Source organism: Zootoca vivipara, chromosome 3, assembly GCF_963506605.1.
Source record: "Zootoca vivipara chromosome 3, rZooViv1.1, whole genome shotgun sequence".
Lineage (NCBI taxonomy): Eukaryota > Metazoa > Chordata > Lepidosauria > Squamata > Lacertidae > Zootoca > Zootoca vivipara.
In genome coordinates this window covers 101,573,839-101,830,748 of record NC_083278.1, presented here as the reverse complement: position 1 = coordinate 101,830,748, position 256,910 = coordinate 101,573,839, and the positions used below count along the sequence as shown (strand labels likewise).

The 256,910-nt window shown below is 45.3% G+C and overlaps 5 protein-coding genes across 9 annotated transcripts; 2 read left to right on the top strand and 3 right to left on the bottom strand.

The window, feature by feature from the left end:
• Nucleotides 1–56,814: 56,814 nt before the first annotated feature.
• SOCS5 (suppressor of cytokine signaling 5) lies at nt 56,815–83,162 on the bottom strand. 2 transcript variants are annotated; one of them, XM_035111173.2, is made up of 2 exons: nt 82,738–83,162; nt 56,815–63,505 (listed from the first exon to the last, which is right to left on the bottom strand). In XM_035111173.2, exon 2 carries the CDS (start codon nt 63,491–63,493, stop codon nt 61,895–61,897), a length of 1,599 nt encoding a protein of 532 aa, XP_034967064.1. In that variant the 5' UTR covers nt 63,494–63,505; nt 82,738–83,162; the 3' UTR covers nt 56,815–61,894. The 2 variants fall into 2 exon arrangements, with proteins under 2 accessions (XP_034967064.1, XP_034967063.1); XM_035111172.2 differs by having other exon boundaries at nt 82,774–83,161.
• Nucleotides 83,163–92,433: 9,271 nt separating this feature from the next.
• Nucleotides 92,434–133,875, top strand: LOC118082678 (GTP cyclohydrolase 1). Its single transcript, XM_035110491.2, has 7 exons — nt 92,434–92,544; nt 115,971–116,556; nt 126,288–126,397; nt 126,700–126,755; nt 128,946–128,977; nt 131,207–131,291; nt 133,013–133,875. Exons 1-7 carry the CDS (start codon nt 92,434–92,436, stop codon nt 133,137–133,139), a joined length of 1,107 nt encoding a protein of 368 aa, XP_034966382.1. The 3' UTR covers nt 133,140–133,875.
• A 2,644-nt stretch (nt 133,876–136,519) lies between these two features.
• Nucleotides 136,520–141,199, bottom strand: CRIPT (CXXC repeat containing interactor of PDZ3 domain). The gene is made up of 5 exons (XM_035111174.2): nt 141,060–141,199; nt 140,099–140,164; nt 139,032–139,086; nt 138,604–138,707; nt 136,520–138,506 (listed from the first exon to the last, which is right to left on the bottom strand). Exons 1-5 carry the CDS (start codon nt 141,073–141,075, stop codon nt 138,442–138,444), a joined length of 306 nt encoding a protein of 101 aa, XP_034967065.1. The 5' UTR covers nt 141,076–141,199; the 3' UTR covers nt 136,520–138,441.
• Nucleotides 141,200–141,286: 87 nt separating this feature from the next.
• On the top strand, nt 141,287–173,083 carry PIGF (phosphatidylinositol glycan anchor biosynthesis class F). Of its 3 annotated transcripts, none has more exons than XM_035111176.2 (6): nt 141,287–141,424; nt 142,830–143,087; nt 145,141–145,232; nt 146,492–146,608; nt 159,316–159,424; nt 172,712–173,083. In XM_035111176.2, exons 2-6 carry the CDS (start codon nt 142,860–142,862, stop codon nt 172,823–172,825), a joined length of 660 nt encoding a protein of 219 aa, XP_034967067.1. In that variant the 5' UTR covers nt 141,287–141,424; nt 142,830–142,859; the 3' UTR covers nt 172,826–173,083. The 3 variants fall into 3 exon arrangements, with proteins under 3 accessions (XP_034967067.1, XP_060129032.1, XP_034967066.1); XM_035111175.2 differs by lacking the exon at nt 141,287–141,424 and adding an exon at nt 141,434–141,689; XM_060273049.1 differs by lacking the exons at nt 141,287–141,424; nt 146,492–146,608 and adding an exon at nt 141,431–141,689.
• Nucleotides 169,485–206,903, bottom strand: RHOQ (ras homolog family member Q). Of its 2 annotated transcripts, none has more exons than XM_035111178.2 (5): nt 205,792–206,903; nt 204,857–204,915; nt 181,513–181,677; nt 176,863–176,958; nt 169,485–173,414 (listed from the first exon to the last, which is right to left on the bottom strand). In XM_035111178.2, the coding sequence occupies exons 1-5, from the start codon at nt 205,937–205,939 to the stop codon at nt 173,382–173,384; spliced, it is 501 nt and encodes a 166-aa protein (XP_034967069.1). In that variant the 5' UTR covers nt 205,940–206,903; the 3' UTR covers nt 169,485–173,381. The 2 variants fall into 2 exon arrangements, with proteins under 2 accessions (XP_034967069.1, XP_034967068.1); XM_035111177.2 differs by having other exon boundaries at nt 169,485–173,418; nt 205,792–206,900.
• Between the last annotated feature and the right edge of the window lie 50,007 nt (nt 206,904–256,910).

The following is a 256,910-nucleotide window of genomic DNA, read 5'->3' as shown; positions in this document are numbered from 1 at the left end:
CTATTAGCAACATTTCCAAGGTGACATTTTACAAACTTATGAACGAGGCTTGCTTTAACGAAGCCACTCAGATGTGAGTGTGTGGAATCTTTCACTTCTCGATATAATGCCTTGCACTTTGAGGGTGTTCAGGACTCCGAACATTAATTACCACAGTGATTTTATTTTTAAACAACTTCCAAAAAATGTTTTCATATATAACAAGAACATGTAAAAAAAAAATACAATGCATTGAAGTGAGGTTTGGTTTGGTTGGTATACAACACGTACCTTTTATGTTGTTATTTCATAATACATAGGGAGAAAGAACATGGAAGAGTGATGCGTTGTTTCATCTCAAACTATCAAGTCTCTCCAGAGAAGTTCTGACCTGAAGCGAGTGTTGAGGTCCCAGTTTTACTAGCTGACCACAGAATGACCCCGCCTTACTGTCATATGACATCATCTCCCATGTTTGTTTGTCTCTTTGTACTTAACTTTGTCAATCTTTCCATTAAGGCCTATTGCCATATTCACATTTTCCATTCTTGAAATGTTCCTCCTCAAAGGGGAAAAAAAGGATCCGTTTCAGCAGAAACAAGTGAAGGAACCTTTAAACTTACACACCAATGGTCTCTCACAGGGACGTGCGGTCAGTGGACTAGGGGGATTAGGCTAGTACAGTAGTCCTTAAAATGTTACTGGTAAATATTAGAGTATTAAAGCCATGGGCCTCCTTCCCAAAGTCCATGAAGCTGCTGCCCGGCTTAGGGAGGGAGGCACAATGCTCCGGCGGGGTCCAAGAGCACTCCTGCCACCTTCCCAAAGCCCGCCCAGTATTGGGGAGCAGGGCTCCAGCATCCTTTTAGAGGCCTGGCATCTCCTTCCCAAAGCCCAATCACCTTTGGAAGATTGTCAAGAAGGGCTCGGCCAGGGGTTGACACTTGACTTGGTCATATTTATTAGCTTGGCTGCTTTCTCCTACTGGAAGCCAGTGTCTGTTGAGAACTGAAGCCAATTTCAGAGGTGTTTTTTTTTAACTGCCATTAATAAGAAAACCTATTGCACAGACAAGCAAGTAAAAATACACAGGCCAGATGACTGCGCAATTCCTCAAGGTGAGTCGTTGCCAGAAATAGACAGGCCTTTTTAATGATAAGTAATAATCAATAAGCAAGCCTTTTAAGTTGAGATCTTTCACAGCCTGCATCTGTATTGGAATTGTTTTAAAGTGTGTTTTTTTAAAAAATTGTTTAATGATTGGTTTGCTGCCCTGGGCTCCTTCGGGAGGAAGGGAGGGATGTAAAACAAATAAATAAGTCGGCCGAAATTTCCATCGGGGTGGTGGTGGAATAAAATAAGTTCAGTTTCAGAGATGTTTGCAGAAAACTGATTAAACGTCCTTTCTCATGTCATTTGTGTGTGTGCGTGTGTGTGTGTGTGCGTGCGTGTGTGTGTGTGTCTGCTGCCAAAGGAGAAGTGGGTATAGGTGCAGCTGCAGACCCTCCCTCTGCCCCTGAAAATCCTTGGCAGTACAGAGTTATTATTTTTGCTTCGTCTCTTCTTCATTTTGGCAGGACGGCCAGCAGTTGTGCTAAATCTCTCTGCATCTGGAAACTTGAACGGCTGCTCCTCCCTGTCTGTCTTGTAATGAGAGAAAAGACATGATGTTCTCGGCTGCAGGAATGCTAAAAAAGAGCCTTGTGCGAAGGGCGGGAGGAGTTCTCACCCCTCGCAACCCAACAACAATAAGAGGAGTTGGGTCCCTTAAGCCAAAGCGGGCATTGCCCCACAAACCTCAGCCTTCCCTCAGCTGCCCTGCCTTCTTACTAACCATGAATCCAGGGGTGGTACTGCCTGCTGGCTTCATGCTCCTTAGTCTCAGTGTTGCCCTTGTAGAACTCAGCAGGCAGGAGGAACCCTAGAATTGTAGAGTTGGAAGGGACCCTGTGGGTCATCTAGTCCAACCCCCTGCAATGCAGAAATCTCAGCTAAAGCACCCATGGAATAGGGGGAACAAAACTAGACTTAGCTATCTCAGCCTGCCATTGGCTCTGGTTCCGCCTAGTCTTCTGCCCTACCAATCCCAATGTGCCGAAAAGGCAAAAGCAGAGATTTACTTCCTGTGCATTGTAAGGGTTAATTCTGTTAAAGTCAGCTACTGTAGCCAAGTGGGTGATGGGTGTAGGTGTTGCTTAGCAACCAGGCAGAGTTGCACAATGTTTGCTGAGGTAGCATGTGCTCTGAATGACTGTGTACTGTGCAGAGTTCCGAGGGAGTTTTCCTCTGTGCATTTGTTTGGATGTTTTCCTGCTGTGTACAAGGCCTGATGTAAAAGAAGGACAAAACCTCTCTATTTATGACTCCTCAAATTTATACGCTGCTTTTATCCAGTTTTCCTCAGTAAAGTGCTTTCTGGATTTATTTTCTCTGTCCGCATTATTTACGTGACTTTGCTAACACAACGGATGCCAGGCACCACTGACAACAATGCCAGACTACAGAGCTGGTGGCTACTGGTGTAGAGATAGAGCAATGGCATTATCTGCATAGCTGCCAAGTTATCCCTTTTTTAAAGGGATTTTCCCTTATGCTGAATAGGCTTCCTCGTGAGAAAAGGGAAAACTTGGCAGCTATGATTATCTGTCTTGAGCACCAGGGTTGCCGACTGGCCCTCATTGGTCTGGAAAGTGAGTACGGTAATAACGAGGCCTTCAAGTTTAAAAATAGTTTACAACAGATTAGCATAGAGGAAGTCCATAGAATGAGGAAGGAAAATACTCACATAGAGGCTGGATAGAAACTTCTTCCATTTTCTTTAACAGAGATTCAGGCTAGCAGTCTAACTTTTCTTTGTGAGATTGCTTGTGTTTCTAATTAAAAGCCAAATGTTGCATTTCAGCTGGCTGAGGATCTGGCTGAAAGGAGGTCTTGGTCCCAGGGACTCAATGCAGCTTTCCAGGCCTCTCCATCTGTCCCCTTGGGATTTTCCCTAGGCCACTATCTCTCTCCCCAAGCCACAGCCCTCACTGATCCTGTTCCAAAACTTCCTCAAGTTGGCTTTGCCTAGCTGGAACGTGTCCTTGAACTCTGATCCTCTTTCCTGCTTACCTGGCTAGGCAGACAAGGGCTATGTATAATCGAAAGCCCTGATCTTCCATGAAGTCAAATGGGTGAACTTGGGCCAGTGACTCGCCATCTTTTAGCCTAAGATACCATGCGATTCTTGCACAGAATTTGATCGATAATAATGAACAAAATATGACTGGTTACAACCGTGAGCCCTGGAGTAGTCAAAGTCTTTCCAAAACACAATGCTTCTAGCACTGCTTACCACTCCCATCAATTATAACCTTAGGCCTCTGCATGCAAAATTCCCTTTGTAGGTAGATGCTAGCATAGCCCAAAGCTAAAAGGTAATGGTAAAGTTAAGTCCAGTCAAAGGCGACTATGGGGTTGCGGTGCTCATCTTGCTTTCAGGCCGAGGGAGCATGACTAAACCGCTTCTGGCACAACGGAACACCGTGACGGAAACCAGAGTGCACGGAAACGCCGTTTACCTTCCTGCCGCAGTGGTACCTATTTATCTACTTGCACTGGTGTGCTTTCGAACTGCTAGGTTGGCAGGAGCTGGGACAGAGCAACGGGAGCTCACCCCGTTACGGGGATTCAAACCGCCGACCTTCCAGTCAGCAAGCCCCAGAGGCTCAGTGGTTTAGACCACAGCGCCACCCGCGTTATCACCAAGCACAAATTGGGTGCTCTTTTCGCAAAAAGGCGCAGCAAGGAGCTGCAAGAGTTCATCATTCGCCCACCTTTTCCCTGGGATTTCATGCATAAGGAACACATCATTTTCTAGGCTTTATTCTGGCACAGCCTGTTGCACACCATGAGCCTGGCTTCCAAGCGTTTCCTCCATCCGTCATGTCAGTGGCCTGCCTGGAAATAGCTGTTCAATCCAACACATACCCATCTGCTTGTAAAATGTGAACTCCTGCATTTAAAGGGCTTACAGTGCGAGCTCACTTGATTTAGCGGCTCTGAGTCACTCTTGGTGATCATTTCTTCTTTACTGAATTAACAGGGCTGAGAACTATTTGGCCCTCCACCTGCTAGAAAACTTCCCAAGTGGAGACCACCAAGGCTAGGATCTGGTGGAACTACCTTTCTGCTATTTATAATACTTGAACTAACGCTGACCTGCCAGTCTATCGGAAGCGTTGGGATCAAAATTGTGAAATATAATCTTCTGACATTTACCTTCTTCTTCAAAAAAAGAGTTGCACCCTCATCCCATCCATCAGAACTGTACAATCTTGAGATTGCCTACGTTTACTTTAAAATTAGATTGTGTAGCACTTTATAGGCTAGTAAAGTCTCTTTATATGTTTTTCCCCCTTCCAGTAACGCTTCCCAAAAAGGGAGCTACAAAAAAGACAATCAAATTCTACGCATTGTGCAGAGGTGAACTCAAGCACTGGGGCTGGTTTTGTTCAAGTCTTCCAGAAGACCCATTTATCAAGCATTCATCCTGTTCTGTTTGCAGGGAGTTTAGATGATGTTGTCAAGTCAATGTTTATTACGGCAAACAGCCAGCATATTAAACCAGAAATTCTGCATAATTCTCTACATGAACAATAAAAGCAACTGATATGGGGTTTTAACAGTCAATATACAATACTTAAAATACAGGTCCAGCGGAATAAAACACCATAAAAGAATAAGAAATTTAACTAAGAACTGTAGCCGCAATAGCATCATCGGAGGGCAGGACAAATTGTTATAATATGTTATTCAATAAAAGAGATTTACGTTTTTTAATAGCTAAGGTGCAGAATTTGGCCACAGCGTAGGATACTGAGCTCAAAGAGTCTTCCAGAATGAATTTGCATAACGTTTCGGGGGGAAATTCCAGATAATATCAAGGGTGTAAATTTTGATAATAGGGGTAAAATGAGTCGCGATCATTCTTCATTATAGAATTCACAGAATAGAAGAATGTGAATAATAGATTCCACCTTGTTAGACATGCATGGGCAGAGGCGCTCTTCGATTGGTATACGCAAGAATTTGCCATGTAAGACAGCTGAAGGCATCGCATCAAATCGGGCTCTGGAAAAGGCCCATCTATAAGATTCATAGATAATATGAATCTAGATGATGTTGTGTCAAAGCAAGCGTTGTCCAGAACTTCCCAGTGTCTTTTCCCTGACACTTTCCTTGTTGATTTTCGTTGTCTGTGTGAAGTCTGGGTCCTGCTTCAAGGAAGGTGACGGTTAAGTCTCCTGGGAAATAAATAGATTAAAAGAATCGTAGAACTGTAGAGTTGGAAGGGACCATGAGGGTCATCTAGTCCAACCCCCTGCAATTTAGGAATCTTTTGCCCAACGTGCAGCTCACAACCCTGAGATTAAGGTCATATGTTGGTCTTCTCTGCAACTTTAAGGGTCAGGGTGCTTACTTATGCTTTCCCAGAATCATAGAATCTTGGAGCTGGAAGGGACCCAAGGGTCATCTAGTCCAACCCCCCTACAATGCTGGAATCTTGGCTTAAGCATCCATGTCAGGGCATAGGACTCAGCAACTTCCCTGTCACATTGCGCCTTGCACCTGGAAAACAGCACACTTCCCAGGACACCCTCTTACCACCACCACACGTTTCTTCCTCCTCTGAGGAGTGACAGGAATCTTTTTGTACACTATCACTGCACCTTCCACAGCCAACCTCGGTTTGTTCTTGTGGGGCAGGATGTGGTTTAAAATGTATGGTCTGTTGCTCCGAAACGCAGGCCCGGGGCATAGAAAGCAAACCCCAACCTCATCCTCCAAATAGTATTGGTTGTGGAATGGCAGCTGGGAAGGGGCCAGACCATAATCGTCACCACTTCAGCCAAATGAAGTCTGATGCTTGGAACCAGCAATCCACTGAGCTGTTGTACCCACATCCCTTTGGGCCTCGTCTGAGGAGAGTCAAGAATCTCTATGACACAGAAAGGAGATATTTTCTTGGCGGATTCTTTCCCAGTCTCTGGTTTTGATTTGCTTTGAACTCCTTTTAGCACTTATGAAATTGCTTGGGCTACAGAAAATGTCACAATTGTGTTCTTGGGTGTGTTTTTTTAATGAAGAGACCTTGCTTGGGAGATGATAGACAGACAGACAGACAGACAGATATGGAAAAATCAAGGAAGGAAAGACAAGCTATTCTGCCTATTGCCAGTTAGTTTCCAAGCCCAGTCCAAAATGCTGGTATTGACCTATAAAACATTATGCAGCTTAGAATTGCAATACCCCACGGAACATGAACCAACCCGGACACTGTGTTCTTCATCTGAGGCCCATCTCTGTGTGCCCCTTCGAAGGGATGTGTGGAGGGTGGCAACACAAAAACAGGCCTTCTGAGTGGTGGCTCCCCATTTATGGAATACTGTTCCCCAGGAGGCACCAGGCAGAAACATTATTGTTCCCAGGTTTTTGTATTGTAATTTTCTGCTCATCTTCCAGTGAGGTGGGGTTAAGTTGTATCTACTCTTTCATATATATTATTGGTGTATTTTCGATTGTTTTATTCTTGCTTTTAAAGTTTTGGCACTCGCTGCTTTGAGTTTACCTTTCTGGGCAGGGGGGGGGGAGAGATCCTTCTTTGGATCTCGCTGCAGGATTCCAGCCAGCCTCTTCAATTAGAAAGAGGTCAGGAGAGCGGATCTAGCATCAAAGGTGCCATTTCTGAGAGAACGGACCAAATAAGAGCAGTCACTGCAGATTGGAATGTTGGACCTGACAAACTGCTCCGCCAGGGGATATTCGGTGTAGTCAACTGGCCCTTTCTTACACTAATCCTGTTAACAAATAACAGGATTTGTGTGCGAAGCTGCCTGGGGGCCCGCATGTGTGCTTTCGTAGCTAAGAGTGGGGTGAGGCTTTGCTGCAGAAATGAAGCTGAAGAAGGACATGTTAAGCAGGCAACTCTGCGTGCACCAATGCAAGAATCATAGAATCATAGAGTTGGAAGAGACCACAAGGGCCATCCAGTTCAACCCCCTGCCAAGCAGGAAACACCATCAAAGCATTCCTGACAGATGGCTGTCAAGCCTCTGCTTAAAGACCTCCAAAGAAGGAGACTCCACCACACTCCTTGGTAGCAAGTTCCACTGCCGAACAGCTCTTACTGTCAGGAAGTTCTTCCTAATGTTTAGGTGGAATCTTCTTTCTTGTAGTTTGAATCCATTGCTCCGTGTCCGCTTCTCTGGAGCAGCAGGAAACAACCTTTCTCCCTCCTCTATATGACATCCTTTTATATATTTGAACATGGCTATCATATCACCCCTTAACCTTCTCTTCTCCAGGCTAAACATACCCCGCTCCCTAAGCCGTTCCTCATAAGGCATCGTTTCCAGGCCTTTGACCATTTGGGTTGCCCTCCTCTGGAAACGTTCCGGCTTGTCAGTATCCTTCTTGAACTGTGGTGCCCAGAACTGGACACAGTACCCCAGGTGAGGTCTGCCCAGAGCAGAATACAGTGGTACTATTACTTCCCTTGATCTAGACACTATACTCCTATTGATGCAGCCCAGAATTGCATTGGCTTTTTAAGCTGCTGCATCACACTGTTGACTCATGTCAAGTTTGTGGTCTACCAAGACTCCTAGATCCTTTTCACATGTACTGCTCTCAAGCCAGGTGTCTCCCATCCTGTATTTGTGCCATGTGATATGCACCCTAAATGCCTTGACCCCCCTCAAAACATCTCTACAACACAGGTCAGGTACTCTGAGGCTCCCTCTAACATACCCTCCAAGTGTCCCTGTTTTCCAGGTGCAGTCCTGGGGTTATGAAAGCCATCCTGAAATGTCCCTATTTCCTCCTCCAGCTCTGCCACCGCTGAGCTCGAGTTGTGTGGTGCAGGTGGGTGGCAGGAGGAACCGGCGCTTTCCCTGAGTGGCAGCTGTGAAGGAACATCCTGTTTCCTCTCCATGGCTGCCACAGCGTTGCGGGACTCCTGCCTTGGTGTTATGTACTGAGCTGAATCCTAGAACAATAGGATTCAGAATCAGCAGTCTGATTGGTCCACAGGAGCTACCCAATCCAACTCCAGGTGGAAGTAAATCCGCAACCTGATTGGCCTGCAGGAGCAGCCAATCAGGCGACTGGCAGGAGTGAATCTGCAACCTGATTGGCCTGTAGGAGCAGCCAATCAGGCTGCAGGCAGAAGTCAATCCACAACCTGATTGGCCCACAGGTGTAGCCCTGAAGTAGCCAATCACGCAAGGCCCATTGTGTAAATAATGTATATAAGCAGATGGTTTTGGGAAAAGAGCCATTCTTCTCCTCTTCTCCTTGATGACTATGAGCTGAATAAAGAGCATGAAATTCACTCCCGACTCCGAGTATATTTCACTTGGGCAGCTCATAGTGGCTTCTGGAGAGCAGGCGAAGAAGGAGAGAGGTGTAGTGGTCCCTCTTTTCATATGAGGAATGTTGGAGGGTGCGACGAACCCCATTGCCGACATTGCCAATAGATTATGAGATGAAAGAGTTCAGGGGTAAAGCAATCCCCACTCAATTCCTTACGCCTTAAAATAAACCCCTCAATTCTCAATTCTGGGCTTCTCAGTAAAGAGAGTCTAATTCCAGCTTTCGTGGCCTGATCTCACAAACACTCAGGGCTATTTGAATGAACAACCGGTTGCCTACAGAACAGGGACTCCCTCAACTCAGATCCCCACTGTATCAGTCTGCCATATCACCCTGGCAAACTTGTGGCACTCTAGGTTTTCACCATCCTGCCCTTCCTGTGTGACTCTAGGTAAGTTTTGCCCTATTCTGAGTCTCCACCTCTGTGAATTTTAATACGCTGCTGGAATAACCAAGCATAAAAAGAAGATGAATTTTATTTTCTTGAGAACATAGGTTTTTCTTTTCTTAACGATGCATAAATTTACAAGCTTAGTTACGGTTATACATTAACTCTGTCAGACTTTAACTTCAAGTTATCCTAACCCTAACCTAAACCACCACTATCCTGGCCCCACACCCTTCTTCTTCCCCCTTCGTCACCACACTTCCCCTCTTCCAACTGCCAACATGGTTATTCCCTCCTTTTTAAACCGGGCAACTTCCCGCCTCCTAAAGATGCGCTGTCAGTTAAGCTGAAGGTGGATTAACTCTTTCCAATCCAGGGTGTAATAAATCTTCCATCCTGGGGCTAATCCGTTACAGAGGAGGGCATGGTCCGTTTTTAAATGAAGTTTCAATACTTGTTCTGCAGGGACTTTCCAGCTTGCAGTTGGAAGTCTCTGTGTTTCTTTCTTTTTGATTTTAAAATTTATTTTTAGTGAAAAAAGATTGTGGTTGGTTTTTTTTTTAACAACTTCATTCTGTTAAATCACCTTGAGATTTCTTCCAAATGGGAAGCAAGGGGCATAAATATTTCAAAAAGTAAATACCTGAGCAGAACTTGGTATAATGGGATCTAATGTTAGGGATCTAGTGTGCCTAGGACTGCAGCCTTTATGTGCTGCTCTTGTGCTTCCAAGCTCCTCTCCTTTCTCAGCTCAGCTGGAAGGTATAAATACTTCATGCAAGCTTCTGTGCTTGATTTTACTGCTGAGTCTAATAAACAAAGATAAGCTGAATTCACGGGGTCTTGTCGCGCAATCTGCAATGGCTGCTCTTCGTCAACAAAAATTTACTTCTGTGCTTGTTACAGGTAGGTAGCCGTATTGGTCTGGCGTAGTCGAAACAAAATTTTAAAAAAATTCCTTCCAGTATCACCTTAGAGACCAACTAAGCTTGTCATTGGTATGAGCTTTCGTGTGCATGCACACTTCTTCAGATAACCAGGCAGAGGGCCTTCTTGGTAGTGGCACCCGCCCTGTGGAACACGCTCCCATCAGAGGTCAGAGAGATAAACAACTACCTGACATTTAGAAAATACCTAAAGGCAGCCCTGTTTAGGGAAGTTTTTAATCTGTGATATTTGATGTATTTTAATGTTTGCTGGAAGCCGCCCAGAGTGGCAGGGGAAGCCCAGCCAGATGGACGGAGTATAAATAATATATTATTATTATTATTATTATTATTATTATTATTATTATTATTATTATTATTATCTGTGCTGTCGGACTTAACGGCGACAGAGACAGAACGGAAATAAGGAGAAAGTGGAGCAGGGGCAGCAAATGTAATACTCTCCAAATCATAGCTGTCAACTTTTCCCTTCTTTAAGGGAAATTCCCTTATTCCGAATAGGATTCCTCACGAGAAAAGGGAAAAGTTGACAGCTATGCTCCAAATGTCATTGGACTCCGACTCCCATCATTGCCAACAGTCGGGGTAATGATGCAGCTGCTCCTGAGCTATGACTCTTCTTTGCCTTGTGCTTTTTTAAAAAAGAGAGAGAATGAGAGAAAATGGTTTTCAGAGTTTGAGGAAGCCTGTGATTTCAAAATGGCAACATAATTGTTCTGTTCCAATCTTTTGTGAATCTGAAATAATTTCAAAGTTACTTGACAATGTGCCAACAAAGCATAGCATTTTAAGATCTCCCCCGATTTTCACTGAGGAGGATTGGAGCACATTATTATTATTATTATTATTATTATTATTATTATTATTATTAGCCTTCGGGCCTCTTTCACAAGACCATTTTATCATGGAAACATTGAATGGAAAAGTTACCTTTGGGGTGGCTCTTCCAGCTCAAAGATGGTTATGCAAATAGATCCCACTGTCAGCGAAAAGAGGGTTTGGCTGTTAATCTTCAAATCTCCTTCAGTGACTCCCCTCGAAATGGGAAGCATTTTGTAGGCTTAACCATAAGTTTATATGAATTACAAACTTTGGAAAACAGTTCCTTGACACAGGAAAAGATAATATGCCACGTTGAATTTTTCAGCTTTCAAATTCCATAAATGGGGGGGGGGGGTGTGCTAAAAAGTTGTATCAGGGCTTGGGAATTCAAAAGATAGTTTGGTTAAATTAATATACTTTTGTTTTGCTTGGCAAATAACATGTGTGTAAAATGGCGTAGACATCATTAAAAATGATTGCCAAAGACTTGCAGTTATATTATATATTAATATTTTCAGAAGGTAAAATCAAAATTCATTGGTTTTCAAAAACCAAAAAACAGTTTATATGCTTCTTCATCAAAAGCTGACTTACCAAGATGAATGTCCGATTGCAAAATGATAGCAGATTCGAATTCCTCACACCCCAAAACACATTTTAACACCCCCTCACTGAAGAAATTTGCAAAAAATTAAGTTTCACCCCCTAAAATGGCATGGCCTAAATTGCTCTGTGGCACCCATGAATTTTGCGTTTGTGAATATTAAGCAACACACCAGTCACAAATCACTGCTACAACATGACTAAGAGACACATTAGTAAGAGACACATTTTTAAGAGACACATTCTGTATCTCTCTCTCTCTCGTCTTGGTCTGACCAACCACCCTGCCTTTTCCACATGACGATTGCTGCCATCTGGCTTCCCCCTGGAGCGAGACTGAGGCACCGGGGTCAAGGCTACAAAAGCAGTTCTAAGTGTTGTGTCTCATTCAAGGTCATGGAGCAATTGAGAAGGAGGCATTCCTGACAAGGAACAGGAACTGGGACATGGGCTTCAGACCCTCCACCCAAGGGATATCCCTGTGGTCACAAACCACAAGGTTTTCCTGATGTGCGATAGTTGACTCATAGCAACTATAGGAACTGGGCTGTAACTTAGCGGGGGAGCATCTGCTCCCAGTAGGGCTGGGAATGTCCTGTGTCTGAAATCCTGCCAGTTTGTGTAGGCAAGTACTGAGCTTCTTGTGACCAGGTAGCACAAAAGGCATGACGGCATCGATTGCTGCAGCTTGGAATTGTGGGAGTTAGACCACAGGGAACCAGAAAGCATGTGGTCTGTATCCCTTCCCAGGCAGGGTGGATAAAAATAAATGATTTTTTTAAAAAAAATAAAAAAATAGGATTTTTATTTTATTTTAATCAGATTTTTTTAAATTTTAAATTGGATTTTTTAAAAATGAAATGCGTTGGAGGAAAAATCTTTCTAAATTTATTTTTCTCTTTAAGTTACATTCTAGTCCAAAGGCTATTCATCAGGAAATAAGGATTTGTTTTAAGTTTTTCATGTGTGCTAAAACGAAGTTTTTCTGTTTTGTTTTTTAAAAACCGTTTAACCACACCAGTTAACAAACATGGACACATATGCTATAATGTTATTGTTTTAGTTAAAAAATTTTTAAAAATTGTTATTAAGGAAATGATTGTTTTTCTTCTTTCTAATAAAGTACTGTACAGTACAGCAAAAAAAGTTGTCCAAATTTAAATAGTTAACTTATTAAACCTCACAATAATTTCATAGCATAGCTGCCAAGTTTTCCCTTTTCTCGCGAGGAAGCCTATTCAGCATAAGGGAAAATCCCTTTAAAAAAGGGATAACTTGGCAGCTATGTTTCATAGTTATCGGTCTATGTTTTTTTTTTAATAGTATAACCAAATCAGTAATTTTTGACATAACTGTAAAAACTACTCTGAAAATTTATTATTCCAAAAATGAAACCTTCATCTGGTTGTAAATATTAAGATTATACCAGCAAGAAACAACATTTTAAATCAAGCCTTACTGGTGATTTAAATCAAGTCTTACTGACTAGTGATTTAAATTGTGATTTCAATCAATTTGATTTAAATCAAATCCACCCTGTTCCCAGGCCTCATCCAATCGCTTTCCAAACGGTGCAGGATGTTCTTACTAGTGTGAGATCACGGAAGTGTGCTTTTCAGAACCCATGACGCTGCTGGGGTTTAAGCTCTCAAGGAAGCCATTGTTTTCCACTTCCCTTTTCAGCACTTTGCTTAACACCCATCTGGGTAAATTTCTGACCTACCTGCTTATGCAATACGCTTTCCTGCTTGAATGGCTTGGCCGTTGAAAATATAAGGGCACCTTTATCTCTCGCCTTAGCTCAGAGAGAGAGAGAGAGAGAGGCCACATTCACAACACAGAGTTAAAGAAGTAGCATATCACTTTAAACCATGGGTAGGCAAACTAAGGCCCAGGGGCCGGATCCGGCCCAATCGCCTTCTAAATCCGGCCCATGGACGGTCCGGGAATCAGCACGTTTTTACATGAGTAGAATGTGTCCTTTTATTTCAAATGCATCTCTGGTTTATTTGTGGGGCATAGGAATTTGTTCATTTCTTTTCTTCAAAATATAGTCCAGCCCCCCCCCCCCAAGATCTGAGGGACAGTGGACCGGCCTACTGCTGAAAAAGTTTGCTGACCCCTGCTTAAACTGTCATGGCTTCCCCCAAAGGATCCTGGGAGCTATGGTTTGTTAAAGGGTACTGAGAGTTTTAACAGCTCCTAGGACTCTTTGGGGAAAGCCATGACTGTTTAAAGGCCCCTGTTCCCTGCCCAGAGGTACAATTTAACTGTCAATCCCTCTTCACAGGGAACTCTGGGTACTGTACAAGGGTCTCCTGACAAAAGCTCAGAACCCTTAACAAACTACAGCTCCCAGAATTCTTTGGAGGAAGCCATGACTGTTCAAAGCGGCATGGTACTGCTTTAAATGGAGGGTGTGAATGTGGCCAAAGAGAGAGAGAACAAGAGGACCCTAAAAAGACGCCACACCTGCCCTAAAAATTCAGTCTCGAAGGGTGGATAGAGAGGGAGATTTTCCCATACTTCTCCTCATAATGGGGTGAGGGACCCTATTCTTTTAGACTGTAATTTGTCTTTCAGATTTGTGTTTTTACTTAATGTCCGTAACACAGAACGGAAAGCTCAACATTTTTGGGGTCACCCGAAAGAAAAGCTCGGCAATTTCAGGGTGTCCTGGTTTTTACTTTTTGAAATATGGCAACCCTACAATGTGTCACTGTGTGTGTTGTTGTTGCTGCTGCTGCTCTACTGTCTATCTCTCAGGCTTCCCACAGGCATCTGTGAGAACAGGATGAGGGACTAGGTGCTCCACTGGCCTGATCCAGCAGGCTTGTCTCATGTTCTTAGGAGTGAGAGCAAGGAGAGGGAGGGAGAGACCATGTTCTGCGATGCTTAAAAAAAAGTGTCTTCGAAGATTAATCAGAAGGGCTTTGCTGCCAAAGCAGGTTTTCCATTTGCATTAGAGTGATTGAAAACAAAGGCCGTTTCTGTGTCACGCATGTGACAACCCCTAGAAAGTATGAGCGTGCCAGAATGTGTAGGAGTGCGTTCCTTTGTGAGTGATAAAGAGTCGCCCATCTGTGGGGTGTTTTTTTTTATGCCGGACACTGGCTAATTTAAATTTTGGCAACACGGACCCCAAATAGCAACCCAAAAAGAGAGATTTTCCACATCCAACTGTGAGGAGTGAATGGGACTGCAGAGTGCTAGAATAGCAAACAACAGAAGGAGGGAGACCGTGGCCATGGCAGAAGTTTATGTTGTATATTCCACCGTTTCCAGAAATGGTGGGATAGTTTAGGTCAGCCTTCACCAACCAGCTGCCGGGAGCTGTAGTCCAAAAGATTTGGAGGGCACCGGGTTGGCGAAGGCTGGTTGAGCCCTTTCACACAGAAGACTGCGAGATATATAAATCTGTGCTTCGGGTCACAGGAAGTGGTGACACAGCATTCCGATACAAAACAAAACAAAACAGAAAAAGCTTTCTGTTCACTTAGCCTCTCTGTGTGGTTCCCACTGCAGTAGCCAAGATTTCTGAAGGAAAAAGAAGTTCAGCAGACAGAAAGAAAATGAAAACTATGCAGCGTGCTGCCGCCAAGCAAAAGCCGGAGCAATCTCTTCCTGTCAGTCAATCTGAGGTGGCCACTTGCTTGAACTGGCAGTACTCTGCCCTCAACAGCAGCTGGGCTTTCGGAAACAAAGCGGGTGGAAGATTCTTTGCCGTCTTAGCCCCATGTCAGGAAAAGCTTCTCGTGCTCATTTTATGAGGGCCTTAAAGGCTAAAGGCCCAAGAGTAGGACAACCCTGGTGTAGTGGTTGTTGTTGTTTAGTCGTTTAGTCGTGTCCGACTCTTCGTGACCCCATGGACCAGAGCATGCCAGGCACTCCTGTCTTCCACTGCCTCCCGCAGTTTGGTCAAACTCATGTTCGTAGCTTCGAGAACACTGTCCAACCATCTCGTACTCTGCCGTCCCCTTCTCCTTGTGCCCTCCATCTTTCCCAACATCAGGGTCTTTTCCAGGGAGTCTTCTCTTCTCATGAGGTGGCCAAAGTATTGGAGCCTCAGCTTCACAATCTGTCCTTCCAGTGAGCACTCAGGGCTGATTTCCTTCAGAATGGAGGTGTAGTGGTTAGGGTGTTGGAATAGGACCTGGAAGACCAGGGTTCAAATCCCCACTTGACGATGAAGCTCATTGGGTTGACTGTCTGTCAGCCGAACCTACCTCACAGGGTTGTTGTGGAGATTAAATGAGGAGGGGGAGAGCCATGCATGCCACCTTCAGCTCCTTTGAGAAAAGGAAGGGAGGAAGTCAGAAAGTTACGAGAAATTCACGGAGGATAAGGTTGTCAATCGCTACAACCCCAAATCCATTCCTAGGAACATAAGAAGAACCTGCTGGATCAGGCCATCTAGTCCGGCATCCTGTTCTCACAGTAGCCAACCATTTGCCTGTAGGAAATCTGCAAGCTGGACCTGAGGACGAGAACACTCTCCCTTTCTGTGGTTTCCAGTGACTGGTATTCAGAAGCATTGCCGCCTGCAGTCATGGAGGCAGAGCATAACCGTCATGGCTAGTAGCCATTGACAGCCTTCTCCTCCATGGATTTCAATCCTCTTTGAAACCTTCTCAGTTGGTGGCCATCTCTGCCTCCCGTGAGTTTCCTATTTAACAAGTGCCGCGTACTTTCTTTTAGCCCTCCTGAGTCTTCCAACATTCCACTTCTTTGGCTGTCCACGAGTTCTAGTGTTATGAAAGAGGGAGAAAAAAGTTTTCTCCATCCACTTTCCTCATGCTGTGTATCATTTTATAAACCTCTTATCAGGCCAGCTCTTGCTCGCCTTTTAGCTCAACTAGAATGCCCCAAATGCTGTAACCTTTCTTCCTAGGTAAAGGTAAAGGGACCCCTGACCATTAGGTCCAGTCGTGACCGACTCTGGGGTTGCGGCGCTCATCTCACGTTATTGGTCGAGGGAGCCGGCGTACAGGTTCCAGGTCATGTGGCCAGCATGACCAAGCCGCTTCTGGCAAACCAGAGCAGCGCAAAGAAACACCATTTACCTTTCCGCTGTAAGGTAAAGGTAAAGGGACCCCTGACCATTAGGTCCAGTCGTGACCGACTCAGGGGTTGCGCGCTCATCTCGTATTATTGGCCGAGGGAGCCGGCGTATAGCTTCCAGGTCATGTGGCCAGCATGACAAAGCCGCTTCTGGCAAACCAGAGCAGCACATGGAAAGCCGTTTACCTTCCCGCTGTAGCAGTTCCTATTTATCTACTTGCATTTTGACATGCTTTCGAACTGCTAGGTTGGCAGGAGCTGGGACCAAGCAACGGGAGCTCACCCCGTCACAGGGATTCAAACCACCGACCTTCTGATTGGCAAGCCCTAGGCTCTGTGGTTTAACCCACAGTGCCACCCCACATCCCTTTCTTCCTAGGGGAGAGGCCTTTTTCTCAACCTTTGCCAGCTCTACAATATCCTTTTTGAGGTGCGTCTCAGAGAGAAAGTCGGACCTCTGTGTCTTCCCATCCTTGGACGATACTGGCAGAGGCCTATTCTCTTTAGACTTCTCAATGACTTCCCCAAGTGGTGGGGAGGCCTGCCCCCTTTAGTCCCCTTTGGGAAGCATCTCCAGCTTAGTAGTTTCCATGGCAACCAGCCAGCTGGTTAGTCATGCAATGAGATCCTTAACAGACTTGGCTAGAGCCATTAACTTTTAACAGAGAGGCTGGTTTGACCACTTTAGCTTCCTCTCCTTCTACGGAATCCACCGTGGAGGCTTGGAGGAGACCCAAAGGTGACATCCAGTCCCACCGATCTCCATCCCATAGTTGCAACAACACAAACCATAATTGTGCTCCTGTTTATGGTTTTGTGTGTCTGTCTTCATCTTCTGAATAACAAGGCACTGCAAATTGACGGTAACTAATGCAGTTTGAGGTCCCATCCATGCATGTTTTGATTACTTATGCAATCCTGAGGCACTCTGGAGCTTATGTTTTTGCAGAGGAGGGAAGGGAAGCAATATAGAAGGCAGTGAATGTGCCTCTTCACACTTGTGCCTGGTTGTGTTGCTCTGCAGTATCCCATAGCCTGCGCTTCTGGAAAAAAAACGTCTTGGAGGGCCAGGACAGAGAGACCTGGAGGGCCAGATTTAGAGTCTTGCCCAGCCCTACTTGGAAATGGCTGGGTTTGAGAGTTTTTGTGGTTCTTCCACAATCAAGCCATAAGGAAATTTTATGAATGAATGAATGAATCAAATCAGGCATGTCCAAAGTCCGTTTTGGGGGCCTAATCCAGCCCGCCGGTCAGTTTAATCTGGCCCCTGTGGCAGTTTATTTCCTGGGGTAAAATCCTTAAAAAAACCCTCAACAACTTCAATCCTAAAAGGTCAACAACTTTGGTTGGCCCCCACAGCCCTTCACTTCATCAAATCTGGCCCTCTTTGAAAAAAGTTTTGGAAACCACTGAAATAAATGAAATCTAGGATCCTCTGCATGCGATGCAGGTGCTGGTTCTTAGAACACATTTGGAAGGTTAGGAACAGGATTTTTTATCTCCATAGATGCACAAATGGAAAACCTCAAATCCACATCGCTCTCACTTACAGTTCTCCTGCATATTTTGGGTGAGGATTTAATCTAGGGCATTGCAGCCATTTTGCACCAGCATCACTTTTCCCTTCCGTTTTTGTTTGTTTGTTTGTTTTTAAGGATGTCCTGCATTTTAGTGCCGAAGTCAAAAGGGCGTATTTAGCTATAAGGATCAGAAGAAAGCGCACATATTTCTCCCCAGACAAAACTAATCCTTTTGTTTGTATTGGTGACACTGGGTGAAACTTCTCAGCGTTCGGCTGAATCGCGGGGGCTGCCAAACGGAAAGGCCAGAATGTCACTCTGACAAATTATGATAAGCGCCAGGTTTGTTAATGCCTATGGAAAATTACCAAGGGTGCAGCAAATTCTTGAGTTTGGATAACTTTCTGGTGGGGAGGGAGGCAAAGGAAGGGGAAGGGCGGTGGAAAACAGAGCAGTAAAATAATACTGATTGCACCGTGTACGGCTGCTGGCTCCGCATTTGGAAATGGACTTGGTTCCGGATTTACTCAGGACTGTTTTGTTTGCACTGCTTTTTCTGTGACATCCTCACTCCGGCGCTGAAACAGAAAACTGCTGTGTGGTGTAGCTGCATCTACACACACACACACACACACACAGTGGCTGAGTGCACACACACACTACACCAGGAATAGGCAGCCTTGGCTCTCCAGATGTTTTGGAACTACAACTCCCATGATCCCTAGCTAACAGGGCCAGTGGTCAGGGATCATGGGAGTTGTAGTTCCAAAACATCTGGAGAGCCAAGGTTGCCTATGCCTGCACTACACACTTAAATCATGTGACTTTCCACCCAAAGTATCCTGGGAACTGTAGTTTGTTAAGGGTCCTAGGCACTATAGCTCTGTGTTCCTAATACGTACAGTTTCCTTTGGAAATATCAGAAGAGTTAAAGTGCCTTTGCAATAACTTATATTTTACAAATATACAAGCAGAGCATAATGGAAGCAAGTAAACACCTTCCAGAAGCAGTTAAAACCACAGGTCCTGCGTCAGGATCCTGAAGAAAGCAACTGATTCAACCCCTACAACTCTTCAGGTTGCTGCCCGACTACCTAAGCTCACTCACAGCCCTCTAACAATTTAAACTATAATGTGAATACATTGCTTCTCATTTTCTCTCTGTCCCTTCCTCACCTCTGATGGATATTACATTCCAAAGGCGGAAGAGAGCCAACCACATGACAGTAAAGGCACACACGGAAATGACAGAGCCTGAATTTGACAGCATTTATTCATTTATACTGTATATCTTGCCCCTCCTCCCAAAGAAGCCCAGGGCAGCAACAGCAAGGGCTGAAACAACAACAAAACTATTTAAAACATCTTAAAACAATTGCAGTGCAGATGCAGATTGGGAAAGATCTCAACTTTTTTAAAAAAATTGTTGGGAAAGGAAGGTCTTCAGTAGGTGCCAAAAGGATAACAGAGACGGCGCCTGTTTAATATACAATTCTGCTTCTACTGATGAAGTGCCTCTTGTCTCCTTTGTTCCATCACTTATTGCCTGATGGCTGCCCAACTTCCTGTGATGCGTTGCTGTTTGTTACATTTCTTTCTACCTTTCGTCCAAGAAACTCAAGACAGTGCATATGGTTCTTACGCTTTTCAATTGATCCTCGCAACAGTCCTGCAAAGTAGACTTAGGTGGGAGACAGTTGCTGGCCTAAGGTTCACCCAGGGAACTTCGTGGATGAGTAGGGATATGAACCCTGGTCTCCCAGGTCCTAGTCTGCCCCTCCGGCCACCACACCACACTGGGTCCCTTTTCACTGGTGTAGAGAGCCTGAGATGGCAAGGAGTGTCAACCAGCTGACAGCTATATTCAAAGTCTTTAGCAAAGGTTGCTGGGAGTCTTTGCTGACAAACGGCTACCTCTCCAGGCCAAGAGCCATGATGAAAAAAGTGTGCTCTTTCCATGGTCTCAGACGTTGCTGTATCATCCTTGTTGAACTTGGAGCGGTGCCACGAAATGAGACAACTTTTCCAGTGGCTAATTGACTTCATGAGGACTCCTGGAATAACACGAACCGGCTGCAGTTGGCGAGAGTGACTTTACACTCACTCGGGTCGCATGTTTTCCTTATGAATACAGGCATTGTTTTTTTCTTCGGATTCCCCCCTGCCTCCTGCATATATGACAGCTAGCTCTGTAAAGGAGCTGCAGATTTGTGCCAGGCAAGGCATAGCATGGGCTTAATGCCTCTCTGTGCAATTTCTGATCATTTGATCTCAAAGAAATGGAGAATGAAAAGGAGGAAACCAGAACAGCTCCAGATGTGATGGCTTAGTTGGGCTGGGTTGTGACCCAATAACTGGCCATGTAAAATCCAGCCAAATTGAATCATATTCAAGCCTGCCTTGATTCAAGCCTGCATTTTTAACCCTCCCATTGGAACCAATAATACTTAAATGTACCTGCCTTTTGCTGGATTATGCCCACTGAACTACATATTGTATCAAGGATGGGGAACCTGTGGCTTTCCAGATATTAGACTCCAGCCTCCGTTACTCTTGACTGTTGATCGTCGTGACAGGGGGCAGTATTGTCGGTGTTGTGCCCAGACTGATGTCACACAAACGCCACCCTTTCTTGAAAACTGGATCTCTCCCCCCTTTGCCCAATTGGATGGGATGTAGTACAAAATGGGTTTGCGAAGAAAGGTCCCCTGCTCCCGTTGGGACTTTCTGTGTGAGTCCAATCCAAGCAAGATGGTTTCCTCCAGCTAGACAAGATGGCTTTCCCCAAGAAGCCTTCCTCCAAGCAATGGCGAGTTTCAGGCAGAAAGTACTACGTAGTTTCTTTGCGAAGGGAGCAAAGCACTTCCTCGTACACCTTTCAGGGACAGAGGAAAAAAGCCTGAGTTTGAGCCAGAAGGGGAGAGAGAAGCTGAGGGGAAATTCACATCAATAGGAAGACTGTTATTCACCAGCTAATAAAGTCCCAAACTGAGATCTTAAGTACATTGCAACTACAGCATCTCACCTCTGAGGTAGGGGAGGGGCTAATGATGCAGTGTGGTGCAGTGGTTAGACTGTTGAATGGTTTCTTTAAATATTAAGGTTCATTATTGTTTCACAAGATGTGTATCTCTTTAAAGGACAGAGTAAATATCATGACCTACTTTTACAGCTGTGAAGCAGTATAGCAGGTGCTATTAAGTTGTGTTAATTAAGCTGTGTCAGCATTTGAGTATAGTATATAAAGAGCAGCATATACCTCTCAGTGTACCCTGGTGAATGGGTCATACTTATAGATGTAATGTAATTGAATGTAAGAGGAGTTTTTGTTTTTGTAATTAAAGCCAAGCAAAAGATATTTCTGCATTTCTTCATTGTTTCCTGAACGTGTGGTCTCCCCAGCACGCTTTCTGCAGCGCAATTAGTCTGCTAAATACGCAACATAGACATGCAAGGCAGGGTTCAAATCTCCACTCAGCCATGAAGCTCACTGGGTGACCTTGGTCCAGTTAACCATCTCTCAGCCTAACCTATCTACTTGTGGAGGACGAAAACTAATTGAGCTCCTTGGAATAAAGGGGGGGGTGTCAATTAAAAGAGAACCAAGTTTACAAAAATAAAAATGCACATGCCAATTTATGCATAGATATAAATTTATAGAGAATCACTTTAATTTGAATATAAATATGACACATCTTGCTATGGGGTGAGGGGGAGAGTCTGTGACCCAGTGCTCTGTGCCTGCTTAGTCTGCTGTACGGTGCTCACCATTGATGGTCAACCTCAACTTCCTCCTCTGCTTTCTTGTGGCTCTCTGTCTTTAAACCAGACTGTCAACTTTCAGGGAACACTTCCCACATCAGCTTGGCTGTCAAGCAATCCTTTGCTGTTGCAGAGCATTCCAGGGCTTGTCCTAGACCAGGGATGACAAGCTTATGGCCTTACAAATGCTGTTGGGCTCCAACTCCCATCAGCCCCAACCAGCATAGACGGTAGTCAGGGATGCTGGACTTTGAAGAACAGGGTGTTAGGGAACCTGCGTCCCTTCAGATATTGATGAATATCTGAAGGGACACAGGTTCCCTACCCCTGTTCTGGGCCATACACTTAGTTTGTTCTGGCCCCCACTTGGCACCTGTGTGAATCCAACCTGTTATTGTTTAGTCAATTAGTCATGTCCGACTCTTCGTGACCCCATGGACCAGAGCACGCCAGGCACTCCTGGTCTTACACTACCTCCCGGGGTTTCGTCAAATTCATGGTTGGTCGCTTCTATAACACTGTTAAACCATCTCGTCCCCTGTCGTCCCCTTCTCTTTGTGCCCTCCATCTTATCCAACATCAGAGTTTTCCCCAGAGAATCTTCTCTTCTCATGAGGTGGGCAAAGTATTTGAGCCTCAGCTTCAGGATCTGTCCTCTCAGTGAGCACTCAGGGTTGATTTCCTTCAGAATGGATACCTTTGATTTTTTTTGCAGTCCACGGGAGATGGGTGGGGTATAAATAATATATTATTATTATTATTATTATTATTATTATTATTATTATTAAACTCTCCCCTGAACCCCTTTGTGCAGGGGAAAGTCAGTAGTGTGTGTCTGTGTATAAGCTATCTGTCTGTTGTTGTTGTTTTGAGCATCAACTGATGTTCTGTTCTGTACCAGACTGGAGTCCATGGGGGTTTACCAGCTAAGGGTGGCAGCTGTCTAGGATTGACTGGAGACATGGACAGATCACTATGACACCTGGTTTCAAGGTCAAGTTGAGGGGGAAGGCCAGACTTTTAAGTGGTGCTCCAGCAATAGTCTGGAGTCAGCCGTGAGCTTGTGTAGTACAGAGAAGCAAGTAACTTATCTCTTGCCTTCTCAAAGGGAAACCACCGGTGCTTAACTTTTCAGGAGCATGTTTCAGTGGAGTTGGAAAGCTTCCTGCTGCCTCTGGGCATGTTAGTTCAGGTGATAAGTCCTATGGGTCAGAGTAACAGGGAAGAGTTACTTCCTCAAGCAGAGTATGGAGGCAACACTGGCTGCAGGACATTCCCTTCTGTGAGAGACACTTGCCAGAGCATTTGCTTCAGGGATGGTCTCCAGGGATGGATCCTGAATGTAGCTTTCCTCATTCTCTGCATCATCAGACCCTCTCCTCTGAAAGCAGAGTGTCCTGGACCATGAGAGCTTACTGGGAGCCAGTGTGGTGTAGTGGTTAAGAGCGGTAGACTCGTAATCTAGTGAACCGGGTTCGCATCCCTGCTCCTCCACATGCAGCTGCTGGGTGACCTTGGGCTAGTCACACTTCTCTGAAGTCTCTCAGCCTCACTCACCTCACAGAGTGTTTGTTGTGGGGGAGGAAGGGAAAAGGAGATTGTTAACCACTTTGAGACTCCTTAGGGTAGTGATAAAGCAGGATATCAAATACAAACTACTACCGGTACTTCTTCTTCTTCTTCCTGGAGAACCCTTCAAGTGCATCTCAGAGTCTTTTGGAACAGTCAGAAAACTATAGCAAAAGAATGGAAAATTAAGAACCTTAGAATGTGTAGCAGTTGCCCACAGGAATATGACAAGAAATGCCCACAGAATGATCCCAAACAATGCTGGTTTCAAGGTTTTGACCTCCTTGACCAACATCACTTGTCCCTCTTAATCTGGATACAGTTGGGGGTGTGAACTGAAAGTTATCTCACATCACTTTGCTCAGTGTAAAGTGAGCTCCATTGATGGAATGGGTCCTTGGAGCCTGGGCAAATGCCCAAATTTACTTTCCTCTTGAGGTAGCTCTGATTCAAGCTAGACAGCAACATAAAACATACAGTTGTACCCTTACCCTTCAGGGCCTTCTCTGTGGTGGTACCCAGGTTATAGAATGTTCTCCTCTCTGTGGTTCATCTTGGACAATTATTGAAAAGCATATGATGATAGCGCAAGGCACACTATCTTTGGATGAGTGGCTGTTTTCCATCCTCCTGGCTCTGTGTTACTAGTCTGTAAGTTTTATTTTGGCTGGTTCTGCGGTTTTTAATTGTCTGATACTTTATCTTGCTTTTAATAGCGATGTTTTTCTAACCTGCCCTGGGACTATTCAGTGCATGCTACCCGTATAAATAAAGGAATAATATCCACAAAACTTGTAAAAAGTGTTGGTCAGGGTGGTTTTCTTCGCATCCTTTGTTTGCACATCAGAGGCTTGAAATGCAGCCCGGATTTCTTGAGCTTGTAAACAGTGAGATTCTTAACAGGCAGAGCACCGTCCGAAGACAAGCCAACCTTTGCTCTTACGCCCACCAGTTCAGCACATCCTCATTCCGTTCGCCTTTCCCGTTTGCAAAAATTCTTAAAATGCATCTTCAAGCTCCATCTCTGTCTCCTTTTTACCGAGAACCACACTAGATATGGAAACAGCTCATCCACCTGCTCAGCTCTAAGCAGAGGTTGGATGGCCACCTGTTATGGATGCTTTAGCTGAGATTCCTGAATTGCAGGGGTTGGACAAGAGGACCCTTGGGATCCCTTCCAACTCTACAATTCTATGAGGCATGGAGGCCTGTCTTTTTCAGATCAGATGGAGTGCACAAGGGTGAGTGTGATAAAATGCTTCCCCTGCCTGTTGCTCACCTCCTTACAGGCCGTCTTTAGTGCCTTCCCCATATACTTTTCTCCTCTGCTAGACTCCACTGCCAGACGTTGACTCAACTGAGAGAAAAGCAGTTTGGGGAAGAGGCTACAGGACCCTTCCTCAACCTGGTGCCCTCAGAACAACTCCCATCAGCCCCAACTAGCATGGTCAATGGTCAGGGATGATGGGAGCATAGGGCAGGAATAACCATTAAGCAAAATAAGCACATGCTTAGGGCATACCCAGGTGGCGCTGTGGGTTAAACCACAGAGCCTAGGGCTTGCTGATCAGAAGGTCGGCGGTTCGAATCCCTGTGATGGGGTGAGCTCCCGTTGCTTGGTCCCAGCTCCTGCCAACCTAGCAGTTCGAAAGCACGTCAAAGTGCAAGTAGATAAATAGGAACCGCTACAGCGGGAAGGTAAATTTCCATGTGCTGCTCTGGTTTGCCAGAAGCGGCTTTGACATACTGGCCACATGACCTGGAAGCTGTACGCCGGCTCCCTCGGCCAATAATGCGAGATGAGCGCCGCAACCCCAGAGTCGGTCACGACTGGACCTAATGGTCAGGGGTCCCTTTACCTAGGGCATCAAGGCAAGGAAGGCACCACAGAAAATTTCCATTGCCAGATTTTTAACTCGGAAGCCAAATGTTTCAGTTTTCGAAGCCGAAACCCGGAAGTACCATATTTTACGCCCCATAGGACGCACCTGACCATAGGGCACACCTAGTTTTTAGAGTAGGAAAACAAGGGAAAAAATACTTTGCTTTCTTGAATTGTCCTAGGCATAGCAGCCAACTCCTAAAGGCCTAGGTGCCTTTGCCCCCCCCTTAAATATTTGACAAAGCTTCTTTTGCAAAGGGGGAAAGCTCCATTTTTTTGAGGATCAGCTCAAAGTTGTGCAGCTTTTTTTGAAAATGGGAAAATCCCCTTTTTGGGGCGGGTCAGCTCACAGTTGTGCATCTTTTTTGCAAAGGGGGAAAGCTCCATTTTTGAGGATCAGCTCAAAGTTGTTGAGCTTACCTTGCAAAGGGGAAAATCCTGTTTTTATGGGGTTCAACTCACAATTCTGCAGCTTCTCTAGGAAAGGAAAGGGACCCATTTCTAGTTTCCAGACAGATAATCTAATCAGCCAGGCACATGTTGCTGGGGAAACAAGCAGCCTCTCCCTGCAGACAACAATTGTGGCCTGGGAAAGGGGCCTGGGCAGGCCGGGAAGGGAGCTAGCTCCCTTATCTCCCTCCAGTCTCTTGCAATCAGCTGCTGAGCGGGTTCCTTTCAACACTCTCTTTCCCTCTTGTTAGCCTTTAGCTCTTTCTTAAAAAAAAAAAAAAAGCACGATCTGCCTTTCACCCCTGAGCAATTCGGCTCCAGGGACCACACGTTCGCTCCATAAGATGCACAGACATTTCCTCTTACTTTTTAGGAGGAAAAAAATGTGTCTTATGGAGCGAGAAAGACAGTAATTGCTTTCGTTTTTGAACACTTTTCAGAAGTCAAATGACTTCCGCTGCAGGTTTTCCCCTCCATTTTCCCCCATTGACTTTGCTGACTACCCTTTGCTCCCCAGTTGTCGAAGCATTCGGAAGCTGAACGGTCTTCCAGAACAGACTATGTTTGACAACCGAGGTACCACAGTATTTTGAATTATAGTGGTACATTGGTTTACAACCATTTTGGATTACACCTGTTTTGGATTACAACCACGTCAAACCCTGAAGTGTGTGTCCTATTATTATTATTATTATTATTATTATTATTATTATTATTACAACCCTTTTTTATTATTACAACCATTTTTTTTTGAAGGCCCCATTGGCAAAAGCACACCTTGGGTTACAACCTTGTTTTTTGGTTTACAGCCAGACCTCTGGAACGGATTATGGTTGTAAACCAAGGTATCACTATATATATTCTAAAAATCTTAATCTGGCCCTGTGGGAGTAGCAATCCAAAATTTTGGGAGGGCACCCATTTGGAAATGCTGGGTTATGAGGAAGGGGCATATGGGGAGGTTGCAGCTGCCCTCACCTTTGTGCTTCTGGTCTTCTGCTCCAAAAATCATATTCATACATCTCTTCTTCTTACGTTCTTGGAGCATACCCAGTCTTAAACCAATGGGTTTGCTGTTGTCATGCCTAGTTTGGAAAAGAGCTTGAAACTTGGCTTACAGCCAACCACAGTCGGTTGATTGCCATCCTGGCCAGCATACAGCCCCGGTCTGCCTGCCCCATCTGCTTCTCATAAGCGTCGTGAATCCTCTTTGCAGCAAAGACAGCTCTGCACCTGAAGTTTTGGACAGACTTCAGTCGCATGGCTGCTCCAACCGTCCGGTATTTTATTAGCCTTATTAGAGCATGAATGCCAATTAGGTTTCTCTTTTCTTTTCTTTTCTTTTCACTTTCTCCCATCCATTGGGGAACTATCGCGAGAGAAGGAGAGGGATGAAGTAGTTGAAGGACTTCAAATACATGTGTCCTAGTTTCATAGCTGCCAAGTCTCCCATATTCCCTGGTAAACCCCCGTTTTTCCAGCTGTCCCCAGCCTGTTTTTCCCCGCTTTATTCTGGCGCGGCGGCCATTTTGGAACTGGGCGGAGCATGCTCAGAAGCGACTTTTGATGCTGCTTTGCCCATTTCCAAAATGGCTGCAGCGTGACTTCTGGTGCGGCGGCCATTTTGGAACAGGGCAGAGCAGCATCAAAAGTAGCTTTTAAGCATGCTCCGCCGAGTTCCAAAATGGCAGCAGTGCTACTTCTGGTCTGCTACTTCCGATCCAGTCCCTTATTTCTCAGGCCAGAACTTGGCAGCTATGCCTAGTTAAACAAGAGTTCCACTGTGATCTAATCAACTGCTCCAAAATGAAAATCATATTATTATTATTATTATTATTATTATTATTATTATTATTATTATTATTATTTCTAAAAGGCAAGTTGCTAAAAGCCACCTAAGTGTGGTGGCTAAGAAGAAAGGTAGCATTTTTTTAAAAAACAACAACAAACCACAGCAACAGAAAAACAAGTTCCATTTCTGACTTTGGCCAAGGCTTTTGAACTTTTAGAAGACGTTGAAAACAACAACACTGAAAAGCAGTCTGTCAGACAGAATGCTAGAAAACTGTAATTAAAGCCATGAATAAATATGAGCTTGTTTTCCCTTCTTCCCTGCAAGTTATTTCCAAGAATGTGAGCACAATTTGACTTAATAATTCAGAAGTACAATCTTCCCTGTGCCTAGAATGTGGCATGTATGTGACTGAAAGGTCACAACTTCTTAAATGAGATGGAAGTATAGTCTGAGCACATTCATTTTCTGCCCTGAACAAAACTCTTTGAAGTTTCGAACTCAGAACCACATCCACAACCCTGTAGAATGTCTGCCTGTCTTCTCCCATAAGCATGAGATATATATATATAAATAGGGACATATCCAATCAGAGGAAGGCTCACTCTTGTTGTAACTTATAGCTGCCGCCTCACCGGCCAGCATAAAAGCCTTACGCACCAACGATTGATAAATCCACAGGTGCAAACTTCTCTTGGGGTAAGCTGCAGAGATCACCCCAGCAAATACTTGGAAGGCATCAAGCCACTTCTCAAAGGACCTCTCCACTTTAAGGGAGCTAGCCTTGCCCTTGCCCGAAACAACCTGCTTATCCTTGTCTGGGCATTCATTAGGGGGAAGGAGTTTGAAAATATCCACGTAGCGACTGTTGAGTATCCTGTTTCGCATTCTGGAAGGCAGATCTGTTTGGACTGCGCCCCATTGGCCAGACTGAACCCAACATCGAGGGACCTACCAATCGGGTGTTGTGGCTGACCAATCTTAAAGGTAAAGGTAAAGGGACCCCTGACCATTAGGTCCAGTCGGGACCGACTCTGGGGTTGCGCGCTCATCTCGCATTATTGGCCGAGGGAGCCGGCGTATAGCTTCCCGGTCATGTGGCCAGCATGACAAAGCCGCTTCTGGCGAACCAGAGCAGCACACAGAAACGCCGTTTACCTTCCCGCTGTAGCAGTACCTATTTATCTACTTGCACTTTGACTTGCTTTCGAACTGCTAGGTTGGCAGGAGCTGGGATCGAGCAACGGGAGCTCACCCCGTCACAGGGATTTGAACCGCCGACCTGCTGATCAGCAAGCCCTAGGCTCAGTGGTTTAACCCACAGCGCCACCTGGGTCCCCCAATCTTACCCACCCACAACACAGGGTGTCGGTTTCCAGGTCTCACCGCAACGCGTGCCCTCTTTGAAGGAGGACCCAATTTATGACTGTGGACCAGGACTTGTCAGAGACAGAGTCTTCCAGCAACTGCAGCCTAAGAAAGAGATGGATCTGCTCCCCGGTCTGTCTCTTGTGGGTCTGCAGACCCCTGAGTCCCCCTTACTCCCTTGATCTCTGACTCATGGGAAGCTGCCTTACATCTGTTGAAGCTACATACCCATCTTCCCCAGTGTTGTCATCTCGGACTGGCAGTGGCTGTCCAGGGTCTCAGGCAGAATCTACTCCATCACTTGCTACCTGTTCCTTTAACAGAAGGTGCCTACATTGAGCACGGAATCTTTTGCATGGAAGGTATGTGCTCTGCCATTGAAATGTGGCAGCTCACTGTGGAAGGCCTTTACTCAAATGAAGCTCCCAGACTTAGTCCTTGCAGGTGACTTCTGTGAAACCACTCAAGTGGCTGAAAACTACATCATGAAAACTACATCTCGGCAGGGGGTTGGACTGGATGGCCCTTGTGGTCTCTTCCAACTCTACGATTCTATGATTGTATAAGATGTTGCACAATGGATGAACATGCTGCCAGCCCAGTCATTCTTCTAAATTATTATTATTATTATTTACTGCTTTATCTACTTAGGTAGATTTCTTTCCCCGGGGAATGAATCACATCCTATTTTGTTCCCGATTCAAGTAACTCACAGGGATGGGGGGTTGGGTTGTAAGATATCAGTGGTGTCCAGTTAAAAATGGGATATATGAACGGTTTCCCTCATTTTTTTAAAAGAAAGTTCATCTGTAGTTTCAAAGGCATATTCATCTTCTGTAACTAAGACTCAAGCTCCCATTGGAAGTGATGCAGTCCTAAAATAGACGTGGAGCAAAAGTTTTGCCATTTGAGATTTTTGCAAGGATAATATGCTTTCTGGAACATCTTCTGGCAGAAAGCCTCTCACAGCAAGGCCTTCACTAGCACAGGGGGGGGGGGTTGAGGAGAAACATGTGCGCATTTCCTGAGGAGAAAATGTCATCTTTTCCCTGGAGGGACCGGTGCCATTTTTCATAGAGAAAAACAACTCTTGCCTTTTTTCATTTTGTAAAAAATGTTAAGTTTTAACTTGCAGGTGTCTGCAAAAATGGAGTCTTACATTTGTGTGTGTCAGGCAGGATGTGAAGGGCTCTGTGTTAGTGGAGAGTTTTTTAATTGATAGATGCAATCACAACCAGATTTTTTAAAAAATTTTTTGTAAACCTTGTTTGACAGAATGAAGAATGAGGACAGAGGATGGGGTGGCAGGAACTGGTTGCCGACACAGGTGTTGGTTTGGCTACGGGAACAACCTGAAGAGGTAGAAAATCGTGGCAGGTAGCCTGCTGTGAAAACGCACTCACTGTGGCCCCATCTGCACTAAACATTGAAAGCCGTATCACAGCACTTTAAACAGACATGGCTCGCCCCAAAGGAACATGGTAGCTATATTTTGTTAAGGGTGTTGAGAATTGTTTGGAGACACCCCTATTCCCTTCACACAGCTACACTTCTCGGTGGTTTAACAGACAATACCTATTTCCAGGGAACACTGAGAATTGTAGCTCTCTGAGCAGAATAGAAACCTCCTAACAACTCTCTGTTTACATCAAATTGTAGCAGCTGGAAGGGACCCCCGGGGTCATCTAGTCCAGCCCCCTGCAATGCAGGAATCACAGCTAAAGAATCCCTGACAGATGGCCATCCAACCTCTGCGTAGAAACCTCCAATGAAGGAGAGTCCCTCACTTCCCAAGGGAGTCTGTTCCATTATCAAACAGCTCTTACTGTCAGAAAGGTCGTACTGATGTTTAGTCAGAATCTCCTTTCTTGTGATTTAAATGGAGTGGTTAGGTCCTACCCTCTGGAGCAGCTATAAACAGCTTACTGCATCTTTCCTGTTGCAGCCCTTTAGATCTTTGAAGATGTCACCATATCTTCTCTCAGTCTTCTCCTTCCCAGATTAAACATACCCAGCTCCCTCAACCATTCCTCATAAGGCTTGGTTTCCAGACCCTTTACCATCTCCAGCTTATCAATGTCCTTCTTAAACTATGGCGCCCAGAAGTGGACACAGTAGTCCAGATGGGATCTGACCAAGGCAGAATAGAACAGTACTATTACTTTCCTTGAACTGGATACTTCACTTCTGTTGATGTAGCCTAGAATTGCATTACTTTCCTGCTCCCCCTGCTGCATCACACTGTTGACTCATGTCAAGATTGTGGTCTACTAAGACACCTAGATCATTTTCAGAGATAGGATGTTCCCCACCCTATATTTGTGCATCTCATTATTCCTACCCAAGTGCAGAAGCTTACATTTGTCCCAACTGAAATTCATTTTGTTAGTTTGGGCCCAGTTCTCCAATCTGCTGAGGTCATTTTGAATTCTGATTCTATCTTCTGCATTACTAGCTACCCCTTGCAATTTGGTGTCATCTGCAAATTTGATCATTTGCAAATTTCCTTCATCCAAGTCATTTATAAAGATGTTGAATAGCACCAGGCTCAGGACAGGAACCTGTGGCACCTCACTTGCCAGTTTTCCCCAGAGTGATGAGAAACCACTGGTGAGCACTCATTCAGTTTGGTCAGTTGACCAGTTTCAAATCCACTTAAGAATAACATTATTTAGCCTACAGTTTACCAGCTTCTCCACAAGAATATCATGGAGACTTTGCCAAAAGCCTTACTGAAATCAAGATCCACTGTGCCCACAGCACAGCATCCCCCTGATCCACCAAGCTTGTCACTATCCAAAAAAGAAATGAGGTTCGTCTGACATTCCCTGTTTTTGGGAAACCCATCCTGGGTATTCGTAATCTCAGCATCCTTTTCTAAGTGCTCACAGACTGACTGTTTCATTATCTGTTCTGGGACCTTTCCTGGTATCAGTGGCAAGCTGACTGGTCAGAAGGTAGAATAAAGCCAGCATTGAGAATAGAATATAGCCAGCTAGTAGTCATTGAGGTATAACTCCCCCTGCCCTGCACATTGTGTTAACTTTGCCAACATGGACATGTGAAGAAATTAATTCAGAGGCATTAGTGATTGCTGGGGAATGAGTTGTTGTTGTTGTTGTTGTTGTTGTTGTTGTTGTTGTTGTTGTTGTTGTTGTTCCACTTATATCCCGCCTTCCCCCTACCCAGGAGCTCATTGTGGTGTGCCTGGTTCTGTTCCTCCCCATTTTATCCTCACAACAGCCCTGTGAAGTAGACTGAGAGACAATGGCCGACTCTGGGTCACCCAGTGGGCTTCATGGCTGAGTTCACATTTGAACCCAAGTCGCACAGATTTGAGTCAAGCACTCTAAACACTGTACCACACTGGCTCTCCATATCCTCACAAGCACTACCTGGCAAAACTTCTAGAAAATTATTGAGGCACCATGAGAGGCTCCACCAGAGACGGCTTTTATTTTCTCAGAAGATCTGATTGTTGTTTAAAAGCCCGTTTGTTTCCTGCCCATGGCAATGTTGCAAGAAGGCAAGAATCCCCCAGAGTCTTGTGGGGAACCAAGAGTGAAAAGAGGACAAATGGATCTGGGTGTGTGTTCAATTAAACCAAGGGTGGGGAACGTTTTTTTAAGCCAGAGAGTCACATTTCCTTCTGGGCAAGCTTCCGACAACCACATGCAATTGGTGGGCGGGGCCAGAGGCAAAGTGGGTGGAGCAACAAATGCACATTTGCACTTTGTACAGTAGGCTGGTTTCTATGCACGAACCCTTCTATATTCTCCATTGTCAGAGTATGGGGAGATGTTCCAGCCAGGCAGAAACACTTGAGGTGTGAATCTGGGTCAGTGAGGCATGTGGCCTTGGGAGAGTTTAAAGCACATTTAAAGCAACAGCCATGGCTTCCCCCAAGGAATTATGGCAGCGGTAGTTTGTGAAGAGTGCTGAGCATTGTTAGGAAACCCCTATTCTCCTCCCAGAGACAATCCCTAGAGGCCCTTGTATACCTGAAGGAGCGTCTCCACCCCCATTGTTCAGCATGGACAGTGAGGTCCAGCTCCGAGGGCCTTCTGGCAGTTTCCTCCCTGGTGAGGTTATAGGGAACCAGGCAGAGGGCCTTCTCGGTAGTGGCACCCGCCCTGTGGAACACCCTCCCGTCAGATGTCAAGGAAATAATCAACTTTCTGATTTTCAGAAGACATTTGAAGGCAGCCTTGTATAGTGAAGTTTTAAATGTGTGATGCTTTACTGCATTTGATGTTTCAGTTTGTCGGAAGCCCCCCAGAGTGGTTGGGGCAACCCAGTCAGATGGGCGGCATATTATTATTATTATTATTATTAGCCCACCACTCTGAGAATTGTAGCACTGTAAGGGGCATGGGGCCTCCTATCAACTCTCTGCACCTTTATCAAACTACATTCCCCAGAATTCTTTGGGGGAAGCGATGACTGTTCAGAGTGCTATCATAGTCCTTTAAATGTAGAGTGTGAATGGAGCCATGGAGCTTCTGAGGTGCCCCATCCTTAAATTGAACGAAGCACTCGCAGTCAAGCTAAGCAAGACAAGAAAAGTGGATTCAACCATAGACTCTCAGACGAGTCCCTCGCTGTGTCTGCTCTTAAGACATTTAAAGCGAGCGAATGTAAAATATAGCACGGCTTTTCTGCCTGGCTGGATCTCTTGTCTTAATCAGCAGTGTCACCGCTGCCATCTGTGGGGAATGTGCAGAAAGAAATCCATTCTGTCTTGATCACAGTCATTTGGGCCCAATAACTTTACTTACATTTTAAAAAATGCCCATAACGATGGCTAACTTTACTCAATTTCACATTCCACTGGGGTGCAATGGCAAGTGTGAGAGAGATGACACTGTCTCTCTCTGGAGGTGCAGAACCAGCAGGAAAGCCTATCTCTATCTTGCTTCTCCTGAAGCTTGCTTGCACGGGATTCGAAACATTACAGAGGGGATCAGGGACACTGCCTACTAAAGGGTAGGAAAAACCTGCCACCCTTCCAAAATGATGAAACTGACTTCCAGTTAGGTCAGGTGGCGGTCACTTATGCATTGCCCCCAAAGAGGAAACACATCACCAAAAAGGAGAGGAGACTGATTCTCATACAATGTATGTGCTGTAATTGACAGAATCAATGGTAACTCTCTTGCGACTTGTTTGCAAAGCGTTTTGAGGATAACATTGCTTGCATCTGCCAGACTCCTTGCAAATAAAGGGCGCTTTCTAATAGAGGACAGTCCTCTGTAAAACGGCTAACCTCCTTCCCATGTCACCTTTGGCAAATTAAATCTCTCTCTTCCTCACGTCTAGCACCCTAATAATTCCTTTGAGGCAAAGGCACCAGATTTGGACAAAAAAGAAAACCCCACTTTCTCTTTTACCCGAGCTCTTTTACTGACCAAAATGATCAAGAGGCTGGAGCAGGCATCCCCAAACTTCGGCCCTCCAGATGTTTTGGACTACAATTCCCATCTTCCCCGACCACTGGTCCTGTTAGCTAGGGATCATGGGAGATGTAGGCCAAAACATCTGGAGGGCCGCAGTTTGGGGATGCCTGGGCTGGAGCAACTCTAGCTATGAGGAAACGTGACAGCATTTGAGATATTTTAGTTGTGGGGGTGGGGCAGTGGAGATAAGTAAGGTGTATAAAATTGTGACTGAGGTGTATAATTTTACGCATGATGTTTAGAAAGTGATCAGAGAGGCATTTTTCTCCCTCTCTCGTAATACTACAGCCTGGGGTCATCCAATGAAGTTGGCAGATTCAGGGGAGATGAAAGGAAGCGTGTTTCCTTAAGTGCTACAAACAATTTGAGTTAGCAAAGCAAACATACTTGGTACACTTAGACCTAAGAAACCTCGCTGATGAAGAATCATCGAAACAGGGCCTTGTCCTGATGTTGATATTTACTGGAAGTTATCCTGAATAAAACTTTGTGAATATTTTTTGAAATTATCCTTTCTGGCCCGAGTTCTTGCATTTTTCGTTTACTTCTGGACTTTACCAAGAACTCCAATTTCTACTGTGTTTCTCTCCACACAGCACAGTTGCACTCTGGAAGAAGCGGCAGAGCCCACCAACTTGGACAGCACTAAATTCGAGCTCTGTGAGGGAATCAACCAACAACTCTCAGCACACTTAACAAACTACAGTTCTCAGGGTTCTTTGAGAAGCCAGTGTGTAGCATGGGTTGCCAGCTTCCAGGGGCCACACGGAGGAGGGTGGGAGAGAGGAGAACGGACAGAGGACATATGTGCATTCAACTGCCTAATGGCGCCCATGTCACCCAGGAAATCACAGCCACAGAGATAAGAAAAGAAGAGTCATTCTGGAGTGTCTGAAGAAGAGGTCACTTCCTGGTTCGCATGGAGAAGGCATTTTTAACAGAGCTCAGCAACGGAAGTGTGAAGCTGTATTGAGGCAGCACCGGGTGCTGACATTTTGTGCCCCCTAACTAATTTGTGCCCAGGGCAACCACCCCTGTGGACCCCCCCCCCAACACTACGCCACTGGGGGAAAGCTATGATGACAATTAAAAGCAGTGTGAAGAGCACTTCAAGTGTACAGTGTGGCAGATGTGGCCCAATGTGGCACAGCCCACTCATATCCACCCTCCCATCTGCACAGCAGCTGTAGAGAATCCTGGGCTGCATATGGGAACGGCAGTCAACACATGTGGCACTGCACTGTAAGAATGAGCAATCCCCGCCTCCCGCGGGATTGCATCTTGACTCCCTTTCCGCAGCCGGGGCCTCCTACGCTGCCAGTTATGTGTATGAATGAGGCCACAGGAATCTTCTTCTGTTCGTGCACCCTTGGAGCTTGCCCTGCTACTATTCATAGCAACTTTCTTGGAAAACTCTCTGGTTAAGGTTAAGGCTACCAACAAAGCAAAACACGCAAGCGTTCATTTAGCAGCTGCATTATCTGAGGCCAGCAGACACCGGCAGCCGGTTCAAGGAGTTACTCCAAACTCATCAGGCTCATCAGCAACCTTAGCATGAGGACTGTTTGTCCCGCGGAGAGCAACATGAAAACCAAACTCATGCATGTCTAAGAACATAAACAGATGTAGATGATTTTGACGCACGAAGTGCGGCTTTTATTCCTGCAATGTCTTTAATTACGAATCTGCGAGAGACCTGCCCACGTGTCCCGTTGAGGCAGATGAAGAGCTACATTCCTTGGCAAATGCACCCAATTAAGAAGAGGGAGATGAGTCACTGTCAAGTTTGACTCCCAAATGAGGACACAATGGTTGTATTGTTCACTGGCCGGAGGCACGCTAATTGCTACAAGAAAGAAGCCCCGCAAACTTTTATTCACTCTATGGAGTCAGAGGACCACTCTGAATTACATAGGATAGGAAAGGAGGAATGAGCACGGACTCCTTCTGTAAACTGTATTAGGTTATGAACCATCACCACCACCAATCTGGGGAACCTGAGGGCCTGAGAGAAACCCTGAGATCAACCATCTCACCAACCACTGCCCCAATAGGTTATGTACTTTTAAGTAAGGTCACTTCCAGATGACCTGTTTATAAAGTATTCATCCTGATTAGTTTGCACAATTTTTGCAGGGAGGTTAGACAGCACCAGTCAGGGATTGGGGTAGCGTGCAACATTTATGATCATTATTATTACTGAGGAACAAAACAAATAATTACACATGCTTGAGTTGAATCGCAACTTGCAAACAGTTTTTGGAGATTGCAACCAAGCACAGATTTGGCCGGTTAAGATATTTTTTTATTTATCTGATTTCAAAGCATCTTACAAAAGACATAAGGCACGTTCGAGACATACTCAAAACACAACGGCACCAAATTAAAACCACAATTAAACAAAAAAAAATCAATGCACCACTTTAAAAATAAAACAACAGCTGGGGTTACAAGAAGCCACATCTTTTCCATGACTGGGAATAGGTTCAACACATACAAAGCAGGAAAATGAGATTTATGCTTTCACGAAACCGATCCTTCGTTTCGGCAGGCAAATGCAGAAGGTGGGGAGGGAATCAGCATTCCCCTGCCAACATTCATCCATACCCAACTTTCTAGGATCTAGCTATATAAAATTAAGATTCCTCTAATTAATCATAACAGCTGGAACACGCCAACAGGCATCCAAAGTCCATTTATTTTGCATCAATCTCAGAGGAAGCAGCCAGTACCCTAAGATGTTTCCAAGGCCCTGCCTACCACCTAGGGTTTCATAGGCCCTATTGGTTCCCCTGGCAATGTATCACTGGTCTTTGCCTAAGAAAGAAATGGAATAGGCCAGACTAGGTTAGTCATGTATCTTACTTTACAGTCCTGTTTGAAGGGTTGCCAGTTCTCCATTTGAAGGACTGGTGGGTCCAAGCCCTGTTTAAAGATGAAGAATAGTGCAAAGGGAGTGCAGAGGCCTTTACGCTGCACATCAACCATTACCACAACTGGACACCAGCTGAGCAGCCACACAGCTCACCAGGTAACAGCTTCCCCCATTCTAACGGCATGTAATATTACAATACAAGTTTGCATGTGGACATATAACTCAGCATACGCAACTGTTATGCAGCCGATGTCCCCTTGTCTTTTTTTGCGGTGATGCATTCCCACTTTAATGACAATTAGCTGGCCTGGCCACACGTTGCTGTGGCTCATCCCTGTGACTGCCCCCACCCTGTCCCAACCCATGACCTATCCCGGCCCCTCGGCCCAGTCTGCAAAGCCGAGCCGAGAAACTGTGGAGAGGGAAGGTTTCTTAGCTGCAGTACCAGTGTAGTCGTCGCTAGAGGGAGCTGTTTTGCAACCTCTCCTGTGCTCCCGGCATCCCCGGCTGTCTGAGTTTTGTGTTTGGGAGCAGTGGGTTTCACCTGCTTTACCTGCCATAGGCTTTTGATGCTTTTGAATTATGGTGCTGGAGGAGACTCTTGAGAGTCCCATGGACTGCAAGAAGATCAAACCTATCCATTCTGAAAGAAATCAGCCCTGAGTGCTCACTGGAAGGACAGATTGTGAAGCTGAGGCTCCAATACTTTGGCCACCTCATGAGAAGAGAAGACTCCCTGGAAAAGACCCTGATGTTGGGAAAGATAGAGGGCACTAGGAGAAGGGGACAACAGAGGACGAGATGGTTGGACAGTGTTCTCGAAGCTACGAACATGAGTTTGACCAAACTGTGGGAGGCAGTGGAAGACAGGAGTGCCTGGCGCGCTCTGGTCCATGGGATCACGAAGAGTCGGACACGACTAAACAACTAAACAACAACAACCTGCCATAGGTGTGTCATCTGCCTACGCAAAGTGCATACAAACACTTGCATACTGGCATGTGATGTTGTGTCCAATTTTGAATGCAAGCGATCAAGCAGTTTCGGAGAAAAGTGGAGACTAACCCACATGCCCAGTTTACATTTATATATATGTGTGTGTGTGTCAGTGGTCTTAGACCATACTTGTCCAGATGGTCTTCCCTTTGCCCAGCTCAAACTCTTACAAGAATAGATATACATAGTTGTGTGGGATCTTGAGGTCATTAGAGTCATAGGGTTGCCACCCGTCCCTAGAAAAACGGGATCACCCCGTTTTGAGACAAAAGTGTTCCCGGTCCTGTTTAGACTTCAAACCGGACGCCTTTCTTCCCATATTCAAGCTCAGCCAGCCCAAAATGGTCGTTGTAATAATAATAATAATAATAATAATAATAATAATAATAATAATATATTTATTTATACCCCGCCCATCTGGCTGGGTTTCCCCAGTCACTCTGGGCGGCTCCCAATAGAATATTGAAAACAAGATAAAATACATCAAACATTAAAAACTTCCCTAAACAGGGCTGCCTTCAGATGTTTTCTAAAAGTCAGGTGGTTGTTTATTTCCTTGTCATCTGATGGGAGGGCTTTCCACAGGGTGGGTCACGGTGCCACTACTGAGAAGGCCCTCTGCCTGGTTGCGTTGCTGTTGGTGCGGCTGATGAGGAGCCTGGAGCAGTGTGAGCGACAATAGAAACCTCCTCTCCCTCTTTCCTTCCCTCTCACGGGTGCTCCTCCGCAGCTGCTACCTGCCAGGCTAGCATGGTGCAAGCCCAGCGCCACTTTGCCCTTTCCACTGCCCCGACCTGACCTCCCCTCCTCCCTCTTTTTTGCCCATGCTCAAGTCTCTTCCATCGCCAGCATGGGCAAGGGGCCGGAGCTGCAGCTCAAGTCACCCATGAGAGCTGGCCGTCTACCCCTGGCCCCTGCCCATCTATGTGAGTCGAGGGGGAAAGCGGGGCTGGGGTGGTGAGAGGCTGAATGTCGGGAACCCCCTTACCATGGTGTCATGGGAGTGTGTGTGTCCCCCAATCCCCACCCCACCAACCTGTCTTTTATTTTGCCTGACCAAAGGTGGCAGCCCTATCTAGTCACAAACCCCACCCCAACTCACAACAAGAATGTGAAAAAAGAACTGCGATGATTTCACAAGGTCACTTGACATTGCAGGCCACAAACCCGAGAAAAATAAGCCACACTTAAGTTCCAGAGGGCCAGTTGGTTGTAACCAATTTTGGAGTGACCTTAGTACAGGCATCCCCAAACTCGGCCCTCCAGATGTTTTGGGACTACAATTCCCATCATCCCTGACCACTGGGTCCTGTTAGCTAGGGATGATGGGAGTTATAGTCCCAAAACAGCTGGAGGGCTGAGTTTGGGGGGTGACTGCTTTAGCATAACTAACTTTCTTTCGACTTTGGGCCATAAATTTCAAGCAGTGTTGCATCTAGGCTGGGATATCGGAGAGGTAGGTCATATATTTAGCAGGACACAAGTTAAATCAGGGGTTGGGGACTTGTGATCTACAATCCCCATCACCTCCCCCCAACATTGCCAATGGTCAGGGGTGGTGGGAGTTATAACCCAAGCGTGTCTAGATGTCTTCATAGGGCAGCCGGGTACCATCTCAGTGACCTACCAGAACCTGGTGAAACAAATATAGTTTCACCTTATTCCTATTACCGTTTGGGATACAAGCTAAGACACGTACAGAGCACACTTGTCTGGAAAGCTCAAAGGGCTTTTGGAGTGGAGGTGGAAAATTCTGAGTGTGGAATCATCCAGTGCTTTCAGTGATGAAACAAAATACCGCGCCACCAGTGATTGGAAAGGAAATGACTCTTCCTCTTTGTTGAGTCTGCCAGTCAAGTAGAGAGGAAATTAGGTCAGACCAAGAAGGAAAAGAGGCAAGTATTTGGAGATCTCTTGACCTTTAAAGAAACACACCAGCGGCATGAAAAGCTCGCTCTGTTGCAGGAACAAGAGTTAGTTTAACTTCTAGCGCAAAAGGGACATTCATAATTGCTGCTTGGATTGAAGTAGCCTTCCTGGTGGCTGTTTAGAAGAGGCGTTCACTGTGTCCTTTTTAGATTTATTTTCTGGGTTTCAGGGTGCTGTATGGAAGGAGCAGACCCACTTATTGTCTGAACCAAAGTTTGGTTACAGGAAGATGTCCCTATAAGATCAACACAAGCTTCCTATAGGGTTCATATGTTCTTATAGGGACATCCAGGGTGCTTCCAGACAACCTGTTTCTTGATCCGTTTGCAGGGAGATTAGACGGCTGTTGGCTATTTAATTGTAATTTATTCTGATTTGCTTGTGGGGAGGTTAGATGACACTGTGTCAACCCCCAAGTGTTACCCCACGGTTTCCGCTGCATATTCCTGTCACTTTCCAGGTCACAGAATGTCTGATATTTTGGGGAAACAGGAGTAGCACAAGACCTCCCAACTGACTATACAGTAACTGCACAACCTGAATTTTCAGGTATGTGAGTAAATCCCACCTGAAAATAACTTAATTATTGAGCCTTTAGGATAAGCTTGATCATCAGATGCTAGCAAGTCATAACACTTATCTCTGCAGCTTGGAGAGCTGCATGAGCTGGATTCAGGACACCAGGTTGCTATAAAGTAAATAGGATTGGGACAAGTTTTACATTTAGGTTTCATAGCCATAGGAGTACAGTATAACCATTGCACTTCTCTTGCAGAGCAAAAGGCTCAGAACTGCTATCGAAACTATTTCCAGCAGCATCAATCTGCAGATGTAGCCCAACATGTCTTCTTAAATGCATCATGATTCATTCACTTTGGCGCAGGCGGACAGGTGTGTCGTAGAGCAGGTGGGGTTTTGGCAATTAAAGAGACAGGAGCCCTGTTAAAATTATTCACATCATCCTGGAGATATACTTAAAGCAGACTAGTGATTGAATAGGGAACCAGGTGGCACTGTGGTTAAACCACTGAGCCTAGGGCTTGCTGATCAGAAGGTCGGCGGTTCGAATCCCTGTGACGGGGTGAGCTCCCATTGCTTGGTCCCAGCTCCTGCCAACCTAGCAGTTTGAAAGCACGTCAAAATGCAAGTAGATAAATAGGAACCGCTACAGCGGGAAGGTAAACGGTGTTTCCATGTGCTGCTCTGGTTTGCCAGAAGCGGCTTTGTCATGCTGGCCACATGACCTGGAAGCTATACGCCGGCTCCCTCGGCCAATAATGCGAGATGAGCGCGCAACCCCAGAGTCGGTCACGACTGGACCTAATGGTCAGGGGTCCCTTTACCTTTACCTTTACCTAGTGATTGAAATAGGGTTGCCAGACTCAATAGTGGACAGGATTTTCTGTGCCTTTAATTGCCCTGCTCTCTTTTGAGTCTGGAAACCTTAGAGAGAAACCAGCAGACCCTTTGCTTGGAAATTAAACAAAGGGTCTGCTGGTTTCTCTTTAAGGTTTCCAGACTCAAAAGAGAGCAGGGCAATTAAAGGCACAGAAGTCCCGTCCACTATTGAGTCTGGCAACCCTAGATTGAAACCATGATTCCATTTGTCTAAAAACATAAAATACACACACATGCCTATTAAATGTAAATTAACTTTGTTGCAAGGCTACGGCATATAATCGTTAAAAGTTATACTAGTCAATATACTGTACGATCCTATGCATATTTACTCAGAAGCAAGTGTCGTGGAATTCAGTGGGTCTTTCTTAGTGGGAATAAGTGTGCAATCTTAAAGAAGTTTTAACTGATTAAAATGGTGCACCAATTTAATTAATGCAGCAGGTTTCACTTTTTAAAAATTGTTTTTAATGTGGCTACTTACAAAAACCCCAAAAAAACTACAGATGGCAATGACCATATTAAAAAGGAATTACCTCTTCTCTCATATAGCAGAAAATGCCTCTTCTAAGTTGGCTGTTATAACACATACATGTATTATATATATATATTAAAAATTATGTTTCATGCTTTGCTCATTTAATTTAAATTTAAAATTTAAAATAGATTAATCAACGAAAAACTTGTGCAATTAATCAACTCCAATTTCTTTAATTGGTGTGGATAATGACATTATATAGTTTAGTCACTAGGTGGCACTGGACTTAGCTGCATTGGGTGGAGTCAGGAATTTCCTGTTGCTGCTTTCTTGCAGCTGGGGCAGATGAAGGCGTCTGGTTGTGCTGCTGCAGATGCACCTTGATGTTTTATCTCTCTGCGCTCCTCGCAGCCATCATTCCTCCTCTGGTCACTGCTGTGGATATATGACTTGACTCCCTGTCTCCAGGCACTGCGGTCGTCTGCAAGGAATTCCCACATGGCGGGGTTGATGTTGCCAGCCTTCATGTCACGCCTGCAGACATCTTTGTCATGCAGAGTTGGTCTGCCAAAAGGCCTGGTGCCTGAAGCCAGCTGCCTGTAAAGCACATTCTTGGGGATGCTGCCATCTTCCATTCTGTGGAAACGACCAAGCTAGCGTAGATGTCGCTGAGACAGGAGTGCGAACACATGGGGAATGAGGGCTTGGGAAAGCACATCTTTGCTTGAGACTCTACCTTGCCATGTGATGCCCAAAACAATACATCTCTCCTTATTGGGGAAGACTGTGAGCTGCCACTGACATGCCCACCTGCTCAATCTGCTCCCTAGGTGCTACGTGCTGATGGGCAATTTTTAAGCCCTTCTTGCTCTCCTTTCTTAGAGTCCTTTATCTATGGAGAGTTCTTCAAACAATAGCACACCCTCAAAGTGAAGGCAGTCCTCTGACAGCCCTTCAAAGTAGAGGATGGTAAAGGTAAAGGTAAAGGACCCCTGGACAGTTAAGTCCAGTCAAAGGCGACTATGGGGTTGTGGCGCTCGCTTTCAGGCTGAGCGAGCCGGCATTTGTCTACAGACAGCTTTCCGGGTCATGTGGCCAGCAGGACTAAACCACTTCTGGTGCTACGGGACACCGTGACAGAAACCAGAGGGCACAGAAATGCTGTTTACCTTCCCACAGCAGCAGTACCTATTTATCTACTTGCACTCGTGTACTTTCAAACTGCTAGGTTGGCAGGAACTGGGACGGAGCAACGGGAGCTCACTCCGTCCTGGGGATTTGAACCACCGACCTTCTGATCGGCAAGCCCAAGTGGCTCAGTGGTTTAGACCACAGCGTCACCCTACTGCATCTTCCACTTGTTTTACTCAGCTCATTTCTTCACCGACAGCAGGGAATGTCGGCTTCCAAGTGCCTGTATTTTGCACAGCAACAAGGACAATGATCTTCTAGCCATCAATCCTTCATGGGAAAAAAAAAGAACAAGCCAGCCATGTGTGTAGTCCATTAAAGCAATCCCACTTTGCGGGTTTAATTCCAAGAAAATTTGGGCTTCAGGAAGACAACTCACTGTTTTCTCATAAATAAGCCACATCACTTTTGTGCCAAGGCCTTCGGCCATCCCACTCCCTCCAATCTGTGTCCATTTTTTCACTCCTCTGGGGCACATTGAAATGAAAAGAAGGGGGGAAAGAGGCTTAAATTTAGATTCAGGCTTCTGCTGCCTATTACCCCAAAGGAGGCCTTGTACAGAGACAGTTGTGATGGTGTGCATTCTTATCAGATGACAATCCCTCTCTTGTCTTTCTGTTCAGAAAATAGAAGGCATCTCTTTCCCAAGTTTATCTGAAGGGGAGCCAGATGAGTCTTTTAGTCTCAGGGTCATGGGTTTGAGCCCCATGTTGGGCCAAAGATTCCAGCATTGTGGTGTATGTGTGTGTGTATTACATGACCTTTGGGGTCCCTTCCAACTTTAGAATTACTGTGTATGATTCTCGGCCAAATTCAGCCATGAAGTATACTGAGTGACCTCCGGCTGTCTCTCAGCCCAACCTACCTTACAGGGCTGTTGTGAGGATAAAAAGGAGAACAGGGAGAATCATGGATGCCACTTTGAGCAACTTGGGAGGAAAATGTAATAAATAAATGGATAATTTTAAGTGGGGGGGGGAGAACTTCAAGGAGAAGACCTGATAAGAGGTTTATAAAATGATTCACGGTGTGGAAGACACATTTTGCTTAGGGTATTAAAAAGCCTTTCGATATCTGAAAATGTTTAAATGTGTGGCATGACTTTATTACTTGCATCAATAAAAGAAAAAGGAAATAATAGAAATCCCCTTCCATCAAATTAAGCAAGGATTTGAAATGAATAATAATTCCAGTGATTCTGATTACATATGGTTTAATAGTGACTTTCCTTTTAGGAGGCTACTGGATTTATGTATCACTACTAACACCACTACTGCTTGTCTATCTGCTGTATGGGATGTGGTTTCCATTTTTTATATCACAGAGCTTTACTTTTTTCATAGGGAGTTGTTTCTTTTCTCTGTTTTTTAATATGTCTCTCCTTGGATATACAAAGCAAAGTGCAAACCAATAAAGATTTTTTTAAAAGTCTATAAGGACTGTCTGCTTCTTGGGAGGAAAGCAATGACAAACCTAGACAGCATCTTAAAAAGCAGAGACATCACCTTGCCTACAAAGGTCAGTATAGTTAAAGCTATGGTTTTCCCAGTAGTGAGAGCTGGACTATAAAGAAGGCTGATCGCCGAATAATTGATGCTTTTGAATTATGGTGCTGGAGGAGACTCTTGAGAGTCCCATGGACTGCAAGAAGATCAAACCTATCCATTCTGAAGGAAATCAGCCCTGAGTGCTCACTGGAAGGACAGATCGTGAAGCTGAGGCTCCAATACTTTGGCCACCTCATGAGAAGAGAAGACTCCCTGGAAAAGACCCTGATGTTGGGAAAGATGGAGGGCACTGGGAGAAGGGGACGACAGAGGACGAGATGATTGGACAGTGTTCTCGAAGCTACGAACATGAGTTTGACCAAACTGTGGGAGGCAGTGGAAGACAGGAGAGCCTGGCGTGCTCTGGTCCATGGGGTCACGAAGAGTCGGACACGACTAAATGACTAAACAACAACAACAAGGACTGTCTTTTTCAAAGATTGTTATTTCCTATTCTTAAAAAAAAACACGGAAATAAACATCAGATCTACTGCAACAGAGCCACTGCAAGTCAAGTGTAGACAATTCTTGGAGGGCCAATTGAATATATATAAGGGTCTGGTTATCTGAAGAAGTGTGCATGCACACGAAAGCTCATACCAAAATAAAAACTTAGTTGGTCTTTAAGGTGCTACTGAAGGAATTTTTTTATTTTGTCTGACTCAATGTAAGGCTGTTTCCTGTGCTTTTCTTCTTATACATGATGAAGTGGATTTACGGAGGGAACCTGAAAAGTGAGCATAAAACCAAGATGGCGGGTGGGTAGCTGTGTTCCGAACTTTCCTGGTCTTGCTGGGAACAAAGTGCACCAGGGTCACATGTTGTTTGTTGGCTTGTTATGTAGCCTGCTCTCCACACTGCAGCGGCAGAGAAGACATTATAGAAGACCTCTCCACACTGCAGCGGCAGAGAAGACATTATAGAAGACCCACCCAATATGTAAGAAGAGGAAACAGGCACTTAACAGGAGGAGGGATGAGACTTGCTCATTGGGTAGAAACAAGCTGGCTCTCCAAGACTTGCTTGTTCAAACAGTAAAGAGTATGTTTAGTGAAGTGTGTCTGCAAAATATTTATACCAAAATAGGAAAAGTGAGTTTGCAAAATAAATAGGAAAGCCAAGTCACCTGTCGTTGAAAGCCCATCCTGCAGTTTATCAGAGGATGCAGCCACACTACCAAAAGTCTTTTGCAGGGAGATCTGATGTTCCAATGGAGCAGGTTGCCGGGGGTGGGGGAAGGAAGGGGGCACTTTGGCCCTCCCCTTGTTGCTGAACTACAACTCCCATCAGCCCTAGCAAGCACCTCGTCATAGCTGCCAAGTTTTCCCTTTTCTCGCGAGGAAGCCTATTCAGCATAAGGGAAAATCCCTTTAAAAAAGGGATAACTTGGCAGCTATGCACCTCGTTCCCTCCCTTAGTTCTTTGTGGGCAATCAGTTTGAAACACAGACATAAGGGGAGGTGGACCCTGGATGAGAAACCTGCCAAACTTCGGACAAATAGGCCAGCAGCTATTGTGCCAGGTGATTTTAACCATGGTTAGTACAAAACTGACGAAGTCACATGTGAACCCATGGGAAGAACAACTCGGGTTGGTTCATTTCAACATCCCTGCCCCTAATCACAGCAATTGGAGTGGTATCGGAAAGTAATTTGCAGCGATTAAGAACGTCAGACCTTTCTCTAACTATGCAAGATCCCTCCTGCTCTCTGAGCTCTAAGCCAGGCATGGCCAAACTTGGCCCTCCAGATGTTTTGGGACTACAACTCCCACCATCCCTAGCTAACAGGACCAGTGGTCAGGGATGATGGGAATTGTAGTCCCAAAACATCTGGAGGGCCGAGTTCGGCCATGCCTGCTCTAAGCACTTCCTTGGCCAGCTGTGGTTTTGCTTCTTAAAGGGTCAAGGACAGCCATGCCTTTTTTAGTAAATTTAAAACCGTAGACCCACTCCAAAGTGCAGAAGTCCCTGATCTGCCTTGAGATGCCTTGCTAATGGCAAGGTCTGGCTTAGAAAAGCAAGAACCTTCTCTGAATCACCCCAATTCGCCTTTGTAATTTGGGGGGCGCACAGAGCTGATGGCACAGCCTCAGCTAATCCCAGATGCTCTGAGCTGCCTGTTACCTTTTGCAGCAAAGACATCACCTCACCCTCCTCCCTACCGCAGAAGGTTGGATGGCTAGATGACTCTTGGCGACCCTTCCATCTCTACGATTCTATGAATTAAGATATTTAGTGCTTTGGTTACAGCAGTTCGCTCAGGTGTTCCAAAAGGAGCAATCGCAATTCAAGAGTACACCTCGTCAGTGCCGTTGATTTGAATGCTACCAAGAAATCAAGAGACACATGCTGGACAAAGAAAGCAACGGCTGTCTCCAGCAAACAGCAAGATAAGATTTAAACCACACAAAAATCTAGGGGAAATCATCCAAAAAATAAAATTTAAAATACACGAGGCAATCATGTACTCCATTTTTATTCCCCCCGAGTACTTCATAATCTTGTTTTTATAGCTTTGTCAAACAACCAAGTTTCCAATGGATTTTTACCACCTCCAAAGCACTGTGGTGGCTCCAAATTGAATTCTTCTTGGAAACCCAGAGATTAAGATGAATCCAAAATACATCCACAGACTAATTTATGGTGGAACTGAACTGTTTTATTTCACATTTGAACAAGGCGAACCACAGGTGGGTTCTTACAGCATATAAAATCTTTTGGCTGCTTTGATTTCTGACATTGTGTTGTTATTTTTCTTTTCTTGTGTTGGATTATCTGGATTCTCCCTTTTCTCTGATGTGCTATATAATGGCTGCATGCCGTGGTGCGTCAGTTAAGAAGAGGGAGTGTTTCTTTTGTTTTATATTAGTCGTTCAACTTTTAAGAAGAAAAGCCATAAAAACAGTGCTTTTTTTCTGGGGGGGGCGCACCCCCCCCGAAACATTTTGTGAATCTTTGTACTTCTGTCCATTTACTGTATTTATTTTCCCCGATTTGAACTATAAAATGGTGATTTTCTTGAGGCAAAAGGAGAGTCTCCCCCTCAACATTTTTTAAGGAAAAAAAGCACGGCGTAAAAATATATTTAGTTTTGAATAAAACAAAGTAATGTGCTATGGTAAAAGGTTGATTTTTTTCCATGTTCACTTCTACACTTGATGGAAATGTGGACTTCCGTGGTGTTATGTCACTCTGACCATGGAGCCATTATGGCTTGTAGCTGCTGAAAGCCTTATCCCCCAGCAGACCTACTGGTTTGACCAGTTTCATAAATCCCACCATTGCAATCACAGAATCAGATGGTTTGTAGGGGCTCTGAAAGCTCATCCAACCCAATCTCTTCTGCCCACCACAGCTGAATTCACAAAAAGACATCAGTTCGCCCCTTTGTTTCTTCTACTGCAACAGACCGACATGCCTATCCTTCTTGAAATTCGTCCAAAGCAAAAACAGGAGAACTGTCGGGTGTGGAAGAACAGCTCGACCCATTCCTCTGCCTTTCCCAGCTCGCCCAGAGGTCTGTAAAACCAGCACAGGAAGTTACCCAACAGCGCAGAGATAAGCTGTAACTTTTGCAAACAACTGCAAATCCCAGCACTGCTAAAGGCAAATGGAGAAAGGGTAGGGTGGGGGGGGCAGAGATTGGCAACACACTGCCTGCCCAGCTTGCTTTCTTGGCCCAATATTCTACAGAAGGTCTGATGCTGCATTTCCCACCAGTTGCCACTTCTGAATGGTTTTCCAAAGCAGCTCCATATAACCCAATTAAAAGTAGCCGGAGCCTTATTTTAAAATGTAAATAGTCTCCAAGAAATGCCTGCCCCTCCCTCGTGATCTTACCCTTTCCCAAGCCCCTTGAAGCTAATGCAATCTGACCTGCTCTTTCGGACCCTCGAGACTTCAATGTGGGCCTTTGATCATTCTTGCAAAAGAACCGGTTCTCCATCCCATGGGCTTACTTGCTTCATCACTGCTGCCTGGACACAGTGACCTGGCAGAGACTTTTATAACCTGCACCCCAGGGTTCCTGAGCAACTCTTTGCTAAATGAGAGTGCAGGAGCCTTGCATTTAAGCAAGGTGGGGAGTCTCAGCCATCTAGGGGGAAGCTTGCCAAGTTCCTTGGAGAATGGTGTCAAGTGGGAGGAGAGGCTGAAAGCTGACAACCAGCACATTGTCCACTCGCTTACGGGACGTGTCACGATTTGAACTCGGGTCATTCAGCTGCAAGCCTGCTGGGGTGAAACTTGTCTCTTATAACCAGCACCCAATTTGGTTCAACTCAAATGCCTGTTTCTGGACTGTGCTACAGCAAATGTTATGCTGTGTCAGTGAGCAGAAACTGACCACTAGGGCACAAAAAGATGATAGACATATCTCTCAGGCTGGTTTAAAACAGCACATTATTTGCTTTCTATAGGAGGAGAATAGTTATTGCCAGACATTCAGTTTTAATCAACAGCAGGTTATTAGTCTCCCGAGGAAGTAGCTTGGAGTGGTTTGGCTTTCAAGGCAGACTTTGTACCCACCTCCCTAGAAAGCTCCTGGCTTGCAGCTCCGCTCAAGGAGGCTAACTGGAAATCTCAGTTTATTAGTTTGCATTTTAAGCACCAAGCACATTTTCAATGTTGACTCTCTGGAATAAGGCTTTTTTAAAAAAAAAAAAAAAACCCTGCAGTTAAGTGTTTCCAGATGTAGATTCATGTTCAGACTTTGAAGGAACACTGCAATCTTTGTCTAAGGCTGGGATGGAGTGCGGGGGAGAGACCAAAGATGAAAGCTTCTTCTTTTTTGAAATGAAGCATACTGAAAAATCAAACTACGCAGAGGCTACAAAAGCATGTGTAACTTCAGCAGAGGATCTCGTATGAAATATGTAGATATTCTGGACTTCAGGGCATGGGGAACCCCAGGCCTGCAGATTTCTCTGTCTGGCCCTCAGAATTATCTCCAGGAAACATCTCCTTCCCAAGGCCACAACGTCACTGGCGCCTGCTTCAACCCCCATGTTTTTGCCTTGCTGGAATGTGCTCTTTGTAGGAATGGATTTAGGCACTAGGAGAGGTTATATTGTTGTTATTTATCTCTCCTTGCTCACGTGAGATCGGCAGAATACCATACTTTTCAGCTTTAAACTTGGAAGCTAAGACAAGGGTTGGGTTCACCTTCTAGAAACAATAAACCAGGATGCTTTAAGGCAGACTGGATTTTCCCTGGCATTACCCCCCCACCCCTTAAAAACAACAATCACAAACACATTGTTTTGTGAAGAAGTAAAAGTAAGGCTTACTTACATGATCTAGGACTTGAAGCAGCCATTAGCAAGATGAGTTTATAACTACTATCTAAATTACAAAAGTACAAAATCTAAGTTCAAATGGTTTTGCACGAGAAAGCTAAAAAGATCCAAGCCCGCGTTTCCTTGCAAAGTGCATAATTCATACCTCTCCCCAAATCGAGTCGACACTTCAGGCCACAGAAAGCAGAAGCGACAGATTTGTGCCAAAGTGCATGTGCTGCAAAACACATTACTCAGGAATATGTTCCATAATTAAGGCCAACCCACCCACTGATTGCTAGCTAATCTTGACCCTGGGGTAAAAAATATATTCCTTTCCCAAATATAGATATTTTTTTTAAAAAAGCAGCAGCTCCAGGGGGATAAAAAATGAAGGTGGAATACACACCATTGCCAAAGAGACAGGATGTATGTTGCACACTATGATAGAGGGGTGTGTGTGTGTGTGTGTGTGATATCAAACTGAAGCACTTGCAGATAAACCAATCAGGAAGTGCACCAGAGAAGCTGATTGGCCACTGTTATTGATGGTGGCATAGACTTTTTGCTGCCCTTGCCTCCAACAAATAGAAAACCAGCCAATAATCTGGGAAACACCACAGTTCCTACTATCTTGCATACCTGGCTGCAGCTTGAATGCCCACTTCCACTTGCAAGTGCATTTATGCAAAGGTTGAAGCATGGCATAGAATAGAATCATAGAGTCGGAAGAGACCACAAGGGCCATCCAGTCCAACCCCCCTGCCGAGCAGGAAACACCATCAAAGCATTCTTGACACATGCCTGTCAAGCCTCTGCTTAAAGACCTCCAAAGAAGGAGACTCCACCACACTCCTTGGTAGCAAATTCCACTGCCGAACAGCTCTTACTGTCAGGAAGTTCTTCCTAATGTTTAGGTGGAATCTTCTTTCTTGTAGTTTGAATCCATTGCTCCGTGTCCGCTTCTCTGGAGCAGCAGAAAACAACCTTTCTCCCTCCTCTATATGACATCCTTTTATATATTTGAACATGGCTATCATATCACCCCTTAACCTTCTCTTCTCCAGGCTAAACATACCCAGCTCCCTAAGCTGTTCCTCATAAGGCATTGTTTCCAGGCCTTTGACCATTTTGGCTGCCCTCTTCTGGACACGTTCCAGCTTGTCAGTATCCTTCTTGAGAAAACCAGCCAATAATCTGGGAAACACCACAGTGGTCTTAAATTCCCACTATCTTGCATACCTGGCTGCAGCCTGAATGCCCACCTTCACTTGCAAGTGCATTTATGCAAAGGTTGAAGCATGGCATGGGGAAGAGTATGTTAGTTAGAAAGTTTTTCTACCTCCCTCATTAATATGAGAATTCAGGGCCATGCAGCGAAGCCAACTGTTGGGAGATTCGGGAGAAGTATTTTTTTTTTTTTACACAGCTCAAGGAATTGGCTTCCACAAGATGTAATGGTTGCTCCCAACTTGAGAATTAAGAGAAATTAATGGCTACTCGCCACAGTGCTTTGTTGTTCTGTCTCAAGGGTCAGAGGCCATTTGCCCTATGAGTACCAACTGGCAGCCGCCGCTGCCATGAACACAACAGCACTCCCCCAGAAACTGGCATTCATGGCTAGCCAAGATTGATAGCCATATTTTCCTCCATGAATTTTCCTCCCTTTTAAAGCCGCCCCAGTCGGCTTGTGGCAAAGTTCAGTTGGCCTTGAAGCAGGGATTAGAGGAATTCATGGAAGAGGAATGATGGGAGACATTGTTGTTGTTTTGTTATTGTTAATGCATTTTGTTGGGTGTTTTTTTTTAACTGTTAAACTCCCTGTGATCTTGAAATGTAAATTTAATAAATAATACTGGTTGCTGGAAACTGGAGGGAGAGGACTGTTGTCCTTAGGCCCTGCTTGTGGGCTTTCTACAGGGATCTATGGTTGGCCCCTGTGAGAACAGACAGGCCTTTGGCCTGATCTTGCAGCGCTATTCTTATGTTCATTTTCCAGCATCTTTTAAATTGGCTCTACCAACTTGGCAGCCATGTACACCAGTCACCAGCTCCGCTCTACTCCTTAACAAGCTCTTCGGGCACCTCGTACTGAGCAAAGCAGTTAATGCATCTGCTGCCCCATAATTTATTTTTATGAGTAGGGCTCATAATCGGTTGTTAACGATAAAGCCGGATATGATTTTTTTTCCTAGATCACTTTGGCAATCGAAGTAGGCCAGCTACTAAAGTTAATTCTTCCAAACAGAAATAGCAGGCTCAATCAGTACATCACCTCACACTTATTCTGCAATGAAATCCTTTTTATGTTCGCTGCAAAATAGTTTTATTGGGTTCAGTGGGGCTTTTTCATGATGAGGATTGCAGGCTCAGCTTAACTTAAGAGGGACAGCTGCTGCTGCTGCTCTACCATTCAAAAAACCTGTTAGTAATAACTTGATTAATTATCAGGAAATACGGCGTTTTACGATCAGATCCCAAATTTTTAAGGGCTAGAGATCACTTTGTTTTAAAACTTGTTATGCACCTTAATACATCGAGGCAACAAAAGTTGATTAAACAAACTTGTTAAAAACGACATGAAATAAACAGAAAGATGCTGAACGAAGGACCAGTTGCTTATTGCCAAGAAGTTCCTGCGTTCAGATGGAATCCCTAAGTATCATCTACCAATTGTAAAGTTCAGCTGCTGCCGATGGTAGCGCTAGCAGAGCAAAATGCACTCTCTACCCACAACCATGTGGTTATCCAACTTTTAATTGCGCTATTAAGTAATACCGTGAACTCTCAAGCCACTTTGCTACTGTGCTAAGGTCTTCACACCAATGTAATCTTGGACAATTACTACAATGCGGTAAGAATTTTCTTCCCAAAGTTGTGCTTTGATTATTATTTTTTGTTTATACCGTATATAATAAACTGGCTCTCTCTCTACCAATGACATTTTGGCATAAAACATTGCAGAAAGGAGCAACTGAGAATGCGAGCCAAAAAGGCCTTAGCTTGAAGCTCACCTCAGTCACCAAATCATTAGGTGGCCTTGCCCACAATTCTACTGTTCATAGAATGGAAATCTCCTCCCACAAAATACTTCCCCATCCTAGAGCCTAGTTTCCATACTGTGCTAGTACAGAGTACTGTCTCGGAGAGTGGTGAACTAGGAATTCAGTTTGGAATCCATCTAACATGATGAACTTGGTAGTCTTTGGAAATCCCTCCATGCCATCCTTTCCCAAATCTGCACTATGGAAATAACACAATGTATGTGTGGTTTGAATAGACTTTTTAAAATGTGCTAGATGGAACTAGCACAACTAGGCCATCCATGATATTGTTTGGAGGCCAATGCTCTGTCTAGCAAAAGTTGATATTTAATACAAGCTGTAGCTATTAAATGGAGAAAGAGAAAAATGTCACCATTCAAAATTTACCTTTGACCAAAGGAAAAATAAATAAATACAGGATCAATAAAAAAACCCACAATTACTGCATCTACCTGCACACTCGAATAAACCATACCGATAGGAAAAATTGTTGTTGTGATAGAGGTTCAAACAACTTTGTTTTCATTTATTTGTTTATTAGGAAATGAGTTTCAATGCATAAGTAGCTTATCAGAGCTGATGATGATTTCATAACGACGTTATTGCCAGAACTTCACAATAGAACTGCATAGTCTGGGTGGGTGGGTGAGTGTATGTTCTTAAGTTTTACTTTTATAGATAGAAAAAAAAATATGCATTGTCTTTTAGCAATTATGCTTTCATAAGGCTAGCATTCCAATGCAACAGTGTAAAATCTCATTTTCTGACATGTACAATAAAGATCACAGTTCTTCCAGAATAATGCACATCTTACACACCTCTAAACCAGCCTGAGATTGCAATTCCCACGTGGTAAAACTGTACCAATCTAGTTCAAACATCAGACACGATGCTGTTAAAAACCCATCATGTTATAAACGGAGTTAAACTTGTATAAGCAGACTGGCAGAACTTCCTCCCTCCCTCCGATGGCAGTATCCCCCCCCCAGCTCCCCATAATTATTGATGGGGGGGAGGGGGAGGAAGACTACCAACAGGAAGAAGCGGGAAAGGGAAGTCAGCTTTTGCTAGCCCTATTATGCATGCTTAACTTATTTGAAGGAATAATGATTCCACACTACTAGAGCAACAAAACCTTATAGGGGAAGGAATCAGATCTCTGCAGAAATGAAGGAGTTTCTATTAACCTGAGCCCAAATTCTTACCTGCAGCAAGAAGTCAAAGTAGGTCTGCATTTTAAAAAAAAAACCCACCATTGTGCATATTGTACATATTTATCAAAAAGAATCAACAGAATGAGACATTAGCCTCACATTGTGTTTTGTTTTTTAAATACAATATCTGCAGTTCAGTGAGACATCCTGCTTTATGGTACAGTGGTACCTCTACTTACGAATTTAATGCGTTCCGAACGCACATTTGTAAGTCGAAAAAATTTGTAAGTCGAATCCCATAGGAATGCATTGGGAGAAAAAATTCGTAAGTCGAAGCAACCCTATCTAAAAATTCGTAAGTAGAAAAAATCCTATCTAAACCGCATCCAAGATGGCGGACGGAGCTCCATTCGTAAGTAGAAACATTCATAAGTAGAGTTATTCGTAAGTAGAGGTACCACTGTATTCTTTAAAGCCTTCTCAGGAGTTAGGTGACACTTGTTTCTACCTCTTTCTGACATGGCACAGAGAGGGAGCAGCAAACCTCCTTCCAAAAATCTGAGGAAAAGTTTTGCTAATGGTTTATTGTTCCAGAAGGAACACATTCATCCTGGCCCCTAAGTTACTGGAGACTAAATAGTAATGCCCAATTTGCCCTGATTAACAAGGTGAGGTGTGATCTGCTTCAAGACCACAGAAGAAAACATTAACTACTTGTAGAAAAAAAGTGTACATAGCAGACCAAAACCAGCTTTGAAGCTTTGCATGTACAGAAGAGGCCTCAACTTTAGATTCCTCCTCACAAGATGGACAGCCTTCAGAGCACTTCCTTAATCATTTTCTTGTTATTCAAAATTTACAGTGTTGCACCAGAAATAAAGTCAATCAAAATGCAACTGGGCTTGTATATAGCTAAGCCAGTGTTTCTCAAACTTTCTGGACAACCCCCCCCCCCTTCTAAATCCCGACCTTTGAGTGCATACACACACCCCACAGCTAAGCAAATGCTATCTTTGCATACAGCTGCAACTGCTAAGCTCTCCTCCTTCCCCCTACTGTTGTCTGATTTCATGCCTCAGTCAGGTTTCTCTCTCCAGAAAAATCTGTCAGGTACCCACACAATTGATGTTCGGGTGCTTGTTAAAACTCTTTGGATTCACCAGGGCTTTTGGCACCATTTGAGATGTTTGGTGACATTGTTTATTAATTTTATTGGCTGTTTGGACTTTTTAGCTTAATATTCACAGTTTTGTTTATTAAAGCTAAAGGGACCCCTGACCGTTAAGTCCAGTCAAAGGTGACTCTGGGGTTGTGGCGCTCATCTCGCTTTACTGGCCGAGGGAGCCAGCGTTTGTCCGCAGACAGCTTCCGGGTCATGTGGCCAGCATGACTAAGCTGCTTCTGGCAAACCAGAGCAGCGCACAGAAACGCCGTTTACCTTCCTGCCTGAGCAGTACTTATTTATCTACTTGCACTGGCGTGCTTTTGAACTGCTAGGTTGGCAGGAGCAGGGACCGGGCAATGAGAGCTCACCCTGTCGTGGGGATTCGAACTACCAACCTTCTGATTGGCAAGCCCTAGACTCTGTGGTTTAGACCACAGCGCCACCCGCGTCCCTTTTATGTTTATTACGGCAGCTGTTTTTAAGTGTGACTGAAAGCTATTGGGGGGGGGGGAGAGAGTTGGAGATACAGTGGTACCTCTGTTTATGAACACAATTGGTTCCCGAAGTCTGTTCATAAACTGAAGCGAACTTTCCCATTGAAAGTAATGGTAAGTGGATTAATCCGTTCCAGATGGGTCCGCGGAGTACTCAACCTGAAGAGTACTTAACCCGAAGCATGGGTGTAATTGGTTCCGGAAGTCTGTTCATAAACTGAAGCGTTCATAAACTGAAGCGAATTTCCCCATTGAAAGTAATGGAAAGTGAATTAATCCGTTCCAGATGGGTCCACGGCGTTCGTAAACCGAAAATTCGTAAACAGAGGTGTTCATAAACCGAGGTTCCACTGTAACAGAGAAGTGGTGTGTGGGTATTTTCAATAAAATAAAATAGAAAAGGATTTTTGGTCGGGGCACTGGTCCATTTTTCGAGAACTAAACAAGGCAGTTCAAGATTCACACATGAAAGTTAGCCAGCCAGGAAAGGAGGCAGAGCAGTTGCTATGGTCAGAAGCATCCCTATGTTTCCAATCTCTCTGTAGCTTCCAGAGTTTGCATGACAGTTTTGGCAGCAGCTGAGATGCTAAAACCTGTTGCCTGGAAGAAGGTGTCTGTCTGTCACTCTGCATTCTGCAAGATCCTCCCCCCTCCATGAACTCTGCCCTCCCACCACCAGGGGGCCCTCTCCCCACAGTTTGTGAGCCACTGGGCTAAGCACAAGGAGGGTACTGCAGCACGTAAAATAGCAACAAATTCCTACACAAATTAAGTGCAATTATTTCCACTGAATGTGAATGACACTTTTAACATGTTTCTTGTAGTACAAAAAAACAAGTCCGTGATTTGAATTGTTTTGAAGGAATTCATACTAAACACACATTCACCAACAGAAAAAAAAAATCCAACAATTGTAGAATTTAACATAAATTGACAGAGCGTGAAAAAGCAGGAAAAGTACACTTGGGCACAATTTCATGCTGGTTACTTTTTTCCATTTTAATGTAAGCAGCTAGTTTTAGAGCAGTTCATAAATCAAAAGTTTGCATATTCAGTAATACAGACCCACACACAAACCCAACAGTTATAACATGCTTACATATAACATTAGTGAAAAGTACTTACATGTTCAGAGCAAAAAGAAATTCCACATTGGAAATCTGGCATTTGAAAGCACATTTGATACAATTAATGCAAAGTTGGATAATCCTAAATGGCTGGAAACCTCAAATTTGATGCTGGCTCCTATACATTTATGTGTTCTCCTCAGCCCTAGCCTAATGAGAGTTTTCCAAACTAACCCTTTTAAAGTGCTCTCTGGGAGTCTAAATAAACTCCTTTCAATAGCTTTCCGGTGTATATCGATCATCTGGTGTTGAAGTAGACAGACTTTGGACAATTCTGTATATTGAGACTACACTGCATTAAAAAAAGTATGAGTAACTGCTGCTGAATTATATACAATTGCATGATCTCTGGAATTGCATATTATACCCAAATAGCTTACGCTGAAGATACTTTGGTTCAATTGTTTTAGTTTGGATTATAAGCAGCAACATGTTCCTTCAACCTCTTTGGTAAAAAAAAAAAAATCTGGCCAGGTTCAGACACTTACAAGCAGCAATCCTTGTGAGCGACACAAGTTTTGCCATCCCAATATCTAAAATACAGTGGGCACTCGACATGTGAATCTTATCTATGCAGTGGCCTGATGCACGCTTTCTTTCCTCTCTGTTCTTCTCTGAAAGAAAAATTACACAAAATAGGATACCAGGCAAATAAGTTCCTATATGGATTACTTGTCTCACAGGTTACATTAAGGACATGGAAAGAAGATGGGTACATGGCCTTTCTATCACCATGCAAGGAAGGTTATAAGCGTCTGAACAAAAGCACACATTTAGGTGCATATAATACATTAGGAGTTGGTTAAAATGTGAACGGAAAATAAATTATGTCTTGTCAATATGTAGTATTTTAACAAGTGGATACTGAAATGTTAACTTAATGTACAGTGCAATCCTATATATGATCTCTCAAAAGTAAAACTCACCAAGTTCTGTTGGACTCCCAGGAAGGACAGTAGAGGATTGAAGCCTAGCCATCTACCATAAAAGATGTCTGGCACAGTATTTCAAAACCGTTTTTCAACCACTGATTCTGTAGCATCTATTCAATCCATTCCTTGCAAACTCATTAGTGCAAAAATAAAAATGCAATTGTTTTGCCAGGCGCTGAGGAAGGGTATAAATAATGCCCTTTACCACTGCCACACGTGGCCAATAGCGAACCAATTATATCCAGAAACATCACCTGATCTTAGGTCCACTTCAAAAATGACAAGCTATTATGTCAAACTTCAAATATAATGCACAATAACTTATGACTCTTTTATATAATAAAAGAAAGCAAAAAATAAAATTAAAATGAATTGCATTTCATTCCAAGATGCCCAAAAGCCTTTGAATGAATGCATCTTGTGAAGAATATATATTTAGCTTAAGAAATGTATGGACAAACACAAGTGTAACCTGTGTTTGTGTACATGAGATGATGTACACATTGTGTTTATACTATACTAGAAGGGTTTTCCATATATAATTGCCTTTTTGAAGTGGCCAGATACTGCAGACCCACTATTAGAAAGCTATAGGTATTCTATGGTTTTGCAATGAATACCAAAGGCCACTTCAAGCATTACATTGTTGTTTTTAAGATACCGTACACACCCTCAATAGAAGCACACATCAAAAAATGCAATGTGTGGGTGTAAAAAGCACACTCCATTCAGATCCACATTAGAGAGCTGGGATTTGCACCAGTTGTCAAGCATATCCCATGGAAAACCCACAATTGCCTCCATGCAACGTGTGAAATGGCCCCAAATGCTTGGAAACATCTGTATTTGGGTGTTCTAGAGAGAATTTAATTTATGCTTAAATTTGGTGACATGTCAAGTAATCATTCAATTGCACATTTGTGCAAGCTAAACTAAATGTAAGATAAAGCTTTTTTTAAAAAAAAATGGTTAGCTGCTACAAGAGAAGCTCTGCAAATATAAAAGAGCAAATATACAAGTATAACACTGAAAATACTGTACTTTATTAGCACAAAAAAGCTGTAACAAGGCACAGCAAGCGGAGGAAAAACACACATTGATAAATTGGTTAGTGTTGGCATACAAGTATAACTTTCTTGTATACGCAGCTTTGAAGTTTTCCTACCTCACAGTCACTGTCAACTGGTTAAGAACCTAGGGAGCACTAGTCATTGGTACAAGATACACAAGCAAAAAACAAGGGACTCTGTACTCCAACACAAATTTTAGTGCAAACACAACTAGGACAAAACAGGTTATGTTCTGTCCACAAAGGGGGGGGGGAGAGACCAGAAGCAAAAGAGCAAGTTTCAAAAGTTTTTTGCTCAAGGAGAACACAATCTACAGCTTACCAAAAGAAGGTGCTACACCATTTACAAATACAACAGTACCTATATGAAGCCTGAAACTTTACGTATGATGCGTTGAGTAGGGTGGAGGGAAAGCAGCAGAACAGAACATTATCTTTTCCTGGATCAGCTTTAAGTTATAACTAAGCTAGATGGCCATTAGTTTTTAGCAGACAGTTAAAAATACTGTTTTGAACCATTCAAAAAATCAGTTAATGCAAAGCTCCAATTACTACTGTCAGGTTTCTTGTAGTTGAGTCAAGTTCATCATCATGACTTACCAGCAGCAGTTGACTTAAACTGCAATCCTACACATGCTTATCTAGGAGTTTAGTCCCACTGAATTTAATGAATCTTGCTTCTGTGAAGGCTTGCAGTGTTAGGCAGAAGTTACTGAAACGCTGTGTTTACTAAACTTTACTTTAAAAGTTGATTTTAAACTAGGGCTGCAATGCTTAAGACAATCCATCTGATTAAGGTGACTCCGATTTACTGTATCACAGATTTTTAGAAAATGTGCAAGTTTTAAGTGCTTCTACAAACTGTGCAACATCTCAGAAGAGAAACTCATCCTTCTGAGTCATGTTGTAGGATTTATTTATTTATTTATTTGGGGGGGGGTTGCCAACCGGGTGCCTGAGAAGGCCTTCACTGGTGCCTCCAGGCTGCCCCTACCCACAACTCTTTCTTTCTTTCACAGGACTCTAGCCATTCTAGAAAGGAAGTTATGAAGCAGAAGGTGCAGGTGCTCTGAGCAACCGACGTGAAATGAACCAGCCCGGCTGCTCCCACCTGCCAGTGTTTTTAGTCAGTGAGTGTCAGAGCTGTGCCTGATAAATGAGTTGTTTGGACAGCAGGAAAAGGGTCCCAAAGAGGTGCAGTTTCCAGCTTCCCTTTAGCGCACTTTTCCTATTACTGTCCTGTTTCCTAGTCCTTGGTAAGTCTGCAGCTGCATATGCTTTGCTGCCTGCCAGCCATGTGGAGCAGCTGACAGGCTGCTACTTCAGAAGCTTTAAAAAATATGTTTGGAGTAGGGGAAGCAGCCCAGGAATTAATAGTTTTGCTGCCTGCTGGCCACGTGAAACAGTCTGCAGATAGTTACTTAATAAGCCTTCTGAAAATGTGGGGTGGGGGGAGGCAAGATGGCAAGCCTCCTATTGTTGCCATACTTGTTTGCTGCCTGCCAGCACGTGGACCAACCAGCTGCTTGAGAGAGGCCTCTGTTAAACTCAGAGGGTAAGGATATGGCAATCCTTTTTCTCTCTCCTACATGTCCTACAGCAAGGATTGTCCCAAAGTTTTTTGAAAGGGGGAGCCCAGTACAGAGACATCACAATGGTGGTGGTGATAATAATAATAATAATAATAATAATAATAATAATAATAATAATAATAATAATAATTCTAAGAATTTTCCTGGTTGTTTCCAAGTTGTTACATTCTTGAGGGGTGGGGTAATGCAGAGGCATCATTATTATCAACATCACCATCCTCACCACAGTATTCCTGATTGTTTCCAAGTTGTTTTTTGGGGAGGGAATCATTTCAGAGGCATCAATGTTATTATCACTTTTCCCTCCTGCCTGGCCCACATGGATTGCTCCCAGGTTGACTGGAGAGAGGCTGGCTTAGTGCAAAGGCAGAAAAATCATTATCATCATGTCCTCATACACCCCTAGTTTTGAGATGCTTGTAGATGAGTCAGCCTTAAAATAACATTACTCTGCAACAGTATTGTTCAACTACTACTCTGGTGAGTCCTTTCTGTATTTTTCTATTACATATTTTCTTCTCCAACAAGATAGGGAAAAAATACTTGTGAGTCCACATTATGTCTTTTTATCTCTGATTATGTGTGTGTGTGTATGTGTACATATATATGTATATATATGTGTACACACACACACACACACACACACACACACACACCTGAACCGATTTCCCCATATTTGAACTATTTTATGTTCCCGTTTCTTTTCTTTTCCTTCGCTTTTGAAGGTGGCAGCCGTGGTACCCTTGGCATCTTCTCAAAATTCAGAATGTGCCCCCAGATCCAAAAAAATTGGTGACCACTGCTATAAGAGATGCCTCTTTCAAGGTACCACAGTAGGCACATGTAGGCATCATTATAAAATAAATAAAGTATGTGTTTACTTTTTCTTGCATATGATTACTATTTTAGTGATATGTAAATTTATGCAAACTTAGTTGGCTGATTAATCTATTTGCACTCAAACAATCATACACTAAAGTATACTTAATTGAGATACAGCCCTTTTAAAAACCAAAGTTTGGTGCCTGGTAGAGGCATATAAGTGCTCACTAATGTACGTGATCAATTCTTAGAAGTGCTAGGTGACAGCAGTTTCCCTTGTCGCTCATGATTTTTCACTTTAGAATACAGTAGCTTTAATGTGAAAATTGTCATGGGAAAAAACTGAACTTTAAAATGTATTAAGAAAGCAACTACACAGGAACACAACTGCTGGTGTTCAAATGTTCAAAAATGAAAAAAGTCAGCAACTCAACTTTGTTGAAATTGAATGGAACTTAGAAAATACTCAATGGCTGCTTTACATAATAACTATAGGAATTGCGGGAGAAAATAGTGTATTTCAGAACTGAACAATTATAATCTGCAAGCCCGTGTTAAAAAATGTGTGAATTTGTGTTCAGCATATTGTTTCAAGAGATATTCACAACTAAGCTTGATTAATAGCAGGCAGCATCTGAACACACTCAAAAACACATTAAGCTTAAAGTACCATATTGCAAAAGAAGATGAAGAGGAAGCTGAACACTGATGTGCTAACCACAGGTATACTGTATTTGCACAAAAAAAAAAACCTATTTCTAGTGAGCTTACTGGGGACTCTGAACTCTGTTCACTTTGCCTTTATTGGTTCCCGCTCCAACCATCGCACTCGGACCTTTTGCTTATAGTGATATTCCTTTAGAAAGTCCTGCAACATTGATGGCAAAGGGAGACAATCAATCCCATCATACGAAGTGTACCTACAGATTACTGCCCGGCAGATATATTGCAAGCTGAAAGGGAAAGTTCTGTTTAGGGAGACTGTAAGCAAAGGTTCAAAAAACATGCAAGAACTAGGATCTTTGTAGTGTTCTAGAAGCCCTGTAACAGTGGACGAGTGAAACACGCAGGGGTCATGAGCATCAAAACTAAAGTTGTGGTTCCATTGTTCAATGCGTGCATGCAGAGACCGGTTGTAACGGCGGAAGCTCACAGAGAAGAGGTAGTCTTCTTGAGCAGAATCCCTGAGCAAAAAAGTGCCTTCGGGTTTTCCTTCCAGAAGTGCTTCTGCTTCGTAGCGGTCCATCACTCCCCAGTAACAAGGATTGCCAGTAATTTGCAGTAGGTCTGGGACAAGGCAGTGTATATAATCAATCTGAGTATGTACTTTCCAAGCTCCTTGTCTGCTGGTGTGGCTATGGCTCTCTCCAGATATCTGGCGCTGCTTTTGCCTACGCGACTGCAAGCAGAGAGTAGTCGTGTCTTCCTCCGGGTCGCAACTTCCCTGTGGCGTTGAACTACAGTCTCCAGTCAGCTCAGACATGCCAGGGGCCAACTTTGGTCCCAGTTTATATAGCGGGTTAACTTGCGCAGTAGCTTCAAAAGTATGTATCTGAGCATTGGGAGGAGGATCAACCCCTTCTTCAATACTGAGCCTTCGTCTTTCTCTGAGCCTGTCCTCTTCATCTTCTGTAGAAGCCACAGAAGGATCAAATGCATCAAAGAGAGTCGAGTGCGGGCTCACTGGGGCTGTGTGCTGCTTAATTAGATGCCATTTTTGAGCCAGATCTGACCCAGGAGGGAAAGGACATTTCTCTAGCATTAGTTCAGAGAGATGGATCTTTCTTTTGTTAGAAAAGAGAGGTTTGGATGGTTTGCAGTACGTTCTCATAGGAAAACACAAGCCAACAGTATCCTGAAGTCTTTGTCGCAGAGAGCGACTCCCAATGGTCCTGCTTGAGACACTGTCCGTGTCATGAACAGAGCTCACGCCATATCTTCTCTCTCTCCTTTGCAAGCGAGAACGGCCAAATCTTTTATCACTATCCAAAGAGCTCTGGGTTTTTGTAGAGCAGGAATGTTTCTTTTTCCCACCCCATGGTGCATGCCTTGAGTAGGAATCTCTTCGTGCAAGTCTAGCTCCTGTGGCAACACCCAAGTCACTCTCTCTCTCAATGCTTATTTCCACTATTTGTGGGATTTCTGCAGCACAGTTTTGATTTTTCCTTGCAGAGCTTTTCGAAGGGTTTAGACTCAGTTGTAAAGAAACATCTCTTAAAGGGCTGCTGGGTCGTTGCACAGCTGGATCAGGAGCAAACACACTTTTATCTCTAACAGAAGAACAATTAGAGTTTACATCTACATTTTCACTTCTGTTTCCACCTTCAGAGTTGAAGAGATTCTGGCATCTGTACTTGAAGCTGTTCCACATCTTCCCAACTTTACCCATGGATTAGGTTATCTAAATTTCAAACACAGGAAGACAATATTTTAGTCAAGTCACCTGCTGAATAAAGAAACTCAAAATGAGTTTCTGAACACTTATTAAGACAACTCATTAACAAAATGAGAAGCTAAGGGGGAAAGTTTTTATTTTTATCACTCCCCTTTATATACCCCAATGGAGCCCTCATGGTAGCTTACAATAAAACAAATTGTTTAAATACTCTACACCCAAAATATTTAGGATTTTCTATTTATAATGAACACTTCAGTTTTATGATATTCTATGTAATGGAGTGCAGAGGTTTCAGTTATAATTTTAGAAATAAGATAGGCTTTGGACAGGTGTATGTATAAGGTTGAAGCTGAGGAAGAAACATAAGTGTCACCCTTTCCTTATTAAAATATTCATTTCATAGGCCTTTTCTGCAAATAGAAATACTACAAAATGTAGCATAACATGCATGCTCATATAACCTCCATGGTGATACTATTCAGCTACTGTTCCCAATTAAACTGGGAATTCATATTCATTTAGATTTCCCATATTTAGAAGTTACAAAACAGGAGGAAGATTTTGGATCACCTGTGACTAGTACTTTTTAAAATTCAGCTTACTAGCTTTTTAGGTGTTCACTAACAGATAGTTTCATACTAATTACCACAAAAATTATGTTTTAAAAAATGAGAGTCTTTCTGCAACACTGGACTTTTGAGTAGAAAATATCAAAGCTAGGAGAATGCAATGGCAGAGCTAAAAACAACAGGATCCATAATATTCTTGAAAGTATTAGCAAACTCTGTGAAAAGATTCCTGTCAACCTGCAAGTACATTGAAGCAACAATTCTGAACGATGACCCACAAAGCAGTTGGTGAACTGAGGAGTTGGCTGATCATTTGAGCTGGCTGCTTGCTTCTCCCCCAGCTGCTGCTCAACATCAAAATACTACTAAATATACATCCCTTTTCTAAGATTAGTTTTCCAGGTAAGCAATTTTTGTAGTTGCCATTAAAATGATATAACATTGTAATACAGCAGATTTTGTTCTCGACCCAATACACCATCAGGTTGTCCCATGCTTAACACTGTTATTTGACAGATGCTCATCTAGTATCTGTTTATAGTCGCTTTATGCATTAGAGCAGTAGCGGGGAGCCTTCAGCCTAATTAGGCCCCAGCAGGCATCCTAATTTGGGACACAATCCTATTTTCCCCAAGTCACATCCATCAACCCCACATGACATCATATATGTAAAGATAAAGACACGGGTGGTGCAAAGGAACCACGGGGAACCTGAAAATGTGCCCCCAATTGCTCCTTGGCAAGCAAGGCTTGTATTTGGTACTTTTTAGATCTGGCATCAAATGCAAACCCCTTTTGGGTGGCATTGGTTCCACTCGGAAGCCCCCAATTAGAGCCATGTTGAAACGGGGACTTGAAATCAGTACTAATCGCAGGCTGATCACCAGTGACTTCATGTCCCACTGGGATTGGCTACACTCCGGGGTTCCCAATCAGAAACTCTTGAGTGCAGCCAAGCCTTGCCAAAAATGGAGCTTGAAGGACAGTGCTGATCAGCTGTAACTTCCAGGCACCGTTTCTATTGGCTGGGACATTCCTTTGCAAAGCTGCTTGAATGCAAGCTGCACTGCAAAGGTAAAATTGATCAGCTGATGCCTTGCCAGTCCTGGGATTCCTGCTCCCTGCCTTGCTGGACTTCTCCCACCCAGCCTGAGAGGGCGGGGCCCTGACTGACTCCAGTCACAAAAGCTGAGGCTGCTGAACAGACTCTTGGTTTGGGGTATTGCTTGGGGGCTTGTGTTACTGTTATGGGTATTTGATGTGTTTTATTTATGAATGACTTTTGTTGCGTTTGTGATTATGTAAATCTTTGCATGTTGTAAGCAGCCTTGAGCATCATTTTAACTATGGAAAGGCAGCATACAAAAAAAATGATGATGGCGGTGGAGGTGATGTCAGGGGATTCACAGGTGGGCAGCCCTGCCAACATGTCAAAGTGGTTTACAGAAGGTGGGGGGGCACAGGTTGGGACCCACGGAGAACAAATTAACTGGGGAGCCACATTGGATGGGCAAATGGCACAAACTTGCTGCTGCTTGACAGGGTTTTCGATCTACCACCATACTTGCTCTTAAAATGAAAACTAGAGCTGAGTGTTTCTAGTTTCTGCAACTGTAAATTGTGATCAACCTTCCATTAAGGTATTGGCTGAGCAGGCAGCTTCCCCCTAGCAACAGGGCCAATTTAAATAACAAAATTGTATACTTCAAAAATTGAATTAATAAACCACTCTCCCATGTTAAGTCTATGTATCAGTGCTTTTAAAAATGTCCAACTCTGCCTTTCAAAGGCCTTGTAAACAGCCAATGAGGCTACTCCAAGCGTGTTACCTTTCTTTTTACTATAATGAATGATATTCAATAGGCGTCATATTGGAACCGCTATCTGCCAGCAAGGCATAAAGCCCGTCTGGTCTGGGGAGATATAACCTGTAATGAACATATTTAACCAGTTTATTAAAATGTCTGTATACAGCTTAGCATCCTGGTTTAACAGGCTAATTGGACAATATATTTCCACTAGGTCAAGGTTTTAACTCAACTTTCAGTAGTACTGTTATTTTAGATTGATGCCTGGAATGCAGTGGAAGATCCCCTGAAAAAACTTCATTCAACAACTGGCTAGATGGGGATATAATTCATTGTAAAAATGTTTAAAGAATGCTCCTGTAATACCATCACCACCCAGTACTTTGTATCCTTTTAGTTTTTTTAAATAGTCATTTGCGCTTCCTCCAATTCAATAGATTTATTCAAAGACTGCATTTCTAACTGTAGCAAACGAAGTTTATTTTAATATTCATTGACAGCAAACAAAGACATTGACAGTGAACTGTATAAGTCCAAATAAGATGTCTTAAATAATTCACATTTGTCTTTTTCTTTGTATTGAAAAATGCCAAAATATTTGTGGAGCACTCTTCTATGGGCAACCTTTTTAAAAAATCTGATCGGCTTGCATTTTAAGAGTTTTTGTTTCCAAAGTCACAGTATTTTTGGTTTAGATATAGAATGTTAACCTCTACCCTAAAGGACTCTAGAGCTTTCACCTTTTCTCCACTTAGCTCCCAAAATTGGGAGCTTTACAAAAATTCTGTGAGGTAAGTCAATATTGTGAAACGCCCCTGCTCCCACTGTTTATGGGGAAAATAAGGCTGAGAACGTGCCTATGGCCACCTAGTAAGTTCATAGCAGAAGCAAAATTCAAGTATGAGTCTTGATTCAAGCTCAGTTTCTTTGCCACTACACTGGTAGTTCAGTAGTAGACCAATTCATTCATTATTCATTCATAATTTCAATTACTATTACAAACTCAGATATATAAGCAAATCGCTAAATGGCACCTTAAACACATATTATGTTTGCCACAATGGTATGTCTAGGCACCCTTTTTGCAGTGGCATTTTTAATTATTATTATTATTATTTTCTGTACTGCTTTCTATTTTAAAGAAAAAAATTCAAAGTGGTTTACAAATCATTAAACCATCAAATAAAACAATCCAGAATAAAACAAATGCAAACTGCAAGGAAAATATTTCAGATCCTTCTCTAAGTGGCATTTTGCTTTCCTCATATTTACCTACTTACGGTAATTTATACAGCTGCCCCATAGCAGAAGAACCCTAGAAACCAGTGTGATTTAGTGGTTAAAATAATAACATTTAATATAACCAAAATAAAAGTAACATAATGTCTAGTATCACTTATGTGAATGTAGTCAATAAATATCTGAACTGTGAAAATAAAGCACAACTTTCATTCGTCTCACTAAAGCACTTGCCCTGACCTCACAGCTGTGACTTTCACTAACATAACTGTGCATGTGGGACCTGCAATTAATGTTGCAGTGTGAAAGGTACCTTTGCAGGATTTTAATCAGTCATGTCATTTTCCAGAATCCTCCATTCAATCCCCACCCACACTGATTTTCCATTTTCCCTTCCTCCCCAGACACTCAGTATTGTGTTGCAAATGAACATACTCAGTCTTCACTGGATTTTCCTCCATGTCTTTCTCCCCCTATAGTTTTTTTTACTTCTGAAAAAACAAGATATGCTGATACCTTCCTTGTATGTGGATGCTGCTACACAAGGATTTACACTCAAAGAATAAATTCACTATTATATATCTTCTTCTTTGGCTCGTAGTCGAGTAAGATTGTCTTCCATGAACACGGTCTTAACAGTAAGTGACTGTGGAGGCCGATTCTGGATCCACACATCCTTCCACAGTGAGGACATTGGTTTCCGGGCAGGAGTTGATCATGGTGAGAGTTTGCCAAATGTGCCTTCTCTTAGCACATTTCGTCCTGAGTTCGAGCGTCTTCAAAATCCATGTCACCTTTGGTAAAGGCTGTTCTCCAACTGGAGCACTCGCAGACCAGTGTTTCCCAATTGTCTGTGTTTAGATTACACACACACACACACACACACACACACACACACATACACATATGGCCCCACATTTATTTATAAAAAAATTATATACCATTGTATCATAATAATATATCACAGTGGTTTGGAACAATATAAAAACACAAAGCCAAATAATAAAATCATTTTTAAAAAACAAAAAGAAATTGAAAACAAACATAAATGAACCATGGGGGGGGGGGAGGTGTGTTCTTAATTGCCTGCACAGGCATAGCAGAATATAAAAGTTTTCAGCAGGCTTTTAAAAGTTGGCACAGAATGTGCTTGCTGAATTTGCAGGAGGCACAGGGGCAGAGAGTGGGAAAAAGTTGTTTTCTTTAGCCACTCTCTTCAAGTACACCCTCTTATGCACACATTTATATAAGCGCGAACTCACACCCACACAAGGTAAGGGAAGAACTGCTCGCCACCTCCCTCCAATAAATCCCCTACATGGAGACAGGGATAATGGCCAGCACATATAAACCCTACAACATGCTATCCTTACCTGATAAAATTGGCCATGGCAGTACAGTGGTACCTCTACTTACGAATAACTCTACTTACGAATGTTTCTATTTACGAATAGAGCTCCGTCCGCCATCTTGGATGCGGTTTAGATAGGATTTTTTCTACTTACGAATTTTTAGATAGGGTTGCTTCGACTTACGAATTTTTTCTCCCAATGCATTCCTATGGGATTCGACTTACAATTTTTTTCTACTTACAAATGTGCATTCGGAATGCATTAAATTCGTAAGTAGAGGTAAAGGTAAAGGTAAAGGGACCCCTGACCATTAGGTCCAGTCGTGACCGACTCTGGGGTTGCACGCTCATCTCGCATTATTGGCCGAGGGAGCCAGCGTATAGCTTCCAGGTCATGTGGCCAGCATGACAAAGCCGCCTCTGGTAAACCAGAGCAGCACATGGAAACGCCGTTTACCTTCCCGCTGTAGCGGTTCCTATTTATCTACTTGCATTTTGACGTGCTTTCGAACTGCTAGGTTGGCAGGAGCTGGGACCAAGCAACAGGAGCTCACCCCGTCACAGGGATTCGAACCGCCGACCTTCTGATCAGCAAGCCCTAGGTCGTAAGTAGAGGTACCACTGTATAAATAAGGATATGTATCTTATCAGCCTGAATTGCATGGTGTCCCCAGCAATGACAGTTCTGATAACAGATGCAACCTGACTTCTGCTGTCCCACAAAGCATTGATGCTGCATGTTTATCAGAAAAGAAATTTAGACCAAATATTGGGAACTGCTGGCTTTAAAAAAAAAAAGAGGCAAGATTTTGGCCACTGAAAGTTTACAACTTTGTTTACTGTCAGTCAACAGGTGGCCATTTTTCTAAAATGATCAATGTTCTAGATGTGTGATCACCGAAATTACACCATTGCAGAGACTTAACAACAATTATATGAAGAATTAACAGGGAAAGAAAGGGCAACCAGCACAGGGTGAGGGGTGGAACTCTCTCAGTCAAGAATATTCTTACTTCAATAATTTAGCATAATTTTTTTTTAAGGAAAACAGTATTTTCCACACAGTCTACTGTGATCAGAGCTGTAAGCACCAATATGACAATGTTTTAATTCTTTGTCAGATACCATCTTTCAACAAAGTTCTTCACCTGTGGTGTAATTTCAGAAAATAATAAAACAATTATTTCTAGGACCTTTCCCAAAAAGCGATGTTTTTATTTCTATAAGGAAAGTTTTCCTTGAATTCCACTACTAAATAAAAACTGATTATCAGCCTGTATCTATTGGATGAGCTGCAATGATGCCACAGAAGCAAGAAATAGCTACAGCTCTTGTTTTGATCTATATAAGAATGAGAACTCAATAAATGCTATATGCACTCAAAGCAATGTTTCAGAATTCTATGCTTGGGGTTGAATTCTACCAACCAAGATAGAAACCTGACAACTGTGAATAGCCTTTTAGTGCCTATGTGACCTCTTCCCAAAAGCTATCAGGACAAATGTTGATAACAGAACTAGCAGAAACTATTTATTTATTTATCTAAAAGATTTAAAGCCAGACTCTTAACCCAAGACTTTTAATTCAGAAGATAGCTGACAAAATCACACTATCTTCAGTCTGCCCCCTCCCCCATGTGAAGGTTTTCTGCTTCCATGGAAGTGCATACACCTCAAGTTATATTCTGCTCTGGACAAGAAAGCTGTGCATGAGTCACTGAAATAATGTTTTTTGTACTGCTATATTTAAGTTTCCTAGCTTGTAATCTACTATGGTTAAAATAAAAAACAGGTGGGCAGTCAAGAGGGTCATTGAGCTTGCAAGCAAAGCATAGCAGAACTCTTGATGACCTCTTTATTGAGAGCAATAATTTGAGAGCAAATATGTTCTAGTTCACTCATCTACTACTTGACAATAAAGTGCAATCAGGCTGCAATCCTATGCATGCTTAACTGGGAGCAAGCCCCACTGAGAATAGTTGAACTGCTGAGAAACAAGAATAGGATTGCACTGCAAGAATGTTCATTTGAGTACTTTGTTAAAAAAAAAAAGCCCCCCAAATACCTATAGTGCATCCGCTAGCTTCATAACATACAATACACCAACTAGTTTAAAAACAAACAAAATGGTCACATCCACATCAGTAGAAAATGGAAACGCTTATAATCAAGGCAAAACAACAACATGAAATTTGCTCCAATTGCCTTAGGCAGCAGACTCACATTGTCTCCTAGTGCTGGGCAGGGGAGAAATCAAGGAGCTATCAATTAGCTACTGAAAAGGTCAACTACTTAAAACACACTGGCTTCATGACAGAGTATAGCTGGAAAGATACCATCTAAGATAACTTTCAAACCAATCTGAAAAATGGCAATGAGACTACAAAGTGATGAGCAGCCCCAAATTCATCTTAATGACTTATTTATTTTATAAGCAAAAAAGCAGCAAGAGGAGGTTGGAATCAGGAGCAGAGTATAGATGGGGAGGAGCTGTGAAGTTCTTTTTTACTTTTTACCCTTCTGGCTTCTGCCTCACTTTCAAGGAGGGAGAGGAAGGAATACAGACACCCCTAATATTTTTGCTCACAAGGAGAACAGGGGCTATTGGAGCTAATTCTGAGAAGAAAAGCACTTGCAATAGAAAGTATTAAACAGTCTTATCACCCTCAACTTTCAACATTCTGCATCTGCTTCTCCTCTCTCCCTCTCCCTCCCTCTCTCTCTCTAAAAGGGTTCCTTCACCCAATAGGTAAAGGACCCCTGGATGGTTAAGTCTAGTCATAGGCTCCCTTTGCAGGCTGAGGGAGCCAGCGTTCGTCCACAGACAGCTCTCCGGATTGATGACGAGTACCAGAGAGCACAGAAACGCTGTTTACCTTCCCACTGCAACGGTACCTATTTATCTACTTTAGGGTTGCCAGGCGTCCCCGATTCCCAGGGACAGTCCCCTGATTCACCAATCTATCCCCGGACAAAATCTGTCCCCATAATGTCCCCAGATTCTAATGAATGTCCCCTGGTCTATGCCCAGAGAGTGGCGGCGGTTACAGCGTTGGCAGCTTTGATAATGTTTGTATGTGCAAGGCAAACCCTAGGGAGCGAGCAGCACATGCCCAAACTCTGCTCGCTCCCCACCCCCTCGGCACTCTCAGCCTCCTGGAGCAGTTGATAGGCACTTGGACTGAACCTCGGCACGCCCAGCCAGCCTCCCCGCTCCTCCGACCTCGTGGTGGGCTGCGGGGCCTGTCAATCATGTCCCGAGCTCCCTTCTCCCCGGACTCCAACGGTGGCCCCCGAACATGTGCAGAGCCGCCTACGGCGCAGCCAAGCGCAGCAGAACTTGTTGGAGTGCCCCACCCCACCCTCTCAGGTAGCCTGGAAGATGGCAGGGTGAGAGGCACTGTCGCCGGTGCAGACGGCTGGGCTGCATTAGGCGAGCGGGAACATTTTCCCCCTCTCCTACCCTCCTGCTGCTGCTGCTGCTTCCACTTCTTTATTGCTGTTTCGGCGGGAACTAATGCCGGTGATGGCCTTGCCGTGAGGGCTGAGGGGAGATGTGGAGGGTGCCGGCAAACGGTTTATGACGCTCCTTCTCAAACGTTCGAATTTGAGAGGGGTGCGGATGCAAGGTAAGGATCGCTGATGGCGGTCATAAAGGCTGGATGCATTTATTGCCCGACCAAAGGAGACACCCTCCTCCTGCCTCCTCGCTTGTAAAAATAAATAAAAATACTCCGCCACATGTCTCTACCCCTCCCCGCACGTTCTCCATATTACATTTTTTTCTGCCTGAAGAGTCGGACAGAAAATAGGGGAGGTTCGTATTAAAATAGCTTTAGTTATCTATCCATTTGTATTCCTCATGTACCTTTTTCTGGGACGACCTGACTCTCTGTCCTCTCTCTACCCCCTCCCCCTTTTTGTTCTTTTGTTCCTTCCTTATTTCTTTCCTTCCTCCCTTCCTTTTCGGTGACGCTTTCAGGAATCCCAGAAAAGGGGGGGGGGGCAAAAACACACACATGCTCACAGATACACACACACTCTTCCCTCTGTTCCATCCATCCCCTCCTATTCTTGCTTTCCCTTCCCTCTCTCCCCCTCCCCACCGATAACCAAGGAACGTGGCTCTGGTTGCCATGGAAACTACATATGTTTACAAAATGCTGCTCCCTACTAATAATCTGGGTGCTACTGTCTTTTAACCCCTTGGCTGCTGCAAAAAAGTGTCCCCGGATTCATTGGAAAAAAATATGGTAACCATAATCTATTTGCACTGGTGTGCTTTCAAATTGCTAGGTTGGCAAAAGCTGGGACAGAGCAACAGGAGCTCACCACTGTCGCACAAATTCGAATGGCAGACCTTCTGATTGGCAAGCCCAAGCGGCTCAGTGGTTTAAGTGCCACCCGCATCCCTCCCAACAGAAATGCTCATCACATATAGCTTGCCTTAAGCTACTCATTTTATACTGTAATCCTATACCTAATTAATAGGGAGTAAGCCACAATTGGTTTACCTCCAAGTAGACACTCCTAAGATGGCTGGGTGGTCTTTTGGGAGGAGGGGTAAGAAAATTTTGAAGACTGAATGCCATTCAGTGCAGGTGTCAGTACCATTAAATTCAATGGGATTTAGTCTCAGGTAAGAGCATACCAACTGCAACTAGAGAGTACTTACTTAATGAGACGTGGGTAGCGCTGTGGGTTAAACCACAGGGCCTAGGACTTGCCGATCAGAAGGTCGGCGGTTCGAATCCCCATGATCCCTAGCTAACAGGACCAGTGGTCAGGGAAGATGGGAATTGTAGTCCAAAACATCTAGAGGGCCAAAGTTTGGGAATGCCTGATCTAATCCAACACAAAAATATGATAATAAAACATAACTTTAAAATAAGCAAATTATATCAAATAAAGTAATATTCAACAATCCATTAGAATAGTATAGAATATTAAATTTCAGCATATAAAAATTAAACAGAAATCCACTCTTAACAATTACAATAAATAATTTCTAAACTATAATTGAGCAAGGCAGGTGGAAAAGGCCTTGCCTGATGAATGGCTGGAAGTCCCTCCCCTTATGGTACTGTACTGGTTTATTGTACGTAAGAGCTTATCAAGTGGTATCTTGAATCATATTTTCTGCACTGCTACCCATCTTTGAGCAAAAAGAAATATGACATGAACATGATCCTGAATCTTCAAGCTCCAAGTAGTATAGGTGCCATGCCTTGAAAGGTTCTTGGAATCGTGCCACTAATTACAGCAAACAAGAAGCTCATTCTATCATACTTAGTGTATAGTGCAAACAAGAAGCTGATTCTATCATACTTAGTGTATAGAAAGAGATGCTGCACTTCTTAATATAATCGAACTAGAGCTATTTACCTTTTTTAAAGTTTCTTTTTAAACTATCAGACAAACATATATTTATTACTGATTTATTATTGTTTATATGGCTCCCTATAACAAAACTTTCTGGGCAGCTTGCAACAAAAATAATCACATGAAAATAAAAATCAATGCCCAGAATGCAGATAAGAAAGCTTTGCTAAGGAGCATTATGGAAATTTAAAACCAAGGGCGTCTATGCCCTTTCTCTGGAGGTTTCTAAGAGCAGACTGGGTTTAATCTGTTAAAGTATGGCTTAAACCTCCATTCTTGATGAACAGATGACTTAGAAAGATGGAGTTTTATATGGTTTCATTCAAATACTGAAGCTGCTGTTCCATTAAGTAGAGTAGTTTTCTTACCGTATGTAGCTAGAAATGGTTTAGTTTACTTGAACACTGGGACCAGTAACAGTACGCACTATTGTTAGTTAATTTCAATATATTTGAAAGTGCTGAGCAACTAAAATGAAAACCTTATATTAAAGCTGGATGTTTAAGTTTCATTTTTCCATTCCCTCAGTTTCCCTTCTATGATCTCATCCCCTCAGTCCCTTTACTTCTTTCCCCCCACCCTTTTTATTTCTTTTCAGCTTTTCACATTTGCTGCTTGAGCAGCTTTCTCGGTCATGCCAGAGCCAAAAATTTCTAAATTGCCCAAAGGTTATAGAGTGGTACAGCCTCTTTTGGGCATCGGCACATAAGATATATACGGTATTAAAAACTGCAGTGGACTTTGCACACCAGAATTCCAGGTTGACCCAAAATACAGCATTTGTCACTCTGAGTTTTAATCAAGGTAAACCTAATGGACCTAACTTAGTAATGTTCATTAATTTCAATGGTCTATTCTGAGCAAAACTTAAGTTGAATACTATCCTCCAGACTACTGCTGCAGTCACTAATTACTAAAATTAAAATGTATTCAATTCAAAATAAATCACTTTTTAAAGAACATACATTTTCTATTGTTGTTGTTTAGTCGTTTAGTCATGTCCGACTCTTCGTGACCCCATGGACCAGAGCACGCCAGGCACTCCTGTCTTCCACTGCCTCCCGCAGTTTGGTCAAACTCATGTTCGTAGCTTAGAGAACACTGTGCAACCATCTCGTCCTCTGTCGTCCCCTTCTCCTTGTGCCCTCAATCTTTCCCAACATCAGGGTCTTTTCCTGGGAGCCTTCTCTTCTCATGAGGTGAAGTATTGGAGCTTCAGCTTCAGGATCTGTCCTTCCAGTGAGCACTCAGGGCTGATTTCCTTAAGAATGGATAGGTTTGATCTTCTTGCAGTCCATGGGACTCTCAAGAGACTCCTCCAGCACCATAATTCAAAAGCATCAATCCTTCGGCGATCAGCCTTCTTTATGGTCCAGCTCTCACTTCCATACATCACTACAGGGAAAACTATAGCTTTAACTATACGGACCTTTGCTGGCAAAGTGATGTCTCTGCTTTTTAAGATGCTGTCTAGGTTTGTCATTGCTTTTCTCCCAAGAAGCAGGCGTCTTTTAATTTTGTGACTGCTGTCACCATCTGCAATGATCATGGAACCTAAGAAAGTAAAATCTCTCACTGCCTCCATTTCTTCCCCTTCTATTTGCCAGAATGTGATGGGACCAGTGGCCATGATGATCTTACTTTTTTTGATGTTGAGCTTCAGACCATATTTTGCGCTCTCCTCTTTCACCCTCATTAAAAGGTTCTTTAATTCCTCCTCACTTTCTGCCATTAAGGTTGTGTCATCAGCATATCTGAGGTTGGTGATATCAACATTTTTTTATAAGTGGCATTAGGCCTAGATTTAGGCTAATGTAATTTCTGCGTCACTGTAAAAAAAACCCTCCTGTTTTGCTTATTTTTCAACCGATTGGGCTTATTTTGGTATCAATATTTCAAAATAAGGTATAAAATGGTCTTCAAGTGCCACAGAAAAGGGTTACCAACCATTCAAAGTGAATTTTTGTCATTATATTCCAGGTAGGTTCGATAAGCCATAGCACACAAACTGCAACTAACACGTTTCATACTTTTGTTGTAGAATGGGCTAACCATGTACTTGTTATGTTTTAAAAATAAGGAGGTGGTTTTTGTGGTTATAAAATAAATTCATTTTGAAGTAATTTTCTTACAATTTTTATTTATTTATTTTTGTACAGGTTTAAGGTCTCTTTGAGCCTGAAATAACTCACACATTCATGAGAATCGTTAAAATTGTACCCTCTTATGTTACAATGTCATCTGATATATTTTAAAAATTAAGTTTTATTATTTAATAAAAACAAAATAAGTCTCAGAACCCTTGCTCATTTTATTGTATAAAACACTCCTGCAATGATATGGTCAAAGCTACACACACACACACACACACACTGGTACCTCTGGTTAAGAACTTAATTCGTCCCGAAGGTCTGTTATTAACCTGAAACTGTTCTTAACCTGAGGTACCACTTTAGCTAATGGGGCCTCCTGCTGCCGCCGCCATGCAATTTCTGTTCTCATCCTGAAGCAAAGTTCTTAACCAGAGGTATTATTTCTGGGTTAGCGGAGTCGGTAACATGAAGCGTCTGTAACCTGAAGTTTTTGTAACCTGAAATACCACTGTATATATATAAAAATTGGATTTACAATTTAATATTCAACCAAATAACACAATGTAACAGTTGTCATATAAACAAAAAAGAAGGGGAAAAAACCTCCCTCAACTTCCCCTTCTGGTTCTTTAAATATTTATTATTTCTGCTTAATTTATGTCTTATTTTTATGATCTTATACCTCAATATAATCACTGAATTACATTCCATATTATTATTTCTTGACTTTTAAACTTATTTTCTTACTTGTGTTTAATCAAACCCTGCTAGTGAGTCAATTTCTTTACAATATTTCTGTAGATACATCATAAACGGTTCCCAGTCTTTTTCTAAAGTCTTCATTATCATTCTATCTGAGTCTTCCCGTGAGTTTTGCCATTTCTGCATATTCTCTATATAAATCTTTATTGCGGTTCAAAGACCCATTGAACAATTTCAGAACAAAATACAATTGAGACAGCCAACCACACAAGAGAGAGAAACCGAGACGGTCATTTTGTTTTGCCTCAAACATGATGATATTTGATTCTTATAACTTCCGAAAGAAACTTTGCCACGGCCTGTGCAATATCATTAGACCTATCATCCAAAAGATATTCAATATGGACCAAAAAATATTAAAATATTATTTTGAGCTTATCTCATAGGTATCTACATATAAAAATTTTTTGAATAAAATCTGAGTTGTGAGAGCATATGGCACCAGGTGATTTCGCGTGGAATGACCCGGAAGAAAGAAATGTAACAACCAGCCCTAATGAATCCAGCTACTTGGGTTGTCCAACAGTCATTGGAAAACCAATGTCCCCACTGTGGAAGGACGTGTGGATCCAGAATTGGCCTCCACAGTCACTTACGGACCCATTGTTAAAACCGTGTTTATGGAAGACAATCTTACTCGGCTACGAGTGATCACCAAAGAAGGATAAGCTGCCTGCTTCGTATAGTTAAATGTATTACCAAGGCAGTCTAAATGTTTATTAGTTTTAAGCATCTTTTTAAAGGAAAAATAAGGAAAATACAATTTAAAGATGCAGGTTTGCCACGATGCACCTATTTAGGCATAACAATTTCAATGGCACTAACCACTAACCAAGCATGACTGGATGCCCCTCCCTTTATCCGGAATTTCGAGAATCCAAACTTCTGGTTATACAGTAGCGTAAGTCAAACCAAAAAGTATAAAACACTGTTTAAAATGCCAACAGAGGTCAACTAAACAAGCAGGACAAGTAATAGTGAAAGCTCGTTTTAAAAAGGTAGGAAAAGAGAAAGTTGCAAGGCCATTTCCAAAGCCAAAAAAGGGCATGGAGGAAAGAATCCAGAATAGGAATGAAAAAAGACAACACAGAGTGGTTTGAGGCTTTGCTTCATGGCAAGTGATAAAAATATGAGCATATATGGTGCCATGTTATCTGGCCCTGTAAAATAGGCATTTTGGTAAATTAACACAAAATCCTCATACCTGTTTTAGAGGAAAATGCTTTACTCAATGGAATTTGCTTCAAAGTGTGCACTGGTTTTGTGGCTTTAAACTATCAGCAGTTTACTTTTTAGAAGGCCTTACAGCTTGATCCAAGTGCAAAGTCAGAATGAGCATGAACAAAAATACTGGCCTTAGGACTTCAAAATTAACATTATGGTTTGGAAATTTATGCTGCGGCTCAAGAGGATAATGTGTGGTATATGTCCCTGCTCAATGAGTACAAATGTTTTAGAACCTAATATGAAATTGTTTTCTAAGCATCTGTCTTTAATAGGACTTTAACAGAATAGTCCTAGTCATATCTACTCAGAAGTAAGTCCTACTGAAATCCATGGGACTAACTCCCAGATAAATGGGGTTAGCACGTGCAGCCTAACTTTCTAGGAAGAAGCATGGTTAGGAGCCACAAAGTCGCACAGAATTTAAAGTAAAATGCAGAATAAATAGTTTAAGAGAAGCCTTCCTCAACACAGTGCCATTCAGATATTCTGAACTACAGTTTCCATCATCCCTGGCCATTGGCCACCCTGGCTGGAATTGAGCCTGGAACATTTGGAAGACACCACATTGGAGAAGGGTGATTTAGAGAACCAGCATTGATTCTGCTTCTTTTAAAATACACAGTCAACTTCTGACAAACTGAGGATCATGAAATATGACAATTCAGCAGTGAAGGACTTAGGAACGAGCAAAGTAGAAATGTAGCAAGTGCACCCAAGTCAGCTGTCGGTGCAACTTTTGCAACCCAAACGTCTGCCAATAACAAACTGCTGACCAAGATTACCAGGTAAATGTAAATCCCACACTGGCTTTAAGCACTATTATCAAAGTCTGTAACTACTCTCAGGATCACATTTTGTGTCCAATCAGTGGCTAGTGTGTTGGCTGTGGGTTCAAATCCCTTCTCAGCCATAAAGAGACATGAACTTAGCTTGCCACATACTGACAAAAGACATCAACATATCTAACCCAAAATGTTGTTACAAGGCTTAAAATATTAGGTAGGCTATAGAAACGATTTCCTGTAATAGCAAAGTTTCAATGTTACAGCTGAACTAAGCCTGAAACTTTCAGTCTGAATGTTTTGATGAGAACAGCCAAACACTAACAACCCATGTCCTTTAAGTTTCTATCCAGCTAGCAGAGTTAGGGTCTCTACCAAAAACTATTAACACAATAGTTTCAGTATTTGGAGTGAAAATCTGTTACATGACCATAAAAGGACAGCAGTGTAGACTTACTTGCCTGACCTCAATAAATTTAAATATAGTATATCAAGTGCCAAGCCACATCTCTTCCTCAGAATTACCTGGCCTTCTAGGAAATACTGTTTTTAATTCTGAAAGGAAAATAATCTGAAACACTTTGCATACAACTTGTCCAATGTTATATAAAACAAGTCAGTAATCTTAGCTCATGGCTGCAATGAATTCTCTACAATGTTTCTAGGACTAATTCAGTACTAGTCTCCAGCTAGATACATGCGGTAAACAGAGAGAACAAAGGGAAACAATGCGATTTCTACTGTGTTAAGTATTCATAAGGCTCCCAGCAACCTAGTTAATTTAGAGAATGCCCTGCTCTGTTCCCCTTTGGCAGCTTTAATGAAAAACCATGTCAATACTAAACTCTCACAAATTGAAAGATATTCACAGGAAGGTGATCTACAACAAATTTCACTATGACAGATCATTCCTCCTCTTCTTCAGGGGGTCTTCATTCAAGAATATGTAATGTCCTAAATTTATTGTGACACACTTGTGTATATAAAAAATTAAGGATATTAGAAGCGTTCCTCAAATCTACAGATTTGTCTGTAGAATCTACAGACAGTATTACTGTCTATGAACAACTTTCGTTTGCAATTTATGAAATTTTGTAAAACATTCCAGCACTCACATGAAGAATTTCTTGGCTGAAATCTTAGTGACTAAAAAGCTGGATGTGTTTTTGCACAAATAGGTATTTCCTCCAGGCACTTCCACATTGCTCTATTTCACTGCCCTACAGGTGACCCAGAATGAACAATTTATTTTGCATGGTAATCTGCAAGAAAAGCAATCATCATGCTCCTCATTAAGAGTTCAGGTTGTCTTGAGGTTAAAGCATTTCCTGGATATTTATATCCTAGAAATATCATGCATCATGTTCCCTCCTGATTATGCCTGTGAAGCCATCTTGTGTGAAAGAGACCTAAAACCAAAGTCAGTATTGTATGCATATACACTACAAAGATAAAATTGAACTAAGAAAGCAATTTTGCTTGACTAAGCACTGTGTCTTAAGGCAAAGGAACATATTTCCTGACAACATTTTTGCTTATTTCTTTCGAAGGCCAATGTACACTTAAATCCTAGAAAGTCACTGCTAAGTCAGCAGCAGACAATAGTCAGTGAGATGGACCAATGCTCTGATAGGCAGGTTCATGCATCCATATGCAAGTGTGTCACAATAAAATCAATGAACCTCCTTCCGAGTAAATATATTGGCTTATAAGGCTCTCAGCAATTGGGTCTAGATATCAGGCATAATTATATACTTAACTGGTTTCCAAACCCAAGGCTGCAATTCTATTTTTAGTTGTGTTGTGTTTTACATAATTATTTTATGTTTGCAATATTTTGTCATTTTAATGCATTCTGAAATACCTTGGAAGAAGGTCTATAAATAACAAAATTAACTGATTGATTAAATGGGGGGGGCGCGGCGGAGAGAACACACCTACTTTACAAGGTTTGTTTTTACTAAAAAAATAAGACTGATCCAATACACACACCTGGCAACATGACCAAAAGAATATAGCAGTACTTCAGACTGAACATTTATTTATGCTGCAAGTGCCATGGCATTTAGAAGTCATAATCAAACAGAAGAATTAGATTCTCCTATCACATAGTTAGTAAACTGGTTATAAATTTGTATTTCATCACACTTTAAGGCTCATGTTAAAGTAAGATTACATGCTAACTCACTTTAAAAGTAGTTCACATAATACTGGGTAGGGTTATTTATTTATTTCTGTTTTAATTTATATACCACCCTATACATGAAGGTCTCAGGGCAGTTTATAGAATAAAATCAAAATATAAAACCACAAAATATATAATCAAAATAAAAACAGCAACAACCCAGTAACTCCCCTACAAAAAACCACATTTTAAAAGGGCATAGTACAAAAAAAATGTATTAAGCATTAATATCGCAGTCTTTAATACAGCACCATGTACAGAGAACTTGAACAAAACAACTGTCATTCTCACGATACTACCCTACTCTGAGGTATGGTGTGCTATCAATCTTACAGATAATGGGACAGACTGAACAAAGTGACTTATCTAAGACTGCTTCTAGCAGGACAAATTTTGTACAGGCAGTACTATAATACAAACTGCATGTACTGGTGTGCAACAATCACAGACCCAAGCCATTGAAAATGGCTGCAGCCTCCCCATTCAAGTTCATACACATCCAGTTTGTTATATCTAATCACTGTGTACAAAAATATGCCTGCTATATGCACATCTCTCCCTACACCGAAGGGCTTAGGGGCACAAAATCCATCACATTTGAAGTCACCTTCAGTTTATCCATGGCTGAGAAGAATACAATAGAAGACCAACCCTGTCATGCACAAAACCACAATAGGGAGCAACTAGTAGATCTCAGTGTCAAAGCCCATGCTTTGTGTGTACAGTACTAAAGTGCTGGCTAAATAATCTCAGCAAACCTGGGAAAGGGACAAATTCTCCAAGCTGCTGCTAGACTGAATAAGAAATCGGGGCTTGACAGGGTAATAGTTTTAACCAGTATAAAGCAGCTTCTTACATTTGGATGGATTTTTCATTCCTTTGTACTATCTACTCATTACAACCATTTCTTACATACCCTACTTGATAACAAGATTCCATACTGAGTTATCAGTTGCAGTGATTTGTTAACTCATCTAATGCAGTATCTGAACAAGTCAATAAGGCTTGGGGTGATTTTCAGGAAAGAGTAGGCTACTATTAACGATGAAATGGGCACCTATCTACTGCAGGACCCACCCCTGGAAATAACCACAACCACCTCTGGGGAAAGCGTGCTTCCAGCTCTGAAGAAACTGGCTGGAGTACACTTGCCAATACAGTATTGAATTTCAAAGCAAGGAAAACCTGGACATTGATAGGAGAGCTCTAAGAAAATCCGACTAACGAGTCCTGCTTAAATCTTGACATGCATCTGACTGCAACTCACTCCCACACCCGACCGCGCAGATCAAGGCTTCAGAGGCCACAAAAATAACGGCCACCCCCACCTACCACCAATAAATATAATACAAAAACGGACTCGCCAGTCAGCAAAACGGAGGAAAGGATATTTGTGCAGTTCCGCCCACCCCACTGACATTATTTCAGCTTACGTCTTCCTCCAGCCCCTTCGAGGTCAAGACCAGAGGCAACCAGGCGGCAATTTCACTTTAAGCCCCCTCCTCACCTTTCAAACTTGCAAAATGAATGAATGAAAGGCGGCGTTCTACAGTACAGTGTAAAGTTTATCTTTCATGGCCACGGTACAGTCAGGAGCATTATGCCCCTTAAGCTGCAAAGCCTTTGCATTTTTTAATTTTGGGGGGTGGGGTGGCGGGGGGTGCTTTGCCCGCCTCCCTCCCGTCCCGTTAACATTTCCCTGCGGGGGCGGGAAGTGGCAGACCTGGCATGTCGCCCTCCTCCTAACGACGGGGCCTTCCTGAGGGGAACGGTGGGTTGTCGGGCCGGCCGGTCAGGCCTCCCCGCTCCCTCTTTTCCTCTCTCGGCGACCCCCCTACCTTCGCCCTCGGTCTAGTCCGCCCAGCCGGGCTCACCTACTAAGCGGCGGCTCAGGGCCGTTGGAGGCGGCCGCGGAGGCTGGCGGTGCTGGAAGGCCGGCGCATCTCTCTGCCTTCTCCTCAGCGCCGGGCTGGCTCTCTCCTGGGTCCCAGCATCACCCCGGAGCGCGCTCGGCCTGTCGCAGAGGCGGCGGCGGCAGCAGCGCGAAGCCCCCTCCCCTCCTGCGGCCTGCGAAACGGCTCTTGCCTCAGGCCCAGGCAGCCAGCGAGCGAACGAGCGACCCGAGAGACACGGTAGAGGAGGAGGATGGGGCGGGGGAGACGGGCGAAAGGGTGGAGTGACGGCGTCGAAGCCAATCGCAACGAAGGGGCAGCCTCGCGTCCTCCGGCCAACCGTTAAGCTCGGCTGAGGCGGGGAGCAGGCCTGGAGAGAAACGTAGCAACGCGGCCTTCTCGACATCCCCCCTGATTAGAAGCGAAGCAGCCAATCCCCGATCGTGGGAATAAGTAATATGCAAACCACGCCCACTCCTCCCTCCCTCCCTCCCCTTCTCTCTCTCTTAACCGCGCTCTTACCTCCCCCCAAGCAACAATATTGGCTGAGGGCAGATTGTCCGCGCAGCAGGACGGGTGTCGCTTCAGCGCCCATTTTGGAATGGGGCACGGCTGACAGGAAAGACCGTAGACGGCGATTTTATTTTATTTTTTAGGAAAAACTTCATGCACGGATCCCTATCCATGGTTATGAAGGAGTAAGCCTCGTAAATGAATTGTTTAGGAAACCTGAATGCGAAATACTGCGCTCTTGTACTACCCGGAAAGTCTTGCAGAAATAGTTGGCATGTCCCATGATGCTTTGCGACGGGGAAAGTGAAATGAAACGATTCCGGCGATAGTTTTCTGCGTTCTTGCCAGCGGGAAGACCGCGTTTTGTGGGAACGGGGTCTTGCTTTATTAAGGGCACGACTACGTGGTAAACGAGCAGTTACCGTGGGAAACTGCCATAATGCAGTGTTTTCCAAACTTGGGTCTCCGGCAGTTTTCGGACTACAACTCCCATCATCCCTCGCTAGCAGGACTAGTGGTCACGGATGATGGGAATTGTAGTCCCCAAAAAATCTGGAGACCCAAGTTCGGGAAACCCTGCAGAAACGACCCTCATTTTTAGGAGACACCCGCAAAAATCTACTTGGATAGTTGGCAAATGGGATGGATGACATTTCTTTGTAGGATTTCCCCAATTTTTGGAAGCCAGAGCGTGAGCCATGCCTTGTTCTAACATGAAATAGAAGTTTATTAACATGTAGTAAGAAAGCGGTGGTATCAATCCGTGCTCCTGGAAACAATTTTTTTAACAAGGACACTAAGGAAGCTAAGCACTTTTAATGAGGGATCCCTGAAAGAATAAGCGCCCCCCCCCGGCTACGTAAGAAGTGCTTGCAATGGCCCGTCTAGTATCCCTCTCTCCTCCATGAATTAGACAAATCCTTAAAGCCATCCAAATTGGTGGCCATCGCGGGTTCTGCTGGCAAGAGGGCCGGTCCTCGAAGGCCCTTTCTGGCAGCGGACGAAGCGCAGCTTCGGTGGGTGAATAAACAAGTATTGTTGCAATATTAAAATATGCATTAGAAATACACCGGCTGTAGGTTACATAGTAATAATGACCTGCTAGGATTACGGGGAAGCGATCGACGTTTTAATTCGCACTTTTGCTCTAAAGCAAGCTCCTCTACATTCGGCGGGTCTAACATCCACCTATCTGCGGACCGGGCCCATTGCAGGGAGGTGTCTTTACTTCCCTCCCACAATCCCACCCACGCGTCTCCTCGGACCTGCGCAGAGGGTCGCAGAGGCTAATTTGCATCGCCCAGGATTCCTTGCGCCCCCGTGAAGGTGAAAAACAATAGCAATGTTTCTCTGGAGATTTCTTTCACGCTTGCGAACAGCTGGGTCGTATTCTGGTTCTGTAGCCATGTTCGCAAAAGGAAGGTTTTTGATGTATGAATGGGACGCTGTGTCCTGTTTGGATGGGCTTTTATCCTTAATTTTTGGAGGCCCAATGGCGGGCCACCAATGATTGTAAAAAGTAGAGCAGAGCTTTCTAAATTCTGTGCTGTTACCAGTGTTCAAAAAGAATTCGTTTATTAAACTGAAGTACAGTAGTGTGAAATGATGCACATTTGAAACGAGTCATGTTTATGCTTAATAGATTCGGGTGTTGTTGCAGCCCTGATTACCTTCTTAAAAGTGCACAGCTCTTGAAAGTCTACGGGAATTTCATTCACCAAAAGTGCTGGTGGGGGCAGAGTTTACTCAGAAGTGCTTGCTTTTCGCTCAGGCGTTTCTCCTCTTGACTGCAGCTCTAAGGTCCTCCTCCCTCGCCAAGCCTCTTTTCCTCCTCCACTTCTGCTGTAGCTGCGGGGAGAGTCTCAGTGCTTATTTGCATAGCCCCATGATGCCGTGCACACGGGGAAGCAGGCTTCGAAGGTGCGAAAAATAGGAAAGACACCTATTTTTCTTCAAAAACGTTGTAAAGCATTTGTAAAAATTACGTAAAATAAAAATAAAAAATAAGTTGCATTACTGAAATAAATGCACTTTTCGACGATATTCTAATTTTCCGAGTTTCACCTGTATTTTGTTTTTGTTTTTTTATATTGTATTTTTATGTTGTGAACTGTATCTGAGTTCTGCAGATGAAGGGCACTATACAAATTTAATAAATAAAGTAAATAATTAGGTGGCTTGCTAAAGGCCGCCTCCCCCAAAAGGAATGCAGAAGTAAGTCTCACTCAGTTTTAATGGATTGGATAAAGGTAAAGGTAAAGGGACCCCTGACCATTAGGTCCAGTCGTGACCGACTCTGGGGTTGCACGCTCATCTCGCATTATTGGCCGAGGGAGCCGGCGTATAGCTTCCAGGTCATGTGGCCAGCATGACAAAGCCGCTTCTGGCAAACCAGACCAGCACATGGAAACGCCGTTTACCTTCCCGCTGTAGCGGTTCCTATTTATCTACTTGCATTTTGACGTGCTTTCGAACTGCTAGCTTGGCAGGAGCTGGGACCAAGCAACGGGAGCTCACCCCGTCACAGGGGTTGGATACTCACTAACAAATGTGTTTGGATTGCAACCTTGCTCATTTCAAGATACAGTGGTACCTCGGTTTATGAACACAATTGGTTCCGGAAGTCTGTTCATAAACTGAAGCGTTCATAAACTGAAGCGAACTTTCCCATTGAAAGTAATTGGAAAGTGGATTAATCTGTTCCAGACGGTCCGCGGAGTACTTAAACTGAAGCGTTCATAAACTGAAGCAAACTTTCCCATTGAAAGTAATGGAAAGTGGATTAATCCGTTCCAGACGGGTCCGCAGAGTACTCAACCTGAAGCGTATTTAACCCAAAGCATGAGTGTAATTGGTTCCGGAAATCTGTTCATAAACTGAAGCGTTCATAAACTGAAGCGAACTTTCCCATTGAAAGTAATGGAAAGTGAATCAATCCGTTCCAGATGGGTCCGCGGCGTTCGTAAACCGAAAATTCGTAAACCGAGGTGTTCATAAACCGAGGTTCCACTGTACTAGCTCCCCTTGCCAGAGCCCTTCGGTTTTTTCTTTCTTCTTTTTTTGCTATGAAATACGAAGCAATAATAGCACACGGTTTTAAATTACATTGCTGCTTTCAAGTCATGCTGTCTGATAAGACCGGGCATTTCAAGCTAATAAAGGTATTGGTGTTGATGTACCAGACCTTTATCAGCTATCTGGCTTCCAGCCATGCGGAATTCTTATTAAGAAACTGATACACAATGTCAACATAAAACTCTTGAGGGGGCTATCGGCAGGTTTTATTTATTTATCTGTTTCTAAAACCTAATGCCTCGCCCTCAACAATAATATGATCAGGATGGCTTGCAAGTCACAACAGAGTTTAAAATCACAGGAGCAACAGCATTGGCAAGCCATAAAACAATAACATTGCAGTTAAGCAGCATAAAACACCAGCAGAAAATAGAATTAAACCAGATTTTTTAAAAAACACAAGAACAAAACAAAACAAAACCTGAAAGGATCAGAGATTTGCTCCACCTTGCAATGGAAGGATGTAAAAACTTAGAGCTGGGCAAACCGGGGTGCCACCACTGAGAAGGCGCTCTATCAGGGGGCTGGTCCATTAGGGCAAATGAGGCACTGCCCCACTGACCTCTGTCTTCATCTGATCTCCACCTTCTTACTTACAACAAGTCTGCCGGGGGTGGCTGTCGGCTTCCCCCTCCTCAGCCTCAGCTTTGCCCTTTTTAGAACTCAACATGGAAAAGGCCAGGGACAAAAATCTGAATTCTTTGGCTTCCCTGCCATTGGCTCTGGCGCCACCTGCTGTTGGGCTCCCTGCCTCCTGCCCTGTCAGTTCCAATAGACACCAGCCACCACTGCCTCTCTTCGATAACCTCCAGCCAGATTTGCAGAGCCCTGGTGTCAGTTTTCTCTGTTCAGAAAAAAAGCACTTTCGGTTCGGGCAATGGAGAGCCACTGTCTCCACCCCTGTCCCAAATTAAGGTGGCCTTAGGTCTTTCTTTCCAGTCCTCTGTTTGAAGTCATCCTCTGTTTCAGTCGTAGCCAGCCAGGTGCCCTGCAGAAATTGGGCTCCAACTCCCATCAGCCCTAGCCAATATGGTTATGGTGAGGGGTGATGGGGGTTGTAGTGATGGGACGGCGACAGGTTGCCTACCCATTTAAAGGGCCGTCCATTGGCGTCTGATTTAAAAATAAGAAACAGCAATAAGGGGGAGCAGGAGAGGCTTTGAAGTCGCCCTTCATTATACACCTTAAGGCACCAGGCAAACACGTTCCTTTTTGACCAGGCCTCTGGTTGATTTGATTGACACCTATGCCCTTTTAAAATGTTTTTTTTGGGGGGGGCTATTGGGTTGTTGTTTTTATTTCTATTATGTCTTTTGTGGTTTTATATCTTGATTTTATTCTGTGAACCGCCCTGAGACCCCTCTGGTATAGGGCATACCTGCCAAGTTGCTGTCGGAGAAATAAGGGACCGGGCGTAAGTAGCAGACCGGAAGTAGCGCTGCCGCCATTTTGGAACTGGGCGGAGCATGCTCAGAAGTGACTTGATGCTGCTTTGCCCAGTTCCAAAATGGCCACCGCGCCAGAAGTCGCACTGCAGCCATCTTGGAACTGGGCGGAGCAGCATCAAAAGTCGCTTCTGAGCATGCTCCGCCCAGTTCCAAAATGGCCGCCGCGCCAGAATAAACCGGGGGGAAACAAAAAAATCAGTTTTTTCAGCTAGGAACAGCTGGAAAAATGGGGATTTCCCGGGGAATACGGGAGACTTGGCAGCTATGGTATAGGGTGGTATATAAATTCTAATAATAATAATAATAATAATAATAATAATAATAATAATAATGTTAAGCACATGGAGAGCATGTGAAATTTTGTGAAATTTAAACTGAGTTTAAAATGCATGCTGTGAGGGTAAAAGATCACCTGACCCCCCCATATGTGTCCACTCAATAGCTCTGATCTGCAGAACTGCTGCTGTGACGCATGATACTCGTTCCCCATTTGTAAGAAATCATTCAGCACTTGCACTTTTGGAACTCCCTGCCTATTGACACCAGGCAGGTGCCTTCACTGTACTCTTGTTGGCCCCTGCAAAAAAAAGTTTTTTTTCATTTAGGGAAGCCTATCGAACCCCTGGGATAGCTCGGTTGGTAGAGTATGAGACTCTTAATCTCAGGGTTGTGGGTTCCTACATTGGCAAAAAGATTCCTGCCTAGCCGGGGGTTGGACTAGATGAGCCTCGTGGTCCCTTCTAACTCTACAATTCTAGGATTCTGTGATCCAGATTTGTAGAATACGGATGAGTTTTTGTCTGGTTTTTAGCTTACTGTTGATTTTAATTCTTTTTGAAGGTTTTGAATAGTTGTTTTTAACTTATTCTTCTTCTTCTTTTTTTACAACAATCGTTTCCTTGTTCTATTGTTTTTGCAAACCTCCTCAAGCTTTTTACTTACAGTCAAGCTGTATATAAATATCAGTGGTTTTTTTATCTGGGGGAACGCAGGGGTACACATACCCCTAAACATTTTGTGAATCTAAGTTTGTCCTCATTGAGGGGCAGTATTTCAATCAGAGTAGGAAAATGAGAGTACTCCTAAACTTTTTTTTAGGGGGGGGGGAAGCACTGATAAATGTTACGAAATGTAGTAAAACGATGAGAGATGCTTTGCTCTCTCCAATCTTCAGCTCAAGGTGGTGATACAGTCATATAAGTGGTTGTTTTCGGTGGGTTTCTTTTAAAAAAAATATTGTTATTGAGTTAATTGATAATCCTAAAATATGGCAGATGTCCTGAAGCACAACTCAGTTTGGAAATGTGGGCCTGAAGCTCTCCAACCCCCTTGTTCTCAGACAAGATCTAAAATTAGAGCTTGATCCTGAAATGAATACAGTCGCTCTTCAATCAGCAGGCTGCAAATTGAACAATAAATTCTTGCCTCCTGTATTTCATGCCGAGTTAGCCTGAGGAGAGAGGGTGATTTACATCTCGCCATGTCTAAGGTCACAGGCCGGAGCAAAAACAGAAGCTGTTTTGTTCAGCCACAGGGATAGCCAACATGGGGCTCTCTGGGTGGACTACAACTCCCATCGCCTCCAACCAGCGGTCCTGCTGCTGAGGCATAAAAGGTTCTTTATATGTGATGGCAATGTAAAATCATTAAAAAGGCCTGGGATAAGACATATAAAGATCTCAAAGCAATGTGGAAAATGATCGTATCTGAAGAAGTGTGCATGCACACGAAAGCTCATACCAAAATAAAAACTTAGTTGGTCTTTAAGGTGCTGCTGGAAGGATTTTTTAAATTTTGTTTTGGAAAATGATTGTTAAAAGTTATGACATTGAGATGTACAGGACTTGTTGGACTTATTGAACAAAAGACTTTGTTCCTGTACGTAAAAGTGGACGCCAGGCCAAGACCAGCCAGTCCCTACAGAAGGAAGACGCCTCCGTTAAAGAATACGAAGAAGATTGGCAAACTAAACTACAGTATTGAACTATACAGGATAAACTAGTTAACACAGAACCCAAGACAGAAAGAGGACTTTGAATAATAAAAAAAGGGGTAAAGGTTTAATGCTCATCCTTCAAGCTTTGTGCATAGAATATTACGGTAGTATAACTTTAAAAACTCACTTGTATTAAGATGAAAAAGGTCTAAAAATGGATTATTAAAATTATAAGGTTATAAGGACGTGTGTGAACGAGCATTAAACAATGAAATCAAGAGGGGGAGGTCAAGCAAAAGTTACGTTGATTATGATTATTTTATTTTTGTTTATATATATATATATATAGTATATATATATATTGTGTGTATATATATATATATATATATATATATATATATATATATATATATATTGTTGTTTATGTTTATTTTTTATGTTATCTTTTTGGAAAATTAATAAATTGTTATATTTTAAAAATGACCTGTGCAGCCTGTTTGCCAGTGATTTAAGCTTCCTGCCTCCAGCAGACTGAATGGGCAAGAAGGAGGAAAAGTAAAAACAGAACCAGTGCTGGATTTAGGGCTCCACTCTCTTGGGGCCCCCCCAAAAAATAAAGGAAAAAGAACCCTGTACATTTCAAAAATATAAGATAAAAAACAAATAAAATAAAGCCTCCATACCTTCAGTAACTGAGGCCCTCATCAAACCTCAATCCGGCCTTGAGGCAGTCCATGACAACTACCTACTTTCTGGTCTTTAAAGTAAAGATCCGCTAACACTATCAGCATGCTAGCTAAGGCTGCTGTGTAAAACCCACAACCTCTTCCGTCAGTTTGCATTTCTTAGTACAGAAAGTATTGATCTGATGTGTAGAGATCTTTCCTATTCTACTTAATCCAAGAGGGTTGTGGAAGCTTCTCTGTGTGAAAGAAACAGGCATAAGGTTTGTGATGTTTGGGTTATACCTTCAGAGAAGCTGAGTACAGCTGGCTTAAACTGGTTCTGCTATCTCTTCTATCATGGTCCTGCGGACTATAAAAGTAGAGGCCAGAAGGAGCCTGTCTCTTTCTATCTCTTTTCCTTCCGGTCTTGTGTTCTGTACATAGTATGCTTAGTGTTAAGGTTTAGACTTATTATAAGTTTAAGTTAAGTCTGCTGCAACTGGATTTCTTATGGACAGTGCCAATCCTGAATGTATTGGATCTGTGACCATTATGCTCATTTGCCTTCAGTAGCAGTAAAGCTCTACTGGATGAAATATAATTGCCTCTGGTCTATTTTTGGGGAATACTGCAACATGTTTAAGTTTTTACTCTGCTAACTATACATGCTCCTGCCAACCTAGCAGTTTGAAAGCACGTCAAAGTGCAAGTACAGTCGTACCTCAGGTTACGAACACCTCAGGTTACGAACAACTCGGGTTATGAACTGCGCAAACCCGGAAGTATTTTCGGCCGCATGCACGTTCTGCGCGTGCGCGGTTTGCGCATGCGCAAAGCGTGAAAATAGCACTTTGCACATGCGCAAAATGGCGGTTCGGGTTACGAACTTTTCAGGTTACGAACTGCGACCCGGAACGGATCGTGTTCGTAACCCGAGGTACTACTTTAGATAAATAGGTACCGCTATAGCGGGAAGGTAAACGGCATTTCCGTGTGCTGCTCTGGTTCGCCAGAAGCGGCTTTGTCATGCTGGCCACATGACCCAGAAGCTGTACGCTGGCTCCCTCGGCAATTAACGCGAGATGAGCGCCGCAACCCCAGAGTCGGTTACGACTGGACCTAATGGTCAGGGGTCCCTTTACCTTTTTAAGTATACATTGGAATCTACTCTGGATCAATATTGAGTAGAATATACACGACATCTTCCCCTGACTCAAACCCTGACAGCAAACAGGACATCATCAGGACAGGACATGGACGTAGAGCCAGAAGACCAGGGCATAATAAAAGCAATGCTCTAGAATGATTGACGCTATTATACCCTACTCTGCATGTATGCATATTTCCTGAACCAATGGGGGAGGGTGACTGATTCAGCAAGTCATATGCTCAACCTCGCTGGTGTTGCTATGGCAACCCAGTGCACCTGGCATCCTTATCTCAGAACATCCAGACGTGGTGGGTGTGCTCCTCAAGACGTGAGCCCAAGCACAGCGTGATTTAACCCATTGTTCACATTACGCCAGTAGTGGAAGCAGAGCATAGCCATCGTGCCTAGTGGTCACTGGTCACCTCCACGTATTTGTACAACCTTCATTTAAAGCCATCCAAGTTGGTGGTCACCACTGCATGTTGGTGGAGTGGAACACATCCCATAGCTCATTTACTCGCTGTGTTCTTTTGCCTGTCACGAATCTTCCAATGCTCCATTTCTCTGGATGGCCCCCGAGTTTTTGTTCTGAGGTCAAAAGTCCACATGCCTCCCTGCACTCATGTATTATGTTGCCACAGTCTGCCTTGCAACCTGCTAAAAGTTGTTGAAATGCAGGCTCTGTCAATGCAAGTGCTCCTGGTAATCCCCAGGGAATCAGAAGCAGGCTTCCCCCAGCTGGCCAGGACAGGTGTCCCAGAAGCTCAGAGCTACACAGGGAAACCTGAGCAGGGGCTCAGGCTGGAGGCTGACGGGGTCAGGGAGCATATTTTGGGGATGCTTTTGGTTAGGACCATGTTAAGTGCCAAAGCGAAGAGGGCTTCCGTACAGGCAGCAGAGCAGCTTGCGGTTCGACTTGATGGGGAAGGACAAGAGGCTGCCTTATACAGTATTGACCTCGTCCAGGTCAGTATTGTCTGCTCTGCAGTGGCTGAGAGTAGCTTTCCAGGGATTTAGACAGAAGACCCCACTCCTTGCATGAAGCTCACTTGGTGTCCCCGGGCCAGTCACTCACCCTCAGCCCAACCTACCTCACAGGGTTATTGTGGTAATAAAATGGGGGTGGGGTGGGGGAGAGCTATAGCAACATAGGAAAATGCCTTATACCGAGTCAGACCAGTGACATATGCCTGATGCTGGAGCAGGTGGCTGAATGTGGCTGGTTGGAGAGAGAGAGAGAGAGAGAGAGAGAGAGAGAGAGAGAGAAGGAACAGAAAATACCTCTTTGCTTCTTCCCTCCCAGGAGAGGAGAGGAAATGACATCACACAGAGCCTTCTCTACCAATTATAGTGGCACCTTGGTTCCCGAACGGCTTGGCTCCTGAACAAATCATCTCCCAGACGTAATAAACCCGGAAGTTAGTATTCTGGTTTGCAAATATTTTGGGGAAGCCCAAAGTCCGTTTCAGCTGTTGACATTGTTTCCAGGGCCAATCAGCTAATCAGAAGCCACGCCTTAGTTTGCGAACATTTTGGAAGTCGAATGGACTTCCAGAATGGATTGAGTTTGGGAACCAAGGTACCACTGTATGTTGCTGTGACCTGAGTCTGCCTATCGGCAATACAGCTCTAGGGTCTTAACCCCACCACATGCTAACTAGCAAGAATATGCTTTGAGGTGCCTCCTGCCTCCACTGTTGTCTGCCCAAGTGCTAATGGCAAGGTAGCTGTGTGCCTTACTATTCAGAGAGCAGACCTCTGTCTGGAGAGCTGTACAGTCCAAGTCTGCTTGAAAGACAAAAACAAACAAACAAAAAAACCCTAAAAAAGAAGAGCAGGAAGGGCCTTGAAGTTGCTCGCTGGATGATCAAGCATACAGGTCTTCAGGCCACAGTTTCCCCCAGATATGTGTTGCATTTCAGTTTTAGGAATAGTTTCTAAATTTGTACATATATTTAGGAATTAGCATAAGAAAGCTAGAGAGTTCCAGAAAAAGATCTACTTCTGCTTCATTGACTACGCAAAAGCATTTGACTGCGTTGACCACAGCAAACTATGGCAAGTTCTTAAAGAAATAGGAGTGCCTCATCTGTCTCCTGAGAAATCTCTATGTGGGACAAGAAGCTACAGTTAGAGCTGGATATGGAATAACTGATTGGTTCAAAATTGGGAAAGGAGTACGACATGGCCACTGGTCCCATCACCTCCTGGCAAGTAGAAGGGGAAGAAATTGAGGCAGTGAGAGATTTTACTTTCTTGGGTTCCATGATCACTGCAGATGGTGACAGCCGTCATGAAATTAAAAGACGCCTGCTTCTTGGGAGAAAAGCAATGACAAACTTAGACAGCATCTTAAAAAGCAGAGACATCACCTTGCCGACAAAGGTCCGTATAGTTTCCCAGTAGTGATGTATGGAAGTGAGAGCTGGACCATAAAGAAGGCTGGTCGCCGAAGAATTGATGCTTTTGAACTATGGTGCTGGAGGAGACTCTTGAGAGTCCCATGGACTGCAAGAAGATCAAACCTATCCATTCTGAAGGAAATCAGCCCTGAGTGCTCACTGGAAGGACAGATCGTGAAGCTGAGGCTCCAATACTTTGGCCACCTCATGAGAAGAGAAGACTCCCAGGAAAAGACCCTGATGCTGGGAAAGATTGAGGGCACAAGGAGAAGGGGACGACAGAGGGGGAGATGGTTGGACAGTGTTCTCGAAGCTACGAACATGAGTTTGACCAAACTGCGGGAGACAGTGGAAGACAGGAGTGCCTGGCGTGCTCTGGTCCATGGGTCACGAAGAGTCGGACACAACTAAACGACTAAACAACAAATGTGCAATTTCCATGCAAATCTCTGCCCTCTTTTCTGGTGATGCACAAGTAGCTATTGTAAGCACTAGAAAACGCAGTCTATTCTCGCTTAGTTGGCAATAAAGCTCATGATCTGTATCATGTTGCCAAGCATTCAGAGCACTTCAGATCAACCCCACGTGGCTGCACCCACCCAGACAGGCACATGAAAAGAATGCACACTCACTGGAAGAATTCCCTGCAAATTAGTTTGTTCGTTAGATTGCATGGTGGTTGATGGGGAACCACCTCATGGTGTTGTATATTGTTTTCCTCCTTCAGTCCCCACCTCAACCCTGTGAGGTAGGTTAGTCTGAGAGGCAGTGACTGACCACAGGTGAGCTTTATGTGAAATGGGGATTTGTACCCTGGTCTCCCAGGTCCTAGGTCTAACCACTAGGTAAAAGTAAAAAGGTAAAAGACCCCTGGATGCTTATGTCCAGTCAAAGGCGACTAGGGGGTTGCAGCTCTCATCTCGCTTTCAGGCCGAGGGAGCCAGTGTTTTTCCACAGGCAGCTTTCCGGGTCATGTGGCCAGCATGACTAAACTGCTTCTGGTGCAAAGGGACACTGTGACAAGTGCCAGAGCGCACAGAAATGCCGTTTACCTTTCCGTCGCAGTGGTACCTATTTATTTACTTGCACTGGTATGCTTTCAAACTGCTAGGTTGGCAGAAGCTGGGAGAGAGCAATGGGAGCTCACACCGTCGCGGGGATTCGAACGTTGACCTTCCGATCACCAAGCCCAAGAGGCTCAGTGGTTTAGACCACAGCACCACCCCGCTCCCACCCCACTGGCTCTCTATAACTCTGCACCAGGAGAGAAGGACGTCGGAACTAGCAGGATCTGAACTTGCCCCTTGGGAGACTAGGTCTAAACACAGGATCCAGGACCATTGGGGCATCCTGACAAGTGGTGGAACTGACAGGAGCTGGATTCAAACCCACAGCTCTGGACTGAGACTGCAATCTTGATGCAGTACCACTCAGTTATCCTTTTAATGCCAGCCGAGTTGCCTATGGGTCAACTTCATTTGCCTTTGCAGTGTTCCTCTCATTAAATCCCAGCAAGCTTTCCCAGCTAAGTGCTGTTCTGTTTTAGAAGTAGCAATTGGATTGTAAGAGTTTAGTCAGACAGCACCTCTGAGTGTTTTGGGTCATGGCACTCCTTTCTCAAGAAGTTTACTCAAATTAAATATGCTTGCTCATTTCCTCTTCCCTTTCCAAAGAAAACGTTGAGAAGTTTGCCTTCGTGTTCCTGCAAAGGAGCCAACTTGGTTTTGAGGGACTGCAACTCATTAGCAAAGTTGACTGCATTTCTTTGAAAAGGAATTCTAGGCAGTCTTCATTCTAGAAAACAATTGACCCCTTTGTTTCTGTCCTCTTGACTGGGCCTCAAAGGACCCAGGAGTGCAAGGAAGTTCAGAGCAACTCAGTTTTGTTGCCACCCAATTTACGCTGCTGCAGTTCTGTTGGATCCAAGATTCAAAGGGAGCCATGACGAGATGGCACTCCTTCTGCCTTTGACTGGATTTCAAAACAAGCAGCACGCTTAGGGCTTGACGTTGGCAAGGTACGTTCAAATGTTGCAGAACATCTTTCGGTATCTGGCCAAGGAATTCTATCAGGGATTCTGCCACGCGTAACCCTCCTGCAACGTGGTGGCAAGGCTTTTGCACAACACGGCTTTTGGCCTTGTCCATACCTCGGCTTACCGTGATTCCGAACCACTTGTGCCTGATTTAATTCCCCATCAACCATTGCAGCATTCTCTTCTGACTATTGTTGCCCAATACTTCCTCCTCCTTAAATCCAGAGAGTCCCTATGCTTTGGAAATCCAAATAGGAGAGTGTCAGGGGACGACCGGGGGTCAGCGGAGAGCCCAGAAGATCGGGACAAGGGCTCTCTGATGAAGCCGGAGCCCCAGAGCCTAGTGTCCTGCAGCTTCCTCTGGAAGGTGGTACAGGGGTTCAGGAGGAGGTGCAGACCCTTGGGGATGCTGAGAGGACTAGCTGTCCAGAGAGAGGGCTGCAGGGGGCGGACGGAGGCATGCTCAAAGGGGAGGTTCCAGAAGACACAGCACCAGTCCCTCAGCTGAGCAGCTCTAGGGGGGAGCTAGAGAATGGGGGGAAAGAGGAGGGAACAACGGAGGGTGCCCAGGGGGCTGTGTTGGCGAAAGTCACGACAGGAGGTGCTTCCGGATTCTGAATCAGAATAGTACAATCATGCCTTTTGATGCTCTGTCTTGTATATATGTATATAATAAAACCCTGTAAAAACCAAGCACAGAATTTGGAGCCGCTTACTCGTGAGGAAGCAACTAACACCATTACAGAGAGCCACATCAATTGCAAAGGGAATCTGGATTTAGGGAGGAGAAAGCATGCAACGAACATCGAGTTTGTGGCTAGCAGTCTTATCCTCCATTAATCTTTCCAATCTTCTTTTAAAGCTATTTAAGGGCTTACCCACACTTTGCTGCTTTCCCCTGGGGAAAACTGCTCTTTAGCACTCAATCAGAGCCAACGGTAATTTGGGTCCCATCCCCCCCAATGATTGCCATCTGTCCCGATCTATTGCAGGTTTTCCTTTGGAAAGGAGTGGAGCTAGGGGACAACCACTCGGACCCATGCTTGGAAAGTGAGGGTCAAGCAGAAACCCGCTCAGATCCATGCTTTCTAGGTGTGGCACCAGCAGAGAGGGGGAAGAGTGCTAAGTCAGTGGGCATACTTGCCTCCTGCGGGAGCGAGCTCCATAATTTGACTATGCACTGCATGAAGAAGCACTTTCTTTTATCCCTCCTGAATCTTCCAACATTCGGCTTTGTTTTATTTCCATGAGTTCTAATGTTACGAGAGAAGGAGGAAAAAACCCCGAACGTCTAGTCTACAAAAACATATAAACCCCTGGCAGCAGAAAGCATAGTTTGCAACCAGCTCATTCTCCCACCTCCATTTAAGGCAATACAGTACCATACAAACAGCAACATAATCCCCCTCTCAAGTTGTTAAGGGGCTTTATATACTAACACCGAAACTTTAGATGTGTCCCGGCAGCATATTAGCAGCCAGGGCAAATCCATCAACAAAGGTGTTACTTGTAGCAGCCTAGTTGCTGCATTCTCCTCTAGCCGCAGGGTCTACACAGAGCACATTCCGTTGTCTGACAAAGTTCTTTCTTTTCTCTGCCCTGGTATTTCACACACCCCTGGTGCCCCTGTTTTCCAGGGGCAGTCTCAGAATTATAGAAGCCATCCCAGTTTCTGATTTGATTCCGGAGTGCCCATTTTCCTTTATCCTTCCCCTCCTCCTCGTCTCGCAAAAGAACCTAAAGTGGTGCATGGGTGTGTGTAGGTGCAAAGAGTCCTGTTTATACTGAAAATAAAAGGGAAGGAAATGGTGAAGCCGGCACAGGAAGCCCTTCCTATAATTTTGAAGGAAAATGTCACCAACTCACTTTCAATTCCTTAATTGCAATGCTTCAGCAGCCAGCCATTTTTTAGAAAACACATGACGTGTAAATGGAGTCTTACGCTGTCTACTGAGAAGCAAGTCCCACTGTATTCAATGGAGCTTACTCCCGAGTAACTAAGTAAAGACTGTGGAGCCTTACACTGCAATCCTAAGCACTTCTACTCAGAACTAAGTCCCACTAAGTTCAATAGGATTTCCTCTCTGGTATGTTCCTGATCATTCTCACAGTTTCCATTTCCCTGGCAAGGTTCAATTCTGTTTATCTGTGGAAGGTGTTGTACACAACCCCTTCCCTCACACATTTTTTTTCTTTGTAACAAACCAGTGAGGTAGGTTAGGCTGAGAGGGTTGCAATTGGCTCAAGGTGACAGATGTATATGTATATATGACTTCTATTGGATTCTAATGGTTTCAAACTACAAGAAAGAAGATTCCACCTAAACATTAGGAAGAACTTCCTGACAGTAAGAGCTGTTGGCAGTGGAATTTGCTGCCAAGGAGTGTGGTGGAGTCTCCTTCTTTGGAGGTCTTTAAGCAGAGGCTTGACAGGCATATGTCAAGAATGCTTTGATGGTGTTTCCTGCTCGGCAGGGGGTTGGCCTGGATGGCCCTTGTGGTCTCTCCCAACTCTATAATTCTGTGATTCTATTCTATGATTCTATTGTGTGCAGCGAGATCAAACGCGGGAGAATCTTTCTGATGCAGAATAGAATTCCCCTATTTGCATCGGGGAAAATGTTGGAGGGTGTGGAATTTCATCCGGTCTGCTTCAAAAGTGTCCCTGTGGGATTTAACCTCTAGAAAGGCTGCGTCATTGTGTGAGTGTGTCAGATACGGCTTAATACCAAATTCTGTCATCCACCATCTCCGTGCAGGATCCAGCATCTTTTCAACGGCACACCGTTTTCATATGAGCAGCTGTGAGGAGATGAGCCATCAGAGAGTTCTACGCACTATAATTTTATTTCGCCCACAAAATGAAGATAATGCCAACCCAAGCTTTGCCTCAGTCCCCAAACGATGCAACATCAGAAACACTTGCAAAAATGCTTTGCAAAAATGCCTACATTTTTGGCCCCTCCAGTCCCACCAAGTGAGAGTTCCTGACATCTGACTCCTCAAGCATTCATTCAAGAATAATAATAATAATAATAATAATAATAAATCTCTTCTATTTGCCTAAGGAAACAGGCATTGTTTACTGGCACAAGCATCAGCAAACAGTCTTCTTTCAGGGTCACAAAGAGGTAACATCAAGAGATTCTATAACCAGCTCATTTTGAGATCTGGGCGAGCACTTTGTAGCCCTGCAACGCTCAAATAGTTCTCCAAAGGCAATTAAATCAGTCCTTTGGAAGAGCTCCCTGTTTTCAAGTGCTGGCCTATAATAAGTGTACATAGTTAATCAGCTTGCATAGTGCGAACTTGTAAATATTCCGGGGAGATCCAAGCTGTGAATAAAAATAACCCGTTGGGATTTAAGCGAGACGACAAACAATGATCTGTTTATTTAGGGGCCAGAGTTTTGGTCTTGAGTCACCCGCTAGGCGTATCATGCTTACAAAAAACACATGGTCGATTTTAATACAAAGAGAGAGAGACTTTAGCAGAAACAACAGCTGCCCCCTGCCTGCCCCCCAACAGCCCAAAAGGCCTGTTCCAGTGATGCTTGAATTTAGGTTTCGTACATTTGGCAGGACCGAGTAGTAAAAGTTTTTCCTGGCCTGCACTGCACCCCTTGAGGCTGCAAGATCGAAAATGGATTCCTTGCACATACAAGACCGTTGTGACAAGGAGAATGGTTGAGTCCAGCCCTTTTGTGTGTATGTGTGCATTTTATTGTGGGAAAGTTTTGATTTCTTTCCTCTCCCCTCCCTGTTCCTTTCCCCTTATATGCCGTATTTATTTAAAAAATATATTGTAAGCCTGTCTCATTTTAATTCATTGCATGTAAGCCACTCTGGATGAGGAGCCGAGTACAATTGCTTCAAATAAACAGACACATCACTTTGAACTGCATCTGTAACCAGGGTTCGAAATTAATTTCCGGAAGCAAATTGCTTTTTCTGTGCTGCCTGAGCAGGAGCAATTGCCAGTAAGAAAAATAGGCTGGAATAGGCCAGTACATATGTGGACTGTCCCAGGATCAAGTAACTTCTTAAAGATCTCAAAGCTCTCAACCTAACTCAAGGTAGCCATCTGAACTTGGCAGATGTTTCATTGAAGAATCAATCAGAGTCAGTCCATCGTTTGAAAAATAAGACTTTAGAGCAACTAGATGTTCCGTTTTGGCTGACTGCAACCTTGGTTTAAAGAGCCATTTGCTGGCTAGCTTATCTATCTGAGTTTCTAACACTGTCTGTGATGCTCGCAGTTAGCTTCTCGGTCAGCAGATGACACTCTCCAGCCGTGGAAGGGAGGAAGCAGGGAAGTGGAAGGTGAGCCCATTTTGCTATTATTATTCTCATGTGAAAGAGGCAGGAGAAGGAGCTGCAAGGCAGGCAGTTTCTGGGCAAGGTGCTCAAGTGTGGCAGGAACCTAGGTCCTTCTAGATCAGTGATGGGCAACCTTTTGAGCTTGGTGTGTCAAAATTCACCAAAAAACCGAGCATAACTCGGGTGGTGTGTCACTTTGAGAAAAAAACCCATAATTTCACGATATTTATAGTTTAAATAACAAAAATGTATAAGTGTAATATATAACTGTATTTAATAAACCAAAAACTAATGATTTAACCTAACCAAACCAAAAACCCCTTATTTATCACAAAGTGCCCAGAGTTGTTGAGCTTTTTGCGGGGAGCTGCTGACCAAAGTATTGAAGCTTTTTGGGGGGGGGTTGCAAATGTTGCTTTGCTTTTTGGGGGGTGCCCCAAAGCTGCTGCGCTTTTTTGGGGGGGGGAGAGAACAGAAATAAATGACGAATAATACCTTCGCTGGAACTAACACGCAGCACCGAAATAGTCTGCCAAAGTGCCAAAAAAACCCAGCACAGAACGGGTTAAAAAATGAACGCTGTTACACCCAATCACCGTCTGCCAAAGCGCCAGAAAAACAGCACAGAAAGGGTTAAAAAAACCAATCTCTGGCTACCAGCAACAACAACAAAAAGGGATCCGGGTTTTAACAGTGGAGACAAGCTGTAGCGTGAGGAGGAGTGGGAGAACAAATGGGTGGGGAAAAAACAACAGCATGAATGGGCCGATGGGGCGCGTGCCAGCAGTGAGGGCTCTGTGTGTCACGTCTGACACGCGTGTCATAGGTTCGCCATCACTGTTCTAGATGTTGTTGGGCTCCAAAACCTGTCGGCCCAGACAGGATGGGTAAGGAGAGTGGTAGTCCAGGCAACACTTAGGAGAATCGCAGGCTCCCTCCCTCTGCTGGAAAACAATTTGTCCCCATTTTGTTTTTCCTTCTAAGGAAAGCCCACATATTTTCCACTGGCAGGTTTGCTCACATTGAGACAACTGTGTGGCAAAAGAGGGAGAGGGCCTAATCCTGTTCCTAATCTTAAAGAAGTCAGAGTATAGTCATACCTTGGATCCTGAATGCCGTGGAACTCAGACGTTTTGGCTCCCGAACACCACAAACCTGGAAGTGATTGTTCCGGTTTGCGAACGTTCTTTTGGAACCCGAATGTCTGACGGGGCTTCTGCGGTTTCTGATAGGCTGCAGGAGATTCCCACAGCCAATCAGAAGCTGCAATTTGGTTTTCGAACATTTTGGAAGTTTGATTTCCAAGGTATGACTGTATTACGGGAAAGCAAGCTTTTATTTCACCAGCACGTATAATGGGGGAAAGGAATGCCATGTTTCAGGCGATAGCCGTAATGCAACTTAAAATGCCAGCTTATGAAAGGATTCGTACCTTAGGAACAAGCGACTAATACACCTAAATAGTAATGATGAATAAGAATAATGACCCAAGTACAAATCCACATCTTTATTAATATTCGGGTGGCAGTCAACTAAGTTTTATGCAGAGTAAACCCATTGAAATAAATGGGCTGGACTTAGGCCTCATCTGCATTGTGCATTTAAAACACTGTTATGCCACTTTAAACAGTTGTGGTTCACCCCAAAGAATCCTGGAAACCATGGTTTGTTAAGGGTGCTGAGATTTATCCCCCTCACAAAGCTTGAATTCCCAGAGTGGTTGAACAATCAATCCCTCTTCCCAGGAACTTTGGGAACTGTAGTTCTAGGGGGGGGGGTAGGGGCCTCTCAATACTTCTCAGCACCCTTAACAAACTTCTTGAATAAAAATTCAGCAGCCATGAATACAAGAAAGAAAATGATTCAAGGAACTGCCAAGTCAAACCAATGACCCATTGCCTATTATTCAAATCCTGCTCTCAGTCTCATTTGGCTGCAGTTTTTCTTCCTCAGATAGTCTGAAAATAACCTCCACTCTTTGACAAAGTTCTCATCTTTTTGCTCTCTTATTTTCGCTGTCAACTTTGCCATGTCGGCATAGTCCAGGCATAGGCAAACCCGGCCCTCCAGATGTTTTGGGACTACAACTCCCATGATCCCTAGCTAGCAGGACTCCAGTGGTCAGGGATGATGGGAATTGTAGTCCCAAAACGTCTGGAGGGCCGACTTTCCCTATGCCTGGCATAGCCCGCTAACTTTAAAATCCATTCTTCCTGGATCTTGGGTTCCTGATATTCACTCGGTGGTTCTGCCTGGGAGGAGTGGCTAACTACCTGCCCAGGGGCCCAACCCAGCTCAACAGGCATTCCTTACCCCAGGCGCTGAGGGCTGAGCCGCTGCCTCCCAAAGAATCTGGAAGCCATTCCTGGGTGGTAAGGATTCAGCCAGCTGTTGTTCCTGGTTGCTGTCCAAGGTCCTGCACTCTCCTAAAGCGACAAATAGTTCTGTACCTGCTGCTTGCTGTATCTGTTTCCTGTTACAAATTGCCTTCAGGCATGTTCCCCAGATCCCAACCAGCGCCAGGAGTGCCAACTTGGCCCCGTGACCGGGGGTGCCTGGGGCTGTGGGTGCCATGCAGCATGCATGGCCTTGGCACCAAATGTTGTGGGTGCCCGGACCCTTCATGGGGAATTTTGTGGGTGCTTGGGCATCCAGGACCCCAGGGAGTTGGCACCTATATCCAGCACCCTGGCAGGAACAAGACTCCTAGGACTTCATATAGGTGTCAGGATGCTGTCAGCAGCTCCCGGCTGGTTGCCCAGGAATTATAGAGACAAGGGAAAGTTTCTTACAGTCCTTTTTTATTTCAATCTTTACAGAGAGAGGTTATAGAACCAAGACTCTTGGGTAATGGTGTTGTCCCAAGTGGAACTCTACACCCCATCTCTCCCACTTCCTCATTCATCATTCTCATCATCTCCTCTATGGGTGCTACTACATGCCCTCTATCCTTGAGCTCTTTGCTCTCCTACTTTTAAGGCTTGCCGGGTTCTGGGAGATGGAGGGTCTGGAATGCCTTCTAATGACATGTCAGCCAGGTGTTGCTCTGGCTCTCCCATGATTCCCCAACTTTCCCTTTCATCTGCCTCTGAGCTGTGACCTCCCGCAAACCCCTGTTGTAAATCTATACTGTCTTCCTCTTCCCTGGAAGGGTCAGGATGGGGAGGTGGTCTCCACCATTCCTCCTCTGACAATAGGCCAAGCATATATTGCAGAGCTTTACTTCTTCTGCCACTTGTGGTTCTGACATCTCATTTATTAACAAACGGATGAGTTCGGTTCTCATTCAAACACCTGGGAATTGATGGCGATGCAAGCCCTCTGTCCCACCTGCTAATCAGACCAGCTTTTGCCAACCTAAAAACCCTCTGCCAGCCTAGGCAGCCTTCCCAATCTGGTGTCTTCCACCTGTTGTGGGTTACAAGGCTCATCACCCCTGCTAGCTAGGGTTAATCCAAAACAAATGGGGAGGGCAGATCCAACCCTATGCTATTGGATTGCAGCCTAATAATAATAATAATAATAATAATAATAATAATAATAATAATAATAATTTATACCCCAAGACCAGGCTCAGGGCAGTTAACACTGAATATACCGTAAATACAGTAAAAACATTAAAAACAAAACAAACAAAACAGAAAAACAAAACAAATCAGTTGATTAAAATATAAGTTAGAATACAGTTTAAAATACATCTTAAAATGCAGCCTCATTTTAGTGGTAGCCTATAGATCAAAGCCATTATTATTATTATTATTATTATTATTAATTATTAATTATTAATTATTTATACTCCGCCCATCTGGCTCGGTTTCCCCAGCCACTCTGGGCGGCTTCCAACAGAAAAATAAAATACAATAATCTACTAAACATTAAAAAGCCTCCCTAAACAGGGCTGCCTTCAGATGTCCTCTAAAAATCTGGTAGTTGTTTTTCTCTTTGACATCTGATGGGAGAGCGTTCCACAGGGCGGGCGCCACTACTGAGAAGGCCCTCTGCCTAGTTCCCTGCAACTTGGCTTCTCGCAATGAGGGAATCACCAGAAGACCCTCAGCGCTGGACCTCAGTGTCCGGGTAGAACGATGGGGGTGGAGACGCTCCTTCAGGTATGCTGGACCGAGGCCATAAGGGGAGAAAACGTCAAATATTCACCGGGGCTAACTATCCATGCTGGTCCAATTTAAAACAGCATTCCAGTTTTCTGGCTTTTCCGTTTGTTACATTCCACTTCAATACCTTCTGGATGGAAACGGTACAGTTCACTGTAGTAATTTGCGTCCCATGTGACTTGCATTAAACGTGGCAGAGAAGTTCGGCCGAGAACATTTGACTCCATATGAGCAAGCTTTTCGTTGCTACCAAAGAGGCTCTTGCAACCATGCCACATAAATCACTCTGGATCCTAAGAGACTTTCCATCTGAGTATTTCCAAAGGGTTTAAAAATGAAAGAAGCGGAACTCTGTATGATAATCGGGGAATGTGTAGCCATCAGCTTATCAGAACAAGGAAAGTCTCGGGAGATTAAATGAATGGGCTTTGATGGAGGGTTGAGAGAAAGAGTGTCATGGGAAGACCGCATGATTCCTGCCCCTTCCATGCTTTCACAAGTATAAAATGTTGTTATGCTTCTTGGCGAACATACAGTGAGGGGGGGGGAAGTATTTGATCCCCTGCTAAATTTGCCCGTTTGCCCTCTGGTGAAGAAATGACCAGTCCATAATTTTAATGGTAGGTTTATTGTAGCTGTGAGAGGCAGAATAACATCAGGAAAACACCCCAGAAACTCAGAAGACAAAAGTCAGAGGTTGATGTGCATTCTAATGAGTGAAATGAGTATTTGATCCCCTATCAACCAGCCAGATGTCAGGCTACCTGGTATCTTCACTGTATGAAACGAGCTGAGATTAGAAGCACCTGCTGTAAAGGAGAGGGTCTTACCTGTAATCCCAGCTCCTTACAGTACCTGTACAAAAGACACCTGTCAACAGAAGCAATCAATTCAACAGATTCCAAAGTACAGTTAGCCACCATGACCAAGACCAAAGAGTTGTCCAAGGTTGTCAGGGACAAGATTGTAGACCTGCTGGACTGGGCTACAAGGCTATTGCCAAGCAGCTTGGTGAGAAGGTGACAACAGTTGGTGCAATAATTCGCAAATGGAAGAAAGACAAAATAACTGTTGACCTCCCTCGGTCTCTCGGTCTGGGGCTCCATGCAAGATCTCATCTCATGGGGTTGCAATGATCAGGAGAACGGTGATGAAGCAGCCCAGAACAATCACGGGGAGAACTCGTCGATGATCTCCGGGCAGTTGGGACCACAGTCACCATGAAAACAGTTGGTAACACACTACGCCGTGAAGGACTGAGATCTTGCAGAGCCCGCAAGGTCCCCTTGCTCAAGACAGCACATATACAGGCCCATCTTCAGTTTGCCAATGCACATATGAATGACCCAGAGGAGAACTGGGTGAAAGTGTTGTGGTCATATGAGACCAAAATCAACTCAACTCGCCGTGTTTGGAGGAGGAGGAATGCTGCCTACGACCCCAAGAACACCATCCCCAGTCAAACATGGAGGGGGACATATTTTGCTTTGGGGGTGTTTTCAGCTAAGTGGACAGGACACCTACGACCCCAAGAACACCATCCCCAGTCAAACATGGAGGGGGACATATTTTGCTTTGGGGGTGTTTTCAGCTAAGGGGACAGGACACCTTCACTGCATCGAAGGGACGATGGACGGGACCATGTATCGTCAAATCTTGGGTGAGCACCTCCTTCCCTCAGCCAGGGCATTGAAAATGGGCCGAGGATGGGTATTCCAGCATGACAATGACCCAAAACACACGGCCAAGGCAACAAAGGAGTGGCTCAAGAAGAAGCACGTTAAGGTCCTGGAGTGGCCTAGCCAGTTTCCAGACCTTAATCCCATCGAAAATCTGTGGAGGGAGATGAAGGTTCGAGTAGCTAGCTACAAATCAGTCTCGCTCGAAATCTTACTGACTTGGGAGAGGATCTGCAAAGAGGAGTGGGACAGAATATCTCCTGAGATGTGTGCAAACCTGGTGGCCATGTACAAGAAACGTCTGCCCTCTGTAATTGCCAACAAGGGTTTTGCCACCAAGTACTAAGTCATCTTTTGCAAAGGGATCACTCATTATAATGCACATCAATCTCTGACTTTTGTCTTCTGGGTTTCTGGGGTTTCCCCCCCCCCTGTTGCTATTCTGTCTCTCACAGCTACAATAAACCTACCATTAAAATTATGAACTGCTCATTTCTTTGTCAGGGGGCAAACGGGCAAATTGAGCAGGGGATCAAATACTTAATTCCCTCACTGTAAGTGCTATAAGAAAAGGGATTTCGAAAGGACTGAAAAGAGCCACATTAAATGGAACGACGCTTCTTGGATGCAACAGCATGTATCAGTGTATTTGCAACGGGGTTCCTGGAAATAGCTGTCACAAGATGCTCCCCTCTTCATCTTGGCATGTGGGACACCCGAACCTTTAACTGCTGTTGCTCAGTGAATTTGGCGTTAACAGATAAAATGTGTTGGCTATCCAAGAGCTGTGCACATTCCCCGCACCGCAGTTTTGCTGAGAGGGGACAGATACAACATTTTAGTAATGGTGGAGGTGATCTGATAATGCTGCCGCCGCCACCACCCTTTAAGCCAGGGTGTAGGATGTTTTTTTCAGCCTGATGCCATGGGCCGGCTGGATGCAGAGAAGTGGTAGGAGGCACCTGCTGGGGAACCCCCAAGGGGAGAAGGCTCAGAACCAGGAGATTGGTGGTGGGACGACAATGAGTGGTCAGAGGGAGAAGACTGGGGAGGAGGAGGAGATGTCAGAACCTGAAGAGGCAACAGGGTTTAGTGAGCAGGAAGAGAGGTTCAGACTCAGAGGCAAGAGAGGAGCGGAGCTAAGAGGCAGAGATGAGTAAGGATGCCACGGTAGCCACACCCCAGGACTTCCCCTGCATATCAAGACAGACTCTAGAGATCATCAGGGGGTTTGGGCTGGGTGTTCATCAGTATGCGGATGACACCCATCTCTCTTTTAAATCAGAACCAGTGAAGGCAGTGAATGTCCTGTGTGAGTGTCTGGAGGCGGTTGGAGGATGGATGGTGGCTAACAGATTGAGGTTGAATCCTGACAAGACAGAAGTACTGTTTTGGGGGGACAGGGGGCGGGCGGGTGTGGGGGACTCCGTGGTCCTGAATGGGATAACTGTAGCCTTGAAGGACCAGGTGCGCAGCCTGGGAGTCATTTTGGACTCACAGCTGTCCATGGAGGCACAGGTTAATTCTGTGTCCAGGGCGGCTGTCTACCAGCTCCATCTGGTACGCAGGCTGAGACCCTACCTGCCCGCAGACTGTCTCATCAGAGTGGTGCATGCTCTAGTTATCTCCCGCTTGGACTACTGCAATGCGCTCTATGTGGGGCTACCTTTGAAGGTGACCCGGAAACTGCAATTAATCCAGAATGCGGCAGCTAGACTGGTGACTGGGAGTGGCTGCCGAGACCACATAACACCGGTCCTAAGAGACCTACATTGGCTCTCAGTACGTTTCCGAGCACAATTCAAAGTGTTGGTGCTGACCTTTAAAGCCCTAAACGGCCTCGGTCCTATATACCCTTAAAGGAGCGTCTCCACCCCCATCGTTTAGCCCAGACACTGAGATCCAGCGCCGAGGGCCTTCTGGTGGTTCCCTCACTGCAAGAAGCAAAGCTACAGGGAACCAGGCAGAGGGCCTTCTTGGTAGTGGCTGTGGGATGGAACACTGGGGCAGACAAGTCACAACAGTTCCTAGAGTGTCCACTAACAGGAACTCACCTGGAGGGACACCTGACTACAGGTCAGTTCCTGTTCCTCCAGATATGCTGAAGAGATTAGGTGGGACAAAAGCCCTAGCCTGCAATCACTCGCTCTCTTAGCTACTTCCTCCTTCGATGAGGACACATCTCCAGAGAATCTCTAGTTAGCATGGTTCTCACTCTAGGCCTGCAGCCAAGAGTGAGACCAAATGGAGTCTTACTTTACTAAGTAGTCTCTAGATATATATATACTTGTAACTTTTCTAAGCAAGCCTGCCTTTCTGAGATTATGCTGTAACTCAGGATGAAACTGTAAGTAAACTCTATCTTATTTTATAAACACTGTGTTGTGTATTTCTTTTAAGAGGGACAAAGGGGACCTTTGCCAGGAAGTGTAATATTGAACTATAAAGTGTAATATTGTTATAGAGATTCTAGCGAATCTAACGCACATGCTTTGCTGCGCACAAAAGGGGAATGTCACTCTGCTGATATTGGAAGCTTGCTAACACAAGCTTGGATAGGATCTATCTAATAATATATCCTAATCCACATCCCTAACATTCCCATAGTGGCGCCCGCCCTGTGGAACACCCTTCCATTGGAGGTGAAGGAGATAAACAACTACCTGACATTTAGAAAACACCTAAAGGCAGCCCTGTTTAGGGAAGTTTTTAATCTGTGACATTTCAATGTATTTTAGTATTTGTTGGAAGCTGCCCAGAGTGGCGGGGAAAACCCAGCCAGATGGGCACGGTATAAATAATAATAAATAATAATAATGGCAGATGGAGTGGACGAGACCTATGGTGGGTCCAACGGTCAAGAAGACATTTTCTGCACATGCTATAGAGGGAAGTGAGGGGAAGATGGGGCTCGTCAACCTGGGAAGGTAGCCCATCTAGAGGAAGGAAAACTCTGATCCTAAACCTCCTAAATTCTGTCTTGCAGGATATCTTCAGGAGATATCTTCAGAAGAAGAAAAGGCTAAGGGGTAAACCCTACACAAATCTGGAGAGGAGTCCTATGACGGTTGGATGGTGCCTTGTACGCCTCCTTCTGGAAACTCCTGCAGCCAAACTGGCGCCAAATGTATTACTCTACTCTCCTTTGGACCACATCGGCAATGTATTGTTCTCTGGGCAGCCCAGAGCCTTCATACACACTGCCCAGGCTTGCACCCCAGAAAGGTCGTTTGGTTTGACTTCACCCCCTGAGGTGCGCTCCATTGTCTCTTGAGACAGATGGATGCCAACAACAGTTATTGTGTAAGAAGTATGTACAGTATACATAAATCTGATAATAACTTTTCTCCATCTATGTTCCTGGTTTATTCCGTGGATTCATTCTAGTTTTGCTGGAAGGCCCTCTCCAACTTTCCACCCATCAACATGCATTAAGGTTGATTCCAACTTAGTTTGGGCAGCTTGAGAATAGACCTCACGAGTGTGACATGGTCTGTTGGGTCTCTGAATGAAATCATTCATAAAACCATGACCATTTCATGCTTCTTTTCACCCCCATTTGCAATAAATGAGAGTGGCTTCAATGAGAAGGTTGCTTAAAGGCAACACGTTATTTGCCATTCTGTAACCAAGCCTTAAGTTCTCGTGAAAGTCTCTCTCATAGCTGCCAAGTTATCCCTTTTTAAAAGGGATTTTCCCTTATGCTGAATAGGCTTCCTCGCGAGAAAAGGGAAAACTTGGCAGCTATGGTCTCTCTCTATCTCTCTTTTTTTGGTAGAGGGTGTATGGTAGAGGAAATCTCAATTTCATAGCCTTTTCTCCATCAGTAGGAGTCTTTATGGGTAAAAATATCAGTAGGCTTGTGGTATGTCTTCTTGGTATTCTGTGGAAAGTTTTAGGACATGCCTACAGCAGGCCTACAGAACAAGAAATATAGCAAAGGCTACAAAAGTCTACAAAGTAGGGGCCAATGTTTAACTTATTCTGAATGACCAACTGAAACTCACTGGATTTGCTTGTTTGCCTCATTCCTGTTACCAGTATAGTTGAAGGGCACAGCTGAATCTGGGCACCAGAGCATGAATCTCCAAACTCTGGGTGTTTCCATACTAGGGAGTTTAATGTGGAATTGCCACTCTTCGTTCACTCACTTTTTAGAGAGCACCCACACAATGCCATCATCCAATCATTGTCAACCTGTATTTTAAGAAATTAGGTTTAAAAAAACAAAATAAAACACAAATAGTTGTGGAAATGTGGAGAACTGATTTGAAAGATGGTGAAAACAAGACGCAGATATAAACTGAAATCTGCTTAAAGACCTCCAAAGTCAGGAAGTTCTTCCTAATGTTTAGGTGGAATCTTCTTTCTTGTAGTTTGAGTCCATTGCTCCCTGTCCACTTCTCTGGAGCAGCAGAAAACAACCTTTCTCCCTCCTCTATATGACATCCTTTTATATATTTGAACATGGCTATCATATCACCCCTTAACCTTCTCTTCTCCAGGCTAAACATACCCAGCTCCCTAAGGCGTTCCTCATAAGACATCGTTTCCAGGCCTTTGGCAACCAAAATGGTCAAAGGCTTGGAAACGATGCTTTATGAGGAACGCCTTAGGGAGCTGGGTATGTTTAGCCTGGAGAAGAGAAGGTTAAGGGGTGATATGATATGAAGAACTTCCTGACAGTAAGAGCTGTTCGTCAGTGGAATTTGCTACCAAGGAGTGTGGTGGAGTCTCCTTCTTTGGAGGTCTTTAAGCCAGTGGTTCCCAACAGGTGGTCCACGGACCCCCAGGGGTCTGCGAGCTATGCCAGAGGGGTCCGCAAGATGCTATTAGAATAAAAAATATATTTAATATATTACGTATGATAACAGATTTTTTGTTTTGGCCGCTTCCTGCATGAGCAGAGTCTAGCGCAAAACTAGAATTAGATAGAGGCAGTAGTTCTGCTGTATGCTGTTAGGTGGCGCTTTACAAACACTACTGTTTTGCAAAGAGGCAGCGCACGCATTCTACTAACGCTCACCTCCCCAAGATGCTTTGCGCGCGTCGGCTTCATTTGTGCGCTACTGCGCAGGTACCCTGTCTTCTCCATTCCCCTCCCTCCTCCCTGGTGCGCGCTGCCTCTTTGCAAAACAGTAGTGTTTGTAAATAAAGCGTTGTTTTTCGCGGAAGCTACAGTTCGCGTAGTTAAAAATGGACCGTTGGTTAAAAATATAAAATGTAAAAAGACTCTTAATTTGGCTCTCACTTTTTAATTTTAGGATTAGGAATTAATGGGGGTCCTTGTCACAATAGCGGCTCAATGAGGGGTCCTCGAGAAAATTTTGTTGGGAACCCCTGCTTTAAGCAGAAGCTTGACAGGCATATGTCAAGAATGCTTTGATGGTGTTTCCTGCTCGGCAGGGGGTTGGACTGGATGGCTCTTGTGGTCTCTTCCAACTCTATGATTCTATGATTCTATGACAGATTTCCCCATCCCCAGTTTTCACTAAAACTATCCCAGAGGGATAGGGCCAGATGCACCTGTTGGGAGGGAGTTCCGCACATGAGGAGCCACCACCAAAAAGTCCGTTTCCTGGACACCCACATCATGTACCTCGTGCAGAGGAGGGACTAGCAATCGATGCCCTCAACTGAGCAGCCACATCTTGAGCAGCACTCTCATTATATACATGAACTATTGCTAGCTAAAACTAAGCAAGAATGCTTTTGATTTGGAGGCTGAAATGGCTCCCTTTCTGAAGTACCAAAGAGCTTTTTGTGCAATCCACTCACACAGACTATCACAGGGCAGGTGCTACATTATGAGGTATCATTGAAGAGCAGCAAAATGTCAATATAATAATAATAATAATAATAATAATAATAATAATAATAATAGTTTTATTACCACCACATATTGTGTGCCTCAGATACACACAAAGTGAAGCACATTTCAGTCTTACTGATTAAAAGAGAAATTCAAGAAAGTTGTGACCACTGTGCCTGAAGTCAATGGAAAGTGCTTATCTTTGGCATGCTATGCCGATAATCTGTTGCCAGGGCAGCAACTGAGTGACACACAATCTAATTTACGCACAGAAAGATGGGTTTAAGATGTGCTTTTCTGAGGCGTACATGTTACTAATTTTAAATATACACACAGTGTGCTGAAAAGCAAACTCAATTATGGTTCAGTTTCAGGCCACATCAGTCTGGGGAGATATGACAAGCCTCATCTTTTGATCAGCCTGCATCGTGCAATTTTGCAGAAGGCTCATGGATGTGGTCTAAGCAGGCCCGTGCTCACATGTTTAGTCAAAGGTAACACAAAGCAGTGTTTACCTCTTGAGAGTCCCATGGACTGCAAGAAGATCAAACCTATCCATTCTGAAGGAAATCAGCCCTGAGTGCTCACTGGAAGGACAGATCCTGAAGCTGAGGCTCCAATACTTTGGCCACCTCATGAGAAGAGAAGAATCCTTGGAAAAGACCCTGATGTTGGGAAAGATTGAAGGCACTAGGAGAAGGGGACGTCAGAGGACGAGATGGTTGGACAGTGTTCTCGAAGCCACCAACATGAGTCTGACCAAACTGCGGGAGGCAGTGGAAGACAGGAGTGCCTGGCGTGCTCGGTCCATGGGGTCACGAAGAGTCAGACACGACTAAACAACAACAACACAAAACAGAGCACCTCCACTGCATTTCAGGCCAAAAGGCATTCAACCTCCTGTGTCCCTTTGTTTGTGGATCATTGATGACACTTCATAGGATCATAGGAAGGTGTTGCGTTGGCAGAGTAGCTAAATCACAGCTAGGAAGCCAAATCTTCTGCAAAACTAACTCTTTTCTTGAAATTAAATCACTATTCAAACATTTGTTCAAAAGCTTTTACTTGAAGAACATATAGCTAAAGATGAAGCAAGTATTTACATTCACATGCTTGTCCAAGCATGGGCTTCTTTATTATTATTAATAATAATAATTGAAGATTATAGCTTCTTCCTTTGAACTGGAACTTAATTTGAATGTTCCCTTTTTAGGGAGTGGAGTGTCCTGCCATTTTAATGGATGTTCCGGTCAAGGATGCTTTTATGGGATTCCAGATTCCAGGATGTGCCACTGCAATTCGGAAAGCATGAAACACAGGGTGAATTCAGCATAGCTCAACACCAGGTTATTAAATCCTCTGGAGCACTTTTCATATAGTCTCAGACCACAAGAGTGTCAGCTGCTGCAATAGCTTTTTAAACGTATTGTTGTGAGTTTGCCTGTGTTTGCGGGGTAGGTCTGTAAGACACTTGGGTCCCTTCTAATTCCTAGGATCCTGGAAAATCCAATGGAGGATTCTCTTGGTGAGCTAGCTAGGCAACTCTTTGGTGAGTTAAAGGTCCTAAGTACCATAGCTGCCAAGTTTTCCCTTTTCTCGCGAGGAAGCCTATTCAGCATAAGGGAAAATCCCTTTAAAAAAGGGATAACTTGGCAGCTATGCTAAGTACTGTGGTTAGCATAACAAAAGAAGTTGCAAATGGGGGAGCCCCTCCCTCAACTAGCTGGTAGTTGTTGTTGTTTAGTCATGTCCGACTCTTCATGACCCCATGGACCATAGCACGCCAGGCACTCTTGTCTTCCACTGCCTCCCGCAGTTTGGTCAGACTCATGTTGGTAGCTTCGAGAACACTGTCCAACCATCTCGTCCTCTGTCGACCCCTTCTCCTTGTGCCCTCAATCTTTCCCAACACCAGGGTCTTTTCCAGGGAGTCTTCTCTTCCAGTATACCTGAAGGAGCGTCTCCACCCCCATCATTCTGCCCGGACACTGAGGTCCAGCGCCAAGGGCCTTCTGGCGGCTCCCTCGTTGCGAGAAGCCAAGTTACAGGGAACCAGGCAAAGGGCCTTCTCGATAGTGGCACCTGCTCTGTGGAATGCCCTCCCACCAGATGTCAAGGAGAAAAACAACTACCAGATTTTTAGAAGACATCTGAAGGCAGCCCTGTTTAGGGAACCTTTTAATGTTTAATAGATTATTATATTTTAATATTCTATTGGAAGCCGCCCAGAGTGGATGGGGAAACCCAGCCAGATGGGTGGGGTATAAATAATAAGTTGTTGTTGTTGTTGTTGTTGTTGTTGTTGTTGTTGTTGTTGTTAGGTGGCCAAAGTATTGGAGCCTCAGCTTCAGGATCTGTCCTTCCAGTGAGCACTGAGGGCTGATTTCCTTCAGAATGGATTGGTTTGATCTTCTTGCAGTCCATGGGACTCTCTCCTCCAGCTGGTAGTTAGAAGGACAATAATTGAGGGCAGTGGTGTGTGAGAGCTGGAAGCAGGCTTCAGGCAGAAGCCAGAAAACAAGAGCCCTCCTCTGCACATAGAATCATAGAGTTGGAAGAGACAACAAGGGCCATCTAGTCCAACCCCCTGCCAAGCAGGAAACACCATCAAAGCATTCCTGGCATATGGCTGTCAAGCCTCTGCTTAAAGACCTCCAAAGAAGGAGACTCCACCACACTCCTTGGCAGCAAATTCCCCTGTCGAACAGCTCTTACTGTCAGGAAGCTCTTACTGTCTTACATGTTCCAGTGCTGCTTCAGGGCCATCTTAAGCGCCCCTGGCGCCGTGGAGCGACGGATACCTCCGGTGCCCCCCCCACCCCATTTCCCAGCGCGGTGGGCGGGCGGGCGGGCGGGCGCAGCACAGCTGCCACAGGCGCTGCTGCGCGGCGCCGCGGCGGACGGGCAGGCACAGCGTGGTTGTGGAACCGGCGGACCGGGCAGGCGCAGCGGGGGTCTACCTAGAGCCGGCCCTGTCCAGCTTGTCAATATCCTTCTTAAATTGTGGTACCCAGAACTGGACACGGGGTTCCAGGTGTGTTCCAACCAAGGCAGAATAGAGCAGGAATGAGGAAGCGTGCATTCTCTGGCTGCTCTTTGGAATACAACTCCCAACATCCAATTACTAGGGGCTGATATCAACTTTGCTCCCCCAATAAAAGGTTTGAGTGTGTGTCCCCGCACTCCCGGCAGAGTTGATGGGCATTTCCATTCAAATAGTGTGTGTGCACCGCGTCTTGTGATCAATTATGTGGGGCTTACCTCCCCACCCACACATTTTATTCAAGTTGGCAACCCTGGCTGAGATTCCTGCATTGCAGGCGTTGGACTAGACGGCCCTTGGGGGGGGGGGGGACTTCCAGTTCTATGATTAGTGAGCTTTGGTCACGCTGGCTAGCACTGATGGGAGTTGGAGTCTAATAGAACTGGAGACCCGTAGGTTCGCAGTCTCTGCTTATGGGGCGAGGGAGTAGCTTAGTGATTGGGGAAGGTCCGTAGCTGAGCATCTGGAAAAGGCAGGACTGGGGGAAACGGAGGAAGGAATACTGTCATGGTGGCGGGGAGGGAAGCGGACCCGATTCCTGCATTGTAGGGGGCGAGGGTTGGACTAGATGAGCCTCGGTGCCCTTTCCAACTCTACCATTGTACGATCATATGCAAAGGCGGCGAGTTTGCTGTTGCTGTTGCGCGCATTAGCCGCGTGCAGCGTGCATAACACTCGTATCCCGAGCTTGTTTCCTGCGATTACAAGCGAGGAAGAGGAGGGACGGCAGGTGACAAAGGGCGCCTCAGTGCAGCTTGCCCAGCTGACAGTCCCAAGACGTCGCCTTCTGACAGAGAAGAGGAGGGCTGCCGTGGCAAAACGGCGCGATAAATACCAGATGGCCGGCGCGCAAGCAGCCCTGCACCAGGCGCAACCCTGAAGCCGCGGGCGAGCCGTCCATTCCACTTCTTTGTGCAAGGCGCGCCGCAGCTCAGCTCCGCAGCAAAGCAGCCCTCCTCTGGATCCCGCTGCCCTTCCATCTCTGCAAAAGGTGGGGACCCAAAGTCCCCTGCAGAAACCTCCGCTCCCAGCGTCGTCGGGGACCCTTAGAGCTCCCATTGGGCATGCACCAGTGCGCTGCCCTTGCAAACTCCGCCGCCGCCGCTTTGCCAGGCATTTTGGCGCAGCATTAGAAAATCTCCGTCGTAAATTCCCCCTCGAAGTCTCGACTGTGCCGTCGGTTGCGCCCCTGCGCTCCTCCTCCGAAGCGCGTCGCACTTGCTGCTCCATGGAGCGCCCGCGGCTGGAAGCTCAGTGCTACCGAAACGGGGACTGCCACCCCGGACGCCTCCTCGGGGGCTCGAGCGAGCTGGCGGCTGGAGGCGGCGGCAGCAACCCCTGCGAGATCCGGAGGCCGGCGGCAAAGCACCCGCGCCCGCCGTCGGACAAAGGCAGCCGGGCCCGGGAAGGCGAGGAGCGGGAAGAGAGGGATGGGCTGCCTGCCCTGGAGGTTGCGTACGCCACCATCCTGGAGAACCTGGGCGAGGACCCGGCCCGGGAAGGGCTGCTGCTCACGCCCCGTCGGGCCGCCAAGGCCATGCAGTTCCTCACCAAGGGCTACCGCGAAACCGTCGGAGGTGAGATGCCCACCCGCCTTTCTTTCTTTTCTCGTTTTGAAAAAAGCCGCCAATGGTCTGGTTGCACCTTAAAGGCTTCCTATAGTTATTAAGTCGTAAGGCTAAGCCTTCGTGGGCTAGATCAGCTGCGTAAAATAAGTACCTCTCCTCGTTTCATCTTTTGAAGACCTGCTAAAATCACTTCTGTTTCATAGGGGACTATTCAGAATACACCTTCCCACAATTTCTGATTTTAAAAATGCAGGCAATTAAAAATTCACCTTCCCATAATGTCTTTATTTTAAAGCTTTTTATGTTTTTACTGTATGGCTTTTGTTATTTTTTTATTTTGTTTACAATAAAATAATATTATTTTATTGTAAAAAAAATTGCACATTTTTATATTTTGTTTACAATAAAATAATATCATTTTATTGTAAAAAAATTGCACATTTTTATTATATAGCTTTGTTGTAAACCACTCTGGTGGTTGTTTTTTTAAAAAATTAATTGCGATATAAAAGACATTTTAATGAATGAAAAAATATTAATGTTAGATTTCTTACCCACCTTTTACCGTGAGGTGTTGGGGAAAATTACAGTCATTAAAAAAACAACAACACACACACAACAACAGTATTAAGATCAGTTAAAACAATTTAAAATCCAGGGAATAGGATGGGCCCTAAAAATATGCTGCTGGTATATTCATAAAATCATAGAATTGTAGCGTTGGAAGGGACCACGAGTGTCATCTAGTCCAACCCCCTGCAATGCAGGAATCTTTTGCTCAAAGTGTGGCTCGAACTCAAGACCCTGAAATTAAGAGTCTCACGCTCCGCCAACTGAGCTAAAGGCATTTTCTTTTCTATTGGCACTGAACAATCTGGTCATCACTTTATTAAGTATATCCAGTATTGTTCCTCCTCTTGGAAGACTGTGTCTGTGTGATCTCTTTCGCATGCCTTTCTTTCTATTAAAAAGTGGGTTTTCGCAATTAGTCAGCAGCAATTCTCATCCTGCCTCACCGTTGATTGTGCTTGGAGCTGTAGTGATATATATCTATATCTATATCCACATCTATATCTAATCTATCTATCGATCTTAGATTTTATACGTATATGAGAATAGGTAACCGTAAATTGTATAATAATTGTATAAATTGTATAAATTGTATAACCGTAAATTGTATAATAATAGGCCTGACCTGGAAATATTGAAATATCAGCAAGGCTGCAATGCTATACTGAACTGCTTGGGATGGATTTTACATATATACTGCTTGTCCTCAGCAAACTTGTGCCCAAATTGACTTAAAGCAAACATTCAGAGACATCGGAATAGAGAACACTTGGAAATACAAATATACAAAATACGGAACGTGTCAGTGAATTCACAAATAACAAAAATCCGCAATAAAAAAATTATAAACATGCACATTTTCTCCGCTGTAGCTGACACACTTTATATCTCTTTTTTCTTTACTGCCAACCCTTGAGGGACATAGCAAATACACATACTGTCACAGTGGCCGGAGTGGACTACTTCAGAGTAACGACGCTACGCAGCTCTGCATTTTATTCTTTTATTGGTGCTGCGTATTTACAGTGCTCAAGTCATTGCTATTTACACGGAGCGATGTTGTCAGTCTGTTTCAGAACCTCCTAATGGCTTTTGGCGCGTCTTTCTCCAACACAAAAGCTTTGGCAGACCCATCCTCTTGCCCCTCCTCTTCCTGCGTAATTCTGGAGTTGGAGGGATGGGTCTTCCCCCCTTGCTTGCCCCTTCCTGTCCCACCTGGGACCCTGGCTCCTCTACCTTGCCTGAGCCTCGGACACGACTTCCTGCTTCCCCACTGGAATCGGAACTCTCCCTGCTTTCCCCTTTGCTCGGGGACGGGCTTGAACTCAGGAGGGGAGGGACTTCGCGATATCCCCTGTCCCTCACATCCACCCCCCTCCCAAGCTCTCCTTCACCCCTCCCCAGGCCCCCCCCATGTGTCGGTGACGACTGGAAGCCTAAGAACTCAGTGCTCTCCGAGCCCGTTGGTGTGAATACCTCCCCCCAGTCCTGCGAGCCCCCCCCTTCCGCCTGGGCGGACGGGAATCCCAAAAAGTCCGTGGCGTCAGAGCTGGTGGGGGTAAAAACGTTCTGCCAATCTGCTCCTTCCTCTGACTGGGTGGATCTCGGTGACACCCATACCTCATCCTCTGGTTCCTCAAACTCCGCTTCCCAGCGCCATGGTGAGCTGCTCTCCCGTGCCTCCTCCTCCTCCCCCTCCCTTTCCATGTGCCAGGGCTTGGGTCTGTGGGGAAAGAGGGCGTGAAATTCTTCCACCAAGAATTCCTCCTGTATCTGAGTGGCTGGGACCCATTCATTCTGGGACGGTGGAGCATCCTCCCATGCCATGAGGTACTCCAGTCCCCCCACCCCCCACCTTGAATCCAGGATGGCCGTGGCCTCATTGAGTTGCTCCCTGCCTTCCCTCTCCCCCCCTCCCTCGGGGGTTTGTTCGCTGTCTCGGAGCCTGCTGCTTTCCCTGTACGGCGACAGCAGCGATCTATGAAACACTGGATGCACCCTCATGTCCTCTGGCAGTGCCAGCCTGTATGCCACCGGGTTTACCTGTTGCGTGACCGTGAAGGGGCCCAGCCTTTTGGGTGCCAGCTTTTTGCACCTCCCTCTGGTGGGAAGGCCCTCCGAGGACAACCACACCTTGTCCCCCACCCTGATGACCTCCCCTTGTCGCCTGTGGCGATCTGCCCCCTTTTTGTACGCTTCCTTGGCCCTCTCCAAGTGTTCTCTGAGCTGCTGGTGCACCGTCTCCAGTTCCTCTGCCCAATCCTCAGCCTGTGGGCCCTCCTCCTCCTCCTCCTCCCTCTCCCTCTCTGGGAAAGATCTGAGGTCGCGCCCGTAATTGGCCTTAAAGGGCGACACCCCTGTGGAGACGTGCACTGCATTGTTGTAGGCAAATTCTGCTAGTGGCAAGCGATCCACCCAGTCCGTTTGCCGCTGGCTGACGTAGCATCTCAGGTACTGCTGCAGAATGGCGTTGACCCTCTCCGCTTGTCCGTTGGTCTGCGGGTGTCTAGCCGTCGACAAGCTGACCTCCACCTGCAGGAGGTTCATGAGCCGCCGCCAGAACCTGGAAACAAATTGGCGGCCACGATCCGAAATAACCCTTAAAGGTAATCCATGCAGTCTGAAAATGTGATCAACAAACAGTTTGGCTGTCTCTTCTGCCGAGACTGCCCTGGCACACGGTATAAAGTGACACATTTTGGACATAAGGTCCACCACCACCAACACTGCAGTCTTACCCCTGGACGAAGGCAGATCTGTGATGAAGTCCATGGACACCACTTCCCACGGCCTGTGTGGTGTGGCTAAGGGCTCCAGCAACCCTGGTGGCGCTGCTCTGACCACCTTCGCCCGCTGGCAGGTGGTACAGCCCCTTACATAGTCTCGAACATCTTCCCGCACCCCTGGCCACCAGAAGTGTCTCATGACTAGGTGAGCGGTTTTGTCCCTTCCAAAATGCCCCGCTGTAGGGTTGTCGTGCATCTGCTTGAGGACCGTACGTCGAAGCTGGGTGGTGGGTAGGTACAGCGCACCCTTGTAGAAAAGCAGCCCTCTGCGTTCTGCAAAGTCTTTTGCCTGCTCCCTCCCCCCTCTCAGTTCTCTGAAGATGCGGTTGGCAAATTCATCCGCTGCCGTCAGTGCTGTGAGTTCTGCCTCGCTCACCACAGCTGCTCCGCAGGACCATGCCGACGGGGGGAAAATGTGCCTTGGGGCTGGTGGCGCCTCCTCCTCCATGTACTCTGGCTTGCGGGAGAGGGCATCCGCCCTGACATTCTGCTCCCCCGGGATGTAGTGGATGGAGAAGTTGAAGTTCGAGAAGAACTCTGCCCACCGTATCTGCCGCTGGTTGAGCACCCTGGCAGTTCTCCAGAACTCCAGGTTCTTGTGGTCTGTGCACACCTGGATGGGGTGCTTCGCGCCCACCAGGAAGTGTCGCCAGTGCTGGAACGCAGCGTAGATCGCAAGAAGTTCCCTATCAAACACTGTGTAGTTGCGTTCAGGCTGTGTCAGCTTCCTGGAGAAGAAGGCACAGGGTCTCCACTCCCTGTTGGCGTCCAGTTGCAACAAAATTGCGCCCACAGCTTTTTCAGAAGCATCAGTCTCAATGCGTAGGGGCGCGTCCTGCACCACATGGAACAGGTTTTGGTCTGAGGCGAACACTCTCTTGAGGCTTTCGAACGCTGCTTGCGCCTCTGGTGTCCACTTGAACTTCTGCTTGCCTCTCAGGCAGTCCGTGATGGGAGCCGTAACGCGAGAGAAGTTCTTGATGAACTTCCTGTAGAAGTTAGCGAAGCCTAGTAGGCGTTGGGCATCTTTGCGCGTCCTGGGGCTGTGCCAGTCCAGGATGGCCTGCACCTTGTCCTTGTCCATCGCCAGCCCCTTGTCTGACAGCTTGTAGCCCAGGAAGTCCACCTCTTTGGTGTGAAACTTGCACTTCTCCAGCTTCACATACAGGTGGTTCTCCTTCAGGCGTTGCAACACCTCTCTGACATCTTTCACATGCTGCACTGGGTCATTCGAGTAGATAAGGATGTCATCTAGGAAGACCAAGCATTTCCTGAAGAGGAGGGACCCCAGGACGTGGTGCATGAAGGCCTGGAAGCATGCTGAGCCCCCTTGCAAACCGAAGGGCATCACCAGATATTCAAAAGAGCCCAGAGGCGTGAACATCGTGGTTTTCCATTCATCTCCTTCCCGGATCCTGATCAAGTTGTACGCCCCCCTTAGGTCCAGCTTGGTGAAAATCTTGCCCCTGCGTGCCGCTGTCAGGAGATCATCCACTCTGGGCATGGGGAAAGCCACGGGCTCTGTCACCGAATTCAGCCGTCTAAAGTCCACCACAAGACGGCGCTGTTGCGTGTCTTTCTTGTCCACCCAGAAGACCGGGCTGCCCCCTGCTGCCTTGCTTTCCCTTATGAACCCCCGCTTGAGGTTCTTGTCGATGAAAGCGCGCAGATCCTCCAGCTCCTGGTCTGACATGGCGTACAGCTTGGCTGGGGGTATCGTCGCCCCTGGCACCAGGTTGATCTGGCAGTCAAAAGGCCTGTGCGGGGGTAGGTGGTCGGACTCCGCTTCGCTGAAGACCTCCTGCAGGTCCCAGTACGGCTTGGGTATTGCCTCACCCCCTTTGATATGCATGGTGGCCACCGTGGCTATCGGAGGCCCCTCCCCTGGTTGGTGCTGCATGCAATGTTCCAGACAAAAGTCTGACCCAAACGTGATGCACCTCTGGTGCCAACTGATGGAGGGGTCGTGGCGCGCCAGCCAGCTCATGCCCAAGACGATGGGGGGGTCTGAGATGGTGGTGACGTTGAACGCCAGTGTCTCTGAGTGCCTTCCCACCGTCATTCTCATGGGGGGGGTTTGATGTGTGATGGCCCCGCCCAGCAGCTCCCTGCCGTCAATGGTTGCTACGTGCAGAGGAAAATCCAACTGCAAAAGCTGGATTTGGTGCTCTTCTGCAAAGCTTCTCGAGAAGAAGTTGGCGGACGCCCCACTGTCAAGTAAGGCGAGGACCGTCAGGGGATAGCCATTTGGGAGCGTTAGCGTCACTTCTAGAACCACTCCTGCTCTGGGAGGGGTGGGCTGGCTCTGCACCTCTCTGTGCGGGTGGGCGGGCTGGGGCTGTTGTCTGCTGACTGTGCCTGGCTGCTGCCCCTTGTCTCCTGCAGCCAGGCTTTCCCGTTTCCCTGCTGTGGTGCTGCGTCAGTGGGGGAGGGCACCACCGTTCCCGCCTTTCCTTGCCACTCCCTGCGATGTGGGCAGTCTCTGACGAGATGCTGGGGTGAGTTGCAGAGAAAGCAATTCCCGCCCCTTCCCTCCTTGCGCCTTGGCGCCGCTGGGGTTTGAAAAGCCCGCGCGCGCGCGCTATCAATCTGCATGGGCTCCTGGTCCTGGCTGGCTCCAGGCGTGGCCTGAAAGGGTTGTTGAGGGAGTGGCTTCTCCTGCGACCGTGGGAACCAAGCCCGCTTTGCGCGCGTCGCTTGCTTGTCGTTCCACCGGGATTCCTGCCTCACCCCCACCGCCAGAGCTGCTTTGCTCAGCTGATCCATAGTACTGGGCTTTGGACCTCTCGAGAGTTCATCCTTCACCTCCTCTCTCAAACCCAAGTAAAACGCAGCTTGCATGGGAGGCGAATCCAAAACCCACCCCAGTCTGTGCACCAGCATGGTGAATTTCGCCCAATATGCGCGAACTGTCATATTTCCTTGGCGTAAATTATGCAGTTCCTCCTTAGTCTGGTCCAAATGACTATCGGACGAATACATCGTCCTCAAACCTTCTAGAAATTGTTGGACATTTTTCATGCAAGGATTCTTGGTTGCGATTAATGGTCTTAGCCACTCCCTGGCTGCTCCGGTGAGATGTTCCACAATAAACGCTACTCTGTGCTCATCATCGGGGAACTCATTCTGGTGCAGCTCAAGAGCATACACGATCTCAGTCTCAAAGCCCTGAAACTCCTTCGGGTCTCCATTGAACTTGCTTACAAGGGTCCCTGCTCTCCTTCCTGGCAGCACTTGGACTTGGGGAGCCCCTCCCGCCTTGTTTTTCTCTGCATCCAGCTTGTTTTGGAGGTCTACCGCCACCGCCCTTAAATGCTGCTCTTTTTCCTGGAGCTCTCTCACCTGTTCCGCAAGTTGTAGCCGGTCGTCCTGGACCTTCTTAGTCTCCTCTTTAGCTGCCTTCAATTCTCCCTGCGCCTGCAGCGACAGCTGTTGCAGTTCTAGCTGGGCTTGCTCAGCGATCTGCCGCCACTTCTCCGCCTCGGACACGCTCATCCCGGCAACTCCGAAGTAGCCCAAAAATGATTAGGAGGTTGCTGTCACAGTGGCCGGAGTGGACTACTTCAGAGTAACGACGCTACGCAGCTCTGCATTTTATTCTTTTATTGGTGCTGCGTATTTACAGTGCTCAAGTCATTGCTATTTACACGGAGCGATGTTGTCAGTCTGTTTCAGAACCTCCTAATGGCTTTTGGCGCGTCTTTCTCCAACACAAAAGCTTTGGCAGACCCATCCTCTTGCCCCTCCTCTTCCTGCGTAATTCTGGAGTTGGAGGGATGGGTCTTCCCCCCTTGCTTGCCCCTTCCTGTCCCACCTGGGACCCTGGCTCCTCTACCTTGCCTGAGCCTCGGACACGACTTCCTGCTTCCCCACTGGAATCGGAACTCTCCCTGCTTTCCCCTTTGCTCGGGGACGGGCTTGAACTCAGGAGGGGAGGGACTTCGCGATATCCCCTGTCCCTCACACATACTTTTGCCGTTTTCATTTCAGGGCCACATTAATCTCTGGCTATAACAATCAGCTCCTTGGTTCTTGCTGCCTGGAAGCAAGTTGATTAGCAATCCTCTTAGAGACTTCCGGTCTGCCGCGCCGGCTAAAGAAGACGCAGGGACTGCGAGCTCCGCAGTCCCCGGCATCGCGGAGGGGAGGGGGGAATTCCTCTTAAACCTTGTTCCAGGGTTACTGGATTATTCCTATAATGTAGCCATTCAGCACTATCTGGGAATTGAGGGTGTGTGTGTGTGTGTGTGTGTGTGTATGAATGAATAAGGTTTATAATCAGTAAGCGTTGGAAGTTTACTTGCATTTGTTTTACAGCCATGTGCAACTTTGAACACACAGACACGATTCTCATTTCAAGGGATAAGACTTGTTGTAGAATGTGGCTGAGGAACCTGAAGCGGGAGCCCTGATCCTACATGAGCATTGCTCACGCCCCATACTAGTAGTTCAGTGGGATTTGGGGTACTACTTTGACTAAAATAGCTCCCATCCCCAAAGCAGGACCCCAGAATCTGAAGTCAACATGCCAACTCCCAACTAAAAATGTGACACTGGCACTTAGCAGGTTACTTTAGGGACCATCTTTACCCATCCAAACCTGCCTGGGCACTAAAGGAGGCCTTCATTCTCACTGGAAATGTGATTGGCAGGTACTAGGAACAGGGCCTTTTCAGTGGTGGTGCCGCTGGACTAATGGAAGCCATTTCCTGGAGAAATCATCTTCTCCCACTTATTGACAGGTTTTCTTTGGGTGTCTTAAACTGTTTAATGCTCTTTCTAGTGCCGCTGATAGCTTTTAAATGCATTTTTAGATTCATTTGTACTGTTTTTAATATGTTGGTTTTCATTGTTTTGATGTTTGGGCCGCATTTGTGGAAATGTGGGATGAAAAGAAATCAAAAGAAGTGTTGACATATTTTTCTAGGGCCGCCTATCTAGTTTGACCTAAACATTCTTGGTCTGTTACTTGTGGGGTATTTAAAATGCAGTCAAACAAACAATTCATGTTCTGCTGCTAGATAGGCAGATAATAGGAGCTGAAGCTCACAGAATTTGCCCGTACGTTTGCTAGAAAGAACTCTGTGAGAGACACTCCCACTGTGCCCTGACAGAGGAAGAGCATAGATAGGTTTCCTCAACCTTGGCCCTCCAGATGTTTTTGGTCTACAACTCCCATGATCCCTAGCTAGCAGGAACAGTGGTCAGGGATGATGGGAATTGTAGTCTCAAAATATCTGGAGGGCTGAGGTTGAGGAAGCCTGATCTATGCCCTTCCTCTGTCGGACTGTGTGATTATTGTTTTAAGGGGGGGAAATGGGGAAAATACCAGAAGAATCCAGTCTGCCTTAAAGCATGCTGGATTCCTTAAACAAAAAGGCTAAAACTGGCCTATCTAAGTGTTAGGAAAACATTCTTTAAGAAACAGATAAAAGTTCCTGGAAACTTTAAAGAGTGTTCCAGAATTTATCTTTAGTGTGTAGGAGTGGCACTCTAGGCTTGATTGGTGTCAGCTGGAGGTGCAAATAAAGGGAGGAAGTTGCAGGCTGCAATTTCCGTACAAGGAAAACACACACACACACACACACACACGCACCTCCCGGAGGGGCGGGACACACGTTCCAGGGCCGTGGCGCGCTTCTCGGAGAGCCGCGGCACGCCTCCCGGGGGCATGGCGCGCCTCCGGGAGGGGTGGAGCATGGCGTGCCTCCCGGAGGGGCAAAGCACGCGTTCCAGGGGCGTGGTGCGCATTTTGGGGGCAGGGCGGGCGCCCGCGATGGCGCCCCTTGGACCCCACCGCTTGGGCCGGCCCGCCCCTACCGCCCCTACCTTCCTACGCCCCTGCACACACTGTCAGCACACGCTGACAACAAGGTTGGAAGTAAGACAATGTGTGCTGCTGATAACTGTGAGTTTTGCTGTGTCAGGATTGTTAATTACTGGACTGAGATTATACTGTGCTGGAGAGATAAAGAAAGAATGTAAATAGCTTGTATATAATAGTAACAGAAATGCTTGTGCAACCAGTCAAGCAATAAAGAAGCTCTTGTCTGTGAATTTGAGCATGACTCCTGTTCTTGTCCTCCGCCTCAGTAAGAAGTGGTTTTACCGAGGTGCCACCACACAAGCAGAAAAGCGCAGCGGAAGTGTGTGGGCGGTAACCTCTAATACTAAGCTCCCCCTTTTAAGCTGGCAAATGGTTGGCACCCTGCTGAACTCACAAACATGAGGAAAGAAGGATAATATCTAATAAATATATCCTCTCCTAGCATCTATCCACATCCCAACATTACTAATTATTCTTTATTCACGGCCGGAACTGGTAGATGGAACAAAGTGCACTTGCCTGCTGTTCCGTGAAAAGCTTCTGTTTTGTCTTTTCAGACATACTCAACGATGCAGTTTTCGATGAGGACCACGACGAGATGGTGATCGTGAAGGACATTGATATGTTTTCCCTCTGTGAACATCACTTGGTACCTTTCTTTGGCAAGGTACTGGTTACCCGACATGCTTTGAATAGAATATATTAGAATAGAATAATTTATTGGCCAAGTACCAAACATACTTGGAATTTTGCTTTGACTACATTTGTGGTCTCAACCAGTGTTGGCCCCCTGCTGGAGTGGCTGGGGAAACCCAGCCAGATGGGCGGGGTATAAATAATAAAAACCTTTGCCACTCTGCTGCGAATCAGAGACTGACCAACTTGTCCTGATCTGCACATTCCTGTCTTGGAAGATTCCAGTTGTGAATCCAGTATTAATCATTCTTCCCTCTCCGTTTGAATCTGCAGGTGCACATTGGATATTTACCGAGGAAGAAAGTGGTTGGCTTAAGCAAACTTGCAAGGTTCTTATTATTCAGCGTGCTTGTCCATTTTACGGAATTCACCGGTGCAATGCTGCTGTTGTAAGATGGCTTTGAAAGGGAATTAAGAGAAATTTGTGAAGGAGAGGTTGTGCCTGTGGCTCTTAGCCAGCATGGCCATACAGAACCTCCAGGTTCAGTAGCAGTGTGTCACTGAATAACACTTGCTGGAGAGCGATAATAAGAAATCATTGTCTTCAGACCATGCCTGCCCACTGTGGGGAAATGGGGTGTTGTACCCGATGGACCAATCTGCTATCTCTGTGGTGCAATGGGCCAGTGCGTCCAGCTGTTAACTGGCTGGTTGGTGGTTCGAGCCCACCCAGGGATGGCTGTGGGCAGGATCATAGCTGCCAAGTCTCCCGTTTTCCCCGGGAAACCCCCGTTTTTACTTACCTTTTCCCGGTGGCCCCCCGTATCACTTCGTCTCCCGTTTTTCTCCGTTATTTTCTCCTGCCGGCGGCCATTTTTTTTCTTTCTGATTTGCCCTTCTATGGGCACAAAATATGGCCCCCGGGGGCTTCAAAAGTCGCATCTACGCATGACTGGAAGTGCATAGATGTGACTTCCTGTGTCGGCGGCGGCCATTTTGGTGCCCATAGGTGGGTGGGGCGACACCGGAAGTTGTGTTGACGCACTTCCGGTCATGCGCAGAAGCTACTTTTGAAGCCGGCGGTGGCCATTTTTGGTGCCCATAGAAGGGCAAAGCGACACCGGAAGTTACGTCGACGCAACTTCCGGTGTCACACAGCTGCTGGTCCCGGATTCTGCAGTCCGGGACTTGGAAGGTAAGGGCAGGATTCCTGCAATGCAGGGGGTTGGACTACATGACCCTTGGGATACCTTCCAGCTCTGTGACCTTTTGTCTGATCCATCATGGCTCTTAGGTTTTGAAGCATGCTTCAGTGGGCATTTACGTGCATTTTGTGTGTGCGCACAAAATTAGAAGTTACATGCGATCTGGTATGTTAACACTGATAAGTGAAACGAAATTTAAAAAAAATTTCCTTTCAGTAGCACCTTAGAGACCAACTTAAGTTTGTCATTGGTATGAGCTTTCATGTGCATGCACATTTCTTCAGATACACTGAAACAGAAGTCACCAGGCCCTTATCTATAGTGAGAGGGTGGGGAGGGGTATTACTTAGAAGGGTGGCGGGAATGGGTGATTGACTGATAGGTGTGAAAACCCGTTGATGACTGTTAGCGACTGCAGTTGGTCTTACAGGAAAAAGCAAAGGGTGAGATGGCTAAAGATAGCTTTATCATGTATAATGAGATAAGAATCCAATGTCTTTATTCAGACCAGGTCTCTCCATGGTTTTAAGTTAGGTGATAAGTTGCAGTTCAGCAACTTCTCTTTCCAGTCTATTTCTGAAATTCTTTTGTAATAAGACAGCTACTTTGAGATCTTGTATAGAATGTCCTGGGAGATTGAAGTGTTCTCCTACTGGTTTCTCTGTCTTGTGATTCCTGATGTCAGATTTATGTCCATTTATCCTTTGGCGTAGGGTTATCACTGATAAGTGAGATAATTGGTTTATTGGCCATGTGTGTCTCCTAAACTGCTGAGCTCAGGACCAGACTTCCCAGAGGTATCTGAGAGCTGAACTTGACTTGATCAAGCAGAGCTTTCCTTAAGTTCCTATATTATTGTTCTGCATAATTCTGAGAACCCCAAATGTCAGTCTCCAGTTGGGAGAAGCTGTTGGTGGAAGGGTGCTGATGTGTTCTGACCCTTCCCCACTCCCAAGAAAAGGACAAGTCTTTATTTGAAAGCATGAGTACAGTCGTACCTTGGAAGTCGAATGGAATCCATTCCAGAAGTCCGTTCAACTCGTCCAAAACGTTTGAAAACTAAATTGCGGCTTCTGATTGGCTGCAGGAAGCTCCTGCAGCCAATCAGAAGCCCCCTTGGATGATCAGGTTCCAAAAGAACATTTGCAAACCGGAACAATCGCTTCCAGGTTTGCGGTGTTCCGGAGCCAAAATGTCCAAGTTCTAGGGCGTTCGTGATTCAAGGCAAGGTACTACTGTACTCCAAAGGTAAAACCTTGACCTCTGTAGCCTGAGAGTGAGTCTCTCTTCTTCCCGTTTTGCATTCCATTTGCTTGTCTGTTTTTTGACACCATGCCATTTATTTTCTCTCACCATTATCTTTTCTCCCTCCAGAATCGTTGAAATATTCAGCCGAAGGCTTCAAGGTTTGTATCCTTTCTGTAATATGGTGCAACTCTGCCTTCTTGCTAACGCCCCTATGTTCCTCCAATGCCACCCCTAGGATTCACTCTAGGGCAAGAGTGGCTAACCTGTGGCCATCTTGACCAGGGGTTCCCAAACTTGGGTCTTCAGCTGCTTTGGACTACACTTCCCATCATCCCTGACCACTGGTCCTGCTAGCCAGGGACAATGGGAGTTGCAGTCCAATAACAGCAGAAGACCCAAGTTTGGGAAACCCTGATCTAGACCTTCCTGAACTACAACTCCCAGACTGTTGGCCATACTAGCTGGGGCTTCTGGGAGTTGGTGTCTGACACCACCTGGAGGGGCAGAAGCTAGGCACCCCTCTTAGGGGCATGAATTCCCCCGAGTGTGCTGTGAGAAACAAAATTGCTTTAAGAATCCTGCGGGCCTCTGGATATTGTGGAATTCCAAATCCCATCAGCCTTATTATCCAGTATAACCAGTGGTAAGGGAGTTGTAACCCTACAACATCTGGAGGGCCACAGGTTCCCCATCCCCAATAACTGCCAGCAGGGCTGCTTTGCTCTCTGTTCCTCCAAGTGCCCCCCTCCATATCCGCTTCATACGGAGAGCTGGAGGGGAAAGGCAGTGGGAGGTCAGCACGGTGCACTGGTAGGAGCAGCAGAATGGGAAGATGGCAGCCCTGCAAGTCAAATCTTCCAAGACAGGAATGTACCGATCAGGACAAGTTGGTCAGTCTCTGATTCGCAGCAGAGCGGGCAAAGGTTTTTTATCTTCAAACTAGCTGGCCCGGCCACGCGTTGCTGTGGCTCATCCCTGTGCTTTCCCCCCACCCTGTCCTGACCCATGACCTATTCTGTCGCCTTCTCCCCCCAACACCCAGCCATGCGAGTCCCCACCTCCATTCAGCCTAGTTTGTAAAGGCAAGCTGAGGTGCTGTGGAGAAGAGGGAAGGTTTTCTAGCTGCAGTACCAGTGTAGCTGCCACTAGAGGGTGCTGTTTTGCAACCTCTTCTGACTTCTTTTCCCCAGCATGCACTTTTGGGTGAGTTGTGTGTTCTGAAACACGGGGTTTGGGTTTTTTTTTTTTTACCTTGCGCAGGTGTGACATCTGTCTACGGCAACGGTATATGCTTCCTCTCACAATAGTATGGGACGTTGTGTGCAAATTTGAACGCTATCGGTCAAGCGGCTTCAGAGAAAAGTGGAAACACACCCACATGCCCTTTTTACATTTTTATAGATATAGATGGGGGGGAGAGATAGCTAGAAAAGGTCTGTCACTGGGAACTCATGTTGAGTGCTGAAAGCAAATTCCGGGGCTGAGCAGCTACTCCTTAATTCTCCTTAATTGTTCTCCTTAATTCTAAGTCAGAGGGGAGCACTCAGGGGTGGAGGAAGGGGGTGGGGTGGGGGTGGTCTTCCCTGGGTGTCATCACTGGGGGGGGGGTGACATTCGGCGCGGTGTCTGCTTGCGACTCCCAAGCTGTGCCGCCTTGCTGATGGCCTTCCCCCTTTCCTCCTTCATTTTGACAGCTCAGGGGAGGCTTGGGAGTTGCGGGCAGGTGGCGCGCCATTGCCTCCCTCTCCCGGGAAGCTTCCTGGGGGGGTGGGAGCATCCCCAAGCTGTCAAAAGGAAGAGGAAAGGGAGGAAGTCTACTGGGAAAGCGGCGTGGCTCCCCCCTCGCCCAGGAAGCAGCCCGTTATGGGCAGTTCGCTCCACCTCCCTGGGCGGCTCACCCCCTGGGACACTCGCCATGGCCGCCGCTCCCCTGGGATGCTCACCCCGCCCCCATGGTCCTGCCCCGGGGTGCACAGCATGTGCACCGCTCCGGGTGGCGGAGCGGCTAGCTCCGCCTCTGGGAGCGCTAGTGAGTTTTGTCCTTTTCGCTCAATATTTCACACACACACACACATATACACACACAGACCCCGAATGTGAGGAGGGAGACAGTCTTTCCCCCCCCTTTGCCTGTGAAAGCCCCCTTCCCCCCACTTTAGCTGGAAATTCTCTTTTGAGAACCATTGGCTCGGACCAAATTGATTCAGAAGTCAGTAAGTTAATTTATTCCAAAGTTAGCAATTTATTAAGGAAAAGAATGTATCCAAAAGTTAACCAAAGCATATATCCGTAAAATAACAGTGAGCATGTACAGTATTTGAAGTTGCCAACCGATTAAAGAGCATAGCCTTTTCTTTCTTTCTCACAAAGCACCATTATTTTTCTAGTCCAGGAGCGACTTACCAAGCAGATTGCCCTGGCAATTACTGAAGCCCTGAAGCCTGTTGGAGTGGCTGTGGTCATTGAAGCATCGTAAGTTCAGTGTGCCCTGTCCAACTTGGAACTGTCGCATCACATACACCCTCATTGCATTTTCCCCATTTCCCTCTTTTGCTGGGGGCGGGTGAGTTTGCATATCATCACTATTAAAAAACCACACTATAAACAATTTAAGAAACCCAGCACGATCCTATACAGGTCAACTCAGGAAGTGCCATTGATCTCAGTACGGCTCACTCAAAGGTGAGCAATAGGATTACAATCTTGCTTAGTTTCACATTACTGTATACAAAACAGGTTGAATGACCACATATCATGGATGCTTTTCTTTCTTTTTCTTTTTCAATTTTTCTTTTTTTTCTTTTCTAATTTTACATTTGAAATCAAACATCTATTAAACCATACATTCATTTACTTTTCTCCCTTCCCTTCCAAGGTACATTTAATATAGCCATCATTCCTGTGTATTTTAAGTTGTTGTTGTTGTTGTTGTTGTTTAGTCGTTTAGTCGTGTCCGACTCTTTGTGACCCCATGGACCATAGCACGCCAGGCACTCCTGTCTTCCACTGCCTCCCGCAGTTTGGTCAAACTCATGTTGGTGGCTTTGAGAACACTGTCCAACCATCTCGTCCTCTGTCGTCCCCTTCTCCTAGTGCCCTCCATCTTTCCCAACATCAGGGTCTTTTCCAGGGAGTCTTCTCTTCTCATGAGGTGGCCAAAGTATTGGAGCCTCAGCTTCAGGATCTGTCCTTCCAGTGAGCACTCAGGGCTGATTTCCTTAAGGAACCCTCCAGATGTTTTGGACTACAACTCCCATCTTCCCTGACCACTGGTCCTGTTAGCTAGGGATCATGGGAGTTGTAGGCCAAAACATCTGGAGGGCCGCAGTTTGGGGGTGCCTGGACTAGATGAATCTTGGGATCCCTTCCAACTCTATGATTCTACACCAGAGAGGGGGCAAGGATCACCCAACCTGTTCATCTCCCCACTCCTGCATCCCCGCCTGAACTGCTATTGGTGAAGGGACCACTTGAGCATGTGCAGCAGCTGTCCCAATGGCACACACCTCAGCATAACTGCAAAGGGGAAGTGGTTTTTATTTTCAAATCGGGCGGAAGCTGCTTTGGGGGGAGGAAACACATCAAGCAGCTGTGTTTCTCGAGAAACTACAGGATAGGTAGGGATTGTGGCTGACGTCAGGTCTTAGCTGCCAAGTATCCCGTTTTTCGCGGGAAACTCACGGATTTTTGAATTCATTTCCCGCTGTTCTCCCGAATGGAGGAAAATCCTGGAAATCCCCAGGATTTCCTACCTGCAAGGGAGCCTCTAAAGCAAGTGTAAACAGTGTAAAATCTAAAGTGTGAAACAGTGTAAAATGTGTACATAGCCTTAACTGGACTGATTTCTGAGTAGATATTTATGGGATTGCATTGTAAAGTAGCTTGGGAGCCACTGTACGTCTGTGGGCAACATTTAAAAATTCATACACACCCCTGGATTGGTATAGCACCATGTGATTTTGCAGCTTATGTAACTCAGCATTTATTTATTTATTTTTACAAAAATATGTAGCAAGCTCTGAATTATTCTTTGCAATCTGACTGTTATTTTATTATGCGGTTCTTGACCTTCTGAGGTTGTCAGCTGCCTTGGACATCGTTCACCATGGAAAATAAACAACAATGGCATGCGTGTTAGCGATTCCTGCTGCCAATTTGATACTAAAAATGCCTCTTTGAATGTCCCCCGGCAGGCACATGTGCATGATCATGAGGGGAGTTCAGAAGATGAGCAGCAAAACCGTCACCAGCGCCATGCTTGGAGTCCTGCGGGAAGATCCCAAAACCAGGGAGGAATTTCTCGCCTTGATCAAGACTTAAACGACAGCAGCTTGCGGCTCTCTGTGGGTTTGGATCCCACACTCGAAACCGGTTGCCAAGACGTAATTGCCTTCTGTGAGCCAGAATCTGTGCCATAAAAGAAGAAGAATAAGAAGAAAAGGTGAAAGCAAAAAAAAAAAAAAGAGAGAGAGAAGAAAATAAATAACTGCATCACAGCTTTGTTCTCGCTTCTGGGTAACACCTTAGAGTGTTGTTAAACATTAGCTAGGCAGCACAAGCACCGAGCTCCCATTTCGCAGCAAAGAAATCGGGTACCCCTGATATGGCAGCACCTTGTGCCAAGGGCCTCTTTGCACCTTGCATCTTCTGCCCCTTTGAGAACAAAGCAAGAGATCCATCCTCTCTCGTGAGTTTTCATGCATCACAAGAGCCGCTCATCTAAGCACATAAAATGTGAATGCAAGACATGCTTATTTGCAAAGGTGTGTTGTGTAGGTGCACTTAGGATTGGCTGCAGATCCCTTTGTCAGCTGTACGCTCAGTGGAAGGTCCAGGTGGAGCCTGTTATTCTAGTGCAGGTTAGGGGAGCCTCAGGGCTAAATGTGGGCCCCTAGGTCTCATATTTCTGGTTCTAGAAAGCCTGCCAGGCCCCTTCCCCCAGGCCCCACTCCTTACTGGTCCGGCTTTGGGTCTTCCTTAGGTACTTTTGCCTTTGTGGCATGAGAGCCTCTCTCTCTCTCTCTCTCTCTCTCTCTCTCTCTCTCTCTCTCTCTCTCTCTCTCTCTCTCTCTCTCTCTCTCTCTCTCTCTCTCACACACACACACACACACACACACACACACACACACATTAAAAAAGCACAAGTACCAGTCCAAAAAAATAAATAAAATTGTTGGGACGCGGGTGGCGCTGTGGGTTAAACCACAGAGCCTAGGGCTTGCCAATTAGAAGGTTGGCGGTTCGAATCCCAGCGACGGGGTGAGCTCCCGTTGTTTGGTCCCAGCTCCTGCCAACCTAGCAGTTCGAAAGCACGTCAAAGTGCAAGTAGATAAATAAATAGATACAGCGGGAGGGTAAACGGCGTTTCCATGTGCTGCTCTGGTTTGCCAGAAGCGGCTTTGTCATGCTGGCCACATGACCTGGAAGCTTGTATGCCGGCTCCCTTGGCCAATAATGCGAGATGAGCGCCGCAACCCCTGAGTCGGACACGACTGGACCTAAGGGTCAGGGGTCCCTTTACATTTACCAGTCAAAATACACCTGCCTTACAAACTTTTACAGTATTGGTTTAATATTGACTGACTCATTTTGGCTTACTCTCAGGCAGGCATAGGCAAACTCGGCCCTCCAGATGTTTTGGGACTACAACTCCCATCATCCCTGACCACCGGTCCTGTTAGCTAGGGATGATGGGAGTTGTAGTCCCAAAACATCTGGAGAGCCGAGTTTGCCTATGCCTGCTCTAAGGGTTCCTGGGAATGATAGTTTGGTTAGGGTGCTGAGAATTATGTTAAAAGATAATGTGTCATTCCCCCCTGGGATTATCCGGGGAACATAAATTGCTGGTTAACTAGTTCAAGGTGGCAAACCTTTGCATGCTTGCTTCGGAGCCAGGGTTGTATCCTGCTAAGTCGTTGCATGGCTGGAATGATTTTTAGAAGCACAACAGATCCACCCTCCCTCTCTTCCCCTTGCAGCAGCCAAATCTGGCCTGGGGTTTCTGGGGGGGGGGGGACATTCTATTGCACTTGTGAAAGCCAAAGTTGTTCCTCTTGCACAATGACTTGGCTGAGTGTATTAGATTGCACTGCACGGGGGGGAAGAGGGGCAGCTGGCCCCTCCCCAATTAAGTAAAACAATAGAAATACTTAACTAATTGACCAATTACGTTGGTTCTGTTCCCCTCTAACAAGAGTCCTGCCCCCTGCCCACAGAAATACTGGCTATGCCCATGTTTGCACATGTGCAATGCAGATATGTCTGCAAAAGGCTATCCAGTGGGTGATACCATGTCAATTACTGTTGCCAATTTTCTAACTGGGATTTGTGCCTTGGCACACAAAAAAGGGGGATGAGGAATCTTGACTCTCACTAGACACAGCAGGATATTGGTTCTCTGGGCCACACTTTCAGAATAAAAATTTGCTTGTGACACACTAAATTATTTATATTGAATACATTGGAAAACAAAAAGAAACAGCTGCTAGCAGTGCTTGATTTATAACATAGAACACATTTTTTTTTTAAAAAAATGGTTCTATATTCTACTACGCTGAAATGTTTAAATGTTTGATTGTCCTTGAGACTTCCTACCAGGCTTGCCATTCTCTGCAGCCACACCGTTTGAGAACCGCTGTGGCAGGACTTCCTTCTGAGTAAAACATAAGGCATTGCACTGTTCTTGAAAGCTTGTTTTAAGTGGGGATTCTTTCCATCAGTTCTATTTAGCTAGATTTTTTGCTAAGTGTTTCCTGGCCCATTATGACCGTATTTGGGGGCTGTGGCTCTTTATATTATAAAAAGTATTGTCAACACAATCAAATCATCTTCAAAGTACTGTACAACAAAACTTGAGATGTGCCCTGTGATCTAGAGACTTGAGACAACACAGAAAGTGCTGGCATTTCCTGAAGAATATTCCTTTGTTATGTCATACATACTGTGTACTGTATACACACAGGAGTTTGCTTAAATCAGGCGTTCAAGAGGAAAACTGGGTTGCACTGATCTGTATGTTGCCCGTGGCTCTTTGTATAGGAACACATTGGGAACCTGCCCATTCACACGCCAGCAGCAGAAACTTTGAACTCTCTCGCAGTGTTAGGCTATCTCCTTTTCCTCTTAACTAACGGTTTGATTTTTATACTTAGTAAGAGAAAATAGCTGCGTAAAAGTGGTGCTAAAATGTACACTAACTGAAAAAGTTGTGTTACTACTAGATTTATTAAATGCTTTATAATGCAGTTATAGTTCGGCATTCCAACTCTGTTATTGTACTGAAAAGATTGAAGTTTTATTGTACCAAAAATATTAAAAATAGCCATATTACATGCTTCATATTTAGGCCTGCATATTGTACTGTATTTCCTTGTATTTTAGGATCTGCATTACCCTTAATGCCATGCAACAAAAGAATGAATGAATCTTAATAGTCGTGTTTTGTCCAAGTAATGTATGCTTTGGAGTCAGCTCTGGGCACAAATTAACCTAATCAGTGAAAAAATCCTTGAATCACCTTTGTAAGGAAGGGCAAAGTAACCGTGCGAAGAGCAAAGGAAAGGATGGCAAGCATCTCTGCACAATTTGGACAGAAAACCTACTAGCATTGCATGGGTACAAGCAGAGAGCCTGTGGCAGCCATTCTGTTTGGACCACTGGATGGAGCTACGGACTCACACAATTCACGAACTGCTTTACAATCACATTTAGCTTTCTTGGCCAGCATTTATTATTTTTTACAAACACATCATTTAAACTCCGGAACACTTCAATCCAGTGTTTAGGAATGTTGCCTTGCAGTTAATAAATTTTTAAAAATGTACAAACTGCTTCATCAATAAAATAACATAATGGAATAACCAGTGAAATCAGTAGACAGCAAGAACCAAAATTCAACCACCAAAAGCATAAGAAAATAAAGATAAATAAAGTCTTCAAAAGTAATAGGGAAGGGGGGGACATAGGAATCTCTGGTCATAAACCCCCACCACATAGTCTTGCCCAGATCAGCAGGGACAGGGATGATTTTATTGAGGGGCCCCAATGACTTTCTGAGACCACTAGCATGAATCCTGCTACAAAAAGTGCACTGACTATCATGCCCACCAGGCCTGCCAATTTCTCCTGCTAGGTGTTACAAGCCAGGAAGGGCAAAATTTGAGATAGCAAGTTGTTCAGATTGCACTTAGGCACCTTGTCCATGAAATAACTGATATTCATCCAAGTAACAGTTTTGATTCCAGGTTCCCTAATCAACATGGCATTCAGGTCAAAGTGCTTATTTTAAAAACATTTTACAAATAAGTTGCTGTTCCAGCTCCACAGAATAACTTTCACATGAGCTCTGAACCATGTTTGCATGGATCTGCTCCAAGTCTTCTGCCATCTGAGTTCTGTTGTTCCAGCCATTTCATCTCAAGCAGAAATTAAACCAGGAATTGAAATTCCAAGGATTATAAAAGCAGAAAGATAAAATAAATATATATGCAGGAGGTGTTAAGAACCTTGGAAAATAAAATATACTTGCCTGGCACAGAAAGTAGGCGCTAGGCAAGCTTTCCTGGTGACCGTATACCAGAGTTGGACTACTGAAAAGGCCCTCTCTTCAGCCACCACCTCTCTAACCTCAGAAGGTGGATGGCTCCCAGAGAATAGCCTCTGAAGCGAACTCCAAAGTATGGGCAGACAAGAGGGCAAGTGGTATGCCCTACTGCCACATCTAGCCAGACCAAGGTGTGTTTCCTCCTTCAGAATCAAATCATGGATCATTATTGCTTCTATTCTCTACAGCATGGCAACACCAATATGCAAGGGGTGTACTATTGAACAGATCAAAGAATAACACACTAAGAAACAAAAATAGCATACAAGAACACCCTAATTATACCACCTTCAACCAAGATTATATAGTAGCCACCTCTTTTTTTTAAGCACAACAATATGGAATCACTTTATATACCATTTTCCACCCATGCACGAGTAATGCCCCAACGCCAATTTTGAATCATGAAGTTAAAGGCTAATTTATGCTGGGTTTCTTCATTCGACTTCAAGCTTCACCCCAACAAAACCAGATTAAAGGAAATATACCAGGTTCTAAGAATGTTGGAGTCACCTAGCTGAATGAAGCCCACCAACCATGTATTTTAACCTATCAGCTTCTTGAGAACATTTTGTTTTTTCAGTTATAGGCAGGCAACAAAACTGGGAAGCTTACAGAGCTCCTGGTGGTTGGCTTGGTGGGTTCCATGTTGTGCAGCGTTTTATACATTTGCAAGCAAACCTACATTAAAAAAAATCATTTTATGCCAGTTTTATTTCATCAGTCCCTCTGCTGATAGACTTTCAATCTACAAATTCTTGTTATAGCAGTGGGGTGAAGAAAAAAGTTGATCTGCTGGCTTTTTAGAGTTTTTCCTCAAAACACATCAGTTTTCTTATTATAAATTTATACAGGTATGAATTGGACCATTTATCCAGGTTTACAATCAGCGCTAACAAAGTGCAACTAAAGGTCCATGCAAATTCTGACGGTGTCTGTCATCTTTTACATTTCCCCCCCCCCAACGTTGATAACTGTTTTGAAAGTAAAGCTGGTCAAGAAAAAGTTCGTAGTATATAATTAAACGGATGTTTGCTTGTAGTTTTTTGTATCCAACACTTTCTTTCCACACATTGCGCAGATGCCTATTAACGAGAAGAACAGCGAGAATGAAACATTTTCTTATAGTCCAAAAGTACAAAAACAACTGAACAAGAGAAGAATTGATGCCAAATGTCTCACCCTTTTTGTATGCACATCCCTGGCAGTAGTGGGAGCCTGGCTGATGAACTGAACTTTTGCAAATTCGGCATATTGCAAATTTGTTTTTACCATAAGGATCAAACCTAGGAAGAAGAAAAAAGTAACTGAATTGCCTATTCAGAGAAAGTTTTCCTACATACTTTCATACAGTTGGGAGCAGATAAGGATGGGGGAAGGAAGACAAGAGAGAAGACAGAATTGGCTGATAACAAAATCTTCAAAAGCAGCTTCCTCTTTATTCTGGCCTTTGGACACCTGAGATGTGTCTTTTCTGGGCCCACTCTATTTCTGTGACCCTAATTTGTTTTAACTGTTTTCATTCTGAATTTTAATTTCTGCAAGCTGCCCTAGGAACTGCATGTGAAGAGTGGGTAATGATGATGATGATAATTTAATACTTCAGTTACCTTGCCTTCTTTGATGTCAATGCCTTGTTTTCATTTAGTTTTCTCCCACCACTTTCTAAAAAGAACAAATAAGTTTATTGCTTTAAATACATAATTTGCAAAACTATTATAAATTAAAACCCGTGCTCACACAACCCTTATTTTCCAAGAATACAAAAAAGGGGGGTACAAGTGTGCAAGGTGCCCAGTTTTTCTATATTATGTACAATGTTCACAGAAATATGCTGCATTTATACAGATGATTCAAACAGAACATTTCACAAATTTTGTTCTGATTAGTACTTCAGTGTTCTTTGAATAACTGAACTAATTACATCAATTAAAGTTTCACAGATAGATTTTTTTAAAACTCCCAGGTCACTGGTACCAAACCCAGGATTCCTGTTGAGGTTTTCCAGGCAAACAAGGAGTTTTCCTACCCTTCTTTTGAGCCTGGAGATGGGATCTCTGCCACTGGAGTTGATAAATTAAAATGAGTGAATGGTTAATACCCAATGAATGAGAAAATTGATGGAAGTTCTAAAAAGAACTTTAAAGCATCATCCAAATTCTGTGCTACTGTAAAAAACTTTCAAGTCATAAGTAGGTCCCACTTGGCCACTTTTCTCCATTTCCTACTGCCTATACTGTGTAACTGCATTTCTCACCATCCCCTTCTCTCTCTTTCCTAAGCCTCACCACAAAACCAGTTGTCTCTCCCAAGCCCTACTGCTTATCTCAGTTGTAAGCACACTCTTGCACTGCTCTTGGCAGCCGTATGTGCCATCTCTCCTGGCCTAAAGAGCCAAAACAAGCAGTATATATTGAAAAGGAGTCTGCAGTGCTCACAGAGGTGTGGGGTGTGTGAGTGCACGAGGGTTAGGGTTGCCTCAAAATAACGGCTCTGTAGCAAGTTGCATATCTGGACTATAACATAAATGAGACAAACACTTGCATATAAGCATCTGAAATAAGATTGCAAAAAAGAATGCACCTTGAAGGCAATCTACCCACATTTCCAGGTTTGCCTACTAATAAATGTTGGAAAAAAATATCTACTGCAGTGATAAGACAGTATTTAGAAATACCTGTGGTGTTTCTTGCACCATCTTTCCATGTATCAGGCGTAATTACAGTACCAAGTTTTCTCTCACCTATGGAAAACAGAAATGCAAAGGCTGTGATATTCCAATCTATGTTTTGGAAGTCTTTTGAGAACACACCACATATTTCATTAGGCCCACCTTCAAATCAGTTCAACTATTTGAACATGGGTAATACAGTGTACAGTACTTCATTCTACTGTATTAATCCACCACTATTACAATTCCCTTTGAAAAGTAGACATCCATAGCTGATAAAACTCATGCAGGCCTACCAGGCTGAGTGGTCATCAACAACGAACATACAAAGGACCCTGCCAGATCCAACCAAAGGCATGCTTTTACTGAATAGAAGTTGGAGGTATATCTCACTATTTAGCCCCAAAATGTTTTGCTTCAGTGTGTGAATTGGCCCATCAACAGCCAATCCACTTGTGGTTCTGAAGCAGAGGGCCAAGCACAGACCCTTGCAGAGGGCCAAGCACAGACCCTTGCAGAGACATTATGGAGCCCTCCTACACGGAGAGGTAGGAGGCTGCTTGGAACAAGTTAAGTCTGGAAAAGTGATGCATACAGAGATGCAACAGTCACTCCCCTTCCCAGGGGCTACTTGAAGATGTATGTAATCTGAAGGTAGAAGGGGAGCTCCCAGGTCAGGGAACCCATGCTGTCAGGAGCCAGAGAGAAACCCCAATGCTCTATACCAGGCATCCCCAAACTTCGGCCCTCCAGATGTTTTGGACTACAATTCCCATCATCCCCAACCACTGGTCTTGTTAGCTAGGGATCATGGGAGTTTTAGGCCAAAACATCTGGAGGGCCGCAGTTTGGGGATGCCTGCTCTATACTATGTGACATTTCTGATTAAACGTCGCCCCCGTGACGTCACAGTCTCCGTTAACCGCCGCCCAACCGTTCCTTTAGCCCCCTCCCCGAACAAACTCACACTTCTCGCACACCATGGCGAACCACCCGCGACGAAGCCTGCGGAACAGAAGCGCCGTCCCCGTCAGCTGCCACCAAAACAAACCGAGTCGGGTCCTTTCAACTTCCGGCGGCCGCCTCAGCGTCGGCACTTCCTCTTCCGGGTTCAAGCGCCGCTCTCCCATTTCCTCCCTCCCGCTCGCACGCCTATTGGCTGAGATGGCTGAAAAGGGGGGCGGGCCGCTTGTTGTGACGCCACAGAGAACACGACGTGAGGCGCTTGGCGCTGCAGGTTGCGTCTTAAGAAGAGGATGGAGCCAGTTTCCTGGTGACGGAGGGCCGTCTTTGCGAAGCCCCGCCCATTGGCTCCTGGGGACGGACGGACAGGTAAGGTGGAGGCAGGTGACGACCCCCCACCCCAGCTCCTCTCCTCCGAAACCCAGTTCCCTGTCTCCGGGATTGTGGACGGCGACGAGCCCCCTTAGCCTCATCTACGCAGTCAGAGTTCCCTCCCTAGAGAACAGACGTGGGCGAGCTCAAGGCATGCAGGACCGGCTTTGCTTGCCTATCTGCTAGAATCGCAAGGGCTGCCAATGGGAAACACGGGATTTGGGAGCCGTGTCATGGGATGAAGCTGCATGCACAAGTACAGGTATGTCATGCACCCTGAGCCGCCACAGGTGCAGGATTCCGATTCTAAAAACCAGCCAGAGATGCAAAGCCAGCCAAGTAGGAGAGTCGTGTTTTGTTTTCTACGGACAACTTTTCTACGGCCATCAAAATTCAATTGTACGACTTGCCGATCTAACTGCAAATCACCCAGGGATCCGCCAGTAGGTTGCCATTAAGGTCGGCCCAGGCTTGCCCAAGAACACACCCAGTTATTTCCCTTTGGTTGTATGTGCAGGGAAGGGTGGAGTGAAGGAAGGAACTGCCAGGAAGGCTTGCTTGCGTCTCCTTGTTTGTTCCTCTGCCTTGTTGGAAAAACCTTGATAAGTGTCCAAAAGGAACCCCTGTTAGTGCAGGTGAGTCCTTGTAAGGGAAGTATTATGATTATGATTTATTGAATTTATATATTGCCCTAAACTCAGAGTTCTCTGGGCAGTTCACAGAACAAATTCAAAATATAAAGTCACAAAATTTATAATCAAAATAACAACAACCCCACTCCCCATTAGCACACTCAAAACACTCAATGCAAAGCCAGGGCATAATGATGCTTAACCCGTGCATACACATAGTGACTTGCATCCTCCTAAGAGCAAGCTCTGTGACTCTGCATCACAGACAAGTGGTTGTCTGCTCCGATCCTGCCCAACGCAAAGGCGCGTTGGAATTATTCCACCCCAAAGCATAGGGTGGTCAGAGATGGATTGAGTCACTGTTCTGACAGCTACTCTTTAGCAGGTGGATGTTTAGGGTCTGAGAAGCAGTAGTGACCAATCATTTCGAACCATTGTGATCTTTTTCATGTGAATCAGCTTAACTGGGACCACAGAGCCAATTTTCCTTTGTGGAGCCCGTAGCCCTCTGTGATTATTATTCTTCCTCATCCTGCATGTAGTTTCTCTTATTCTACCTAGCCCTTCCTTCACCTTGTATGGTTCTCATCTACTGTCGCTGCTACTGTCGCTATCTCCAGGACTCTTGTGTGAACCTAAATCTGAGCTAAAGGTGCCTTTAGGGGCAACCTTGATGAGATGCAAGATTTTCAGTGCCGTGTTTTATTGCAAAAAGAGAATTTCCGTTTGTTTGTACAAGAATAAAACTACCTTAATTTGCTTCTCAACAGGTGGAAATTGAAGACAGGACTAAAGGCACCATGAAAGAAACTGAAATAAAAAGACTCCTGTCTGCCAATGTTATATGTATATTCTCCATTATTGTAGCAACTGTCATTCCTTCTCTGTTTTTGGAAAACTTCTCAATCTTGGGAACACACCTGACCTGGTTATCCATCTGTTCAGCAAGTGTTGGCACTGTAAATATAGTCTTGTATTTCATTCTTAAACCAAATCCATCTAATAGAAGAACTTCACTTGCCCATAAGGTAAGTTTTAATCGTGGTAAAACGTAGTGTTTGGGGTGTCAGATAATAGTAACATTTGTACCTTTCACATCTTTTAAATATGCATCTCATACATTTTTTGTTGCAGTCCTTCAGACAGTCCTTAAGGTATGCCAGATGGGAGAATAGAGCTTTATTCCAGCTACCTGATAAGTTCATGGCTGAGATCAGATTTTGAACTGAGTACTTCTGGGGAATCTTTTTGGCTTTGCAGGCCTAAACACATGGGCCAAATTTGACAGATGGACAGACATCAGGTGATTGGGCACTTTGAAGTCCCAAAGTTAGGACTCTGACAAGGTTAGACAACACAAGGCTCTTTCCTTCGTGGTCCTTATCTCAGGTCTAGGACTGCAGTGATAATATTTGAGATTCTTTACTTTATAATGTCCCATGTTGAGTTCTTTGACTTTTCACTTATCAAAAAGGTTATAGATCAGGGGTTCCCAAACTACGGCCTGCAGGCCAGATGTGGCCCAAATGGCCTCCCAATCCGGCCCGCGACGCCCCCCGCCGCCCGCTGCCGCCGCCCGCTCTTACAGCACGCAGCGCGGCGGCGGCGCTTCCAGATCGAAAAAAACGCCGAAAATCGTTTGTGCGCATGCGTATGGGCCTCTCCCGACCCAGAAGAGGTCATTTCCGGTGCACTTCCGGGTCGGGGGGAGGCCCATACGCATGCGCACAAATGATTTTCGGCGATTTTTACGACCTGGAAGCGCGCCACCGCGCCAGTAAGTGTGTGTGCGCACGGGCGCGCACTCCCTCCGGCCCGCCGTGCGATCGGCATGGCGGGCACCGGCCCAAAGCCGGGTAAGTCTGGGGACCCCTGTTATAGATCTAAGGCAGACATAGGCAAACTCAGCCCTCCAGATGTTTTATGACTACAACTCCCATCATCCCTAGCTAACAGGACCAGTGGTCAGGGATGATGGGAATTGTAGTCCCAAAACAGCTGGAGGGCCGAGTTTGCCTATGTCTGATCTTAAGGCTAGGACCAATCTCAATCATTTTCATTCTCTCCTGTGTGGTTTTTGCTGATGTGTTTTCCATTTGACTTCACTGGCACATGCCTGTTTGCAAAACGAACAAAAGTAGTTGCTGTGCATCTTCATAGAATTCATAGAATCATACAGTTGGAACAGATCCCAAAGGGTCATCTAGTTCATAGAATCATAGAGTTGGAAGAGACCACAAGGGCCATCCAGTCCAACAATGCAGGAATCTTAACTAAAGCATCCATGGCAGATGGTTATCCAACCTCTGCTTAAAAAACCTCCAAGGAAGGAGAGTCCACAACCTCCCGAGGGAATCTGTAACACTGTTGAACAGCTTTTGCTGTTAGAAAGTTCTTCTTGGTGTTGAGTCGGCATCTCGTTTCATGTAGCTTGAATCCATTGGTTTGTGTCCTACCTTCCAGAGCAGGAGAACACAAGCTTGCCCCATCTTTCATGTGGCAGCCCTTTAGATATCTGAAGGTGACTCTCATGTCTCCTCTCAGTCTCCTCTTTTCCAGGTGAAACATGCCCAACTCTCTCAACTGTTCCTCATGAGGCTTGGTTTCCAGACCCTTGATAATCTTGGTCGCTCTCCTCTGAACATGTTTCAGCTTGTCGGTATCATTCTTAAATTGTGGTGCCCAGAAAGGGTTCTAATCTAACTAAGTTCTATTCAGGCAAGACCCACTGAAATTAATGGGCATGACTAACAGGACCTGTTGGGAGTTATTGAACCTAAGTTAGTCACACCCATTAATTTCAGTGGATCTAACCTAAGCAGAACTTGGCTGACTGCAGCCCGATGTCAATAACACTACAAGGCTTTTTTTTCTAACTATTTTAATCAGGCTTAAACACATGCAGCTGAAACAGCTGGATATTTTTTTACCTCTGCTTCTCCCTCCTCTTTTGTTGTGCCCTGTGTCAAATTTTAGATTGTAAGCTTCTTGAGGCAGGGACCTGTCCTCCCCTGCTTGTATAAAGTGCCATGTGTGCCATTGGCACTATATAAATAAAGTTTTTCTTTCTTACTCTCAAAGGTGGCAAGGTTTCTAAGATGCTGTGTATACTTCTTCATGTCTTGCATCCTATTTCATGGAATAATTGTTCTTTATGGAGCACCGCTGATAGAGTAAGTTGCTTTATATAAAGCACACACATCATAAATTACAACGCCAAATGTCCTGTACTGAGTCATTTGGACCCAGGTCTTCCCAAGTTTGCATGCTTTGTAGTAGACCCAGGCGTTTGCTTGGACTTTTGGAGTATTGTGTACAGGTCTGGTCACCTCTCCTTAAAAAGGATATTGTAGAGTTGGAAAGGTTCAGAAAAAGGCCAACAAAATGATTGAGGGGATGGAGCAGCTCCCCTAGGTGGAAAGGCTGCAGCATTTGGGACTTCTTAGTTTTGGAAATAGGCGAGTAAAAGGCGACGTTATATAGGTGTTCAAAATTATGCCTGGAGAGAGTGGATAAGAGGAAAGGTTCCCCGCCCCCCCTTTTTTTCATAACACTAAATCTTGTGGACACCCAGTGAAACGGAATGTTGGAAAATTCAGGACAGACGAGCAGAGGTACTTCAGACAGCACATAATTAAAGTATGGAATTTGGCCACCAGCTTGGAAGGCTTTAAAAAAGGATTAGACAAATGCATGGAGGACGAGGCCACCAGTGGCAACTAACCATAATGGCTATGTTCCATCTCCATTGGCAGAAGCAATATGCTTCTGAATACAGTGGTACCTCTACATACGAATAACTCTATTTACGAATGTTTCTACTTACGAATGGAGCTCCGTCCGCCAGCTTGGATGCGGTTTAGATAGGATTTTTTCTACTTACAAATTTTTAGATAGGATTGCTTCGACTTACAAATTTTTTCTCCCAATGCATTCCTATGGGATTCGACTTACAATTTTTTTCTACTTACGAATGTGCGTTCGGAACACATTAAATTAGTAAGTAGAGGTACCACTGTACCAGTTTCTGGAAACTGAAGGAGAGCAGAATACTCTTGTGCTGTGAGCCTCTCATTGACCACTTTGGGAACAGGATGCTGGACTAGGTGGATCCTTGGCCTGATCCAGCACGACTGTTCTTATGAGTGGGCGATGATGCCTCTTGCTTGTATGGATTAATGTGTGTGTGTGTTTGTGTATAAGTCTCCTGTGTAAAGGTAAGAGAAACATTTGTTACTCTATGTCTGCTTTTGGCTCTGGACCCACTCACTACTCACATATGGTCCCTGGAAGGTGGCCCATGATGGAATGTGATCCTCTGTCTATTATAGAACTTAGGGAAATTGAAATCCACATTGAAGTATCCTTTCTGTTGAGAGACCTTGGAAGAGAGCTTCACTGACCCATATGCTGTTGCCTCCCTTTTTTCCAGGTCAGTACTGGAGACCTTCCTATTTGCAGTTCTTCTGTCCACATTTACTACATTGCACTGCTTGTGTTTGCTGGGGCCAAACATTCACATGTGGCTCAGAGTGTTCAGTAAAAACGGGTAAGTTGCATGCAGTATCCTAATTTTACTACTTCCCTCCAATAGAGTTTATTAAAGCTTAAAAGAAGATATACAAAGATTAATATTAAATACAACATACCTTTTGTAACACATAAAGATTAAAAAAGCCAACCTAAGTAAAGAGAAAGGGGGGAAATAGGGCTTCTGATTCTTTGACTGTCAGCCATATAAAAAAGTATTCAAAACATTCACTCCAAGGTAACCCCCAACTTTTCTACTTTCTATAAAACAGTGTTTTCTTCAATCCTCAAACCCAGATATCGCAAGTTCACTTTCTTTTTCATGCAAAAATTCCATAATGGGTTTCCAGTTATTAATAAATATCAACAATGATTTTTCTCTAATTAAACATGCCAACTTCTCCATGTCAGCCAAGTCCATTAATTTCAGCAACCATTCCCCCATAGTAGGTAATGATAAATCTTTCCATCTTTGTACATATAAACATCTCACCACTGTAGTCATTTAATGAAATAATCTTCCATAATCCTTTTCTAATTGTATAACCATTGGTCCTGAAAGGAAAACTTCTGGCTTCAGTTGAAATCTTTTTAAAATATTCTGTATGATTTGTATACAATATTTCTTAGCTTTTTTTTATGTGTCCACCAAGTATGTTAAAATCTCTCTTCATATTCTTCACATTTCCAGCAAACATTTGGAATGCCTTTATATGTTCTGAAAATTTTTGCAGGACTTAAATACAGTACCAATGAGCAGTTTCCTAATTTTGCATTACCACGAGTGTACTTCTCTTATTTTTAGGAAACTCTACTAAATCCAATTAACTACTAAGATTAAAACAAGCTGAGTGTAGCTAACATCTCTTAAACACCCAATCATTATCCTCAAAGCAATTTCGTATGATTATAACCTTCTGAAGAAAGGACCACATGTGAACGGGTGGAAAAGGCACAGGAGATTATTCACCAAGGGTGGTCAGTTTAGTAAAAACAGTGTCTAAATTTATTAAAACGTCCATTGTTGGGTTTTTTTGTTTGGAAAACTGGAGAAATGTACATGTTAGTTTGAAAACTCATTGTGAGCAGGGATGGGGGCTGTCACAGTGGCCTGGGTGGGCTACTTCAGAGAAATGACTCCACACAGCTCTGCATTTTATTGTTTTATTGGTGCTGTGTATTTACAGTGCTAAAAGCAGTGCTATTTACAGAGATTAACACATCTTATCGGTCTTCTTCAGAACCTCCGAATGGAGGTTGGCGCGTTCTTCTCCAGCATAAAAGCTTGGGGAGACCCAGCCTCTTCCCCCGACGTTTCTTGCGCAATTCCGGAGTCGGTGGGATTGGCCTTCCCCCCTTGCTCCCCCCTTCCTGTCCCACCTTGGGCAGTGGCTCCGCTACCTTGCCTGAGCCTTGGACACCACTTCCTGCTTCTCCACTTGAGTCGGAACTCTCCCTGCTTTCCCCAGCGCTGGGAGATGGGCTGGATCTCAAGATGGGAGGGACCTCCCGATATCCCCTGTCCCTCACAGGGAGCTTGAAACATTTAAATAGAAATTCAAGGATTGGAATCAAACCAAAAAGTGTGATCAAGCTTGCTTTTTTCACAGTTTGCCTTGTTTCCTTTACATTCTTCAGTGTGTGTATTGACGTGGATAAAAGGAGTACTTGCGTCCCTGAAGGCTGAAATACGAAAGGGCTGTAATTCTTGCTAAAATTATTGCATCGTTTTGGAAAGCTAGACTTACTATTGAGCTGAATCAGGCAGAACGTCGCAGTCAGTGATCAGTGATATTTCTGATAGGAACCTGCCATATACCAAGTCAGACCAGTGATTCATCTAGCTCAGTACTGCCTTCACTGGCTGGCAGCAGCTCTCTGGGGTTTCAGACAAAAGTTTCTCCCAGCCCTGCCTTGAGATCCCAGGGATTGAACCTGGGACCATCTGCATACAAATTAGATGCTCTACCACTGAGCTACAGGCTTTCGTCCTTAGATGTGATCCACCGAGTCTGCTTCATTTTGTACCTGTGCTTATTCTATTGTTAATAGGGAGACGCACACATAGACATACCCTGTATAACTTTAGCATGGGATTTCAGTCTCTCTCTCTTATTTTTAAAGTGGCAAACAGCAACAAGAAAGCAGTTCTCACCCCTACCCCTAATGGCTTGACACTTTTGGTGAATGATTAGCTTTATTTTCTGGATGCTGTGTGCTCTTTAAGGTGTGTGGGGGGAAGTAAATTGATGCAGTCTGAAAAGTCTGTTGGGTCTGGTTATTGCCTGAATGGGCGGCTGCCTGGGAACCACATCTGTGCCACCTTGGGGTTCAAGATGGAAGTAATGCAGGCTACAAATGCAAGGAAATAACAGGTTATTATTTTGCTGAAGGATTCCATCTATTACATTTGAATAGGGTTTCAATATTGGCATGGAAAAGAGACTGGAAGAAATGTTTTTAGGAAAGATTGCAGACTGCTTTGGTCGCATGACTGATCAGGTGGAAAGAGGGGCTGAACACGAGCGTGCCGGGTTTTGCTGTTGATGTTCTTGTTGTTTTAAATTACACCCTGCTTAAATCCGCCCCATCAGACTTTCCAGTAGCTTAGGACAAAAAACACAATAAAAACCTGTCCTCAGACAATTTGAAATCCTATCTTGCAAACCTCTTTTATCTCTCCTCCCTGAGTTCTGAAGGCCTTTGCAAAACGGGGAAGTTTTCATGCTAAGGTGGAGGTATGTGTGTGTGGGGGGGGGATGCCTCCAGTGGGCCGGATCCTTATGTCCCCACACTGTGCGTGAGTCACATTTGACAGGTGAGCGGAGCCACCCACTTGCCAATTGCCTGATACCACAATGACATCAGGTGGCCGGCTTTGCAGGCAAAGGCACAACCCACAGGATGCTGACAATCAACTCACTGTTAGGCCTTACCAAGCCCTGGGGTGTAGCACTCTGCAAAATCTGATGAGAGGATGGAAGCCCAGGAGATTCCTTGGAATCTTGTTTTTATTATTTATGTTTGATATATGATTGTAAAAATTTTATCTGAAAAACCAAATAAATAATTTTTTTGAAAAAAGAAAAAGAAGGAAAGAAAATTTGCCCTAAGCAAATTTACATGGCATAATTTTCCAGAAAATGTTCCACTTCAGAATTTTTCAGGAAACTCCCATCACTGGCTGCTTAACCCACCCCCACCCCCTTGAAGTGCTTGCTTTGGATTGGAGGAAGGAATCATCTTTGTCTGCTCATACAGCTGCTGTGATAAAATCTGGAGGTTCCCTCCCTCCTTGCCCTGCCTGGCAGCTGCATTAGAGTGGTGGAAAAGTGTTGAGATATTCCCCTTGTCTCCCACCTCACACGTGGTTTGGTCCTGTCAAAATCACTGTTAATAAGTGCTTTTGTTAACAAGTCATCTGTCATCTCAAGAAACACTAGCAGAAGGCTCTTCTGTGACAGAAGGAGTGCAACAAATACTTTCTGATTTCTCATTCCCCCCCCCCCAACCCCAGCGTTGCTATGGCTCAGCTCTAACATTAGGCACCGCTTATGGAAAAAGAGTAGGGAGAACCGAAGATAATGGCAAATGGTGTCATTGTGTACTGTCGGTTTGGATTGAGTATATATGTTCAGTGACATATTATTCCACTTGAATCATCTCTACAGAATACATTTGCTAAAGTCCTCCTATAGAGGCAACAAATAGTTGTCCTTTTTATTTCACGCATCTTCAAGTAGTGACAATTAACATGTCTCCTGCTAAACAGGCGCTTGCTTTGTTCTGTTGGGGTCAGTGTCTACAGTAGTTTTAGAAGGCAGATGCAGAAATTGTGCTGTTGACCACAGTCTGGGTGTGTGTGTGTGTGTTGATGTTCTCGCACATGAAAAATTGTGGCTTGCTTCCAAGTATCGAGAGCAAAACACTGACATTCATGGACTTAAGATAGCCGTGTCTATTAAATTCAATGGGTCTGTAATCCAAGTATGATTTTAGTTGGATACAAGCACACGGTTTTTATCTGATTTAGCGTGGCTGGCGCTGTGGGTTAAACCACAGAGCCTAGAGCTTGCCGATCAGAAGGTCACTGTTCGAATCCCCACGACGGGGTGAGTACCTGCTCCTGCCAACCTAGCAGTTCAAAAGCACGTCAAAGTGCAAGTACAGTAGATAAATAGGTACCGCTCCAGCGGGAAGGTAAACGGCGTTTCCGTGCGCTGCTCTGGTTTGCCAGAAGCGACTTAGTCATGCTGGCCACATGACCTGGAAGCTGTACGCCGGCTCCCTTGGCCAATAGAGCAAGATGAGCGCCGCAATCCCAGAGTCGGTCACGACTGGACCTAATGGTCAGGGGTTCCTTTACCTTTACCGGTGATAAGCTTGGGCAGCATGGAGTGAGGAAAGGGTGGTGGTGGTGGAAGTAGATGGGCTGATTAGTCAATGACCCAAGTTTCTGTATCTGAGTACCTTTTGTCTCCTTACACTGATTTTTTTATATGTAGAATTCAGGTGCTACTGGGATAAGTCTTAAGGAAAGATAACACAAATGGTTGATGGAGAGAAACTGAGGTTTTTCTCATAGGAAGCTGCCTTATGCCATATGCCAAGTCATCTTTGGCCAGTCTAGCTTACTCTGCATACTCTGACTGGCAGTGGTTCTCCAGGGTTTCAGCAAGGAGTCTTTCCTAGCACTATCTAGAGATGCCAAAGATTGACCCTGCGATCTTCTGCTGTGCTCCGCAGCTGAGTTCTAACTCTTCAAATTCTTACTCTTTTGTGGGATGAGAAAGCAGAGGGGAAAACAACGGTGGTTGGGTATGTACTGGGTACCTGTGTTGTGGACTCAGACCCTACTGTTGTCTTAGGTGAGTTCCTTCCTTCCATCTGGTCCAGCTTTCTGCTTCCAACGTTAGCTATTCAAGCACTGACCAAAGGCGATCTCACTTCCCCTGTGGTTTGCCCAAGAGCACCTCCTGTTGAGAGGTACACTGCCTCTAAATCTGGAGCTTTCACTTCGCTATCATGGGGAACGTCCAGTCGGAAGGGACCCCTGAGGGTCCTCCCGTCCAACCCCCTGCAGTGCAGGATTGGCAGCCAAGAATGGGCAGAGCAGGTAGGAAGAGCTGCCTGCTATCGGGTTGGAGCTGAGAGAAGGTATTATGACAGGGATCCCCAAAGAAGATGTTGGATTACTGACTCCATCATTTGCCATGCTGGCTGATGGATGTTGCAGTCCAGTAGTGTCTGCAGGGCACCACATTGGCACAAGTATTATGGGGGGGGGGGTTTAGTAGTGTGGAAGGGACATTTTGCACACATACTCCATGTCATCGAAGTCGCCAGCTGTCCCAGGGAACTCAAACGTTTAAAAATAAACCCCCACCCTTTTTTTTTGCTGGGGGTGCATGGAGTGTGCGCAGAGAATGCTAAGAGTTTTCATTGTTTGGTGCAGTCATTCTAAGTGTATGTGCACACACACAAAGAGAATTATATATAAATAAGCCACATCCTGTGCTTTAAATAATTGCTCCTCACGGCTCCTGTCTCCTGTAGTTCTGTCTGCGAGGAGCAAGACGCCTTCAGCTCGCCACTCCTGGACTTTGCTTTGTGCTCTGACATCTCTGTATTGTAACCGGTGTCACTAAGCTAATGGCCAGCTGTCACAAGCCCAGAGCAGGGAAGAAATGCTGTGAATAGATTGTCAGGGCTAATGGAGGCAGGAGAGGAAACCTCTTTGGAAAACTGCTCAAGCATTGTTGGTGAAAATAGCAGCCTGCACGAAAAGCCCTTGCTTGTCTTACAGACAATTGGCAATTTTGTTACTGCTGCTATTTAAATCCTTCTTTGCCTTTCTCACCTCTTACCTACCTCCAACCCTAGCTGCTCGCTTTTTTTTGTTTTATAATTTTTGTTTTTTATTTTTATTTTTTAAAAGGAATACAGCAAAGAAAAAGCGCCGCTGCTCCAACCCCATTTAAAGAAATCCCCCCTTTCCCCACGGTGACCCAGGCGGCATGACTCAAAGCAATAAACGCTTACCTAGCAGGCAGTCTTATGGCAGGATCCACTAGGATGAGCGGTTTAGGAGGCAGTGGATCTCTGGCTCCACCTGCTGATTCCCAACTCATCCGGTGTTAAGTCCCCAACCCCGTCTTGGTCAAAGATAAGGCTGCAAAACTTGCTCATCCCGACTCAGCTGTGACTCAGCCGGCTTAGCTGAAGCTAGCTGAACCAAAGTTGACCATTGTTGATCATCAAATTCCCAACCCTTCGTCTCCCTCCCGTGCCTTTTAAAATCCCAGTAAGTCTCCCCTGTCCCAATTCAGCAATATTGTGTGAGAGGCTGTGCTAGGTGCTTGCCTTGCGTTTCCAAAGGGGCATTTAGTTGCATCGTTGATGCCAGGAGTGCTTGTGCAAACTAGACTGGGATCCTAAATCTGTAATATCTCTTGCTTCTCTTTGAGATGTATTTCTTTTTACATTTCTTCCTTTCTCTTTTTTTGTCCTTAGGGTCTTTTGTAGTATTCCTTTGCCTCCTTGTAAATTATGGTCTAGTTTGCAGTGAAGTGGTAAATCTGTGTCTGGGCTCTATCCCTCCAGACTGCAGGGGAGGACTTGCATGACTGGCTGCTCCTTGAGCCAGAGAGAGAGAGAGAGAGAGAGAGAGAGAGAGGAGTAGAGTGCTTGCCCTTGCTTCTCCTTGGCTTGGGGAATGGGCACAGCTCAGTAGCCGTGTCTGCTTTGCATGTAGATGGTCTTGGGTTCAATCCCTGGCATCTCCAGATAAGACTGGGAATGTCTGCACTCTGAAACCTTGGAGAGTTGTTCCCTCTCAGCCCAGACAGTACAGATCAGGGGTCTGACTCTGTATATGACAGCTTCCTAGGGCCAGCTCTTCTTCAACACGACTTTTTGGTTCCTGAAATTCATTCTGATTGTGCAGATAAAATATAACAGATAGAATTCTACAGGATGTGTTGCTGGTGTGTGAAAAAAGCTCAGATCCAACGATCTCCAGGTGGTGGGACGTCAGGCGCCACCCTGGCTCTTGGGCATCTTCACTTGGTCGCAAGCGACCGACAGACAGGTGCAAAATGCGCCTGGCAAATTTTGAATGCTGTTCCCAGGGAACTGGTGAGTTGCAGCTCTGTGAGGGGAATAGTTGTCTCCAAACAACCCTCGGCACCCTTAACAAGCTGCAACTTCCATAATTCTTTGGGAACAAAGCCACAGCTGTCTAAAGTGGCATCTTAGTGCTTTAAATGTATGGCGTAAATGTGGCCTTAGATGTGGTAGTTAGAATTTGGATGCATTACTGATTTCTACGGAGTCACATTTTGTGGTGTCTTTGCCGTTAAATCCTAAATGCCGTTAAATTCTCCCTCTTTGCTGCAGCCGACTTTCCCTAGTGTGCCAGGTGATTCACAATGACTTCAGGATTTCTTTCCTGAGTGGCAATTGCTAATTCAGAGGCTAAAACTTGGGGTGGGGAAATCTGTATATTTATTTTGTGTGTCTCCCCCCCCCCCCGCACTCCTACATTACCACCTGGAGTATCATCTGCTGTTTCTTTGCCCACACTCTGTGTTATGAAAGCTTTTTGCAGCTCCTCACAATCTGTTGCGGTTTTTTTAACCGTTGTGATTTGTTTCTGTGTCATCTGCACATTTAGCTGCCTTGACACTTTTTTGCAGCTCGGATCCTCAGACTGGTGTTGCTAGTTCTCTCCATTATAGAAACTGACCATATGTAACACACACACACAGAGAGAGAGAGAGAGAGAGAGAGAGAGAGAGAGAGAGAGAGAGAGAGAGAGAGAGAGAGAGGAGAGAGACAGAATGAACGAGAACGTGCTTTGGCCAGTTGTCTAGTCATGAAAAAAAGTGCATAAACCTAAGCAAGCAATAAGTATTTCGGGACCTGAGCTATAAATGCTGCAAGGCTTTTGCAGTGTACGTCTGACGTATAAAAAAATAACAATGGGGCATTTTGCTTAGGTTGCTTCTCTTTCTCTCTTCCTTGGCCAAAGTTGGTTGTTAGCTACCATGTCTAAGCAAAGCCTCTAATGGGATAAATTCAGCTGCAGACTAAGCAGGAGATATTCTCTTGCCGTCTGCGCAGAAGTGTTTGTTTATGCTGGAACTGATTTTGCAGGCGCCGCTGTACTCAAGGAATTTGAAATGTTATTCCAGCCTGGTGATTTGGGCTTATATTGTGTCTGCCGCGAATGCTTTTGAGCTAGGAGGAAAGTTGGATGTTCCCTCTTTCTGTGCATACAGCCTTGGTAATAATGTTGCAACCAGATGGCAAAGTGTCTGTAAACACTGAGCGCTGAAGGCTCCCATTCTGTGACAGCTAAGAGTCATTGTGGTTACTTTTATTTACTACTTTAAAATTGGTACAAGCTGGATTAAAGAGCCTCCTAAGGATATCTATCCCCCTGTGTTTTCAGACATAGGAACCTAGGAAGTTGCCTTATACCTAGTCAGACTATTGATCCATCTATCTCAATATCGTCTTCACTGGCTGTCAGAAGGTCTCCAGGGTTTTGGACATTTTCATCCCCAACCCGGAGATGCTCAGGATTGAGCCAGGCGACTTGTGCGTGCAGAGCTGATGCTCTGCTTCTGAGCTATGGCCCTCTCCCAAATTGGTATCTGCAGTCCACGGTTTATGGTGTTCCTAAGAGATGTGTCCAAAACATTGGCTGTCTAAAGTGGAGCTCATTCCCTATGTTACATTTCTGTATGCATACACATGTGCACTCATCTGTGAGTTATGTGCTTAAAAATAAAATGTCATTTCCTTCCCCTTTCTTGCAAAATGCCCATAGTTGGAAACAGCTATATTATTATTATTATTTTTAAAAAAACATGATTGAAAACAATATTATACCAAAATGGACAGGAGCAGTAAATAAAACCTCTGGAGCTGCAGTCAAGTGTCGGTCAGCAATCAAAGAAAAACTTAGTTGGTCTCTAAGGTGCTACTTTTTTTTGGTAAAGAAAAACAAATTAACTATTTATTCCAGGAACCAAAACAGTGCAGGCCTAGTGATCCCATCAACTCTTCCCAGTAGGTCTTGCTCCAACAAGGCAGTTGCGAGGACTGAAGTTCCCCATCTTCCCACTACTTCCTAAGACTCCTCCTCTCCAGGGTCTTTCCCAAGCAATCGCAAACTGCGCCTGCACACAACTGCCCTCTGCTCTGCCCTCTTCATTTCTCTGCGTGTTCTAGGAGACCAGGAAAGAAGGGAACTGGTCGCAGCAGCAGGGGGAGACTTCATGGCTTTTTCAGCAACCGGTCTCTCTGTCTTCTGGCCCTCCTCCTCTTCTGCCTCAGAGTCTGAACTGCCCTCTGCCACCGTCTCTTCCTGCTCACCAAACCCTGTTCCCTTTTCTGCTTCCGACACCTCCTCCTCCCAGTCCGCTCCTCCTCTCCCTCTGGCCACTCACGGTCATCCCACCACCAGTCTCCTGGCTCCGAGGCATCTTTCCCTGGGGGTTCCCTTGGGGGGGGGGTTCCCCCGGCTGGTGCCTCCCACCATTCCTCTGCATCCAAGCAAATCCATGACAGGAAGTGAGGGAGCTGGGGGGGGGGAATGATGAAGAACTGCAGAAACCATAGGCCAGCCAGAACCCAAAAGTTTTTAACCAGCAGGGAGGGGTCCAAACGGGGGCACGCAGTTCGATGGCTTGAGGGCCGCGACAGAGAAAGCTGTTTCATGGGTTCCCACCGTCCACACTTCAATGTGCAACGTGCAAAAGAGCCAACTGATTGAAGATAATCGTCAGGATGTTTCCGGGGGTGTGTGTGTGTGCTGGTCCATTTTTGCAAATGATCTGGCTTCAGGGTGCAAGGATAGAAGAGTGCGTTGCATTTCCATATGTTAGGCAGGGATGGAGAAACCTGTGGCTGTTGTTGGACTCTTAACTCCCATTGGCTCTGCTGGCTGAGCCTGATGGGAGGTGGAGTCCGCCAACATGTGGATGGTCACAGGTTCCTGCTGTCAAGCAAAGAGGCTGTCAGTTTAGAATGGGATGCCATTGCACGAGACACTATGCACCTTTCTCAGTTGTCTAGATAGCTGACAACTTGCAAACTTTCTCTCATCCCCCCCTCCCAATCCTGTGGTTACGTAAGCAGCTATTTTCTCAGTGGAGGTGGAAAGAAACCAAACCAATTTTAAGTAAAATCCAATTCCCGATGTAAGTAAACGTAAATCTCATCAGACATCAGTGTGGATAGACATCTGGGTCTAGCTCCAGGAAGTGGCAGTCCCTTGTGGTTCTTGCGCATAAGTCTCTATCAGGACTTGGGCTTCAACAATGCAAGGATCTTGATTTACATCTAATTAAATGTCAACCATTTGAATTAGATTTCCAGAATTCCTAAGCCAGGAGCCTTTGATACCCCGCTGAACTTAATTAAAAAGCTTGCACAGTGGGAGGAATGGCAGCATGTGAACAGTGAATCGCGAGGGTTCGGAAAAGCCCCTGGTGCCACACGGAGTCCCAGAAGGGTACCAATGCTGGTGAAATTTTATTATTACTTTGCTGAAAGGGGTGAGGCTTTGCCCCCTTTGCTTTGATCTGCAGTTTGCTTAGCCCACATCCCACGATGCAGAGTTGCCCCTGGGCTGTTTCAGCTGTGGGGCTTTCTGGACTCTAACCACCTGATGAGCTTTCTGTACTGGTTTGCAGGTGAGGCAGAGGCAAATGTGCTCAGCCAATATTTATGTATTTTAAAAACCTATATCCCGCTTTTCACCACCTGGGTCTCAAAGCGTACAACAGACCCTTCAAGCGTCCCTGTTTTCCAGGGACAGTTGCAGATTTACAGAAGCCGTCCCGGTTTCTGATTTGATTCCAGAATATCCCAGTTTTCCTTAGGACTTCCCTATTTTCATCAGGGAAATGTTGGAGGGTATGGAATTATGTGACCCCCTGAGCCAAGGAGATCAGTAACTATGCAACCTTTAGAAAACATCCGAAGGCAGCCCTTCCTATAGGAAGTTTTAAAAATGTTTTATTATGTTTTTATATGTGTTGGAAGCTGTTCAGAGCGACTGGGGCAACCCAGTCTGATGGGTGGCGTATAAATAATAAAATTACTTTTTATTATGGAATTGGACGTCCCTGTTTTCATCGGAGGAATGTTGGAGGGTATGCTTAACATTAGGCATATACAGTACAGTAGAGCCATACCTTGGAAGTCGAATGGAATCCGTACCAGAAGTACATTCGAGTTCTAAAACATTCGGAAACCAAAATGCAGCTTCTGATTGGCTGCAGGCAGCTCCTGCAGCCAATCGGAAGCCATGGAAGCCCCATCGGACGTTCAGCTTCCAAAATAATGTTTGAAAACTGGAATACTCAATTCCGGTTTTTGATCGTTCGGGAGCTGGAACGTTCGACTCCCAAGGCGTTCGGGAGCCGAGGTACAATTGCATACAAACTATTTTAAGCAGAAATTAAACATCAGATATTTAAACAAAGAACTTCAGTGGTAATATTAAAGCCACTGATCTCTGTAGGTATTAGCAATGTTGCAGTTACAACCCTCAGTAGCTATATAAATTAACATTAACCAAGTAAAATTGTAGGCAAAGCATATGTTCCAAATGCCTGTCAAAATGGCAGTGTTTTCATAAGCTGCTTTTAACGCAGTGAAGATGCAGCCTGATGGGCCTTGAGAAAGAGAGTGAAATCCAGTGTTGAGAGCACTGCTGAGAAGATAATCACTAAATGATTCCCCCCCTTGGGCAAAGGATCCTTTAAGAAGTTCTACTGTTGTTACTTTTATAATCAGGAAGACACAGTATTCTTAAGTTATGTAGGTTCCAGATGATCTCTGGCTTTAAAAGGAATTCACTTTAAACCCCATGGCTTGACATATGAGAGGGACCACTGGTAGTGTGTAAATCGATTGCATCTGTTATTATTATTTTTTAGTACGTACACCTGCAGTTTTGCAGCTTGACCCTGTGCATTGCACTTAGCTGGTGGCACCTGCTTCCTAGTAAACATGTACTAGGATAGCACGCTCTGATAGCTCAGCTGGTACAGCATAAGACTCTTTATCTCTGGGTCATATGTTCGCGCCCCACGTTGGGCAAACAGATTCCTGCATAGCGGGGGGTTGGACTACATCAGGGGTAGGCAACCTAAGGCCTGGGAGCCAGATCCGGCCCAACCGCCTTCTCAATCCGCCCTGCGGACAGTCCGGGAATCAGCATGTTTCTACATGAGTAGAATGTGTCCTTTTATTTAAAATGTATCTCTGGGGTGTTTGTGGGGCATAGGCATTCGTTCACTCCCCCCCCCCAAATATAGTCCACATGGTCTGAGGGATGGTGGACAGCTGAAAAAGGCTGCTGACCACTGGACTAGATGACCCATGGGACCCCTTCCATCTCTACAATTCTGCGATCCTATGTTTGGAATTGCAGCCTTGGTTAGACAGGTCCAGTGCTGCGAATCATAGGATTGAAGAGTTGGAAGGGACCCCATGGGTCATCTAGCCCAACCCCTTGCAATGCAGGAATCTCAACATGACGACGTTGGTTTGGGTCCTACCCTCCGGAGCAGAAGAAACCAGCAACAGGCCTTTAGATGTTTGAAGATGGCTCTCATATCTTCTCTCAGTTTCCTCTTCCCCAGGCTAATGCATGCATTCCCCCCCCCCAAAGTTACTGAGCTTTTTTTTTCATTTCTCCCCCAGGGCAATGTCCATCTGGGATAGCAGTCTACAGATTACCGCGATGTGCAGTGTGGTGGGGGCGTGGCTTGGAGCATTTCCTATTCCACTGGATTGGGATCGGCCGTGGCAGGTTGGTTTCTTCATCTTATATATGTGAATGAACGTTGGCCGATCAGACCAAGGTTCCTCTTAAGTCTTCTGTGCCGTTTCCAAGAGCGGCCGTACCCCTTTGAGAAACTTGGAAGCAGGGCATGAAGGTGGCAGCCTCCCCTGTTGCTATTCCTCAGGCCCCTGGTGTATTCTGTCCCTGAACCTGGAGATTTACCTATTTTGGAAAAATGGCCATTGATAGACTTATCCCCCAGGTTGCTTTGTTAATGGTCCAGGAATGTCATTGTTGGAGTTCAGTCCACGTCGCCTCTCAGCGCTGCTCCCTTGATGTCTCCGGGGGGGGGGGGGGAAGAGACACGTGCTTTTTCTGCCAGCTGAGAACGTGGCCTGCACTGCTGCAGCTTCCTCCCATTAAAAGCACTTAACAAGATGCATCTGGAGCGGGCTATTGGCGCCAAATTGATCTTCTGCATATGTGTGTGGTGTGGCCAAGCCCTGTGCCCGAAAAAAATACTTTGCAGTTTTTGAAAAAGCAGAGCCCTGGCAAGCTTTGCTGCTGGTGAGGAAAATGTGATGCTTGCAGGAAAGCTGTAAATGCAGCTGGCTGAGTGGCTACTGGCAATTGATGCCATTTCCAGAGTTGCATAACCCCTGCAGGTCAGTTCAAGAGCTTTCTGACTTTAAAACCAATCTAAAGCAGTTTAGATTTAGGGGGAATAGTCTGCGAAAATGGATGAACCTGTTCTCCCAACTCCAACCACAGGGAAGTAATTTCTCCTAGCCATATTGCAACTTAGATCTCTTAGTGGCATTAACACAGACTTTAAAATAAACCTGAGCTGATTCTAATTTCTCCCTTTCTATGAATACACAAATACAGTGTGCAAACAAAAATGTGCAGACACACCCACCCACCCACCCTTCCAAGTGTAAAGGGCACACACAAGTATCTTTAGAAAATTCCACAGTAGCTAGTAGAGAAGGATTGGGTTACTGCTTTCAAGTCTTTTAAAGAGGCCCAGGTCTAATTCTACACCCCAACACTCTTCACCCTTACTAGGATGGGGCCGTGTGCATCTAAATACAAAGCAAATTGGGAATCAGCTGATGGGCAGGAAGCAGGACCTGGAATGGACACTAAGCCTGGTCTGCAAGCAGAAGGGGTGGCAATCGGGTGGCACAGTCTGCACAGCGTTGGGGCTGAACTATGAGAAGCTTTTCCACTGCTGATGGACAGCTTCAAAGAGAAGTAGATGGGAGACTCCCTTAGGGATCTCGGAAATAGTCTCCAGAGAGCTAGTCCTGTTAGTCCATTGGAGCAAGGACAATTGCGATGGCTGCGTTCATCCTCCTCCCTACGTCTCCAAATACCAGCTGCTGACAGTCGCAAGTGGAGAAAGTGTTCTTGCACCCTGGTCCTGCTCGCAGGCTTCCCGCAAGCATGTGGTTCATCACTGAACTCAATTGGCCTTTGGTCTGATCCAGAAGGGCTCTTAGGAGTCTTGCGGCACTTGAAAGGCTTAGCAGTTTGGTGGCATAATCCTTTGGGCAGAATTGTAGAGTTGGAAGGGACCCCAAGGGCCATCTAGTCCAACCCCTTGCAATGCAGGGATCTCAACTAAAGCATCCATGGCAGATGGCTACCCAACCTCTGATTAAAAGCCTCCAAGGAAGAAGTCCACAACCTCCCGAGGGAGACGGTTCCACTGTCACAAACAGCTCTTACTGTCAGAAAGTTTTTCCTGGTGTTTAGTCGGAATCTCCCTTTCTCGTAACTTGAAGTCGTTGGTTTAAGACCACTGTGTGTACCTGACAAAGTGGGGTTTATTCCATGAAAGATTATGTCTCAATAAATAGGTTAGTCTTTGAGGTCCTGCAAAACTCTTTGCTGTTTTAGGAAATTGCATGGCACTTACATTTTCCTATAAGACCAGTTCTCTCTACCCCACCCCACCCAAGCTTTTGGAAGGGGCTGCGCTGGCTCCCAACATGTTTAATCGCCCCATATTCATCACTACCAAAACCAATTCTGGTTTCTTCCCCATGTGCAGTTGTGAAGTGGGCTCTGTCCACAAAATCATATTCCATAATAGCATTTCTTAGTCTTGAAGGCGCCACATCACTCTCTGCTGGTTTTGCTTCAGCAGACCCAACACGGCTCCCCCTTTGAGAGTTATTGCTTTGTTTTCTTTATTATCCTCTTTTACAGGGGAAATAGAAAGAATGTCTTCTTCTTTTTTACGATGCAAAAGCAGCTTGTAAATGGGCATTCATCTTGATATTGTGCTAGACCAGGGCGATGCAATAGATGGGGAGCCACTGGAGCGGAAATATTTTATTAGGAAAAGACATACTTGTATCAATGATGGACTTTCAGAACTCAAAAGAAAGCGGAAGTTTGCCTTCTTGGGAGATCTGAGGCTTCCCAAAAATATGTTGCCTGTGAATCAAGAGAGAAGAGTGAGGACATTTGGAGATGCCCCTAAATGGCTTGATTTGAGATGTAAGCAGTGCGAAACACAACAAGTGTTGTCATTCTGTGCCCAAATAACATAGGTCTGGAGGGCTTCCTTGTGAACTTGTGGCACTTCATGTTCCGGTTACAGGAAAAGGTTTAGGTTTGAATGGATTCATGCATTGTTTCCCTCTGCAACACGCCCCCAGGGGTTTTGCTCAATACAATGGCAAAGAGGGCACCAGGCGGTCCTCTCTGGGGAGACCATTCCAAGAGATGGGACGTTAGAAATTAACTGTGGTAGCTCACTGCTGTTCTCTGTTCTTCTTCCTTGCAAAATGTCATTTGCTTTCTGCTACGGTAATGTGGCCCTTGGCCCTTGGCCACCCATCCCAGTCAAAAGGATCTCACAAAGATGCTTGTCCAGCTTCATTTTTGAAATGCTTCCTTCCCAACAGTTGATGTCAGACTCCTCCTAACGACAAAGGGACACAGCAAAGGGATGGTATCTGCAATATATAAAATACTACTCCAAAATCCCACAAATCCCCTAGACACAATCAAAAGACAATGGGAAGACGACATAGGCTATGAGATTAACCCCACTCAATGGACCAGAATGCGGTCTAAACCCCTCTTTAAATCCATATCAGCAAAAAGGAAAGCACTCACTCTGAAAATCATCTACAGGTGGTACCTAACACCAAGAAAACTAGCGCTAATACGCCCAGGAACTTCACCAAAATGCTGGAGAGGGTGCACCTCAACAGGCACATATTTCCACATGTGGTGGGAGTGCCCCAAAATCCAACTATTCTGGACAACAACCATAAGAGAAATATGTAAAATAACCCAGCAAACATTAGAAATAACCCCAGAATTGGCCTTGCTAAACATCTTCCAAGACAATAATGCCCACCTGCATCACAAAGAACTCATAACCCACCTACTCTCAGCAACCAGAAACACCATAACCAGACACTGGAGAGACCTGTGAGAAGTAAGCACGGACCAATGGTACCAAACAGTATGGGAAACAGCCTTACTAGAAACATTAACCAATAAGTTGAAACTGACACGGGGACAAATAGAAGAAGACGGCTTCACCCCGGTATGGTTCCCCTTTGTCACATACACAGCCCAGCAAGACAATGACAAAAATCCACCAACAGCATACAAATCAATATGGCTAACCTGATCCAAAACACCCACCCACCCCCACTCACACACGAAACAAAGACCACCACAGCCAACCCACAAATGAACAACCATATCCTAGGCCAACCCCAACATCTCTCACCACCAAAGGAACACAAGCGAACAGCAGAGAACCTACACAAGCGACGCTGACAAAATCCCCCACACATACTAAGCAAAATAGAAACATCGTCTCCCGACCCCACCCTCCCCCCATCTACAGTGGTACCTCTACTTACGAATTTAATGCGTTCCGAACACACATTTGTAAGTTGAAAAAAATTGTAAGTCGAATCCCACAGGAATGCATTGGGAGAAAAAATTCGTAAGTAGAAGCAACCCTATCTAAAAATTCGTAAGTAGAAAAAATCCTATCTAACCCGCATCCAAGATGGCGGACGGAGCTCCATTCGTAAGTAGAAACATTCGTAAAGTAGAGTTATTCGTAAGTAGAGGTACCACTGTACCTCTCTTCCCCTTTTCTTTCCAAAGTCTCAACAAATGAAACTGATTTGTAAAAATGATATGAGAGACATTGCACATATCTTTGTAAACCAATAAAACCTTTAATTAAAAAAAAAAGTGGGGGGCAATAAAAGAGTTTGCCTGAAAGGCTACTGAAATCTCACATTATCCTCACCATTCCATCTCTGCAAGCATTGCAACTTGCCAGGTGGAATGATCCCCCCTCTACTCCCCCCCCCCCGCACACTGTTCTGGGTGTGTGTGTGTGTCTCCCACCAACACCCCAATTTCAGGGGGAGGTGCAAAAGCCCCATTGGACAAACAGAAGTCCTTATGCAAGACTCCCACTGATGTGACTGGTGAGTTGAATCCACCCTTACTTTTCACTTCCCCCTTTAGTGATTTGCTTGGGGGGTTTTCCTCAACACTTTTGAGGATTTTTTTTTCTTTTCCTTTCTTGCAACCAAGCAGTAAATTTCATGAAACAAAGAAAGATTTGTGTTAGTCAGGTAACTTCCCCGCGCCCACAAATCTGCACAAAACAGCCTGTTTCCTCAAACGTGGACATAGAAACTGCTGCCTTCAGCAAAATTTGGTTCCTGCAGAGGGGAGTATTTATAACACAATATGAGCTATGAAATTAAAGTGGGAATAAAATTAAATGGGGTGAAAATAGAAATAGTTAGGCCTCATAAATATGTGTCATGCTAAGTATCACTTAATGTGTTTTCCAAAAATAGATTGCTGTCTCGAATCCCTCCTTTATCTCCTGAAATAATGTTTGCGGTCTTTTAAAAAGACGTTGCTCTTTTAACTATATGAAATTTCTGTAAGGCCCGTGATTACAACTCAAAACCAAAACCTATCTACATCATCAGTGGCATTCCGCCCCCCCCCCCCCGCCCCTAAAATTACTTTCTTGGTAAACTCTTTTCCTCCTGTAATGAAGGCAGCTGTGGTTGACAGAGAATAGTTTGCTTGAGGCTACTTAGCAAGTTCATGGCAGATGCAAGATCTGAGCCCCAGACTTTTAGCCACTGTGCTACATCAACTCTTATTTCACAGACTTTCTAAGGCTTTCGTTTCAGAGCTGCCTCAAATGCAATTTTTTTGCTCACAAACAAATTGAGTACAAAATACATACATTGCACCGCCCAGAAATCCATGGCCAAAGGCTAGTTTTTTAAACCTACAAGATGCATGTGAACGGAAACCACTATTAAACACACTAAAAAGAGGTGGCCCTCTGTCAGGGATTCTTTAGCTGGGATTCCTGCATTGCAGGGGGTTGGACTAGATGACCCTTGAGGTTCCTTCTACAATTCTATGCTTCTGTGATTCGTATTTGCTGCTTGGACGAGTGAAACCAACCACCTGTTTCCTTGATCCTTGCCCACCCTGGATATTAAAAACGAGCCGGGAAGGGCTGGGCTCTGTGGGGTGGTGAATGGACCCAGCCAATATGGCCAACTATCACCCAGTCTCAAATCTTCCATTCTTGGGCAAGGTGATTGAGCAAGTGGTTGCTGAACAACTCCAGGCATGCCTGGAGGATGCAGACCATTTGAATTCCTTCCAATCGGGATTCAGGCCTCCTCATGTGACTGAAACTGCCTTGGTCGCGCTGGTCGATGATCTCTGGCGAGCTAGGGACAAAGGTGAAAGCTCTTTCCTAGTTCTGATGGATCTCTCAGCGGCCTTTGATACCATTGACCATGACATCCTTCTGGACCATCTATAGGGACTGGGAGCTTGGGGCACTGTTATACAGAGGCTCCGCTCCTTCCTCCTGGGCTGTGTCCAGAAAGTGGTGGTGGGGGGGGATGAGTGTTCAGACCCCATGGCTCTCACTTGTGGGGCGCCTCAGGGTTCCATCCTCTCCCCTATGCTTTTTAATGACTATATGAAGCCGCTGGGAGAGATAATCGGGAGGTTTGGACTGGGTATCCAACAGTATGCAGATGATACCCAGCTCTAGTAAAGGTAAAGGGACCCCTGACCATTTGGTCCAGTCGTGACCGACTCTGGGGTTGCGGCGCTCATCTCGCGTTATTGGCCGAGGGAGCCAGCGTACAGCTTCCAGGTCATGTGGCCAGCATGACAAAGCTGCTTCTGGCGAACCAGAGAAGCACACAGAAACGCCGTTTACCTTCCCGCTGTAGTGGTACCTATTTATCTACTTGCACTTTGACGTGCTTTCGAACTGCTAGGTTGGCAGGAGCAATGGGAGCTCACCCCATCGCGGGGATTTGAACTGCCAACCTTCTGATCGGCAAGCCCTAGGCTCTGTGGTTTAACCCACAGCGCCACCCGCGTCCCAGCTCTACCTCTCATTTAATTCAGAACCAGTGAAGGCCCTGTGTGAGTGTCTGGAGGCGGTTGGCAGATGGATGGCGGCTTACAGATTTAGGTTGAATCATGACAAGACAGAAGTACTGTTCTTGGGGGACCGGGGGGCGAGTGGGTGTGGGGGACTCCCTGGTCCTGAATGGGATAACTGTGTCTCTGAAGGACCAGGTGCACAGCCTGGGAGTCATTTTGGACTCTCAGCTGTCCATGGAGGTGCAGGTCAATTCTCTGTCCAGGGCAGCTGTCTACCAGCTCCATCTGGTACGCAGGCTGAAACCCTACCTGCCCATGGACTGTCTCACCAGAGTGGTGCATGCTCTAGTTATCTCCCACTTGGACTACTGCAATGCGCTATACGTGGGGCTACCTTTGGAGGTGACTCGGAAACTGCAATTAATCCAGAATGCGGCAGCTAGACTGGTGACTGACCATATAACACCAGTTGTAAAGGATCTTCACTAGCTCTCAGTACATTTCCAAGCACAATTCAAAGTGTTGGTGCTGACCTTTAAAGCCCTAAACAGCCTCAGCCCAGTATACCTGAAGGAGCGTCTCCACCCCCATCGCTCAGCCCGGACACTGAGGTCCTCCTCTGAGGGTCTTCTGCTGGTTCCCTCGCTGTGGGAAGTGAAGTTACAGTGAACCAGGCAGAGGGCCTTCTTGGTAGCGGTGTCCGCTGCTTCCATCAGATGTCAAAGAGATAAACAATTATCTGACTTTTAGAAGACATCTGAAGGCAGCCCTGTATAGGGAAGTTTTTAATGTTTAGGGAAGTTTTAAAGGATTGATGTTTTTATTACGTTTTTAGATATGTTGTAAGCCACCCAGAGTGGCTTGGGAAACCCAGCCAGATGGCCGGGGTATAAATAATAAAATATTATTATTATTATTATTATTATTATTATTATTATTATTATTAAAAATTTATTTCCACTGCGTCAGACCAACACAGCTATCTACCTGAATCTTTAAAAAACAGTGATAGCTCATGGTTGTATACCGGTCCATGTAAGCTTTTCTGGTTTAACGTTGCTTGGTGGTAAAGAAGAAGAGTCTCCTGTAGCAGGGAGCATGGGTCAATCTCGCAACCTGATACGGATGGGGCCAGATGTGTGGGGTTTTCCCACCTAAGCAGTGGTGGCACAATTGGTCGGAAAACTTCCTGTGGTTCTGATACTCATATGTGCTCAACACACCACAGGGAATCCGTGTATGAGCATGGATGAGACTGCAGTCCCAACCACATCATACACTTTAAAGCACTTTAACAGTCATGGCTTCCCCCAAAGAATCCTGGGAACTACAGTGGTGCCTCGCTAGACGAATGCCCTGTAAGACGAATTTTTCGCTTAACAAAGAGATTTTTCAAGCGGAGGGTGCCTCACAAGACGAATTTGTTTTGTGAAAAATTTGTCTAGCGAATTGCGGTTTCCCATAGGAATGCATTGAAATTCAATTAATGCGCTCCTATGGGCAAAAAATAAAATAAAATAATTCAATGCATTCCTATGGGATTCGCTAGACAAATTTTTCATTCTACGAATTGACTCGTGGAACGAATTAAATTCGTCAAGCGAGGCACCACTGTATGGGTTGTTAAAGGTGCTGAGAGTTGTTAGGAGAGCCTCTTGTAGAGCTACAATTCCCAGCAGCTTTAACAAACTACATATCCCAATATTTTTTGGGAGCGGGGTGCTGTGATTGTTTAAAGGGTATAAGCATGTTTTGAATGTACGGGGTGGCTGTAGCCAGAGAGAGGAATGGAGCCAAAGTTTGGGATTCATGGGTGAATGTTATAGGCATAGTTTGTGATAATTGAAACGGACAGAGCAATCCTGAGAAAATTTCTAATGGTACCACTTAGCTGGTGCCCGGGATCCGAAAAGCTACTTATAGGCAAACCCATGTTTGTGCCCCAACTGGGTTTAAATATATTTACGGTAGTTTTATCATTTAATTGTCTTCTCCCTATGCCACCTCTGAAGCTCGTATGGGAAATCCTGCTTCAAATCCATGTTGGGCATGCACACAGAATTTGTGTAGGTCTGTGGCTCCTGGCCATCCCATCACCCCCTGCTCAAAATAGTGCAAAACAAAAGAAAGCGGTAGTTTATGCCAAGGTTTATTTACTGAACAAGCTATGCCACTTTTTGTTTTGTTTTGTTTTTGGAACTGGTTTGTCAAAGAACATTCCTAAGCTTATCGCCCAAAGACCCGGCTCTGTTCCTATTACAATGCCTCTGGCATTTATAACTGAGCGAGATGTGGGTGAATGTAAAAATGATGACTGTAGCATATGAAAAGATGGGGGAGTTATTTTTATTTTTCTGGTTCGGAAAGCACTTTTTCCAGCAAGAGGGGCAAAAAAGAAAAAAAGCTATACCCTCTAGAAATCACCGCGGTAGCACTTGGCAGCTCCAGTTTTTGTTTTGAAGCGCACACAGATGAAATAGCAAGTATGCCCCAAGACAATTGATTCATAAAAGAGAAGCCATATAGACTCCAATTTTCCGAAAACCATCCTACACATTGCTAGTCTTCTGCTGCAGTCTTCACCATTCTGGTGGCCTCAAGAGGCTTTGGCCTACAACTCCCAGCAGCCTCAGCCAGTTCGTGCTTGCTGGGGCTGCTGGGAGTTGTAGGCCAAAAACTTCTAGAGGGCACTGGATTGGCGACAGCTGTTCCAGTGTATCGCTAAGCTCTTTGGACTAATGCACAGGTACAGGATTCCATCTATTAAGTCACGACCAAGAGAAGGCTGCAGGATCTAAAAACTGCTGCCTCTTCTTCCTTCAGCAAATTCCCTTTCCTTGCCTAATTGAGCATTAAACAAACTTAGCCAAGTGGGTTACGAATCCTAGTCAAGCAGGGGACTAGACCAGCCTTAGCCAATGTGCCAACATCTATCCCTTAAGCATAGATAGCAGATGGTGGAGAGGTAATGTATGAGCCCATGGCCTTAATCTGCCCTCTGAGTTGTGCTTATGAGATCAAAGCTGTTCTGTTTGTCCTGGCCTTTCCTGGTGGACAGATAGGAGTGATGATAACTACGAATGCACCAAACCAGCGCTCATATTAAAAGAAGGACACATGGTTAGGTTCAAATATACAGTCTCCCCCCACCTTGACCATTGCCCGATAAATGGCACTGGAAGATAACTCAATATTTCATAAAAACCAGCATATCAGTGCCCCGATTATCCTAATCACGATTAGTCAATTCCTGATTAAATTAAGTTTTATTTTGAATGAAAATGTCCAGTGGAGTTACAGCCTTTGTTACGCCACAGAACACAACATACTAGCGTTGAATATGCATTTGGCTTACGTAGAAGTCTCTTGCAAAAAAATATGCGGCACCATTGTTAACGCATGGGAGCAAACACATCTTTGGTTTGAAAAGCAATTGTGAGATAACCCATGAGCTTTTTCTGAAACCAGGGCTAGAAAAACGGAAGCAAGGTCAATAAAGAGTACCTAAGGCACCTCATGAAAAGATGATTGCTGTCATCTTCGCTACACTCCTAAAGACCTCCAAATAATGCTCCATTATACTAAACACGCAAGCCGAGGAATGTGATGCTTAAGTGCAGGAAGACCGCATTGCCGTCAATTCCGGGTAGCAAAAATAAAAGTTTTATTAACATGTCGCAAGGAAAATATTAATGGCTAGCAGAAGAAAAAATGCAGAAGTGGAAGCCACCAGCTCTTTCCTCTGCCTCCTCACCTCAAATACTTCCATCCTGGAGTTTGTGCAATGCAAGCTTGGGACAGAAGCGAAAAGCTAGAGAACGAAAGCCCATTTTCTCACATGCCTGGGTTGCACTTTGTTTGCTGTCCAGGAGATGGGAGAACGGAAAAAGCGAGGAGAACAAATCGTGCCTGTTGTAAAGATGAATGAAATGTAGCATATACTCATCTCAGAAAAACAGAATGCACAGTGAGGATGGTCTGTACCCAGAGTGCGCAATAAAACGGCAGAACCTGGACTGCAGCACAATATTTTGCTCCCTCGCCTCTCAACAAGTTGCGGCTTTTAAGTTAATAGAAGTTGGCCTTTTATGTTGTGATGGAGGCAATCAGGTTTCAAAAGTGGGGGAGTCTGTTATTTACTTCTTTCGCTCACTGCTGAAAATCAGCTTTCTGTTTTGCCGGAATATTCAAGTCAAGGTCAGAATGAATCATTGGCAGCAAGAACATTTTCTAACCTATTACTTAGAATAATTGCTCATTGCCCAGCTAGCTGCCTGTATGTTGGTGCTTGCAGCATTCCCTTGCAAGGCACCACTTTCCCACCACTCCAGAGTTCTTAAATGTTCATTCGAACGCCGTCCCTATGCATGGATTGGGATAGCCTCGCCCTGTGTCCCATTCCTGGGGTATCTGCTTAGGCATTGCTTGATACTAACACACAGTAGAGCCCGGCACATGAAGATGCTTTCTGTGTGGTCGCTGTATGCGCAGACACACTTGTGAGGAGCACGAGTCGTGCAGATCAGAGTGATGCCCACTGGGCTCTTCATGCAACGGCCCTGAATTGAATGTGACTCCAAGCACCTGACTGTCAGGGCAGGGAGCCAAGACAGTGCGCTTGTTTAGAATATTTGCATAGGGCTTCAGCATCATAGAACAAATGTTGGCCACTGTTGAACCACTGGGACAGTATCAGCATTTGGCATCAGTTCGCCATCAGCGCACACAACGATGCCATTATGTTTTAATCTACAGCGATGACTGCCCCGGCATAATAACTGCAAGGTTGGGGGGACACTGTTCACTACTGCATACAATTGTTCCTTTGATGCTTGCTTGGTCAGGGAATACATCAGTCTCGCACCCGGGATTATTTGTATTCCACACTTTTGCAGTGTGCGAGTGCAAATTTGGTTCCCTGGCAGAGATGTCATGATCTCGGGAGACTTTAGAAGTAGAAAGTTTGTAGTTTTCATGGTTGTGGAAGACTGCTGTGGTGACACAACCAAGTAGTGTGTCACTAGTTTGCAATCACAGGTGAAGAGCCTTTTTGCTAGGAGCTACAAAGAGTTTAAATGCATGGGGACATTTCAATGAGCCTATTTTTTTTTCCAGTTTTGCTCCTCTATATCTGTGCAGATATTTAAATCTTTGATTAGTTTGATCCTTTAAGAAGTCAAATTTTGAGCAGGGTTAGTTTACGCCAACCACTTTGGGGTTCTTAAACATTTGCACATACATTTATCTATTTTATTTACTTTGGGTTGGGTTCAGAGTTAGTTGATACGTAGAATGTGGGACTTAAGTCAGCCATGGCTTCACTTGAAATGCATCCATTTTTAAAGATGTTTTTTATTTTATTTTAAAAACCTCACTATTTAACTTGGCAACTAGCTGGCTTTTATGTTAATCTAATTTTTATGTAAGGCATTATAAAAACTGAAGCAGCAGGTAAAATATTAGAAGGGGGCCTCTCTCCTCTCACACCGGAGGGAATCCCTCATCTAAAATGCTGACTGCTGTGACTTGTAACATCACAGGACAGTAGCTACTTGTGAGTAAAAACTAGGACTACTTTGTAGTGCAGTTTGTCAATTTCTAACTAGTGGCATCTTCTTGGCCACTAGTTAGGATGCTGGGATTAGAATGGAACCTTGTCTGATTAATCAGACAGTTCCTATTTTGTTTTCAAAACCTGAATAACTTTGTTGGGCCCCATTCACCAACTTTCAGGTGCTTGCAGCCTTTTCAATCGAGAAAAGCACTTGTGGGGTGCAGGGGGGAGGGGGGAGTTAGCAAACCCCAAAGATGCCGGGAAGACAATGGTCTTCCTGGCAGGGAGGCAGAGGCCGGTTTTGCAGAGACTTCCTCCCCCAACTTTTAGCAACCTCTCAAGCAGAGCATGACAATTTGTCCTCAACCGAATCTTGCTTTCCTTGTGGTGTATGGCAGAGATGGTGTTAATTCAAGCTTGCAGATCTACTTTGGGGTCTTTCCCCTCTCCCTCTACTTCTAGAATCCCCAGGTGTCCACCAGCAAGCACCAAGTGAAGAAGCGTAGCTCAGAAATAGAGGTGAACAAAGAATTAAGGGCTCTATCTCAGCTTACGAATTTATTTCAAGGCCAGAACTTATCTCACAGCCCTTTCACAGTTATCCATTCCTAGGCTTTTCCCCATACCCTTCAGCAACCTAATTTGGCTGCAGAGTTGTTGCCCTTGTTAAACAATTGGGAGTCAGAAATCCTTGGTGATCTACTGGAAGCCACCCAGAGGTCTGCCAGTAGATCCCAATCTACTTTAAGTCTACTCCTGGTCTATGGTCTTCCTTGGTAATGCTTCGTTCAAATTGTGCTTTGTGGCTAAACGCTTTGTCACAGCTTTTCAGCAATGAAAATATGCCATGACTTTGGAGGGGGGGGAGCAGAAAGGAAGCAGTACAGGCTATATTAACAATCCACTATTACAGAAATAATAATAATAATAATAATAATAATAATAATAATAATAATAGCAAAGCAGGAGCACATCAGCAGCCCAGCCCCCAAAACTGGTGGGTTAAAATGTTCCATGTTAGTTCTGGGAATTATCAAGTGTCATCATCTGCAATAGCCAGAAAGCCTAGTTACATTTTAATGCACACATGTTTAAAAACTGTACAACATTTAGTGTTCACGTAATAGATGCGTGATGAACCGCTAACACTTTTGGCATTCTCTGAGAAAGCAGGTCAAGCTCTGCAATGGATCCTGTACCGCATTTTGGTTTCGTTGTTCGATTGCACGGGAAACTTGTGCTCCTAAAAGTACGTCGAGGGTCTGACCTCTTCCTTTCTCTCCTCTCTCCACGTGGCAATTCTTTCCCTTCAGGTGTGGCCCATTTCCTGTTCGCTCGGAGCGACCTTTGGCTACGTGGCCGGTCTCCTTATTGCACCTTTGTGGATATACTGGAACAGGAAGCAGCTTACGTACAAAAGCAGGTAGCTGGCGCAAAGAGAGAAGGCGTTTTTTGTTGCTGTGCTGATTCCTGGCGTCGTGACTGCGCGAAGACCACAGTCAAAGCAGAAGGCAATTGAAACACTTTTGGGGCATCGTCAGGCCTTCCTCCTCCTCCTCCTCCTCCTCACAGCACGTTTTGCTTGCTGTGGCAACATGATGATACGTCTGTCACTTGTCCTAAATTATGTTACCCCTGAGAGATTGTACTTTTCCTTCCAGCCTGAATAAAGTGTTTGTAACAGATGCTGCTTGCTCCTTCACTGAGTTGGGATTCCCCTCCCACACATTCTGGATTTTGCCCAATCAACTTCCCAATTGATCTCGGATCTGTGGATAGAGCGTTGTTGTTGTTGTTGTTTTAAGTGTATGTTTGCACGGTATTGGATATTTCACAGCATGTGCGGCCATCGCCCCGGCGGGTCTCACGTGATCAGGCAGCAATTAATGCACCTCGAGCCTATTCTTTTTTTCACCGTGTGTTTCTTTGGAGTTAAAATGGCTATGATAGCTTCATCGAAAACCGTCTTCAGTCCTTTCTGGGTTAAAGCCGAGCACTCCACGTAGCAGTAGGCTCCTATCTGTCAAGAAAACAAATGTCTTTAATAGCTGCACAGGCACGCAAAGACACATACCTCCCCCCCCCCCCAAAAAAAACCCAACTCCATTTGCCAGCTTGTGGGCGCCTTCGTTTTTATGGAACACATCAAGGTTTGTTTTGTCTTTGCCCTGTGAAAAACATCCTACTGTTTTTACCCTCCAGGAAAAGAGGTTACTCCTTCGCTTTGTCTTTTGGTGACAGATTTAGAATCCTTTTCATTAGGTGCAGTTTCTGAAGAAAACACATTAAGGCTGAACTCCTAAAGGGGGCAGGAGGAGGGGGAGGAAACAAAAGGAGGCCAGATCGCCACATCCAACACCCTGCTGGACTTGCATGGACAAAACAGGAAAAAGGGCAGAGCAGCACTTATAACGCCCCTTCGTCATTTTCTGGGATTTTTCTCCCTCTTCAACAATTTCCCTCCCATTGGAAAGCTCCACGGTTGGCATAGTCCCCCCCCCCCCCGGTTTGTCAGTGTGCCAGGGGGGCCTGGGAAGGGTTTGGATCATGTTCTGATACACTTCCCCACACCCCTAATTCAACCGCCGGCATGCCTCCAATTGGTCTCTATCAACATCGGAGCTCTGATGTAAGTAGCCTCAGCCTTGTATACCTGAAGGAGCGTCTCCACCCCCATCATTCAGCCTGGACGCTGAGCTCCAGCTCTGAGGGTCTTCTGGCAATTCCCTCACGGTGAGAACTGAGGTTACAGGGAAACAGGCAGAGGGCCTTCTCGGTAGTGGCGCCCGCCCTGTGGAACACCCTCCCGTCAGATGTCAAAGAGATAAGTAACTACTGTACCTTGGTTCCTGAACGGCTTAGTTGTCGAACAAATCGGCTCCCGGACGCCGCAAACCCGGAAGTAAGTGTTCTGGTTTGCGAACGTTTTTCGGAAGCCGACCGTCCAACGCGGCTTCCGCTTGAGCGCAGGAAGCTCCTGCAGCCAATCAGAAGCCGCGCCTTGGTTTTCAAACCGTTTTGGGAGTCGAATGGACTCTGGGAACGGATTAAGTTCGAGAACCAAGGTACCACTGTATACAACTTTTAGAAGACATCTGAAGGCAGCCCTGTAGAGAGAGGTTTTCAATGTTTTGGTATTTTATTATAGTTCTGTATTTGCTGGAAGCCGTCTAGAGTCAGTCAGATCAGTGGGTTATTATTATTATTATTATTATTATTATTATTATTATTATTATTATTTAGGACAAGGGCCATGGTGTTTTTCACAGCAGCTCTTCCACTCAGATCTTCTCCATGCTCAGAGAGGGACTTCCCCTGTCCCCTGGGATGGGACCTTAGGACTGTAAGACCCACGCAGTGATGTTTCTCTTAGTGTGTTTTATGGTGGCAATGTGATCTTGAAGCATTTTAGGAAGGCAGAGCAGGCAAAAGAAATCACAGAGGCAATTTTGTAGAGATTAAACTCTCCAGCAAAAATAAGCCGATAGACAAAAGTAGCCGTGGTAACCCGGCATCACCTTGACCAATATTTTAAGTAATATTCATTTTGGAATGCCCTAAAGGTAAGGCTAAACATTTTAAGTCTCAGTGGCTCGCTTCGTTAATGTGTTTTATTGCTTTCCGTTGTGAAGAGTTGTTTTCTAATTATTAGAAAAGTATTAAATGGGCCACCCTCATCAGGAATATTAAGGCTATGTTTTATTCATGAGCAAACCGGCTTCATTAACAGCTAATATTATGCTGTGCTCACTAATTCAGCTATCCCCGTATGCACCAAATACGGCAACCTCCGGTCACTGCTGTTTTCTGCAAAAAGGTTTTCCACTAAATAAGTCTGAAAAAAGGAATCGCACCATTTGACATTTTTGTTGATTTGAGAATTCACGCTCCATCCAGAATGAAGTTGAGCACTGGGGTCATCATGAAAATGCACTCTCTGCATTTTCATGCCCAAACCATTTGCTCTCCAGGATCAGGCTCTGCAAAAACAGAAAGCTTACAGCAGAAACTGACATGCTACAGCGCTGATTGGCTGGTGCCTGTGCTGTCAGGAACTCACCTCCCATTCTCAGATGCAATTTTTAAAATTGTTTCAGAAACAAGGCAACTTTTTTTAAAAAACAAAACAAAAAACAGGCACAATAATTTTCCTAGTTTTTCAATCATTGCCACATGACAAATGGAAATAATTGGTTGACAGGGCATCTATCTATCTGTCACTCGACTGGCAAAGGACAACTATCTGCAAGGGCTTTGGATAAGGCTACTGTATGACATTCCCCTATGGCATTGCGCTGAGAGGTTTGTTTCTGTACCCCATCTCAAAGTAAAATGCAAATTCCAAGTGTTATCAGTATTGACCAATGCTGTCATCTAATGCTATCTGGGTATGCACATTGCATTTGCAGAACTACAGTGGTACTGTACACAATTGGTTCCGGAAGTCTGTACTTAACCTGAAGCGAACTTTCCCATTGACGGCTTCACGGAGTACTCAACCTGAAGTGTACTTAACCCAAAGTATGAGTAATTGGTTCTGGAAGTCTGTACTTAACCTGAAGCGTACTTAACCTGAAGCGAACTTTCCCACTGAAAGTAATGGAAAGTGGATTAATCCGTTCCAGACAGGTCCGCAGAGTACTTAAACTGAAAGTACTCAAACCGAAGCGTACTTAAACCGAGGCATGACTGTACAGGGCCTTCTCAGTGATGGCACTTCCTAAATGAGGGCTGCCAGCCTCCCTCACAAATGGGGTTAAGAGAGCCGTGTCAGTTTGGAGGGCATTTGGGGAAAACAGAAAACAAGTTGTCTTCATGTCCTTATTCAGCTCTGTTTTGCTGCTGACGGTGTTGCTGTTTCCTTATGCTTTTATACGTGTTGTTTTTACATCGATGTTAAGCCACCTTGCAGATCCTTTTGGATGCAACAGCAATAATAAAATAAATGTTAAAGACTGATATATGACTGATTATATATATATATATATAGGGACCCAGGTGGCGCTGTGGTTAAACCACTGAGCCTAGGGCTTGCTGATCAGAAGGTTGGCGGTTCGAATCCCTATGACGGGGTGAGCTCCCGTTGCTTGGTCCCAGCTCCTGCCCACCTAGCAGTTCGAAAGCACGTCAAAATGCAAGTAGATAAATAGGAACCGCTACAGCGGGAAGGTAAACGGCGTTTCCATGTGCTGCTCTGGTTCTCCAGAAGCGGCTTTGTCATGCTGGCCACATGACCTGGAAGCTATACGCCGGCTCCCTCGGCCAATAATGCGAGATGAGCGCGCAACCCCAGAGTCGGTCACGACTGGACCTAATGGTCAGGGGTCCCTTTACCTTATATATATATATATATATATATGTGAGAGAGAAAGGGTGAAGAGAAGAGGGAAGGGGAGAATCCAGCACACAACAGAGGAGGAAGCTCCGGGCCAGATGCCTCCAAATCTCTAAATGGCCAGCTTACCTCTTTTGCCAATTTCTGTCCCTGCTCCATACAAATTGGTTTCTCCTTCATGTCATTCAGCCTCGCTAAAGTTTTGGGGTCATCACGGAGATCAATCTGTTAGGAAATAAATGCGCACACTTTCTTGCGTTCACTTCAGAATCCACTTCAGATATTTAAAAACAAAACAAACAAAAACCAGGCACATAGGATTGAATCCCAGGGAAACTAATGGAACTTTGAGTCAGTCATTACTAACTTCGCATTAATTTCTAGGTGTCCGAAGTGCAACTAACTTAAGGTTGGATCCAACCCATATTCTGAGAGTTCAATTGGCAAGATCTGAGAGCAAATCAGGGTTTTCTCTTCGTTGCGACAGCTATGCTATGTACTGAGTGGAAACGGGTGGAGAACATACCTTTTTGCAGGTGGAACTAGAAGTTGTAGTAATAATAATAATAGTGATATTTTTACATCCCACCCATCTGGCTGGGTTGCCCCAGCCACTCTGGGCAGCTTCCAACACATATGAAAACATAAGGGTTTCCTAAGCTCAGGACAGGGTCTGCTGCAGAGTGAAGACACCTAAGAAGGTCTGGATCTAAACATCTCTTTGATGGGACAATACCTGGGAACCCTATGCATTCAGATGGCAGAATTGGTGGGAGGAGAAGTGGGGGGTTAACTCCTTGGCTGTGTGTGTGTGTTTATACACGTGTGTGTGTGTGTGTGTGTGTGTGTGTGTGTGAAAGAGATCCCAGCCAGCTCCAAGTTCAGAAATAAGGAAGGAAAACACCTAGAGGTAGGGCCCTTAGCCATTTCTTCCCTGCATTGCTACTATTAAGAAAACATATTTTGGAAACGTGCATTTTCCATCCTATTGTGTCATTCCATCCTGACTCTAAAAGCAGTTTCACACTTCCCTTTTCAACACGGAAAATAATAAAAACAGTAAGACCTGCAATTCAGTTTCTTTTTCCAATCCTCTGCCGAAAAGAACTTTGTAAGGGCTGGAACATGCAGTGCTGCAGCGACCACTCAAGTACAGTGGTACCTCGGTTTATGAACACAATTGGTTCCGGAAGTCTGTTCATACACTGAAGCGTTCATAAACTGAAGCGAACTTTCCCATTGAAAGTAATGGAAAGTGGATTAATCCGTTCCAGATGGGTCTGCGGAGTACTTAAACTGAAGCGTTCATAAACTGAAGCATGGGTGTAATTGGTTCCGGAAGTCTGTTCATAAACTGAAGCGTTCATAAACTGAAGCGAACTTTCCCATTGAAAGTAATGGAAAATGAATTAATCCGTTCCAGATGGGTCCGCGGTGTTCATAAACCGAAAATTCATAAACCGAGTTGTTCATAAACCGAGGTTCCACTGTATATATATTGTAAATGCAAAGTGTCTCAGAAGAAGATAGATCTCTCCCCTCCCCCCAAAGGCAGGTCTTCCTTCCGTCTGATAGGCCAGCAGCCCAGAACTTATTCTGTCCACCTCACACAAGAGGCTTGGATTTCCCCCCTCCCCCAGCAACAACAAAGATTGGCCGATGACCACGAGGATCTTATTTCCATCTCTCGCAGGATGTGATACAGAGCCTTGCCTGAGTCACCCGCCTGCATCCCACAACTGCTGCTTTTATCACCCAGTGTTCAATACGCAGAGCACATCAAAGATGCGGATCTTTGCTTTCATCCTAAATTTTGGCATCGGTCTTAAGATTAGTTGGGGGCGTGGGAGGGTCTCATGTACAAAGGACGTTCATCAAGAGCATGGCTTGAAACACAATTTTGAATTCCTCCTCAGGGCTGTTTCTCCATTCCCTGGTTTCACTGTTGTGTACTCACACAAGGAATAGAGGACTATCTCTGTTTATATATACACACACCCCTCTAAAATGTGATTATTCTTGAATAACTCCCTGCTCTATTTGTTGCAGACTACCAATATACAGCAAAGAAAGTCCGTATACATGGCAGAAGCAATGAACTATGGTAATAGGTTTGTGTGTGTGTGCGCGCACACACATGCTATAAGTTGCTTGGAGACCTTTGGGCGACAAGCGGCTAATTAAGTGAAATCAAGGAATGAAATGGAACAAAGGGGCTGGGTCAAAGGGGGAGTGGCTTGAGCCAGGAGGTGGGAGGAGCCAGGCTGGAACAAAGGAATCCGCCTTTCTACTGAGTCAGACCATTGGTCCAGCCAGCTCAGAACTGTCCACGTTGCCTAGCAACTGCTCCCCAAGATTTCAGATGAGGATCTCTCTGGGTCCTACCTGGAGATGCCCAGGATTGAACCCAGGACCTTCTGCACTGTATGGGCAACCTATCCGGAAGATAAATTGTATTTCACGTTAGTCTCTCCATCCGAACTACTAAAATTAGATCTAGCCTCAGCCAAGAGAGTTGTTATCCAAAAGTTAGAGGAGATTGATCTCCAATATAATATTATAACGGGCAGTGGCACCTGCTCGCCGATAAATACTGGCTTAACACCACATCTGAAATTTCCATCATACTTGACCACCTTAAATGTCGCGGTGCATAGATGTGCCTTCATAAAGGCCAGATTCAATGCTTTTCCTGTGACAAAAGCTCTATAGAATCCTTGCATCATATAGTTTTTCATTGCCCACTACATTTAGCTGCCCGGTCCAGATTTCTGTCGCCCTTTATGGTGAATTATGGTTTGGATGATTTGGATTTTATTGAATTTGGTTGTTTTAATTGAATTAATTTTAATCTCAATTTTAATTTGTTTGCTCTTGAGAGACTCTTGAGAGTCCCATGCTCTTGAGAGACTCTTGAGAGTCCCATGGACTGCAAGAAGATCAAACCTATCCATTCTTAAGGAAATCAGCCCTGAGTGCTCCCTGGAAGGACAGATCGTGAAGCTGAGGCTCCAATACTTTGGCCACCTCATGAGAAGAGAAGAATCCTTGGAAAAGACCCTGATGTTGGGAAAGATTGAGGGCACTAGGAGAAGGGGACGACAGAGGACAAGATGGTTGGACAGTGTTCTCGAAGCTACGAACATGAGTTTGACCAAACTGCGGGAGGCAGTGCAAGACAGGAGTGCCTGGCGTGCTATGGTCCATGGGGTCACGAAGAGTCGGACACGACTAAACGACTAAACAACAACAACAATTTGTTTGCTGCTTTAAATTCATCATCAAATTGTTTTGTTAGTTGTATGATGAATGCTGTATTGTTACGTAGATATGGGCCTATGGCTGTAATAAACTTGAACTATGGAGTTAGTGAGGGACCCAGGTGGCGCTGTGGGCTAAACCACTGAGCCTAGGGCTTGCCGATCAGAAGGTCGGCGGTTCGAATCCCTGTGACGGGGTGAGCTCCTGTTGCTTGGTCCCAGCTCCTGCCAACCTAGCAGTTTGAAAGCACATCAAAATGCAAGTAGATAAAGAGGAACCGCTATAGCGGGAAGGTAAACGGTGTTTCCATGTGCTGCTCTGGTTTTCCAGAAGCGGCTTTGTCATGCTGGCCACATGACCTGGAAGCTATACGCCGGCTCCCTCGGCCAATAATGCGAGATGAGCGCGCAACCCCAGAGTCGGTCACGACTGGACCTAATGGTCAGGGGTCCCTTTATCTTTATCTTTTTATGGAGTTAGTGATCTGACATGGTTACCTGCCTGTTCCTTCCCCCTCCCTGTCTCTTGTTAAGTTCTTTGATGGCATGAATGATCAGCTGGGAGGAAGTGATAGTGCTAGGTACCTTCTTTGATGTTGGACATTGTTTTGAGAAAATGAGGCATTAGGAGGGGGTGGCTAATGAATGATCTGCATGTAGCCAGTCAGGCAAGCCACACAGGCTAGCCATCTATAAACCGGATGGTTGTGGGCAGAGTTTTTGAGAAGCTCGTGCACGGACTGATCAGCCGCAGGGCCGTGCAAACTGAGGCTACCTGGGAGAGGCACTTCGCCGCTTCTTGAGGGCTTCCAAGTGGCAGATTGAAGTGCCTGCTTGGTATGTTTAGAATAAAATCTTTCATCTTCTCACTCACTTGTGTTTTGTATTACTTCTGAATCTCATTTTAAAAGAAGCACCTTGCAAGACATTTGGCAAGACATGCACTCAAAGCAGATTGCTCTACCGCTGAGCCACAGCTGAACTGCGGAGGAGAAGGGATGCTATGAAGAAACATGGCGGAGGAGGGAATGTGAGCCAGGCTGACGGAGAAGCAGTGGAGAAGGGAAAGGGCCTTCTGGCACGAGCCTAGGGGTGTCAGTTCAGCCTAGGGAAGTGTGGGAACCACCACCCTGGACCAAACACTCTCCCAAGCTAAACCTGTTACCAGCCCTGCTTTGCCCTCTTCTTGAGTGTTTTTGCCTGGCTGGAACATGCCTGCAAACTCTGGTAATGCTCTGGTTTGCCTGGATGGACAATGGAGATGGGGGGCTGGTTCAGTGTGTGCAGAAGCGAGTCTTATGTACAAAGGCAACAGTCACAATCAGTGCTCTGCCCCACGTTTGCCTCTGGCCCTGCCCATCACACTGGCATGCGGCCCTTGAAAGGTTGCCCCCAAGGGAATGTGGGCCCTGGTCTGGAAAAGATTCAAGAGAGAGGGGTTTGGGCTGAGTATAGTAGAACAGGATGGGGGCGTTTTTCTGCATTCGTTTACATAAAACACAAAACATCCAGACCTTACCTGGGTTCCGACTAACAAATAGGGCACATTCGGCGCATATTCCTTCAATTCCGGCACCCACTCCTCCTTCACATTCTGAAAGGAAGCTGGATTCACCACCGAGAAGCAGATGAGGAAGACGTCAGTCATGGGGTACGACAGCGGCCTCAGGCGATCATAGTCTTCCTGATGACAGAAGGATGTTTTTAGAAATTTGCCATTTCTCCAACAGTACCTTATGTTTGGGCCTCAATAAACTAAACACACAAAATTTTACATGTTTCCTCCAAGCAGCTCAAGGCACTGTGTGTGTGTGTGTGGTGTGTGGTGTGTGTGGTGTGTGTGAACATATAGCAGGCATCCCCAAACTTCGGCCCTCCAGATGTTTTGGACTACAATTCCCATCATCCCTGACCACTGGTCCTGTTAGCTAGGGATCATGGGAGTTGTAGTCCCAAAACATCTGGAGGGACGCAGTTTGGGGATGCCTGACATATAGTAAGATGCTTTCTACTGAGTCAGACCACTGGCCCCTTTAGCTCAATACTGTCTACACTGACTGGCAGCTGCTCTTCAGGTTTTCAGCCAAGAGATCTCTCCCAGCCCTACCTGGAGTTGCCTGGGATTGAACCTGATGGGTTTATTACGCAGCTACAGCCATTTCACAAGGCTATGGAATTCTTTCCCCATTTTATCCCCCATTAAAGATTGAGCAGGCTGAAATACAGCAGTTCATTTAAGCGAGCTTTATGGCCCAGTGTGGGTCTTTAAACCTGTGCTTACCCAGCCCCACGCTGACACTTTTAACCATTATACCACACTGCCTCTCAGGCAGGTTTCTGGCTTTAACCTGTTCTACAGCTTTGCACTTGCTGCGTGTAGACAGAAGGGCTGCGATGGACCTGGCTATTTTGACACAAGACCTCCACCTTTTGCCGTCTTTATGTCTGGTAGAGAACAAAGCTGAGGAAGAACATGGTTCATGTTTCTTCCAAAATACAGTACTTTTTGAGGTCATCTACTAAATTACCTCAGTTTTACGGGATATTGTGATGGCCGATGATGGCTTAAAAAAATTAGTAGTGTTGGTTCATGAAGGTCACTGGCAATTAACAACTAGAGATGCAAACTTCATGTACAAGAGGCAGTAAACTTAACTTGTGACACACAGCACATGGTAATCCCTATTTCTGCATTCCTTAGTTCTTTCTACCCCCAGTCATTATACTGGCAAAAGCCAGAATAATGGGTGGAGAGCACGGGAAAATCTAAAAGTAACCACCCAACTACAAATTAGGTTTCTTAACAAAACACACAATCTTTAGATTGTTGTAAGACCGAAGACATTGGCTTATGAGAGAGCTAAGAGTGATTTGAGAGGGGCAGCGCCACCCGGGTATACAGATATCGTTCTTTTGTCCCTCTTTCACCTCTGAGCAAATAGGTTTGGCAGATTTTTTGTAAGAATACAAGAGCAAAACCTGTTTTATCAGGCCAGGCCCTCTCAGAGAGGCCTGCTCTGGCTCCAGCATTTGAAGCTCTTCACCAGAATACATAATAAAAACATGGCAATACACAAAAATGAAATAAATAAAATAAGTATGCAGCAGCAAAATCCATGCTAGGGATCATTAGGAGAGGAACTGAAAACACATCTGCCCAAATCATAATGTCATTGATACAAATCTGCAGTGCGAACGCATTTCGAGTACCATATACATTTCTGGTGGCAAGTAAGAGTTGACATGATAGAAGATTACAACATTATAGTGTAGATCCGGCTTCCTCAAACTCGGCCCTCCAGATGTTTTTGGCCTACAACTCCCATGATCCCTAGCTAGCAGGACCAGTGGTCAGGGATGATGGGAATTATAATCTCAAAACATCTGGAGGGCCGAGTTTGAGGAAGCCTGGTGTAGAGAAAGTGGATGGAGAGAAAAATTATCACTCTTTCCTAACACTGGAACTTTGGGGCATAATAATAATAATAATAATAATAATAATAATAATAATAATAATAATAATTTATTATTTATACCCTGCCCATCTGGCCGGGTCTTCCCAGCCACTCCGGGCGGCTTCCAACAGAAGAATAAAACACAATAATCTACTTAACATTAAAAGCCTCCCTGAATTAAAAGCCTTCAGATGTCTCCTAAAAGTCTGGTAGTTGTTTTTCTCTTTGACATCTGATGGGAGGGCGTTCCACAGGGCAGGCGCCACCACCGAGAAGGCCTTCTGCCTAGTTCCCTGCAACTTGGCTTCTCACAACGAGGGAACCGCCAGAAGGCCCTCGGTGCTGGACCTCAGAAGAAGCTGAATGTTGGCAGATTCAGGACAGATTTCTTAAAAAGTACTTCTTCATGCAACACATAGCCAAACTGTGGAACTCACTGATGCAGGATGCAGGGACAACTTAAGAAGAGGGTTAGACAAATTCATGGAGGAGAGGTCTATGGAGGGCTGCTAGCCACGATGGCTTTGCTCTGCCTCCACAATTGCAGGCAGCAATGTTTCTGAACACCAGTTGCTGGAAACAACAGGAGGGCAGAGTGGTCTTGTGCTCATGTTCTGCTCCCTGGTTTCCCACAGGCATCTCTGATCAGCCACTGTGAGAACAGGATGCTGGACTAGATGGGCCAGTAGGGCGAGCAGAATTTGTCAACGTTCAAATTCCCCAAATGAGGTGTTATGTATTAGTGTATATAGTTTTCCCTCAGGTCCTTGGCAGTTGTTTTAGGAGGGAACCTTGAATTATGTTTGATACATTGTTTGAGCCAGCCTCTATAAAAGCAGGCCAGCTCGGCAGTGCAGTTCAGTTCTGTTCTGGCTTCCGAATAAGGAGCTTCTTGAAGAATCGCTGTGTCGTCTACCCACTATTTAATATTGGCGACGAGGATGGGATGGATGGACATCAGAGCACAGCGAGATTCGGACGCTCACTGAGCGAAATCACTGAGCTGAAACACTGAGCAGCACCAATTCAGAGTTGACCATTCTGGCTAGAGCACTGTGTTCTGTCCATCACCCTCCACGTCGGCATCGGAATCATGGCTTCATTCGTGCCTCTACCGCCGTTTGCCCAGACCCACTATTTAATATGAGTGCTAAAAACTTGGAACATGACTTGGGAACTGAGAATATATTTTGGTCAAATTAATATAATTTAATATTGCTTGGTAAAATGTGTGTAACATTGCATGGAAATTGTTAAAAATGATTCCCAAGTGCTTGCAGCTATCTATTATTTAACACGACCCGACCTTTTCCAGAAGGTAAAATTAAAAATATTTGGTTTTCTGAATGCCGTTTATGTGCTTCCTCATCAAACATGATCTTACCAAGCTAAATGTTGTCTTGTTTTAAGGCCACTCACTGAACTTTTTTCTCTCTTTTTATATATACTTTATTCTCTCTCTCGAAACAATTTTGCATCATTTATCTCGATGCTGCTAATCAGAGAGAGGGGCAAGGGGTTATCTGAAGCCCGCACCCCCACCCCAAATCACTGAAAATCTTATCCCAATGCCCTTCTGACTTTTGAGATTTCAGCAAGGGCTGCCCACACCCTTTCTAGCAGATCAAGCAGATTAGGGAAGCTTTTAATGTTTAACAGACCATTGTATTTTAATATTTTGCTGGAAGCTGCACAGAGTGGCTGGGGTATAAATAAATAAATAAATAAATAAATAATAGAAACGTAGAATCGTAGAGTTGGAAGAGACCACAAGGGCCATCCAGTCCAACCCCCTGCTGAGCAGGAAACACCATCAAAGCATTCTTGACATATGCCTGTCAAGCCTCTGCTTAAAGACCTCCAAAGAAGGAGACTCCACCACACTCCTTGGTAGCAAATTCCACTGCCGAACAGCTCTTACTGTCAGGAAGTTCTTCCTAATGTTTAGGTGGAATCTTCTTTCTTGTAGTTTGAATCCATCGCTCCGTGTCCGCTTCTCTGGAGCAGCAGAAAACAACCTTTCTCCCTCTTCTATATGACATCCGTTTATATATTTGAACATGGCTATCATATCACCCCTTAACCTTCTCTTCTCCAGGCTAAACATACCCAGCTTCCTCATAAGGCATCGTTTCCAGGCCTTTGACCATTTTGGTTGCCCTCTTCTGGACACGTTCCAGCTTGTCAGTATCCTTCTTGAACTGTGGTGCCCAGAACTGGACACAGTACTCCAGGTGAGGTCTGACCAGAGCAGAATACAGTGGTACTATTACTTCCCTTGGTCTAGATGCTATACTCCTATTGATGCAGCCCAGAATTGTAATAATTACTACTACTACTACAAACACGGCAGTCTTTTTTTAAACCGGAAAGCCAATCTATTGAGAACACTGGATTTTGGAGCCGTCAGTTAATACCAGATTTCCTTGCATTGTCCGACCTCCTTCATAACCATAGTGTTCATGTTGCCTGGGGTGGAACACAAGTCAGGCTACACCAGGAATGGCCAACATGGTGTCCTCCATATGTTCACAGAATCATAGAGTTGGAAGGGACCCTGAGGTGTCATCTAGCCCAACCGCCTGCAATGCAGGAGTCTTCGGCCCAACGTGGAGCTCGAACCCACCACCCTGAGATTAAGAGTCTCATGCTCTACCGACTATTGGACTACAAATCCCATAATCCCTGACCATGCTGGCTGGGCTGTGGGGACTTGCAGTTCAGTAATATCTGGAGGTTAACCACGGGCTACCCTCCAACAGATAAATGCGCACAACTCCTCCGACACATTCAGGTTCTCAGGAGTTCAAACCAGGGCCTGATCCAGGAAGCAATCCCCAATAAAACCCCAACTGCATTTGCTCAGGCAGGCACGTGTACACACAGAGAGATCCATTCGACTGACTTTCTAGCTCGGAGGAGGAGGGAGTGGGCTTCTTGAGGCATGAAAAATATTCGAAGAACTTGAGTGGAATATGTTGAGCACACGGGGCGGAAGCAAAGGGGATGAAGTCATGTTTAAATCACCCACCCACGTAATCCTTTGGCTGGGAAACGGAGGGGTCCTGCTAGAGCAGGAGCCTTAGAAATAGGAGCGACAGCAAAAGCTCTCAAAAACAAGACACAGAAACAGCTTCAAACTCTGCCTTTCTGCACTGGCTGGAAAGGATGCAGGAGAGAGTGAGTGAGTGAGTGAGAGAGAGAGAGAGAGAGAGAGAAGCAGTTTGCACATGGCTTCACATCAGGTTGCAATTTCTGAAATATACGCACAAGGAATCACAGCCAGGAACAGCTACCAACCTGCTGCTCTCCAAATAATAATAATAATAATAATAATAATAATAATAATAATAATAATTTATTTATTAGACCTCGCCCATCTGGCTGGGTTTCCCCAGCCACTCTGGGCGGCTTCCAATGGAAAAATAAAACACAGTGATCTATTACAGCGTTTCTCAACCGCTGTTCCGCGGCACAGTACTGTGCCGCGGGACGCTGGTTGGTGTGCCGGGAGACGCTGGCGACGAGAAGGGCGATTTGCTGCCCTGTCACGTGACTGGCGGCCGCCATTAGGAGCGCTGACCCGCCGGAAAGGAAGCTGGCCGGGTCACGACGGGGGCGGGGCGAGCGCAGCTCTCAACAGCCACCACCGCGGCTGTTTGTCTCGCTCTCGCTCCTCTTGCTGGCGGCGCCCGGGAGTTTTTGGGTCGGCGCGGGAGTGAGCGGCCTCTTCGGCAAGGAGTTCTGCAGAAGGTGAGGTGCTCTTCTTGCTAGCCCAGGGGTCGGCAACCCGCGGCTCCGGAGCCGCATGTGGGAGCCTCAAAAGGGAGCCTCACCAAGAAGCCCCAGCCCACACAGACAGGGACCGATCGGAGGTCGGTCCGTCGTTTGTTCCCTTCCGCTGCAGAAACTCCGCCGCCGGGGCTGCGCGCACGGGGAGAAGGCGGCGAGTGGCTCCGCCAACGACATAATGCAGAACAGACCCACAAAGGAACCCCTCAACAGTCTTTTGCCATTAAACTCCAACTTTTACACCATGCACTTTTTGCACCCGTGTGTGTAATGATTACGTCTCCCCTCCAAACTAAACTAAATATAGGGCGGCACAGAGTTGGTGTGCCGCGGGATTTTTTTTCATAGAACAAGTGTGCCGTGGCCCAAAAAAGGTTGAGAAACACTGATCTATTAAACATTAAAAGCCTCCCTAAGCAGGGCTGCCTTCAGATGTCTTCTAAAAGTCTGGTAGTTGTTTTTCTCTTTGACATCTGGTGGGAGGGCGTTCCACAGGGCGGGCGCCACTACCGAGAAGGCCCTCTGTCTAGTTCCCTGCAACTTGGCTTCTCGCAATGAGGGAACCGCCAGAAGGCCCTCGGTGCTGGACCTCAGTATCCGGGCAGAACGATGGAGGTGGAGACGCTGCTTCAGGTATACTGGACCGAGGCCATTTAGGGCTTTAAAGGTCAGCACCAACACTTTGAACTGTGCTCGGAAACGTACTGGGAGCCAATGTAGATCTTTCAAGACCGGTGTTATGTGGTCTCGGCGGCCGCTCCCAGTCACCAGTCTAGCTGCCGCATTCTGGATTAGTTGTAGTTTCCGAGTCACCTTCAAAGGTAGCCCCACGTAGAGCGCATTGCAGTAGTCCAAGCGAGAGATAACTAGAGCATTGGACTACAACTCCCAGCAGCACAGCCGAGAGCTGTAGTCCCAAACAGGTGGGAACTACAGCATATCGGCGCCCTTCTGCTGTATAAACCTGACCCTCAGGTAAACACAATATAGCGTCATCTCTGGAGCTGTTCACGTTGATGCAAAGCTTGGATCCAGGCCATCGGAAGGCAAGAGCTAGCTGACTAGAAATTTTGTGACAAGCTTGTAACTGTGTGAAGAGTCTTTTAAAAATAAAATAAAAATGTCCAACCAGTGGGTTAGGCTCTGTGTCACTATGTGCCCTTCTGCAACCCTCCAGCAGCTGCAAAGTGTGTGTCAATAATGCTGGCTGAGAGATTGGAGGCTACAGACTGCTACCTTCCTCTACCTAGGCAAGACAAGAGCAGACTCTAGGCCAGTCTGCTGCAACCTGGTGCTTTGCTGGACTCAAGTCCCATCAGCCCCATCCGGGATGGTCAGGGATGATGGGAGTTGTAGTCCGGCAACATCAGTAAGGCCACAGAGTCCTCATCCGCGAGCTCCACTTCCCTCCGCTTGACCCTACTAAACAGAGCTGGAGCAAAGAACAAAGCAACCCTATGATTCTAGGATGCACAGTGACGACTTCCGCTTCGTTTTGCAAACAGGCGGGTGCCAGTGAAGTCAAATGGGACACACGCCAAAAGCCACACAGGAGAGAAAGGAGATTGTTGAGCTCTGCAGTGGCAACCTGAGAGGAGCTGAGGCTGGGAATTTGAGCCTCAGGGCTTAGAAGCGGGTCAGCTAGCTGTTTGGCACTTACGTAATGAACTTCTGTACCTATGTGAACTATCAAACAACAGGGAAACCAGGACGATTGCAGAGTTAAGAATGGACATTTTGCATCCTGCAAGGGATCCTCAGACAACCAGCCAGAGGAGCTCTTTCCGGTGGTCGACAGGCTAATGACTCCCACTAGGCGAAGCACCCCTAGAGCTCTCAAAAACCTGCTGTGACCAGCTGGGCTGCCCCTTTCCAGGACGACGTTGCTCAACTTCAGATAAACTTCAGTTCTGCGCCTGTTGCAGTTCCAACTGCAGTCTATTGTGAATCACGTTCAGTTTATGCAGCCTGGCAATGTGCACAAGGTGCTTGCAGCTTCCTACCCGACCGGGCTGAATTGATCCCTTCCCCTCTTCGCTTATGAAAATCTAAAAGAGGAGGGTTGACGGACCAGAGGGTGGTGAATGATGCTTCACTGCCGGAAGGGGTGGTCCCTGCAACCTTAAAGGAGATGGTTATATGGCTATTCCAAAAAAAGCAGACTCTGATCCCATTGGTTTGGACTATCTACCAGCCAGTAACAACACTCCTTTTTTAGGGAATGGCGTGGAAAAAATTCTGGTGTGCCAACAGCAGACCTAATACAGAAGACTCATTCCGGCCTGGGTTTAGGCCTGGTCATGGGTCTGATTCAGCCTTGGTTTTGTCAAGGGAAATTCCCAGCCAAAGGAATGCACATGGCAGAGTTCAACAACAACAACAACAACAACAACAACAACAACAACAACAACAACAACAACTTATTTAACAACAACAACAACAACAACAACAACAACAACAACTTATTTATACCCCGCCCATCTGGCTGGGTTTCCCCAGACACTCTGGGCGGCTTCCAACAAAGATTAAAAATACATTAAAACACCAGTCATTAAAAACTTCCCTAAACAGGGCTGCCTTCAGATGTCTTCTAAACATCAGATAGTTGTTTATCTCTTTTGACGTCTGATGGGAGGGCATTCCACAGGGCGGGCGCCACTACCGAGAAGGCCCTTTATTGTCAACAATAACACAGTTGCTTCTACAGCTGTAGATGCCTAGCATCTGGCAAGCTATTCCCAGGTCCGTGCCCTATGGAGCAACAGGGGACCCCTCCCCCTACACCAGTTGATGTACCTTCCCCTGAAAGGCTGCGCACATGAAACTGGAGACTAGGCCTCTCCTCATCCCTTTTCAATCCTCTCCTGGTTCTGGGAGACAGTGGTGCAAGAGAGGATGGGGAAGCAAGCAACCCTTCACTTGCCTGGTCCCCCTCTTCCTCCAGCTCTGAACCGTCCCCTGCCTCTGACTCTTGCCTCTTGGCTGGTGCAGGACCCCACAAACCCCTGTGACCCTCTCCTGAGCCAGACTCCAGCCCCACTCCCCCAGTGCACTCTCGTCCTGCCAGTCCCTGCCAGTTGCCTCAATGGAGGGCCTTTATTGAGAATGGGTCCGAGGGAGCGCAACCTTGCTTCTTCTTCTCGATCTCTCTGAGGGTTTTGAGACTGTTGTCCATGGGATCCTGCTGGACAGGCTCCATCAAATGGGTATCTTGGGGTGGCGCTGTGGTCTAAACCACTGAGCCGCTTGGGCTCGCCGATCAAAAGGTCAGCGGTTCGAATCCCTATGAGAGGTGAGCTCCCGTTGCTCTGTCCCAGCTCCTGCCAACCTAGCAGTTCGACAGCATGCCAGTGCAAGTAGATAGATAGGTACCTCTGCAGCGGGAAAGGAAACGGTGTTTCCATGCACTCTGGTTTCCGTCACGGTGTTCTGTTGCACCAGAAGCGGTTTAGTCCTGCTAGCCACATGGCTCGGAAAGCTGTCGGTTGCAGTCTTACCTACAGGACAAAGTCCCATGTTTTCAGCCCCCTGGTAGTGATAACAGGGCACTACTGTACCCTCAGTGCTATTTGACCTCTATATGAAGCCACTGGGAGTGGCCATGAGATTCGGGGCAAGTTACCATGAGCATGCTGATGACGCCCAGCTCTATTTCTTCACAGTATCTAAATCGGGAGGGACTGTGCTGGTCTTGGACCAGTGCCTGGTTGCAGTGATGGGCTGGGTGAAAAAATAAATAAATGGGCTCTGTTGGAGAATGGTTCTCATGCCTGAGAAACTGGCCTACTGAATCCAGCTTTTGTTTCTGGACGCCCAGATGGCTTCTGTCGCTAGGAGCACTTTTTTATCAGCTTCAGCTGGTACGGCAGCTGTGGCCATGGATGCACTAGTACAGCTTGACCACAGTACTCCAGATGGACGGGGTAGAAATATTATTATTACTAGTATCATGAAGCCCGTTAAAATAACGGGTGCTAGAGGAGACCTGTTGCTCTAGCAACCTCGGGGACACGCGCAGAGCTGATGAAGCGGTGGGTCTGCGCTCCAAGTCCCAACGGATAGAACTGATCCGATGGGGTGGGAGTTAGGAGAAGGCCTTGCTTTCTTTCCTCCTCCACCGAGGCCAGCAAGCGGCCCTACGAATTCCCTTCCCAGACCTCCTACTTCAGCCCGGCTCGAGCGCTGCAGCGGCCTGCCCGCCTCATTCTCTCTCCTGCCGGTGTCGCCTCTCCCGTCAGGGCCTACAAAGAAGCAGCAGCAGTGCCTGGCGAAGGGGAACAGGCGGTCCTCGTGCCCGCCTCGCCGCCTCAGTCTGGCTTGTCTCCCTGCCGGGCCGAATGAGCACCAAGCTCCCCTCTCCGAAGTGTCTGTGCGCTCCAAGTCCCAACGGCTGTCTATGGGGCACATGCGCAGTAGCGCAATCCCACGGACACACGGACTGGACACAGAGAAACTTGCATATTATTATATAGGATTATTATTAACTTCACTTCTGGATTGCTGCAATGCACTCTGTGTGGGGCTTCCCTTGCAGTTGGTCCGGAGTTCCCTGCAGTGACTAGAGAACGTTGCAGCACGGCTGCAGACAGGAGAGAGCTGGTTTCAGGAAATTGCACCCGTGTTCAAAGATCTGAACTGTCTTCCTATTTGCTGCTGGGTCAAATTTAAGGTTCTACTGTTGGTATAAAAGGTAAAGGACCCCTGACAGTTAAGTCCAGCTGCAGACGACTCTGGGGTTGCGGCACTCATCTCGCTTTACAGGCCGAGGGAGTCACCATTTGTCCGCAGTTTTTCCGGACCATGTGGCCGGCATGACTAAGCCGCTTCTGGCGCAACAAAACACCGAAACCAGAGCAGCGCACAGAAACGCCATTTACCTTCCTGCCGGAGCGATACCTATTTATCTACTTCCACTTTTTTGGGGGGGGGGTGCTTTTGAAATTCTAGCTTAGCAGGAGCTGGGACAGAGCAACGGGAGCTCACCCCGTCGCGGGGATTCAAACCGCCAACCTTCTGATCGGCAAGCCCAAGAGGCTCAGTGGTTTAGACCACAGCGCCACCCGCATGCCTAACTGTTGGTATAGAAAATTCTTAAATGCTTGGAACTAGCTTACCTGAGATGCCATTTTGCCCTATATGTATGTGCCTTTTTGACTGCTTTGTTCTGCAGAACTTGGACGCCCCCCCCCCCCAATTATATTTTAATAAGTTTCAACATTTTCAACATATACAATCAATACGCAACTACATGCTCTTATTTTTGTCAGCTTCCCACCCTGTTTTCTAGGGAGTTGCTGTTTCTCCCCTATTGCTGCACCCTAACTTCTATCTGTTAAATCAGGCACCCCCAAACTACAGATCAGACATCCCCAAACTGCAGCCCTCCAGATGTTTTGGCCTACAATTCCCATGGTCCCTAGCTAACAGAACCAGTGGTCAGGGAAGATGGGAATTGTAGTCCAAAACATCTGGAGGGCCAAAGTTTGGGGGTGCCTGCTCCAGATGCTTTGGGACTACAATTCCCACCATCCCTGACCACTGGTCCTGTTAGCTAGGGATGATGGGAGTTGTAGTCCCAAAACATCTGGAGGGCCGAGTTTGGGGCTGCCTGTGTTAAATCATACCCACAGTATTATAATCTAATTACTTCTGTTGTTCACAGCTCAAATCCTGTTCCCGAGTCCATCATACTGTAATATTTCTTTAAGTGGTCTGAAAAAGGCATCCATAGAACTTACACTTTTACAGGTGCCAAATACTGTAATGTATCTTCCAGATTTGCAAGCTGCGAATCTCTTTGTGTGGCAGCAAGTAAGCTGTGGAACTCCATGCCTATTGGCATTAGAGAAACATCTTCACTACATTGTTTTAGATGTCAGCTGAAGCCTTTATTTATTTATTATTAATAATAATAATAATAAATTATTTATACCCCACCCATCTGGCTAGGCTTCCCCAGCCACTCTGGGCAGCTCCCAACAGAATATTAAAAGCCCAATTAAACGTCAAACATTAAAAACTTCCCTAAACAGGGCGGCCTTCAGATGTCTTCTAAAAGTCAGATACATAGTTGTTTATTTCCTTGACATCTGATGGGAGGGCGTTCCACAGGGTGGGTGCCACCACCAAGAAGGCCCTACTCAGATATATAATTTACTTATGTATATTTGTGTTTTTCTTTCCAGTTGACTTCAAGTGTGTTTTATTTATAATTATTTCATGTACACTTTTAAAAAGCTTTGCTGAGCCTACCTGTGTTTTACTGATAATATAATGATCAATAAAACACAGATGAAATATTATGTACACTGCCTGGAGAGTTTTCTTATTAAGTGATCTGCAGACTTTTTTAAATAAAGTGCCTTTAATAGCATCCAAACGGGGATGGCAGATTGTCTTATTAGTATACTGGTCGGTTTCTTTCGTCCACATTTGCCTTTTAATTACGGGAGATCCATCCAGAAGTGTTTTATGTGCCTACTTTTAAAGGCTGCCTCCCAACTTCAAATGTCAGCTTGGAGAAAATACACATGGCGCTACAGGGGTTCAGCCAAGCTTGTGGCCATTCAACACACTGTGCAAATACCATTTAAACACACACACACACACACACACCCTACCGTGATTTTCTCAGATTATTCCTATGAGAAAAGGGCAACATCTCCCATTGAGAGCTGAGAAATGAGGTTCGTCCAACTATTCAGTGACTCATTTCATTTGGCTAAGGAAGATACTACAGATCCCCCCCCCACGCTTCAGCATCTGTTGAAACTGGGAGTAAAACGGCAAAACTTACACCCATCTCACACTTCAGTGTCTGCCGATAAAGCTGTAGAAACTAGAATCTTGAGTTTAATTCCTGATGTAATTGGATGGCCATCTGTCATGGATGATTTAGTTGAGATTCCTGCATTGCAGGGGGTTGGACTAGATGGCCTTTGGAGGTAACCACCCAACTCTAGGATTCTATTATTCTATGTGCATACTGAAAATTCAGGTTTGTGCAATTAAAGTACAGGGAAGCCTCGGTTTTCGAACGTAATCCGTTCCGGAAGTCAATTTGACTTCCGAAACGTTCGAAAACCGAGGATCAAAGGGCTCTCAGCAAGTTCCATTGAGAAAAATGGAGGAACGCGCCTCGGAAGCTGTTTGACTTTCAAGGCGTGTTCGAAAACAGAAGCATTCACTTCCGGGTTTTTGACGTCCGGCTTCTGAAACATCCGGCAGTTGAGATGTTTGAAAACCGAGAGGGGTTTTTTTGGGGGGGGTGTACATCATTTTTATTAAAATCCAATGACAACCGCATTTTATCAATATCAAACTACAAACCGAGGTTTGACTGTAATGTAAAGCACACCGTTGCCTGGAGCAACAAATGCACTTTAAAATAAAAATAAAATGATGGTGAAGAAATGCACCGAAATGTGCGGGATAAACAAACAGTTAACAGGAAGCCATACAAACACTCTGCAAGCAAATCAGGATGAATGCTCCTTGTCATATAACTTCACTGCGAACAAATCCAATATCAATTAAGACCGGACACAGTCTAACAGGCTCTGTGCAAGCAAATCGGGACGAATGCTCAGCAAACAGTTTGTCTGGAGGAGCCCCGGGGAGCTAAAAGTTGGGGCAAGGAAATGCAATTGAGATCACCAGAGATCAAACGCTCTGGAAGACCCACTCTGGGTTCTGTAATCGCCACATTGCGAACCATCTGTTGCTCTTTGCAGCTTATGGGCAGGAGTCCTAAGAGAAGGCTCTCAATCAGAACCATCTGTTTTTAGAAGAGGAACCAAAAATAGATATCGGTCAGAGCTGCCGAAGGAAGTCAACCTTCATGTTGCGAAGGGTAGCCATTAGCGCTGCTAAAAAGGGTATCTGGGTAGAGTTCATGTGAATTCGAGGTTGGCTGCTGGAGAAGGCTAGACTCCCAGTTACAGATCTACTTTATAATCTCTTTCCACAACAGCACTCGCTAATGAGAGCCTGCAAAACCCCCAGGCAAGACAAATTGCCCGCTGTAATCTCCACCCCCACCCTGAGTTGGAGTTTCAAAGTTATCTTTCAAGGTGCTGAGGAAAGATCCTGCCGTGGAGAGAGAGTGCGTATAATCTTCTGCATTTGAAAACCAAAATAGCACAGTGCTTCCAAGGCTGCTACATAAATAAAGGAAAAGTCAGAGGCTAAGGAAACCCTAAAAAAGGGAGCAAGACACACACGAGGCAGAGCTCTGGGAGCTAAAATAATAATAATGATGCCAACATTAAACAGATTCTAGGACAAGGGAAGCTGAATCCTGCTGCCATTATAAGTCACGCAAATTACCACCAATTCATTCTGCTTTTTAGCAAGGTGGGGGGGGGGGGGAGAAAGCAGTTTGCAAAATGTATTCTGCTTCTAAGGGGCAAGGAGTTGAGTCCAAGACTGAAAAAAGGGGTTTCCTAAACTTGGATCTCCAGCTGTTTCTGGACTATAGTTCCCATTATCCCTGACCACTGATCCTGCTAGACAAAAACAGCTGGAGCGAGTGGTGCCCATGCTGGAGAAACTGGAATTGCTGAACTGTTTACAACAGGGGCCAGCAAACCTTTTCAGCAGGGGGCCGGTCCACTGTCCCTCAGACCTTGTGGGGGCCGGACTATATTTTTTTGGGGAAATAATGTACGAATTCCTATGAGATAACCCAGAGATGCATTTTAAATAAAAGGACACATTCTACTCATGTAAAAACACGCTGATTCCCGGACTGTCCGCGGGCTGGATTGAGAAGGCGATTGGGCTGCATCTGGCCTTAGTTTATCTACCCATGGTTTACGAGATGGCATGGCTGTGTGTGCTGTGGCATGAAAGTACGGCAGGAATAAGTCCAGCCTACATGCCACTAAGGTACAGGAGAAGGCAATTTGGGCAGCAGTGGTAGTGAGTACATCTCCAAATGCGAAGCCACGTGTGGGACAAGGCCCTAGTGGAGACACATAAGGCAACGAACCTGTGGCTAGAAGACAGGAGCCACCAGCATAACCTGGTTTGGGAACGCTGTTATAGATTCTCTGATCCTCCATGAGGAGAGTCTGTATGTATGACAAAATACACCTTTAAAGCTCCATATGGCTGCCTGGAGAAGGAAGGGACTCTTGAGAATAAAGCAGCTGGCCTCCCCTGCTTTACGGCTTTCTCAGACACATGGCAGAAATCAAATGGACGGAGAGAATATTAATTCTATCTCTGAGTCAACGAACGCTGAGATGCTCTTTCCTAAGGCTGAAATTAGAGGGTGAGTGTGTGGATTTTCAGAGAGATTTTGACCAACGTACAGCCCCCCTTTTCTTTGGGGCTGCTGCAAGTGTGTCCACCTACTCAAGAAGTGTCGTTCTGACAAGATTTCGCTTGTCCTTGATGGCGTCATTATGTCAACTATGGGAACCTCACTGTTCGTTAACTTTGTTCGCCATTAGTGAGATGAGCACAGAAGGTAAAAGGTGAAAAAGGACCCCTGGACGGTTAAGTCCAGTCCAAGGCGACTATGGGGTTGCGGCGCTCATCTAGCTTTTCAGGTCGAGGGAGCCAGCATATGTCCACAGACAGCTTTCCAGGTCATGTGGCCAGCAGCTGACTCAACCGCTTCTGGCACAATGGGACACCATGACGAGTGCCTGAGCACATCTAGTTGGCGACACAGCATCCCTGCACCATCACATTGGGCTTTCAGCGGCACCTTTTGCAATGCCAAAATTTGGCGCCCGTCCCCACCTCTCCCCTTCTGTTCTAAGCCACTGTTGTGGCAGCCCCCGCAGCGCCCTTTCGGCTCGACGCCTAGTCCGGACGAACCGGTTGTGCTCCCTTAAATCCACCTCTGACATTCAGTCCATGGTCTTTGGTTGGCTGGGATCTCTCTAGTGAGGAAAAAGGTGTTCAAGCCTGGGACAGGGGGAGAGGAAATGGTAGAGCCACGGCAACTGTAGGGGAAACAACAGTCCCCAACAACTTAAAGACAAAACAAAAGGGAAATGGCATTTAAGGAAGTTTGGGAGGAAAATGTTACAGTAGTGCCTCGCAAGACGAATTTAATTCGTTCCGCGAGTCAATTTGTTTTGCGAAAAATTCATCTTGTGAATCGCGGTTTCCCATAGGAATGCATTGAAATTTCTTTTTTTGCCCTTAGGAACGCATTAATTAAATTTCAATGCATTCCTATGGGAAACCACAATTCGCAAGATGAATTTTTCGCAAAACGAATTCGTCTTGCGAGTCACCATCAGATCGCGAGGCACATTCGTCTTGCGAAAAATTCGTCTTGCAGGGCATTCGTCTTGCGAGGTACCGCTGTACTTGGAAGCGCTGTTTTTCAGTTTGAAAATCCCAAGCATATGCACATGCAATACTTAAAGTGCAAACTCAAAACGCCATCGGCAAGGCCAGACATACTTTAGCTCAAAGACTGCAGCAGAATTACTTTGACTTAATCAGAGAAGTACAAACACCTGCCCAATGGACAAAGAAGTGTCAGCAGCCCGTCTTCCCACACGAACTCATGTGGTGTAGGCCAGCTTTAGCAGAAGGCCTGGCAAGTGACTTCCCTTCAGGGAAGAGCTACTTCCCCAAGGCATGTGATTAACTGCAGATGCAGACTTCATGCCAACCGCCAAACGCGGGCTTGTCTGGAAAAATCCCTGGGTCTCACAGCTCAGACTCAGAATATGGGTAGAAGAAGCGGGAGAAAGTCCCCTGCCTCGGCTTGGCTTCAAGCCAGTGGAACCTTATGACGGAACAGCGGCTGAGAAGCAATCTAAAAATGTACAGGAAGCCTGCCCTGATGGTCAAAAGACAGGATTTCAACTTGCCTTGTGACCTTACAGATCACTTAACCTCAGAGGTTTGGATTTCCTTTCCGTTGCAGGACAAGCCATTTAAAGGCCTTGCACGTGAAATATGCTTTTAAAAACAGTATTATTATCAACAGCAACAGCAGCAGCAACCACCACCACCTCCAGATTTCTTCAAGTAAAGCTTCACAACGTCACATTATCTGCTCTTGTCTGTTATTTTTCATTATCTGTTAGGAGCATGGAGCTTCTAACACCTCAGGACATACTGCCTTTGCCCATCTGGTGCCCTGTAGATGTTGCTGGACTACAACTCCCATCAGCTCCCATGATGGGAGTCCTAGTCCAACACTATCTACAGGGCACCGGAATTGGCCAAGGCTGCTATAATAGACCTATCACTTTCTCTTCCCCATTATTAAAAACGGAAATATCAGTTTGTCCCTTGCTACTCATTGTGTACCGGTAAGACTTTAAAGGAAGAATGAAGTAAGGCTGGATATGACCCCAGAGAGCTGGCCCTGATCCATGCCCTCCTAAAGTGCTTCTGCCTGGCTGAGATGCAGCCTTGACTTGCGATGACGTCTCTTGCTTGCAGAGGTAGAAGACAGAGTGAGGTGTGCGTTTGTGAAATCTGACTTTTGTGTGGCTGGAATGTAGCCTGCTATAGAAAGCTAAGAGTCTCATCAATTACTCTGCCTACTTTTGGTTCTGTCTCCACCCACCTTTGCCTCTGGTCCCACCCACCGATCGTATGTGGCTCCCCAAAGGGGAATGAGACCCTGGGTCTACAATGCTAGCTCCAGCCCAGGCATCCCCAAACTTCGGCCCTCCAGATGTTTTGGACTACAATTTCCATCTTCCCCGACCACTGGTCCTGTTAGCTAGGGATCATGGGAGTTGTAGGCCAAAACATCTAGAGGGCCGCAGTTTGGGGATGCCTGCTCCAGCCCATTTCATTCTTGTCTGCAGGTCTACTCTACAAATGCCACAAAACCTCTTTTTTACTAAGGAAAGAACTGTGATGATAATAATAATAATAATAATAATAATAATAATAATAATAATAATAATTTATTGCTTATACCCCACCCATCTAACAGGGCTGCTGCAGCTACTCTGTGCAGCTTCCAACAAAATATTTTTTAAAATAACAAAACATCAAACATTAAAAACTTCCTGATACAGGGCTGCCTTCAAGTGTCTTCTAAAAGTCAGATGGTTGTTTAGCTCTATGACATCTGATGGGATGGTGTTCCACAGGGCGGGTGCCACTACTAAGAAGGCCCTCTGCCTGGTTCCCTGTAACCTCACTTCTTGCAGTGAGGGAACCACCAGAAGGCCCTCAGCGCTGGACCTCAGTGTCCGGGCTGAATGATAGGGGTGGAGACGCTCTTTCAGGTATACTGGTCCGAGGCCATTTAGGGCTTTAAAAGTCAGCACTGACACTTTGGATTGTGCTTGGAAATGTACTGGGAGCCAGTGAATATCCTTTAGGTGCGGTGTTATATGGTCCTGACAGCCACTTCCTGTCACCTGTCTAGCTGCCGCATTCTGGATTAGTTGTAGTTTCTGAGTCACCTCCAAAGGTAGCCACACAAAGAGCACACTGCAGCAGTCCAAGCGGGAGATAACCAGAGCATGTACCACTCTGGCGAGACAGTCCGCAGACAGGTAGGGTCTCAGCCTTCATACCTGGTAGACTCCTGCCCTGGATTGACCTGGGCCTCCATGCACAGCTGTGAGTCCAAAATGACCCCCAGGCTGTGAACCTGGTCCTTCAGGGGCACAGTTGCCCCATTCAGGACCAGGGAGACCCCCACCCCTGCCCCCCAGAAACAGCACTTCGGTTTTGTCAGCATTCAACCTCAATCCATTGTCTGCCATCCATCCTCCAACCGCCTCCAGACACTCACACAGGACATTCACCGCCTTCACAGGCTCAGATTTAACGGATAGGTAGAGCTGGGTATCATTTGCATATTGTTGAACACCCAGCCCAACACCACTGATGATCTCTCCCGGCGATGAACATCTCATGCTAAATCAGACCTATGGCTCATCTAAGCCCTGTACAGTGGTACCTTGGTTTATGAACACAATTGGTTCCAGAAGTCTGTTCATAAACTGAAGCGTTCATAAACTGAAGCGAACTTTCCCATTGAAAGTAATGGAAAGTGAATTAATCCGTTCCAGACGGTCCGCGGAGTAAGCGTTCATAAACTGAAGCAAACTTTCCCATTGAAAGTAATGGAAAGTGGATTAATCCGTTCCAGACGGGTCCGTGGAGTACTTAAACTGAAGCGTTCATAAACTGAAGCATGGGTGTAATTTGTTCTGGAAGTCTGTTCATAAACTGAAGCGTTCATAAACTGAAGCAAACTTTCCCATTGAAAGTAATGGAAAATGAATTAATCCGTTCCAGATGGGTCCGCGGCGTTCATAAACCGAAAATTCATAAACCGAGGTGTTCATAAACCGAGGTTCCACTGTATTATTCTCACTAGCAGCACATCTTGAAGGGTCTCGGACTTTTCTGTCTCCACCATCCGACTTCCTTTTTAACTGGAGATTCTGAAACTGGGAACCTGTGCCTCCAAAACATGAGTGGGGACCCTGTGGCCCTCCAGATGTTGTTGGACTCCAGTACCCAGGGGCGTAGGAAGATAGGGGCGGTGGGGGCGGGCCGCCCCGAGCGGCTTGATCCCAGGGGCACCATCACGGCTGCCCACCCCACCCCAAAACACGCGCCCCGCCCCATCAGACGGCACGAGGTGGCGTCACACTTGTGGGTAGCATGACAACCCTCGCTGGCCCGCCCCTCGCCTCTGGGAGAGCGTGCACCGCAGGGAGAGCGTGCACCGCAGCAGGAAGGGAGAGAGCACATCAGCCAAGGGAGCAAACCGGTCCCGGCAGCCGCCCGGCAAAAACCTCGCTAGGCACTGCAGGGCTTGCTCAGCCAACACGCTCTCTCCCTGGACGGAGGCGAGGGGTGTGCCAGCGAGGGACATCACGATGCTGCGGAGCGGCGCCCCACCCCGGGGGGTGCCTCCGCTTTGACACCCCGGGTGCCAAAGCGGCTAGCAACGCCCCTGCCAGTACCCATCAACCCCAACCATCATGGCCAATGGCCAGGAATGATCGGAGCTGTAGTTCAATACCTGAAGGACCGCAGGATCCCCATTAATGCTCTAAATACCACAGAGTATAACCCCCTGGAAGCTAAATAAAAAAATTCCTTCAGTAGCACCTTAAAGACCAACTAAGTTTTTATTTTGGTATGAGCTTTCATGTGCATGCACACTTAGTTGGTCTTTAAGGTGCTACTGAAGGAATTTTTTTATTTTGCTTCGACTCAGACCAACACAGCTACCCCCTGAAGCTGTCTGCGGACAAACACCGGCTCCCTCGGCCTATAGAGCAAGATGAGCGCGCAACCCCACCTTACGGTCAGGGGTACCTTTACCTTTTATAACCCCTCTCATAAGCACTCAATATGGTATCCCACTGGGTTTTGTATTTTTCCACAGAAGTCATATGTATCTCAGGTGGGCTTCCTGCTGTTGAGCTGCTGTTGTTTTGTTTCGTTTTTTTATAATTCTATGTTTGTTTATGCCACCACTCTCCAGAACAACATTTCCAAGACACACCAATGCCAGTTTTGTCCGACTTCTCCTCCTCTCTCTCTTTTTTAAAAAATGAGCTTGTGAGGGTCTGCCATCCCATATTGCTCCCCTGGAGTTCCTAATTAAGAACGCAGCCTCTTGCAATTTTACAGAAGGTCCTCCGTTCTTTTTCAGACATTTACATAATGTTCCAGCTGCTGAAACTGTGAAAGTTTTATAGCAAGCATGGCTCTAGAGAAAAGTTGTTGATGGCAAAACTGCAGTGTGTGCCATTAAAATCTAGACGGCTTAAAACCAACGCCATCATTGTTTTACTGCTTTTGAGTTTCTAGCCAAATGCCTCGTTCCACGTACATTAATTCTTTAAGCCATGTTCAAATATATGAAAGGATGTCATATGGAGGAGGGAGAAAGATTGTTTTCTGCGGCTCCAGAGAAGCGGACACGGAGCAATGGATTCAAACTTCAAGAAAGAAGATTCCACCTAAACATTAGGAAGAACTTCCTGACAGTAAGAGCTGTTCGGCAGTGGAATTTGCTACCAAGGAGTGTGGTGGAGTCTCCTTCTTTGGGGGTCTTTAAGCAGAGGCTTGACAGCCTTCTGTCAGGAATGCTTTGATGGTGTTTCCTGCTTGGCAGGGGGTTGGACTGGATGGCCCTTGTGGTCTCTTCCAACTCTATGATTCTATGATTTACTTTTTAAAAGATAAAACCTTATCAATCCAAATCATACCTTGTGACAGTTCAAGTCCACCTCTTTGCATGATAGAAGCTCCTATAGAGCAATTCTAATGATGCAAATTTCTGGTTACCCACACATTTTGGATAACCCTTCCTTCTCACCCCCAAGATATTCAGAAAAACTAGGTAGAACTTTTATATGGTGTAGATCGGTAGTAGAACATCTGTTTTGCATGGAGACGGTCTAGAATGAACCAGTCATCTGACTCGGTATAAGGCAGCTTCCACAGTTAAATCATTTAATTTGAGTAATTGACCCAATATGTGGCCGTGGCTACTCGCTTAGGCAACTTTAAAATGGAATCAAGGCAAATTTGTGGCAGAAACATTTATCTCTGGCTACTAGTGATGGTGGCAGGAGAGACAGATTTAGGGGAGCGCAACTAGTTTTCCCATACTGGGAGCCGAGATGAGAGAGGGTGCTGCAACAATCACTTCGAACGGGAGACGCCAAATTTTGGCATCACGCAAGGCGCCGCTGAAACTTGAAGGCCCAAAATCGGCCACTGGGGGCAAGTTCAGAGGCAGCCTGCCTCTGAATGCCAGCTGCTGGAAAAGACAGCCTGTGAGCTATTGCTCTCGTGTCCTGCTTATGGGCTTCCACAAGGCATCTGCTTGGCCGCTGTGGGAAATGGGGTCTTTTTCACCTAGCGCATAGTTACAACTGTGGAACTCACCCCTGCAGGAGGCAGCAATAGCCACCAACCTGGATGGCTTTGAATAAGGATTGGATAAATTTATGGAAGTGGCTACCAGCCACGGTGGAAGTTATGCTCTACCCTCACTGTTAGAGGCTTCTGTATGCCAGTTACTGGAAACCGCAGGAACCGAGAATGATATTGTGCTCGGTTTCTGCTTGTGGGTTTCCACCAGACATCTGGTTGGCCACTGGGAGAAATGATGCTGGACCACATGAGCCACTGGCCTGATCCTGCAGCCTCTTCTTATGTTATCCTCAGCGACCTGATCCAGCAGTGTTTCCTTTCCTTTCATTTTCTTATGAATTGTATATGGTGCCACACAGTGATGTGGATATACAGAAATGATGTACAGAAATACGAAAGAGGGTCATCACAGACTGCATACCCGATTCCTAAATATATTTTGGCCAGACTCTTTTGGGGCCTAGAGACATTTTCGATCAGAACATCTGCATTCAAAGCGTGAAGGCACAATATCAAGTTACTTTACTGCTTCGATACCACAGAAGATGAGTATCTAAGGAGGCTCTTAACCACGTCTACTAAGAAGTTCCACAGAACACCCAGGTAAATGGGTTAGGACTGCAGCCTTAGTCATGCTGGGAATGGAGTAGGGTTGGGTGATATCTGGTTTTCAACATCGCAATATATCACCAGCTTAAACATCGCGATATACTGATATTTCATGATATATGAAAAAAGGATGGACTGTAGAGGCATTGACCTGTAGAGGCTTCACGGTTTCTCCTGCATCGTGATTTTTTTGCATAGCACACACACATATGATTCACAATATATTGCCAGGTCAAAAATTATGAAACCAGTATCACAATATGGACTTCAAACCAGTTTTGGATGATATATCGCCCAGCCCCAGAATGGAGAGCTGAAATGAATAAGACATGACCTTAAGTCCCATGAGGATGTCTACTTTTAAGTAGAGGAAAGTCTGCATCCAGCCCACTAAGGCTAAAAGAATGCAAACCAACAAGCACTAGCAAACTGGCAACATTACAACTCCTCATGTTAGATCTGGATGCAAAAACTGTAGTTTGGGATTTCTTCTTGTTGTTTTCATTCTCCTCTGCAGACAAATTTGAAACAGAAACCTCCTCTTCTGCCTGCTGTGCTCCAAAACTATTCAGTCATTCCTTGCAAATGTTTTGACTCAAAGGAATGATTTCGGGATGGGAAGCCATGTGTCCCTGGGGCCATAATAAACACAATCAGACAAAATGCCTTCCCATAACATTAGATGATGCCATTATTCTCCAATCAGAGCCAGAGGCTCATGTTGCCCATTCACCAATGAGAAGCAAGGCAGAACTCAAAAGAGGACCCAGCCATTTGGAACTAAAAATAAAGTATCTCACAAGGCTGGTTGTTTTTCACCGGGTGATAGGAGTTGGGATCACGAAATCGACTGCTTGCAATTATTGATTTTTAAAATAATAGTAATAATAAACTGGGGGGCAAGCGGGTGGGAAGGGCGATCCATTCTCCAAAGGTCTGTGACAAAGGCAGTAAATGAGGCAGTTATTACAAGCTGCTGTATTGAGACACCTCAACATAAACGGCAGTCCTTGAATAATTCAGCGTGTGCAAGTAAGCATGAACAAAGCTCAAGCTTTGAAAAACACCATATGCCGATAACTTTTTATTTCCCCCTTTTTAAAAAGCAACCCACCCTGTTGCTTTGAAGCTGCTGGATCAGGCCCTTACCTGTCCTGCAGTGTCATATAGCCCAAGCAGATACTGCTTGCCACCGACTGTCACACTGACTGCAAAGAGAGAAAGAGAATATTAAGCAGGGGCCCCAGAGCAACACACACAAACACACACACACTCTCAAGCTCTCTCTTTCCTCTCTAGACCAAGGAGCAAACAAGTGGATTCAATTACTCTCCCAAACTTTTTTTTTTTTTAAAAAGCAGAGACATCTTAAATGGATAGGCAACTTTTTAAAATAGCAATGATCCCTTTTCTCTGTCCAAATATACACTTTCGAAGCACTTTTGTGATGGAGCAAAACAGAACTAGACTCCCCGTTAAAATGCTACTGCCCACAAAAAGGTGCCCTTGTTTGGGTGTGGGTGTGTGTATCTCAATACACACACAGGACTTCAAAGGCTAGTGAAAGGGTATTGGTCTCCCCCCCCCATTTAACCTCTGTCCCATTTGCTCCCCAACTTTCAGTTGCAGTCTATCAAGGTCCTACCGGGCATGGATTAAATCCTTGCTCCCGTCATAACGGCATTTCGTCCTTCCCCCCCTTCCACTCGTTCCATAACCAGACTCCTCCAATTGAGGGGGCGGGGAGAGGAGTGCGCTTTAGAGGAGTCATTTTGGGTTGCTCTCCTTTTGCAAAAAAAGGGGGAGCGTCGGGGATCCCCGGGATTGCAAACACGAGTCGTTCCCCCGCCGCCAAAGAAATAAAAATAAACGCAGCCTCTGCTTTAACTGGAAGGCAGGAGAAAAGAGGGGGAAAGGAATGGAGGGGGGATGGGAGAGCAGAATTAGGGAAAGGGAAAAGTTTTTGCTGAAGTTGCTAGGCTCTGTTGCCGCTGCTTCTGGGGTGCTGGAAGCTGGGGGCGGGGAAGAGGGTGGCGGGGACGGAGCGCCCTTACTCAGCACTTCCCGGCGAGACGCGCGTTTACCTGCGTAATGGTCAAAGACGGTGGGCACGTATTCCTCCGGGAAGGCGTCGTTGGCGTAGCTCATCAGCAGGCAAGTTTTGCCCACCGCCCCGTCGCCGACCACCACGCATTTCAGCATGACCGCCGCCGCCCCCGTCCCGTTGGCCATGATGATGAAGAGAAGGAGCTTCCCAAACCGATCGTCATTTTAGGAAGGAGGGGGAACACCCAGCGAGGGGGAAAAGAGACTCCCCCTTTCCAATAATAATAATGATGATAACGATAAAAGTGCGTTGAGCGGGGCGAAGAACGACGCCGTCGGTGGGGGTGGTGGAGCGCCGGAGAGATCACACGGCGCCGCGCAGCGAAGGGCGCCCGAGACGACCCTCGGGGTGGCGCATCGGTGCCAGACGAGGGGAGCGAGCAGTGGGCAAAGCGGGCGGGTTGGCTGGCAGCCGGGGAGCTTTCGCCGGGGAGCAGCTCAGCCACAAATCACGGGCGCTGGCATTTCTTCTCGGCTCGCCCTCCCTCCCCTGCGCCGCCTCGCCGTCGCCCTCCCCGCCGGTGCCAAACTTGGCTCGCAGGGTTTTTCCTCCTCCGGCGGGCACGATGATGACCGAGTGTCTCCGGCGGCGGCTGCCCGGCGGAAAGAGGAACTAGTTGGGCGCCGAGCGCGCACAATCCGCACCGCGGCGCTGCGCCCCGATGGCGGGAGCGAGGGGGGCTTCCTTCGCGCCGCGTAAAACAAAACGCGCAACGGCGAAACAGCAGCCGAGCCGCCCGCCTCCTTCGGCGGAGGGAAGGCCCGCTCTCCCCTTTCCCGGAGAGAGCAACTGCGAGCCCACTTTGACTTTCCGGAGCGGTCGGCTCTCTGCGCACACACCCCTCCCCCCCCCCGGCTGCAAACGCCACTTCTCCGAAAAATAAATAAATAAAGGGGAAATGAACAAGCCAGCCAGTCCGCCCGCCCGCCCGCCGTCCTATTGCTGCTGTTGCTGCTGCTGCTGCCGCCACCTCCGACTAGCTGGAGCGGAGAAAGGAGGAGCGATGCCGAATCGCTGCCGGAGAGCAGCTGAGGGTTCCTCTCCAAAGAGCCGACAGCGCCGAGAAGCGTCCACTGTTCCCCCCTCTCTCTCTTTGCAACGCGCTTTCCCCGGTTTGGAAGGCGACGGCGATGATGTAATCGAGAAATCCTCGGAACTTCCACGCAGCCTCCCCCAACCGGGCGCCCTCCTCCAGCTGCTGGGCACTTCAACTGCCAGCAGCCTCGGCCAGCTGTGCGAAGCAGCTGGAGGACAGCAAGTAAAGGCTGCCGCAATCTGTCCCGCTTTTGGCTGTGTTGTGTCTTCCACTTATTTTTATTTTTTTATTTTGCGCTGGCCGTTACAGAAACTGCTGGTGCCCCCCCCCCCCCAAAAATTTTTGGGCAGGTGTAGTATAAAAAAGGAATATATTTGGAAACATTATTATTATTATTATTATTATTATTATTATTATTATTATTATTTTATTAAAAACTCTCTTAAAGGTAAGTGGGAGAAGGCTGTCAGCTGTAGTGTAGGACTAGAAAAATCAAAATTTTAAACTGCCCCTCAATTTTCTTAAATTAAGATGACATTAGCTAAAGTATTAGATATATTTTCCAGCTTTTCAGACTGACTTTATTTATTTTTTATTTATTTTCTATGCCACCCTTCATCCAAAGATCACAGGGCACTTTTACAATATGAAAACACAAAAATACATACTGTAATGATAAATGAAAACAATAACCCTTATTTGTAATACCAGAATTAATAACTACACGCACGCACACACACACACACACACAAGCAACACACCTTGGCTGGTCTGACAAGTCAGTACAAATTGGTTAAGGAAGTTCTGGGCAAAACAATGAGGGATTCTCGTAAGAATCCATTAGATGAATCCGTGGAAAATGTGATCACATGCAGGTTGGAGTACAAGAGTCTGCTCAAAAACAAGAAAGCTGAATATACGAAAACCCAGTGGCAGGAATTGGGACTAGCAGTCATGGAGCAGAGGGATGACAAATTCTGGGAACTGGTGGCCCGGGGTTTAAATGAAGTGAGCTCATTGCAAGAAGCCTCAAATCCTGCCTCTGATTGGGTTAACGCCAGGCATAGCCAAACTTGACCCTCCAGCTGCTTTGGGACTACAACTCCCATCATCCCTAGCTAACAGGACCAGTGGTCAGGGACAATGGGAATTGTAGTCCCAAAACAGCTGGAGGGCAAAGTTTGGCCATGCCTGGGTTAAACATTTCTCCAATGTATTTTGTGGTCAGTTGGGGCAATCAAAATTAGAATCATAGAGTTGGAAGAGACCACAAGGGCCATCCAGTCCAACCCCCTGCCAAGCAGGAAACACCATCAAAGCATTCTTGACATATGGCTGTCAAGCCTCTGCTTAAAGACCTCCAAAGAAGGAGACTCCACCACACTTCTTGGCAGCAAATTCCACTGTCAAACAGCTCTTACTGTCAGGAAGTTCTTCCTAATGTTTAGGTGGAATCTTCTTTCTTGTAGTTTGAATCCATTGCTCCGTGTCCACTTCTCTGGAGCAGCAGAAAACAATCTTTCTCCCTCCTCCATATGACATCCTTTCATATATTTGAACATGGCTATCATATCACCCCTTAACCTTCTCTTCTCCAGGCTAAACATACCCAGCTCCCTAAGCCATTCCTCATAAGGCATCATTTCCAGGCCTTTGACCATTTTGGTTGCCCTCTTCTGGACACGTTCCAGCTTGTCAGTATCCTTCTTGAACTGTGGTGCCCAGAACTGGACACAGTACTCCAGGTGAGGTCTGACCAGAGCAGAATACAGTGGTACTATTACTTCCCTTGATCTAGACGCTATACTCCTATTGATGCAGCCCAGAATTGCATTGGCTATTTTAGCTGCTGCATCACACTGTTGACTCATGTCAAGTTTGTGGTCTACCAAGACTCCTAGATCCTTTTCACATGTACTGCTCTACTTCACTACTACACTACTTGCAGTGTGTAAGGATTTCTCAAATGGCATCTAGGAGAATGGCAACCTGTCTCCTGTAATGAAAGAAAAGTCCTTTATTTCTTGTATGGGGGTGGGGTGGGGGTGGGGCTCCTGGGCAATATGTGCTTCCACCTGAGCTCTATAAGGAATGCATAGAATGGTGAGTGCCTATCCTGGCTGGTTTATTTACCACCATAAACAACGCAGGCCAAATTCCCTCTGGATGGAAAATGAGTATTATTTTCCCAATTTGTAAGATAGGGTAGGATGGATCCACAAACCTATTGTCCAATTAGCTTGTTCGACATCTCCTCAAAGCTATATGCACAGTATCTCCTTCAAAAAATATCAGACTGGTTGCAAAGTAATAACCTTATTCATGAAGAACGATGTTATAATGTTCATATTTTAACCTTTCTCCATCTTCACCTTCCCAACAACCTTGCGAGGTAGGTTAGGCTGAAAGGCAGGCTGTGCAGAGATTCAAACCCTAGTCTTTACCACCTGGTTCTAGCATTCTTTCCACTATGCCTCCCCGATCCTTTTCTGTCATGTTTATATCCCAGCCATATTAACACATATTTGAAGCTTCTTTATATTGAGTCAGACCAGTATCTGCATCTAGGTCAGTATTATCTACACTGACTGGCAGCAGCACTACGGGGTTTCACACAGAATTGCATCCCAGCCCTACCGGGAAATGACAGGGATTTGACACAGGATCTAGTGGGGCTATCCCATGCCGAAATCCAGCATCGCCTGAGCTCTGAGTGCGGCTTTCTCTCAGTTGAAGTGCAGGGTGTTTGAGGACCGGGACATTTGTAGGGAAACCAAAATGCTTGTTTACAAAGCTATTGTATTACCAACCTTACTGTATGCTTGTGAAACGTGGACCACTTATAAACGCAGGGCCGGCTCTAGGTAGACCCCCGGTGGCGCAGGGCACCACGGCGCCGGCCCGCCAGGAGGGCGTCGCGAGCTGCACCCGCCCGGTCCGACAACCGCGCTGTGCCCGACCGCCCGCCCACCGCGCTGGGAAATGGGGTGGGGGTGGGGCGCCAAAGGGATCTGTCACTCCACGGCGCCAGGGGCGCTTAAGACGGCCCTGTATAAACGCCATCTCCAACTCCTCGGAAGATTCCCTCAATGGTGTCTCTGAAATTTTTTACACATCACCTGGGAAGACAGGCAAACTAATCCCAGTGTACTGGAAGAAGCAAAGATAACCAGTGTTGAAGCAATGATTCTTCAACATCAACTTCGTTGGACTGGTCATGTTGTGTGGATGCCTAGTTATCGTCTTCCAAAGCAACTACTCTATTCCGAACTTACTGTGTTTTATTTTTCTGTTGGAAGCCGCCCAGAGTGGCTGGGGAAACCCAGCCAGATGGGCGGGGTATAAATAAATTATTATTATTACTAGTATCATTAAGCCCGTTAAATAAACGGGCGCTAGAACATATGTGGTGAAACATTTGTAAGAACAGACTGGTTATAGTGCATAATAAAAAAGTGGACAACCATGCAGTTGATTTGTATTTTATTGTATTTATTTTTTTAGAATTGTTAAAGAAGAATAATTTGAAGAATTTCTTTTTCTTTTCTTTTTTTGATGTTATAAACCAAAACAATTTAGGTATGGTAAATGTTTCTTAAGTGCAAACCTTGTCAAACAATTGTAAATAAGCAAAATTAGTGGGTTTTTTTAATTTTTGATTTTGTGTTTTTGGTAGGTTATGTTGAATTTCTATAAAATTTCTTTATAGACAACATTCCTTGTGAATATTTTGTCACAGTTTTCCAACAGTTTGCCTTGGTTAGGACCTTCTATGACTTTCACCATGACATCATTAAAACTCCTTACTCTTGATAATGCAACATATAACTGACCATGGCTGAATACTGGTTCCGGCAAGTAAATTCCAACTTTTTCCAAGGTTTGCCCCTGAGATTTGTTAATTGTCATTGCAAAAGCTAATGTTACTGGAAATTGTCTTCTTCGTAAGATAAACGGTAAATCAGTTGTTGTTGGAGCCAAATCCATACGGGGAATAAAGACTATGTTTCCTTCCGCTGAACCTGTTATTACTTGAGCAATTATGATGTTTTTCTTAAGTTGTTTGACGATGAGACGGGTGCCGTTGCACAATCCTTTTTTAGTGTTTAGGTTTCTAAGGAGCATAATTATAGCGGCCTTTTTAAGGTTGAGTTTATGCTTAGGCATACCTGTTGGAGTTATTTCATTGAGGAACTCAATTGGATAGTTTTGAATATCTTCCTCACTTGAGTCATCAATTGAGTTTGAACTGAGGTATGTCACGGTCTCTCCTTCTAAAATGTTAAGTACCTCTTCATTTATGGAGTTTACATCACAGTTCTTTGGGCAAAGAATAGATTTTTTTGCTAAGTTAGGGACATCTGTAACAGGATTTTTGTCTCCAAAAAAGTTTTTTATAATATCTCCTGTGCATAAAATTTTGGAAGGTATTTCAATTACATCTTCAGGCAAACCGTCAATGTGTGGTGTATCACCACTGCCCACTTTGATCAGCCAATTGCTGAATTCAGTGTCTACTGAGCGTATATTCTTTTTAAGTTTAAGGACTTGGAAAATACTCCACAGACTATTATTCTTAACACAGGCCTCAACAATTTTTGTACGGTCACCGTGAGGTACTACGGGAAGTGTTTGCCTGAAATCTCCTCCAAGTAAGATTACTTTTCCTCCAAACGGTTTGTTGTTGTCCATTATTTCTTGGAGCAGTCTGCTAACCACTGCAAGAGCTACAGAGGGGGCCATAGTACATTCATCCCAAATTATTATTTTTGAATTTCGTAAACGTTCAGCATCAACAGAATTGAGTCGTATATTTGATGTTGTATTCTCAACTATAGGCACAGGTAACTTGAATTGGGAGTGGTATGTTCTTCCACCCTCAAGAAGATTGGCTGCTATACCTGTGGAGGCTACAGGTAGTGCAATATTTCCTTGTCCACGAAATGTGCTGAGCAGGGTCTTGTAAAGATATGTTTTACCACTACCTCCTGGGCCATCTATGAAAAAACAGTGGTTACTAAGGTTGTCATTTTCAGTTGCTTGCAATATTGTTTGTAAAGCTGTTTTTTGTTCTTTGTTTAATGTAATTGTCATTTCTTCTGCTTTTTGTTTTTTGAAAACTTGGTTGTAGTTATCAGTAAGTAAGTTTGAATTTGGTAGTATAGGTGGTAACCCAAAATCTTCACATTTTTTCCCATGGAGTTGTAGAATGTTACATATTTCCTGTAACGCGATATAACGGCATATTGTGCATTCATCGTTGTGATGGATATGTTTTTGAACGATATCTTCGGTGAGGTACTGTTCATATTTTACAAAAAGATCATTCATGTTCTGTAGGGAGGCAAATACACAAATGTACGCAAATAACTCTCTTAGTTGTTTTGGCATGCTGTATTGGATAGCATCTTCTAAAGTGTTCTCCCACACTTGATCATCATTGATGAGGCCTCTTTCTTTTGCAGCATCTTGGAAACTGGGATAGATATTTCCATTGACAGTTCTCAGATCTTCAAATGATATTGCACCGGGAACATGTAGCAATAGGAGACGCATGCAGTAGCGTTCTGGATCTGATGATAAATTGACAGAATACATTCGTCCAATGATTTTGTCTGCACCCCGCTGTCGTAATTTCCATGTATTGGTTTCAGAGTCAAATACATAGTGTATTGGAATGTCTGAATATAAAATTTTCCTTGCTTGCTCTTGCTCTTGATTTAATTTAAACCAAGCCGTCAATTGAGTATTTCTTGTTGAAGCTCTCTGGGCTGCTGTATTGATGTCATTCGGATTGAAAAATACAGATTGTTCATCAGGCAGATGCACTGCTAACCTATGGATGGTATGTGATTGGTAATGCATTTCAAACCCATTTAAACGCCATGCTGCTTCTGGAGCGCTGACATATCTGGAATCCATGAAGGTCTTAATTTCATCATGATTTAAAGTGCCTTGTTCTTGAATCACAACATTTGCACAATCATGACCTTTGTACACATATTTAAAAAGGTATTTGACACTTTTTATGGATGCGCAGACTTCAACATTAATGTGGCAATTGTAATTTAGGGCAAGATGTGGATTATATGGTACAACCCAATGGTTATCTATTGTCCTGCCATTCACAATTGAAGTTTGGTTTGTGTTTCGTCTTCTATATTTTGGATAACCATTTGTATTTGCTGATGTTTTTTCCTGGAATGGTTTTGGAAATTCCTTAGTGCATTTGTCATTTGACATACATGGTGAATTAGGGTTGAGTGGTCCGCATGGTCCATGGATCATATGTTTTGTAACAATTGCATGTAAGCGTGGAGTGTTGGTTATATTTGGAATTTCAGCAGATACTATTTTGTCTATCAGTTCTTCGGTTTTGGGTTTGCAGTCATCTTTAAGAATAAGTAGTATGTGAGCATGAGGTAAACCCCTCTTCTGAAATTCTATTACGTAGACCATTGCTTTTGGTACTCCAAAAATATGTTTTTTACAGAGATCTTCAATTAAAGCTTTCAGTTTTAGATGAAATACTCTTGCAACTAAATCAGGTCGAGCATCAGTAGTTTGGCCATGTTGTAGGTTTTCAACAATCTCTTGCCATTTGGGGTTGCACGTCATTGTGATGAAAAGATCAGGTTTGCCATATTTCCTAACAATTGCCATTGCATCTTGATAATTTTGGAGCATGTTTCTTGGGCTACCTGCAAATGAGGATGGTAATATGTATGTTTTTCCAGGAATCAGGCCTTTCTGATTGGATTCATTAATTAAGTGGTCCATCAATCCTGAGTATTTTTCAACTCTCAATTTTTGCTGATTTTGTCGTACATAGTTGAGTCTGTTGGATTCAGTTTTTACATATGCATCAACTATATACTGTTGTGTAAGGCGGCCAGCATTTAAGAAGGGGTTAAAGTTGTCTCTGATGGAAAGACGATACCCATAGTATTGCATTTGTGTAACTCGAATTCTAGGATTTCGTGTTTGATTTGTTAAATTTTGTAACGCTTGAGGTCTGTGTTGCAAAGGTATATCAATTCCCCAGCTTTGATCACCATAAGGGAAGAGTAATGGATAAACCATGGGTTCCAGATTGGGGTCAAGGACACTAATCCTTTGTGTTGTTCTTTTATTTATATCATCTGTACTTGCTTTGCAGTGTATTAGAAGATCTCTTTCTAGTGGTGGTTCGCCATCATCATTTTGAAAAATGAATGCAACCTCATTATGTTTTGGTGCATTATAGCGTCTTTGGTCATTTCTTCGATCTTGCACTATTGTCATGGTCACTTCCTTAATAATGTTTCCAGTTGTTGCAGCATCCTCCTCATATTCTTTTTCAACTTGGTACAACATTTTGCAGGCCTCTGCAAATGGATTTGTTTGAGCAATGAGTGTGCTTAGTTTTTTTATAATTTCTGGATTTATTCCAGTATTTGCGGAATTTTGCATTCTTTGCTCTGCTGCTTCAGAAGGATCTAAAATATATAATTGAGCAAACTGTCTGTTTTGTCCCTGTTCTGGGTGCAGTGTGCCTGCTCTGTGACAAATTGATCCGTGGATCCGGAAACAATATGGGCCATTGCCAGGTGGTGGAGTAATGTTTGCTCCCATGGAGGCAAATGCTAATGCACTATTTATAGATCTAATATTGTTGAAGAAATTTTTGCTGTAGTAATGTTGTCCAGTCATGAGCTGTTGGATTAATGGATTTGTACTGATTGAGGGAAGATTTACTTTTCCTTTTGAACAACATTGTGAAAATTTTCGATCAGAAGGTCTTTCAGCTTCAAAATGTTTAGCACTACAAAACTGGCATATCTGATCTAAATGTCCACACGTGTGTGTTTTAATGATGTCCTCATTGAAGTTTTCCAATTCATTCATAAGTGTCATTGTTAGTTTTGCAGGCCTTGAGTCTTGGTTTTGTATTGTTTCTCTCTCTATGTTTTTCCTTTGTCGTAATTCTCTTTTCCTCTGTGTTAATTGTTGTTTCCGTAATTGGCGTTCATCTGGAGGCAGATGTGTTAACCTTTCTCTTTCTAGTGTGGCATGTCGTTTACATTGTATTTTTCGTTCCTCTGGAGTTCTATTTGCTCTCCTTGCTTTTTGTCTTTCAGCATCTTGCTGTCGTTTTTGAATTTCTTTTTTAGCATTTCTATTTTTCTCTATATAAAATGTTTTGTTTTTTCTGCGAGTTAGTGTCTTTGCATCTTCATGTAAATGTCTTTTATCTGTTATACTGTCATTCTTGTTTGTGTTTTGTTTCTGATTTAGAGGTTGTCGGTCATTATGAGTTAAAGTTGCTCTTTTAGATCTTTTTCTTTCAGTGTCTTTCTTTTGATTTTTTACCTTTTCTTCAATTGATCTATTTACTCGTCTTTTTCTTTCCCTTTTGCTGTTTTGTTGACGTATTCTTAGTTGTTCATCTGGGGTTTGACTTGCTCTCTTAGCTCTGCGTCTTTCTGTGTTTTTATTTAGCTCATTTTCGTCTCCTTTTTTTGTTTTTTGTGCTGGTTTTTGTCTTTCACTTTCTGCTTTTTGTTGTCGTAAAGATTGTAGTTCTTCAGGAGTCAGATTTTCCCCTCTTTGTTTTACATTTAACATGCTTAGGGTGTATACCTCAGAGGAGTGCATAGTAGTGATATTTGTGCAGGTTGTTTTCAATTAAACTGACGCTTCACTTGGGTTTTTATAGGTTTTTCATATGACTGGTTTGATGTACACATATAGTATTTACCTAACACAGACTGACAGGACTTTGGATTTGGGACAGGCTTCCCCCCACAGCCCTTATAGGAAAGAGTTTTGAAGTGAATGAGTGGAATGGATCACTTAGTACTGCAGTTGTCGTAAAGATTTTAGTTCTTCAGGAGTCAGATTTTTTCTCTCTTTTTTTACATTTAACATGCCTAGGGTGTAGACTTCAGAGGAGTGCAGAGTACTGACCTTTGTGAGGCACAGTTTATTCAGATTAGCTTTTGGTCCACTCACAGTAAATGGGGACAATAAAAGTTTCAGAACAGGCTTGAGTTGCAACCAGATCCGTAATGAGTGTCAGTTTACCAACAGTCCCTTGCTTCAGAAACCAATACTGATCAGGAGATTTACATGTATTTCAGACGGAGAAAAGATTTCCCAATCTGTAAGTAGGTAGTGGTGGGGGAGGCAAGCAGAGCTGCTTTGAGAAAGTAAGGATATGTTAGGCAGATGGGTGGGTGTGGGGAGAGCTCGCACGTGTGCCGCTTGCTGCTGGTCGCCTAACAAAAGCAGCCTCCTTCTCCTCCCGTAAGGAAACGTTAGCAGAGGGGTGGGGGTGCGGAGAAGCGAAAAGAAGCAGCCTCCTTCTCCTCGTGTAAGGAGACGTTAGGCAGAGGGGTGGGGGTGAGGAGAGCGCCTGCGTGGAAACAGAGCGCGCGCTCGCACGGAAACGTTAGGCAGAGGGGTGGGGGTGAGGAGAGCTCGTGCTTTGAAGCGAGTGCGCCTGCGTGGAGACAGAGCGCGCGCTCGCACGGGGCTATCTTGCAGCCTCATCCTCCTCAAGCTGCTGTTTTGAAGCGTGTGCGCCTGCGTGGAGACAGAGCGCGCGCTCGCACGGGGCTATCTTGCAGCCTCATCCTCCTCAAGCTGCTGATTTGAAGCGTGTGCGCCTGCGTGGAGACAGAGCGCGCGCTCGCACGGGGCTATCTGGCAACCTGATCCTCCTCACGCTGCTGCTTTGAAGCATGTGCGCCTGCGTGGAGACAGAGCACGCGCTCGCACAGGGAGCTGCGGTTGGCGGCCTCAGGTAGGTCGGGAGGGGGGGGAGAGCGCGCGCGTCCAATCCCTGTGTCCCTGGTTGTCTCTCCGTCCAATCCCTGTGTCCCTGGGGGACATGCGCAGTGACCCAGGGACACACGGGACATCTGGACGCAGGGACAACATGGACATTATTATATAGGATTATTAAAATTAAAATTAAAATTGGAAAGTGTAATGCTGGTGGTCAACAAAAGTGGTTTAAAGACTCTCTCAAGGCAAATCTTTTAAAAATGTAGTATAAACACCAACAACTGGGAAACATTAGTCTGTGAGCTCCAGTTGGAGAACAGCCGTTACCAAAGGTGTCATGGGTTTTGAAGATGCTCAAACTCAGGACGAAAGGGAGAAATGCACTAAGAGGAAGGCACATTTGGCAAACTCTCACCATGATCAACTCCCGCCTGGAAATCTATGTCCCCACTGTGGAAGGACGTGTGGATCCAGAATTGGCCTCCACAGTCACTTACAGACTCACTTTTAAAACCATGTTTATGGAAGACAATCTTACTTGGCTACTAGTGATCGCTAAGGAAGAAGAAGAAGAATCCCATTTTATCTTCACAACGGCCCTAGAAGGTAGATTGGGCTAAAAAATTGTCACTGGGGCTGTGCCAAGGTCGCTCAGTTGGCTTCACAGCTGAGTAGGAGGATACGAAGCCAGGTCTCTCCAGTCCATGCGCAGCTCTGTCCACTGTGCTACTGTGATTCTCTGCAGCTATCCTGCATTAGCAGCATTCACAGGTGATGCATTCCAGGCTAAAAGACATTGGTGCGTCCGCCAATAGAGCTCCACCCTCAAAACATTTCTTTAGCATTTAAGTTCTAGTCCAATCCACATGTTTCATCACAGAAGTATTGGGAACAACCTTAGTCTAAGTGCTAAAATGGCTCCGGCGGTGCATCCAATACGATCTCATCGCAAATGTTTCCCAGATCACTTTTAAACCAAACTGCAGTTTCCCTTCCCAAGGAATGGGAGCTGGCAGATTAGAGACCACCATCAATCTCTCTGCTAATTGTGTGCTTGACTTGCTCCTGGAACCTTTCTTCCTTAGTCTGCAAGTTCTTCTCCCTATGGATTGCACGAAAACAAAACAATCCGTCATGGGAACAAAACACACCAGTTTGCTAATTTTAAATTTAAGGAGATGTTTCAAATGAAACTTTCCTCCCCTGCACCTCTACGCGCGCGCACACCCCCCCCCCACAATTTCTTGCATTTGGACTGGCAATTTCTATGTAGCTATTGGGCCCTTCCTACCACAAAGGTTGGTAGTCAACGCTAGTCCTACCGTTTCAGCTAATTAATGGATATGACTAAGTTTGTTGTTGTTTAGTCGTGTCCGACGCTTCGTGACCCCATGGACCAGAGCACACCAGGCACTCCTGTGTTCCACTGCCTCCCGCAGTTTGGTCAAACTCATGTTCGTAGCTTCAAGAACACTGTCCAACCATCTCGTCCTCTGTCGTCCCCTTCTCCTTGTGCCCTCAATCTTTCCCAACATCAGGGTCTTTTCCAGGGAGTCTTCTCTTCTCATGAGGTGGCCAAAGTATTGGAGCCTCAGCTTCAGGATCTGTCCTTCCAGTGAGCACTCAGGGCTGATTTCCTTCAGAATGGATAGGTTTGATCTTCTTGCAGTCCATGGGACTCTCAAGAGTCTCCTCCAGCACCATAATTCAAAAGTATCAATTTTTCCGCGATCAGCCTTCATTATGGTCCAGCTCTCACTTCCATACATCACTACTGGGAAAAGACTAAGTTAGGTTGATTTATTTCATTAGTTCTATTCTGAGTAGGACTTGGCTGAATACAACCCAGACTTCAATTGTTTTCTGTTACCATTTTGGATTGTTCTATTCAGTGGCCTTTGTCATTTTGCTGCCTTGTAATCTTGCTGTCTTCTCCACAGCCTTCTCTTCCTTCGTTTCTGAGGTGGCAGCTTACTCATCACCAAAAATATGGAAAACCCATCACTAAAAAGAATGATAAGAAGACACAAGAGCTGCATTAAATGTACATATTCTAATGCATAGATTATGATGCATGGGCTTGAACTGTGATCAAACAACAGCAGTAAGATTCTCCTATACAGTGCTTCCAAAGTGAATCTGGAATTAGGGATGGGGAGCTGAACCCAACCATTGGCATCTTTCTTCTTTACTCAAAAGCAGACGATCCATGTAACGGAGATAGCCAAACACAATCCCAGCTCTGAGATCTGATTCCCCCCAACCCACCCTATGGAAAACTCGTGTGCAGCATCCATTTGCACCCAACTCCCTTTCCTTGGGATCATGACCACTATGTTTAGAACTGAGATGCCACACAAGCTAATCTTTTTATTTTTATTATTATTAAATATTTTATTGGTTTACAAAAGTATGAGCAATCTCTCTCTCTCTCTTTTTTCCAAGTAACATTTTTACAGATCAGTTTCATTTGTTGAGAGACATTAGTGTTATATTAGGAAGAAAAGGGGGAAAGATGTGGAGGGGGGAAAGGTGAGTGGGAGTGGGGTCAGGTGGCAATGTTTCTGTTTTATTTAATATATGTGGGGGGGGGTTGTGTCAGCGTCACTTGTGCAGGTTCTCTGCTATTCACTTGTGTTCCTTTGGTGGTGAGAGAAGTTGGGGTTGGCAACAAATGGTTGTTCATTTGTGATTGGCTGTGCTGAGCTTTCACACATGAAAACAAGCAAATCTTTGAAAGAAAACTAGTACTATTGCACTTAGTATGCTTCTGAGATTATTGTTTACCTCTTTCCTTTCCTTTTTCTGCTTTTTGGCTATAATCGGTTTGGGTTGTAATTGTTGCTGCTGCTACTATTACACAAAGTCTCTATCCAGGTAATCTTTTTTATTTTATTTTAAGATTAACCAATGAAGATATTCTTTTGAGCTATCATGTATCATTTTGGGGTAGGAAGGCATCGCCTTAGCAGCATGGAATTAAAAGCTTTGAAACTCCCAAATAAAGAGACTGTTTGCAGAAAACTCATCCGCACTGTGTATCCGTTCCAAAGCCAAACAGCCCTGATTAAAGCCTGTTCACAAATCACTTTAATATCCATGATTACTAACCATAAAATTGTACCAATGAATTAATCAGTGCTTTCAGTTATATTTATTAACTAGCAAAATGCCCCAAAGGCAGCAACAGAGGATCTTGGCACCAGTATTATGCAAGAAGCAATGACAGTCAAAACAGAGGTTGGTTATGGTGTGTGTGTGTGTGTGTGTGTGTGTGTGTGTGTGTGTGTGTGATAGATTGAAGCACTATAAAGTCATGGTGGTGGGAGCAGCATTAATTTGTGGAAGCGCCATAGCTCAGTGGTAGAGAATCTGCCTTGTGTACAAAGGGTCCTAGGTTCAATCCCCAGCATCTCTTGCTTTGGCTGGGAGAAGGGATAGGGGAGCAATTCGATTCAGTTTGCATCTAAAGGCAAACCTACCAAATCCACAATTTATTTAACAATGTACAAACCTAACACCTCCATCCTTACAAATTTGCACTTTTTTGAATTTTGTGATGTGTTTCTCTTGCCGAGCAATATGTACTAATACACACACACACACAGTGGGACCTCGACTTACGAATTTAATCCCTTCCGAATGCACACTCGTAGGTCGAAAACTTCGTAAGTCAAGTTTCCCATAGGAAAAGCGGTTTCCCATAGGAATGCATTGGAAAAGGAAAAATTCGTAAGTCAAGGAAACGCATCTAAAAACTTGTAAGTCGAGGAAACCGCATCTAGCGAACGGGTTTTCTGTTTGGATGTCGGAAAAATCGTAAGCCCGCGGCCACTTTTTCCGCTCGTAAGTCGAAAACGTCGTAAGTCGAGGTCCCACTGTATCGGGGTTTGGAAGTGTGCACCTATGTGAAAATAACGAACACAGTTGCATTAAATCAGTGGAAAGTGCTTGCAAAAAATGGGTATATTTGCCAAAACTGCGTATAAAAATGTGTCTTGCTAAAAGGCTGATGAATTTTCATAAGGGTTTTTTTAAAAAGAAAAGCCTGCAAACTGCTGCCGAAATGAACACCATCTTGAGATCCTTGGAAGAAAGGTGGGATAGAAATGCAATAAATAAATAAATAAATAAATAAATAAATAAATAAATAATCATGTATATCATTGTTACGAATATGTGCATTTCTATGCACACTTTACCCTATAAAATGCACACATTACTTGTCTGGAAAGCTGCAGCTCAAAATCCAGAGAAATGCAAATTTCAAAGGATGGCTGTGCTTCAGTTCATGTATCATTTCAGAAAGTGTGAATTGGGTAGATTTGCCTTTTAATGCAGTCTGAACCAAATTGCTCCCCTATCCCTCCTGTAGTGGAACAGGGATGGGAATCACCACTTCTTTCACAGTAGTGACTATGATGTCATCTCCTGGGGCACAATCTGCCAATCCTCTACATGCCAAATGGCTTTTCTCAGAGGGAAAAACCCTCCAGATAAGCTAAGCAGAGGAAGAGGCAGGTTATATTAATACCAATTGCTAGGTGTTAAAACTATTAAATTTGTTTTGAGGGTGGGGGAATCCAAAATCCCTTTATTGTGATCCACCAAATTGTCACCAAATAGTGAGCAAGCTTTTGAGTTCGCCAGAACTCTCCAGCAGACTGGATGGTAAAGCAGGGAGGGGAGTCAGAACAGTCTCTTACCGCTTCTCCCATTGAAATCACTCCACTTGATCAAAAGCTTTCTGTAGACGGAATGATTCTTTGAGTTCACGGAAGGCAAAGTTTCTAGATTCAACCCTATTGTTTAATTAAATGCTAGGTTCACTAAACTTTATCCAATGAACCGAGCAATTGTCCTTAAAAACTGAACTTGAAATCAATAAGCTTAGGTGCAATTAAAGGTAAATGTACCCCTCATCGTTAGGTCCAGTCGCAGACGACTCTGGGATTGCGCACTCATCTCGCTCTATAGACTGAGGGAGCTGGCAATTGTCCGCAGACAACTTCCGGGTCATGTGGCCAGCAGGACTACCGGTAAGCTGCTTCTGGTGAAGCAGAGCAGCACACAGAAACGCCGTTTACCTTCCTGCCGGAGCAGTACCTATTTATCTACTTGCACTATAACGTGCTTTTGAACTGCTAGGTGGGCAGGAGGTGGGACCGAACAACGGGAGCTCACCCCGTCGCGGGGATTCGAACCACCGACCTTCTGATCGGCAAGCCCTAGGCTCTGTGGTTTAGACCACAGCGCCACCCGCATCCCTTAGGTGCATCCCTTTGTGCAAAATAGTGGCCTTTCACTAGGTTATTGTGGAAATACTTTCTACAGAGTTTACAAGATTACTGAACTGTGGTAGCAGACTCTCAACACGTGCCACAAAGGAACCTAGAAATCAGTGCACAATATATGGAGGAAAAATGCCTTGCATTTAAAATTCATTTTAAGAAGTGTATCTGCACCGGCCAGAACCTCCTATTAGCCTGGCATGAGCAAAAGATAATAAGAGATGATTGCATTGAGGATTATGAGCCTATTTTTAAGTTAAACTTTCTTGAGGTGACAAAAATTCACTAAGGGTGGAAAATTCTGGTTTCAAGGCTATAAGTCTCCAAAAATTAACATCTACGTCAAATAAAACTCAGTGGGATTAGTTTCTGAGTAAACTCACATAGGAGTAGCCTTTCATTTACTTCCCCCCTGTTTATATTCATTTGAAATATTTCATGCTGCTTTCCTGCAGCTCTGAAGCCTACAAGAATGAAACGATAATATTACTTGGGACATCTTACAACTTTCACTATATTTCCACTGGCTCTTGCTACCTTCATGCAAACTGGGAGGCAGAGAGAAGAGTACAAAGCATATATTGAGAATGAACTATATTCCAGAGGTAGCCAAAATGGTTCCATTCTATAAAAGGAGCTTGAGTGTTAAATCAATAAAGGAGAGTGATGCATGACAGAGAGTCAGGAAATGCCCAGTGTTTTCAAAAGGTGCATTGAAGAGAAGACAAGAACATTATTGAGGAAGGTGTCTTAGGTGAATTCAATGAGCGCAGGACTGCAATTGAATTAATAATAGCCCAAACACACAGGCAAAGCAAATGTGAGTTATTTAATTTGGAATTACTGTGTATTTAATGCCGGGATGTGTTTTTTAAAAAACTGCATCATTCTCAGGCCTCTTTCTTTAGGATTTTTGTGAGTGCAGAGTTACGAGGGGGGGCAAGGGGGGCCAAGGCACGGGAGGGGAGGGGCCACAAAGTTGGGAAGAGCGGCCAACTCAACTAAGAGCCACTGCTGTCGGCTAACCTTTTTTAATTTTTCAGAGGTACCAGAGGAGAGTGCAGGACTCCCTGCCTGCGCCATGGAGGTCCTAACCAAGCACAGGGTCCCCGCGGCGCTTTCCTGCCAAGAGCCCCAACCCAACCCACCCCACCCAAACTAAGCGCAGCCGATCACCTCATTTTGGCGTGCGTGCGAGGCGAGGCCAGCCCACCTGAAAAAAAGAAGCTCCCTCCGTGCCGTGTCTCTTCCTTCCAGGACCGAGGGAGTCCCGACGCGGAGCCAAAGTGCCGCCCAGCGGGAACTTGATCTGCTTGCCTGCCCCAGCCCCCCTCCTTCTCACCGCTCCGTGCGCCCAGCGTCACCGCAGTACCTTCGGCCCCACTCCGCTGCCCTTAGTGTCGCCTCCCTGAGTGGTGAAAGGTGAGGCTGCCTTCCCGCGGGGCGCACGGGCAGATGGCTGAGCCCTGGCGCCGGAGCAGAGGCGCGCCTGGGGCCACCTCCGCTGCGCCTCTCAGCGGGCGCAGCGGTGCCCCTGGTGGCCTGGCGCCCCACGCCACCGGACCCGGGCTTAGAGACGGCCCTGCCCTCCTCTCGCGCTGCGCGGTGGCTGACTGCAAGTTGCGCAGCCACTCCGCCACTGGGCTCCGCTACCGGGCTCTCCCATGCACAGCGGAGAGGTCTGGGCTGGCTTCTAGGGGGCAGCGCCCCCTGCCCTGCGGTGGGTACGCCTATGCCAGGAAACATTTACCCAACACTCTGCAGCCTCCCCGGCTGCCCACAATTCCTCATCTGGGTGGGAACTAATAGGAGGAGTCACCCAACAATGCTTCTTTGAACTACAGGCACCTAGGAAGGCTGCAGAGTGCAGACCACCAGCGTGATGATTTGCAGAGTGAAAGAAAGGAAAGGCACCCCTTGCCTCAAAAGTAAGGTAAGCGTGATAACAGGACTGCACTCCCTGCACCTCGAGGTTTTTCTCTCCCATTTCACAGTTTTTAAAGGCAATTTCTTTTCTCATTTATGGAGAATGGTGAGAGTGGGGGTGGGTGGGGATATGCAGGAGAAAAATTCAGCACAACACTAGATTCTATCAAATGTGGTGTACTCCAGTACTGTACAATGAAAACATGAAATACCTCGATCAATTTTTGTTGAGACTGAAGTTCCTTCAGATATCCGAGTCGTACGTTATTGTTTGGGACCCTTTACATCCATGCTAACTTCTTGACTTGGGCTCGATAGCATACAGCAGGTGCAGGCTCTTCAGAACAGGTGCTATGTGGTTCCACTTGGTAGAGACAGTCCAAGTTTCCGATTTCAAGGAAATGCACAGCCATGGGCAAGGTGACCCCAGGAGAGGCCCCTCCTTTGTCAGGAGTCCCTGGCGGACTCCGCAGGCTGCAGTGGCATCAATCAAAGCAGGACTGGGTGCCTGGATTTACCCACCCTTGAATTTCCCACGGTGCCCCACAGCAACAGTTGGCCAGGGGCATTGTGGGAAATCCAGCCTCCTCCTGGCACTGCTCAAAATGTTGAGCAAGAAAAAAAAATGGGGCAGGGAAAGTATCCCTGCACTGGGATGGCTATGTCAAATAATCTGGGTCCCCAAAAGTGGCAAGTATTTCTAGCCGCTCCTTTTGGGGTGAAATGGAAGATGACTGGAAAGATCAGGACAAAAGGATAAGAGATTTTCTGGCAGGGGTGATGATTACTGGACATGAGCTAATGTATCTCATCATCTCTGTCTTGGGTTGTTTTTAATTTGGTTTGTCACATGGTTTCACGGCGGCTGCTGCACTATGATATCAAAATATACTCTGAGGTCATGCTTGGTGGGATAAGCAAGCCCAGTGTGGAAGGCATTCTGCTGCAAGAGGAGAAGGGATGCGAAGGGCAGGGGAGCGTTGCCAGGATCTTACTTAACGGAATAAATGTTGGAGATAAAGTGGGGCTCTGTAGCCAGACAGTTTGCTTGGTTTAATGTCTGGTGTGCCATTCCTCTCTGCTATATGGAGCTGTAAATTATAATCATATTCTGCATTACATAATCCTACACAAAAGAGCAAAGGAGAAATTACATTTTATTATAAATGGAAACAACAGAAGCAGCACTTAACCACACCGTGTAGTGTTTTCAGTAGCACAGAACATAGGAACTTTGGAAACTGCCTTACAGTTCAATCCCTGGCATCTCCTGGTAGGTCTGGGAGTGTCTCCTGTCTGAAACCCCAGAAAGCTGCTGCCAGTCAGTGTAGACAGTACTGAGCTAGATGGACCAATGGTCTGACTGAGTATAAGCCAGCTACAAGTCCCAGGATTCAGAGAGAGAGGTGATTAAGTCGTGACATTATCCAGAGACGTCTCATGCCTGGCCCTCCCCATGGCATGTGGTGTGTTTTGTCCTTTTGCAAATCACAGCTGTGGGAGCCTGCACAGCCAGATCAGGACTGCAGCCCTGGGGGAGAGGGGTTTAAATCACGGGTCCCCAAACTAAGGCCCGGGGGCCAGATGCGGCCCAATAGCCTTCTAAATCCGGCCCACGGACGGTTCGGGAATCAGCGTGTTTTACATGAGTAGAATGTGTCCTTGTATTTAAAATGCATCTCTGGGTTATTTGTGGGGCATAGGAATTTGTTCATATTTTTTCCAAAATATAGTCCGGCCCCCCACACGATCTGAGGGACAGTGGACCGGCTGAAAAAGTTTGCTGACCCCTGGTTTAAATCCCCCCCATGACATCTTCCTGCTGAAAATCACCTGATAAATCTGGCCCCAATGAAGCAGCAGTTTTCAAGAAGTGGGCAGCACAATTGGGAAGAAGTCTCACTGTATTCAACCCCAGCTCAGCACTAAGAAAAAGGAGCTTGAAATTATTATGCAATATGGGAAGATAACCATGTGGGAAGGTTCAGCTGCCCACATCCTGTCAGGCCTGGCCCATGAGCAGCAGTCAGGGGACTGAGGAATGACAGTGCATTTCTAGCCATGTCTACTCAGAAGGAAGTCCATTTGAGTTCAGTGGGGCTTAAAGGTAAGGTAAAGGGCCCCCTGACCATTAGGTCCAGTCGCGGACGAATCTGGGGTTGCGGCGCTCATCTCGCTTTAGTAAGTGGGTTTAGATTTTCAACCTGCATCAGTATAAGTGGACAAGCCAGCATGGAAGAATAACATACCCTCTAACATTTCTCCAATGAAAATAGGGGCGTCCTTAATATTAATAATAATAATAATAATAATAATAATAATAATAATAATAAATTTTTATTTATACCCCGCCCTCCCCAGTCAAAAACCGGGCTCAGGGCGGCTGACACCAACAGAACCACAATAAAACATAAAAACAATTAATTAAAATACAGATTAAAATACAGTATTAAAATTTAAAGTGCAGCCTCATTTCAAGTAGGCCATAAGTGGCTGACACCAACAGAACCACAATAAAACATAAAAACAATTAGTTAAAATACAGATTAAAATACAGTATTAAAATTTAAAGTGCAGCCTCATTTCAAGTAGGCCATAAATCCAAGCCATGAGGGAGAAAAACACAGGGGTCAGGCTGAGTCTAACCCAAAGGCCAGGTGGAACAGCTCTGTCTTGCAGGCCCTGCGGAAAGATGACAAATCCCGCAGGGCCCTGGTCTCCTGGGAAAGAGCGTTCCACCAGGTTGGGGCCAGTACTGAAAAGGCCCTGGCTCTAGTAGAGGCCAATCTAGCCATCTTATGACTCGGGATCTCCAGAATATTATTGTTTGTGGACCTTAAGGTCCTCCGCGGGGCATACCAGGAGAGGCGGTCCCGTAGGTACGAGGGTCCCAAGTCACATAGGGCTTTAAAGGTCAAAACCAGCACCTTAAACCTGATCCTGTACTCCACCGGGAGCCAGTGCAGCTGGTAAAGCACTGGATGAATGTGATCCCACGGCCGGGACCCTGTAAGGAGCCTCGCCGCGGCATTCTGCACCCGCTGGAGTTTCTGGGTCAGCTTTAAGGGCAACCCTGCGTAGAGCGAGTTACAATAGTCAAGCCTGGAGGTGATCGTCGCATGGATCACTGTGGCCAGATCGGGGCGAGAGAGGTAAGGGACCAACTGCTTGATGCGGCGGAGATGGAAAAATGCCACCTTTGCTGTGGATGCAACCTGCGCCTCCATGGAAAGGGAGGCGTCAAAGGTTACACCCAAACTCTTGACAGAAGGCGCTGGTACCAATTGAGCCCCTGCAAAAGATGGGAGTTGGCCCCCCAACCCCATGTCGCCCCGACCTAGCCAGAGGACCTCTGTCTTCGAAGGATTTAACTTCAGTCGGCTCCCACGTAGCCATCCAGCCACAGCTTCCAAGCACCTGGTGAGTGTGTCCGGGGCCGAGGCAGGGCAGCCGTCCATCAACAGATAGATCTGGGTGTCATCAGCATATTGATGACAACCCAGCCCAAAACTCCGGACAATCTGGGCAAGGGGGCGCATAAAGATATTAAAAAGCATTGGGGAAAGGATTGCGCCTTGCGGGACTCCACACACCAAGGGGTGCCGCGGCGACAACTCCCTCCCTAGCGCCACTCTCTGTCCCCGACCTGAGATGAAGGAACGCAGCCATTGTTGGACTGTGCCCTGAATCCCCACGTCGGCAAGGCGGTGGTCTAAAAGGTCATGATCGACCATATCGAAGGCTGCTGACAGGTCTAAAAGAATCAGCAGTCCCGACCCACCTCGATCCAGCTGTCTACGGAGATCATCTGTTAAGGCTACCAGAGCTGTCTCGGTCCCATGACCAGGGCGAAAGCCGGACTGAAATGGATCTAGAGCCGATGTTTCATCCAGAAACCTACCAAGCTGTTCGGCAACCACTCTCTCAATTATCTTACCCAGGTACGGAAGATTCGAAACCGGGCGATAATTGGATAGATCTAAAGGATCTAGAGATGTTTTCTTTAAGAGTGGACGCACCACTGCCTCCTTCAACTCCTCTGGGAAAGTCCCTGTGCCCAGGGACAAGTTGATGATCTCACCCAGGGGGGCCCGTACCTCATCTGGACACGCTCTAATCAGCCAAGACGGGCACGGGTCCAGGGAGCAAGTGGTGGGCCTTCCAGCCCGGAGGAATCTGTCTACATCGGCAGGGAGTATCTGATCGAATTGGTGCAATACTGAACTCGAAGACAGTCGAGGGGCCTCCAGTTCCGTTATTGTATCCAAATTGGCAGGGAGGTCACGGCGGAGTGTCAAGACTTTCTCCGCAAAAAAGCTCGCAAATGCCTCACAGCTATGGGTCAAATTCGTATTTAAATTTGGCTGTTCCTCTAGGGTTGTTAAAGACCTGATTATTCTAAAAAGTTGTGCTGGGCGAGAGCTAGCGGATGCAATGGAAGCTGAGAAGTAGGACTTTTTTGCAGCTTTCACCGCCATCTCATAGGCTTTCATAAGTTTCCTGTAAGATGTTCTTGAGGCTCCGTCGTGAGCACGCCGCCATACTCGCTCTAGCCGTCTAAGGTCCCGCTTCATTTTCCGAAGCTCCTCGGTAAACCAAGGGGCCCGGTTTCGGCGGGGTCGCAGAGGGCGCTTAGGTGCGATCTCATCGATGGCCGCCAAGAGCCGGTTGTTCCAGTTCTCGACCAGCTCTTCTAATGAGCCGCCAGGGGGAGCAGGGTCCCGCAAGGCCTGACGGAATCCGTCAGGATCCATCAGCCTATGCGGGCAAGCCCAAATAGGCTCGCCACCCAAGCAGGGGAGGGGCGGGAAGTCAATCCTGGCTTTCAGAGCGTAGTGATCAGACCATGGCACTTCCACAGTTGGGGACATGATCACGTCTATACCCGCACCAAAGATCAAATCCAGCGTGTGGCCTGCTTGATGTGTGGGACCCAAAACAAACTGGGAGAGCCCTAGTGTCGCCATGGAAGACACCAGATCCGGAACCCGTGAGGAGGGGGTGGCATCTGCATGGACGTTGAAGTCCCCCAAAACCAGTAGGTTAGGGAACTCCAAGGCCCAGCCTGCCACCACCTCCAGCAGGTCCGACAGGGTGGCTGCTGGTGCGCTAGGTGGTCGGTACACCAGCCAGACAGCCAAGCCCCCCTTGGTGCCCCACACTAGGCCAACACATTCAATGCCGGTGATTGATGGTGATGGCAGAGCCCTGAAAGAGCAATCCTCCCGGATTAACAGCGCTACCCCTCCCCCCCGACCCACAGTCCGCGACTGGTGGAGGACGGAGAAGCCCGGGGGTGTTATTTCATGCAGGGCAACTACTTCGCCCTCACGCACCCAGGTCTCAGTCACGCAAGCCAGGTCGACCTCCAGTGAGATGAAAAAGTCTCTCATAGTGGCGGTTTTATTGCCTATAGACCTGGCATTGCACAACACCAGTGACGGAGGTGGGTAATCCCTGCTCGCCCTACCCTCGTCCCTCGGGATGGGGCGAAGATTGGAAGGGATTCGAGCATCACCACATCTCAAAACCCTTCGCCTGTAAAATCTACCCCCACCGCCATACCTCCCTCGCCCTTCCATGGTGGTGATCCCAAACCCCATGTTGGCCTCATCTATAAAGGACTGGTATCCCCTCACTAACCAGTCATCCCTGGGCCAGGTCTCTTGGGTCGGAGGGGTATAATGATGGAGTATGGAATCAGCTGGACAAACATCCCCACTAGGTATGGCCCATCCCGCAGCACCCCATGTAAGGAGGGCGGATAATAATAATAATACCACCCCATCCATCTGACTGGGTTGTGCCAGCTACTCTGAGTGGCTTCCAACATATATAATGGTCCTGAATGGGGTAACTGTGCCCCTGAAGGACCAGATCCGCAGCCTGGTAGTAATTTTGGACTCATAGACGTCCACGGAGGTTGCAGGTCAATTCTGTGTCCAGGGCAGCTGTTTACCAGCTCCATCTGGTACGTAGGCTGAGACCCTACCTGCCTGGTACATGCTCTAGTTATCTCTCGCTTGGACTACTGCAATGCGCTCTATGTGGGGCTACCTTTGAAGGTGACCTGGAAACTACAACTAATCCAGAATGCGGCAGCTAGACTGGTGACTGTGAGCGGCTGCTGAGACCACATAACACCGGTCTTTAAAGATCTACATTGGCTTCCAGTATGTTTCCAAGCCTTCTGGTGGTTCCCTCGTTGCGAGAAGCCAAGTTACAGGGAACCAGACAGAGCGCCTTCTTGGTAGTGGCGCCCACCCTGTGGAACGCCCTCCCACCAGATGTCAAAGATAAAAACATCTACCAGACTTTTAGAAGACATCTGAAGGCAGCCCTCTTCAGGGAAGCTTTTAATGTTTAACAGACTTTTGTATTTTAATATTTTGTTGGAAGCCACCTAGAGTGGCTGGGGAAACCCAGCAAGATGGGTGGGGTATTAGGGTGATGACTTTTTCATTTTCCCCCCTCAAAAATTATTTCCTGTAGCACAAATGGATGAACTTTTGCACAAATGGATGACTAAAATGAGGTATATTCCATTGAAATATTAAAAAGGGTTACGCATAAACCGTTTTTAATTTTTTTTGTATGCCGTTTTACCATTTCATAAAATTGTATTAACAATTCTATATATATTTCGTATCAAATTTGGACAAAACACCACGTTCCACAATGGGGAGTGTTCTTAGCAACATAGGGTATACAAATGTCACACCTGCGCAAGGTAAAAGCCCCTTTTTGGGACCTCAAAACTCAGCCAGCAGACCCTGCTGGACATGCTGGGAAAAGAACCTACAGGAGAGGTAGCAAAACATTGTCCTCTAGTGGCGTCTATACTGTTACTGCAGCTAAAAAAAGCTTCCTTGTGCGTTTGATGACCCTATATAATATTGTATATATGTGACTCTAAAGCTTGGGTTCAATTTTATATCTGCTTACAGTGACTTCAAAAATGGTCAAAAAACTGATAAATAAAATTTTTAAAATCATTTTGTGCATGAGGTTTTTTTAAAAATCAAATCTCTTTGAAAGTAAGATTTTATCTAATCTTTAATGAAAGCTCATCAAATTATGATACAGGGAAATGAGGTTGTAAAAAAGTCATCACTCTAGTGGGGTATAAATAATAAATTACCTCATAGAATCATAGAATCATAGAATCATAGAGTTGGAAGAGACCACAAGGGCCATCCAGTCCAACCCCCTGCCAAGCAGGAAACACCATCAAAGCATTCCTGACAGATGGCTGTCAAGCCTCTGCTTAAAGACCTCCAAAGAAGGAGACTCCACCACACTCCTTGGCACCCTCCACCACCCTCCTTGGTTTGAGGGTCACAGAACTCCGTACCCTCCGACATTTCTCCGATGAAAATAGGGACGTCCTTAAGTGGGACATTCCAGGGTCAAATCAGAAACCAGGACAGCTTCTGTAAATCCTGGAAAATAAGGACACCTGGAGGGCCTGGAAGAATCACACAAACATGACACAGCTCAGGAGCCCCATGTCACTCAAGTTCATAGCTCAGCCTCCTTATACTTCTTCCTGGAGTTTCCAATGGCCAGCCTAGGTGGGCAGAGTCAGTCCACAGTCTGAAAGTCCTTCACTTGCCACCTGTCATTCAGTTGCTCGACGTATGCAGAAGCTTCACATAAATACAGCAGCTCTTGGCATACCGCCCCCCTGCTTTTATGAAATAATGTGATAGACACATGAACAATAAATACAGCTGCTCCCATCAAGTCCAGTTTGGCTCTGTGTCTGGTAAGTTAGCTATTCCACCCTTGGGGCAATGACAGTTTGACTCATCATGAGTTAAACATGTATCTGTGTGTCCAGTTGTATTTCACTCCAGACTGCATTGAGTTTAAGCAAATTCCATTGGGTGTCTTTTCAGCTCCTTTTCAGTTCAACCTGAAATTTGGAATTGGGTTAGCTGACATAACAGTTATAATAATAATAATCAACCTTTATTGGCATCAAACAAACACGCAAACAAAACAATATCAGATTAATACTATCACTGTGGCAGACGCTGTGCTAAGAGAGAGAAGAGAGTATTGCGCTATCCGCTTTCACGACACTGGGGCTTCTAATAATTCAGACGACTGCAGAATATAACGACGAGAAAATAGCAAATGAAGATAATGAGCCACTGTTCTGGTGAGCACCTGGTCCTTCCCCAACAATAGGAATTGTAAGATTTCCCGCTCTGGTCCCCTACTGGGGATGCAGAGCCGGTCCAGGAATTGTTGACGAAGGTCGTCGTAAAGTTTGCAATGAAGAACCATATGTAGAAGGCTTTCCTCCTGGGGGTCATGACATGGACAGTTATGCCTGTTCCTGGACTGAAATAGTCTGACCTTGGCTGTCCATAGAGCATGGATACCCTCCTGTCTAGACTACTGCAAAGCACTATTGGTGGAGCTACCCTGGGAGCTGCAGTTGGTGCTTCTTCTTCTTTGGTGATCACTCGTAGCCGAGTAAGATTGTCTTCCATAAACACGATTTTAACAATGGGTCCGTAAGTGACTGTGGAGGCCAATTCTGGATCCACACGTCCTTCCACAGTGGGGACATTGGTTTCCAGGCAGGAGTTGATCAGGGGAAACCCAGCCAGATGGGTGGGGTATAACTAATAAATTATTATTATTATTATTATTATTATTATTATTATTATTATTATTGGGTGTGGATTTGCCAAGCGTGCCTTCCTCTTAGTACGTTTCTCCCTTGCATCCTGAGATCGAGTTTCTTCAAAGCCCGTGACACCTTTGGTAAAGGCAGTTCTCCAACTGGAGCGCTCGCAGGCCAGTGTTTCCCAGTTGTCAGTGTTTATACTACATTTTAAAAGATTTGCCTTGAGACCAGGGGCGTAGCGAGGCGGCGCGACACCTGGAGCGGCAAATTGCCAGGTGGGCGTGGCGTAACATGCGTCGTTACGTGGCAGGGTATCGCTGGCCCCCCCACACCTTCAAAGCCGCGTGCCTCGCTCCAGCTTTAAAAAAAATACAAAAGAAAGCTGCAGACGCACTGGCCAAGTGGGCCGGCACACCTACAGCTTTCTTTTGTATTTATCCATTTATTTATTTATTTATTTATTTATTTATTTATTTATTTATTTATTTATTTGCTGGAGCGAGGCGCGCAGCTTTGGAGGCTCTGGGGGCGGCGATACCCCGTTACGTAACACACATGCACAGCTGGGGCTGATGGGGATTGTAGTCCCCAACACCTGGAGGCCATCACGTAGGCTACCCCTGGCTTCTTAGCTCTATTCGAAGATTGCAACGTTGATAGAAGCATTAGCCCCTGCTTGCAACTGCAGATCAAGTGGCTATTATAAAAGGGATAGGAATATGGAGAGAAATGAGTCTCTAATGCAGGAGCAAAACCTTGAAACTCCTGATGCAGTTTTCTGAGGGTTGTGCTGGTGGTAATCTTGCTGTGAAATACGTCTTCACCACCAACCGACAACGAAAAGAGGGGGTTGGGGAAACCCTCTGTAACTATAACCATTGTAGGCTTTCCTGTCCTCCTATAATTTTGCAGTGTTCCTTACAGTCTTAGAATTTCCTGCATTAATTTGCACTTTGTTAGAAGGCGCGGAGGAAAGTGTTACGAGAGAAAAGGCTTTTTTTTGTCACTCACTGCAGTGCCTGCTTGTCACTTTGCTGCATGACTGCTGTTCTGAATTTTTTTAAAAAAAAAGTTAAGAAAGCACAGCACACAGAATGTTCTACATCCCCTTGTTTGTAACACAGACCTGCTTCTTCTTTTGATGCAAGCCACAATGATAATGAAGATTTGGTGGAACTGAAACCTCACAGGACCATCCTAAACATGTTTACTCAGAAGCAGGAATGGGCTAATATGTCCATTTTGGTTTCTTGTTTTCCAGTCCAGTTTTCCAGCCGAGTTCTTCACATTTCAACATCAGCTTGTGATTTTGTTTAAATTAAAAAAAAAACACCTCATGCAAATTAATCAGCATCTTAGTGTCAGATTCTCCTAATATAGACATCCTTGTCAGCAATTTCCCCTAATATAAAACATAGATGTGTGCTATTTTTTTAATAATAGATGCATTAATGCTCATGCTTTACCCTAGGATATCATTCTTGTACACGTATCTCGGCTGGAGAACTGCATTGCAATATTTGGAGAAATGCAATTTTTGCAGGATAGCAATGCTTTAGTTCATGTATTGTTTCATCAAGAAAGGAGAGAGAGAGAGAGAGAGAGAGAGAGAGAGAGAGAGAGAGAGAGAGAGAGAGAGAGAGAGAGAGAGAGAGAGATCCTCTATCATTTCCATTTCAGTGGAAACCATGTTTGCTAAGAGAACACTTTTGGAAATTATTTAACATTTGCAAAGTGGAATTTAGTGTTAAGGAACTGTGCCATGTATTTGTCTTCATTGCTTAAGTAATTTTTATGATGATCCCTAAGTCCTGAAAAGGCTCACAGGCTGAAATGGGTGTTGGGGGTGGGGAGAGACTTCTTTTTGCATGCTTGAATGTCATAAATGCACAGTTGTGCCCTAGTAATTGTAGCTCTGTTGGTGGCTTCTGCAGCTGCCATATGACCAGTATATGACCTCATAGTTCTGTTTTCTCTCTCCAAGTCCCATGCAGGGAGGAGTGCCGGGAAGGGAGGATTTAAGTGAGCAGAAAGAGGAATGATACAAGTTTGGAGACTTTGTGAACAGAGGGAAGAGTCGGTGGAAGAAGATTGGAAGAAATTTAAAGTTTATTTAAAAATAAATAAATGTAAGATTGGAAATAAAATTACTATAAGATCTGGAAGTATATGGAGGTTGCAGAGGAGGATTGGTCGAGAATTTACAGATATTAAAATTCTAATATGTGTTATAATGATATTGTTTAGTTAGCATTAGATATAAATGTCAAGGTAAAATTGCTTGGTATGTTAAGGAAGTAATAAGAGATCTTATTTGACAGTGAAGTTAAGCAGAGGAGGATATGTTTATATAACCTATAAATAAGATTGAAAACAAGATGTAGAAAGTACTAAAGATGATATACATCGTAACGCAGTTGGGAAGTACTGGAGGAAGTCAGCAATGTAATAATATATGATAGATAATTAGAGTCTTTTTCCTTTTTCTTCTTTTCTTTTTTATTGTTGTTGTTTTGGTTTTCTATATTCTTTTTTGTATGCTTGTATTGTATTCATTTTCAGGTGTTTTTTTTTCCTTTTTGTATTTTTAAGCTTATAAAATAAAATAAAATTTCACACACAAAAAAAAGTTTGGATGTTGCTACAAGTGGAAATGAAACCTTGGAAAGTGCCATAGCCTCCAACATTTCTCTGATGAAAATAAGGATGCCCCATTCCATAATGATAATTTTACTATTCATACCCCACACTTCTTATTGGGTTGCTCAAGAACTCTGGGCAGCTTCCAACATATATAGAAACATAATAAAACATGAAACATGAAAAAATACTTTCCTATACAGGAAAGTATTTTTTCATGTTTCTCTTGTAGGCCTACTATATATATATATATATATATATATACACACACACACACACACACGTCTCTCTTGTAGGCCTACAAGAGAGAGATTGTGGGGCTGAAACCATGCAGAGCTTCTGCCAGCCACTGTTGAAAATACTGACCTAGATGGGGACCAATGGTCTGATTCAGTATAAGGCAAATTCCTAAGCTCCTTAGTAAACACTCTTCTCCCTCGCCACAACTGTCTCTAGCAATTCTGCAAACGTATTTTTCAAGGCTTTTTTTTTTAATGACTTAAAAGGGAGAAGTGGAACTCCACCTGTCTGCACTCACAGTCCTTTAAAATAGGCCACACAGAGAGACAGAGACTCTCCCTTCCAGCATTCACCATTCAATAACATTTTCTCATTCATTCTTTGGTGAGACATGTGAGGCTTAATTGGGGCAGATAAATACAAAAAAATAGTTTGCCGAAGTTGCAGCGAGGTAAGGAAAAGTTGCTCACTCACAACTTGGAGACAAAGCATCACATTGTTTAACTTGCAGAGGAGGAGGAGGAGGAGAGGAGACCAGATAAATATGAAGTCAGTGGAGACGGTCAGCATGCCTCTGGTTACATCTCCTGACAAAGGGGCTTGTTGTCCTCCTAGCCGCCTGGTCTGTTGTGAATGAATAAGGCAACAACTCCATTTAAGACACAGACTGTCCGTTACACATACAGCTGGCTGCTTTGTGCCCGCAGATCACAATGGCAACGAGGGGAGGAGACTGGGATCAGAAAGAGGAAGCGCTGGTCATTGTTCCAAAAGGTATATGGAGTGGTGGCCAACTTTTTCAATGAGGAGGAGGAAACACATAGCCTGACAGCCAGTTGCACTCAGCTTTCAGACCACAGGAAAACCACCATACCCAATTTGAGGAACCATCATCAGATGTTCTTTTATCAGTGGCACCTTCCTGTGCTATCAAGCATACTCATGTGTGAGTTAAAGATAGTGGTGTGGCAAAACTAGGGAAGGGCTGGGGCTCAGTGACGGAGCATCTGTTTCCCATGTGGAAGGTCCCACATTCAATCCCTGACATCTCCACATAGGACTGGCAGAGAACTTTGCCTAGAAGCCTGGAGTGCCTCAACGGGCAGACAATACAGAACTGAATGGACCAATTGTGCTGACCTTTAAAGCCCTAAACGGCCTCGGTCCAGTATAACAGAAGGAGCGTCTCCACCCCCCTCGTTCTGCCCAGACACAGAGGTCCAGCGCTGAGGGCCTTCTGGCGGTTCCCTCACTGCGGGAAGAGAAGTTACAGGGAACCAGGTAGAGGGCCTTCTCAGTAGTGGCGCCCGCCCTGTGGAACACTCTCCCACCAGATGTCACTATTGTTTTTATTCATATACAATTTAAACTTACGCAGTTAATCGAAAAAGATTCCTTTAATCAAGTAACAGATTTTTTTTTGAAATGGTGAAAAGTTATAGTTTATGGTGGCAATCCAATAGGCCTGCTCATTTTTATCACTGGGATGATAGGTTGGGATGATAGAAAAGAGGGATAAGACAGAACACAAAACCTCCGCCACATAAATATTACGGTATTTTGCAGAGAAAGCCTACATGTTTGTATACCAACCTGGGACTCAGCTACATTAGTAAAAAAAGAAAACCAAAAGTTATAAATGTGTTAGAACACTGTGACACCAGATGGCGCTGTAGAGCTGAAATGGGAACTTTATGAAATTTTACATTGTGAGCTTTAAAAAGTTTTTTAAAAGCAATTTCAGAACATTTTTTTATAGCTGTGTAGATCCAGCCCAGCATTACAATGAGCACTATAAATGAGGCTTTTAAGCTAAAACCACTTTCTTTTGCCATTTGCTCAGCATTCAGAGTATGGAAATTAGGTTCTCTACTACTGAGCGATGAGCCAGTCGTAGCAACAGGCGGGCTGTGATGTCACAGTGAGGCATCTATGACATGTGGCAGGTTACAGAAGTGCATCATGGGACAGTGAGAGCCTAGTGAAACGAAAGGCTGCCTAGTGTGGTGTGCAGCCTTGTTATTCACACGCCTACTGCCTTGAGCTTCAATCGTTTATGGTAAGAATGGTTATTCCTCCATTATCCTCTGTCTTGCTCTTCCTTCAGGAAGCTCAGAGCTGTTTGGACAGGGCTCCGAAGGAGCCTTCTACCCAAGCACTGACCGCAATGAGAACTACTCACCTTTAATAAGAGGCCCGTCCACACTGGTGTTTTATTGTGGGTGGATTCTGCAACACGTTCTGGGCACAACACTAGTGGACTAGTGATGGATTTATCCTGCTTTAGTTTGTTCTACAATGCTTCCTCTGTGCTACCACATTATTGCTGTCTGCAGGTGCTCCAGTGCAATAAAAATGGGACAAAAATAAACCAGACCTCTTTCGGGTGTTTAAAAAAGAAAGCTATGATATTTCAGCAGGAAATTGTGGCATATGCACTGATTGGAAAATAAGTTGTGTCACCATTTTGACAGACACCCTCACTGAAGGTGAGCGCTAGGTAGTGTGACCAATATTATAGGACTGTTAATAGTTAAAGCCGCCACCAGCAGCCCATATTCACACAATAGAAGTCTATAATTAACTATTTTATGGTAGCGTCTGTGTTTACCAACAGCATTATAGTTCTGTGAAGCTTCCCAGTGTCCACTCACATCCCACCTTAGAGTTTCACAGTGTGAGGAGGCACCTCGGGAACAAAACTGTATGCCTGTGTAATACTTGATGGTTTCCCATGTGAGGCACAAAACTTAAAGACACACACTCTTTATAAAGAAAATTTTAAACAGCACTCTTTATCAAACCAAGTCTCTGGTAGATCTAGTATGGCGGTCACTGTTCTAACCAGCAACAGGCCCTTCTAGGATTTTTGTCTCTGCTGATTGACTATTGGTCCCAGAGCCCAAAGCGCCAGTCAGCCCAACAGGAAAGACGGCTCTGACTCAACGAGTGGGTTCAGCTCAGAAACTGTGAATCAGAATATAATGCAAGCTACGTTGAACATAAACCCCAATTCTGCAGTCATAGAGAGGACGTTCTGCTACTGGGATAAATTCTGCAAGTCAGGCGGCTGGCTGAAGCAGCGCAGGAGGAAGATTTCACTATGGAAGTGTAATGCGGGAATTACTGGTGCTTGCTTGCAAAGGAGAATGTTCAGCGAGCCTTTTGGTGACCTGCAGCAACATGACTGGAACTTCACATCTTTTCCTTTTGCTCTCTCCACAGCCTTCTGGGGGAAACAATCATTTCCTGTTACCTCACGACCAGTTCACCTTGTTCCTGTATTGCTTCGTCTTCATACACGTCATCTACATAGCGAAGGAACTGGTGTTCTTCTTCATTAAGAAGCACAAGATGTTTGCCATCGGTGTCATCCTCATCTGTGCCACTCTGGGCAGCTTCCAACAAATTAAAACACAGCAAGACATCAAACATTAAAAACTTCCCTATACAGGGCTGCCTTCAGATGTCTTCCAAAAGTCAGACAGCTGTTTATTTCCTTGACATCTGATGGTGCTCTAGGGCTTTGCGAATTAGCACAGGAACCTTGAAGCTTTCCTGCTAGCAAATTGGCAACCAGCACAGCTCTCTCTCTCTGCAGCAGAAATCACATTGCCAATAATCTGCTCCCATGAGGATTGTGACCACTGCATTCTGTACTAGGTGCAGCTTCCAGACGAAATAAAAGGGCAGCGCTTCGCAGAGTGTGTTCCAGTAATCAAGTGTTCTAAGAAGGGACCATACGTGAGTCCTGATGAACAGATACTTCTCTATGCAAAGAAAAGGACCCTGAATGGCCCAGGAACCCCAACTGCAGGGAGAAACATCTCTTCTCTTCCCTTCTCTTCTCACACTTGCTGAATGTGCAGCTGGGTCAAGGCCGTTTCCCCCACATGCCTCACAGACCTCCAGCCCTCATTGGTTGCAGATGTAGTGTCATGAGAAAAGGTGACTGCTGGATCTGTGTAATCATCAGCTCCCATCAAGAGGATGGGAGTTCAACTGGATTCCCAGAGCCAAGGAATCCTTGCCCCACATCCGTTGCCACTTACCATCCTTTTCCAATGCTTTTTCAAATCTTTAATTGGGGTTATCTGCACAGCAAACTCAATCTCAGTTTGCATCTCCTTGAACCCTACACTGCCTCCTTGGTAAGAATATTCAAACCCTTCCACATTGCTGGTGTGATCCAGATCTGCTTGAATCTCCTTGTCTGTTTGGTGCACAGATTCCGTCTCAAAGTTGGAGAAATCTGATGAGCAATGGGGTTCTCTGGATACTTCCTGTCAGTGGTGTAGCAAGGGGGGGCGTAGGGGGTGGGCCGCCCTGGGTGCCACTCTGGAGGGGGTGACACTTGCTGTCTGTGCTCCCGCGACTCCCAAGCCGAGTGGTGCTGCTCTAGTGCCATGTGGGGATGGTGCCGAGGTCCTGTGCTCGCAGTTTGCATCTCCTTGAACCCTACACTGCCTCCTTGGTAAGAATATTCAGACCATTGCACATTGCTGGTGTGATCCAGATCTGCTTGAATCTCCTTGTCTGTTTGGTGCACAGATTCCCTCTCAAAGTCGGAGAAACTGATGAGGAATGGGGTTTTCTGGATACTTCCTGTCAGTGGTGTAGCAACGGGGCAGTGGGGGCAGGTCCCTCCGGGACCCTGGAGGGGGTGACAGTTGGCACCGCCCCACGACTCCCAAGCCGAGCAGCACCGCTCCAGCGCTGTGCAGGGATGGTGCCGAGGTCCTGTGCTCGCGGCTACCGCTGCGACCCGAGGATCCCAGTGCTGTCCCGCGTGGCGCTGGAGCGCCGTTGCTCGGCTTGGGAGTTGTGGGGGTGTGCCAAGTGTCAACCTCTCCAGGGTCCCGGAGGGTCCCGGCACCATCCCCATGGAGTGGATTGCTGGCGGCACCGGTGCGCAGCACACATGTGTAGCCCGCATGCGTGCGTGGTGACGTCACATATGCGCGCTGCGTGGCGATTCCCCGCCCCTGGGTGCCGCTCCGGGTGCCAGAGCAGCTTCCTCTGCACCTGCTTCCTGCTATAAAACAAATGGGAATTTAGGGCAGTTTATGTCCATCATTACATCCATCAAAACTTATTTACACTGTTGAATTTATCTTAATGCTGCCTACGTTTAAAATAAAACACTATTTCCCTCCATATATTCAATAAACATTTTCAAATATTCTTTAAACATATGTTCTTCTTGTTCTCTTATTCTATATGTTAGGTCTGCAAACTGCGCTTGTTCCATCAGTTTAAGTTGCCATTCTTCTTTAGTTGGGACTTCGCTCGTTTCCCATTTTTGGGTTTACAAAACACGAGCCGCAGTAGTGGCATACATAAATAACATTTTAAAGCAGGTGCGTGTGTGCGCGCACACACGCACACACACACGCAAAGGCAACTTATGTTTATTTGTTTTGCCCATTACAATGCACAAAACAACAACAGCAACAAACGTCCATTTCTAATACAGAACCACCCAAAGTCAAGCAGATGCAATCAAAACCAGCAACAAAAATAAAAGGGGGAGAAAGGGAGTGGGAAGGACAGGGAATATGTTCCAGCAGGTTAAACTGATCTTTGAGGAGGAGAAAATGCATATATTGTTACCTGCCTGATTCAGATTTTTCCACTCAGGTCTTCCACAACGCCATCTTTCTCCCAATTTTGATACAGGGGGTTACACTATGAAAGTGAGTTTCTCATGTGAGTCAGGATCGAATGAGTGTTTCACAGTCAGCCTCCTCCAAACCTCCCTGACTGCCACTGTTTATGGCAGGGAGTGAGCCCCCTGAATATGCTTTGAACCCAGCATACACCAAACTGGCAAGGGAGGCACATGGGAAGACGTCAAAGAAGCCCACGCCATGGAATGAAGAGGCACAGGATTCTGTCAACCCAATGAGCTCAGCAAAAGGTAGGCCTTGTGGTAGGCATCCCGATCACGGCATGCAAAGCCCCCATACTCATTTCAGTTGGGAGATGCAACTACTTGAGGGGGAGAAGCAGAAGATAGGGAGTAAAGGTAAATATAAATGACACACACCCACCCCCCAGATGGTTAAGTCCACTCCAAGGTGACTGTGGGGTTGCGGCGCTCATCTCGCTTTCAGGCCGAGGGAGCCAGTGTTTGTCCGCAGACAGCTTTCCTGGTCATGTGGCCAGCATGACTCAACTGATTGTGGCGCAAAAGAACACCGTGATGGAAGCCAGAGCGCACGGAAACACCATTGACCTTCCTGCCACAGCAGTACCTATTTATTTACTTGCACTGGTGTGCTTTCGAACTGAAGCAGATGCTACAACATTTAATTTTGCAGGAATGACCCAGGAATGTGATAACATCACACACACACACACACACACACACACACACACACACAAAAGCATCTCAGTTAGGGGTGGAATGAATGGCTTCAAAAGGGACTTCCAGAGTATTTTGGGGTGGGATTCAATCACACAGTTTCAAGCTCACAACCCAGCCCAAATTAAAATCTCAGTGATTTCAGGAAGTGCTGGATTTACGTATAAGCTAAACAAGCTATAGTTTGGGCCCCACTCTCTTTGGGGCCCCCAAAAAATTTAAAGGAAGAAAACCGGGTGCTTTAGCTGAGATTCCTGCATTGCAGGGGGTTGGACTAGATGACCTTGAAAACATTTTGATCAGCTACTTAGGTAGTTTCAATTCAGATGGTGAAATATCGTATAATTTAAAAATATTGTATTTTTTTTAAAAAACACAAGGACTTAAAAATATGCAGAGCGAGCAAGAGGGGACACTTTAGAAGTATGTAAGATCATGCATGAAGAAAGTGGGGGGGGGAGAGAGAAGCGTTTCTCCCTCTTTCTCATAGCATTAGAATTGAAGGCTGAATGAAGCTTTCGGTATTACGCACTTTGACTTGGGGGTGTGGCGGGAGGGGGAAAGTTGCTGTTTGCTGCTCCACCTCTGCCAGAAGACACGTCTTGGGCTGAAAAGAGCCTCTCTGCAAATGTGCAGAAATCTGCGGCCTCCCCCCCCCCCCACCTTTGACAAAGCTTCGGAAAACAAAACTAGCAGCCAGCAGGAGCAGCTCTCTCTTCACAAACACACACACACACAGAGATACGCTTTTGTGAAGTTGAGGGTTCCCAGCGCAAGACTCGCCTCCGGGAGCCCCCGACCAGACTTGGCGCGGGAGAAAGAGAGGCGAGAGACGCGCCACGTGAGGCGCCCGCTGCTGCGGAGCCTCCTTTGGTACGTGCAGACTCGGCCTTCCGTTTCCTGAGGCCTCGGTCGCTCCTGCGGCTCGTACGTGATGCGGGGCAGCCGCTCCGCTGCGCATGAATTATGGACGGGCTCCGTGCGTCCCCGCTCACGAGGCGAGGAGACTTTCCACATGTACTGATAGTAATTCACATGTACTGTTACCCCTCCCCCCCCGTTTGATGATCATCCCCTCAATTCCTTCATTCAAGTCATTTATAAAGATGTTAATCGATGGGATGAAGGAATGCTCATCAAACCTGCAGAATGATGACACCAAACTGGGATGGATAGTCAATGCTGCAGAAGGCAGAGTCGGGATTCAAGATGCAGATTGGAGAGCAGTACATGTGAAAAGGATCTAGCGGTCTTGGTGGACCACAAGCTTAACGGGAGTCAGCAGTGTGATGTAGTACAGTAGTAGTAGTAGCAGCAGCAGCAGCAGCGGGGGGGGGGCGGGGAAGCTACCGGTACTTCTAGGTAGCATCAACAGAAGTATAGTCAGACCACACTTGGAATACTCCGACCACCGCCAGAGCAGGGAAACAGGGCCCGCCTGCCCCCAACTCTACTTCTGAATAAGAGATTGCTCTGCAGTCACTCCTCCTCCTCCTCCTCCTCCTCCTCCTCCTCCTCCTCCTCCTCCTCCTCCTCCTCCTCCTCCTCCTTCTCCTCCTTCTTCTTCTTCTTCTTCTTCTTCTTCTTCTTCTTCTTCTTCTTCTTCTTCTTCTTCTTCTTCTTCTTCTTTCTCTCTCTCTTTCTCTCTCTCTCACACACACACAATGCATACATCGCGCCTGCTGCTGCTGGAGAAATGAAGAACATGCCTACCAGGCTCTGTGTGGTGCGTGCTCCAGGGTTGCCAACTGATCAGGCAAAAGCCCCTGGCCTGCTGCTCCTCTGCCTATGAGGTTAAAGGTGAATGAGCCTTGGACGGTTAAGTCCAGTCAAAGGCAACTAGGGGGATGCGGCGCTCATCGCTTTCAGGCCGAGGGAGCCGGCGTTTGTCCACGGACAGTTTTCTGGGTCATGTGGGCAGCAGGACTAAACCGCTTCTGCCACAACGGGACACCGTGCGGAAACCAAAGCGCATGGAAATGCTGTTTACCTTCCCGCCTCAGTGGTACCTATTTATTTACTCACACTGGTGTGCTTTCAAACTGCTAGGTTGGCAGGAGCTGGGACAGAGCAACAGGAGCTCACCCATTGCGCAGATTAGAACCACCAACCTTACAATTGGCAAGCCAGGAGTCTCGGTGGTTTAGACCACAATGCCACCCGCATCCCTTTCCCCCTGTCTATGAACACAGGCTTGCACAACAAAAAGGGTGCAAAAGGGGCCTCTACGGCACCCCTCCTCCCCATGCAAGCGTCACAGCTGTGTCCTCATCTCTACATTCTGACTTGCAGAATCAGAGTTGCAGAAAATCCAGGCCTACCGCATCCCAAATAGATGGCTGTCCTATTGAGAATCAAGACTACTGCTATCTGCCTTGCCCTATCGTAGCTTCTGTCTTTGGAGGGGAGGTATCAGCAGCCGGGGGGGGACGGGGACGGGGACGACCTAGCTTTTGCAGAAGTACTAAAGCACTTTAGGGGGGAAACCTAAGAAGGTAAAATATCAATATAAAAACAACAGCTGAGTAAGGACTAAACATTCCAGTTGCCACAGACTTCTGAGTGTCTGTTGGGGTGGGGGAGTGGAAACCCAAGGAATGAAGCACCCTGCACACTCCAACATTTTGTTGCAGGTCTCGGGTGTTTAATAATGCTGCTTTAGGCTGCAGGGATGCCAGAATTCTCTGCTGTGTGAGATTTATGCTGGGCAACACAGTTTAGCATTCAGGAAGTCCCGTGCTGCTACTGTTGGCAAAACCTCTGTGTTTTCATAGGTGGAACAAGGAGATGTGCCCAAGGAGATGCTGCAGAGCTCAGGCTGCTGAAACAGCGGTGGGAGATGACCCAGCGAGTTCTTGGATGTGTCTCCATAAAACAGATTAATGGGTGAGAGACTCTGATTGGCTGCTCGGTTATATCAGGCTCTCTTATATACGGAAATCAGGCGAAATAATGTCTAGTTTCAGTCGGGGGGGGGGAAGGTCCCTACTGCCATAAGAGGTGATATAGGTTACCACATGGTTTCCTAAGCTTCTGGGTCACTGACAACTCCTTGAAGATACCTTTTGGGGTGTTCGTTCCTGAGCTGTGGAAGCCACGATGCACAACAGCACCTCGGAGCTTCCCCGCCCCCCGCCCATGATGCAAATGATGACTAGGATTGCCAGATTATGAATATGTCCTTGTCAATGTCCCTTCAATAGCGGTTTGCTCTAGCAATTGGCAGTGGGTCCCGCTTGGCGGTTTTCCCCCATGCTAAACATCGCTTGCTGAGGTCTGCGGATCAAATCAGGAACAGAAATGGCTTTGAGGTGTGTGGTTTGTCCTAGCCAGTTGGCCACCCTTCATGATGCTGATGTCGATTAGAGCACTTGGGTACCTGAGAATTTTTTTTTAAAATGCCACGTTGCTGCATGTGGCAGATGCTTTGAAAACAAAAACTAAGGCTGCAGTCCTATGCTCCATGCACAAGATTACGTTGCTCTCATAGAAAGGTGTATTACGGCTCACATGTGCAGTGGACAATGTTCTTGTGCATACATGCAACATCATAGAATTGTAGAGTTGGAAGGGACCACAAGAGTTATCTAGTCCTACCCCCTACAATGCAGGATTCCTTTGCCGAATGTGGGGCTTGAAGCCACAACCCTGAGATTTAAGAGTCTATCCAAGTGAGTTATCCTGACTATCTCAGTATCATTAAGCTTATATGTATGTGTGCTTTTCCAGATAATGTGCAAAGCAGCTCACAAGAGCAGTAAACAATATATAGGTACAACAGAAACATAGTCACAAATATACAATACTGTATCTTATAATAAGCATAATCTATCTAAACTTCAAATCTTAGTGACGCTGCAAACTTAGATGAACCTTGTAAACACTGCTTGTCTCTAAGGAAGACACTAGGGGTCCCCAGTAGACAAATCTTGCGATTCTCATAAGAACTACAATTCCCAAGGCTCTCTGGAGAAAAAGGGAACAATTGGTGGTGGTGTTATAAAGCGTAGCTAAGGCTAATGATTTATGGCTCTACTTTAGCTTCTCCTTCCATAGGAGTGAAAGAACTAAGCAGTGATAAATGTAAAGTCTTTTCTCTCTCGCCACTGTTGACACTGTTCTAAACAACTAGCAGTACTTCTCTGTATGCCATTGTAGCCACAAGAATTTAAGGCCAGGAATAAGTCTGCCACCATTTTCCCTGGCAGGGCTCTGGTGCCTTTAAAATCTAAATGAAATTCCGTGGGTGCAGCTTCAACAGACACAGCTTCCCCCTTGTGGGAAGGGATGGAGGGAGTTCACCAACAGCTATCTGTCAAGCCAGGATTGCCGTTGTATGCTCAAACCGTCTTGTCCCAGTGAGCAACCTGGCTGCTGAATTCATTTAGACTCTGAAGGATTGTCCAAAGGGGAACACTTGGCTGTGGAAGGAGCACAGGAAAAGGGCCAGATCCACTGTTTGCTTGGATCCACTTCACACATTACTGCAAAAACACCCATCTCTCTGTTTCTCTACCCATATAGGATATTTTTCTACCCACTTAAGCCTAGCCAAGGAACTGATCTTTGAAATAAGCCTATGTTTCCAAACATGACAATGCTATTAAGATGCTGGAGCCTCACCCCGCACAGGAAATAGAAAGGCCCTTTATTGCTGTTGTTGTGTATTGATTTAAAGGATTTTATATCTGTATTACTATTGTCTGTATTTGCATTAGGGTAAAGTAACTGCCTTTTGGTTCCAGAAGGTACAGCTACTATTGGTTCATTTAAGCTGCTGTATTTGGATCCTCTGTCTTATTGGTTTCCTTCAAAAGGCAACACTGTGATTGCCTGATATTGTCCCCTCCAAAATGTATCCCTTTCTAGCTAGTCCCCCGTCCCTATAAATGTAGCTTTCCTCCCCTCAGAGTCCAGTCTTGTTTGCTTTAATAAAGAGCTGTTACTAGAGAACTGTCTCCAGCATATTATGTCAAGAGAGCTGAAATCACGAACCCCACGTCACAACAGCTGTGTTACGTGTGAAACAGTCCTTTACTCTGCATCAGGGACTACGGTTTTCTGACAGATTGGCCTGTTCTCCAGAGTACCCTGAGGTAACTTTATCAATCATAGAATCATAGAATTGTAGAGTTGGAAGGGATCCCAAGGGTCATCTAGTCCAACCCCTTGCAACGCAGGAATCCCAGCTAAAGCATCCGTGGCAAATGGCCATCCAACATCTGCTTAAAAACCTCTGAAGAAAGTCTACATCCTCTCGATTGAGAATGTTCCACTGTCAAACAGCTCCTACTGTCAGAAAGTTTCCCCCCCCCATGTTTCAGCAGAATCTCCTTTCTTGTATCTTGAAGCCATCGAGTCCTAACCCCCAGGGCAGGAGAAAACAAGCTTGCTCCATTTCCCATTAACTCAGTTTCATCATTACCAGGCTAAACATACCAGCTCCTTCAACTGTTCCTCATAAGGCTTGGTTTCCAGACCCCCGATCACCTTGGCTGCCGCCCTCTGCACCTGTTCCACCATGTTAATATCCTTATTAAATTGTGGTGCCCAGTATTGGACGCAGGGGTGGTCAGACCAAGGCAGATGTCTATATCTACATGGTATTTCCATGACCTTAGCTCATGTTATCAGTTGCTAATGATCAGCAGTGGGAGACAGCGACTGTCTCCATGTTATGCTCCCAGAGGCATCTCCTTGGCCACAATGGGAAACAATATACCAAACTAGATATCCATTATCTTTCTGATCCAGCAGGGACCTCCTGACATTAATAAGACCAGCCTTCACTCTCCACAGTTTAGTCCAAAATAAAGATGTCAATGAAAAATTGGCTGTCTCTTGGGTTATTTTTATTTTGGAATGTGAATTCCAGGGGATCTCTTACTAGTTGGGCTGCCTTTTATGGCACAGAATAATATTTTGTGATGAAAGAACATCATATTGACTTTAAAGAACATAAGAACAGTAAATGCATACTTTATGAAACACCCGTTGATCCATGTAAATGACTGTTGGAAACACATAGGGCTACTCAATTCGTCTGTATACTATATCCTACAATTTTTCAACTTTAATTACATACATATATTAAAATGCTAACTGCTCCTGTGGGTCCTCTGTTGTGATGCCAAAATAAGAGGAGGCGGCTAACAATTTTAGCTATGTTGCAAATCTTCCATTGGCTAGTTTGACCTCATTTATAACCCGTCATTGCAGACCTCAATGCCTTCGCAACAACTGAACTCAACATGGACATGTTGGGTCACCTGCAGTTTGGCATCACATGCTTCTTTTGGCCCACAGCCAACATTTGTCCAGATTAGTTTCCCATCTAAAATGAGTCAGAAAAGGAAAAGATGCAGTGAGCCACTTTAGTTCTATTAACTATCCAGAGTATAACACAGTCCAGTTTCTTTTGTCTTCAACACAGATCAGGCGTCAACCAAAAGAACAGGGAATCCAGTTCAGGGTCAGCTGTGCAAAACCAGTCAGAGCCTTCAATTCCAAAACACCCGTTTTCAGTCTGTGTGCAGTCCCGACATAGCGAAGCATCTGCTCCAAAAGACAAATTTTCATGGTTAAACACATTACAAACTACTGCTCAAACTCACACTCTGCAATAATTTTCTCACAGCACAACATTTTACTGTTTGGGCTATTTGGTGACAAATTTGAAGAACCACCAGCCTACTGATAGCTCAGTTGGTTCGAACATGGTGCTGATAACATCAAGGTCACAGGTTCGATACCAAAACGGGACAGCTACGTAGTCCTGCATTGCAGGGGATTGGACTAGATCAGAGGTCAGCAAACTTTTTCAGCAGGGGGCCGGTCCACTGTCCCTCAGACCTTGTGGGGGGCCGGACTATATTTTGAAAAAAAAAATGAACAAATTCCTATGCCCACAAATAACCCAGAGATGCATTTTAAATAAAAGGACACATTTTACTCATGTATAAACATGCTGATTCCCAGACCGTCTGTGGGCCGGATTTAGAAGGCAATTGGGCCGCATCTGGCCCCCGGGCCTTAGTTTGGGGACCCTTGGACTAGATGATCCTCAGGGTCCCTCCCAATTCTACAATTCCATGATTCAATCCTTTATTATGACTGCTTCCTCTGCCCCACATTTATGATTGAGTTCTGTAGCTTCACAGTGATATGTATGCTTTTTCATTCCCCCTATTTCCAGTGTTTCAGAATAAATGTTTTTAAGCATCCAGAACAGCACCATCAGGCTTCAGGAATCACCCAAAGTACAGGAGGGGGGGGTCACATAATCATGCGACGAGAGGGATAAATACAAGAGAAGTATGGGGAGAGCTAAACTGTGGTGGGGTTCCAGCCCCACAAGGAACACACATGTTGGGTGGGGAGTGGAGGAAGAGGGGCAAGGGAAGTATTGTGGAGGAGCATGTGGCTGGCTGGAAGAAGCATTGAGCGGGAGTGCTCTACACTGCAGCATTTCCTTAAAGACCCCACATGTTTGATAAGATCATCTTCACTCCTCCTTATGTAGCCTGGTGTCTCCGTCTCTGATCTCCTGAAATCCACCACTGCAATATTCCAGGCATCCAGAATCCTGGACAATGGAGATTGGAGAGGCAACCTGGCTTTTTTAAACCCTCATAAATACAGTAAGAAGATATTTGGATTTTCTTTTGATGTTAGGACATATCGAAATTCCCCCCTCCTTTAAAAAGAAAGAAAGAAAAAGAACTGCTCTTATCTATTTTTTGACATGTAGATTCATTGCCAGCCAAATCCAACTGCCGCTGAAAGTTGCTTTCTGCATGTTACACTCGAGTGGAAACCCTTCTCTGATCCCTTGCCAGTGGACCTTACCTCCAGATGTGAGGAGGAGAAAGGCAGAGATTGCAAGGAGCAGGATCTGATTCTTCAGGGCCATCTTGGAATCAAAAGGGTTCTGTGGTCACAGCGCAGCTCAAGTCACACTGGCTTTCAGCAAACTGGAGAAGAGGCTACCTTTTATCCCCATGAAGATACATCTCAAAAAGAAACCAAGAGAACATCCTGTCCCCTGAAGAGGATCAAAGAGAATGCAGTGTGGTCCAATCAGCCCACTTCTGGACAAAATAAGAAGCTGTAATAGATACAACCCCACAATTATAAGTGTATTTATGTGTATATAATTTACTATGAATCCTATTTTTAAATTAATTTGAATGAGTTATAACATTTCATATTTGCTCCAGATCCTGATCCTACTAAAGTTTATAAATAATGCCCACACATAAGAACATTCTCCACTCCAACTCTATCTTGCAACTGAATGAAATTGGTAAACTTTGCCAATACCCAAGCGTTCAGGAAGAACCATAGAATCATAGAATCAGAGTTGGAAGAGACCACAAGGGTCATCCAGTCCAACCCCCTGCCAAGCAGGAAACACCATCAAAGCATTCTTGACATATGGCTGTCAAGCCTCTGCTTAAAGGCCTCCAAAGAAGGAGAGGGAGAGGGTTAGACTAGGCTGTAACCTCCTGATATATGATCTACGTATCTATTGACAAGATATCACGTGAGAACTGTGGATTTGGTCACCTGGCTGACAATATGTGATACCACTGTTGAAACATCTGCACTGAGTGCCCACCTACTACCAAACAAGATCATGTATTAGAATAATAGAAAGCCTATGTCTATTAAAGGAGCTTCATTCTTAGACAAGGGTCATCTGCTCCAACCTCCTGCAATGCAGGGACCTTTTTTTTTTTTTGCCCAGCCTGGGGCTTAATATTAATTAACAAAGCCCTGAACAACTGAGGTCCAAGGTTCCTTAGTGACCTGAACCCTTGTATCCCAGCTTGATCACTGAGACTATCTACAGGAGCATCGCTGGTCATTCCGTGAGTTTGCAAGTTACATTTGGAAGCAAGAAGAGACCTAGCCCTTAGTGTCATCGGCCCAGTCATGTGGAATACTTTGCAAATGGTCACTTGCTGGTCCAGTGTGTTTTTGCAGTTAAACTAGGACAAGTAGTTTGAGAGACAGAGAGATTTATACATCCCCAGATGACATGCTCTATGAAGAACTCTACTCCCAGATTTCCTTGTAGAAGTGCAGAGGAAGAGAAAGCAGAAAATACCATAACAATTAGGGACAGTAGATGCCTTTGCAATACAATTGTTACAGGGTGAGTCTTTTAAAAGAGTCCCCGTGGAACATGTGTACTCTCTATCCACGGGGTCTCTTTCAAAGGACTTACCCTGTACTACCGCTGTTCTCCTCTACCCATGTGCCTCTAATGTCTTTCCCAAATCTGTTGTGGAGGTTTGGTAGGGGGACGCAGAGCACATTGGGTAGTAGCACAGGAAAAGGAGAAAAGTGTTGTTGCACAGATGCAAATCCTTGCACCAGTGGGATAGTACTCAAAGATTTACTGAATTGTGACCTCTTCATGTATTATGCCTGTTTTGCGTATCCATTGCTACACACTGAATTTTGTGCACACGGCTGCATTGGATTAAAATAAATATTTGGATATGATAATTAAAATACTCCTTTCATTTTTCTCGGAAAACTATTTTTCTCTGTTTTGGGGCACATGGTTCTTTTGCCAGCCAGGTTAAGTTCCTGTAAAAGGAATCACTTAAGAATTGCATGTCACTCCTGAGTGCAAAATCTTTTTGACCCCTCTTCCCCCCTGGTGTGAGGAGGAGGAAGGTGCAGATGACAAAGAGCAGGATCTGATTCTTCAGGGTTAAGAATCAGGAAGATTCTGTGGGTTAATGTAGGTCACTTTGGCCTTCAGCAGACTGAAAGAGATGCCTCCTTTTATCTCCACGATGACACGTCTCAAAAAGAGCTAAACAGGATATGATGTTCCCTTAAGAGGATCAAACACAAAGTAGGGTGGGCCAAGCAGTGGCGGAGAAAGCCATTTGGGCGTCTGGGGTGGCGTGCCAAGGGTTGGGGTAAGCCGCCCATAGGGGCGTGCCTGCTGTAGGCCATGCCGGCTGGGGCTGATGGGAGCTGGAGTCCAACAACATCTGGAGGGCACCAAGTTGGCCATTCCTGCTTTAAGTGGAGTCATCAGGGACTGAGTCTGGGACTTCCTGTGTGGACAACCGGTGTTCTGCCACAGAGCTATCAACCCTCCCTCTCTGGAGCCCAAGCAGGACTGAACCCAAATATACCCAACAATATAGTAACAAAAAGATCGTCACTGGCAAGTCAAGCAATAGAATATATAGCTTTCATCAGATATTTGGAAATATATTTGTGGGGCCCTGAGTTTCCCAGGATGCCAATAAGGAATTCATCAACCAGAATAAAGATCACCGCTGGATTTAGGGTGGTCCGGGCTATTCCCCTGCACAGGGTGCTGAGCTGAGGTGGTGCAAAATTGAGAAGATCCAAAATTGAGAAGATCCATTTGGGGTCACCAAATTTTGGCCTCCCCCAGAGCGCCGTATTACCAAAGATTCCCGGAGTTCTCCCCTAGACAAGTAATGGTGAGATCACCCTGAAAGAGCACTTCTCAACCAGCAGCCATTTCTGATCTTCTCCTTCTCTTTGCAGCAACTGGTGTGTACTGGAAATGTACACATGAACACACACACACAACCCTCTATTGTGCATTCAGGATTATTTGTGCTTATGGTGGTATCTGGGCATTTATATGCAACCCCGCTTTCGGTACACTTTGTGCTGCCTGCAAAGGTTTCGGGACAGACGTACCACTTTGTTTCCAATCTGTGCATGCCGGTGACTTCCTGCAAAAACCCTTTTAACTTCCATAACAAACTTGTTCTGGGTTTTTATTGTTTTATTGTCTTGCTTCTGCTGTGCTATAGTTCTGGGTACCCCTCGATGCAGCAATAGTGCGAGAACTTTAGGGAAGCATCGCAGAACAACTCACAAAGCAGAATGATGTTGGCTGTTGTTTGTTTAGTCGTTTAGTTGTGTCCAACTCTTCGTGACCCCATGGACCATAACACGCCAGGCACTTCTGTCCTCCACTGCCTCCCACAGTTTGGTCAAACTCAAGTTCGTAGCTTCGAGAACACTGTCCAACCATCTCGTCCTCTGTCGTCCCCTTCTCCTAGTGCCCTCAATCTTTCCCAGCATCAGGGTCTTTTCCAGGGAGTCTTCTCTTCTCATGAGGTGGCCAAAGTATTGGAGCCTCAGCTTCAGGATCTGTCCTTCCAGTGAGCACTCAGGGCTGATTTCCTTAAGAATGGATAGATTTGATCTTCTTGCCGTCTATGAGACTCTCAAGAGTCTCCTCCAGCACCATAATTCAAAAGCATCAATTCTTCGCCAAATGATTTGTCTGTATAAATCCATAAAGAAGGCTGATCGCCGAAGAATTGATGCTTTTGAAAAGGCCCTGGCTCTAGTTGAGGCTAATCTGACTTCCTTAGGGCCCGGGACCTCTAGGGTGTTGCTATTTATGGACCTTAATAATTGAGGAATTATTGTATTTTAATATTTTGCTGGAATCTGCCCAGAGTGGATGGGGAAACCCAGCCAGATGAGGAGGGTATAAATAAATAATTATAATTACAATTGTTGTTGTTGTTGCAGTTTGCATACGGTCTTATGCATGCACACAACTGGCACGCTGCAAATATGGAAGGTATGAGGCCTGCACATGATGCTTATGCATGCTTCCATTTGCATACTCAGGCGCTGTGTGCATATAGGGGACCTTAAAAGCATGGAGGTCAGAAGCAGGGCCAGCATGGATCCTCCCAACTTCCCCAACTACCTTCTCTCGTGCTCATGGGTGGGTTCGGTGCCCGACATCTGCACAGGGCAAATGCAGTACCCCATCAGGGGCACAAGAGGGCAGACTTTGACAGCTTTGGTGCTAGCAATGCCCTCCGCAGGATCCTCACATTTCACAGCCGGAGGAGTTCTGTGCCTTTAACAAGCTTGCAAAGGCAGAAAATCAACAGGTGAAGCTTTCCCCAATCTTGCCTCTCCTTGTTGGGAAGTGCGGGCAGGCGGGGAAAATCAGCTGTCTCTTGTGCAGCAGTAAAGGCACAGGGTTTATGGGAAAGGCAGAAATGCCGCTTCCCACAACTGGATGATAGAACAACAAAGTGTCAGGAATCAGCTAAATCCCGAGCAGACAATCAAGATTTACCTGCATTCCTAAGAATAGCAAGTCCTAACAATGCCAATAATCATGGTTCAAATCACATTTATTTATATACGGACCTTTACTGCAAGTACTCCACCCACGACGGGTCCACAGCAGATGCAATATAACAACTCAGTTCATTACGAAATTAAGCAAGTCATCAATAAATTAAAAACTTGGCATCTTTGCATCGTTGCTACACATCGCCTTATAATCCTCACATTGATGCTGTTCCGTAAGTCACTCTTATATTATCCCCATATTACGGATGAGGAGACTGAGGCTCAGGGAACAATGTCTCACCTAAGGCCAGCTGGTGAGTTCATTGCAGAAGTGAGATTTGAACAAAAGCCCCTCCAGCTCATTCTCTTAGCCAGTTGGGCAGTTTTAGACTCCAGTCTTAATGGCCTGACTGGGGGGGGGGGAGGCTATTTAGATGGCTGAGTGGATGGATGCTGAGTGGGACCCCAGAGGTCTATGCAGTTCCTCTGCTCTTAGCCAATGCACAATATTGGCTCTTAAAGATCTTAGGCTGACAAGCAGGTAAACAATGCATCAACTCAAGGATGCTGCTTTCTCTTTCTTTCTTTCTTTCTTTCTTTCTTTCTTTCTTTCTTTCTTTCTTTCTTTCTTTCTTTCTTTCGGTGCATTTCCCCACAAATAAATGCCATGCAACTTACCTTTGCATCCTGGCCCTGTCCAGCTAACCCTGGAGGCAGCGTTTAAAATCCAGCAGTTCCCTTTTTCCCTCCGCAGTCTTGGAAGTGGAGCATTAACTCAGCTCCTCGGCGCCACAAATCATCCAACTGCTTTCCCCCTTCCCCTTGCTCTTAAGAGAGTTGCTGCTGCCTCTAGCTTGTAAGGGGTGGAGTTTCTTGAGAGATATGCAATGCTCGTGTCAGAGATGCATTTGCAAGCAGCTTTCTTCCTGGGATGATCACCGTCAAGTCAGGGGGGGATTAATTTATTTATCGACCTGATCTTGCTTTGCTGGAGCTATGTAGGTCACAGAGCAGCGATGTGGGGTTTTCCTGCTCACCCATTCACCCCCATTTCTTTTATCAGGGTAATTATCATTACCCAGAAGAAAATGAATCTGTTTAAAGAAAGAGTAGTCCTAAAATGGTGTGTTTCTGTAATACTTTTCCATCTGTGTATGAGAAACCCTAGCCTTACAAGACAGTCTTATTCATGGCCTGAAACCACACTGTCGCTCAATCTGCTGTTCACCAGATCTCTAGACCTCAATATCCTGAATACTGTAATACATACAGTATATTATCGTCTGCATGTGCTTGTTACTAGCAGAGAGCCATAGCTCAGAGGAATACCCCCTCTTTTGCATGCAGAAGGTCCCTGGTACAATCTCCAACATCTCAACAAATGGCTTGGAGAGACCCATGTCTGGGTTTGGGCAAAACCACTCAATTTTGGCTCACTTTCTCGTTTTCTCTTTCCCCCCACCTTAGGTTCAGTTCTACACCTTTCCACATCCATTTGTGATTGTGTGTGTGTTTTTTTAAAGCATCCTTTTGAAAATTTACCAGCATTTTAGTGCAAATGGCTCCCGAGTTCCAAGTCACAAACCGTTTCGCAAAGTGTGAAGTAGGTAGATTTGCCTTTAAATTGTGACCTGAATTGAATCGCTCCAGGCTTCCCTGTCTGTCTAAAACCAGACAGTGTAGACAATTCTGAGATAGATGAACAATGGTCTGACAAAGGTGTAAAACAGTTTCCCGTGTTCCTACTGTTGCCTGTGTCCTTCTGTATAACGGAGAAATTGTGGGAACCATTCTATTTTTCCAGGGGGAGGGGAGAAAATTGTCAACAGTTTCTTAAGGATGGGTCTCACAATTAGCAGCGGCAATGGCACAGCTTCCTTCTCCTCCCCCCACCACCCAAGCAGCAGCAGCAACTGCGTTTACAGACTCACCACAATTTGGAGTCCTCTAAAGTGCCCGAGACCTGGTGTTATTTTAGGATGTTCTGGGAGGTAAGGAGGTTTACGGCTGCCACAAATAAATTGTGGAGAATATTCAGACAGAATTCTGTGAAGTAGTCTTCTTTTGGCAGACAGCGGGGGGATTGCTGAGAAAAGGAAATCTCTCAGAAATCCCCCCTCCCAAAGTCTTTGGAGAAATATTGGCTCAGCTCCATCGTGAGCCAATTGCTACATAAGATCAACAAACCAAAAGCCTGGTTCTTACAGTGCCCAAGCAGATGCCTGTGGGAAGCCTACAAGCAAGACATGAATATATTAGGCCTCAGTTGTTACTGTCATACTGCTTCCAAGAGTTGGCCATACTGGCCAAATCATCCATGAATTTAATCATCTTTTAAAGTTGTTGATATGGATGGCCATCACTATCTCTTGTGGGAGCAAATTCCACAGTTTAATGATGCCCTGTGTGAATAAGTGCTTAATTTTGTTGATTCTGAAGCTTCCAAAATTCAGCTTCATTGGATGGCCCTGAGTTCTTGTATTGTGAATGGGGAAGAAAATATTCTCCCTATCCTGCTTCTCTACACCGTGTATCTTTTTTATCAGTGCTTTGAATGAACTAGTTCAGTTAAACAAAATTCACCGGGCATCCTTATTTTCCCATTCTGCTAGATCTGACTTGATGGGGGATAAATTCAGTTCAAAGGTCGAATCTATCAATTCTGCGCTTTCTGCAACAATATGAGAACAGAAACCCAACCCTTCTTTGAAATTCGCACATATCTGAATTTCGTAATGCACTTCTCTGAAGAAAATCTTGTCCCTATCCGCCTTCTCTACACTGTGCGTCTTTTTATCAGTGCGTTCAATGAACTAGTTCAAAAATCTCAAAAATGACACCAGAAGGTAGTTCCTATAATAGCTGAATGCACTAAAGGTGAATAAAGTTCACTTTGGGGTAGAAGCTTGAACAATTGCTAGTTCATCTTCATGTCCATTCTCACAGAACCCAGGCACCCAGCAGGAGGCCTGGAATCTTAGCTTTCAATTAAAAGAAGGAAATGAATTGGGCATCTATCAACAAAGTTAGAAAGCAAAATATGGAGGCAACATTCTAAAGC

Excerpts from the sequence above, each read along its gene's own strand:
- RHOQ (XM_035111177.2), bottom strand. The coding sequence starts at position 205,939 with ATGGCCAACGGGACGGGGGCGGCGGCGGTCATGCTGAAATGCGTGGTG. Across the intron at positions 204,916-205,791 it reads CGTCTTTGACCATTACGCAG|TCAGTGTGACAGTCGGTGGC; the intron begins GTAAACGCGCGT and ends CTCTCTTTGCAG. Across the intron at positions 181,678-204,856 it reads TATATGACACTGCAGGACAG|GAAGACTATGATCGCCTGAG; the intron begins GTAAGGGCCTGA and ends TTCTGTCATCAG.
- CRIPT (XM_035111174.2), bottom strand. Across the intron at positions 138,708-139,031 it reads TTGACATCAAAGAAGGCAAG|GTTTGATCCTTATGGTAAAA; the intron begins GTAACTGAAGTA and ends TCTTCTTCCTAG. Across the intron at positions 138,507-138,603 it reads GGGATGTGCATACAAAAAGG|GCATCTGCGCAATGTGTGGA; the intron begins GTGAGACATTTG and ends TCTCGTTAATAG.
- LOC118082678 (XM_035110491.2), top strand. The coding sequence starts at position 92,434 with ATGTTAAGTGCCAAAGCGAAGAGGGCTTCCGTACAGGCAGCAGAGCAG. Across the intron at positions 92,545-115,970 it reads ACAGTATTGACCTCGTCCAG|GTGGGGACCCAAAGTCCCCT; the intron begins GTCAGTATTGTC and ends TCTCTGCAAAAG. Across the intron at positions 116,557-126,287 it reads CTACCGCGAAACCGTCGGAG|ACATACTCAACGATGCAGTT; the intron begins GTGAGATGCCCA and ends TTGTCTTTTCAG.
- SOCS5 (XM_035111173.2), bottom strand. The coding sequence starts at position 63,493 with ATGGGTAAAGTTGGGAAGATGTGGAACAGCTTCAAGTACAGATGCCAG.
- PIGF (XM_035111175.2), top strand. The coding sequence starts at position 141,666 with ATGAAGCTGCATGCACAAGTACAG. Across the intron at positions 143,088-145,140 it reads GAACTTCACTTGCCCATAAG|GTGGCAAGGTTTCTAAGATG; the intron begins GTAAGTTTTAAT and ends TTACTCTCAAAG. Across the intron at positions 146,609-159,315 it reads AGAGTGTTCAGTAAAAACGG|GGCAATGTCCATCTGGGATA; the intron begins GTAAGTTGCATG and ends TTTCTCCCCCAG.